Raw genomic sequence first — 246,473 nt, 5'->3', positions numbered from 1 at the left:
GACGCCAGCGCCGGCTACAAATTGATCAAACGTGTTGAAGAATAAAACGACCGTGATTTCCAAACTTGAGCCGATTATCGAGCTTCAGTCAATCAGTTCATCGGCGGCAGCACCTGACCACGAGGATACACTTTAACCGGGTGAATCTGAGATTGCTCCCACAGCTTTAAGCCGATCATGAACCGCTTAGAAGCAGTCGATAATTCCATCAAGCCCGCAAGTGGAGAAACACCATTTGGCAAGGCTTCTTCGGTACGGGGATCCGATTCAACCGAACGGTGGGGAGTGCTCGAGTGGTCGTGTTTCTGATCATTTGATTTGCAAGGGAACCTCAAACGTCCTGCTGCTTATAGCTCCTGAGAACGCGACAGTTGCTGTGGAGCTATATAAGTAGTCGCCGGCATATTGAAACCCGCCAAAGACGCTGTCGCGGCCACCTATTCCTAGAGAAACTAGCTCTCTGTTTGCTCGTCAGCCGGTTCTGGTATTGTTGCTTGATTGGATGACGATTATACACTGCCTGCAGAAAGTGGTCTTCACTTCGAGGTGGTAAGGTCAGGATACCTCTTGTAAGATTCACTTTCTATGCGACGATCCCACCCTGCAAACTGCAGCTGTGAGAAGTCAAATATCGATCTTGTTAGTTAAATTCAGAGCTCTTCGTCTAAGAGTCCCTCGTTAGATGTTGCATTCAATTGCCAACCAGCAATGTAAACCTGTGTTCCACCGATGGGATTGTCGCCGATCTTGTACAGACCGACTGAGCTGTAAAAGATGTCTTGGTCGAACGCCCTACTTACGTTTTGTGGGATGAAATGCCCTAGATTTTTCTCCATCAGTTTCTCATACCTTTACTTGTGTGCCAGCTACAACGATACCTTGACATTCGTGATGCAATTTTCTCCACATTTAGAATGGTCCAGGACCATGTCAGAGCACAAGGAATATTCATTCGTTATCGGGGTGAATTCCGGAGTTAGCAGTGCAGTCCTGTACGACGGTGTGCGGGCATCGACAGATATTCCAGTGTATCCGTCTCGTAAACATTGAGCAACTTACAACTGTAGCGATCTTTGTGTTTCGAAAGCGACATTAGTTCAGACTAGGCCTTGACATGGATTGAGTTAACCCGGTCAGTTATGGGCTAGGCTGAGTCTTGACTTTTAGGAACCCAGAACCCGCCGGGCTGGGTTGACTAAGGGCCAGTATTAGTCCCAACCCAACCCATGTCAAGGCCTAGTTCGGACGACAGATGCTCTCTAGTTTAGCGGTCCTCTTGAGAGAGAAATTATGACGGAGATGCATGCTGAAATTGTCTCAATCACCTGTTACGGAAGAGCTGACCATTGTGTGTTGCCTGGGAGAAGAAAACGACTCACCAATAGCCGTGACTCTCCCTCTGCGACGGAAGCCCCCTTCAGAGCTTGCTTCAGCGAATATCCGCAATACCAGGTCCTATTAAGCTCAGATAGCTAATCTTTGGGTAGAATGGCATAGGTCCAGATACTCAATACATACAGTGCAACCCCTCAGTGCCGTTCGCCAGAACGAAATGACCAGCGCTTCTGCTAATGCAGCTCCCAGCAAACCGTTTGATCTCCCTCTGCCGCCGGCTGAATATTGTCGTGATTTTGTGGATTCAAACGGTGAGCTTTCACGCGTGTAATAGAGACCTGGGACGCAGACCTTCTTGGTTCTGCCACGGATACACCAGACGTGCTTTCGAGTTGTGACGGTATAGGTCGTAGTTCTGTACCCTCTTTATTGATCGAAAGGATCCTTTTCAGGTTGCTCGAGGGCGAACCAGGGTTTGAAAATATCCTTCCATCGGATATTCTTGATCCGTTTTGGCTCAAGGGTTCAAGTAGCCTTGGATCCCAGCTGGCATGTCCCGTATAATTAAGGCCGTGGGGAGTGGTAATGCCAATTAACGATGCTCCAAAGAGATGATCAGCGTCAAGCTCCCGAGCCCATTCAGGCATCAAGCTTGATTCGTACAGCCCAAGTTAGCACTCTCGCCACCTTGGAAGAAAAGAATCTGGCCTCCAGGCTTGTAGAAAGTGTCGTGAGGATATATTGTTGCAGGAAAGTCGCGTTTGCATTGGAATAGTTTCCGTCGAACGTCGTGTGGTCGATAGGCTGTGGGAAATATTTGATTCACCCCAGGCAGTTGGAAGGATTACCAGTCGGCACGCTTAAGACTCGCTACATTGCTGCGTCGTCAGTTTGGTCAGCGTAGAGGATGAGTTCTGGGAGGCAGAGGTAAGGACGGTGAGAGCTGCTACAACGATGTTCGCTGCCAACAAGGCGCTTTGAACTATGCTGATAGTGTTTCTCCAAGTTTATGGAGATCAATAAGGCTTTTTGGTTGAATAGGATGTCTTGTATCCTCGAAACCGAAGCTTGATGGGGTGGCTGAGGGCCTCTTTATACGCGTGAATAGCCCTGACTCTAAGCGTTTGATAATAGGAAGTTCGGGCAATGTCTGGGAGTAGCAATCTTACCAAGCAAGAATTCGCTGAGAACTATCCATGCAGGGTGCTTCCCAGCTACCGTACCGATGTATTTTTGCCGTTTTGGGAACAAACGCGCGAGGTTTCCCACACTGCCGTGCAGATCTACAGGGGATGGTAAAGACTCGAGTCTGACTCCAGTATTTTACTATATATAGACTGTTCTTCGATTGATAGTTACATTATCCTTATGTACACCTCTTTCTTTACCTGTAACTTCCGCTGAAATCGAAAGGGTCCTTTTTCTTGCTAGGAGGATTATTATAGTAGAGTGTAATATCTTATTAAGAACCTATAGATCTACTTTTCTATGATTACTGGATAATACAGGGGCTTCTCGAAGAGTAGAGGGTAATTCACGAGTATAAATAGCTATGACTCGGGGTGCGACTGGGACTGGGACTTGAGTCCTGCTACCTCGCCAAGGACTCGGACTCGGGGCTCGATGACTCAGGAGTTAGCAGCGCTGCCGATTTCGCTGCCAAGGTCCAACATTGAGATCCATTTGTACTCATGATAGCCGACGGGGTAAACATTTCAGTATCATCTCTATGGACTTTGGCTTTACTTTGAATCCCTTCCGTTTAGGGAGGAGAAACAAGAAAGAGGTGGCCAACGCATAGAACATGAAATCGTTGGTGAGAGCCGTCATGGGCAATGATGCAGCTTGAAGGCAGCATAACGAGCCAGCATCTCAACGCATTACAATATTCATGAAATTAAGTCACTGTAGAATTCTTATTAGTGATAATGAGTATTCGTAGGAGACGACTTATATGAACAGTTCGGACTCTTTACAAGCACTCTGTGAGTGGTGGGCAAGGGGGTAGAGCAACCTCATCTAGCCATCAATAAATGCGTCCCAACTGACAAGTGATTCATATCCTCGTTGGGGAACCTCGTCCGAATATAGCTCCTTCCTTCTCGGCTGGAGCGTCGATATGAAGGTTGAAAGCCTCGATCGGATCAACGAGAAAGCAGGATGCTATCAGTTACCAGTCAGCCGAGAGGTCTTGTTGAGTTCTTACAGCAATCCTGCGTGTCACCACAACCCAACATATTGAGGGTCTTGGGACGGCTTACCTGCAAGAGCTGCAACAGTGAAACAAGCAGCGGTAATCCACACGCCTCGGAAGGAGTCCACAAAAGACTGAGAAAATGCCTGGACGGCTGCCTGGATGATCTCTTCATTTATACCGGGTACTTGACCAAGCACCTCTGCGCTATGGGCCGAAAGCCCCTCAAGTACCGACGGCAGAGATGAAAGCGGCAATCCTAGAGGGAGCACAGCTCCTGCCACTTTACTGGCCAAAGTGCTGTTCAATTTCGCGCTGAAGACTGCAGAATCTGAGGAATGGTCAGCTATTCTTCGTTTCTAGTTTCTGTTCTTGAGCGTATTCTTACATATCGCCAACCCCACGGCTCCACCCAAACTGCGGGCTGAAACCATCAAGCCGCTGGTACTCGCACTTTTGCACAGCATTAGCACAAAAACGACGAATGGCACCACAGGCTACGACCTGGGACTCACATCAACTCTGGTGGAGCGCTTAATTGGGCTGCGGTGACCAAGCCGCAAAGCGCGAAAGCCATCCCGAGACCAAGAAACACGGGGTATGCCCATATTGCGCTTCGGCTTCCCACCGTTGTGGTTGCCATGCATATATTGAACGTTGTGAAGCAAACAAACGAGAAGACAACCGGAAGCCGGAGCCGTCTATACCGGTAGCAATATAGTGCTACAATCCAGACTGAGGCGATGAACACGATGAAAACAATGCAAAACCTGGACCACAAAGTTAGCCGAAAAGCAGGGTTATCAGAGCCAGGGGATGATCCGGAGAACCTACTGTAGTGATATCCCGATTTTGCTCGTTTCATAGAGGACCTCTACTTGATAAGGCATGAAAGCGTTTGCGGCGAAGTATACGAGTCCCTCACAGAAGATGCAAGCGAGGGCAATGGCGAAATTGCGGTCTCGTGAGAACAAGCCATGGTGGACCAATCCATCTGCCTTGAACTTCCACTCGTATGTGACAAAGGCGGCACTAATTACGGCGCCGATCAGGAGCGGGGCGAGGACATGTGGATCTCTCCAGGAATCTGCCGGGCCATTAGCTAGTGGTTATTGCCAGTGCAGCTTGATTGGCGCGTTCGTATGTACTCACAGGGGTTCTGTGCCCAGAAAAGGGCCATCATGAAGAGAACAAGACCGCACCCAAGAAGTGCGTAGCCGACCCAATCCAAGCGATTGAGTTTTTCCTTGAATGGAAGTTCTGTCTGCAAACTGCGCAGTGGTGGGGTGTAAAAGGCGACAGTGACAGCTGCTGCAACCAGGTATATGGCGGCAGTCATGTACCAATAATTGCGGAACCCACTGGGGTTGCCATTTCCCATCAGTGCCGCCCCAACGAGAAGGCCCGCGACTCCTCCAAGGCCCGACCCAGCATTCACCGCGGCTTGAGCTGCGACTCGATTGCGATGCGTGAGAACTTCAGAAGCCACAGCATGCAGTAAAGGTTGTGCGCCGTATGAAACACCAACAATACACTGTCCAGCAAGTGCCATATCCATCGACGTTGCTCTAGACATGATGATCGATCCGAGCCCACCGCAGAAGGTCGGCACGATAAGGAACCATCGCCGGCCCCAGAAGTCAGCAGCCTGGCTGAAAGGAGGACCGAAAACAACGACCATGATGACATTAACCCCGATTAGCCATGACGACTTTTGGGCGCCACCGATAACTGCAACAATGTCACGGCCGTGAGTTCCCAGACCGACTAAGTTGATCACATGGGCGGCGTAGATAAGCGACACTGCGAAAACTACCAGCCAGGTCTTAGCATGGAAGTGTGGAACGTTTTCCTGCTCCTCAACATCGATCTTTTCATGGTGTGACTCGCTTGGGTCGTTGTGGGTGACATTCTCCGTCAGGCCTTTGTTGCTTGTGATGGTGTCGTTCGTAGACATCTTGAGAAGAGCAGATTTTGGGTCGGTCTGAACAACTCAAAGTTCAAGAAATTGACTAGCGAGCCTTTGACTAGATCTGGTTGGGTCTGTTCAATATAGATATGTCCACGTTTTCAGCTTAAGCAGTCCCATGGTACGGTCTTGGTGGATGTAAATACTCCTAGATCATCGGGCATTTGTAGAACCAAACGTATCTTGTTGAGTTCTGATGGACAAGGACTGCAGACGGGAGTCCCGGACTGGACAACACCATGGGGGAGTAGACGAAAAGATCCAAGACTCTCGGCCCGTTCGTTGCTGTTGCTGGTTCTCCGTCTCGACAAAATATCCTCATACAGGGTATTCGACCTATTTTGCCAATATATTCAAAGCTGCATGTATGAATTAACCAATTGAAGTTTGCTCCTGATCCAATAGAATCATACTTGGTAAGGAGCTGGCAGCGGCGTTTGGCAAGTAAAAGCGAGGCGGGATCTCAGATTGTCGAGCTTGGCGTAGGAAGGAGAAGCGGAGCAAACGGGATGGATTATGGTAACTATGATTGCGCGGGCCGAAGCCTACGGAGGTGGAATTTATTCCTAAGTGTCTAGTAGAAATTTCCTCATAGACTCTAATCTATTTCGGTGTGAGATTGCGAAAATGAGACAACTGGACCAAGCCATCTGATTTAGCTCGCCCTTGACGTCGGAGGGCTTCCTCAAAGCCGCTCCAGTAGCACAATGGATGAATCCTCGTTGATGATTCCGGGCCGTGAGAGTCATAACATTATCACTGCTTTTGCAAGCTTGCGAATGGTTTACGCAGCCCCAAGTTCGCCACGCTCCTCCCACAAACCTAACTCGCCTTGCACTTTGCAGCGGAAAAAAGTAACTCACATTTGCCACCTTTTGGAATGATCAAGAAGTGATCGGTCATAGCCATACTGTCATCGGTGCAGGAGGCAGCCAATTTCACCTTGTAGTCTTTGACCAGTACAGCCGTAGTCAGCTTCAGTTCCATCATGGCAAGGTTCTTGCCTAGACATGCTCTCGGTCCTTTCGAGAATGGCATGAATAGGTCTTTCATATCTTCTGACTCCTGATCTAACCATCGGGTTGGATCAAAATTGTTAGGATTCGGAAAGGTGTCTGGGTCACGATGTGTTGTGTAGCATTGCATCGAGACAATGGTCTGACAAGGTTAGTTTTGGTATTGGCTTCAAAAACAATTGTATTCAGATTACTCACTTTTTCTGGAATGAAATATCCATTGAGCATTTTTCCACCTTTCGGTGTCTCCCGTGGAAGACTGGCGGGGGCGGCTGGATGGAGTCGGAGTGCCTCATGTATAGTAGCATTGAGAATAGGAAGTTGATTCACATTATTGTATGATGGTATGACTCCGTGTTCATTGCTGAGGTGCGTTCGCAGCTCCTTCCGCAGTTGCTCTTGCCAATCAGGGTTCTTCCCAAGCTGCCAGAACATATACGTAAGAGTCATGCTGGTGGTATCTGCATTCCTCAGATTAGCGATGAAGAAGCATATTTCCTGCATGGTTGAAGATAGAATACCAGTTCCAGCTGCCACAAGATTCCCAATCTCTGTGTAGGTTTCCTTGTCTGTAAGCGGCGGAGTGCCAGTCTCTGTTTTTAACGAGACCACCTTCTTCAGCAGGTCTTTCCTGTCAGATTCTCGACCATGTTTAGATAAATAGGAACTTAATGCTTTTTGCCCGTACTTGGAGAAGTTAGCCAGAATCCTCTCAACTTGAAGAGTAAGCGAGGGCATACCACGCCAAGCCTTTCTCGTGATTGAAAGAAATGCCTGAGCTGAGGGATAGGCAAGCGTGAAAGCACTGCATACAACAACGGGGAATTTGCCTCTATTGCGCAACACATGAAATGAAGGTCCATATCGTGAAGGAACTGTGGTGGGTCTTTTGAAGCTAGGCCTCCGAATGCTTGTCCAAGAAACAAGTCTCCTAAACTAAATCTTAAAATGAATCACACAAGATCATGGGCACGTAAAATCATGTTCTTACCAACGATATCGAAAGCCAGCAGCCTGAATAGAGACATAACATCCACGGGCATTTCTAGTTCGTTGTCAAGACGCGAGATCAATGCCCGCACATTGTCTTCGATCAGAGGCTCGGACTCATAAAGGGATGATTGAGCAAAGGCATGACTAAGAAGTCTCCGTCTCTGCGAATGATCTGCTCGATTGCGCATACTGAAGATGCCGAATGGTGGCACGCTCATGGTGTCGTAGATTGGTGCTTTCATAAACGCAGTTTGCTGGCCGTAGATATCCTTGATGGACCCGCAATCCGAGAACGAGATCTCATTTGGTGCTATTCGCACGGCGGTGCCATAACGTTGATGTAGCTCATGCAACACCGTAGTTCGATGCCCAGCTAGATCTATGAATGTCAACCACTTGGTGGTGATCTTGGCGATGAAGGGGCCCGGAATCTTCGACAGAGGTGAAAAGAAGAGGTTGTAGACGATCTGTTCAGACACTGAGTATGTAACGAGTGCTTAATCGAGGTGAAGCACTCACCTGGTATATTACCAACATACCTGTCAGGCCAAACCATACGATGGCCACGGTGGTTAGGGAAGTCATCATGGGCATAACATAGGCGAATGTGCGATGAACAAGCCTCTTAGTGCTCCCTATGGTGATTGTTGTCGATGACTTGGGGAAAGGCCACTGTTCTTTGATAGACCTTCTTTCATGAACGTCCAACATTTCAAAAATAGAAGTGCTCGCTGCCAATCCTTCATTTGCGGACGGACCGACAGCTCACTTCACTTATCGTCGGACCGAAGAGTCCCACCGTTCGGCCTTATTCTGGAACAAGGATCATGCGAATTGATCACGACACGGGCAGTTTATCCTGTTTAGTATAGGCGGAGATGGAACGCCCGTCTCTGCTGCTCTCAACAGTTTTATAATTCTTCGGCCGTAGACGTTCTTCTCAACCAGAGAAGCAAGTGACTCTTAGCTGTTTGAAGTACTCAGAGATGGCTAGTAACTCAGGTCGAGTGATCATTGTCGGTGCTGGCCCAGCAGGCCTCCTCCTTGGACTGTTACTGGCACAAAATGGGGTTAATGTCGATGTGGTAGAGGCGGAGTGCGAAATTGACTCCAGGCCGCGTGGTGCAGGATACGGTCCAGCAGCGGTGACGTGGGTATTTCCGCATTTTGACAACGGGACTTAGAGCGCTAATGGCATACAGTGTACTGCGGCGCGCAGGTGTTCTTGATACAATCATCGAGAGAGGTCTGAAGCCCGACTCCTTTACTTGGAGAAAACTGGACGGTACTGTCATCGGTCGATTGTCTGGTCTGAATAGGAAAAATGACGTCGGTGGCTTCGTTATGTTGACGGTCTATGAGCTCGCAATTGTTCTTTGGGAAGCACTAAACAAACTGCCAAACGCCAAAGTCCATTGGGGTCATAAAGTGGTATCAGTCGGTCAGGATGAGAGAAGCGCTTGGATCGACTGCGAAAACGGGGAACTACTCAGGGGCGACTTTGTTGTCGGTTGTGATGGCGGCGGCTCCACCGTGCGGAAAAGCTTGTTCCGCAACGATTTTCCCGGAAAGACTTGGGATCCCATCATTGTCGCTACAAATGTATTGTTGTTTTGTCAATATTGGAAAATTTCAGAGGCTAATCGAATATGATTTCAGGTCCGGTACGATTTCATAAAGCACGGCTGGGAAGATACCAACTGGATTGTTGACCCTGAAAATTGGGCGGTGGTTGCTCATTTGGAAAAAAAAGGTACCTGGCGCGTGTCCTACGGGGAACAACCTGGTCTGTCCCACGAGATGCTTCAGAAGCGAATGGTCGAAAAGCTCAAGCGTATCCTCCCCGGCAATCCTGAACCGGATCAATACACGATTGAACATTTCAGTCCATATATCCTACATCAAAGATGTGTCGAACGTATGAGAGTTGGTCGGGTAGTACTTGCGGCCGATGCTGCGCATCTCAACAACCCTATGTGAGTATTTTGGCCAACATTCATGAACATTCCCGTGTTTATGAGACTATTTAGGGGTGGCCTAGGGCTCACCACGGGGATTTCGGATGTTTCTGGCTTGGTGGACTGCCTTTGTGGGATATATCATGGAAAGGCTGATATCAATATTCTGGACGAGTATGACCGAATCCGTCGCGAAATCTATTGGACTATCACAGACCAAGTCTCCACCCGGAATCTGGAGCGTATAATGAAGACGCCTGAGGAGCTGCTCAGTTCTCAAGATTCGTTCTTCTCATTGCTTGACAACGCCGATGACCCCAGCGTTTTTGATGAGATCGAAAAGGTTAGCTTGAGTTCCCGCAAGCCATAGATCGCGAAACTAACCGAAGCAGAATGACATGAAACTGCTTGTAGACTTGAAACAGTTTTACAAGAAGTCCACAGTCAATGGTCTGGCTAACGGTAACGCGCAACTAGTGCCATGGGACCGATTGGTGCGTTACGTATCCGCCAAGACTGGTCGAGTGGGCTACGGCGACCCGGTCGTCGAGGAATCAACAGATGTCGACCAGCTCGTAGCCAATGGTGCGTTGAAGGTGTGGGTGCTGGAAGGAGACAACTGGCTTCGTGCGGCGCGGACTGGCGAGATTGATGAGGTAAAGGAGATTCTCAGTCCGTTATCTGCCACAGACGTGCCAATCATACGCTGTACAGGTCTCAACTACCTCGCACACAGTAAGTACTATTATCACAGACGGAATATATCACAGAAAACTGATATAGAATGAAGTTGCCGAGTCTAAGATGGACATACCAAAGAATCCGACACTGTTCATCAAGCCCGGGCAGGCTATCGGCGATCCTCGTGCTCCCATACCTGTTCCCAAGCTCTCTCAAGCTAAGTGTGACTATGAAGGAGAGCTGACTATTGTCATTGGCAAGAACGCCAAAAATGTGAGCGAGGAGGATGCTCTGGACTACGTGGCTGGTTATCTTACCGGCAACGATGTCTCTTGCCGTGACTGGCAGCTCGAAAAAGAAAAGGCAGGCATGATGCCACAATGGTGTTTTGGCAAATCCTTTGACAAATACGCTCCAATCGGCCCAGCCATCGTGAGCACGAAGGTCCTTGGGGATGCTAGTGGACTACGACTCACGACGCACGTGAACGGAGAGCTGAGACAGGAAGCCAATACTTCTGACCTATGTTTTGGAGTGAGAAAACTTGTGAGTTTTTTCAGCACTGGCCAGACTTTACAGGCAGGTAGTTTGATCATGACTGGTACGCCTGACGGTGTTGCAGCTGTTATGCACCCACCGAAGTGGCTGAAAGATGGTGACGAGGTCGTTGTGGAGATAGATGGTATTGGCAAATTGAGGAACGTCATTAAGTTCGATTGAATGATCAAGTCCTGGTATGTACTGTGGTCAAAGACAAGCACGAAATCATGTTCCTTTGTCCTTCATGGTAACCGTAGACTTGCACGATGACATATGCTCTCATAAAGCATGATCTGCTTCATTTCGTTCAGCAAGTCACGATCTTGCTTACGTGCAGTCTTTTGCCGAGAATATCTCAAGCTCTCCCTTTTCCAACGACGAAAGGTGTAAACTCACCGGAGGCCTTTCATTCTCGCCGACATGCCCACCACAGTCATTGCATTGGCACTTTGTCACTGAAGACAGGAGAACAGCAGGCCAAACCTTGCTAGTCAGTGGTTAGGTAGTCAAGGCACGCGCGACTCCCCAATTAGCCTGAACCAATATGCTGGAGTGTTCGGTACAGGCACAAAATCGACTTTAGCGACCTCGAACCGGGATCCCCAACTGAACCCCCAACGACGCCGCCGTATAGTGCTCAGCGGAAGTGGCACGTGACCAAGTACCTACCCAATAAGCGGCCCGAGGTTTCGGCTTAAGGATGCTCGGTCCGAAGAGTCTATGTTCCACACACATACTCCTCGCGCTCGTGACCTCTCCATTCTGTGTCTTCTGAATTTGAATCGAGTCCAGAAACGGACGTTACTTGGTCCATTGCCGTACAAAGGGTCGATCGACATCATGTGGGGCCAAGTTATTGACGTACAACTATGGCTTGCCAGGAATATAGCCGCGTGTGCTGTCCGTGATTCTATCGAGATCCGCTGCCCTGTCTTCGTCCTGTCTTTTTTCTGCGGCCTTGACGACTTTAGCTGCTAGATTGACTGACTCTCGCGGTAAAGATATGGATACTGCTGAAGCAGTGATGAAGTCAATGTATCCAAAATGTCCAGCGCACACATCAAGTAGACCAAGATCAGCCCTGGTTGTTGAAGCGGTCGGATTCCGCAACACATAAACCAGTAAGCTTAGGTGTGCGTATATCGGGTAAGAGAAAGCCAGCCAACCAGGGGTGGCCGCATCAGTGGTGAGTGTTCGAAGGGCTACCAAGATCTTCCGGGCGGCTTCAGCAACAATATTTGACGAGGCCTTGAGCTGTGTGGCAATCAGATTTTCTGGGTCGTGGTCCACAAGCCTCGAGGAAATCCAAGGGTAGAAGAATTGCGAATGTACAGCAAGTAGACTTCCGTAGATAGAAAAGTGAAGGTACAAGGCTTGATTAGGATGTGGGATTCTCTGTCCGTCTGTGGACAGCTTCGCTAGTGTACCAATTTGGAAACGTGATGGAAGATCTCTGAGAAAATCCTTGATTTGTTGATCAAATTCTTTCACCGTTTTGCGTAAGGCATCGACAGACAATCTCCGTGCTTGGGTAGACATGAGCTCTCTTGTTATGCGCGAGCATATCTTCGTATGACGCAAGGCGAGCGTGAGGTATTGCATATCGATGTTGCTATCCATAGAAACTTCTGATGGTATTGGTGTCGTTATGGTGGAGTCGTCAATCACTGATGGAGTGCCACTAACAAAAGCAATGTGTTTTTCCAGAACGTATAGCGACCACCACAGCCAGGCGTTCTTCACGCTTTCGTCCAAGGAGGTATTGATGAGTTGTTTATGTTCGCGATGCAAACCTTGTGTGACGGCGGCGCGCACTGCATTATCACACAGTATACGTTGGAATCCCGGTCGACCCAAGCTCTCAACATAGCACGCCTAAGTGACATCGGTTAGCAAGATGCCGCAGAACCTGGATCTGCTTACCATCAACGCCAGAGCTTGGACGGCGGATAGTTGTGAGGGCGACAACAAAAGCCCCGCTAACACCGACAAAGCATTGCTAAAGCACCCTTGCCAGGCGTCTTTCTGTGCTGTGGTGTATGAAACTGTGCCTGATTGTGCCTGTAGGCTGCGGAATCCCGCTGCAAACACAACATTGCGAAGAGCATATGTGGCATGATCATTGCACCAGGGAGTTTCGTTGTAGAAATGAGCTTGCAGTTGCGCCTCAAAGTCTGACCGCGAAACGAAACCTAATCGCGCCTCCCAGCAATTGTCGAAGAAAGCTGTCGCGCCTTGGAGTTAATATGCATATCGCGGATAGTTCGAGTTTACCGACATACCATTCACGTACTCCCAGGCAAGGGCCTCGGGTGGCTCCGCTCCACGCATATCCAGAACCAGACCTGCCCCAGGCGATAATAATTGGTCCATGCTTCTGATAAAGCGTTCCACAGATTTGGCAAAGGTCCGACCACCTGTTGCCTTGCACACCCAAGATACGCCAGCTTCGGAGCAGGTGGACAGCCAGGTAGAAGCATCTTGTCCTTTCCACTTAGCCTCGTCGCCTATCTGACTTCGTCCTGGAGTTGAAGGCGAGTCCGCAGAAATACTGAACCCTATAGGGCTCGGATCAATGAATTTCTCAACATTGACAATTGTACGGAAGTGGTCTTGCTGTGGCTGGACGCCGAGCTCGGTGAGTTTGCCAGTAGATAGGGTCGCTTTGGAGAATTCTGTAGTCGTTCCGATGACGGGGTCACTCCTGCCAATCGAGGTAATCCCTTGAGCGACAGTAGTGGGAAGATGATGCCTGCTCTGCTCAAATATCTTTGGCGACGCAGGGCAGGTCGCATCGTCCGATCCCCGGGCAAGCTCTTCAACAATTGCATCACAATCCCCAGTTAGGGAGGTATTCTGTGGGTTCACCGTCGTTTTTCGGCGACGGTGCTGTGGAGGGTAAGTACATTCTTTGGCCAATCTCAAACAATGCATACACGGATGGCCGCCAGTGCCTTTGATGGGTCAGTCGAACAGCAAATACCACTCGAAATGCACCTTACATCTGACTTTCCGACGCCTACAGGTTCGACATGCGATAGCTACCCTGTCATTCTTGAGCCTGTCGATATCCGCGCACATTTCTTAAGCTATGTTTTGAGTCGGTGTTTCTCCAGGCGTTAGTTCCAACATGTCTTGTACGAATGCGAAAAGAATGTATGAGAGTTGGCTGTGGAGATGAGGAATCGAGCCAAAGCAAACTGAATTCTAGGAGTATCCCGCGCTAAGAGTGCCTCCAAATGTACCCCATAGCCAAGAAGACTAGACCTTGGTTGGTGCCTTGCCATCCCTAGTTAAAATGTGCTTGCGAACAGTCTTCACAGCAGGCTAAATGGGTGAGAATAGGTGCGCCACTTGAACCGAGGCCCTCCACCTCCAACAGGGAGCGTTCTTTCGCTAGCCCGGCATCCCTTAGCGCTCGAAAGCAACCCCTGTAAGCTTCTCCCCGCTTCTGCCAACCTGGAGCGCCCTCTTTGATAAAACACAACGTGACAATCTCGTTTTCTGCAGCCTTGAACGCTATCTCCAACGAGGATCATCTTTAAAACTCACAGCATATTATCGCATAAAAGCTCTCGCAGCGGCCGCATCGCGGACTAGTGCCCACTTGGGAGTGGGAAAGCTGCTCATGGAAGCGCAAGAGCTTGATCATGAGCGACTTGTGGCAGATCTAAACAATCTATCCTCGCAACAGCAACACTTGTTTGATGATCATGACTTTCGAGATCATTCATTCCCGAGTCCTGGCTTTTGGACGTTCCAAGAACCATTCTTCGACCTCTCCGAGGCGCAGATACCAAATTTATCCGTTTCTGACATCGATGTCCTGGCAAGCGCCATCACAGGAGATGTTCGTGACGAGAGCCAGATCTGCCAAAGTGAGCGGCATGACCCAAATTTCCAGGCTGGTGGCAAGATGAACCCGGTTGATACAGATGAGGTTTATCAAGACCTGGCACGATCAATGGACGACCTTGAAAGCGTAGGTGTCAATGTCCCAACCGGATGACGCTTGTTGCTGATCATCTACACAGATAGTTCCCTCCCATTACGGCGGGTGTATATTCTGTTGTTCGTGTGGTGCATATTTTAACATTGTTATTAGGATGTGGCTTCTGGTTATCAATCTGCTCAGGCCCTGGGATTGATTGGATCCACCGCCAGGTCGGATCGGATGAATTTACCGAAATCGCAGTTGAGATAAAAACCAGCTGGGCAGAGCAGTTGAAGTTGGAACTTACGACGCCGATATCGAAGACTGCTGAACCTGAGCCGCAGCTGGCTTGGAAGTATTGCAATGGTACGTTCCGCCGCCACCCATGCGTGTGAATTTCAGGCATTCATTTTGAGCGTCTTTAGCATACTTTGAACGATCCGTAGACAACCTGTTCGACGCAGTGCACAGGCCAGAGTTCGAACGCCTACTCAGAGCGCACCTTTCCGGCAAAATGCCATATTACGACTCCGCTTGGTATGCACTTCGCAACGTTGTCTATGCTACTGGCTGTCGTATATATCGTTCCCAGTCTCCAACAGCCAATTTTGCAGAGGTAGAGAGCGAAGCTCGAGCTTACTTCGCAAACGCGATGTCTGTACACAGTGAGCTATTGCTCACAAAACCATCGCTTCGCTCCGTTAGAGCTCTTCTGGCAATGGTAGGTTCAGCGGGCTTGTTACCTTGTCTGTTCGTTGCTCAGACTGACAAGCATGATATCAGGTTATCTTCGCAGAAGGCTTAGCAAGCCCAGCCCTGTCTTCCGGTCTGATATTGAATGCAGCGTTGCTTGCTCACTCCCTGGGACTTCACCTTAAGACTGCCGATTTTGCCAGCCACGCCGACGCCGAGGCACTTCAGCGATGTTGGCTCTTCTGGGCAGTGTACTGTTGCGAGAAACATATAGCCCAACGCTGCGGTCGTCCATCTGTAAGTGGCATCAAAGCCTACCAGTCTTTTCACACATTTAATCTATATTGAAGGTGATCAACGATGATGAAATCACTTGCGAGGTACCAAGAGCAGTCCATCCTGGCAGTGCTATTGAGCTTGAGATGCTCACGTATATTATTCAAACCTGCCAGCTCTATGATCAGACAAGTGAGCCACTCTTGTCCACAAGAGCATTGCATGAGCCTGCAGAAAAAATGTTGAGTCTCGTGGCTCGATTTGGCGACCAGTTGCAGTCATGGAAGGCATCCTTGCCAGTCGACCTCCAACCCGCCGACTTCTTAAAACAATTCAGGATGCCCGACAGCATGAGGGCAATGGGTTTGATGGTTACTCATTGCTCGTTCTACGACCTCGTTATTGGTGTTCATTCGATATTTCTGTATCCCTGGGTAATCGACTCGTTCGCGGGTACTATGGACGCAAACCTGGCTCTCATGGTCAGGGAACAGGTCAAGAATAGCTCGCAACAGGTCGCAAATGCTGCGCGAAGTCTTATTGTGATTGCGAGAAGCCTGGACATGGGTCAGGCAGGCACTCAGTCGTAAGTGGACGTCAATCTCCACGCAATTGATACGCCACTAAGCCCACTCGTTACAGGTTCATGCTACACTTTCCGACACATGCCTTTATAGGCCTATTCATCTTTGTAATCAGCAACCCAACATTGCCATCTGTGCAATCGGACCTCGCTCTTCTGGATGTAGCAGCAGGTTATTTTGGCCAACTAGAATTCGTGACTGGGTCAAAAGTGCGCTTTTCTTTTGCTCGGGACATCGCTGCACTTGCTCGAAGTGTGGTCGACAACGTCCACAATCCATCAAACGGATTTCCTGCGCAAACGTCTCTTGATGTCCAGATGAACGAGCCTTGAGAGCCAGATTTCAAACATCCCTCGGGTGAAGGAGACATCCTAGGAAGCTCAACCCAATGTAGCTCGAAAAATCATTAACATCCGCCTGCAAATGACTGTTACTGCGACTCTGCTTAGTCCTTAGATCGTTCCCGTTAGCACTACCGCCCAGAACCCTCAAAGGAGGCGTCTCACAGTCTGCTACACAACTGCATCGGACTACCAGCCGTTCGTATTACGAGTATTCTCCTGAAGCAGCAGAGCTCAGCTTATACTCTCACAATACTACTCATCTACTGGTTCGTAGCCAAGGAAAAGAGCGAGTAACTGTTCGATACCAACGTCCTCACCAAGACCCTGACATCTTCATAATTCTAACAAGAGGTAACATGGATTCTCGACTGGCCAGGTTCAATAGTCAGACATCGGTTCGTGCTCGCGGCAGTTTCTAGAACCAGGGCCGCGTCTCGGCGTGCTCTCAAGTGCAACCCCTTCCTGGTGTTGATCCATATTTCAATGGAGTGGTGATACAGTTCATGCTAGGTAGATCGGCAATAATCGATGATCAAGACCCTAACGTGATGCTAGACTTTCAGCACAAGTATGGGACAGTGTTTGCTTCTTACTTCCCGCGGCCCGTTGGGTGCCCGTCATCTCGGGCCGAGATGACGGGCCGAGTATGATTCCATGCCAGGCCTTGAGGAGAGACAATCAAAGCAAACGGACCAAGAAAAGTAAGTAGACGGCTTGACATATCATATTTCTAAGCTCTAACTATTGAATACCGAAGGCCATTCTCTCAGTGGTGTATACTCAAAGCCACCCAATCATAGGACATGACAAGCTCATTGTTTATATCAGTCAAATTTTATCCCAATCAATCTGCGCAAGAATTGGTTTGTCAGAAGGACTCGGCTTCGACAACACGGGCTGCCAAAAGAGAATCCTAGGATGTCCATCTTCATAGCCGACTGCGGTATGTATAAGGAATTCCACTGTGATTGGCTCTGACTCTTTGAAATCGACATCGGCAACACCAACGAGCAAGAAATCCAAGCCCTCGGCGTTGTTCATGAAGACTTTGAGTAACTTGTGACGCTGTGAATTGACTTTATCCCATGCTTTGTCACGGGAGGCCGCAATGCTATCTAGATTCAAGCGAGGGAAGTCAGCGAGGAAGAAGTAACATTATGTTTGGTTGGACTTACCGCGGCCTTCAAAAAATCCAAGCGAGGCATACCATTTACCATGCTTTGCGAAAACCTCATCTGCAAGTCGTGGTCCTGCACCTGCTTCCTTACTGTCCACCAAGTTGAAATATAGGTTGATCAGTCTCACCACTTCATCATTCTGCCCCTTGGGCCATGCACTTGAAGTGGTCGTTGAGGACATTGTAAGAGAGACCTCTGACCCTACGTTGTTGCGATCATCCAAGCGAGGGGGCATGCAAGTTACTTATACAGGTAGTCATCATCAAAGAACAATTTGTACCTTCTTCACAACGCCCGTCTACCTACTGGACAGCCGACCGCTGCGACATACTAAGGACAAATCTACTCACTACACAGCACGGATTGCAGGTGGTTTCGGCCCGCTTCTAGGCTGAGGGTAGCGTACATACAGTAAGTGGTCCGGCATACATGCAGGATACAATGAGTCAAATGCTATGTCTGCTTCGTTTTATACCTAACACTGCATCTGGCTCACTGTTAAATGCCATGCACGTAAGCAGGGACTGAAGGCCGAGAGCCTATCTCTACCCTAGTTTTGATCTGCCTTCTCTCCTCTGCTGAAAGGCCCTCACTCCCGTCTACATTCATGGCGTCCAAAACCCTGCTAGACCATTCATCAGGATCAAAATCGGTTCCGACCGGATTCTGAATGAACAGCGGACTACTCATGAAGCTGTCGGCTTCTTCCGGGGTATCGAAATTGTCCACCTGAAGCTCCACCTTGTTGCCATCGGGGTCTCGGTAATACATGCTCGTGGTCATTCCGTGATTGACACACCAGAGAGGAAGGATAGGCGTCTTGCGTTGCTTGAGAGCACGATAGGTCCGGGCCAGGTCGGTCAGAGTTTTATAGGTGAATGCGGTATGGTCAAGGCCGGCAGTGAATGGGCTCGCTGACTGAGGTGTGATCTGTGGCATGTGCGCTATGGCGATTCTATGATGCTCAAAATCGTATCGCAGCATGCAGAATTCCTCCGTTTCGATTACCACCTCTGCCTGTAGCATGTCTTTGTAGAAGTCGACCATGGTTCTGTAGTTTTCCTTGGTTGTTCGAAGCACAACGTGAGCAAAGGCAGATGGACTAGGGTGTGTCGCCTTCTTCGATTTCGAGGTATTATCGCCGTTGGCATAGCCATTAGTGTGCTCCGAGAGAATTGAAGGCACCATGATAAAATCCTGTCGAACACTGGTGGATTCAACTAGACAGTCTCTATTCGACTGGATCTGTGTCGTTGTGAGACGATGATATATGTCATGCAAATCGGACCAGAGCCAAAATTTACTCCATGACGGCTTGGATTAAATAATCGCGGGCCGAAAGAAGCGGCACGGCTCTCTACAACCACCTGGGAAAGCCGGACCTATCTGGCGAAGCTTTAGCAGTTTGCTGAAAATGAAATAGATAGTATCAATCTAAAGGACACAAAGCAAGCAGTTTACTAGCCTAACAGACTAGGAGTTGCTGGCAAACCAAAGACAGACAGACTATAGTCAGCAGTTATCAAGGCGCCAGCAAGGTATAAGAAACTCAACCACCAAGATGACCACGAGCGAGCTTCCTTCACCAAAGAGATATATCACAATGAATGATAAGAACGGCACTTCCTCTTTCCCATCTGACATCTCTTTGATTCCACCATCTCGAACGTTACCCGACGGCCTTAATATTACCTTCTGCTACGGCAGTGAACGATTTCCGGTTGACCTGAACAAGAACCAGGACTTGGAGTCCTATCAGCATCTGATAGACAATCCACCTGGGATTGTGGTTCAGAATGGTGTTGTCTTCCGTATCATTGATTTCCCACCAGATTACGTCTCAGCAATGCATCGTAGCATCAGTGTCAATTTCAATGTGGTCATCGAAGGTCAGCTTGAGTTAATCTTAGATGGCGGCGAAAGACGCACACTCAACCGTGGTGACTCTGCCATTCAACGAGCTGTTAGCCATTCGTGGAGAAATCCAAGCACAGTTGCATGGGCTCGCCTAGCTGCAGTCCCAATTCCAGCAGAGCCTTTGCAATTAGCTGGTGTGAATGTCCAAGCAAGTGGTGTTGCGGGAATGACAGCTTCATCCTAGCGACCAAGGCCGGTCTCTTCAGAGAGAATAGTCCTAAGTGGCTGTCACGTCTCTTGCAATACTGAAGTATCAAATCAAGCATGAAACTATCACAATACACTATAACTCCCTAGGGACAGAACGTGCTTAGAGGATTCCTGGGTGGAAAAGCCGTCTGTGCCACGGCAACATGGATAGTCAGAACAGCCTAGACCCTTGACAAATCCAAGCATTATTTAGTTTCGAAGCCAACCTCATACCGGGACCAGATAATTTCCACCTGGTTGTGAGCCTTTCGCACGCTCTAGTGCGTCTGACTAGATGATGTGACTCGCAGGCTAGACAGATTCCGCGTCGTCCAAGCGAGTGAAATCAAATAACCCAAAGCATATATAGATAGCTAGTAGCCGACTACATGTGCGCATCCAGATTAGTGAAGGATGTCATAGCACTTTTCGATCAGCTCAAGAGACCTCGGTTTCTGCAATATCACTTTCTTAGATACGTAGTGAGCACTGCCTGTTGTGTGATGTGGTCATTCAAATTCTACCTGGTGGGGGCAGTTCTTATTTTCACTGCCTTTGGTGTATCGTGAAGTCAGTGCACATGGTTGGAGTACTATCTATTTCTCATGTGCTTTCGATGTCGACGTCGATGCTTCTTCTATACCATAATTACCAATTAGTACTCTCCGAATATCGCAAACCCTTCTTCCAAATTTGTTATCTCGGCATCTTTTCATAGACCACACAAGTTTCAATAGTATCTATTGATAACGGGCCCCGTTATTTTTCTCCTGACAATCTTCCTTACCTTTCTCTCCCATATTGACCTCATGAGCGCATCTCCACTCACCCACTTGACCCCAAACTCCCTCGCTACACGAAGTACCAATAATCAAGTCTGGAAATGGGACATTGACCCCGACATAACCAACCGGTGGTGCAGCACCGCCTACCGCGTCTCCGTCAACCTGAAATCGGCGCGCAAAGACATCCACGCAGCCGCCAACCCCGAGCAGTGCGACAACCTGTTCAACGTCCTTACCGGCCGCCCAGGCAGCCCCGACGTCAATCTGTTCTTCCGCTGCGACACTCACCTCGTCATTGCTGACCCCGGTACCCAGGACCCCAAGTTAACCTTCAAGTACGATGCGGGAACGTTCTAGGACGCGGTTGACTGGAAGAAGGATGGTGAGCAGAAGATTCCAGGGAGCATGAGGGTTTCCGATCGCGTTTTTGGATATATTGTCGATGTGCCGCTGCGGTTGGGTGTCAAGGTCGATGTCAAGATGAAGGAGGCCAAGTATCAGTTCCTGTATTGCTGATGGGCTTGATTGGGTGGGCTTCAATTGTTCGATTGTTCTAGCGACCAATGGTCACACGGAAAATGGGTCGTCGACAAGGTCGAAGGGAGATTCTCTCGTTGGCCGGGTCATGTCTCGATGGCAAAAGTCTCTCTGGCCCTGCCACGGATTCGCATCGTCTTTTAAGGTTGAGCGACTTTCGCAGTAAGAACAGATTACACATGTGGTCAACTTCAGGGTCTCAGATTCGAGGAGACCCCCCCTTAGGCTTAATGTCTTTGTGATTCTCATACACATACGGCGGCAACCAAGTGGCTTGTCAAGTGCCACTGCAGCTATGAATACCTCATAAGATGTATTGCAGGTTGGTTGCGCTTGGACTGACACGGTTCAGAGCCGCCCGGACAGGAAATGAATATTGCTCCCAAGGCCATTCTCAAGGCCCTTTGGCGCCCTCTACCATGTTGGCGACAGTTTCCAGGAGTCTTTACCATCCACATCCAAAAATGAACAATGTACACGTAGAACGGTGCAGTATCTCTCTTGAGAAATGAGACTACCCGTAACCGCCCCCTTTTTCCAACTCCGCTTTCCTTTTAGTCAGCTGACCTGCTGCTTCCGGAAAATCTATTTTCCTGCCTAACTTGAGCCCTGCACAAGTCCTGTAGCTCTGCTGTTAGGCATTCCCCCGTCCGCCACGCCGGATTGGTTTCATCAAAAAGAAAATGAAGCGAGACAAAAACGATGCCTTCTGTCTCTCTCGGACAAGAATGCTCTTCTGGAAGCAAGTAGAAAGAAACTCGTCCGTCAAGCAAGGTCAAGTTCTAGGCGACAGTACTTCCCGCAAACACCCCAGCGCCCTGCATAAAAGAATGGGGGAATATCTGGACAAAAGAAAAAATAATGCAAAGACACAGCCAACGTCTCAGTCAGAAGAGCCAGAACAGTGGAGATGCCAGGAGTTTCTCTAGACATTCTCCACGACAATTCCCACACTGACTCCCGGCTTATGGCCTCGGGATGCCTGCACTACAACAGGGGAGTAGCTTTTCTTCTCAAGGATTTCCCACTTCCGGGCTTCCTTGATCATTGCCTTCTCCTTCTCCCTAGACTCTGCCAGTGGTACCTCACGCTTCGTGATCTTGATTTTGTCCCTGGAGCGAGATTGTGAGGCCGAGCGTCTGTGGCGGTGGCCTAGGATGCCGGTTTTGGAGCCAGAACGGCCATGGGAGGATGATGGTGTTTTGGCCCCTGCTGCAGGTTGGGGATGTGTCTCTGCGCGACGGGCCGCGAGGCGTGGGCCCGGTACGTGTACGCGAGCACTCTGTTTCCGTGATAGGGAGACCGTGCGTGCAACCGCTACAACGTCGTTCGACTGGACTGGATTACCGGCCAGGGGGTTCGGCCGTGGTGGGATTGTCTTTTCGAGTCCTTGAAGAGACGACTTGAGGGGGTGCGTCATCGCTGGTGAGTTCGCGTTCGATGAGGGCATCGTTGCAGATCGCTCCTTATTCCTGCCGGAAACGCTGGTCGGTGTCATTGTTGGCGTGTCTGTGTTGGAGCGGAGGTGTCTCGTCTGTGGTGTGATACCTGTCCTTTCGATCGCCGTCACAGTACCTTTAGCGGCAAATCTTGACAATGGAATGAATTTGGCATCTTTCTCAGGAACCGGAGGTGGTTTATCGTCATCAGGCGATAATGGAGATGACACATAATGGGCAGGGCGGATTATTGGCCCTCCTTGCGGCAGGGTTGGGGAATCATCATAGAGACGGTTGGCTCGCTTTTTGCATGCAATGGGCACTGATATGACTTTCGAACTTGGAGATTGGGCTTGCGCCTGTTGATGCGGCAATTGAGTTTGAGGTTGAGGAGATGGTCTCTTGGAGATACCCTTGGGTGAGAGGTCCTCTTTGAGTTCCGCGACAGGTGATGGAATCAATCTGCTCACGTCCTCCCGAGACTTGGTTCCTAGCCGTGAGTATTGATGCTCCCCCGTTCTCTTCTGACTTGATGATCCATTCTGGCCCCATGTTTGCGCCTTTTCGTCTCCATGGATGGCTACATTGGCAGGTTGAACAGCGATCTTGATAGGTAGCATCTTCTCAGTATCGTACTCTGTGGCGGATCTCGGCGAGGTCAGTCTCTCAACCGCTGCGATGGCTTCATCGAAATATGCCGTGTTCACGGATGTATGTTTCGTAGTCACTGCAGAAGTTTGTGCGGTTGTTGTCGACGGTGGCTCGGGGGGAGGCGGAGCAATTTGAGTGGTGAGCGGTTTAGTGGGTGTTTCAGGTGAAGATGCTTGCATCTCCCGTAGATGGCTCGTAGGAGTAGCCTTTTTCGATCTTGTGCGAGCCAGTTCTACTGCAACTGAATCAGGCCGTGTCATAACAAATTGTCCGTCTTCAACCCCTTTCGAGTCCCTGAATGCTCTTATGTCGAAGAAAATGTCATCCACGGTGGTGTTAGACGACATGGATGATTGTACAGAGTGTTCTGCGCTCCATGGATTCGATCGGTCAGTTGAAGCAGTGTTATCTTCGGGGCTACGCATCGTCAGTTCCCCAGGAAGATACCTCTTTGGGTTGAGAGGCTCAGGCTTGTTGATTGAGAAACGATCCTGCATCGGCGACAAACGAGCAGGAGAAGTAGCTGACCTCTTCAACTGGCTCAAGTTACCATTGTTGACTGTCTCCGAGAATGGTATTCGTCCAACAACCTTCACTGGTGTAGGGATTGGAGCAGGGAACAATGAATATTTGCTCCCTGCTGGAGATTTAGTCGTGGGAGTAGTCAGCTTCCTAGGAGGCATAAGGGGTGTTAGAGACTCGGCTGGGTCGGCATTATTTGGGAGAGCCCGATCATGTTCCCCTCCTTTGGTCGTTGGTCGACTATCCTCGAATGATTTGAGACTATCCAGTGTTTTGCTTCGGCGTGCGAGTAAGGAAGACGACCGATTGGCCGGTACATTTTTGAACATGATGCTATATCGATCGAAAGGAGGAGTAGGTATCGGAATGTCAAGTTCGAGCTTGGGGAGAGGAGGTCGGGCGTATGTTTCAATCAGTGAATCGGCATCAGTGGCAGTTGAGGGTCGTGATCGCGTGTCGTCTTCATGCTTATCACTGGGCTTCTCCGGCGGCGGTGGAGGAGCCATAAATCTTGGACTCTTCTCGATTGGCGGTGGGGGCACCCCCTCGTCCTCATCCTGATAGATCGGTACCGTCCGTTGATTGAGAGACTCAAGCTTGCTAGTCTGACTTGTTGGGCTTTTGTCCAGAACCACAAACCCAGTGGGAAGCCCGATAGTTGGTCCCGGGGGAATGTCATCGCGCCTGACAAGGGCTTGCCTTGTCTTGAATAGAATGCCAAATTTCTTCCATCTCTTCGACTGCATTTGAAGTGCCTTTTCCACGCCAGGTGGATGGTGTTGAGATGGGGAATTACGGTCATCAGAGGGCGGAGCTTCTGGACTACGGAATGCCACAGGAGGATGACCTGGGCTGCCAAATGCGAGTCCAATCGAACTTTCCTGGCTTCTTATGGTACCATTAGTTGCTTGTGAAGATGAAGTTTTCTGAGCGTCCGAAGTAAGTGGTCGAAGTCCAGGCACTTCAACTCGGAGCTTTCTCTTTGCTGCTGCTCCTGAAGTCTTCGGTCTCGGCAGCTCCACTGGTCTGGAGTTCAGTTGAATGCTCTGCTTCGGCAGATCGGTAAAAGCGAAATCAAAACCTTGTGGTCTGGGATTTCCTGAGGCATCCGGCTGATCTGAATTGTGAAGCAAAGGGTTTCTTTTGCGAATTGATAGCCATCTTGTGGGCATGATTCAAAGTTCCAGATCAGCCAGCGATCGGGAAAGGCACTTCAAAACGAGGGGGTGACAAATGAGTGACGATGAGGGCGGTATCGCGATTAGAAGGGGTCCATCAACCGAGTTAAGCTTGCAAATGATAGCACCTTGAAACAATCACTGATCTAGCATCTCTCAATAGCCCGGCTCGGTTGTCTTGACCTGGAGCAGTGGGAATAAAAGAGCACTGTGGAGGGGAAACTAGAAGAGACTCTGGAAGAGTAATAAACCAAGGTTGGGAAACTCTTGTTGTCGCACCTCAGTTGCGGTCAAACGAATGTAACAAGGCAATCCCTCTTGATCAGGCGGAGACTGAATTATCCTCTACCGGCTATGTAGGATAAATTGCCACACCAGCTTGGATAGCCTGGGAAAGACGAAGAGTCTAAGTCTGGGATCGTGGCTCTACTCGTAATGACTTGCATGGGGGAGGTGGAAATCTCGGTCGCCCTGAATATGCATCTGCCCTGTACTCCGTATGTGCAGGTAATGAATGCAGCGCGACAACGGTCGAATGAGCATTGTGCATGCTGCAGTCATCATGCCAGAGATCGTGCTCAAGGCACTTTGCTTACAGGGACAATGCTAGAAATGCTGGGATCCCATGGGATGGTTGAGACCAATCCTCGAACGAAATCGGTCAGAGAAGAGAAGGATGGAAACGGAACAATCGGGGTGCCCTCTTATGGACGGCCGGCGATTGTTGAAACACCCAATCAACGCCGTGAAGTTGAACAAGGGCCGTTCGACTGGCGTGCTTCAGATTCTTCTTAGCCTCTCGCTTCATCGCGTGGCGCTGCCATTGCTGGTCTGACATAGGCACAAAAACTCCCGAGAGGTCCAGTGTTCCAAACCTTGTCCAGGGACCAATGTCGAAACGTTCTTGTGGGGGTTGAAAAGGGGAGCTTCAGTGACACACCACCACAAAATCGTCTATGCGCTGGGCAGGAAGACAACAGATCGAGCAGGCGTTTTAACCCAGCCCAACCATTCCGTAAAGTCATAAAGATCGGTCTGTTGCTCGTTCGTTCCTGTTAGCTGCATAAACATCTCACGAAGTTTACCGTTTCTTGAAGGCGTATTCTGGATTTTCTCCCAGCATGACTCCCCTTTCATCCTGTAATTTCATCATCCATGTCCTGTCCGACTTTTGGGCTGCCTTCTGAAACAAGCCCGCTTCGCACACCTACAAAGCGCCTCGCAAGTCTGTGGCTTATTTATTCTCGGCCGTTGAACCCACTAGGCCGCACCTAAATGGTGGAAATCGTTTTCGTGCCAAACATTTGCGGAGGAACAGCGGTGTTTGTCCTAGTTCACGATTACTTTGTGGGCCGATGAGCCGGGTAAGCGAAAAGACGTCAACCCGTTTATCTTGTTCGAACAGATCGCAAAGCCTTGCTTTCCATGGCGTTGCTTTCGTCGTTTATTGGTGCGTAAAGAAATATATAATCGTCTCTTGATGTGACATCCATCGATCAGCATTGGACCATGTTACGTGGCTGCAATTGATCTCAACACAATCCACACGCCTATCTCTTGTTGCTGCGACGTCCAGATCCAGTCTGTGTTCAAGGCTGTCAGGAATCTTCCACTGTCTGCCAAGACACCGAGGGGCTTGCATTCAACTTGCATTTCCTGGAACCGAGATTGGGTTTCTGGAATTGTTAGGCTCAATGAAGTTGCTCCATGGTTCTTTGGGTAAGCCTCTGCCTGGGCCGAGGTTGCGACTGTCTTTGTTCTATAATCTACTAGAGGTGTGGGTTGTAGAAGCATTTATCTTGCCAACGCAATGTCTTCAGCCCATGGGCAAGATCTACAGTACATCGAGATTGGTTCAACCACGAAACGCGTGTGGGAAGGCTTCGCAAGACTCCAGCGCCTACATGGTAGGTGAGATTCCGCTTGGATGCGTTCGAAATCTCGCTTTCATGGTCCCCGAGACAGGTCATGAGGTCAGAGTATACATTTTGCATTTGAATCTAACAAGAGGTTTGTGCACAAGACATGGATGAGCTACCATCGGTATCGATCATTCATATAGTTGTCGAAGCCCCTTGGAAACTCGGGCCAAATCGCCGATCCGGATTCTCAATATCAGCCTCAGCGCACCGTTATTCACAATAATGTTGATCGGCAATACCACAGGTCGAAGAGACTTCTCTGCTCCACATGAAATCACTTAATTTCAACAATGGATAATAAATTCTCCTTGAGCTCAGCTGTGGAAGTTCTACCCGATTTCCCTTAAGGGGCAGAAATCGCAATCAAAGGGAAGAATATTATATTCGAAAGTCCTCGTTGAAAGGCGGTCTGCAAGATTGTGAACTGGGCGATGACATCAGAAATACGAACAATGGCTGCGGTAGATGTTCTGGAGATTTTCTGTCAACTGAGACTGTCATCCTGTACTAGCACTTCCGGTCGTACAGGAGAAAGACCTGTGCCCCGTGACAAGCATATCGGACTCGATAATTGACTTGGATGTGTGCTGCTGTCGCAACACCTAACCACCTGCCCTATCAGCGCGTCATTTGCCACTAAACACATGAAAAGCAACCTCAAAGCCAAAGAAGTGGCCTCCGGCTTGCCCCTTCATGCGTGGGATGTCTTTATTCGGGGCCAGGCACTCGACTATTTCATCCTCTCACCTTCGCAAGTAATCGAATCGCTTTAATCATATTTCATGTCACATGGTCATCTCCAACATTTCACAGAAAATTCAAATCCCATCGCATCCGGTCATTGACCATCTTGCCAGCCATCGCTACTAGATACTTGTGGAGCAATATGCTCGGAGGAATTGGCTTCCTGTGGTATGAGCCAATATGCTCCGCCAAATCCTCCGGCCGCGCAAACGCCGTGGTTCCACGCTTTAATTCTTTGCCCTTGGATGCGCAGAATAGACACCCTAATTTCATCGTGGATGACGAGATGGTCCCACTCTCACGTCTTCCCACAGATATCTGGTTTGTGGCAGCCTGCGGTATGTACAAGTGACTTCTCGCCAGGAATGAACTTCGATACTGAATAGCTGTCGACAAATGGTCGCGGATCTCATCTGTCGTGTGGATGTTCGAAGTCATGGAGTTACTAACATGATACCGCACTTTATATGCGCAATCCGCACATTCCCAGTACAAGAATGCGCCACCAAAGTCTCTCAGCTTACGATTGTTTTCTTCTGTCAGATCCTTTTTCTCGACGAAGGAAATCTTGCCGCGATCCCGGTTATTGATCATTTGTACCGCGCCGCGACACAACTTGCCCAACACGTTTGCGCCGCGGTAATCTTCAGGAAACAAGCGGCGGGGATTGATCATAGGCTGGCCAGCCACAAGTTTCAATTGCTGAGCGCGGTAGTCTAGTGTTAGCCAGACTGTGCCCAAAGGCTTGCGAGTATGAAGATCTGGATCATAGTGATTGGCAAAAATTGTTTCGATTCCAGTCACCGAGTTAAGAAGTTGCTCCACAATCTGGAACAAATACTGCGAGGCTAGGCCATCAGATCCATCCACCAGATTGGCAAGTTCCTCATATGATATGGTTCCGAGTGCTCTCAGACGTTCTTGGAGGATAATCAGTCGTGGTTCATATGCCTTGATCTCACTAGGAACAATCTCTGGATAGATATACCAGTTGATCATGGTTGTGAGTTTGTGGCGGATCTGAACAAGCAGGGCTAAGATTTCATCGATGGCCTGTCGTATCTGGATGGGTGGTGGCGCAGGTGGCATGTCTACAAATGCCGCCGCCATTGTCGCTGCTGTAAAATCGCTGTCCTTTCACCCTGAATTTTCGATCTGCTTGATAAATGCGATCAAGGTCTTTGCGCCTTTCAATTGGGTCGGACTATCGTGAGCATGCATATGATGCATCCAAACCACCAATGGGCTTGACAAGCGAAGTTGGCTGTGCAGTAGCGTGATCCTTTGCGATCGCAGCGCTGGACACGTTGGTACGATCTTTGACAGTTAGAGCATTCGAGTCCTGCAAAGGAAGAGAAAAAGAAGCAACAGCCTTGAAGTGAGACGAGAGAAGCCCTCCAAGGTAGCTGGCAACCGACCGTGAAAGACGCTGGGATGGAGGGATGATCTGATCACGAGGCGAGGGTGCCTAGGCTGCCTGTCAATCTGTCCCTCGACCTACCAAAAGAATCTACCTCTAGCCTTCAGAGTCAAAGCAAGACACATGGTCGGAGCCGGGCGCTTGCATGGTGCAGCTGCTAGTCTGACCAGTTCGCATGTCATTGTACCTGCACTCCGCCACAATTGGACGACCACAGAGATAGGCTTGTGTCCAAATCCAGTTGGTGAGTGGTGGGGGATACAGTCTGAGCCTCGCAATAATCTTTTGCCGAAAGCCGAACGACGCTAGGCCAGATATAGACGACAGAGCATTCTCATAAACGCTTGACCACTTTGGGCTGAATATCAAAATTCCCATCCCATCTTTTACTGAGAGCCAATTCCTGGTATGGCTCTTAGCATACATCGATTTAGCCCAAGACGTTGTTTAGGATGCCCACAGAAGTTGAAGAGGTACAATTGCACTACAACATCAAAGACTCATCGTCACCACTAATTAGCTAATAGTTGGTTGAATTCCTTCACCATGGCAATACTCAGATCAGACAAATTGGTAAGTGGGAGGTCTATTGGGAACCCAAAGCGTTGGACAGCGGACTACCTACTTTTATGTCCTTTATTACTGACTTGTATCGGTCAGCATGTGAGAATCTGGTCGGCCTGTCGTCAGACCCCGGCATTTTCAAGAGACCCCAACTTGTTCCTGTTAAAGATCTTAAATTACTTGTCCGTGATTACCCAGTGAGTTCTCCAGTCCACGGTCCTTCATAACGAAAGAAACAATAACTTGGGATAGCCAATCGCCAAACATGCCATCACGATTCTCATCAATATCAGCTGTGACGCGGAAATTCTTAAGAATCTCGCCGAGGATGACGCTTTTGTGGAGGTCCTAATCAAGAAGATCACCGTAAGTGTACGAGATCGGCATTTCTTGATGCGATATCCCAAACTCCGGCAGCCTTACGCTTACCGCCCTACAAGAACCCCAAAGAACAAGCGGCTAATGAAATTGCCATGCTTCTCTCCAACCTTGCAAAATCAGATCACCTGGAAAGACTAATCACCCTACAACGAAGTCTTCCAGACAAGTCAGTATCGGCCTCGCCTTATGCCCTGGACCAACTATTCGACTGTTTTGTCAAAGGCGCTGATGGCAGCCTCAACAAGAACGCAAATTTCGATTATCTTTCCTATCTCCTAGCAGACGTGTCCAAATACAAGTCCGGGCGAGATCATTTCTTAAGCAAAAGAGAATACGATGGAGTAGTCCCGCTCAGCAAGTTGATGGTGTTCACAGAGCACAAGAGTGATATTCGCCGGAAGGGAGTGGCCAGTACCTTAAAGAACGCCGCCTTTGAGGTGGCGAAACACCCGTTATTGCTTTCAGACGAGGCGACCACCCATGACGACATTCCGGGTGTCAACATTCTTCCCTACATTTTATTGCCCATTGCGGGTTCTGAAGATTTTCCTGAGGCCGAATCGGCAAACATGCTACCAGATTTACAACTCTTGCCACCGGACAAGTCAAGGGAAAGCGACACAGAAATTCTAATAACACATCTCGAAACGTTGCTCCTTCTCACCACAACCAGGGAGGGAAGAGATAAATTGAGGGAAGTGCAGGTCTATCCCTTGGTAAGAGAATGCCATGCACATAGCAAGGATGAAGAGGTCAAGGAGATATGCGACAGGATAGTTCAGGTTTTAATGAGGGACGAGGAAGAGCAGCCTGTTGTCGAGGAGCTAGATGACGATCAGACCATAGAAGAGGTGTTTTGATGACCTAGAGATGATTTGAGCTCTGATAGCTCTTCCTTATCAAGGCCTCATGTATGTACTTATACCGACATTCTGTCTAGGGCAAATTAGTGTCGCTCATGAACAATAGGTTGGTGCTGTGAAATGGCTTGTGAGCTAATAATCAGGACAAATTAACACCAAGAGTACAGTAGAGTACAAAGCCAAGAGGCAGCTCTACGGCGCAGCACAGGACCACCAAAACCACGCGTTGAATTGCCTTTTTCCTAGCACGCGTCGGAAATCCCTCAACTCGCCAAATTCATCTGCCATGCATAAGTGCAATGACCAGACCAATATCATGGTACCAGTGCATGTAGCACGACAAATGAATGGCGTTGAGCCTCCGCCATCATCCATCTTGACCACGCATGTTGTCCATGGAAATGGCGTCCCAGATCTCGATCGTGACAATTTCAAACAACTCTTGGCTGAAGTTCTCAGCACCGACGACCGCGGGCAGTCCAATCTCGGAGCGGATGTCTCAGTCAACCACAAATTGATCTGTATAATATTTCAAGTCGGTATCGAAACCGCTTTGGAAGACAATCCATTCAAGTCCAATGGAGGCGCAGGTAGGACAAATGCGCAGTTGCAAGATTGTCTTAAGGTAATTAAACTTGCAATCGAGAGATCTCCGCAGGTCATTACTTTGAAGTCAGACTCCCAAGGTCGGGATGAAGCTGATTGGAAACCTCCGTTATATGCTTGGCTATTTCCCAGCCTATTACCCTTGATCGTATCTTCTCAAACGGTTCAGGTTCGAGAAGGCGTTTCCGCAATTTACGACGCCATGCTACAGGCGAGCATGACGTTTGCACCTTCCAACCAGATTCAAGGCTTGTTGGAATTCTTCAGGTCATCTCTATTAGGTGAGTTCCCATCTCACTCTCGACCATGGACTTGAAGCTCATATTCTTCGAGTTGTCCTGCGGTTTGGTACGTCCCCTAGCTCAGCTTCTCGCCGACCGCTGGTCATTGATAGCGAGGACTTTGGGGCTAGCATACAAAAGTTCTCGCGGCGACCGAACCTCCTATTGAGGAGCCTCAGCTTTGCGGGCTGTCATGAGCTGTTGTCGGCCTTGTGCTGTGTCATGAAAGTGATTGCGAAGTATTCCGACTCAACATTTAGCAGGATCCAATATAAAAAGCTAGTCATGCGCCTTCGCAGGACGATTGATGTTGTTGGAAATGAACATATACAAGAAGAAGACCTCGAGGTACGTGCCACGTGGTATTGAATTGTCCACTACTGATGTTCGTGCAGGAACTGTCACGTGAACTAGGTGCCCTGGATCTTCTACCCGCAGAACTTCCGAAAGAGCTCGACGTGCAAGCCTCGGACAACGCCTGGTCTGAAACAAACAGGGCCCGTAAAAGACTGCGACTGTCGACTGACGAGGATGATGCTTTACTTGCCCCGAGCTATCATCAGGAGATATGTCGTCGACTCACTGGAGAGCTCACTGGCCGTGCTGTTCCCGATCTTGATGGCCTGAGTGCAACAGCAGCTGCAGGCTTCCGAGGAGTGACACCAGAGAAACAAAGTGCAGTTATTGAGTGGATAGGTCTAACGGCCTGCAAAATTTCGTCCACCTCTCGGGATCTTGCGTGCGAAGTCTGCGATTCTGAGGGCACCCTTTCCGACACTATAGTTATTCCCCTAGCCGACGAAAGTGATGAGCTGTTGAAGACCTTGCTCGTCCTAATTCCAACCATATCTCGTCAATCTAGGGCTAGAATAATTGCAATGGCGGCTTTACGACGAGTGATTGCCCATTTAGGCTCGGCAGATAACCTCAAGCTTAGCCAAACTCCGGCTGGTGAATGGTGTTTGCAATCACTCAAGAGTTCGTCAAGAGATCTACGGCTTGCAGCTACGAGGACCCTTCAAGCTTACGTCTTCTCAAAGAAGAGCGTTGATACTGCACTTATTCGAGAGAATCGAATTGCAGCTCTTGATTTTCTACAAAACCTGTGGCAGAAGGGGGATGTCGCCGTGCAAGAAACAATAATATTAGCATTAACCCTGATGGCTCGGGTCGTTGGAGACGAAGAACTGAACATCATCTTGGTGAGGCTCGTCGAATACTTGGGCCACAAAAACCCCTACATTAGTGGTGTTGTTTACGCTGGTATTCAACAATTGGCGCAGACCATGCAAGTTACGGTGTGGCTTCTGCTTCGTCCCTTCTGGCGGACCCTGGGCGTTGTGCTTGCAAAGTCGATCTCATCCAGGCCCCAAGTTGCACACCAATTATGCGACCTCCTCGGCATGGACATGTCTGGCCTAATGAATCACGCCGCCGAATACGCTCTCCCATACCTCGTCCTTCACAAAGATCATGAAACGATAAGACGTTTTGCTGAGATCAACGGCCAATCCACCACAGCTTTCGAATTGTGTACCCAGGAGAAACCTCTCACGGCTATTCTGTCATACCTTCTTGTTCAGCCGTTCCCCGATCCTGAACAGGCAATAATGAAGATTTTGACCGAGGTCTCCGACGAATTCGGAAGAAGTGACCTTGCGACGTGGATTGCACATGATCCTAACCGCATTACGTGCGAGCTTCTGAAGGCCATTGGGGATAGTGGCCAAGGCAAGTCATCGCGGATCTACCAAGCATTGCAGCTGCTTGCGCAGTTGAGTGCTCGCCAACGTGGAGTGTCTTCTGGGTCAAGAAGAGGGGACAGTATTGGAGCTTTCCTCGAGAATAATGTTCTAGCAGTTGTGACCCACTTCACAGTCCTACTGAATGATATTGGAGCGAAAGAGCCTAAGCTTGAGAAGAGGCGTTGCCTTTCTGCTTTAGGAGAAATCGTGAAGCTCGGCAAAAGTCGAGTCACGCGTGCACTGCCGCAAATATGTGCATGCCTACGGTCAGGTCTCGACGACGCGGAGTTATGTAATGCAGCGTTCGCTTCATGGGCAGCAATGATCAAGTCGTTGAAGGATGGTGACATTGAACCCCTGATCGATCAGACAATTGCTATCATAGTTCAAACTTGGGGACTACTGGACAGTACTTCCCAGCAACAGGCCTATGATGTAGTAGGCGATCTCCTGAGAAACCACACAGACCTTGTCAGAGAGAACTTTGATACAATTCCTTCACTGTCCACAATCCCTGTCATGACCAAGTTTGAAACAGAAATTGGTGCGCTCAAACGCCAGATGGACGAACGCCACCAACTTCTTGCATATACGAAGAGACTTGGGGATGAAAATGTTACTGTTGTTGAACAGGCATTGGTCGAATTGTCCCCGCTTCTACAACAGAAACAGGAATTTTTGCAGCGTTGCATACTCCAGGAACAGCCGGATGAGTTTGTTGCCGGTCTCACGCGTGCTTTGCTCGATGCATGTATCAAGTTCAACACCAGTTCTCGCATTACAGGACTGTGCGGCCGGTGTTTAGGTAGCATCGGGTGTTTGGATCCAAGTAAAATCGAGAGTGTTCGGGAACGCAAGACAATGGTTGTTCTATCAAACTTTGTGAAAGCCGACGAGGTTAGAGAGTGGGTGTTCCTATTCCTACAGACTGTCCTCGTCCCATCATTTTTATCAGCAACAACAACGAGAGCACAAGGTTTCCTTGGATGGGCAATGCAAGAATTCCTCAAATCCTGCGAACAAGACAGTCCAACCAAAACCAAGTCCGGTAAGCTTGCCAAACAATTGTGGGAAGAACTGCCCGAAACCATGAAGAATACAATGACTCCATTCTTGACTTCGAGGTATACCGTTCAAGAAATGAGAGCACCACCGAAGTGCCAATATCCTTTTTTCGAACCAGGCATGAAGCATCGAGACTGGCTCCGAGCTATAACATTAGATTTCCTTCACCGCGGACCAGGTGAAAACGTCGATATCGTCTTCGCCATTGCCTGCAGGATCGTCAACGGTCAAGACATCGCGATACCAGCTTTCTTACTGCCATACGCTACTGTGAACCTCATTGTTAGTGGGGTTGAAAGTGACAGTCAGGAGATCATCAAGGAGATCACTTCCATACTCAGTTATTCACTAAATGGGCAGGATGGTCGCGTGCAGGATGATATCAAGCTGTGTAGTCAAACGGTATTTGAGATACTGGACTATATGACGAGTTGGCATCAACAGAAACGAAAAAAGCACTCCCAAGACGTGGCTCGTTCAGAGCGCAGTGGTAAGATTGAGGCTGTCCTTGAAAGTACTGCTGCACAAATACGAAGCATTGAGCGAGTTTTGGAAAGCATTCCACCCGATGTTTTGGCCCGGCGGTCGTTGGAGTGTAAGTCCTACGCACGAGCACTTTTCCACTGGGAACAACACATCCGCCGGTCAAAATCCGACAATGTTGAGGCTGAATTACAACGACTACAAGACATATACGCCCAGATTGACGAGCCCGATGGTATTGAGGGAATATCTTCTCGCATGCATGTCCTTGATATCGAGCAGCAAGTACTGGAGCATCGAAAGGCTGGTCGGTGGACAGCTGCACAGAGTTGGTATGAAATGCAACTTATTGCCCATCCAGACGACGTCGACGTACAAAAGAACTTGATGGTCTGTCTTAAAGAATCTGGGCAATACGACGTGCTCCTTCACCATTTCGATGATATCAAAAGTCGCAACACAACTTCCACTACCTTGAGTTCATACGCGATCGAAGCTGCCTGGGCGACCAACAGGTGGGACCGGCTTTCCACTTACTTACCCAAGGCTGGCGGCTCTGACTTTGCATCGCACATTGCAGAAATTATACTAGCGATCAACGAGAACGACGACACCAAAACCTTCAACCTGATTGAAGAACTGTATCGTATAACTGCATCAGAGTTTACACCAAATACTATTTCTTCCTTGCATGCGGGACATGACACATTGTTGAAGCTCCACTTGCTCAACGATCTTGAGCTAATGACATCGAGTTCAACGATGGACCGGCTCTCTGTACTTGAGAAGCTGCGCGGTCGTCTCGATGTGCTTGGTTCCAATGTAACAGATAAGCAGTATCTCCTTGGAGTACGACGTGCGGTCATGTCACTTCGTCCAGATATGTTCATCCCAATCGATATTTCAGCGGCTTGGCTCTCAACCGCCCGCCTAGCACGCAAGGCCAGGTCTACTACCCAAGCCTTCAATGCTGTTTTAAAAGCCTCCGCCTTGGGTGACAAATCAGCTGCTATCGAACATGCCAAGCTGATGTGGTTGGAAGGGCATCATCGAAAGGCAATTCAGACTCTAGAAAGCGCAATTGAGTCAGGTGCCTTTGTTGCTCACGACTATGTTACTGAGGCTGGGGCGGTTAGTATGACCGCAGAGCAACGACATTCGCAAAATGCAGTCACAGCAAAGGCAAACGTTCTGCTGGGCAAATGGCTTGACCAGTCAGGCCAAACGCAATCCGACATTATCAAAAGTACGTTCGGCAAAGCAACATTAAGCTTTCGCAAGTGGGAAAAGGGTTGGTACCATTTGGGTCGTTATTACAACAAGATACTAGATTCGGAAAAAGCGATGCCCCCGGGAAAAGAAAGCCAGACGTTCTTGACGGGTGAAGCAACAAAAGTTGTCATCGACAACTACCTAAGATCGCTTCTCAACGGTAGCAAGTATGTCTTTCAGACACTGCCAAAGATTCTGACTCTCTGGCTGGAACTAGTCGACGGCATGTCCATTCAGCCAGATCCACGACGAGGAAACGCAGAATTCCATGCACACAACGCAGTGCAGAGGAAGCGCGTCATGGAAGAGACGAACAACCAGATTAAAAAGTATATGGAACGACTACAACCTGCTCTTCTCTATACAATCCTGCCACAAGTGGTTGCTCGAATCTGCCACAAAAACGAAACTGTCTCGGATCTGCTTGGGAGCATTGTTGTCAAAGTGGTGAGAATATTTCCGCAGCAGGCGTATTGGACATTACTAGCTGTTGTGGAATCGCAACAAAAAGACCGCGCGGTCAAAGGGCTCGCCCTCGTCAAGAAAATTGTAGAAGTTCAAAAGAAGTCTTCAAAAGATGCCTCAGCAGCTGATTTGAGGAATCTATTCACAACAGGGCAAAAGTTCACAAGAGAGCTTATTCGCATTTCCGACTATGGGATTGAAGGTCGAGTCTCCAAAGTGAGCCTGTCTAAGGATCTTGGTTTTAACCACAAAATTGCACCGTCGAAATTGGTGGTCCCAATTCAAGCTTGCTTGATACCAAGCATGCCCACGAGCTTTGAACCTGCACAACTAAAAGCATTCCGACCGTTCGCCAAGGACCCCATTACGGTCTCTGCATTCGTGGACGAAGCCGTTGTTCTTTCTTCTCTTCAGAAGCCCCGCAAGCTCACCATCCGAGGGTCCGACGGTGGCCTCTACAACGTCTTGGCAAAGCCGAAGGATGATCTGCGCAAAGACCAGCGTCTGATGGAGTTCAATACGATGATCAACCGTTTCCTCAAGCGAGATGTCGATGCCGCAAAGCGTAGACTCTACATCCGCACATATGCAGTCATTCCATTGAATGAAGAATGCGGATTGATCGAGTGGGTGGACAACCTCAAGACGTTCAGAGACATCATACTCAAACTATACAAGGACAAGTCCATCCAGCCCAACTATGTGGAGATCCGCAAAGCATTAGACGAGTCCTGCTCTGGAGATCCCGAAAAGGTGCAGATTTTCACTAACAAAGTGCTTGCCAACTTCCCGCCTGTGTTCCACGAATGGTTCGTCGAATCATTCCCGGACCCAAGCGCATGGTTCAACGCGCGGCTCCGGTACACTCGTTCCGCTGCCGTGATGTCCATCGTGGGCCACGTCCTCGGGCTGGGTGACCGCCACGGCGAGAACATCCTCTTCGAAGAAGACAATGGCGGCACCCTGCACGTAGACTTCAACTGCCTGTTTGACAAAGGCCTGACGTTCGAGAAGCCCGAGACAGTCCCGTTCCGCTTGACCCACAACATGATCGATGCCATGGGCGCGTACGGCTACGAAGGGCCTTTCCGCCGTTGCTGCGAGATCACCCTCACGCTGCTCCGCAGCAACCAGGACGCGTTGATGACCATCCTTGAGACATTCCTTCATGACCCAACGACAGATTTCATCAACGGCCCCGGAAGGAAGAAGAAAAGCGTCAACGGCGTCCCGAATACACCGGTGGAGGTTCTCGATGGAGTTAGGACGAAGGTTAGGGGTTTGCTTGCTGGTGAGAGCGTGCCGTTGAGTGTTGGGGGCTACGTCGAGGAGATGATTCAGCGTGCTACTGCTGAGCAAAATCTCTGTAAGATGTATATCGGTTGGTGTGCATTCTTTTAGTGAAGTATATGGAATGAACAGTTTACCCCGTTAGCTTAGAGTGCGGTGCTTGAGACTTGGTTTCGGTGTCTTGACGCCACGTCCGTCGTCCGATAGTATTGTTTTTCTTTCACTCTTAAAGAGATTATTGCTATCGACAGAAACAGTGAGAACAGCATGTCTTAGATTCTCTTATGATATCAAGTCGTCGTGGTCAATACAAAGCCATTACACATGAACGAGCGCCGTTGTTGGTATGATAGCTCCTTACTTCTAGGGTCATATAAACCTGAAGCCTCTTTTCAGCTGCAACTCCGGAAGTCCGTAGCCAAATATCCATGTCAGGTCATGGCAGGTACATGCCGGCACCACAGGATTTACTCTTCCTGTGGCGCAGGGGACGAAGAGAACATGCCCTCCGCTTCGAAATCTTCTCCCTCCGCCTCCTGCGCCTCCTTCGCCATCAACTCGCTGGCAGTCTGCAGAAATGGAAGCCCATCGTTGTTCTCAGCTAGAGGTTGATCCACTTGTGCCTCGATGTTTTCATGTGAAGCTTCGCAGGCGTTGTCTCGTCCGATGGTGTATGGCAGGGACACAGTGGTCCCAGTAGATGGCCTGGGGACTGTTTGTTGGGTCTGTCGTACGTCCTGTTCTGCTAGCAGGGCGTCCAAATTGTCCAAGTCATCGTCCTCAAAGATGCCACCTGTACGCTTCGGTGCAGCAGGTCCGCTTTGTAGAGATTGGATCTGCGCCAGCGGTGATCTTGGCCGCACCTCTGCTTCTTGTTCTGCAAGAAGCGCGTCGAGCTCGTCCTCATCGTTGTCGTCAAATGGAGCGTGAGGAGTCGGTCTGGGTTGCTCATTGCGATTGTGGGAAGAAGTGGGCGCTTGCACCCGTCGAGTTTCTTGTTCTGCCAGCAACGCATCGAGATCGTCTTCGCCTTCAGAGTCGATGTTGGTCGTGGTTTGGGCTTTGGAAGGTGCTTGTCGTGCGTCTTGCTCGGCCAGAAGTGCTTCCAATTCATCGTCCTCAGGCAATTCATCATTGGCGGTGGAATATCGATTTGTGTTTAAGTCGCTAACGAACAGTGAGTTATTTGCCATACCCACACCTGGAGACGCATTTGGTGCAGCATCCGATGTCTGCTCCAGTTGATTCTCTGTCGTGGCAGGGTCTCCAGCACCATAAAGATCGTCATCCTCGAACTCATCCTTTCCAGCCAGCGACTTTTTAGAGACGTACCCTGGCTTGCTCTCATCGATCCATTCTTTCCTCATGACGTTCATACGCTTGCTGTGACCAACTTTCTCGATCAATTGCAGTCCATCGGCAAACTTCGCCCTTGGATACAGGTTGTCCAGCCATTGCTGGTAATAGTTGAGTAGGCGTGCCGCATCAGAGAACTCATGTCCTTTGCCTTTCAACCGCAGTTTCTTCGAAATCTTCCCTGACCTTGCTAATTCACGCAGGTTGGGTATTCCCGGTGCTGAAAGAAGTCTATCGCGCTGGAATAAGAACGATGGAATTGTCATCGAGGATTAAACTTACCTTGCTTCGTCGAGTTTGGCAATGGGTTTTCTCTTCTTCTTGATCTGGACTTCTTCGTCAATACCTAGCTCGTCGTCCCCATCATCGGCTTTCCTCTTCGTATACCTTGGGCTTAAATTTGCTTTATCGTCGCGTGTTACCTTGGTCGTCTTATCGCCAAACGGATCCTCATCATCAGTAGTGTCATAGTTGAAGAGGTCATCAGCAGTTGCCGCGGTGAGCGGGTCTGCTGCCATTTTGGTGTAATTTCGGGCGTTCAGATTGTTGTATGAAAGAACATAAGTTGAATTGGATGGTGATCATCTTCGAAAGGGACGCGTCGCGCGACAGCCTCGTGTTGGTCTGTAATGGAAAGTCTCCGAGTGGCTACGTCATTTGAAATTACCTTGGCATTGAATTTCCACTAGTCCTACTTAGGATAAGCTCCTGTTGAGCTCCGCAGCCCAGATCGAACCTCACATTTGCACGTTAGCAGAAGCCGTGTAGAAGACAAAAGTTGTCTGCAGCCATGGCAGAAGAGCAGAGAGCCTTCATCCCGCCCAAGCGGCCAAACACTGATTATCCTGTAAGCTTAGAGATTCGCTGGACATGAATCACGTTAGACTGACTGTTTTGAACAGGTTATTGACACTGACCCGTACGTCTCCATCTCCGTGCATATACAGTCCTTGAAGCTCTGATGAATGGTTGACTGACATTGGGACTTATTACAGTCACTGGAGACGAGCATTTGGCTATGCCAGGCCTGAAGATTGGACGTACGGAGCCGGAGTTGCAGCCATAGGACCCGCCTTCATGCTCATGACCGAACGATATGCCCCGTCTTTCGCCGGCAAAGGCGCATTCCCTCCTGTCTTCAGACTGAGTGTCGGCATCGGTCTACTCGCCGGTGCTGGCATGGTATACCAGCGAAGTTGCCGTACGTAAAATTACATCCATGGCGTGAATTATATAGGATTCGCAGACAGCTAATATAGGATCTGGGATAGTCCGATTTTACGGCTGGACTGAGAATGACCGAGAAGTTAAGAGAGACATGAGAGAAATGGTCGAAAAGGTCAAGAAGGGCGAGCCATTGTATGGCGTGAGCGACCTCAGTGAATACCACCAGGGTGTTGCGGCACGGAATAGCAGATACTCGGCCTTACTAGCACACATTGTTCCTTGGGCAAACTTCGTCAATCACAACCAGGTCAGTTCGCCAATGTGGTATAACCCCCCTTCATCGCGCTGATGTTCTTTAGCACGGTGTGGACACCGCCAAATATTATCAGCAAGCCGAACGAGAGCTAGAAGCTTCGCGATTATCGAAACAGAGTCGGTAACTTTTGGGCCAATCTCTCCGCCCGGTGCGAGATTCAAAGTTATAAAGGAAACAGAAAGAGCAAGAGCACTAGCTCTTTAGCTATTGTACATACAACGGTGGGAAGAAGGTTATGTAGCTGTTCTAAAGGCACTGCCCGTGAATCAAAAAGCAAAGTTGTCACAGATTAGATTTGCTCTGGATTTATTCTCAACCCTTGTTTTGTCGATGTCTGGAGGCTCGATCTACTGGTGTTCTGTAGTTATGTTAACAGTCCAATGAACCTGTGCCAAAACCTGCAACCGTGACCTTGTGCTCAATGAGCCGGTTTCTACGTTTAACACTTATGACACATGCAGAACAACAAGGAAATGAAGACCTGCTGTTGCCATATAAGAATGCAAGAAGACCTTGGAGGGCCGGGGAGAGTAGATATTATCAACCAGAGTTCACCATGAGCCAGAGCAAATGGCAAGTGACTGCTACTGACAAGTGTAACGTTATGAATTTCGTGTCACGGCTATCCAGCGATGAAAAGTGCATACATATTATTATCTTATTGACAACATCGAGCCCTATGTACGTCCATGAACCCCACTAACAATGCCAAAGGCCTCCTCCATGACACGAAGCTATTTAGAGTTAGTATCCGAACTGAGAGCATATTCAAGAGCGGCATATTGATGAGGCGAGCTGGTAAAGAACGGGTGGTCGATGGTACAATTGTGTATTTCACGCTAAATATTGCATTGACAATTCTTCCCTTTCAATGGTGACCTCCTCGTTCAGAAGGCACTTGTATCTTGCTACCTGGGGAGGCGCCTATGCCCCTTTCCAGCGTCTTGACTGACAACCTCGCCCCTCTTGTCGACGTCTACCGGTTGCCGGTGCGAGAATTAGCAGGCTGTGATTAACTCGTGCCAACATCGGAGGAGCATTTGTTAGCGATGCATGCCCTTCGTAAATATTTCGGCATCCAGTGACAAAAGAGAGCGTTCGGCGGGATCAGATCAGCGCCCGATGTTTGAGTCAGTGAAACATCTATCGATCCGTTGAGAGGGCCAGCTGACGTTGGGAACCGGGTCGACCTGTGAGGCAATCATGAATGGATTGCAGGTACGAGATCGCTGGATGCGTAAGGCTGCAGCAGAGACGATCTTATCGAGCAAATTGCCTAGGTAGTGCGGAATATCACCTCAATTCCTCTGAAGCGTGGCCATTGTGGTGCCAGCATAACCAGTGGGATGGACACCATCGGATTCGTGATGAGGATGTTAGAAAAGGCAACTGGCTGGCTGATGGCTCTGGACCCGTCGCAGGTGGCTTGTGAGTAGTAGATGTTGGTGGTCTCGTCCAAGACAAAGGATACATTGATTCTTGAAGCTTTAGGTCGGCGTTTTCCTAGCGGGTGCGAATCTCGCCCAAGATGTCGATCGATAGGATACGACCCGCCTTGTCTTTCGGATTGCGGCTCCAACTTGATATTTGACTGTTGCTGCCTTGCTATGAAACGTATGATCCGCTTTTGCATAGCGTGAGAACAACCTTCCTCAACCCTGTATAGGGTTTCAGGACACTTTCTCTCTCTTTGCAGCCATTCCTATATCATACCTATGGTACCGTGTACTGATTCAGATCTTGAAAAGGCGGGGTCCGGTCAAGGCGGCTGGAAGCGTGCAGAAGGTGGTTTTAGGTTTGTTCCTCGGGCGCTCTTTTATACCTCAGACTTCACGTTGTCCACCAATGACTCACCCTTCAACTCTCAGTAAGGAGCCTGTGTTGTCAGCGTTCAGAAGGGTGGAGATGCTCATCATCTCCTTCACCCTGTCATTCTTAACGGGGTTAAGAAGCTCCTCTATTTTCACAACTCTGTTTCTCCCCTGGCTTTGGGGTGCTTGGCTATCGCCCTCCCAGGCGAGAACCACCGTGGGCATTCCTTTGGCTCTCTTCCACGCCTCGAACTCAGTTAACGCCTCCTCCTCACTGAGGAGTGGTGGAGGAAGCATGAACTCTGGCACGTCGGTATCCTGCTCACCTTCGGTGCCAGATGGGGGCTCCTGGTCGTTGCGGGGTTGTCTCAGAGCATGGTCAGCCCCGTTCGCAGCCAGAAGCGCACCATCTGTATTTGGTGGAAGGTTTATTGGTGATTTCAGGATCGTAAGACCCGGGTACGTGTTGTAATGAAAGATTTTGGAAGACATGGTAATTAATTGATCAGGGGAGAGGTTAGTGAGACTGTGTATCAGATCGAAGAGACGGGATGCTGGTCAGACTGTATTAGAGTTGAACAGACGGGAGGTTGTAGTAGAAAAAACTGTACTATGCAGAATCGAAGACTCTGGTTTGCAAGGGTAGGGAGCTTTCCAGGATTATATATGAAATGTGCTTTGGAGAGAAATTTTCATGGTAGAGGTCCCCATCGTAGAGGTTCTCACCATAGAGGTCCTCACGGAAGCCTCCATTCTCATAGTAAGGTTTTCCATTTGGAGTTCAAAAACAAACAACGCGTGGTACGTCTAATCATTCGTAGCATCCATACGAATACTTTCCTACCTTATGACCGTGAAACCTTTGCCTATGCACAAGAGATCGGGCTGCAAATGCTTTACCTTGCAGCCAGACTTGTTGTTCAGAATGTTCGATTGGGTTGCAGGCAGCTCCATTGCTTATGAGAGCTCCTCGTGAGGGTATTTGGAAAATTGATGACCTGCTCTCCGATTGGAGTTTTGATTCATCCTTCCTGAATGTCCATGTCATTTTTTAATGATCCATAACATTAGACTTGCCTCCATTGTGGACATTGTTTAGTGAGGTCGATGATATTCTAAGCTTCATAGAGCCACGTTTGCAGTGAATTTTCGTCTATTTTGTGATCAAGAGACTATTGTAGAATCGCTTCCACAACCAAAGATGAGCGCATGTTCCTCTGTGGATATGGTAGTATTGGTTAGATGTGAGACTAGGGGAGTGGTGAAGCTTGGGCTGTGAGGATAAGGTCAAGATGAACTGGATTCTGCGGGTTGTGACATGATTGGTCATTCGTTAAGGGACGCAATAAAACGGGGGCGTTGCCGCCTTTAGGCGCCAAAGGCGCCAAGCTAAAATCACATGCCTTTCCCCTGAAACCATGGGGGCAGCCACCCCAAACGGATAGGGCAAGTTATCCGGGTCGACTATCGGACAACTATTCACTTCTGAAGGGACCCGAAACACTTTCTGGCACCGAAGAACGAGCTGACACTGGTGCTCCAGTGTATCTCAACATGATCTTAAGGTCAGAATTTTTGTTTCTGGCTTCTTATCTGTCTACTCCGGCATGGGCAGCTGAAACCAGAGCTTCGTCATCGTCGAGGCCTCGAGGGGTTAGTCCTGAATGTAAGAATGCTCACAGTTGATTCCTTGGTGGCTTTTACAACATATTTGCGATCTGGAACAGAAGCTGAGAGATTTGGAAGGCTAACATGATCCTCAAGTTGCTAAATTCTATAAAAGTACCGACTCAAACACTTTCACATGCATATCCAATCCTTCTGTAACGATCCCCTTCTCACGGGTCAATGACGATTTCTGTGACTGTCCCGACGGTTCAGATGAGCCCGGAACAGCCGCATGCTCATATCTCTCCCCTTTATCTCCTCCACAATACCGCCCAGGGCCGGACACCCCAGCTGCGTCCGTGAACAGTACATTAGCCCTCCCAGGATTCTACTGCAAGAACAAAGGTCATCAGCCCTCCTACATCCGCTTCGAGAGTGTCAATGATGGAAAATGCGACTATGATTTATGTTGTGACGGCTCAGACGAGTGGGCTCAAGTCGGAGGAAATAAATGTCTGGACAAGTGCAAGGAGATTGGGACTGAGTTCAGGAAGAATCAGGAAGTGAAACAGAAGGCCTTGAAGGCAGCTCTAAAGCGAAAGAGTGCACTAGCAGCTGAGGCCTCTAGGCTGAAGCGGGAGGTTGAGCTCTCAGTGGAGACTGCTGAACTTAAGCTCAAGGGCTTCCAGCTGAAGGCAACCGAGGCAGAAGATACACTGAAGGATGTGGAACGGAGAGAAAAACTTCGGATCGTTCGAGGTGAAGCCGCAGGACAAGGTGGAGGAAAACTGGCTGTTCTCATTGGGCTGGCTCGTTCGCGAGTCGAGGAGCTCCGCGGTCACCTAGAGACAACGAAGAAACAGCGTGATGCGATGGTGGGCAGAGTCACGGAACTCGAAAAGCTCCTGGCCGCTCTGAAGGACGAACACAATCCCAACTTCAACGATGAAGGCGTGAAACGTGCAGTACGAGGCTGGGAGGATTACGCTGCTCGCGACACAGATGACAGTTGGACAGACGCTGAGGACCGTGACCTCTTCGCTGTCATGGCCATTGATAGTGATGCCAACGGCATTAACTGGAATGAATTCCAGGAAGAGCCTACAGAGCCCGAATCTGACGTTGCTGCACTTTATCAATTCCGGTCCTACCTCCCCGATAACGTCCGCCTGTGGATCGATGAGAAATCCGCCTCGATCCGACAGATCCTAGTCCAGAATGGTGTGCTACCCGACACAGCCTCTCCGTCTGCCGGTGCGACTGCATCGGAGAGCAAAGCAGTGCAGGATGCGAAGAAACTCCTCTCGGACGCAGAACGCGATGTGAAGAACGCAGAAAACGATCTGAAGAGACATCGCGAAGATCTACAAAAGGACTATGGGCCATACGACGGCATCTTCCGTGCCCTCAAGGACGTTTGCATTTCGAAGGACAGCGGCGAGTACGAGTATGAGCTTTGCTTCCTCGCCCAGACGAAACAGAAATCTAAGAAGGGCGGCTCGCACACGACCATGGGTAATTTTGTTGGATTTGACACCGAGTTCGTCGACGAGGGTGCTATCCCCGCCGACGGCAAAGGACTAGGCACAGGTGAGAGATTGATCATGAAGTATGAGAATGGTCAAGGGTGCTGGAACGGGCCGAGTCGTTCGACTCGTGTATATCTCGCGTGCAGCGAGACCGACGAGGTTTGGAAGATCAGTGAGAGCGAAAAATGCGTCTACCGTATGGAGGTCGGCACTGCAGCTGTGTGTGAGCAGAGCCCTGATGGTAATACGCTGGGGTACAGCAAAGTTCTTGTCGAAGATGATGGGGTTGAAGCAGCCGCAGTGGGCAAGAAAGATGAATTGTAGTGCCCAATCTTAAGTTGTCGTGGTTGGTCATTTGTGCAGGTTAGGTGTTTTCGGTTCGATCTGGATGATCGTCATTGGAACTTGGCCCTGTAGATTGCTTTTGCTCAAAAAGCAAGATGCTTGAGACTTGAAAATACGGTGGTCAATGAACAACCGCTATTTCCGAACATCTGACTTGAGATTTCAAGATTCAATTGCTAGCCTCTCAACCTCAATGCGTGCATATATGTATTGGAAAGGTCGAGGCGTGAAGGCGATAGGCTAGCAACAGAATCTATTCAAAACATGAACCTAAAATCATGGAGATGTTCAGCCACAAATCCCAAACGAAAGACATGTTGACCTCGACGAAAAGCAGACTTTTGTGACCATGCTCTGGCATCTCCAGCGCTATCTATCTACTTGGGTAAGGTTTTCATCCTACTGGGTGCATACCTACCGCCAATCTACCTTGTAAAACATATCAGTTCGGCTTGTGCCATTATTCCTTGGACAATAACCCGGGCCCATCTGCATACACACGCACCACCGTCTTTCTTTGCTTGCTATTTATTTTCTAATACATCTCCTACTATAAATGTGTCCCATTTTCCGGGGAATTCTTATCATGGAGCTCAGAACGACACCTCCTCCAAGAGCCCAGCTCGTTTCGCGCCGCCAGGAGCCGATCGTCTCCGCTTGGGCAGAGTGTTAGCCAGGCAAGAGCTGTCGCTCAACGTCAAGCAATACAGCGGGGACACGACGCGCAGGTGGCCTGGGCCTGAGCGACGTTCGTTGTGTCCGCCAGGTCTACGGCCTTCAGCACACCCGGAACCAACGCCTATCCATCCGTATGATGCACAGTCACCCGCTTGTAGGTTCAAGCAGACCAGCGTGATGTCGCTCACAATCTGTGACAGTGGACACAAGGCCGGGAACCCCCTGTGCTGCAGCTGACTTGGACGTAGCCCACGTTGGTCAATGTCTGGCATGAGGCAAGGCTACACCACCGTCGTGCACTGCGACCACAGCTGCGGCGGCGGTGGTTGTGCTTGTTCGACTTGTGGTCGAGGATGTCATGGTAGATGTGGTCGTTGAAGTGCCTGGTGTAGAAGTCGATGTTGAGGAACTAGTAGCGGTAGTAGATGTAACGAATGCGGCAGTTGTTGTGTTGCCAGTTGGCACTGCTGATGTTGACGATGTCGCGGTGACGGAATAAGACGTGCTCGTGGTTGTTCTAGATGTAGTCTAGTCGTTGCCGCTGTAGGGCCTGCTCTGATGACTACGCATATCGTTCCGAGGGTAGCCTGGAGAATGCCAGGGGGGTGTAAAGAGTGAGACCCAAGCCTGAATTCCCAGCTATTATGGATGAAGGACAGTTAGGGATGGAGGATGTTGTTTGTGAAGCTGATGCTGCGGTGATGGCAGGTCACGTATTCGAATTTGGAGTGATCGATTGGAACTACCTGTCGCTGCGATAGATGATAGTGATATAGAGGCCACGCTGGTGGCGTCTGAGTTACTCATGATGCTTCCGGTGCCGACGTCTGCTGCAGCAACAACGCATAAATCTAAAAAGTTGCCAAGGCCAATGTCTATCGCGAAATACACGCTGTTCGGCCCACGATTCCCAACCGTTCCTGGGGCGCAGCTGGACACTGACTCGGTGGTTGTACCAAAAGCTGCGACATTTGTGCTTGAGCTACTTGTCGTTGTTTGTGTAGTAATCGACATTGGGTTTGTGCTTGCAGATGATCCAGAAGCTGACGTGGAAGTGGCGACCAAAGGTGGGGCACTTGTATTAGATGCTGAAGTCACCATTGCCTGACCAAGCATGGTGGCTGAAAGCGTACTGCCAGCAATAGTACAGACTACACTAATAGAGTCCCAACCAAGATCAATTGTGAAGACAGAGTTGCCAGGTGCAGCATTGTCAACAACACCAAACCCACATACGGGTAGCTTTGACGTCGCAATGGTTGGTATAGACGGCAACATTGAAGTTAAAGATGCGATGATCATGTTGCAGAAGCTGGAGGTATGCTGATGGATAGAGGCGAGATGAATGATGTTGTGGTTGTTGCTGTGGTTGTTGCTGGGGTAGATATAGGAGACTGCCCTCTAGATATACCATTCGGCAAGCTCACCGACAAAGATCCAGACTGCGTTGAAGAAGCTTGCGCAGAGACAGAATGCACACAATTCGAAGGCGTGGAGGGAGAGATAGTTAGAATACCTGAGGTCGACGACATCGAGAGTGTAGAGTTGGTTGCAAGCCTCGAAATTGAGACGAAGAGTGAGGGAGTTGCTATTCCTGAGGAGATTATGCTAGAGGGGCTGGAGCTCGTTATTGAAACACGATTTCTTGATGGACCACTGGTGATCGTATTCGAAGCCCAAGTTCTAGTGACAGCAGAGAATGATATCGATAGGTAGATACTGGAATTCCCGCCGTTCCCTCGGATCGTCTCCGTCCCCGTGTGGCTACTAGTAGAGAGCAAGCCTATGCTACTATCGCGTGGCGGTGTGCGAGCCGTTGTTGATACACTGGAGGCAGCGTGGACAGATGTGCTAATTGAGACCAGGTTTATGCTCCTAGCACTCGAAGATATGCTAGCAGACACTGATGCGCTGGAACCCGCGGGCGTCGCTATGCTCGATAGACCACCAGGATCAAAAACTCCATATGCTCCAAGAAAATGAGTCCTCGCACAACATATGTGAACTTAGAATAGACAAGGCACCATTTTCCCATCATTCTAACATACAATTGTGAGAATATTCTGCTGATGTTTCCACACCAACCTAACAACGGGATCGATCCATGTTGGTGGGGCGGCAGCTGTCGGGAACCAAAGCACAGGGTAGGCGGCACGCACGAATATCGAGATCTTAAGAATTGGTCTTCAAGAAAGGCTTGTAGTTATCAAGGGATAGAATCTGGATTGCAATGGAATGATTGCAGGTAAGAAGAATACATCATCTTGAATGTTTGAGGTCCATGCCAAGCACTCCGAGTTGGGTATTCCGGAAGAATTTAGCTCCGAGAGACTCGTTCGCAAAAGCAGCGTGAGCCGCGTGACTTGAGTTGTTCCGACGTAAGGGGCCTCATTAGTAAGCGGCTTGCCTCGGCGACGAGCGTGGACGACCACCCATCTCCTTCGCTGCCGTGCCTCACTCTTGTTCCTGTGCACCGACCCTCTCTGTGACTGGTTCAGTTCTCGTGTGCAATGTTCAACGAACCCTTGTCCAGGTGCCCCCGTTCTCCATCTCGACTTGGCCAGTAGGGACATGAATTGTCGACGTGATGGAAGGGAGCAGGGTCAGGCTACCTAAGGCATGTGAGCAATGTCGGCGAATGAAGAAAAGATGCCATCCTCCGTTCCCTTATCAAACATGCTCCCGGTCAGGCTTGGACTGTGTGGTCCCGCCCAAAGGCCAGGTATAGCATCTATCCTCACTGAGGCTGCTGGCTCTGACCTGAATGCATCTCTAGACCCCTCCGAACATCCAAGCATAATAACTTCCCATTTGCATCAATTGAAGGTGATACAGATACTCCAGACATTCTACCAGCAAAGCCAATAGACCAAGCATCATTGAGTCAATCGCCTAGCACTCAGGCACCTCGAACTCCATCCGGGTCGAAGGCGGGTGACCCTTTCGACGTGATCCGCCCGCTCATTGCTCGCACCGCCCCAGAGGGACTGCGCAAGGTTTCAATATGTTTGTGACGCATTATCTGATACTCGTAACCAGAAAATGAGCCTTTATGCGAGCTTCCAGAACCACTATCAACTACAGCTTCTAACATGGTCGATTACGCTCTCGGATATTGAACAAATGCTCAACACGGCTGGCGAGTCCAGAGGGTTGCAAATTGACCTACTCGACTTACTTCAGCTGCGTCAGGCCGCCGGCGATCTTTTTCATGGTTCATCTCTTTTTTCACAACTTGGCCACATCAACCTTCGCCCGGAGAATGTTTCCCTAGACCGATTAAGCCTTCTTTTTGGGACCCTTGCCATTCACAGCTCTCCCAATCCCAACCCACAGATCATGCCCGCGTTCCTTGAACTTTCGACCATGATGATGGACAACTACACCGAGATTCAACGCTGGAACTAGTTTCTATTCTTTTTATTCAACATTGCTGTGTGCTCCGGACGGGTATAGGGAACAGAGGGAGGGCTCTAGTCGCCCCCCGCCGTACAGGTGACCCACGATTTAGGCATTCAACAACTTGACCATAGTGTCCATACCCAGCCTCTACGTGTTTACCTCATGATCTACTTTGCTAACCAGTGAGTGAGCATAAGAAACTCATCCTTGATCAATCGTTGCTAATGCCTCTCAGGTACTGCTCCATGACGCATGCTATAGCCCCGTTTATCAACACGCCGGAAATATCACCGGATCTATTCAATCCTCTTCTAACCAAGTATCCAACCTTGCGAAGGTTTGTGCACCTTATCTCACTCAATGGCGAGGTCCTAGAAACTTTACACACTCGGCCTTACACATACGAGATTGTCCAAGATCTAGAATCCATCATGTGCCGTGTCTGCTCAACCATCGGGAAGCCGAAGTCTCCCAAGGGGGACAATGGGCAGACCTGTGAGCTCAACTATGAGGTGCTGGTCCAAATACATGTATTCTGGTAAGTTTTTACTTTGATCTCGGAGAGCATGTCCCAATTGGCTTTCCTAACACACCTCTAAGTCTCGAGTTATCCTACGGGCACCACTTCTCCTCTCAGAAGCACACTGGATTCTATCCTTGAGTATCTGCCTTGGCGCAGCGCAGATATTGCTCACAATTTATTTCGACATTTCCAGCCCTGTAATCTCGTTGATGGCAACCACCGAATGCAGTGCTATGACGATACACTGGGAAGGCAGCTTCAATCCGTCATCACGTTGCCCCCGACTTGGCGCCAGGTTCGCACAATCACAACAGCCGTGTGCATCACTATCTACGCGTACTAGAAAGGGGAATCTTCTTCCGAAGAAGCCTCTCGGTCAGTCGCTACGGCCCTCACGCTTTTAGAATTCCAGAGGACTAGATGGAGGGCTGATGTCCAACCCGCAATATCAACGGCCAGAAGTCTTTCCAAGTCCAGCGGTCTACATATTCGGCCTTTCGTGCAGCAGCTCGTGCCAGATGCAACTGTTGCCTACCTTGCAATCATCTCGGAGGAACTTGCTCGAGATGAAGAGCCAAGCAACTGTGTCAGAAATCTGCAAGGCGCTCCGGGCAAGGGAACCTACCAAGAGCTGGTCCCTACGCTTGGAACAGCATGGTGGGAGCAGAACGACCTTGGGGACGTTGTTAATGCGGTACCAATATATGACTTTTCGAGCTTCGCACTATGGGACACACCTGCCCGGTGATGTTAACAACCACCTCGGGGCATAAAGGGCCTGTGCTGACGGCTACCGAAAGGGGGACTCTCGTTCCCTTCATAGTAACCATTGGTAGCTACTTCGGCCAAGCCAGAGTAGATACAATAATTCACAACAAATACCTGAAATACTGATTGTCCATGCTAGTCCGATCGTCGAAGGTTGCAAAGTTGCTGTGGATTCCTCAATTCTGCCAAACTTCCGATTATGGACGGAATTCTGCCATTGGAGGTAGACGCGAAGCAGTAAGCTGCCAAGAAGCGTTTTAGATGCCTTGAAACTAGTCGGAGAATGCTCATGCGCTTCTGAGGTTTTTTTGATGGTCAATGGGGCGACACCATTCGAGATACCCCACGCGCACTAGATCAGGCCGGAGGTAAATGCCTTCTTTGTATGGCCTGCTGTGTTGGCTCCTAAAATTGCCAAAATCATCATGTACGCTGCTGCAAGCGACCCCAGGCAAATGAATCCAGCAATGGCAGCGCCACGGCTGGTCACCCAATCCTTCTTCCAGACAAGAAGCGAGCCAATGATCACAGGAATCTCTACCACAGCCATGAGAATGGTTCGAACATTCCGGAAGTGTGTGCCAGTCAATCCTGCTATGATGAGAGAGACGACGACACTGGCCCCTGTCGCCCCAACCAAGAGAATAGCCTTGAGATGCGAGTAGCCGAACCTCCTGGTAATGATCGAACCGAAGCCGGAAACGCTGCCATTGACGAAGTGGATGCAGAAAGTTGTACCGAACATGATCCACGGTTTGGGGTCGACAAGGCCTTCTTTGACTTGGTACAATTTGAACTTCTTTTTCTCAATACCAGGCTGCTCGGAACGCATTCTTTCGACTGCGACGATCTTTTCCCTGTCACTGAGAAAGCGGACAGTTATCTGACTGTCGGGCAGCGCGAAAACCACAAAGACACCCCAGAGAATAATGACTGCGCCAAGGATGAGGTATTGTTACTTCCACTGGCTGAGGCTACCGTGGATGTGCCCAATTCCGTAGACGAGTAAGGAACCAACGAGGACTCCCAACCCACAGGAAGTGTACCAAATTGAGAACCGGAGCGGCTGCTTTGCCTTCTTCCATCACATTGCAATGACAATAGAAAAACCAGGAGCAACGGCACACTCCGTGAAGCCGAGGAAGAATCTGTCATTTCTGTCGTTAATTTGATATCGCTAGGCATTGGCGAGATGAGGAATAGAGTGTGCAAGACCTTTGTACCAGGAAACCTTGGTAATTCGTGCAAAAACCGGTGAGCATCACTACCGCACCCCAGACAATCACCGTGCCCCCGAGAAATTTGGCAATGGGCAATTGCTGCGCCATTTAGGATGCTGGAAGTACTAGACCTATCATCAATCTTTCTCTGCAGCATCTTCTGTCTCGGTTGCGTACTTGCAGCCCGCTAGTCAACCCCATTAGAAGATGAGTGTCGCATTGGAAAACCTTTTGAGATTCAAAATATGTTGGCTGGTTTGAGGGTCAATTCCCTGGATGATATACAAGTGTAAGTCCTGGACATGCCGAATTGGGCAGCACCGTTGAGGATGGCTTTGTCAATGTACTGCATGATTAAGGTGATCATGAGTGGCATGATGTACCAATCAATCTTTCTGACGACACGCCTCTCCTCAGCTCCGGAAATCGTGTCGATGGGCGAATCAGTCACCAGCTTGACGGCAACATCGCTTCTCCCGTCCTCAGACTCGGCCTCAGCCTCTGCTGAATGTGCAGGTGAGTTTTCAAGAGGGATCGGAGTCTCTTTTCACAATCAACCTGGTCGTCAGAGCGTGAATTCAAGGGCTTTATATGTCCTAGCTAACCTCCTTCGCATAACCTGGAGGAAAGCTTCTATCCGCTGCTACTTAGATCTCATGAACAATAATATGGAAAAGTGGGCCAAGGCACCCGAAAAATCCGGTCAAACTCTCGTAAGCAGATGCGCGAACTCCATTCCGAACCTGAAATCTTGTGGGCTAATAACTTTGACTGGGACAGACTGAAACCCAGATTAATTGCAGAGTACTGCGAAAGAGAATTCTTTGGAGCCTCGGAATTCCGCTTTGCTGTATATTCGATCGGCAGATGCTATATATATCTGACTCCGCCCATGTACATCCGCACGACCACACTCAAGAGAACTGTTCAGAACCCACGACAAGATAATCAATGTGCCATAAATTAGCGTCCCATACAAACGCCCAATTGATGAGAAGACAATAAGAGACCCAGGTTCTGGGTCAAAATATCAAGAGTAGGGTATATAACGAATTTTGGTTCCTGCTCTATGAGGATACCCGTTGTATTTTTATCCCGTACTTTGTAACCTCTTATTACCCCAGGAGCCTTTTCCTCCTTGCAAGATTTCACCTCAAGTCTTCGATAAATACGGTGAAGCAGATCCTCTTATGTCACGTCCTTACATTAGGACAAAATAAATATATCATCCTTGATTGCTTCTGGTGGACGTTCAAAGCCAGCAGTCACGAGTTCGTCACGTCATATAGCCGACCAAAAACTCCAGGACGTTCTCACAGATTTTGCTATTCCATACCCAAGTTCTCCCAATAGCCCCGATGTTGTTTACAAAGGCGCGATCCCCCTCCCCGAAAGACTCATTCTGAGAAGATAACCCTGTCACTAGTAGGTACCATCCCATCGCTGGCCAACGCGATTGCAGCAGCTCAGATATTCGAAGCTCGTGAAGGCTTGAACCAACGCATAGAAGTCGACCTGAGAAGAGGAGATACTTATATAGACGCTGACATCGGCATGACACCCACACTCAATGGCAAGGAGGTCACTATCGATATGCTCGTCGGAAATCCATTCATGAGAAATATATTTGAGACCAAGGATGGGAGATATGCCGTGCTGAGTGCAGTATATGTCGACCTGGTGTACAAGTGGACGTCATTCTTAGGCTGCTCAGTGGCAGAGAGTGATGTGCGACAGAAAGTGAAACAGTGAATTAGGTCCGGTACGTCCCATCATGATGGCGAAAAGCGAGCTCTCTTGCTTTCCAGCTAATGTACTGGCTCTTTCAACCTATCTAGACTTGGAAGCAGCTGCCACAGAGGCTGGCCTGCCAATGGCCCTCTGCCAAACGGAAGTATCATGGGCGCACATCCTCAAGGCTCTCACCTAGTAAAGTTCCCAAGGGTCCCAGTCGAACGACATGCGTCCAGCCTTTCTGGAGCCCCTCCTTCTCCATCTCCGTATCTCCCTGCCAATCCAACACGTCCACTGTCTGGCCTCCGTGTACAGTGCGTTACTCACGCCATCGCCGGTCCTTCAATGGGTCGCACTTTGGCTGAGCATGGTGCCTCCGTCCTCCAGATCATGTTTACACACGGCTTCGAGCATACTTTCGTCTATACATGCGCCAATTTGGGCACCGCATCCAGTAGACTCAACCTACACAAGGAAGCTGATCGCGAGAGGCTTTCCACATTGGTAAAAGATGCGCACGCGTGGGTTGATAGCTACCGAGACGGTGCTATCTCCAAGTTCGGGTTTAGCGACGACGACAGCCGAAGCCTTAACCAAAGCATTATCTTATGTCGTGTACGTCTCTATGAAAACACGGGCCCTTGGAAGTCGAAATCAGGTTTCGACATGCAAGGGTCTGCGTCCAGTGGGCTGATGAGTCTTATGAGTCAGGATGAGGGCGACGGTCGACCTCAGTGGCCGCCTGGTATTGTCATCAATGACTACACAACTGGGTATTCTGCTGCTTTGGCAATACAGAGCATCATTTTGAAAAGGGCCAAGGGTGAGGTCGACGTCGGCGACGGATGGCTCGTCAGTCCTAGCCTCCGATGGCTGCGGTACGAAGTAAAAGTTAAAGACGGAGCAAGTCTAACAAACATCGCGCAACTCCAGCTTCTTAAGCCTGAAGGCTGTGCTGGAGCCGCCCTAGTGGACAGGCTTCTGTATTCCGCTTTCGGCCTTGTCTCTGCCCTCGACTCTATCTCAGCTTCACCACTGCAAAGAGTGTCCATATGATCGAGAATCGTCTTAGCAGCAGTGCAGTGTTTTGTCACATGAAAACATGGATCTATCCACCATACTCGTGTCCGCGTTCTCGCTCCTTATAGGTTGCTCACGAATTATAAAGTCTTTATCCGATCTGAGGAGTAGTTACCGAAGCGCATTCTGACGCCGATTCCCAGGGTCTTCGAAACCGGTGTAGAACTAGTAGCGAATATGATATACCCAGGTGTGGACATTCCTCTTGGGCGGATGCTTGCGGCATGCCAAAGATGAATATAAAATCGAAAAATAACTTCGTGCATGCCATAATTACAGCATGGATCCCGCGACTATGGCATTCCCCGCAGCTGCTAAGCTATAAGACTGTCGACCGTTATCACCGACTCAACTTGAGAGCAACAGCATGCGTGGCCCTGAACTACTGGCAGTGAGGACCTTAAGTGACGATGACATTAGTTTAGAAGCTGTATTATGATAGCATGCCGTTCAGAGACAAAGACATGATTGGCTCCGACGCCGAGGCGGGTTGATTAGTATGGCACTAAGAGGAATTTAGCAAGTACCAACTTCCAAATCGGGCAGTCTCGTGCATTACCTAAACGCCTCAAGACGCAAAGAAACTACTAATCATTCCAGCGCGGATAAATACGGCATGAGAGATAAAGAGTGGAGGCTGCCACCTACATGGATAATGGTTGAATCTTCTCTCTCCTCGATCTGAAGTTTGTGATCAGAAATGGCCACCCTGTTGGATCTTCCAACAGAGATACTGGTCCAGATCACTCAGCATGCTAGTTTCAATGGTGACCTGCCGCGCTTCAGACAGGTCAACTCTCGATTGAACGATATATCGAAGAGGCAGTCTCAACGCTTTCTTGAGGACTTGTGTAAAAGATATGACCTAAGTGCTCGGGTCGTGGATCTCTACTTTACACGGAGGTTGGGGACGGCTTCCATGGAATCTAGTGAACCAAGACTGGTCGATGTAATAGCGCTTGACCACTTTCTGCGTGGCGTAGAAATCGTTGCAGCAGACGTCGATAAAGCATTGCAGTCGAGACAAGCTGCACATGGAGCACGCCCGTACCGCATCAGTCGAGAGTCGTTTCTGCTGTTTGCGGTACTTAGTCAGTTGTTGAGCCTCTCGAAGACAGTGCTCTCCATGACTGGGACAGTCCTGGCACCATGCCACAGCGGGGAGACCTTTGCCCCGAAAGTGCCGAGCGATGAGTTCGCTCGCTTCCTTCAGTCTGAGCTGGCGCTGTTGGACCTAGAATCAATTATCGTGGCAATCAACGTCTGCGCGACGAGGCTCTGGAGTACAATATTCTTGTTCAGACCGACCGATATGATGGTGACGAGCTTCGGCAGCCTCAGTGGATATTCATTCAACACGCATCAGGCCATCCTGGCCGAGCATACGATCTGGAAAGGTCCGAAATGGGTTTCACAGACTCTGGAAAGGTGTAATGAGTCCACTGGAGACCCAAGTCACCACAAGGAGACCCAGGACCCACTCATCAATCGAGGGATCTGGAACGGCTCTCACGAGAACGGGGCTCTGCTTGCAGCGAATGGAATGGTGCGAATGCTGTGGAAAGAGCGACAGGATAAGATCGAGCAATTGAAAAAGGGGTGATTGAGCCCAGCCATTGTTGATCACAATCCTGCACACAAACCTAGCGAGACGGCGGGGGTTCTCAGGAGATATCAGTGAATTGCTTCAACTTCCCCAATCAATCTTTTTTTATCGATATTCTGCATGATATCGATACGTTGCCACCAATCAAGGTTTGGCGTTGAACACGGCTCTGTCTCATCTACTGTACCCGGCATGGAGCGAGGGTTTGCTCCAAAGAAATGTTTTAGATGGAGACCGAATCAAATCATAAGAGGCACGACACAATTCCAGAAGTAGCTGATTGCGTCTCCTTTTCTTCGAAATCAGACAAAAGGCGGCCGAAGCGATGGCATATCGATGGGGATTGATGCATAAGCGTTAGAAGTCAAGCCTGTTAGAAGTGTGCGGTGGAGAGGCTGATGCAAGACGATGCAAGACGATGCAAGTACGATGCAGGAGGAGATGAGGACACAAATTTGAGCGAGGAGCAGCAACTTGCCTAATGCAGGGTAGGTTCGGCAGTAGACTGCGCTTGGCCGTTCTGGGACTAGACGCTTGGCATTGTTTATCCCGACCTTTCCTGTTCGGGCTAGCCAGGAACCACTGAGCCCAAATCCAATTAATTTGGACTCCATCTCCTCCTCCCGTTCCCGTCACCGTGCAACCCGCATGCTTGACACCTTTGACATAACACCAGCACAAAACATCTATACTCTATACCTCATGGCGACTCTTCACATCCTTCCATTCATTCCACTTACCACATCCCTCTCCTACGACTTCGCCTTGAACCAAAATGCCTAAGCCATTGTCAACCTTGTCGCCTGCCAAACAGAATTCGCGATCTTCTCCTGTCAAGCTCCAGTTCCCTCACAAACAAGAATTCGATCTGTCCACCGAGTGCCTGAAATCCCCTCCTGCTATGTCCACCATTGCGGTTGCGCAAACAACAACCTCGATAGAAACAATAAATATACATCAGTCGAATATGACCATGGACCACCCAACCTCTCCCTCCCCTTCTCCTAGCCTATCCGCAAGCCCACGAAAAGGGTTCTCGCCTATAAAATATCGCCTACAAGATGATGCTAAGGTGACGGACTCGCCTCCTAGCTCACCTACTGAACCTACATTACGGTTCAATGAAGGCCTGACTCAAGCAATTGAGAACATGCAAAAAGCTACCCACACCGACTCTTTGGACGATTCGATTCTCCACCACAGTCCGAGCAGCAGCATTTCCCCTTCGCCAGAGCGTGATCATACAGTCAACCATGTCGGCAGAGATGAAGTTGACGATCTCACGTTGACCCTCAGTCTAGACGACAAAACTATTCATGACGAAACTGTAGGTGATCTTAGCACAATCTCGGCTATCCCTACAGACATGACCCGATTCGCCAATTTGCGCAACTCCCCATCTAAACAACCAGGACCAGAGCCATGGTCTCCATCTAAGCAATTACGCACCTCAATAATCTCCAGCACTCCAACCACGGGTCAACGACCCTTGCGGTTGCTATCATCTTCCCGGCGTAGCACGTCTTCCAATGAAGACGATGAAGCGACGCCTCGAAGGCCACGTAACTCGAACGATTCACCCACAGATCTGATGAATTTTACTACTCAAACAAATATTGTCATTCCACCCCCAACTTCAGCGCCCCGAGGCATGAGACGAAGTCCGTCAGGGAGAGGGGGCTTCCCTATCAAGGTCAATCCTAGCCCTGCCCACCGCTCACAGGCTTCTGTTGATCGGGAAAGAGCTACGGGTCGGTCACCGCAGAAGCAGCATCAAGCTGTATTTGCGGAGAGGACTGTACCTGCTACCCCTGCGAGTCAGCGACACAGCATGTTCAGTGCTTCCACAGGCCTAGGAGTGGATTTGTTGGATATCGACCTGGAACCTATGGCAACCCCAAGGTCCATTCCAACCATCACCCCACGAGAACTCGAAACCCTGAGGTCAGAATTACAATCACGTATTTCGGGCCTAGAGGCGACTCTCTCTGGCAAAGAAGCCGAAGTAATGGCCTTGAAACGTTCCATCACTGATGCTGAAGTCCGAGCAGGCAAAATCAGCGAGGAGCTGCGAACTGAACGTGTCTCCCGCGAAGAAATTGAACATACAAAAGATGAATTAGAACGAAGAAGTCGGGAAATGGAAGAAGTCCTTCGGGAAGTAAAACAGAACGTCTTTCTCGAGGAGCGGGAGAAGGAAAAGCTCAGACGACAGAGCGAAGAAGCCGAGCGACAAGCCGAGGAGCAGGAAGTTCGTATTTTAGAGTTGCAAGCTTCTCTCGATACACTCCGATCAGATCGTTTCAAATGCAGTCCAAGCCCTGCAAAGAATGGTGACCCGGCAACCCCTGGGTCAGGCAATGACGTTGACTTTGCGGTCAAGGATGCTACTGAAAAGGTCGCCCGTGAATTGCATGCTCTTTACAAGAGCAAGCATGAGCGTAAAGTTTCCGATCTGAAGGTTAGCTACGAGAAGCGCTGGATCAAACAAGTGGAACAACTTCGCACCGAACTGAAGGCGTCTCAGGAAGAGGTATTAAAGCTGCAGACCGAAAAGGAAGCCACCATGAGCGGAGTCATGCCTGGACAAAGTGAGCTGATTTCGAGGATGGAGGGCCAGATTGAGGAGCTTCGAAGATGGAATGAAGAGGCCACTGCCAACACGAAGATGGCGGAAGCAGAAGCCACAGGACTACGTAGTCAGGTGGGCTCTTTAACAAAGGAAACAGAGGCTCTCCGTAAGGAACTGGAACAAGAACGAGTGGAAAAGGGAGAACTGGTCGCCCAAGTGGATTTATTCCTGGCGATGAGTAGTCAACAAGAAGAACAACGAGCGGCTGTACGACAGCCAGCCCACCCTGTTAGCCCCCCACGAAGTGAAGATGGCAACGGGCGGCCGAGCTCGGCGGCTGCCATTGCCAGTCCGAACAAGTTCAACCGCAATAGCATGACCGGACCAAGTCCAGGGCCCACAACCACGAGCCGGCCGCGACCGATGAGCATGTTACAGAAGCCAACGGCAGGAAAATACTCTGGTATCCCAGGCCCTGGCTCTGGATTGAAAGCGCCTAGCAGCAAGGCGAATGGGTACGGTGGAAGGGGTGGAGGGATTATGGAAGGGATCACGCGCATGGGTGCTGGAGGGAGATGAGCGGTGCTTTGGGTGCAACAGACTAGGGTGCTCTAGGTAATGCTGGTGGTGGTGGCGGCACGAGGGTTGAGGATAGGGCTGGCTGCATAGCAGATATTCTTGGATATGACTCGCATGACTGAACTCTGTTCGAACTTACGACATTGACGAAAAAGACAGCCTTTCTCTGACAGAAGTGGTGCGGGCGTTTGCGTTTTGAGATGTTTCTAGGCTGAATTACTTGAGAGGTGGTGGTGGAGCGAGAGTCAAGGACCAAGACGTCTTGGGTTTGGTACGAGATGCTTCCTCGTAGTACACGGCCGTTAGAGGTCAGAGGTCAGAGGTCAAAGGTCACAGGGCAAAATGAGCAAACTCCCTTGATTTATTTTGGGTTTTGATTGCACAAGGTGCCAGTGGCCAGCATATTCGCACGAGGTGCTTCGTACGGAGTACTGTGGATAGCTTGTAAACGAGCATCGAAGCGAGCAGCAAGATCGGCTGTTCGGGAAAGGGAAACAGTGAGGCTAGGCCGGTCAGGGGTTCCCTCGTAGGATCATTAATTACTCCGTCCTCCGTACGGTTGCGCGTTTCAGGCGCCAAGATGCGGAGGCGATTTTGCTGCACGATTGCAGGTCAAAACGTGGCGAAACCTTCTCAACCGCCTTTCAGCCCCTTCAGACACCCAGCCAATCTCACTTCTCACTACGACTCTTCTCCTCTCTGCATAGCTCGATGTCTTGCTGAGAGCTTGGTGGTAGTCATCTGCTCGCTTCTAGAGCGTCAGAAACATGACATGGCCCTAACGCTAGATCGTCTACTCCGTATCAGGACTGCCTAGGGATCGAGGTATTCCGTCCACCACGACTAAAATCGCTCAGCTGCCCTGAGGCCACCAAGGCCAGAAGAGGGCAGGCGCTCTGTTTGAGATCTGTTGAGCTTGGATGCTCGGTATCTCGTCCTACCCAAGCTTCTCCCGCAATATCACTAGCGGTCCGTGATGCGACAGGCTGCTCCTGGCCACGAAGCCCTCGGCCGAAATTGTTAGCATCTCAGATGAGCCCAGGAGCATGCATCTGAATCGGAAACCTAAATCATGCACACTAAGATGGTTGAGTTGAGAGCTGGGAGGGGGCTCTGCGGCCACGAGGATGTGTATATATCGCTTTTTGTCCTTCTCTTGCTTCGACGGATTCTCTTCTTCAAGCAGCTGAGCTAGCTTGGGCATACACGGTCGTTTCGCCACATCTTGATTCCTTTCTTTTCACCACACTCTTTCAATTCCATTTCAAGTCGTTCCCGGAGAACCAATCACTGTCTTACCAGAACATTCTTTTCTTCTTCGCCTTCAACGACAAACGACCTTGAAAACGAACATCACACTCGCTACGAGAGTCTTTCTCAACAGTCTGACAGTGAAATCATTAAGCAAATATGCATCCAACAACCTACCTCTCAGTGCTCCTCGCTATGGGGCTGGATCTCGCTGTCGCCCGTCCAGCTAACCTTCATATGCCTCGAAGCCATAGCCATGGCCACTCAATCCGATCCATCGGCAAACGATCACCTATCTGGAATGCCAAGCTCCACCGGCGTGAGGTGCCACAAGAACATTCTCACGAGATCTTCCTCACTATCGTGAACGAGTTCCTCCGGAAGGACAACCCAGACAACATCCAAGATGCCGTCTTCGGCCTCCTTGGCAATGCCGCTGGCCAGGCAGGCCAAGGCAAGATCACCGACACCGACTGTCTCCAACAAGCCACGGCAGACCGAGCATTCACCAACGCCAAGAATGAGGACGACCTGGACGGCATGATCGCATCCCTGATTTACCGCGCCCTTGAGCGCAACACCGGCGCCGTGGGCCAGGAGTCAGTGCTCTGCACGTCCATCCAAGCCGTGAACCCCGAGATCGCGGCCATCTCACAGCACCAGGACCCGGCGTCCGACGGCGCGGCGGCCACCAACAAAGCCATCGCGCTTGAGCTCGCCGTCCAGATCGCCCTCATCGGCGGCGACCCACTGGACGCCCTTGACTCGGGCACCTTCGCGCCCGGCGAGATCGGCGACCCGACCGGTGCCGGAAACACCTGCGATGACCTCGACGATACCCAGGGCTGCATCTTCACCCAAAACCTCATCGTCGAAGACGCCACGGAAGACGAAGTCAAAGCCTTCGTTGCCTCCCGCACCGCAGGCGGCGCAACCCCTCCCGCCGCAACTGGCGGAGCAGCAGCAACAGAGTGCCCCGTCACCACCACTGGCGCTGCCGAACCCGCAAAAACCACCCTCGCGACCGTGACAAAACCCGCCGACACCAAGGCTACCAGTAGTGCAGCCCCGCCCCCCGCCACCACCACCGCGCCCCCTTCTCCCGGCAACAAGCTCGACATCGGCACCTGCAGCAACGCGAAGGTCATCTTCGCCGCGAACCTCGACGGCCGCAAGGAGGCCATGGCCTTTGAGCCCGCTAACAAGACCGACTTCCCTCACGGCTCAGCCGAGAACATCAAGATCATCACCGACTTTATCTGTAAGTTCTGCTATCCATTCATCCCTCTCTCCTTTCCACTGCAATCCACATCCCCCTTTCTACTAATTGCCGAGCTAATATCTTTCGCGTTCCCAAAGGCCAACAACTCAACACCAAGTGCAAAGCCCCCAAGGCGACCATCGACGCGTGCACCGCCGCGGCGGGACTAGCCGGTGCTGCCACTGGCCAGGCTGCCGCGGATGCGTTCAATTCTGCCTTCGGCAATTGAGGTTGATTTTTTTTCCTGAGCAGGCGCTGTTTTTTGGCGGGGGAAGTTGAGATGAGTCGAATCGAGACAAGGAAAATCGATCGTTCGCTCGATCGTGCGATCCCTGGAATATGGGATCAGGTGAGCGTTTTGACAGCAGTGGCTTTGTTTGCTATTGCTTGGTGGTCCGTTTCGCGGGCCAAGTGTCATTTTACACTTTCATGTACAAAGATTTTACTTACACCAGACAAGTCTGAATTGAATGAGTTACGCCTTTTCGTATATGTTCCAGTTGTCCCCCGTACTGGTTTTCTTCTGTGTTTGAATCATCCCGAGGTTATTTCATTAGGTGTACCGATGTCTTATCGTATTCCAATCTTTTAATTGAGAATGCCGGAGAGCCACCCCTTTCTGGCGACTGAAGCCCATAGTCCAATTTGATGCGACCTCCAAACCGAAATCAACAAGCCAGCAGTCTTGAGCTACCATCCGCGGCCCAGGTAATCACCAATTGTGCTATGAAACAAACTTCACCTTGCTGCCACTACTGGGTTTCGCACTCTTATCTTTCTTGATGTCTGCTGCACCAACCCCAAAATCGTCTTCTGCCCCTTCACGAATATGGGGTCGAGGTTGTCGATTTCTAGAATCTGCCATTTTGCCTTCCCCATGAGCTCGTGAGAGTTCAGGCTTCGTTTCCTTTTGACTACCAAACACGCTCCGCAACTTGTCATGTGTCTTCCGAGGTGTGTTTGTATTTTTCCGAGCATTCGTGGATGAGGGTGCAGGCGCGAGTCGACGCTTCGAGGTCACAGATTGTGGAAGCGGCTTCTCGGCCGAGTCGGCTTTTCTTTGGGTGTACGGCATAGGGTTCCACGATGGGTCTCTTCTTGGGTCCATGAATCCCTTATGCTTCTGCGCCGAGGTAGCCGTGGGCTTCGTGGCTCGTGGTTTTGGCCGTCTGCGACATTGGTTGGCACTGGAATATAGGTCTACTCTGCGACGGAATGGCAGTCGTGAGTTTAAGTCAGAGTGGCACTTACCGTTGGTCCTCATCTCTCAGATCTGCCTTTGCGCAGCCAAGGGCACTGCCCGTCTTCTTCGCCGCTCGTTTGATCTTAGGCCTGAAATATGGTATGTGAGGACGATATGGTCTTTCGTAAGCCCCGTCTGACTGATAGACAGGGATGATCATCGGAAACATAACAGAGTCGTACATGCAGGAAACGATACTGGTCGGAGGCGAAGGCTGTGGAGTGAAGAAGCAAGATATGCCCGACGTAACTGATATCTGAGTCTTGGTGATTTGACTGTACCTAGGCAGTTCGTGTAGTCGAAACAGATGGGAGCGTCCTTGTAGTAAGAAGCATCTACGTGTAGATGGGCAAGTGCAATAGGCTTTTCTTGATATGAGCTGATTGTGCTGTGGTGGCAGGCGCGGAGGCTTAAAACATGGCTAGCTAAGGAGATTGTTTGGTCGTACGGTTCGCACTTGTGCACGTACTCGTTCATACCAAACTCGCTCTCCTCGGTTTTCGAGGCTCATCAGCGAGCTTGAGCACTCGATCGACCATCACCTCACTATATCCGAGGTAGTTCGCAGGGTTGCACAATTTCTCCAGCTCGTCCCTACTTAGCTTGCTCTTGATCTCATCGTGTTCACAGAGAAGATCCAACAGCTGTCGGCTTTCCTCATGTGACTTCCGGCACAGGTCGTAGACAATGTCGTGGGCATACTGCCGGCCCAGGGTCTTCCCCAGTCCCATCATCACGGCTTCAGACACGATTGCACCTTTAGATATATCCATATTCTTCTTCATTGCATCCTCATGTACTTCAAGGCCAGCGATCAATTCTGCAGTCTGTTTTAGTGTCGCATGGGTGAGAGTCGATATCTGTGGCAGGACAATCCATTCAATCTCCCATGGACCGGTACTTCGCTCGTGATCTTCGACCATTGCCTCGAATAGACTCGTGCTCAATTGCCGAACGGTGCTGGCCATCGCGGTTATGTAGGCACATGATATAGGGTTTCGCTTCTGCGGCATGGTGCTGCTAGACCCTCGATGAGGCAAAAATGGTTCGGAGACTTCTCCCACTTCGGTTTGGTTCATAAGCTTCACATCGAGAGCAAATTTGGCGCAAGTGCTTGTGAGCATGGCACACAATGCTCCATAATCCGCGATTCGGTCCCTTTCCGTGTGCCAGGCTATGTCTGGAACTTTCAAGTTGAGGTCTTTGGCAAGTTCTTTCTGGCATTCCAGACCCAGGTTCGGATGATCTTCTGAGGGTGGCAACGTTGCTAAAGTGCCGGCAGCCCCCGAGAACTCGAGCACCGTCAGGCGATGTTCAACGTCCTTGAGTCTTTCTTGGTGTCTCAGAAACGTGGCCAGCAACCGGGCCAGCTTGAAACCGAACGATATGGGGACAGCTTGTTGCAAATTGGATCTTGCCGCCATAGGTGTCGACCGATGCCGCTCTGCCAAAAAACGCAGAGAGGAAATGATTCCATGGAGAGATTTCTCAAACAGACTCAACGTGTCCCACAATTGGATGACGGTTGCAGTATCAGTGACGTCCTGAGTTGTCGCACCCCAGTGAGCCCATTCACCCAGCCCAGGCTCAATCTCGTTGACATGCTTGACCAGCTGTTTCACCAGTCCCAGGACTGGATACCCAATCAATTCGGTCTGCTGTCGTAAATCCTCGAAATCGACATTTCGGACATCCAGGCAGAAGTGAATAATCTCATCGGCTGCCTTTTGTGGTATTATTCCCAGCCGCGCCTGAGATTTCGCCAAGGCACCCTCAAATGCCAGATAACACTGCGTTCGCGTTTTGTCAGACCAAATTGCTGCAGACTCTGGGGTGGAGAGGATATTCCCGAAGATCATCGAGTCCTGGACTGTGCTCATTTTGAGACTGAGATGGCGATAATTGAGCATGACGGTTATCGCAAGCCCAAATAATGCCAACTATCTAGGAGAAGCCGGCTTGGAACAGATTACCCAAGGGTGTTAATTTCAAGGTCGGCCAAAAAGAGGAGATACCGGAGCGCTTAACAGCCTCACACCTCACGCTGATCACTGTGAGGGGTTGTACTGCAAGCCTTAAGTTTTGGGGCGCAAACTGAAGTAAGCCTGACCGAGTATGATTGGCAGCCGGTTTAATGAAAATAGGCCTTTTCAAGGATGCTGACCTCGGGCTTTCGTGACTGCATCACATCTTCGCAATATCTGGCGTCATTATTTGGCGTTGTGATCTAACATATCTATCTCAAGCACCTGAATAGGCAGTAAAAGATTGCCAGTCTGGGGCTATGCATTGCTTCGGAAACTACCTGTATCATTCAGAATGGTCTGGCACATACCGTGATACCTGTTACCCATTGTTGATACCCATAGGGATGCTGGAAGTGAGTCATTAGAAGGAACAGGTCACACTCCTCCTTGCACTGAGTCATTCGTCACGTGCCTCGGAGGTATATCGGCCCGACAACCGACGGAACCATTCCGACATTAGAAACATCCGCGTAAAAGGTGGCATGCCATGCTGGGGCATATTAAGTCCACTCAACCTCATCACTCCGTCATACCTCTTTGATCAACTTGACCCAGAAATAGGACAAGGACCTCTAGAAGAGATTGCATTGGGTCCTGTATTGTTCGAGTATTCAATCCTGGCATTCCAATCTCTGTGGCAGCGGTCTCTTCCTACCTTCAGCCCACTAACATCCAAGCGACTTCTTACGAAGATTGTTTCGCCTCTTGCAACCAGACAGCCTCTAGTAGATTACACCTACCAGTCTCTTCGAGTATTCGAGATGTCTACCACAACACGCTCAAGCAAACGCCAGAAGACCAATGATGACCTGCCTTATACCTTGATTTATTGTAAGGCTTCTGAACCCCGCCCTCATGACCCTCTTTAGCAGTTCCTTTTAGCAAATGCTCAGAAGCGACTCACAGCCGTCAAATGAACAGGGCCATCAATCCCAGGACGAGGAGAGCACGTACGTCTCGCATTTGAAGCCTCAGGAACACCGTACAGCGATATCTCAAACGAGAGCAAGGACGGCATCAACGCCGTCCTCGCACAGATCAGTGGGGAGAACATAGGTGACGAGCACAATCCGCCTCCGCTCGCACCACCGGTCCTCAAGCACGGAGAAGATATCTCAATCTCCCAGACCCCCAACATCCTGCTCTACCTGGGTCCCAAGCTCAAGTTGGTCCCTAACATCGAAGAAGACCCCATCGGAATCTACCACGTCAACGCGCTCGCCCTGACCGCCTTGGACGGCCTATCCAACGAAACGCACGACACCCACCACCCGATCGCCACGGGCGATTACTACGAAGCTCAGAAGCCCGAGGCCCTCAAGAAAGCCAAGGACTACCGCGCAAACCGCCTTCCTAAATTTCTCGAGTATTTCGAACGCGTCCTCAGAGGAGATGCTTCGCAAGGCGGTGAGTATCTCTACGGCGGCCAACTCACGTACGCGGATCTGGTGTTTTTCCAATGCTTGGATGGTGTGTCATTCGCGTTTCCTAAGTGTACGGCTAAGCTCCGGGAAAGCGGCGATTATGATCGCGCTTTTGCGCTTTACGATCGTATCAAGGGTCTTGAGAAGGTGAAGGCATATCTTGAGAGTGATAGACGACAAAAGTACTCGCAGGGCATTTATCGTCATTATCCGGAGTTGGATGAGGACGGAGAGGGTGATGCGTAGGAACGTGAATGGTGCTCAGGAACGGGGTCATTCAAAAGTTATGAAAGCATTTTCAACAATAAATACTAAGTATTAGTCCTTGGGTTATATCTCGAAGATGGGCCCCCTACAATCATTAACAAATAGGATATGGTTTCCTCACCTGAAGTGAGTGGCATCGGTAGCAACTCTTAAACTTTTGCTGGCCAGGCCATGGGCCGTTCTTAAGTGAAAATGCTCGGGTACAAATTCGTGCTGTTTTCATTCTCCAGAATCCAATCTGCAGCAACCGCCGAGCCATTCAACAAAGCCTCCATCTGATCCTCCGTGCACGTCGCCGTAGGATCATACGAGTAGCAGACCCACAGCAGCTCCGGCGGATCCTCATTCTTGAACGCCCACGTATCAGCCAGTCCGGTGGTGCTGTAACTCCCATTGGCAGCGGTGTCAACCTCACCGGTCGAGATGTCTAGGTTGAACAGAGCTCGATGAAAGATTTTATAGGCTGTTTCGGGCTGATACGATGGTACCTCGTGGCCGGATTCGTACACGCGGCTGAAACTGAGATTGCCGTATTGCCTCACCTGGCCGCCTACGTAGCTTTCGTTGGCGTGGATGGGCTGGTAGCTTGCCTCGTGGAAGTCTTGAGTGTGCGTGTGGTTGATGGCGAGAGATACCGCTTCGCCGCCAATCCAGTTGCAGGCGAAATCACGGTCGCCGTAGACCAGCGCAACTTTAATTCCGTTGTCGAGGAGATGGGTCAGATCCTCCAGCCATCCGGTTCGTGGGTAGTCGCCGATGCTGCGGAATGCGGTAGACGCCAGGGACGAGGATTGTGTGAAGTTTAAAGGCACGCCTAATGCCCGCTGAACCTGGTGCTGGTTGAGCCATCCAACGTACCACGGTGCCGGGAATGGATCTGGATCAAATGCGGCGAAGTCATAGTAATTCCCGCCGGAGTGGTCGAGATATGGGTCGCGGACTCGGTTTGTCCAGAATGTTTCCGCATCCTGGCAGATCTTGTTCACCGAGGTGTCCACTCCGCGTTGGTCAGGGTCAAATTCCAATGATAGAGCCCGGCACTTGTTGATTCGATCTCGACAGCCCCCTTCACCGTAGTAGGCGTCGTTCATCTGCTGGTAGATGGCCTTATTCACAGTCTTGATTCCGTATGTGTTGAATGCAATGTGAGAGTAGGATGGCCACTGAACTTGTCGATCGATGCAGCCATTGATGACCAGGAGAATATCGAGATGCAAGATGAATTCTTCGCCATCCTCGTCCGTCCATGTACCATTCTCGATCTAATGAATTTGCTCCTCAAAAAGGCAGCATATGACGGCCCATATCTACCGCCATAGGATTCGGTAGCTATACTGATACGGCTGTCATTAGGGTGTAGCCGGGGAATTCCTGAAACCATGTCTGCGCAAAGTGCCATAGCGCTCGGGCACCATTAAGGTTTCCGGAGGAAGTTGAGTTCGGTTCTTGGCTGGGGTATGTACCAACTTTGAAGGTGAGATTCTGTTCTGGTACAGTGTCCGTCTCGTTGAGGAGAGTGAAATCGCCGCTTATCAGGTCGATGGTGATGTTCTGAAGCGTGTCGTACGATAATCCGACTTGAACTGGTTGGTCAAGATATAGCATATTGACTAGATCGTATAAAGTTCGTAAAATTCAAACATTGGGTAGGTTACTGACCTTCGTTGTTCCACGACCAAGGATTGAGTGTTGTAGAGTTGGAGTCTGGGTTAGTGAAGCATGGACCATTCTCAACAAGCAAATCCAGCATAGAAGAACTGCCAGGTCCACGTTCATCCAGATTGAAAGAGGTGCATTTAGTGGGTTGTTGCGAGCCTCGAAAAACCAAAAGAAGGTGTTGATAGGATATGCTTGCGTCTCATTTAGATCCTTCAATTCTCCAGGAGCCATGCCCCCCTGGGAGAATAAGCTTCTCATGGTAAATTGTCGCTTCATTTTATCGATGTATGTTCTCCTATGCTCATGAATGTAAAGCACGCGCTTTCAGACCAGGTGGCGCATCCTAGAATCAAAGATTGAAATCTCATGCGTGGTCCGCGTGGGGTGCAGCCAGCCCATTTTGTGTTCTATGCCATGCTGGAAGAACAGCGTATGCAATTTGCATCATGCAGGGATTTGCGTCATATTCATGGTATATGAACCTGGCGGCCAAGCACTCTTTGTTCAGCGAGCTTCCTCTCTGAGCTTGGTTGTATAGTGATCTGCAAAGACAAGCTCTATGAAGCCATTATAAATGTCACACTTGGCCTTCGCCAAGCTCCTGACCAGAGCTTGCTGTTACCCTGCTATCTTGAGCCGAATTCATTGGTGGCTGACCTGGTGCTGTACTGTACTGCTTTCGAGACGAACTCCTCTCCTTCTGCATTGCAGGTAGAGAGAGATGATCGTGTCAAGTGTTTTCTCTTGGTGTAAGCAGTCTCTTGGCCGCTGACATCCGATCACCACATAAAAGATTCAGTTTAGCCTCAATACTCTGGCTTGTCGGACGGGCTGCTATTTCACTTACTGCAGACTGCTACCGGCCTGTGATAGAAGAAGCAACTAGGTATCTCGGAAGACTTCCAAGTCTGAGTCGAGACTTGAAAGTATCTTCTCCTAAGTGCACGTCACATGATATGTCACATGATTAGGGGATGTGCACTGAGGTTGGATCATTTCTCCTATTTAGCTTTCTCTGACTGCGCGTCCCTCGTTGGCTAGATAGAGATAGTTCCATGAGCACCTCCGTAGACACCAGTTGAGTAATCTTCATTTTATGTCTCAATGAAGCCAACCGTGTTATAGTCACTCCTGTGACAGGGTCCTGGTTGCTTGATGAAATGGGGCTGCGGAAATCTCTCCCAGCCACGAGCACCCCTCAGCCCCTCCTCGGATGGTCTTTGTTTGTCTTAGCTAAAAGGTTTGCCGAACACGTTACCCAGGACTAATGCTCTAGAATATGTGTATGATGACCTCCGGATTTGAATCTCGGTTCGTGGCCAAGATATCATTCAAGTAGATTCACCCACATCTGCGTATCCGTATGCTTACTACCCCAGATATACCGAAATTGCCGGTGGAGAATGGTGACAGATAATTCTGAGCCCCCGGATAGGAAGATTCTGGGGAAGGCGGATAACCAAGCTAGGCGAGATCGAAGGTCTGGGGGGACACGCTGCTTGGCATGTCTCAATCGAGTTTTTCCTAGGTTGCGGAATGTGCCATCCCTGTTCCGCAGGCTGTAGCTCGCAGCAAGAAATGTTAAGTCAGAAGTTCTACAAGACATGGCAGTACGGGGTGCTTTAAAAGTTCGAACGTTGCGCTCTCGAAGAAGACCTCGTACAGTGCAACATATTGCAAGCTCACTAGAATTCTGAGCGATGGCAATGACTGAGAAGATAGCAGAGACTGGCGACGCGGAGGTTCTTCATGGAAGTGATACCTCGGCTGCCAACAAAGACGACTACAGTGATGCAATTGACCCCGTCCTTGAGAAAAAGATCCTCAGAAAGACTGATTGGCACCTGATTCCTATTCTCTTCTTGCTACAACTTTGCAGTTTTATTGATCGGTAGGCCTGCCAACATCATGTTTGGGAGTTGAACTAATTCATGACGCAGTATCAATATCGGCAATGCTCGGATTCAGGGACTTGAGGCCGATCTCCACATGACTGGCAACGACTTTAATATTGCACTATTTCTCTTCTTCATTCCATATATTCTGCTCGAGGTTCCTAGTAACCTCCTGCTGAAGCATTGTCGACCCTCACTTTATATTTCGGCAATGATATTCATCTGGGGTGTCTTGACCGTGTGTCACGGCCTGACAAAGTCCTTTGGGGGGCTAATTGCCTGTCGCGTCTTGATGGGTGTCTTCGAGTCTGGCTTCTTCCCTGCGTGTGTTTACTTGATGTCGATGTACTACAAACGCCACGAGATTCAGTCACGATTCACCATTTATTTCAGCTCTGGGATCGTGGCTGGGGCCACCAGTGGGCTTCTAGCTTATGCAATCTCCCATATGGAAGGCGTTGGAGGCTATGCTTCCTGGCGATGGATCTTTATTCTCGAGGGATTAGCTACCGTTGTCATTGCTGTGGCATCTTTCTGGATTGTTCCGGATTGGCCTGAAACCGCCAAGTTCCTGGCACCACATGAAAGAGAAATCATCATAAGACGAGTCGCAGAAGATCGGGCCGGAGCGACCATGAATCATTGGAACAAGCAGACCGCGAAACGGATCTTCAGTGATGTCAAGATATACCTTGGGTGAGTGTGACTGAGTTGCTTGGTAGATCATTTACTAACTTCTTAGCGTCATCATGTACATTGGGATCACGACGACAACTTACTCTGGTTCCTTATTCATCCCTACGATCTTGCGACAGCTCGGCTGGACTGCGGTCAAGGCACAAGTGATGTCAATTCCAATCTACGCAGTGGCTCTTGTTTCCACTTTAACATGCGCCTTTATAAGTGACACGATCAAACATCGATATGGTTTCATACTCGGTGGGAGCCTCGTTGCAACAATTGGCTACGTCGTCCTTCTGAACATGCTTTCGGTGACGGTTGGAGTAAGATATTTTGCCATCTTTCTCTTCCTGACTGGAGGGTTTATTGTCCACCCAATGATCATCATCTGGCTCAGCAACAATGTGTCGGGCCATTATAAAAGCGGAGTCAGCTCAGCAATGCAGCTGGGTTTCGGTAATATCTCAGGTATCATCGCCTCGAACATCTACATCTCAAACCAAGCACCTACTTTCAAGTTGGGGTTTGGGCTTGGTCTGGGTCTGGTCTGGGTCAATGTTTTCGCTGCAACTGCCCTTTTGTTTGTCCTTGTTCGGGAGAACAGATTGAGGAACGCCGGCAAAAGAGACGACAGATATAATCTACCAGAGGAGGAGCTGAAGAACCTGGGAGATGACCATCCCTCATTTCGCTTCACTTACTGAGGCTATTCATGCGCATAGTATGTGTAAGTGGGCATACCAGAGAAACTAAGATCGGAACCTCGAACAATGGGCTCGAAAAGAGACTATCTTGTTTCGATCACTACTAGCCTAGCTGATGATCAGTATAGAATAGTTGTGGTAGCTTTCGTAGCAATGGATAATCGTCGCGCACAGGGGACGAGTATGAGAGTTATGGAGAGAATCACAATAGACACAGTTGTTGAAAACCTTGAGGCATTCAGGTTTTCTAGATCGAGTCGAGTGTTCCAAGAAACTAATAACAATTATTACGAGCGTAGAACAATTTCTGCGCACTGTTCTAGACCACGCCTATCTGGAATTCCAACGATAATCCCAATCGCTCCGCCACGGCGTAGCCCTAAGTCTCTTATTGCAATTCTTAAATATTCCGAGAATTACATGTATCGAGGTTAGAAACAACATATGCCGGGCGTCTCTGTGCCTTCAGCATTGCCCAGAATAATCCCGAAGGATATGCACTTACCACTCCTCACGGAAGCTGGCCGCCTCCATTCGAGTGTTCTCGGAATGAGCCTCGGAGCAAGTCACCCAATCTCTACCACCACAATTGAGCGATTGATCTGGATCTTCCATATATTCCATACACACTAGAATTTTGCACCTTGCATGAAGGCAGAAGGCTACATCGAAAGCAATAGATCCAATGGCAGCGCCGGTAAGCAAGCCGCAGGTGAGTCAGAAATTCAATCTTGTTCGCCTATATCGCATGTGCTAATTGGCAACAGAACAATCAGAGCCTTCATGTTGTTATTGTGGGAGCGGGACTAGGAGGATTAGCATGCGCTATTGCTTGTCGCCGGACAAAACCGCCTTGCGATGTCACTGTCGTCGAAAGAGTGCCCGAGATCGACCCTATCGGGACAGGGATCCATATTCCACCGAATGCTTGCAGGGTGATGCACCATTTTGGGTTGGTAGAGAAACTGAAGGAAGCTGGGGCCTATGTTGTGCAGGACTTCACGTTGCGCCGGTATAAGGATGGGGAGATCATCGTTGAGAAGCCCCTAGGGGAAAGAGTGAAGAAGGAGTACGGAGCTGAATGGCTGTAAGTGATCTCCCGAGTAAAAACACGCTAGAATAGCGATGACTGATTTTTGAAAGAGCTATTCAACGAGGGGACTACCAAAGAGTGCTGCTAGACGCTGCACGAAGCGGTGGTGCACGTATCTTGACAGACTCCGACGTCGTGAACGTGGAAGCCGGTTCCAATGAGCTAGAAGGACGACAAGTCGTCATTCTCAAGAACGGTAAACGGCTTGATGCCGACGTCGTCGTTGGAGCAGATGGTATAGTGGAGGATTCCTTTGACAATTCAGTTAGACATTGAAGCTAACCACGCACGATAGGACTCTGGTCAAGCATGAGAGAGATTGTGCTGGGTCGGCCCATGCCACCAGTTGAAACAGGCGACTTAGCGTATCGAGGGACGTTTACTCGTTCTCAGCTTGAATCCTTCAACGATGAGAGAATCAATGCCTTGATCAAGAAAACCAATGTGCAAGTTTGGCTGGGCCCGAATCGACATGCTGTATTCTATCCATTGAGGAACAATACTGAGTTTAATTTGGTCCTGCTGCAAGTGTAACCTTTCCGAACGTCAAGTGCAGTTGCTGATAAGTCTACAGTGTTGCAGACGATTTGCCTCCGGGCGTCCGCACAGCCGAGGGTAGCCTTGACGAAATGATCAAGTGCTTTGAGGGATGGGATCCAATGTAAGCCTCATCAGCTCATCGGGGGTATCCTTGCTGACCTGCAAGCTTGAATCGCATCATTTCTTGCCTCAAAACAGCCTTGAAATGGAAGCTGCTTCACTTCAAAGAGCTCGATAAATGGACAAAGGTAGATTTTCCCGGTTATGTGTTGGATTTGCAAGCTGACCAATGGTTGAACCAGGGTCCGGTCGCCCTGTTAGGTGACGCTTCACACCCTACATTACCGTATCAAGGGCAAGGCGCTGCTATGGCCGTCGAAGATGGCGCTATTCTCGGTTTACTTCTTGCACGGTTGCAAACGAAAAGTTTATCGTCGCGGCCACTGATGCGCCACGCTCAACTGACAAGCTTGCTCCACCTTTACCAGCAATTGCGCAAGCAACGCACAGAGGTAAACGTATCAGGCGCGGTTCTCACGAGACAATTTTACCACCTGCCTGACGGTGAGATGCAGTTGGCCCGGGACAGGGAGTTGGCAAGTCTGCCCCTAGCCAAATGGCAGGGGCCAAGTAAGTGGAATTGGGGAGATGCTGCTTATCAGAAGAGCTTACTCGGCTTTGATGTTCTTGCCGATGCGGAGGCCAGGTTTGATGAATGGGCGCGCAATTCCTTGGGCACTGTCATTGGCAGCGCATTGTAGATATCCTTTGCTGGAGAGTCGGGTGTCGGATATTAATTGCTGGTGGGGTGGACATCGTTGGTAAGCCATATGCCGCTCCTGCAGCCAAGCAGCGGCACACCACGCCTGTATGCTCGACTGGTTGCCACGGCGTACAGTTAGATCCCATAGCTATTGAGATAGGGCAATAGAAACCCCACTTCGCTCATCCAACCACGAACATGTCGAAACTCATTGTAGTCGTCGGCATCACTGGCAACCAAGGGGGCTCAGTGGCACACAGGTTTCTGCAAGACTCAAATTACCGTGTTAGAGGAGTGACACGCAACCCCGAAGCCCCGAAAGCAAAGGAGTTCGCCACCCGTGGTGTGGAAATTGTACAGGCTGATCTGGATGAGGCCAAAAGTCTCAAGAAAGCATTCAATAAGGCCAATGTCATATTCGCAGTTACGAATTACTGGGAGCCGTTCTTTCGACCAGATTGCCGACAGGAGGCGCAGGAGGCGGGCATCTCATGTCGAGAGCATGCATCTCATGTCGAGTATCGGCATGGTAAGAACATAGCTGATGCTGCTGCTACTGAGGTCGATACATTACTCCCTAATGGGTTTCTTGTCTCCACGTTGAGTCATGCTGGCAAATGCAGTAAAGGAGCATTCAAAGAATTGTACCATTTTGATGCGAAGGCCGACATCTTCCCGGACTATGTCGGTAGCAAGCATCCTGGTCTGGCGTCGAAGATGTCATGCATTCAGACCGGCTACTTTTTCACAAGCTATCGACTAATCCCAGACTTGTATCTTAAGAAGGTTGGGATCTCTCGGCGTGACGCCTGTACAGTGGTGGCTAACCTGAAACCATTAGTTGTCGGACGGCAGCTTCCAGATGAGTCTCACGACAAACCCTGACAAGCCTGCACCGCACCTCGATGTCGTCGCTGACATGGGTAATTTCGTGTATGCTGTATCACATAGATCGCCCGGCGGCCACTACATGGCCGAGGGATCCACCTGCAGCTGGTCGGACTGGGTCAGAATCTGGGGCGAGATCACTGATCAGAAAGCTTCGTACCGGCATGTCACGCCGCGGCAGATGATAGACATGGCCCCTGACAAGGAGTTCGGTAGAGAGGTTGCTGAAATGTTTATGTATACCTCCAACCCTGGGTACGACGGGGGAATGGAATTAATCACGGCAGCAGATATGAGGAAGGTGAGTACGAAATCGTCCACCAGGTCCCTTTGCTGATCGGCTCGCAGGAAGGTATTGATTGCCCTATGACAAGCCTAGAGGACTTTGTCCGCAAGACTGACTGGACCGATATTCTCTCACAATGACACTTTCAAGAAGCGGCTTCTGGCAACCGTAGGTGGACTTTTGGTATCACGCAGATCAGCTGTCGGCCTGGATTTTACTTTAGGTTGATGAGACCAACCATTTTCCGTGCTACTGAGCAAGGGTGCAAGGCTGGGCCGACTTGGCCTTAGATAAAGCGGCTTAGACCCATCAGGCGAGTCCTGAGGTACACGTTAGTTACCACTAGCTAATTTAATTACAAATTCCAATAAGCATTGCCTTGTTTTCCTGGGGATTATCTGAACAGTCTTGAAATTAAATCCCTCTGGATTTACCCTATGTACTTGCTTAGAGGTACTCTCTTCTAACGACCTTTTTAGGGAAAGCCTTGATGCTCAGTTAGTCATAGTATTTTGAAGTTGCTGCTGTATGTTACATGATGCCCTACAAGCCTCATCCGGAGCCGTCAAGCGACCGCCGAGGAAAGACTGTGTTGGTGCGCACAAGCCTAACACGCCCCATAAATCCCGAGGCCCCGCCTCGAAGCGGGATCTTACAGTCATCATCTGGATCTTCTTCAACTAACATCATCCTGACGCTGAGAAATTCAATATTTCAGCCACAGGAGCCATATCTAAGGCTCCGGACGAGTCAATCTCATCTCGACGACTGCCTGACATGATTAACCATCAGAGCAGAGTGAAAAGAAGGTCGAGGGCTAAAAATCCCGCTGACCGAAAAAGAGCTGTCTATGTTGAGCAAGCATGTGCCGTCTGCAAGACCCGCAAGATCAAATGTGATGGAAGTCATCCTTGTGACCCTTGCCGCAGGCGCTCCCTCGACTGTCGATACGCACGAAGCCCTCTTGACGCTGCTCAGCAGCTGAGTGATTCGCCAAGCAGTACTTCCAGCGTCGTGAAGTCTAGGTAATTGCTAGCCGGTCAGGTCCAATTTATGTGCTAAAGAGCTTGTAGGGGCCTCACTGAGCTAAATGAATTGGTTTCGGCGCTTCAGGCAAAAGTGGCCAGTTTGGAACAGCAACAGCCCAACCAGCCTGGAACAAAATCACCATATCGACAAAATCCCCAACGAGTTTCGAACAGCCTTGGTGACGAAGCCGACAAAGGAACATCAGCACAAAATCATCTATCACTTTTTGCTGGTCCAACTAGTTCAAATTTCAGCTTCAGCCTTGCTAGATTGATGCTAGACCAAGAAAATGCCCCAGAGGCCAGAACCACCGATCTAGAACTGGACCCGGACCTCGCCGGCTCTGTCAGTCTTGACAGAGAAACGGATGAGGATGAAGAAGCAGGAATCACTCGGGCTCCTGACCTCCAACAAGATTTCACTGCTTCCGATTCGCTGCACGGGTTGGAAAAGAGCTATGCACTCCAACTGATCCAGATCTATCATGAATGTGTGGGGGTTTTGCATCCCATCATTGACATTCCATCATTAAAGACTCAGGTGGACTTACTCTGGCCGAACCCTGACGTTCCCTGTCCAGATTCAAGGCTCGCAACGTCCACCGAAAAGCAGCTTACTCACTTGAGAATGGTTCTCGCTATTGGTCTGCTGGCAGATGGAGGTGGATCCAGTACCATGAGCGAGAAGATTTACAACGAACTCCAACCAGCAGTCACAAATGTAGTCTTTGCGAAGACTTTCAGCTTGCAGGGCCAGATACTCCTGCTGCTTATGGTTAGCCTCCACCAATATTGTTATGGAGGCGCTGCTGACTTTGCAAAGGCTTTCTTCCACATGTTCAAAGATGATTGTCGTCTTGCTTCACGCTATGTGGCGATTGCCTGTCGCCTAATGATTGAAGCTGGATTGCATCAAAAACATATACTCACGCGACGTTTTGTTCAGAGCGAAGCTCGTGCAAAAGTCATCAATGTTCTGGTGACTTCCATAATATTGGATCGGCAACTCAACTTTAACGCTGGTTTGCCGTTTACATTGAAGGATGCGGACATTGATATCACAGAAATCGTAGGTTTCTCTCTCTTAGCATCTTATAAGCGTATGCGGACACGACCACTCACTACAACCTCTAGGATACATTGAACCCGTACACGAAAGCGATGACTTCATACATTAGGATAGGCCCTCCTGCATGGGCAGCCGTAACTGACGAACGTGGAAGATTAAAGCAGCGAATCAAGGACGAAGATTTTGACTACGTTGACTATCAAGTGCAACGCTGGCATGACAGTCTCCCCGCCTATCTACGTTTCGATACAGACTCAACAGGAGCCAACGGAATCAGGGACTGCAATACCCCCATTGACCGAGGAACACAAGTCCTGCGATACATACTCTATTTACGGGCCAACCAGTTCAGGATTGTGGTGATGCGACCTTTATTGTTCTCCTCACAAACTTATACGGCGAATATTAAGCGTGTGAGAATCGTTGCACACATTGCGTATGATACAATCGAGAGAATCACGGAAATGAATGACAAGTATGATCTGTACAGAAGACTGCAGCCAATTCTAAATCTGTTCTTGTCATCGGCACTGTCAACCCTATTCCTCGTCTACATTCACAGTTTGCGAGAAGAACGCTCCCCTACCAATGATAACACTACCAGTCTACCAGATTTCATCCAGATGGTACGAGATGGACTCAACAAAGGTCTTGAGCTCATCCAATCCTATTCAACTTTTCGCTCGTCTAAGCTACTATGGCAAAAGTTCGCTGGACCTCAGGGCCTCCTTCCTCGTCTCGGCCTTGCCGAGAAGACGGAAAATGCAGACATGACCGCTTCCGCGGTCCATACTAGCATGTCTACTGACGTTTTGTCGAACCCTAGCACCGCATTCGACAATTCCGACGAAAGCCATCTGAACGCCCAGCGGTATGGAATGGAGAGCGTGCCCGGGCCGTTTAACCCTGCCTACGCATATCCTTCAGCTGGTGGGTTCGCACCGGTTGATGCTGCTAATCCTTTCGAGGTGCACGGGATTACAACAGAATATTCACCCCTGCCATTTTTAAATATGAATCCTCTTCTCGTGTCTAATGACATTGATGTATTTTACGATGACATGTGGGGGAACACCATGTTTTGAGGATAAATCATAACTTCATAGAGCAATCAATGCCATATTTCGATCGAGATCTCAATCTACTTAGTCTCCATGTCCTCGAGCCTCCTTTTAGCTATACAGATCTGTGCTGGAGTGGGTATGCGGCCTCGGTGCCGGATGCCAGTGCCTCCACTATCGACGGAAACTCCCAACTGGGTAGCATAAAATCATCAACTTCTACGGCTTGTTCCCACAGATCGATGGAGGTCGGAACTCAGGCCTCCACTTCCAGTCTGAGAACTCCATCAACCCCATTGACCCCATTCTACACGATTTCGTTCGTGATCTGGACAGGCCTACTAAAAATTGGCGAGAAGTATTTGAAATCCCGGAGCGGACGACACGCACGGAACGAGGCTCGTCGGGATGCCTCGTTCCGCCACTTGCTTTTGTTACTGATTGGCTCAGGGAAGAATAATCAACTCGCAGTCACAAATTTGAACTCAATGAAATGTGGCCGAGAGTCGCACTGACCGCATCCTCACATAGATACTAGAATGAATCCATCAAAGAGGTGTCATGAACGCATCGCCCCTCGCAGTTCATGCGCAGCTCATCATGGCCGTTTGTGAAGGCCTACAACTTAAGTTGCCGGCCTACAATAGCTTCACTTAACTGCCACAGTCGTTCGGCAGCCTTTTGATCGCGGGCATGATCTGCTGCTTGTGCCACCTGGCAATCGCTCAGATAAATGACATCCAAATCTGAACTCAGCTTGGGGTCAAGTGCGGCGACCAAAGTCGTCGCAGCACCTTGGTCGAGATCCTTCCAGAACTCGGCAGTCTTGCTGATCAGCTCATGATTCTTCTCGTCCAAATGGCGCGAGAGATCCGTCCAAATGGAACCAGGATGGGTAGCAATCGACCGAATACCCTGGCTGGAGAGCTTCTGCGTGAGAGACACTGAGAAGAGGATGTTGGCGGTCTTGGATTGTCCGTAAGCGACGAACGGCACATAGGTCTCTCCTGGCGGCGGGTCGAAAGAGACGCCCGGTCTCGACATCGGCCTTTCCTCCAGAGGTATATCTTCTGGCCGTTTATGGAAGACATGGTCGCTGAACCGGATCGGCGAAAGGATATGGCCGGCGCTCGTGAGGTTTATAATCCGGGTTGAGCCTTTGCAAGACGTGCTTTCTTCAGCAGCTTTGATGAGCTTAGGGAGTAAGAGATTGGTCAACAGGAAGGGGCCCATGTGGTTCGTGCCAAACTGCATTTCGAGCCCGTCGGTGGTGTATTTATGCTCCTGGAGCACCACCGCCGCGTTGTTGATCAGGATATCAATTCGATCAACAATCTGGTTGATCGCCTTGGTGCCTTCCCGAACCGATGCGAATGATGAAAGGTCGACCTCGACGAGTTCAATCTTTGCATTGGAATGCACCGTTTTGACCTTACTGGAAACCTTCTCCATCTTCCACTTTGTTCTTGAAGCAAAGACGAGGAGCGAGGGTTCATGCGCGGCCAAGGCAAGTGCCATGGACTCGCCGATGCTCTGCGGCGATACGCCCACAACCACGATGACTTTTCCACGGATCTCATCGCTGAAGGCTTGCGCAACCGCTGTCGCCGTGGTTTCCTTGTTGAAATCCGGATTGGTGGTCATGGCTGATCCACGACCCACGGGAAATAGCCCTGTACTCTACACCCACCCGCCGAAAGTGTCCAGGAGCCTTGCGGCTAGATTGATCTTCCCGGCGTTAACTTCTTGCGGGCTGTGACATAGACCTCACAAGGATGAAAGGGAGTGATGATGTTAAATGTTGAGGTGTCTGCCAAAGCAAGGCGCCCTTTAGTCTCGGAGTTACCCGGTAAAGGTTGGTCTGCAAATGCGTGGGCGTTGTCTCCACGGTGCTGGTGAATTGAACTGTAGCCTTAAAATGGGATGTGGTTATCAAGGTGGGGTGGCTTTTCAGGACCCCTCTGCCTAAGGTATGTGCCCAATATAGGCAATAGAGATCTGTCTATCTATCTATTGACTCTGGTGTACATGTGTTTAGACTTTATGCAAGGCATCATCATGAATTCGGATGTCACACCGAGGAAATTGAGATAAGGTGATGGTGGGATATTATTATTATAGTACATGGGCTGCCCAATAAACCTGACCGTTCTAGGCCCATTCCTGGAACCACTCCCCACAGAACCCAACATTGGCTCCGGTGTAGCTGCTCGTTACATACAAATAACTTGGGATGGGGAAACGGTGGGGACGAAAATCACCCGCAGGAAACCCACATCCAATGAACACGGCAAAAACTCTACGGTCCATTGTCCATTTCCGTACAATGCATATCTTTAGGCCATCGGCGTCGGCAGTTCAGTTGGAGAAAACGGGGATGGTGCGGCGAATGCAAACTCTCCAGCCCGCTTCTTGTCTGTGCTGCCTTGAATGAAACATGTCGACCCATAGCAATCCATCGGTAAAGCATGAGCCGTAATCTGATGATGGGGCTTGCTATGAATCTGCCTAAGCCCCCGATGCCTCAAAAGGATCCGCATCTTCTGGCGACTTCTTCTCGAACTTCTCTCCTTGAAGGTAATGCTTTGGTGGAACTGACTTATTTCCAAGGACACCCTTCAGGTACCAGCGAACTCGTATTCTTCCTTTGCGCCTTTTCTTTGATTTTGCTGGTCTACGTGTGCGGGAGTCTCGTTCTCGAAAGCAATCCTGATAACTGCCATTGCTACTATGGCGGCGGAACTGCCTGCGGCAAAGGCCAAAACAGGCATCAAGGTCATCGTTGTTGGAGCAGGTGAGATCAGAACAAGTCCTGCAAGACGACTTGCAACCGCTGAACCTGTAAAACAGGATTTGGCGGGCTCACGGCTGCCATTGAATGCCACCGACAAGGCCACGATGTAGAAATCTACGAAGCATTCCCAGTTTTGAAACCACTGGGTGATATCATCTCATTCGGATCCAATGCAGGCCGGATTTTCCGGCGATGGGGTGTAGACGGCGAGATCACCAATAAAATGCGAAGCATCAGCATTGATTTGAGGAAACACGGTTTCAAGATCCATAAATACACGGGTGAACACATCATCACGCAAGCAACCCCGGAGCAAAATCCCGACGCTCCGGTTTTCAATGGCCATCGAGGCGAATTGCACGAGGTTGTTTTCAATCACGCCAAGGACGATTTGAACATTACCATCCATCTTGGCCGCCGGATAGAAAAGTACCTCGAAGAGAAGGACAGGGCAGGTGTAGAGCTCGACTCTGGCGAAAAGGTAGGTTTCCTGACCCAGGCTGGTTGAAAAAGGGCTTACCATCGGTCAGGTCTGGGCAGACCTCGTCATTGGTTCGGACGGCGTTCGTTCAAAAGCTCGTGAACTAGTCTTGGGCTATCTCGACAGGCCAAAGAGCAGTGGCTATGCAGTTTTCCGAGCTTGGTAAGCTTGATTTTGGAAACAATACCTGGTTTTAGTGCTAATTGATTAAAGGTTTCCAAATACCGACATGATCGCCGATCCTTTAACAAAGCACTTTTGCGAGAATGGGGACACTTTCAACGGATGGATTGGTCAAGATGTCCATTTCCTCTTTTCAACCATCAAAAATGGAAGTGACTGTTGTTGGGTTTTGACGCACAAGGTAGGATTCCCGATGACAGGTTTTGAGGGGAACTAATGTGTGGCTTCCAGGATGATGCAGATATCGACGAATCTTGGTCCTTCCCAGGAAAGTTGGAAGACGTCTATAAAGTCTTTGAGGGTTGGGATCCACTCTGCAAAACAATCGTTTCCAAGACCCCAGAGAGTCATCTAGTAGACTGGAAGCTGGTTTACCGAGACCCCCTCCCTACCTGGGTCAGTAAAGGAGGTCGCATTTCCTTACTGGGGGATTCCGCCCACCCATTTCTACCTACATCAGCCCAAGGCGCAACCCAAGCGATGGAAGATGGCGTCACGCTTGCAGTCTGCCTCAAACGAGCCGGCAAGGGAGAAATCCCTGACGGCTTGAGGACATACCAAAGAATAAGGTAAGGATTGGGAGATGTGGAAGCAAGGGGGTCTTTTAAGCAACGCTTGGCTAACCTTGACAACAGATACGACCGCGTCAAGGCAGTCCAAAAAACCGGCGAGACCACCCGCGACATGTGGCATAAGGCAGACTGGGATAAGGTCAAGACAAATCCCGAATCAGTCCAATTTCCAAGAGAGGATTGGATTCATCAATTCGATGCCGAGAAGCATGCCGAAGAGGTCTTTGAGGAGAACTTCAACCATTTCAAGGCCACGGTAAATGGTATTCACTGAGTTATTCAGGAAGTTCTTGCAGTGCTAACCCGGAGACACCATAGAACCAAAACGGCTCCCTGCAAAATTATGAGACAAAAGAAAAGCAAGGATTTGACGTGTCCGCGGTACCAGTTTCGTTAGAGGCATAGAGTTTTCTTCAGATGAGATGAGGGAAGACATTGTACTGATTTAGCGCATCTTCAGTCGAACTTCTAGTTGTATGAAAATATGATGAAAGCCATTAACAGTTTATAATTGTTGGAGCAAATCAAGACTCGCTTGACGGGTACTTTTGATCCACCGTATGAAATCTACTGTGGATATCTGATTCCTTTCACAACGTCTTTGAAACAAAGCGATTCCAATTGCCCAAAGCTTTTCCATACATACCAAGGAACGAAGGTTTAGGTTTCATTGGTGAGAAGCTCCTTGCCCATAATGGGAATCCCACGACTTTCACAAGACCTCCAGGCCTACGCAGAGGGTGTCATCCTCGGCATGTCAATGCAGCCCCTAAACGTAGGTACAATCGATCTACTGGTCATTGATGGGCCATCCCTGGTGTACCACGTCTACAACAGGCTGCTAGCATACAGGGCGTCTAGAAGCCCAGTTCTCGATGGAGGGTTTCCCAGTTATTCAGAAATCGACCAGGGATTTCAGCATTTCCTGCTAGACCTTGAAAAGCGTGGTGTTCGAATCCACCATATTTTCTTCGATGGCGGCTTGCCGCCGTCGAAGCGGTCAGTTAGGCTGGACAGAATGGAGAAAGTCCGCATTCAACTAGAGCGCTACCGTATGCAACGTCCTCTCGACCCGATGATGACATCAATAGGCGACATTCAGTTCGAGGACGCTTTGTGGAACACCTCTTTCATATCAACAAAGAAGGCAACGCCTCCACCTCCACCCTTTATGGTTGCAAGCGTGATTGAATTCCTGAGAGCTAGCAAATGGAGCCACCTAGTCAGCGTCGTTTCGGGGGAGGCAGATTCCTTTTGTGCTCAAGCAGCATGTGAGACCTCCGCAGCGGTGCTGACGAACGACTCTGACCTTGCCGTGCACGAGCTTGGGCCCAAAAGCTCGTTGGCAATGCTTGGTTCGATTGAGAAGAAGTTTTCCGGACAGGGAAAAGGCAAATACTCGCTGGCGATATTATCACTCCACCCCAAGACTATCTCTGAAAGACTGGGTGTTCCATCCCTAGTGCACTTTGCATTCGAGCGGTACATGGACTCGAGCATTTCGACAGCGATGGTAAGGGAGCGAGCAAGAGATAAACCGAGGCTCGAGAATCTGAGGGTTCAGTTCAATGAATTCGCGGAGCAGTACCTTCCTCCCCAGCCCCAGATGACGACCAAGGTGCCCTCCCCTCTTGGCGGCATCGATCCGCGCACTGCAGAGCTCATCGTCTCAACCCCTGGCTTTCCTCACATCTATCTCACGTCGCTGCTTGAAGACCCATCCCGTGACTCAGCCTGGTCCTATGGTTCTGACATTAGGGGATTGGCATATTCCCTTCTAGCATGGTCAAGCCTAATATCCCAGCCAGAGGCGGTGGTAGAGTACGCACGGAAGGGCCGAAGAATCACATCCACAGCCGTGCTCCAACTCAAAAGCAGTCAACTCCAACACCAACTGCATCAGTGGGTCAACACGCTAGAGAAGTCCTACACCACATATCCGGACACTGTAGCCACGCCTGCAAACGAACCCGAGCGTACATCTCTCCTCCTCAACTGGCACCTGCTTGGCTCCAATACGGTGCACCAGCAGCTTCTTGCACGGGGGAAGCAGCCGGTGCCCCTGTCGCTCCTACACGGCACGGTGGGTCTCACGAAACAGCACCGCAACGGCTCGCTAAGGGTAACGTGGGACGAGATCCATTTCCTGGCACAGGTACACGCGGTGCTATACTCGTTCCGCATCCTCAAGCAGATCGCAGAGTATGTGCTTCGTGTTCGATGCCAAGACCCGGGTCAAGCTCCGGGTCAAGGTCAGGGCCGGCCCCCTAAATCTACTGATAATGGTAATTATGGTGATGAAGCCCAGACTACACAAAACGATCATGACCCGATCGAAGTGCTCATCCGAGAGTTATCTGCGAAGTTGAAAGACATGCCATCCATCGCAGCCCTATTCCTCTCGGTCTCTGATCTACGCACCAGGTTCCATTAGGTCAGTACTTGATCCTCAATACCAAAAAATACCGGGCTGGTTTAGACTGACAAATCTTATCCACGACATTAGTAGGTCGTGGGACCAGAGGCAGGCGAGCTTCAATTGGCTCTGATGGTTTCGATGACGGGCGCATGAACAGATGTGTGGATCAATATGGATGGAACCTTTCGAGGACTCAAATCTTCCTTCTTCTAATTCTAGATTTCTCCTCAAGTGGGTGAGGGACGATCCCAGGCAGGGCCAATGGAGGATGGGCAACAATGTCGCCCAAATGAGCTTTCCAGATAGCGCCAGTATCACTCAGACTATGGGACATGACAACTCTCCCAAGTCAATCACTCCCATTCAGAATACGCGGCCCTACAATCTCGGCGCCCATCTCGTGCTCAAGAACTTGCTCACAAACTTCTGCACCAGCTCAGGCTGCAGTGCCGGCACATGACTCAGGACGGGCGCAGCTAATTCCGTGACACGGGTGTCGTATCCCAGATTCCTGCGCTTCGTCATGTCATTGTCGTACTTGTTGGCGAAGAATTCCACCAGCTTGATGGTGGGGTTAGCCACGGGGTCGGGATTTGACTTCCTCAGTCTGGCGACCCACTCTCTTTGGCCGACCTCCTCAAACTTGAGGCCCGAAGCACGCAGCGCTGGGAGCAGATCGTTCGTCCAGTGAAACGTGCGTGGGTTGACGACGTTGAAGAATGTGGCAGAGGAAGCTGTTGGTAGAGAGATGTCGATGACAGACTTCGCAACGGTATCCACGGGGAGCCAGCGCGGCGACTCGTCGAGCGCTGGCAGTGCGCCGATGGTGGTGGCTGCCTGGAGCATCAGCGGGATGGCCTCTGTGGCGTTCCATATTCCGTTTTGTGTGTCCGCGACGATCTGGCCAATCCGCAACACGCGTGCCGACATACCGGTTTGAATTGCCGCGCGGGCGATCAGGTTCTCGGTCACGAGCTTGGATTGCGCGTAGCCCATTCCCTGTGCGCAGCGGAAGCTCTCGGGCAGCGCTTCGGGTACGACATCGCCTTGGGTGTTAACGACTGTGCTGACGGAGGAACAAAAGTTGAATGATGCCGGCTGTGGCTGTTGCGCAGACAGGCACAGCAGCATCAGATTGCGAGCACCCGCGATACAGTCGGCTTCGAAGCTGCTCAGGTTCTTGTTGAAGTTGACTGACCAGGCTGAGTGGATCAGGCTTGTGATTCTCTGAGAGAGATTGTCGTACACGGCGTCACTTAGACCGAGCTTTGGTTTGGAGAAGTCGGATTGATAGCAGGAGATCTTGCAGCGTTGTTTAGGGAGAAGGTCATTGTACACCTCTCTCGCTTGCATTGATTCGATAACCCGCCTTTCTGCGTTCACGTCAGATTCGGCTCGCACGAGACAGCACACCTCTTTGATGTAAGGTCGACGGACCAACTGTGCGACAACATGTGCACCGAGGGAGCCAGTAACGCCGGTGACCACGACACAAGTCTGGTCTGACGTCTTTGCGACCGGGACATGTTGCGGGAAGATGCTGTACTTGGAAACGAGCCTTTCCATCTCTCCCATCACGTCTTGCGTCTCAATAGCTTTGCTATCTCGGATGCTCACAATCGCCTCTGCCAGTTTAGCAATCGTGGGATATTCAAACACTACATTTTGCGGCAGAGCGTTGCCGTTGAGTTGTATCTCCTTTAGAATCTTGGCGCGCAGCCTTGTCGATTGCAGCGAGTCAACCCCAAGGGAGAATAGATCTGTGTCATCTGAAAGCGATTGGCTTTCGTTCGAATTGGTGGTGAGCTCCAAGATCTGCTCGCGGAGGAACGCCCGCAATTCCTGGCCCTCGAGTACGCGTGTTCCTCTCGATCGGGATTCCGCCTCCTGATACACTTCGTCGATCTGGTTCTGGAACGCTCGATAGAATGCCTGACGAACGATGGTCCCTTTGTCTGTCTGTGGGTATTCTGTCCCGATGGGTAGAACTCTGATCATATCCCTGGACAGCTGGGCATAAGCTGGCAGCACGAGGTTTTCGGCCGCGATCACGGGCAAGATTGCGTCAATAAGCTCATCCGTCGTCTTTCCAGCAGAGAACTCCGAAGCAATGACGATCATGCCCACCTGGCTCTTTCCCGCACCGAACATGACAGTCTCCTTCACCATCTTGTGTTGCCGCACAGCCTGCTCCATGGCAATGGGGATGGCCTTCTCGCCGTTCATCAGGACGATGGTATCATCCAGTCTACCACAATATTTCCAAGCGCCTTCGATCGACGGATGTGGTTCAAAGAGATCTTTGAGAGCGTACGCGCCGTCTGGGCGATTGGTTGCGACCTTCGAAGGCCAGCCTTTTAGCACCACCAGCTCATGCAGATTCCCACCACGAGCCTCCCACCTGATAAAGGGTGCCAGCTTCTCATGGACCCGGACATAATTCCACGCCTTATCACCATCTGGTCTCGTCGAAGTCATCAACTGCCCTGTCTCTGTCGACCCGTAGTGACTGATCAACTTTACACCACCCTCAGTCAGCCTGTCACCCAGCGCGTCGGGGCAAGCCGAGCCGCCAAACTGCACCATCTTCATGGCGGCGAGGGCGTCAATCCCTTCCTGCGTCTCGCTGAGAAGCTTCAGTGCGTACGGAACGGTAATGAAGATCTCGAATTTATGCTGACGCATGACCTGCAGCAGATTTTGGCTCGTCAGCGGAAGACTGGCGCTGTATATGTAGATTTTCTTGACGGCTGTGAAACCCCGGAAGACGTTGGACAGCCCGAAGGCGTGGAAGAGAGGAAGGATGACGAACCCTTTCAGATTCATGTTGTTCTCATAGTTACGTAGCGCTGAGTAATGAGTTTGGTAGATGGGCTTGGGGAGGCCGGTTGAGCCGGATGAGTGGATGATCCATGCGACCTTCGTCGTTTCCTGGTCGAGGTCTAGAGTTTGCTCTAAGCCTTGCGGCGGCACGTCGATGCTCCCATCCGTGTCATACTCACTCTGCGGAAGGAAATCAATGGTCTGCAACTCCGGGAGCGACCGTTGCACAGCGCATATCGTTCTCATAAACGATGGAGAAACGACCATGTGTCTACACCCGGTCGCCTCAAGCAGAGACAGGTAGGCCGCTTCAGATATCCTTGTCGAAAGGAAAAGGACCGTAAACCCCAGGCGGGAGAGCGCCAGCAGCGTGACAAAGTAGTCCAGTGTTGAGGGACCAAGCAATCCTATCACGCGAGCATCTTCGCTTGAATCCGTCCTGACCGGAAGCAGGCTTGCATATTTTCTAGCAGCTCGAATGGAGAGAGCCTCTAGTTCGGGGAAGGTGTACTCAGTGTAGTCAAGGCCCGTTGACGGATAGCCGAAGATGGGCTCGTCTGGCAGATCTCGCGCTCGAATGGAAATGAGTTCTGTGATAGTGCGAGGCTTCCTGACCTTGGCCGGCGTCAAGGGTGGTGTTGGTAGAGTGATCCCCTTGGTTGATGGTGGGGCATATTCGTAGGAGGAGTATATCGAGGCATCATTGCCCATGGACCCCATGGTCAATTGTTGACCAGGAGTCAAACCGTGGCTCAAAGTTGAGAGGATGGGAAAGAGAAATTTAGCCGTGCCCCTTGGGAATGGTGATTGGACAAGCTCAGGAGTCGTGACGAGTGTGAGCCTCGTGGACTCGATTAAAACTTCTAACCTGCTGCGAAGAGTACTCCAGAAATCTATTCTTAATGTACGGTGGCGGCGTGATAGATATATATTCGATGTGATGGCGTTCTCGAGTATGAAGGCGATTATCAACTTCCTCGATATAGACCAGCTTCCAGCCTTCAGTTATATGATTATGTTCGACTACGTGAGCTTCTCGGTCTGGTCTTGGTAGGCTTTGAAGTATTTTAGTCAAAGCCGGCTGGTGCTTGATGTTGATCGTTCCGTTTGGGGGCCTCAAAGTGCTTCCATGACCCGACGGGTCGGGATTTGCTGCAGAAACCCTTGGGGACTGGTAGAACCCCCCCAAGGGCCATGCACCTGGGTACCATTGAACATGTGCTTTTGCAACAGTCTGCATCTACCCTACTACCTTTTCCGATGGATCATTTATTATTGGGGAGAACTTGTCTGAATTTGCTAGTTCCTACGGCACGCTTGAACCCCACAATGAGGAGTTGCTTCAATGAGTATCCTTGTCGTCTATACTTGAAGGCTGAAAGGATCCCATTCGCCCGGAAACCCAACAGTATCAAGATGTTCCCAGTCCCACTTGAGTAGATTCTGAAAAACAAAGTCATCTTCAGAAGGTGTGAATTGACTTGTTATAGCACCGGCATCTTCGGTAAGAACCTCATTATTCTCTCCATTCGAAGGTGTTTGAGGTACAATTATGCCCATCGCTTCGTTAAGAGTATCGTTGCTGGCTTCCACCCCTTTGGCAATTTCAGATGTGGCGGGCACCCGGTGCGGTGAGCTCATCATAACCCCAACCTGGGTTGTTGAGAGCTTTTTCGCTGCTTGTTTCGCTCTCGAAGCATCCTTCTCCGCTCTCAACCGCAAGCGATCAAGAAGTTCGTGATGCCGGCGTTGTTGGCTTCCTTTCGGAGATAGAGCTGTGAGAAAATCCTGACAATGTCTCGCTTTCTCAAGCAGCGACTCCACCTGCGGAAGAGCCGTTCCTGGAAGGGGAGACCGACTTTTCTGAATTATGAAAACGTACAACGTCGACAGCGCAACTAGCGCAACGTATGGGGTAAACCAGAAGCCCTGGTATAATACGCCTCTTTGAATCATGTCGTATGTCGTAGAAATAACTGTGCTGATTGCATCGGCACATTGCTGGATATGTCTCAAGGCTCGTTCATCTTTGATTGCTGGAATGCTTCCCCCGAGGCTACTAAAGTCAGAGAGTAAGCTTCTTCGAGTGACTAGTATTTTCATGTGAGAGTATGCAAACTTCAGAACAGTGTTCTGCCTCTCGAAGGTACGTTTACCGGCGAGAGTCTTCTCACGAGGCTTCAAAAATTCGGGCAATTTCTCTTTCCAACCAACTAGGAAATCAAGCATGTTCGAAGTCCTATCTAGCACTTGAGTGTCCGTTAATGGTTCTAGGGGGTACAATAAGTCACTATTGCGACCCATTAGTTTTGCTAATTCTGCATGAGCGATAAATGCTTCAAGATTGCCATGCAAAGGGAGCTCTTCGGGAGACTCCGCCGACAGAAGATCCTGGTCATCGATATTTCGTGGATAAAGTTGATCGATATCTTGGTCTCGAAGCATTCGAGGGCGACCAAGCATCACACTCAAGTAGCCATCCAGCACATATGCGCACCAAAATGTTCGTTTTCTTGATTCCATAACGATGTGGTCATCTTTAGCCTCACCTCGGGTCTTTCTATGGAGCCCAATCGAAGTTACGATAGCACAAGCCATGCTAAAAGTGAATCGACATTCGTTGATACGGAAAGTACTGAGTAAGTATAGGCACAAAGCTAATCTTGCTTGGACGCTAGAGAGCGAAGCAGGCCCAGGCTCTTGACTCAGCAAAGATTTGGCTCGCTCAGAGTCTAGTATGGCATTAGCAAGCAGATTGAAGACCTGCATATTAGCTTGGAATCACCTACAGAACGTACTGCGGTGAAGGTCGCTATCACCAGCGCTGGCATACCTATCACCGCCCTTGGTGTACAGAAGGGACTGGGCAAAGACAAGCAGGACGCATGCAGCCTCTGACATAAGCTGAGGGTCACCATTTAGTAGATGAGACGTCCAGTCATCCATTGTTGACCGATGCAAAAAGCGATATGTCGGTGTCCCAAAGCGGAAGTAAAGCTCCAATAACGAGTCGGCCTCCTCGCGAGTGGGAAGTTCTTGGGGTTCTGGAAATTTGGGCAAAGGCATGTCTCCGTGGCAGATTAGAGGAGCATTTGGAAGAGCTCCTTCTCTCTCGTGCCTCTCGCCTTTGTTCCAAGCATGGTACAAAAAAGATACACCTGACGTTGGGCCGATGTGATGGCCTTCATCGAATGCTTCAGGGGGATCCATCGACGTCCGCCTCAAGGCAGGCGGCATCTTCCTAACCGTCAAAGGATAAGTCTTTGATGGAGTCCTCTCGCCAGCAAGGGCTTCTGGTCCAGCAGTGCTGACGATTGCCGATTGTGCCGGATAGCCTTGATGGTCCGGAACAGAACCTCGAGAGTGTTCGGACAAGGTGTTAGGCAGAGACCTGGTTGCGGCATCATTGTACTCGCATTGCACACCTTCTTCATGGCAGTAATTGCATGGTTGAGTGCCAGTGCATCGAACTTTTCGCCTAAGGATCTAAGCATCAGCGACGGAGCACAAGAGCAGTCTACTGGGTCTCCCGCAGCGGCTGCAAGGGCTGGTTGACAACAGAAAAGTCCGAACCGTACTTTCTACAGAACAAACAGGCTCGAGCTGTCCGTGGGTGCTTCAGCTTCCGCTTCTTCCGCGGCCCGTTAGGCGGGGTTTCATGAACTTGGAAAACGGTGGTTGTACTCATGTCCATGGCCCGGGGCTGCAAGTCAAGGGGTCGTTGATGGAGGAGATGTTTCGGGAGGAAGGAGGCTCCGCAGGAAGGAAGAATGAAAGCAGTGGTTTTTTGGGATGAATGAACGCGAGGTGGAGAGTAAAAGGGAAACATGGACGGCTCACGGCACAGTTCCGACGGAAGGAGGCCGTGCACAAGCACAGAATTACGTCAGCGCCGGTAAGTAGGAAGGTGGGGTACCTCGTTCTGTGCAGGTTGCAAAAGGCTCATCGGAGAAGTGCCCGTTCTTTCTCGGATGCATGAAGACAGGGATTCTGGAGGATACTCTTTGGGCTGGGCGATCCAAGCTCAACAAAAGGAGCACTGTTCCTCTCCAAGGGAAAAGCGTAGAAGAATTCTTCTGAGAAGAAGTACATCTTACACATCCTAGAAATTTATTATCGTTTACATCTCAAAAACAATGGCACTAAATCGAACTTTCACCCTCAACACCGGGGCTAAAATCCCCGCCGTTGGGTTTGGCACGTGGCAAGCAGCGCCGCACGAGGTCGAGGATGCCGTCGAGATTGCACTCAAGGCCGGATATAGACATCTAGATTGTGCGGCCATCTACAGAAACGAGACTGAAGTCGGAGCGGGTATCAAGAAGAGCGGCGTCGATCGCAAGGACATCTTCATCACTTCCAAACTATGGAACAACAAGCATGATCCGAAGGACGTTGAGTCGGCTCTAGATAAATCTCTGCAAGACCTCGGTGTCGACTACGTCGATCTCTACCTCATGCACTGGCCTGTGGCATTTGCATCTGGTGATCGATGGTTTCCCCTGGACGAGAGGGGCGTCTTCAGGCTGTCTGACGTGCCGATTCTCGACACTTGGAAGGCGATGGAGAAACTCCTGAAGACAGGCAAGACGCGTGCAATCGGCGTCTCAAATTTCAACATTCGTCGACTAGAGGAGCTTCTGGCAAGTAGCGACGTGGTCCCGGCTGTGAATCAGGTGGAGCGACATCCGTATCTCCAACAGCACGACCTTCTGAAGTTCTGCACCGATAATGGCATTCTGATTCAGGCATACAGCCCTCTGGGCAACAACATCACCGGCGAACCAAAGACTGTCGACGATCCGAAAGTCCATGCTGTCGCTAAATCTGTAGGGATTGACCCAGGTCAGGCTCTCATCAGCTGGGCGGTACAACAGGGAACGGTGGCACTGCCGAAGAGTGTCACCGCAAAGAGAATTCAAGGGAACTTCCAAGATATCGTCCTACCCAATGCAGCTTACGAGGAATTGAATGCTTTGGAGAAACACAAGAGATTTAATTTCCCCGCGCGGTGGGGTGTTGACATCTTCGATGAGGTTGGCCAGGCGCAAGCATCCAGAAGCGCCCAGGAATCCGCTGAGGCGAATTTGAAGAATTTTACGGTGTAGAGCTGGTAATCCAACAGAAACCAACACATGTCGCAGTCCGTTATTAGAGTTCTTCAACAGCCGATATATTAGAAATGGGGTAATAAAAGATAATGTTGCTGTTGGAATTTGACTGGCTGAAATCATTAATTTAGAGTCGTGGAGCGCTACTATCTATCCATTCGTAAATCGATGCCCTCCTCATGTGGTTCGCGGGTGCATTTTGATACTCGAAGGGAGTATTACAGTGGTTCTACTTCCTCTTTGATCAAATCTTCGTTGTACAAGTCCGCTGATGCTCGTAATTCCAGCTATAGGCGACCCAGACTCCGTAGAGGTGAACGGAGCTTGCGAGGACAACAAAAACGTGAAATATCTGGTGCGAAGCAAACCAGATATCAAATTTCCCAGGCCATATAGACTCTGGAATGCGGGTGACGAAGAAGAAAGCTCCCATGCCGTAAACGATGCCTTCAAGGAAATAGTAGGGCATGCCGGAGCGAATCCACATCTGCTTCCATCCATATAGGAAAATGCCATGTATAATGGGTGCAAACCCTGACAGTGCAGTTGCAATAAATGCCCAAGTCCGAAGAACACGGTATTTGAGGCCTTGGAGTCTCGGATGCAGGACCAGTGTTGAAGTGGTGATGCTCAGGCTAATTATCATTGTCCAGTAGGTATATTGGAGAATAGGTTCGCAATAAAAGCCAACATAGATTCCAGAGAAGAAGCTCCCGAGTATCAGAGTCAAGATCCCAACGTAATCGATTCGGAGCATCAAATTGGAGAGAGATGAATGGTTCATCAGAGTGTGGTACAACGCACTTAGGGTCATCGTTATCGTCGCCGCTCCAAGATTGCAGCCGAAAACCACCCGATCAAGAATAGAAGATTCGGGGTAAGCATAAGCGATAGTGTTGTAGACTGCTACCTGCCCAAACAACAGGCAGATAGCTGGAATGAGATGTGTATAGATATTGACGGTTTCGTTGTGAAGATGGCCCAGAGACTGGGCGCAAGTGTGCCACGAATTTGAAGCGGGTCGATAGCCTGACCTCGTGAACTTGTTGTCTCGATACCAATCTGGTAAATCGTCGTAAGTCAATAGCATGACATTCTTCGCTCTAGAAAGAGGGCCCGGAGAGTCGCTCTGAGCAGGAGAGCTATTGCTCCGTGGGCGTTCAAGTTTCGCCTTGGGCCTGCGATATGCGACAATGAATGACATTCTGTCATCGGTATACCAGTAAAAATCAGAGCGATCTATAGAAAGCAAACTATGCAGAGGTCTATTGTCCAGGAGTACGGGGACTCGTTGCAGGAGGGAGACGTGCGAAGTGCGAAGTGTTAAAGCGGACGGAATATTCACGAAACGATTCCAAGAGTCCTGAACCTATATGGTACTCGTTGGTGACTGATTCCCCGCCCATCCCACCACCTAATTACCATCATCAATAGTCGGGGCTGCGGGTTCGCTAACGGCAAATTTTTTGAAGTGGACCACGTGCGCTGATTCGCGGGACGGGATGATCAGATTGGGCTGTTGATCACTTACTGGATACGACAAGGCACCGAGTGCCTAACATTGGTCTGGTTGCCGGTTCATTCCGCGAACGCCAGTGGCTAATTCAACCAAACTCACCAGACTCATCATGAAGGTTACCGCTTAGTCAGCGTCCCTTCAGTAAAGTGTGCCGATGGACCCTGCAAGCCGGACTTTATCCTTAGAGACCACCTGAAAATTGATGGCCTCCTGAGAGTCATGCGGAAGAAGAGTCTGTCCATAGAGCGCTTCGAGCCTGGCGGGCATGACGATGGGTCGTTTGAATGATACTTGCAACCAGACAGGCTCAAGGGTCGTCGATAGAGCAATATCATCCGGGTGTTTGTTTGCCTGTAGTAATGCAATCCAAGCCTTAGCTACAACATGATTACCATGGGCGAGTTTTCCAGGAAATCCGAGGACTTTGGCTGCCATCGTGGATGTGTGAATTGGATTGTAGTCCTTGCAGACCTCTGCCCAGAGAGTGGGCTCCTGGTGTCGCATCGAGAAAGACGCTTGAACTGGTCGTTGCCAGGAAAGGGTTTTTTGAACAGACTTGGAGGTCTTGAGGGTCACTGGAACCGTATTTGTGAACTGAAGTATGGTGAAGACTTGGCGAAAGGCATCTGTCAGTCTGCCTTGGCTATCGGGAACATTGAGAGAGACAATGAGGTCGATCTCAAGACCACGTTTGACGCTTCTTACAGACTTTGAATAGACTGCTGAAAGCACGGCTCTGTCGAAATGACCAAAGTCCCCAGGTTTACATAAATCGGGTCTTAACATCTCCATACGGTTCCGTACATTGACAGCGCCTAGTGGGCGGATCTTACAAGTCCTGGTGGCCAATAGCAACAGCATTGCTGGCTCGGTCCATGCGGAGAGGATCATTGAGACTTGTACATTGTTCCATTCGAATTTATCCACAGGCTTGCCTCGGACCGCACATATATAGTCAGCGAGATTCTGAGGTGTGGTTCGAAGTGGCATTGATAGATTAATCTCGTGGTCTACATTTGACCCAATCAACTCGGACGGATTTCCCCGACATATGGCTCGTCTCCAAAGCGTACGAAGAGTGTGGGAGAATGATCTGGAAAGAAAAATAAACAACACAAACCCAATTTCAAGGCGAGTAAGTTGTGTAGGCGAGAATGATAGAGTGACATCACTTCTTGGGCTCAGTAAAGGAGCAAGGCGTCGGCATGAATAGAAGAGTAATGCCGCAATTAGTGGTGCAAAAGAGATAAGGATGGCTACAACCATGTTCAACTGACATGAAGTCTATGCTGTGAAACAAGATGGAGATACTCCATGTGCTGCTATGTTCAGCTACGAGAAGATATGGTAGATCATTGGAGGGGAGAGTGCAGGATGCCTTGCGCCTAAGGCAGCTCTATGCTCCCCCGTATGTCGCCAGTGAAATGACGCCGCATTGACGCGTTGCACACCAATTTTCTGGGGTGTGATGGGTTTCCCTGGGGTGAAGACAACAAGGACGTTCACATTCCTCTCACCCTTGTCAGACAAAACCAACGTTCTCATCGCCGTCGCCTTTCCTCCAACGCCCTATTTGCAGTGATAAACTGAGACCATTGGGAACATCATCGTTCAAACCTCCACTCAGAATGGCCTCAAGACCACCCTCCCGTGGCCGTTCAAGGACCAGGTCGCATACACCCACTTCTGTTCACCGGGCTCTTTCACCTACTCGCCGATCTCCCTCGCCAAGATCAAGGTCTGAATCAAGGACTCGGTCACCCTCACGGTCAGCGAGTCGATCACCGCACCCACGAGATATTCATAGTGGTGGTCGCAGCAGAAGCCAGGTATTCAGCCCCAGCAGGAGCAGAAGTCCTAGTGTAGGGGATAGGAGGTCATACAGGGAGAGAAGCTACATCCGCAGACACAGTCGCAGTCCTAGCAGGGATGCACAGCGGACACAAAGCTCCAAGATTGTGATTGAGAAATTGACCAAAAATGTGACCGAGGCTCATCTACGAGAGATATTTGGCGCTTACGGGCGCATTGAATCCATTGATCTACCTCTGAACAAACAATGTATGTATTCTCTGTGCGCTACTCCGGCCATTCTAACACAAGGCAGTCATGACGAACAGAGGGACAGCTTATGTCCTGTATGACCATCCATCCGGATCAGAATCGGCTATTACTCACATGCACGAGGCACAACTGGACGGAGTTGTAATCGCTGTCAGTATCGTTTTACCACGTCGAGCATTTTCACGGTCGCCACCACCGGCAAGATCTAGTCGACAGGGTCCTCCCCCGGGCAGACATGGAATGCCTCCAAGAGGGCCAGCATCAAACAGATACCGCAGCCCGGGAGCAAGAAGAGGCGGATTTGGTGGTAATCGACGAGGGCCACAAGACAATACGTATGCACCAAGGTCCAATTACTCTCGCTCGCCATCCCCGCAGAGGAGAAGACGGAGATCTAGCTCGTACTCGCGATCACCATCAAGGGAACCGCCTAGAAGACGAGGTGCAGCCCCTAGAAGTCCACCCCGAAGGAGACGCAGAAGTCCCAGTTACAGTACTAGAAGCAGCTCCAGTCGCAGTAGAAGTCGAACGAGGAGTGAATCCAGAAGCCGAGGTCGATATGGGGGCAGGAGATGAAGAACGGTGTGTGCTTGAATTTGACTGAATGGGTGCGAGGATGACACACATGGGTGGATTAGTCCAGGGCGGGATGATATGACATCTTTCGGAGCAAATAAGGTAATGCAAGGGCTCTGAAGTTGGGTGGGAGTAGTATCGGTCAATGTGAAAAGACGGAACAATACCACCACTATTTCGCTGTAACAATGTGAAAGAAGTGTATGAGAAATGCACCTGCCATGGACTGTGCTTCGCAACGATGTTACTCCCTAGGTACCTAGGTATACGTAGATAGCTACAGAGTAGTTGTACAGAACTCATCGGGCACGCAGTATTGGTGTGACAGGAATGGATGTTGGAGAGTGATCCAATTATTTGCTGTCCCTTGCATAAGCTCTCTTGGCGGTTGTTAAGCCCGTCGCAAGCAGACCTCCGCAACATTAGCCGGTGCGTTTCGAGCCTAGACCTCAACACCCCAAACCCAGCCTGCGACTGTCCTTTTGACTTTGCGCCTGTCATTTCGCTCACTCCAGCGGTTGAATTTCGCCCTTCGCCTTCTTATCGTTAGTCTCCTGTTGGTTTCCCTGCTAGATGCCTCTTCCTTGTGTGTAGGACAGAGTACAACGTGTTCCGTACTAAGAAAGACTAATTCTGTATTGTGACTAGTAATTACTAAACAATACTTAGCACACTAGCGCTGCTAGCGGTGAGCATGCCATCCACTCCGTGTGGCCCCGGACCAACTGCCGGACTAGAGTCTTCGCACTAGTATCCGTACTAGTTAAATATAGTCGGCTCTAGTCCACTTCCTATACTAAGCTTGTCCTACTAGCCGGACTCTAGCGTCTCTCCTTGCTCCGAACTCCGTACGAGTACGCTGTAGTACGGTAAGCATACACTCTGTTACCCTGCTACTCTGTTAGAGGCAGTTCCAATTCCCAACTCGGCGTCGCCCGCGCGATCTTATTATTATTCTTATTCCCTGCAGATCCCTCCAGCTCATCACCATCACCACCACCATTCATCTCCAACCCAGAATTACCGCGTCACCTTTGTTCACACCCTCTACCTCGTACATCTCTGGTCGCGACCACTATTCCTCGGTTCGCGCCTCTCCAATCCCAACTCCCACCCCTTCTGAGGCTGGCTTTCCTTCCGATGATCACGCGTCTTCACGCATCACTTCGCTTGTCGGAGCAGACCTTAGCTCCCCCAAGCCTGCTATTCTTGTAGATCCCCGGAGAGGAATATCCACCCTTGCGGTCGCAATTTTTTGGTCTTTCGACCCGGTGACTCGTACAGTCCCCATCTACAATGAGCTCCGAAGCAGAGACGCCTGATGCCGTCGACGGCCTTGATCAGCATGAAGACGACCAGCCTGAAACCGACGACGAAGCTATGAACGACACTACCATGCACGATGATGAAGAAGGAGAAGGTTCACGCGCATTCCAACCCAATGGCAAACCCTACGCTGTCCCCGACGAAGCTACAGACTACAGTGTCTTCTCCAATCCCCCAGACTTGCTTGCGATGCGCCATCGCATCTTTGCAGTCGAAGAGCCTATCGAGCTCAGCGCCGCCGATTTTGACAATTACTTCCTCTTTGTCGACAACATTTGGCGCAAAATGCGCACTACCGATCCTCAACCCGAAGGCAGCGTTCGCATTGACTACTATGCCTGCAGACTGCGACGCGGTGCGACTCAGAAAAGCCACGTTCCGCGCCCGACACCCGAAGGCAAACAATCCCGCAAAAAGCGAGTCAAGGAGGAAAAGACTTGTGGCATGACCATGAAAGTCGTCTATAATCCAGGTTCGCCAGAGACCTGCACTGTTTCTCGGGCCGTCGACAATTTCCAAAAGCATTCCCATGACCTCGACTACATCGATGCCACCAAACGCAACACCGGCGTCATGGACACGGCGCGCAGAGAAGCCACCAAAGGCTTCCTACCGGCGTCTATATTCTGGAAGATGTGGGAGGAACCAACCAAAATGGAGGCTGCGGGTGGGAAGTTCATGAAGGTCTCGGATGTGCGTAATGTCCAATACGCATGGCGACAAGAAAACCAGCAGATGGTTCTGAAAGCCCATACTGGATTCAATGCCACTCGTGCCCCTCGACAGCGCCAGCAAACCCCGACCAAACCCTTTCCAGCCTCCATGCAGCCCGGCGTCTTTGGTCGTCTGGAACCTTCCAAGCCCGACGTCCCACCTCCGCGTCAACCAGTGCTCATGGACACCCTACAGTATCCTGACCACGCCAGAGCATTCCTCGAGCCCTATATTCCAAATCCCAACCTTACTGCGACACGCACCCGTCCTCATGTCACTCTAACATGGGCCAGCAGCCTTGACAGCCGCATATCATTGCTCCCTGGGTTGCAGACCATCATATCCGGACCCGAAACAAAAGCCATGACCCATTATCTCCGAAGTCGGCACGATGCAATATTGATCGGTGTTTCTACTGCCATTGCAGATGACCCTGCCCTAAATTGCCGGCTAGCTGTTCCGCCACCGTACGGTGGACTGGGTTGGGAAAACCAACCACGACCAATTATCATTGACCCTCATGCAAGACTTCATATTCGACCAGAAATGAAAGTGCTCAAAAACGCGACCGAGGGAAAGGGGAAAGCACCCTGGATTGTGGTGGCCCCTGGCGCGATGTTGCACCCTCAAGCGGTGACTACTCTCAAAGCACATGGTGGAGAGTACCTCATGATCAATGATTATCATCCTCAAACCGGAGGATTGAATTGGGAAGGCATCTTCAATGTGCTCCTCCGCGAAGGAATCAAGAGTATTATGATTGAAGGGGGTGGAGTGGTTATTTCTGAGCTTCTAAAACTTAATTACGCCCACCTGATCGATTCCGTGGTTTTGACCATTGCGCCCGCCTTCTTCGGCAAAGCCGGGGTTCCTGTTTCTCCGGATCCAACTTTCGACCCCACTGGTAAACCTCTTGCTACCCGGCTAAAGGACACCCGTTGGCAGCCGATGGGAGAAGTGGATGTTGTCTTGTGTGCTCACATGGCACAGGATCGTCCCATCAATGGCATCCTGCCCGGTATCGAAGAGTTTTCTCAAACGGCGCCGGGTCCAGAACCGCAGCGTACACCGTTCAAACAACCCTTGCCTCCACATCAAGACGGCGTGTCACCTGCGCAGCCACCAGGTCAACCACAGCATCGTCCTCGGGGGAAAGCTCAAGGCCAATCTCAAACACCACCTCAAGCTCAAGCTCAAGCATCATCACAGGTGCCGAACCAATCTCAACCAACCGGCCAACCCCAGCCCGAGCCGCAGCAAGCTCCTACTGCACCGAGCTGATTCTTGGATTCCAGAACAAAGATTCACACACAAGTAATTTCGGGAATGGCATTGCTGCGTCATTTGAGCGCTGCGAATATGGCTAGGGAAACATGGGCAACGACATTTGAAAGAGCATACAGTTTAATGACTGGAGATGATCATCCACCGTGCGACTCTCTCCACGGCAGACAACAAATACCTGGATAGACTCTCTCCAAGATGTGATGAGCGATGAATATGACGAGGGAATACTAACACGTACTCGAGCACGGCATAGAAATTTTAGATTCCAGGGACGGGGCGGTTGTTCTTTTTCGTTTTCGCTGACTGTTGGAAAGAAAGCATGGGGTCGAGGGTTCATGGGAAATAGGGGCGAAATGGGATATGAAAAAGGGAAAAGACGGCAGATTTCCTCCCCTGGAAAGTTCAATTGAAGCATTTCCAGATGGAGGGGTCGGGTCGAGTTGGCATTTTGTACGATTTACCATGTGACGAAAAGGGACACAGAGGGAGAGAGGGAGAGAGGGAGAGAGAACGCAAGAGGGCAGTTTCTAGCTTCTATTACTAGTTACCTAGTTAGTTTTCTTGAGCCCCTTGCTATATTACAGCATAAGCTCGATTGTATACGGCCGGAAATAGCGCCTGGCCTACTCAAGTCTTCCACCTACCAAGCGACGGCGTCGATGCATAGTGTTGAAGCGTTAAAACAGAGCGTGAAGCCCACAAAGGAGGCGGTCTAATGAAGAGCTAATTAGGAGGCGAGGCGAAGATCAAGGGATAGCCGCCGAAGGTCTAGAACGAGGAAGACACGTCTTTCATACGCGGCAGGCCGATTCTGCCAGGCTGCTTGGGCTTGAGGCGTAGGCATGTAAAGTGGTGGGGCTGTCTCTGTAATTTACGCTACGTGCAAATTTGGTGTTTTTAAGGTACGGAGGCGTTAAAAGTTGTGTAAGCGCTAGTAGAGAATGACAAAGCCTTCTAATGACACCATCGTAATTTTGAAAGACAAGTTTATTTTACTGTAGTTACCTAGTAGGCGATGTGACAGTTACACCATCAGTCTTGACGGACTTGCGGAATAGCCAAGTCTCTGATTCAAGGAGAAAGGCTAAAAACAAGAAGCTCAAACAGTTCATGGACTATTGTTTTATCACGTTAAGAAACGTAGCCAGTACATCCTGGACAGAACATGGGCGCTATGTTTTGATTACGCGGGACATCGCGATATGCCTACAAAGGACTAGGTGACTACCCACCCAACCTACATATATAGTAGCTGATCAATTTATGTAGGTTGTTAATTAGTTCGAGGCATATACCGAGTGGTCAGTGGTCACATATTATACTATAGTAGTACGTAACCCGAGCAAACAACATGATTGTTACCATCACAGAATCCCACCTGGTACCACCCTGCCTACAGAGCAACCTGCCTTTTCAAGTTAATGCCTGACTGGATCATCTCCCGGGATTTTCTTGTTAAACGATCGCTGTCTTCCGTGCCGATTTCTTCTGATCTTCTCACTCAAACATCCAACCCGCCAATCACAACCATGCACCAATGCACAGTATGCTGGTTGGAAAGCTACAAGGTATAGTTGCATGGAGTACAGCGACAATCGTTTCTGTGCGTCACGCGGAGAAAAGTCATGGGTTTAACGTCTGTCTAACTACGCGAAGCTTGAATAAGAGGAACTTGCAAAACAGTTCCACTGGAAACCATGTCTCTTCCCACTTCTCGAAGGCGCTTGGGGAGTTCCTAAACAACCTCACGCGAACTGAGTGACCGATCACTATCGTAAGGACAACCACCATGCTTATATCAGCCATTGTCGCTGGTGGGGCTGTTCTCGCCAAACCAGTGGCATGTGTAACCATTCCACTGTCGCTGACGCCGCCAAAGAATACGAGTCAGCCGGTTCTCGAATCGTTCGTCTCGTTCTCAATTGAGTTTTCGTCGTTTCCGGATTTTGCTGGTAAGTCAGCAGTAAACCAGGGTGGAGAACGAGTGAAGAGGGAGACAAGGGGGCTCGCGAGACAACAGTCGTAGCTTACCAAGATACCAAACAACGACAGGAAATTCAAGCCATCCGAATGACTTTTCGTACAATCTCTTGAAGAATCTGGGTGACCTGCAAGGATCGAATCCCATTATTCGAGTGGGTGGGAACACACAGTACGCTCGCTTTTCATAAGCTTCCTTCCTCCTTTTCTCGCACCTTAAAACAGCGTATCTGAAAACTCGCTACCAACGCCATATAGGGATTACGCGACATTCAACGCCTCGCAAAGCGAACAGCTGGTGGGAACTTTCAATTTCAACCGGTCACGGGACTATCCAACGACGATCTCGATTGGCCCGTCATACTTCGACAGCTATTCAACATGGCCGAACATCAGCTACATCCACGGATTCAATCTCGGCAAGAACGGAAGCGCCGGGCATGACACCCTCGTCGGCACCGTGCCTCTGGTCTGCAAAGCACTCGCGTCATCGCCAGACAGCAACAACGAGAGACTCGCGTACTGGCAGCTAGGGAACGAGCCGGACTTGTTCAAAACGAGTTCGCAAGGGCCCGTGAGACCCTCATGGTGGAATGAGACCGACTATGTCCAAGAGTGGCTGAACAAGACGCACATCATCAGGGATCTCGTGCAGAAGAATTGTCCTGAGATTCTGCCGCAGGACAAGTTTAGATTCTATGGCCCCAGCTTTGCAGGCACGGGGAATAGCTTGAATATGATCACGACGTGGAAGAAGGGCATTGATGCCGATCAAGATATCAGTTTCGTGGATAGTCACAAGTGGGTCTATCCCTTTCCCCGTTTTTGTTCTCAATCCGATAGATTGACCAGAATGGCGCACAGTTATATCGGCGGCGCGACGCAGCCAGGAGTAACGCTGCAGGGGACGCTGATGAACCACAGCTCGACGGCGGCGTCGGTCAAGAAGCACCTGAACGAATCACGGATCCTGCTCTCTCAAGGCGTGACGCAGCCGTACATCCTAGGCGAGACGAACAGCCTGTACAATGAAGGGGCGCCGGGCCTCTCGAACTCGTTCGGCGCCGCGCTATGGGGCCTAGACTTCAACCTGCACTGCGCGGCGAACAACATCCGCCGCGTGCACATGCACCAAGGCACCAACTACCGCTATGCGTCGTGGCAGCCCCTCGAGACCGTCAACGAGACGCTTGGCACCAAGGCCCCCTACTACGGCAATATTGCCGTCGCGACGTTCCTCGGAAACCCCAACACCGGTAGCGGACGACGAAGAGAGAAAGCAGAAAACGTTTCGGTCGCCGAGATCGACCTGGCCGCCAATGCCAGCATCTACCACAGCGCATACGCCGCGTACTTGGGCGGGCGACTGACTAGGGTCGCGGTGATTCAGATGCGAGCGTATAACTATTCGACGACGGCGGAGGATTCAAGCACGCCACGGCAGCGCCCAATCGAGACGTTTGAGTTCCAGCTCGACGGCGAGCAGGCGGCCGCGGCGGCGGTCAAGAGTGCGGTTGCGGAGCGCCTGATTGCGAATGGTAGCGATGCTATTACCGGCGTCACCTTTGGAGGCTACTCGTTCAACCATGACCTGGACGAGGGTCGCCCTGTCTTGTTGAAGAATGTTTCCGCCAGTGAGCCCGTACAGATCCAGCAGGGTGGTAGGTTCGCTGTCGATGTGCCTTGGTCGAGTGCCGTCATCTTGAGCTTTGCGTACTAGGAGCGGGCCGAATAATGATCTCCAGCTCGGATGCCTTAGAATTGAGACATGGATGGTTGCTGGTTTGAAGGTGGGGTCTACCCCTTTTTATTTTCTAGGGAGCATCAGATCTACAGCTAAATTCTGCTTGAGCGATGCTTCAATTCAATAACATTCCGGAATCTTTGATGCGAATCACTCGCTGATGTTCTGTGGTGCGGTTGTCTCCCCACGCCATGCAGTCTATCCCAACTCTCGACTCCATCAACCAGCCGTTGCTTTACACGCTTAGTATTGAGCCCATTGCAATGCCTGTTCCCCCAGCTGATTATGACGCAACTCACACTACTATCTTCTTACACACAACGAAAAGCATCTCTTGTCCTCTGGTGTCCCTGCCAACCGTCACGCCAATTCAGACGCTTAAGCAACCACTTCCCCTGCCGTTTATTCTTGGTGTTTCCATAACACATCTCTCCAGCCTCGGCTGGATATCGTGTCGCTACACAATGTCGGACCTGACGATAGGTATCACACCCTCGGAAAGAGATGCAAATTCTCGTGTCAGAATCTTCACGGAATGGTCAACCATATCCACTCTCCGCAAGTAATCGATCGGTCCGTACAGGCATTTGTATATCAATTCATCCCACTCCTCGCTCCATCGTTGCAGCTTTGAGACCAACATCATCCTGTCCATGCCAGTGCGAAGAGCGGGATTTTTGAGGATCGTTTCCATGTCGTTCACCCACTCGCATAGTCCATCATCTGGGTTCAATGTACCTTTATCTAGGCTCATTTGCAGCAGATTGAGATCGCGAGATAAGCGAGTGTTGGAGCTTGCAACTCCCTTGAGACTGTCTCGGAAGATCTGAATGATGGGGTTGCAAAATCGTGCTAGGAGCTCTTGCCGTTCCGAATCAGTCGGGCAGTCATCCACTATGTAGACGCCAGCAGCTGGGCGTTTACGCTTGGGGATGCTGTCTATATTGCTCGAGTTCAATTCAGACAGCTCTAACTTTAGCTCTTCTGCAATCGCGCTCGCGGTGCCACGTCTCGGGGTTAGTTCGAATCGATTTTGTTTCTTCGGATATTTCACAACACGGTCGGTTGCCAGCAAGGTGCCCTTTCGTGACGAACTGGGAATATTGCGTCCATGCCCACTACCAGTTGGTAGTTTGAATTTAATGATCAGGGACTGTGGTGGTGCTTCGGCTGTGGTACATGTCTTCTTGTCCTCAAGTGCAGCGTCCGCTTCCTTTGCGTCTGTATCAGGTCTTGAGAGAATTTCCGTGACAAGCGCAACACCTTCATGCTGGGGCGTGGTTGCCATTGTGGGCAATTTGAGGATATCATGGCAGTCTATATTAACAACTGCAAAGCCTTCAGTGGTTTCGTTCAGGATATCTTCACCTAATGGTGCTTTACTCGCATCGTTTGGCTGAGGCTCCTCTTGCAACAAATCATCATTCACGCAAGCAACCGCCTCCAGAACCTCCCGTTCTTTTCTCATAAAGAACAGTTTTTCCTTGGCGTAGGCTAGTTCCAATTGCTTCTGTTCGACTTGAATCTCCAATAGTTTCTCAAGATTCACCGTTTGGTTGGAAGCCATTGTGAGAGGGATCTTGCTCACGTTTTGACACTGCCAAACTTGGCCTGCAGGAGAGGTGCAAAAGGTGTTGCCTCATGTGCTCAGCCACTTGCTTGAAATGAACGAAGAGTCTGATAGTTTTGAAGCAAGGAGCCACAGGTATATGCTTCAATGATTGCTTGAGTCAGAGATAGGGTTTTGCATGAAGATGAAGTGAGGGCACTAGGCTCGAGGCGCAATTATCTCTGTATTGCGAGCAATATGACAGGGTTTAAAAGTGAAGTGAATCTTGGTGAAGAAGTCTTTAAAGGGCCGGCCAGATGGCAGGGTTCAGGCTAATCTGGTTGCACATGGGATCCTAAAGTAAAATGGACGTGTTCAAGGGCCTGATATAGGGGGATATACTGACTACCTTTATTTTTATCAAAGTCAATCTAAGATTCTGGATAGTGGAGATGTATATATACCCCATTTTGTACTAACACGCTTTGTACATGTTATACTTCAGCAAATACGCCTGAGTCTAAAAGCAAGGATCTTCGGCAACTGGGTATAGTTCTTAGACGCATATGGTCTCGCTTCATCAACAAAAGTCTCGTCGAAGTTTGGCTCCGTCAGTCTATCCATAACAAGATCCTCAGCGAAGAAGGGTGCCAGGAGCTCATGCAGTGGTCGATGAAATGCAATCTAGTTTCGACCATTAAATGATTCAGCTATAAAATATCAAGGGGAGACAAGGGAGGAATCACCTGTTTAGCTGGTTGATCACTTCTAATAGGTGCTATTCTTCTCGGTGGAACGTTAAGATATTCGCTCACTAGGATAGACCAGCTGATTATGCAATTCCCTTCTGGATCTTCAGAGGCTTCGATATGGCGTGGTGCACCGGATGTAAAGAATAACGGGTGTAGGATAGTCGCGATAAATCTTTATCGCGGGTATTAGACCGTTCCTGATGCAGTCAGGATGGTAGACCTTAGCTTACCGCCCGGTATGAGGCTTTAAGATCTTAGAAACAAGTAAAGCCAAGGGCGAAAGATCCGGTATGTCCATGATGGCCATATTAATTGTAATTATATCGAAGCCATTGGGCTGGGTATTGTCACGTTTCAGGTCATTTGTGTCCTCTCGTGAGCAGTTATCAGCCAACTCACCTTCATCTCACTTTGCTTCTGGACAAATTGGTCTATCTCATCACTAGCAACCGGATTCAATTGCTGATAAGTGATTTTATTCTCGCGCTGCTTCCCATGGGCAGTGGCCCATTCTGAGGTTCGCCTCACCGCATGATCAATCATGGGCATACTACCATCCGTCGCGAGAACGGCAACTGAGCCTTCCTCGACCAGCCATCTTGCGACAAGGCCATTGCCGGTAGCAAGATCAAGAGAGCAGTCTCCATGTTTGAGCTCGGCCATTTCTCGAAGTGCGGGCATCTCAAGAACAGTCCAGTAGTCGTTCCCAGAGTTTCTCATGGTGTCGTCCCAGCATGAAGCATTCGTGTCCCATATTGAAAGGGCTTGCTTTGCGATGGCTTCTGGCGCTAGAATTTCGCTCATATTGTCAAACGTGGAGGCAGTAACAAGTTCAACGTCAGAACTTTGGTTCACAAGCAAACCAATGATGGTATAAAAGTCACCATAGAGATATCGTATTCGGCTTCTGCTCTTGCCAAGAAAGTGAAAGTCTGCCCCGAACTCACCCCCGCTTGGGAACGAGGTGATGCCGCCTTGTGCTCATCCCCGGCCCGAGTAGTGGGAGGGTAGGGGTCCTATTTCAGGATGAAGGGGCAGGCGCCCTTGCTACACATTCGTCTTCGTCCTCATCCTTGGTATGCTATAAGGCCCGTCTGTGAGGGATTGTGCCGCAGACTACAGAGTATAAGTGAAGCCATCGTCGATCTCACCAACGATATGCTTGGTTTACTTCCCTTTAAATCTCCCGGCTCAGCTAATGTACACACCCGAGATTCCATGGGGATGGTACCATGCCCCCAACTTGACTGGCGTGTGTAGAGGAGTTCCCCGTCATTCGTCGAGACATTCAACTTGAATCAAACTCTCTATCTTCTCACAGTGGTAGGCAGTCTCTCACCAGACCGCCCGAAATCCTATCTAATTGGGCACGACTAACGTTACCTCGCAGCGATGGGATGTTGCTGCTATGAGGAAGTAATTCTCCATGTCCATCGACTCATCGGTGGTCGTGTCTGCCAGCACTACATCCGGACAAACCTTGAAAAAGATAAAAGTGCCTAACAGCAACTCTTTCATGATAAGATGAATACCGAGACAGACTTTTGGATGTTAGTTCTCTTCAAACGCAAAATCGTGGCTCATCGACATTGCGCATACCTCGCGAACAGAGGCCAAAGGGGAAAAAAGTATCCTTCATGTGGCATTCTCCCAGCGCTCGGGAAGAAACCTTGAAACATATGGATGGGCATCTTCAACGCCCTCCCTTTGTAGCGTGCTACAATTACCTCCCAGGATCCGAGAATACGAGCCCATCTCGATGCATGGTATATGCTTGAGCACTGACGGTGGTCCCTGCTGGTATGAAATATTCGCCCAACTTCGTTCCTTCCGTGGGGCACTCCCTAGGTAGGCTACCAGGCGCTGCACCAAAAAGCCGCAGTGATTCGTTGATCACGGCGTGAAGATATATTAACCTCTCGATGTCTGACGCGGGTGCGGCGACAGGCAATTCAGCGATCTCGGTCAAAAGCCTTGTTGGACTCTACAATTCTGGCGGCGAAGGACCGACCAGACCGGATATGTTAGAGAGACCGCGGTGGTATCGTTTCTAGCAACAATGAAGTTGGCTGCTTCACCTACTACTTCTGACATAAATAACTCTTGATTCTTCGTCGGATCCAAGAACTTTGAGAACAGCCCTGGCCAGTCGTTGTGTATCATGATGTGTTGCTTGTGGTCTTCGATCGCGGCGCTAGTGTAGGCAGCCATTCGAGTTTTCATGTCGAGGGCGTTCTGGACGGCACGGATCGCCAGGTATTGAGCAATTCCCACGAGAGGCTTCAGCTCTGCACGTATACCATTAAACCCCATCGTCGTTTCCAAGTCTCGCCTAAAAGGCGTTTTCTACCACAATCTTAGCAAAGAATTGGTGCTGTGGACTTCAAGAAACACACGGTCTCCTGCTCCAGCATATTGAACGATGAACCAAAGCTTAGTTCGCCCATGACATCGGTGGCCATAAACGGAAACCACTTCAGAACATCGGCATTGCCCGCCGAGGCGTCTCTCTTGATTTTGGAGATGGCAATTTTGGCTTTGATTCTCATTTGTGACTCAAACCGTGTCATCGAGGTTTTGGAAAGGTCCTGCGCAAAAATTCGGCGTATGATGCTGTGCTCTTTCGCATCGGTCATTGCAAAGATGCTTGGTTTGGCACAACTGTTGAACCTCAGATACCATGGGGATTTGCGAAAAGGGCTGCCGATTTGGTGGACAAGTTTTATGCTCGACAATTCGGCAATCGCCACTTCATCCGGGGAAATGCGAACGAATGGTCCTTCAGCAAAGATTAGCAGCAGCTCATTCGATCTCTCCGCGTCCAAATGTCTCCTACCATAAGTCTCATGAAAACTTTGAATGTACTGCGATCAATTGCCTCTCATGACGCCTTGAGAACCAAGTTGGTCCATGAAGCATACCACGGCCCTGGAACGTGCCGTAGTGACGTCAAACAGGCCTTCTGGATCACCTACAAAGTCTCAGGATCCTTCGTATCATCTCTAGCATAATCAACACTCACCAAGCACAGTTGGAAAAGACCCGCAAGACATAAGGACCCCAGGAGAGCTTCCATCAGCGTGAGATTTGTCAGACTGATCTTGATGGCGGTACCGGTTGGATAGCTAGGCGTGGGGGGAATGCTGTTCTGAGAGGCGTTGTGTTGTCAGTAGACGCTGAAGACTTTATCATCACATGGATCAACATTGAATTCCTCAAGTACTGCAGTCCCTAACTGAGCGTTCAAATTGTCCTACCATGGAGCCGAAGGCGTCTGCATATGGTGGGCGGAAATGCTGGGGCTGACCCTCAGATCCCAGAAGCGGCCGGACTGTACGGGATGACGCTAGGTCCCTTTTCTCGTTGCGGGGATATTGCTCTATGATGACCGAGAATGATTTACTTGTATAAAAGAAATATTGTCTTGTTGATTTCGGCCTCACCGGACTTGCAAAGAGAGAGAAGCTTTCCACAGGTGGGAATTTACTCAAACAGGTTCATGATTCTTGTCCTGACGGCATTGTCATTGTCTTCTGACAAGATCTTCCAAGAGCGTACGATGTACTACCATAATCCTTGACTCATGCTCTGCTCTGGCAAGTAATGACAGCCCGGTCTGAAGCCAGACCTTTGCAGTTTGGAAATTTGAGGCCTCGAGGATAGTGTGACACCAAAGAGTAAGGCTTGCATTACACACCGAATGCGAATAGTGAAGAGGCCTCCAAGAGCGACGAGTGTCCCGACCTGGAATATTGGAGGTTTTCTGAAGTGCAGAAGCGGCATTGATCAGTCGCTCTGCATGCCATGCAGCCCTCTTTCTCTTTGCGGACGAACTGAACAAAGCGGCCGCAAATTTTTCATTGTCGGCTGGTGACGGCCGCTTCCCTAGGTCATCACTTAGGTGGAGAACAACATAGCCTTGCATTGCAGGAACGCAGACAAACATGTTGATATGAATAAGATGGAAAAGAACGACGGTGGCCAGCGCTGGAAATGAGTCGTGTGCACAGAGCCACCGATGAAGGGCAAGTTCGACCAAGTCGGTTGACCACAAACTCATCGTGGCTGAGAAGCAGGGAACGACGTGCCAGCTGAGATTCCCCAAGCGACAGAGTGTCGTCAGGCTCTGATATTCAGTCTCAATCTTGACAGCAAGTTTCCCGGGGTGCACGAAGCTTCGCAGTAGAGCATTTTGAGTCGTATCCGAGTCGCTGTCGGAAACGACTTTCATCAATCCAGGGCGTTGAGCTAGTGTAATTCGATAGCAGTCAAGCATGGATATGGTTTTCCAAATGCTGCGTTTCATCAGTCCAAGGTACAATTTCACCTTTACGCACACATCCTCACCGCTCTCTGGTCTCATCGCTGTCCAGCTCTGGCAACAATACATATACAAGCTATGAAGTCAGCGATGAGAGCACGCAGTTGTGGAGTGTCACACGAACTTCGATCAGCTTGGCGTGATGAACTTCTGTCAACTCGAAAATTCTCTTGTCACCGGCAAGATATCCAAAGACGGAGAGCACAATAGACTTGTCAACTGTCAGGGGACGTTGAAAAATGGTCGAAGGAATGGTTACCGTTTCTAGGGCAATTTTCTTGTCACGCGTGGACGCGAGACTGAAAGAAGACGTGTTGACCTTTGAACAGTCAGTCTGGCGTAACGGAACCATGAAACAACATACAAAAGCTAGGAGCTTATATCTCGAATTGTTGTAGAGCCATCGGGCAATGGTGCCCGCACCTGGAGTATTGCAAAAGAGTCCTCCCAAAGCTGCGATTGCTAAAAACCATTCCGGAGGGGTTTTGGAGGTGATGAAAATCTCGTCGGTTATCGCGTCGAGCCACGGGGCAGCATTGATCTCGAACAATGTGATGAAGACATCAAGAACGGCTCTGTTGTCCACGCCTGTTGACGTCGGATCTTCGGTGGCGGGTGCGGATGCAAAATGGGGCCTCGCAGATGACGAAGCTGGAGACTGAGCCCGAGACGTATCGAGGTCTGAGAAGTGTCGGAACCGTCGAAATGTCTCAGAAGAAGTTTGGCCCTCTGTCACCGATGTGTCTAGTTGAATTGGATCCCCGTTTGAGGGTTGACCTACCCAGTCCAGCTCAAAATTGAAATCCGAGCCGAGGACGGGAAATTCGACGTCGATGTGCTCTAGAGACAGGAAGTCGTCAAACTCGAAGAGACTATCATATGTCTGCATGCCTTGTCAGATAGTTGAACAGGATCTGCGGAATTGATCGTACTGTTCGGGTCCCTTCTTGAATCTCTGTACCGTCGACCGCATTGAAAATAGCAGAAACTTCGAAATCGTTTACCATTGGTGCCGGAGCGGTGAACGCACTTGCACGGTTCAAGGCGTCGTCATCGTCATCGTCCCCGATGCGACTCTGCCCAGTGGCTGCTTCAGCATTGGTAATGATGGTGGTATCGTCAGCCCGAGAAGACAGATCAGTATTCGACTGCTGGAACGGTCGCGAAGTATGGGAGTTTGGGAGATCGCCCAGCGATCCAACAGAGGTTGATAATGACCTCCCGCGCGAGGCGGCGAGTCTGTTCTCTGAGATTCTGCATTCAAGCCGCTTTGAAACGCAAGAGCTGCAAGGGATGCCTTTGACACACTTTACCTTGGCCTTGTTGCAATGGTCACAGGCAATCTTGACGCGCTCCTGCTTGTCAGTGGGCGGGTTGCCACTGAGGCGGGCGTCGTGAAGCGGAAGGTCTGCATGTGAACTCAAGACATGCCGACGAAACTGATCCGATCGGGAGAATCTTTGGGGGCAATAGCCGCACGCGAAGGGTTTCTCCAGGGTGTCTATGAGGAAGTCAGCAAGTACTGGAAGCGGGCCGTGCGGGCTCTTACGAATCCGTCTGTGTCGAATCAGATGTTCATTGCGAACAAAAGCCCGGCCACAGAAGGTACATGAATACTGCCTACCACCATCACCCATGGAACTTCCTTGGATTGAATCCGATGTGGGAGATGGGAGAATGGACAGGAGAGGGTGGTGGAGGACCCGTGGGGTAAGCGAAACAGTATATTTTAGGTAGAGGAAAGGAATGCCTGGGCATGTACCTGGGGTGCCGATGTCGCGGGGGAAGCCGGCTGCGCTCAATTCAGTCCTTTTCCCCACCTCTGCCACGCCGGCTGCACCCCGCCCCGCACGCTAATCCTACCAGAGAATAGAGAGGTTGTGCAATGATGAATTAGTGGACGTTGAGTTGTAAGACTAGAGTTTCGTATGACAGTCATGGCAGAGCTTGTCTGTCACTTGTGTTGACACCAAGAAACCCGTCATTGATCAACCCATGTGACAACGCTTTATCATTTATTCTTAAATCCACTAAGAGTAGTAGGTCTTCTTAATCGGAGTGGTATAAAGATACTTGGATATTGAGCTAATCTCGATCTAACACTGAAGAGCTCATTAGTAGAGAATTTAGTAGACAGTATACATAGCGTAAGGCGCCAACGCTTTTAGTACCTCTGCTAAGCTTATAAAGGGCTTAGTGTGATGCTAGTTTAAAGCAGTCCACACTTGTGTCTATTGATTTATGGCCAAGTGGACGGCAGTTTACGAAAATAATGGGACAACCTGGAACCCCACATAGGTAAGACTCGGCCACTAGTGTCTAGCTAATAGGCTTGGCGCCAAGCCCCAACACCGCCTGGCACGACTACTCCGGACGCGCTCTTAACGGTACGCTGTGCATATCAGCCCTGCTATTCCGTACATGATATTATTATGTATTTGTAGCTTGGGCGGAGTAGAATCATCTCAGCCTGGCATCATCCGCACCACTATCGCGGCAAATTTGCTGCGCTTTGTATGGACGATCACGCTCGTTCCGACTCTGGGCCTCCTGGTCCTACCACAACCCAATCTTTTCCCACTCAAATCCACTTATTGCAAATAAGAAGAAGCTATATGTGGAGATAGAAGTCGCTACCTCTAGCCATGGCGGATGTGTCCCCGTTCCCAAGTATGCCACTTTGCCATGCAAGACTCGGCTCGCTTGGCTTATACAGATGCAGATGAACGAATACCACGGGCATCCGATACTCGTCTGGCCGCCGCTCCGTTGGATCCTGAGTTATTCGAGAAATTCAAACAAAGATTGGGGTCTACCAGTGGAAGGTCACATTTTAGCGCCGAAAGCTTCCTTCAATCGCCCCAAGCTCGTCGTCCGACTGGCCTACACTACCCGATATCCCTCTTCGTCAATTTCCCGGAGCAACCTCCGCCAGAGACTCTCAATCATCTCGTTCTGCGATTTCAGACTGCCGTTCTCCCATCACTTCCATTTCTAAGGCATGTATCATCTTGCCATGAGGATACAAATGGGCGCCCCCGAAAGCCCACCTTTCTGAAGATGGCGTACGCTTCATTGGGCGCCGTGGCGCGATCCGACCCTGTCACATCCTCTTGGGCATCCAAAATATGGCATGCAGCCCTTCTAGTACACTCGACCTCTGTTGAAGTGGACAATTCCGTTGCCAGGACGGTCGACTGGGTTTTGGGGGTAAGTTTGGAGACATTGCTATCACAGACGCCGGATCCCATCTGATTTGCCTCCAGTGGACCCTCTTACAGCTCTACGGCGTTTCTGAGACTAATGCAGAGGTCTGGAGGAAGACCAATGCATGGAATGGGCATGTTGACACCGTAAGGGTCAGGGTAAAATAGTTGGCATCGACGCTAACTCCGAGCAGACTGTTCATCGGATGATGACCACCCAAGCACATCCATTTTGGCTTTCCAATCGGGCTCCTGGCGCACCCGCAAATTCCAACTTCAGAGGGTATGTGCTCCGTATAATTCCAGCGCAGAGGGCAAGTTTTGTCTAACACGGACAACTAGCTGCATGTCATTTTACTTTCTGATTGACCAGCTGCGAGCTTTGACCTTCAACGCTCCGGCCTCTTTCACGCCCATCCAGTTACCCATCAGACTGTCATCGAACCAGTGTTTTATCGATACTCACAAGAGACTTCTCGCACCAGAACCAATGGAGGTCATTGGGCTGTCGGTGGAAGACAAACTTCTCCTCTTGATTGGCATCCTGTCTGAGATCATCTCATTCCAACGAGATCTCGGCATGCTCCTCGACTTCGATGTATATGAATCTATGTCGCTCCGACGCACACCACCGCCAAGACCGAAAGAGCAACACAATCTTGCACACAGCTTGGACGAGTCGGTATATCTTGCGAATCCATACCTGAGGAATTCTGCAGTTGCTCAGTACTTGGATATGGAAGAGATCCTTGCTCAAGCCTTACGAAAGTGGGAGGCACTATCCATAGTCGACGACGTGGACAACGACCCGATGACAAGATGCTTATACCTTGGCATGAAAGAGCTTGCAAAATTCTGCGGAATGCTACTTTCGGGGGGTCCTGATGTATTTAATTTATGTACAAGGGTCGGATTCTCCCCAGCGGCACGATTCAACCCTCCTCCCCATGCTCAGGCTATCAAACGGCCGCGAGTCTCCAACGAGACCTTGAAACTCGCCTGGGAGACCTTGGATGCCACAGAGGCTGTCAACGAGCATGTTGAGTCTGTTCCGTGCGAGATGATGTCGCCCATATGGAGCCCCATTGTGTGTTTCATGGCCGGACTGGCAATCTGGACCAGCACACAACAAGACCCCGTTAGTGAGCAGTCACCGAGATCACAACAGTCTCGGAACCTTATGCGTTTATTTGAGCTTCAACTCAAACAAATGACTTGGCCCAATGCCAGAGACATGCTGAGGATCCTGAAGTCACTGCGGGTCCAGTAATCAAGGGCCTTTCTCTTCGGGCTCCCGTATCTCTTATAGAAACGAACTGAACACATTTTCTCGTTTGCCATTCCGGAGTACAATCGTATGAGGCTCTACGCCGGCGAACATCCATGTATCCTCCACTTTCTGGTAGTAGTGCTTGACATAACTGTGCCCAGTCCACCAGCCTGATCCCCCGTCTGGCAATATCCTGCGATGTGTTGCTTGGATTTGCCAATTGCCGACAACAAGGTCCGATTCCACTTCATCGAAGGCCGCCGCTCCTAACAAGTGCTGTGTTTCCACTAGAACCCCGCGCTTAGTGGTATTCGGAAATCGACGTTTGATCAACAATCCTTACATCCATCGTCTCCCAGTGATGTCTTTGACGAGTATTGAGCCACGTAGTCCTCCTTGGACATGATTTGGTTTGAGCGTCTGGCGTCCAGCTGTTGGTAGAAGACACGCAATGTCGGAGTGCAAATGTCGTTCAACAGTTGCCAATCCTGGGGACCCGTCAATTGCCGATTCTCTCTAACGTCAGGAAGCAACCTTCATACCTTTGTGTCGTACGAGAGAGCCCAATTCCACGACAGTCGACGCCAGTCTCGCTCATCAGTGGGCCGGAAGCTGTCCCCTACAGGACGATGGGGTGTATGTGCCATGGCTTGAGGGGAGAAATGGGTGGGACCAAATCGAACCTCCGTTCGTGGAGTTTTCTTTTCGAACACTCGCTGGACAAGTCGGTGTGTCATTAAATATGTTCCTGAGAACTAAGCGCTGTCCACGTCGACTGAAATTATAAGCTTTGGCTGGCCCAATCGGCCACTACCCCTTCCCTCTGGGTGGGGAGTTCATTGACAGTTATATTTGGCTTCGAAACCGCCTTCCCAGAATTTTTGGAGGTCGGCCGAAAGTCAATCGCAGATATGACAAAAAGTCTCGAACTCTGTAAGTTTTCAGCTAACGTGCAGTACTTTTTAACATTCATCTGACGTCCACCTAATTCTAAGCTATTGAGTATACGTGGAATGACAAAAAGATCCAGGGCTGCAACCAGTTCGCCCACCCGTCCCCACTGTGCCTGCTGTTGAGGGCTCGGCTGCGACCCTTACGAAGTCATTCAAGAATGAGCCGCATGTGGTTGGATGAATAGTGTCGAACTCTCCGGCCACACACCGCCAGTGGCACGGCAAATAGCAAAACTGCCGCAGTTATACCACCCATCGTTCCAAAGGCATTTTTGTAGCCTTGGTTCTGGATCCAGACTGTCCCATCGGTCGACATGCCGTAGGCCAGGATATTTTTCACGCCGTTGATCACGAGGAGTGACTCGGCACTGATCGGATAGTAGCTGTCTACCGCGTAAGTCATGCTGACATTGGCGACCGCAGTCAGGCCAACTCCCACGCAGCCAGCTCCAATGAAGATGATAGGCCATGACATCTGGTCTTGCGCGCCGAAGCCGTACATCAAACAGCCGGCCGGAACGACCAGTCCTGGCAGCCACATAAATACCAATCGTGTCTCAGGCTCAAAGACGCCGCCGGAGCGTCGAGCCCTCCACTGGGTGTATTTGTCGGCAGGCCAACCGGTGAAGAGTGCGCCAAGTAAGTTGCCGACTACAGGAAGATAATCAGCTCAACCTAATTTGATTCAGGGGGAAACATAACATACTCAAAGTTGGTAGGTTGACCAATCCAATAATGGACGGCGAGAAGCTCCATGGTGGGGAGGACAAGAGGAAAGAGATGTTTGAGGCTAGGATCACAATCCATGCCAGGGATGCTGCATCTAAAGAGGACATTAGAATTTCTCTGTGTAGGCCATAGCAACAATAGTAGCTGTCGGTAAGATGAAACTCACAGGCAACAGTAGCAAAAAGATTCGCAGGGTAGAAGATCAAAGGTAGTGGACGCAAAAGAATCCTCAGCAGGTTGCCGTCTGGGTTTATACCGGACCACGGGGTCAAGGTCTCAAAGTATGTCTTCTTGGGCGGGATGCTGTGCCTTGTTGCCTCCTCGTGGACGGCCACGTTGTCGCTCTTCTCTAGACCCGGAGCGTCGGCCGTCTTGTCACTGGTCTCGTTGGCTGTATTGCAGGGTGTGGGAACAATCACCGGTCGGAAGAATCGCGTCTCGGGGCAGAATAGAAGGACGGAAGCAAAGTTCACGCCGGAAAATATGGCGAGAACCCGTTTGAACCAGATCCATCCACAGTCTATCACCCGTCAGTATCTTTCAACCCCCAGCATGCCTATCTAGCCTCTTACTTTCGATGATGAAACCACCACACAATGGTCCCATGGAGCTACCAAGGGACAGGAAAATCAAGTAGATGCCCATTTTAGACCCTCGCTCGTGGAGAAAGAACAGATCCTAGGAACGACCTTGTCAGCTGGGAGTGCGCCCAAGGAACCATAGCTTACGTTGACGATTGCTGCCCCCAGAGCTTCCGTCGATCCACAAGCAAAGGCTGCCACATTCACCGAGCCCAGAAGGCTGCCGAATGTCGTCGACTCCATAGCCCAAATATTAGTGATGAAGAAGATGAGCGTAGCTATGATAAAGATTGGTCGTTTCCCCAGCCATATCGCCATTGGGGTCCAGAAGAAGTTCTGCGGCGGTATCCCGTCAGGTGGAAGCACTCATGCAAGAGGTTCAAGCTAGAAGCACGTACTGAGCATCCAAGCACCAAAATGGTTGTGGTAATGAGCTTTGAAGCTGTTGCCGGCGTGAGATTGAACTCCTCTGCAATCTCGCTGAACCCGGGAGACAAGCCTCCTATGTTTGCATTGCCGAGGAAAGCAAACGTGCAGACGTTGACAAAGACGACGATCTTTTTCCACTGTGCCCACAACAGGGGGTCATTGGGATCCGTCGATGGCTGTGGCACGAGAATGATATCCTTGTTACCCAGGTGCTCAGCGTGCGTGGCATGATGGTCGGCTGGAACATGTGTAAATAGTCGTCCCTCTCTCACGAGTTGTCGTACGAATCCACAGGGAGCATCACTTACTGCTGTCCACCAACTGCACGGTCCCTTCGCTCGAATCGAGCTCGTAGAGGGTTCGGAACTTCATGTTGACTATCGACTGGGGAACTCGAGGGCCCAGGCAGAAATAATTGTGTAGTTACTCTGGATTGAAACGCAGTATTATTCATGGAGCGACACCCAGATACTTATATTTGATCAGCCACTACAACGCTCGTAGGGCCTACATTCAACCATGTGCTCTGAATTGTGGGGGCCCCGATTTGGAGCCGATGATACGGTTTCTGAACCTGTGGGGTACGTCAAAACCCTAGTTGGGGCATTGCCAGCGGGCATTTGCAGACGCCTCACGCCTCACGCCTCACGCTACAGGGACAGTCCAAGCTCGTGTTTACTATGAGTGTACATCGAGGGATGAAGGTGGATAGTGGCTTTACTCAATACGAAAGATTTGGCGGGACCTGCTGGGGCGGATGAGATTCTAAGGTCCACTTACGGCAAGGGACACGACAAGAGAGACATTTTTAGACGCCAACATTAGAGGATTTGCAAGTCAGAAATTTCTGTCTACCTCTGCGGGATAACTGGGAGGACGAGGTAGTTCTCATAACCTGGCCCAAGGTGAACAATGTTCACTCCCTGGAGCTTCCGTTCTGCTCGATCCTCAGGGTGATTATGCTCGAAAATCCCAGACCCTTGAGTGTCGCCACTGGAGAGTTCCAGGAGTAGTTTCCCTCCCGGCGACACCACAACGTTAGTGGGCCAGATTTCCACGTCGAAAGTATATACCTCGCCAACTTGGACAGTCTGGACATCGGTGGAGAGATACGCGCGATACGGGAGGTATTCCTTGTGTTGCGGGTGACTTGAATCAACCTTCCTTAAGGATGTGCGGAGCCAACCTTTGCTGACCGGGACCGGATCGCCTGTTGTTCCTGTATAGAATACTGAAAGGCCCTGTCAGCGCATCCAGACCATGTCAAGTGCTGGGCTCGCACTTACTTTCATTGCCGTCCGGACCAACGTGGCGAAGGGTCGCAAAGATATCCATTTCGGTGGGAGTATATCCATTCTTGGAACCTACTGACATGGACAGCCGGACCATTGGATGGCCTGTGACTTCTGTCTCTTGCGCAAACCGTGACGTCTCAAACGTAACAGTCCCTCTTGGAGAGCATTAGCCTGTTACTTCTTAAGTGTAAGGAGCTTGCCTACTTGGGAGCATCATATGAAATAACGGAACCCGTGCCATTGTTATTTGCTTGCTCCAGTGTTTTGTCGTTGGTCAAATGCCATTTTCGATATACTGTGCGAGCAATTGGCCACTCCATTTCAGAACGACGAGGGAAAGTTTTTAGCTCAGCCGCGGCATCGTTGTAGCCAGGGGAGCCCTGACGCAACACCAAGTCAACAGGAGCGAGTTTCCCAGGGACACCCCAGCCGGCGTCATCTTTGCCTTTGAGGAAGGCGTTCAGGAAGGACAACTGCAAGGCCACCTCCTGTTCATAGTAGAATGGTAGGTCGTGCCTCCCGGTGATGAAGCGCAAGTACTTGTACTTCGAACCGGCGTTCATGTAGCCAAGCACGTTTCCACGTAAGTGTAACAATATACCTCCCTGTACAAGTTAGAGTAGGATCGAGGAATAGGAGAATAAACTCACCCAGTTGCCGACACTGAGGAGTGGTACTTCAATTCTTGCAAGTTCAAAATCCTTGGAAGAGTAATATTGCTCGTCCCTGAATTTATATTTGGCAGTGTCCTCGGTCTGGTCCTGTCGATTACGGGCAAGCTCGTCCTCGGGCAGATCTCCATCGATGGTGTCAGGTCCCCAGTTTCGTTTAGCTCTTCCTGGCAGACCATATTGATTCGAAAGTACTTGACGGGTCCACCAACGCTTGATGAAAGTGTTCGATAGAATACCACCGTGACGGACACGATCCCGATAGTAGTCGGACATTCCTGCTTTTGATAAGCTGCTTCCTGACCTGACAGGGCTTCAAATGACTTACCCTCCCAGGGAATCATGGCCGCCAGGCCTTTTGGTCGCTTCGCCGCGACTCTCCATTGAGAACCAGCATAGTAACTGATGCCCAAGAGGCCAACCTTCCCATTGCTCCAGGATTGCTCACTCGCCCATTCCACTAGGTCGGAGAAACAATCGGCTGTTCCGGCACTCATCGTGTCCAGAAGACCAGGCGACTGGCCACAGCCGCGCTCATCAGCTCGGACAACAACATATCCTTGAGAAGTCCAAAAGCCCGGGTCTGGAGTCTCCCATGCCGAATCCTCGGACTTTTGGGCTTCATTTACTTCTGCAAAAGATTGCGGGTGGAATCTGTAGTGGCGGTTAGAGCTCACTTTCCACCCAAAGTACAGAGCGGCTTACTTTGAGTAAGGAATATCTTTCCCATCTATCTGATGAATCAGTACACAATCTTCTAATCCAGATGATGTGACTTACACGGTCCATACGTGACTATAACTGGGTACTGACCCTCATCTTTTGGTCGGTAGACGTTTGCACGGATTATATCACCCGTGCCGGTAGTCTTAAGGGGGACATCCACATTTTGCTCCAGCACATATCTTTCCCGATGGATTGTTTGCATTATCGATGGACGACTTTTAAGACCCATGTTGTCGGCCTCTAACTCTTTCGATTACTACTGTATCGATGCCAATCCTTGAGCGCGACCCTGCTTGAATTTTCTACATTTGTCACCTTGATGTCGTGCCCCTCAGGGAGTCGAGCTGTGGCTTCGGCTCTCCATGGACCGCCGCGGAGGTGCGACCGACAATCTCCCTCTGGAGATGAAACTTCCCCGCAATATAGAGAGCCCATTCATCGGAGAAGCCGGCAACAGTAAGACACCGGCTGTCTAGATCCACTGCATCTTCGGTCTATGGTCGTCAACGCTATTTTATGTCACCGGCCATTTTTGTGGATGCCATGTCCAGTCAAATACTTGGAGCACCGTTATACAATAGAAAGCGAATTTGCCGCACCAAAGACGGTGGAGCGGACTTATCTGCACGAGATTCATATAGATACGAGTCTGCCTTACTGTGGCATTTTAAATGGTGTTGCTATTGATGATGAACGAAACATTTTTCTTGGTCGGACGTCTGTCTGAATCACACCATCTTAGTGCGTGCCAAAAAACTCTTTGCTGACTCGAGCTTTTGTATCTTCAAGGACATTATACGAATAGAGGAACTGGTGGAATTCCATCTGCGTCGCTGTGACAATGTCAGTATAGAACGCCCAATTTCTGCGAAGTACTTACTGGGAACTTTTCTGAAGCCGTACTTTGCTGCTTCGGCCGCCATCATCGTGGCTTCATCTTGTCCAAAGTTGGAGAAGATTTGCACTGCTGAAGCACGGTTATATCTCACGGATTGGAACATTTGTAAGCGTGCTGGTATGGAGGCCTTCGAATCAATGTTGGAGAACAGCACTCCCAGGGCACCGGCATCCTCGATAGACATGCCTCCACCTTGTCCTTGGTCTTTGAACATGATGGTCAGAAATGTGTGGCCGCTGGGGCGCGTTGTCATACTTACGTGGCAACATGGGGTGAGCGGCATCCCCTATAAGAGTGCATTTGCCTCTTGTCCAGGTTTTTATAGGTGGTCTGTACAATAGCTTCCAGAGCTTAAGGTCCTCAAGGTCTTCAGAATGTCTGATCATGTTAGTGCCCTGCGATGGAACCGGGTTGGGGGGAGGGGGTGACAGTACCTGCACAGTGCCCGAAGCGAGCTATGAAACATAGAATATGCTTTGGCCAATCGATCGGAGTCGGCGGACACGTTCCACTCTATTGACATTGAATGAGCTTCGTCAAGAGGGGCGGGTGGGCGAATGGCGCGTATAAGCCTCTACTTACCTTCCTTGGATTCCTTGGAATTGCCATCTGGATGTATACACACAAAATTCATGAGCTCACCGCTGTTGCAACCAGTTAGTTGAGAGTCAGTCAAGCAGGGTGAGAGTGCACCCACTTCCTGCAAGGGTACGCAACCAGTCGACGGTCATCGATCTTGAAGATATTCATGGTGCTAGGCTTATCCACAACGAGCCACCTCGTTTCGGGATCTTCCAACAGGCTCTGCACAGGCACAAGAAATCGAAATGCCGAATGTCCAGTGTCGTAAGCCGAGACCTCATCTTGCACCACCCATTTGACAAGTGTAGACTGTTGCTAGCTTAGCAAAACCAGAAGATCCGACCCGATGACTTACATGCACACCATCCGCGCCGATGATCAGATCTGCACTCACGACCGAGCCATCCTCAAAGTTCAGAGAGGTATCCGTCGCATTCTGCCACGGTCAACCAAGTAAACATTCTTCCACGACGCCTCTGGCTTACCACTGAGGCTAATCGGCTTTGAAGCTTTAATACCGCTGGAATCCCTTGCCCAACTTCACCAAAAGCAAGGTCTTTGAGCCCATTGTGCAAGTCGACACGATGGAAGAAATACCAAGGGTACATGTACTGGCTCTCGATATGCGCCAGGCTGTTCGACCGGAGAGCTTCACCGGTTTTTCCATCTCCAAGATGGCTCTTCATGAATGACTCAGTCCCAACCCAGGAGAAATGTGCTTTCTTGAAGCTTACCCAAACATTCTTAACGGCATTAGCTTTGATAAAATCAAAGCCCAACCATTCAAGGACCCTGGTAGCATTCGGTGCGCAGTGAATTGCAGCCCCGACTTCGTTGGAGAACCTCGACTTTTCGTAGACCTAGAGCAGAGTCATTCGGCGTGCCCATTGTCAGCGAGGGTCGTGCTCTCATACCGTCACTTGATGTCCTGCCCGACGAAGAGCGATTGCTGTCGCCAAGCCAGCGATGCCTCCGCCGATGATGGCAACATCCAAACTAATAATGTTATTTCTGGTCATGGATGATGGGTCAGCAGGTCGACCCTCAGTCTCGTTTCTGGCTATCATTCTTGGAATCTCACGTGCTTGCAAAGAAAGGATCAGATTATTGGGAAGAACAACTATGCGCTACGAATAACTGGTATTCAAGAAGGACTTTCGACCCTCCTCCCGGATTCCTAACGGTGCCGCCCGCGCGTCACGTGGAGTGTAGAGCCGGTCTGCGATACTCCAAATGGAGAGCCGAGTGTCTTCGGTCCTGTGACAGGGTGTGGAAAATCTAGATCTAATGCTGAACCTAGTCCGCTTAGGCATTGTTATGGCTGTCGGCCGCCACAGCTACACCCGTGCATTCTCCAAATCCCAGAGTACAATCTTCAGGACCGGATCCCCCAACCACCCCTTGAAAGTGACCCCATCGCCATCGTTGAGGAAGTCAATTTTCTCACCCTTCGTCGTGGTGTGCAGATCGAGGCCCATACGGTAAGATTCAAAAAGACAGCCAAGCTGGACCTTTCGTCCACTTGCATCGACGCCCTACTCCAGGGTCAGATTTTAATACAGACACGGGGAAGCAGCGTCACGGATCCCGATATCGTCCCCGTACCGATCAAATCCCCTGTTTGTAAGCCGCAGTTAGCTGATGCACGGTGCGTCAATTGCTGATATGCCGTCCATGACAGGTATTTCAGGTTTCTTTGGCATGTCCTATACCGAGCTTGCTGGCCTGTAGCGTGTCAGCTTGCTTCAACCAGTCGACGACTTGAATGGCTCACGATCGATGTCAACTGACAAGTCTAAGTCAAATGTGGCCTTCTCCGGTTGCTTCCATTTCAAATGATTCGGTGGGTATGTTACGTCAACTCCCTTTTGCGACTCGCACTTGAACTCTTCCAAAGCATCCAGCGTGACGATCCACGAAGAGATGGTCGTGCCGAATCCTTGGAACGGTCAGTTGGTGTGGTGCTATGTCAGCGGCTTTCGATGCCATACCTTTGCCGTGGAATGGTCCCAGGGAGGCTCACTCATACCACTTGATATCTCGACTAGACCAGTTGTTGAGCAATACAAGGCCAAAGATGTGATCAGGGGCAGTTTCGATATCCATAATGTCTCCATATTCAACAGGTTTCGAGACGAATACTCAATCTCGAGTTCATAATCCAACTGCTTCGTGGGGACATAGTCTACTTCTCCTGAAGCTGTCATTGGGATTACTCCCCGAGGTCGCTTGATAGGATAGCCGGAAGGTATGATGCTTGACACACGAGAGTTGTAGCAGGACGGGATGCGATACCAATTCGGTGGGACATTGTTCAAAGAACACTAAGTCCCCGTCTGTAATCATGACAGAGACATGGGTTGACGAGGTGCGTCGTACATTTCTGCTGTGCTCAAGAGAACAATAGAAGTCCGTGAAGCCCCTTATCTTCATTGGCAGGCACAGGCACGTCTCCACCTCTGCATGGGGAATCAGGCATTCTTCTTCGACTGATCGCTCTACAATGCCGAGACAATCTCTTGACGTACTTTGCTTCTCAATTCCTTTGGAAGAGACGCAAATTCGTTCAAAGCGGGCTGAGGTGGACGTCAGTCCAGACAGACGTCCCTACTCACTTAAGCTCTACCTTGGAAAACACTGAAGCCAAGTCGACCTCGGTTCCGGAGATTGCGACCTGCTTCAAGTAGCCGTGTTGAGCGAATCGTTGTAAATCCAGGACGAAATCTCCAACCGTAGTGGCACGACGAGGCTGACCATGCGGGGTTGAGATAACACCAAATTGAATATTATGGATTGAAAACTCACCGCGATCGGGTAGAGGGCCTTGGAAACTCATGTCGACGAGTAAAGATGACGCAAAAAATACCTAGGCCCTAGGTCCTTGTTTTCAGAAGAGCAATATGCGATGTCTTATTAGCATCAAGCTCGACAACAACCCCCATCTACCTGAAATCCAATGCAGTCAGCGGCCACCTCCAGGGTTGTATGGGATGGAGCTGCCGCTAACAATCCCCTCGGTTCAACATGAGCGCCCCAACAAGTGGGCCAAGTAGTGTCGGCTCCAAATCCTCTGCTGAGGACATTTAATTATATCGACGTTCACTCCTACCGATCCAGCCCAACTTATCATAAGACGGCATCACCACTATATCGCCTTGATCATCTCTTACAAGACAATCGTGACCATGACTCAGCCACAAGAAGCTCTCAGAGCACAATATTACCCGGAAAGCTCGGCGACTGATCTTCCTCCCGTGCGACGTTTCATCACGGGACATGGCGCAGACGGCGCCGCTACTGTTCAGCGAGCAGATGGTGGCCAGTGGACCCGCTACGACACCGGCAGCATGGCATTCAATGTGTTATATACGACTTCGAAATTCCCCGTCGAGATGAACAAGGACGAGGATGTGCATGCTCATGATTCGCTGATTGATGGGGGGATGTTGGGACTGGTGAACCCAAAGGGGTCGGTTCTGCGGATCGTGGATTTCGGACCAGGACTGAAGGGGCGGATGCATCGAACTCAGTCTCTTGACTATGGAATCGTCTTGGACGGGGAGGTCGACATGGTCTTGGACAACGATGAAACTCATCGTCTTCGGAGAGGGGATGTTGCTGTTCAGAGAGCGACAATCCATCAATGGTGTAACCCTACTGATAAATGGGCTCGAGTCGCGTTTGTCTTACTAGACTCTGCCCCATTGTCGGTAAAAGGGGAGCGACTGCACGAGGATCTCGGCGGGCCGGCTCGTTACCCCGCAAGTGGAAATGATCAGTAAGGAGGAAATAGGTCTCTGAACACGAGGTCTGAATAGATTTGGCCTCTGATCTCGGCTTTACGGGATTATATATTCCAACTGAAACTTCAGGCTCCATGCGTATAAGGAAAAAGTGGAATATCATTGCTAGATTCCCGAAATATCACATTGGTTCTAGGCCGCAGCCTGCCCCGGGAACTTGCCCCAGATCCACTGGTTGTTACACATGTTCTGAAGTTCCCAGGTTTGTGCCTTCATCTCTCCTTGAGGTGCATCAGCGCCTCTATCTGCCATCAATCCTGCTATCACTAGCAAAGGATAATAATGGTCAGGGGTTGGGTGGGCAAGCGGATATTTCGGATGCTGGACCAAGCGCACCAAAGCCCCCGCCAAAGATGCTCCCTTGACAACTTTAGCTCCAGAACCATACACACAAGTAGGAACGAGAACTCACTTGATTATCTCGGATCACATCAGAGATCGCCCTTTCAAAATCAGTCGCCCATTTCGCTGGCACATTTCCAACCTGGAAGTTGTCACCATGCCATCGAAGAGGGAGCCAATTGTTGCGGTACAAGTTGTGAACCGTGCCTCCTGAGCCAATGACCAAGATACCTTGATTCGAGAGCGAGCGAATGGCTTGGCCAATTCGGACATGGAAGACTGCATCAAAGCGAGCATTCATGCTTATCACAGTTGCTGGAGGGGTACCTTCTGGGAACATCCATTTCAAAGGGGTGATGGTGTCGTCGTGCCAGTCGAAGTCGGGATCTTCATCCACATCCGTAAAACCTTGGTCCTGGAGGAGGTTTATGACCTTCCGCGCGAGTTTTGGGTCGACATTGATCTGATAATTCTCCCAGTGCTTCCTGGGAACTAGTGACATTTGTACCTGACAGTATGAGACCAGTGAATGGCTCAGATAGGTCACCACATACCTTGTTGGGGTTGAATTTCGTCGCTACTCTAATACGGTCGTCCAGTTCTTCCCAGTGGGCTCCGATCAAAACGACACCCTTGACCCCTGCATCACGAGCAAGGCTGCCGGCCTAAAGAGAAGGTTGAGCTAAGGACAGCCGAGAAGATACGACTTGGTGCCCTACCTTTTGCCACCAAGTTGCAGAGTCCGATTCCTTGCAACATAGCAATGGAGAGCCATGGGAGCAGTACATCACCGGCATGGCCGCCATGCTTGCTGGGTTCGAGGGATTGGTGACTAAGTTTGTGAAGAATGGAAGAAAGGATATTGGATGGGAAATGGCTACAATAAATTGACTGTCATCCAGCAGTGATGACAGTGATGGCCTTGCATTATCAGTCCATCTCCTGGATAATAGCTCCAAAACTTCGCCACAATGTAAAACCCAAGCAGCCCCCGTTGTGGAGGCGGCGAAATACCTTATAGTTGTTTGGGAGGTGGGGGGGCGGGAGGAGATTAGGGCGGGCGGGTCTCCAAACCTCAGCCTTGGGGTTGGGGTACCGAGCTTGCCCGGGGGCCGAGATTGACGTGCGGTTCACCCAGGTAGGTGTATGTGAAGGCAACGGGACTTTCGCTGGATGGTTGGAGCGCTCGAACATGCAATCCTAGATATATCTTGAGGACCATGAGAAGCCTTTGTCGCCAGGCGGTAACAGAATTTTGGTCTGTTGAAGAGCATAGTCCAGCACTCTGTTCATCCGCATCCACATTTTTGAAATGCCTTCCACGATGGATGAGACTCTCCGATCGGCGCAGGTTGCTTTCCATTTGCACGTTGGAAATATTCAATGGAGAGCGAAGCAGTTGCACCGCTTATTCAAAGTGGTCGTGGACAATCGCGATGAGCTTTTCGAAACTGTTAGGAAAGGTAATCCGCCCATGAGACAGAACTTCTAGAATTCTCCTGAACAACGTTGAATTAGACATCAACATATCACAATGGCAGTTTGAACTCGATCTGGAAGGGTTCGTCCAAGATGTCAAGGAGCTTCTCAGCTTTCTGGAAACTCTCGGGCGATCCAGCCGCTTGCTCAGAGCCGCCACGTTTGACCATATCCTACAACCGCAAGGTGTGACTGTGATTGCGACAACGTCAAAGGATCCATTCCGCCACGGACTTTGCGCATTCGCCGCGAGTCTAGCCGCGGGCAACTGTGTGGTCCTCGTCTACCTGGCTGGCGAGCTGCAACAATTCGCCCACGTCTTGGGCCGTTCCTTTCGGCTAAACATGGATTTTACAGGTGCGCGACTTCTTCAGAGTTCGGATTTTGACAAGCAGGCACTAGGATTGGACGTTGTTGCACAAACGCTGTTTATCTGTAAGTTAAACCAGTTCTCGTGAATATTCCTATAGCGGTTGCTGATCCATTCCAGCCGACGACTCTGAACTTCCAGCAGGCTTTCCAAATATCGAAAATGTTCGACACTTGCCAGTTTCACAGGGAATCAGTGTAGTTATCGTTGACAAGGACTTCAAGTCCGTTGGAAATGTCGTCGCCATCATCAAAAGCAAACTCGGTCAAAATTGGTATGAATCGGACGAGCCTTGTATTGTTTTGATTGATGAAGGGATCAAAGATCAGTTCCTCTCTCAAATGAACTCGGTACAGACGACAGAAAATCTTAAAAAGATTGAAACAGCAGGAAGTGGCCGTACCATGACGGTGGGCGAAGCCCCATCTGACCTACGACAAGCATTGGGCACGATCGTTTTCGAGGGACCCAGGCGGAACAAGCTCCCGGTCCTGGTCACTACATCTCTAGATCACTCACTCGACTGCACTTCGGCCCTTCAAAGTCAGCATAACTTGTCACAAGTGGCCATGTTTTCGAATTCTAAGGATAATATGGCTTACGTGGCAAGGTTCTCCCGCAGTAACGTCTTTTCCGCTGGGGAAATTGTGTTCAGACCACCTATCAGTAAGTCGGATCATTGATCGCACCATCTACCTGCTGATGAAGAATTCAGTTCGAGATAGTCTTCTCACTGGCGCGACATTCTCCCCAGAATATTTCAGCAAGCATAGATATCAATATCACAGCTCACTTCCTTTGCTGCAACCGGAAGGCGTAGAGCAAATCAGAGCTCGCTACCAGCGTACAATCAAGCCCCTACCCACAGAGCCTCGCGGCGAGCGTATTGATTTCTTTGTCCAGATGGGCTGGTTCGTGCACGGTGTGAAAACTCTCATGGGCATCAGTGGGCTTGCAGCAGCGTATGGTGCCTTCATACTTGCCCGCAAATGCCTCAAGGCACTGTAGACTTTGTACGCGCATTCACATCTGATTGAGGATATTCTGGAGGCTTGATAATTGGAGGCATTTACCACAAGAGGCGGATGGGAGCGGGTGATTCAGTGACATCCATCATGTGGACTAGACCATTTTAAACCACAGAAATTTCCCAGACTAAGTAAACCCTTGGTTCGGAGGGGTTGACCCGTTGACAGATTGATGCAACACATGTGCACCACTCAACCGAAGTGCAGTCAGTGCCAGTCAAATGCGGTTTCCAGACCGAAGCGCATATATGATCTATTGGCATTTTCTCTCTAATGACTCGTTGCCTCGGCGTACTACGAGTATCACTGACAATACCTTAGCGTCAACTATCTATAGCTCCGGGCTGGTTCCGACTCGTGTATATAGTTTGCGCTAGCTTTTGTAGCATTGAGAATAACAATATACATTTTCTTGTACTTATGCAGTGTGATCACATGTACTCGTACTTAAAATTCCAAGCGGAAATAGTAAGTAGATATCAATTCATGATGTCTCATGCGGGCGCAGTCCAACTGCGGCCAATCCCAGTACCAAGACACGCTCAAGAGATAAGCAAAATCAGTATTCTTCTCAGTTAGGGAACAAGTAACGTCTAAAATAAAAGGGCTAGCGCGATCAAATACAAACAGATATGGTGTATTCTCAGCGAAGAAGCATCCAAGACTTTTTGACGGACTTAGGGGGTCAAACAATGTTTTCCTCACGACATCTTATATCTGCGAAATTATAGTTTCTGGCTTGCGTGTGGACAAGCCGCGTGCTGCAGGGTATGTCCCTGACTTTTTATAAGCAGCTTCGAAACCAAGCTGGGAATCCCCTTTCTTGCCGCGATCAGAGAGCTCAAGACAGACCTGTTCCCATAGCCCGATGTTCAGCGCTGACATGCTTCTCAACGAGCATTTCCACCTGTTCCTTTTCACTTTTATAATCATTTTGTCCCACAGAGAATTCTTTGTTTGCTGTTAGCCAGATCTACGACAATGGACGCAAAAGAACAACTTACGGTCGACCTTTGTGTACTTGAATTTTCTTGCCGGAACGTGATTCTCGAACATTAAATCGATCTCGCCAAAGGTGCGATCCTTAGTTTCAGGCAATCGAAACCAGCACCAAATCGTGCAAAGAAGGTTAGTTCCAGCATAGAAGAAGCCGGCCTTTGCACCCCAGTTCCAAGCTGTGGTATTCATTAGCTTACTGTTAATTCTCATGAGGTTAAGCCAGATCCCACTTACCATCAGCCGCAATCATACGAGGTGTCACCGAATTTGAGAAGATGCCGGTGAGATTGTAGGTAAATCTTCCAATCACAATGGTCTTGTACCTCAGTCTTCCAGATGGAGTCTCTGCCACAATGGGATAGCACGCGGGTCCAGTGGTGATCATGTTAATCAGCGTGGATATGACCAACAAGATTCCCACGGCTAGATGGGAATTCTTCGACTCCGAGAAGCCAAGGCCACCGATTGCGACCAGACATAAAAACATCAGGACGCAGCCTCCGATGTAAATGGTGGCTCTGCCTAAATGGGGGAACAAAAGCCAACAAATAATACCTCCAATAATATAGCAGGCGGATAGGGAAATATTGACGTCGAACGCTTGAAGCTCGGAGAATCCAGCGGCTTCTAGGAACACGACGGAATACCCGAGGATAGCATTGCCGCAAAGGATCTGGGTCGCCCAGACAACACAGTTCTATAAGGACACAGATTAGTTGAATAGATCAAAGGGCTTCTGCGGGAGCTCTTCAACCCACAATCTCGGTGCGACGCAAGTTCGTCCCCTTGAAACACTCAATAAAGCTGGCATTTGCTGTTTCGGCTTTCTCGAGTTCTGTCGTGTACTTGATATAAGCCAGGCTGGCGTCCACCTCCCTCTCCTTCTCTGGTGTCTCTTGTCGCAAGCGCATTAAACTTGCTCGAGCTTCCTCGAACCTACCGCGGCGGACTGCATTCCATGGTGACTCGGGAGCGAGGTAAGCGCCAATGGCCAACGGCACAGGCCAAATAAATTGAAGTGCAAAGGGGAGTCTCCAGCCAAGGTTGCCCTCAAGACCAGCTACTGCTCGAACTACTCCAGAGGAGAGAAGAATACCAGCGCCCCAACACATGCATACATACGCGGTCACGTATGGCCGAAGGATTGTTGGCACGACTTCCGAAGCATAGGTCGTTGACAATGTCTAGTGAGGAATTAGCTCCAATAATCTCGATCGCGAACAGGAGTTCTTAGACACCTGAAAGACACCCCATGGAATCCCACACATAGATTCACCAAAAGCCAGCACTGAGAGCGATGGGGCAAATACGGGGATGAAGAGAACCACGGTCATCCATATCATGAACAAAATCATTGTAGGCCGACAGCCAAATCGGTCTTGGGTGTAGGCATTGATCAGCAGTCCTGCCAGCTGACCCACGAGCGCTGAATTGGACAGTCCCGACTGCCACCTTGCAGGAATAGTCTTTTTTCCTGTCTCTGGATCTGCGATGCCAAATCGATTCTGGAACTGTGTTTGGCCGTAGAACGAATTGATCTAAACACAGTTACTATATAATTTCCTCCTTGCTTTGCAGAGTTGACTTACGATAACCAAGTCATAACCTTCCATGACTAGACTGGTGGATAGGAACATGGCCCAGAAAACAGCCTTTTTGTACTTGGACAAAGCCTGACGAACGGTGAGCAACCTATCCGCAGCATCACTCTCTTGCGCGTGGCGGATCAGATCTAGAGTGTCGGATTGAGTAATATCAACGTTGTAGTGAGTCGAAACAATTTTTTCCGACTCCATTCTGGCTGCGGCGGCGTAACTGAAGACAAGTTTGGATTTTATGAGGGAGCTGGGAAGCTGGGATCCAGAGGATCATTTATCGAACATGGGCTGACGATGATCATTATTATATCCCCTCGGCCACCGCTTCCCCAGCTTCTAGGATTGAGAATCATGGGGAGCCAGGTGTGGAGGTGCATAGAGTTCAACCAGGCCCCTGGCAGCGCCCTCCGGAGCCAGTGCCCGCAGACTCTCCTCCCACCGGACGGGGGCGGGGAGTTGCCCTGATTCTGTTGGTCGAGAAGTTAGGACAGATTAAATCGTGATTGGTGATCATTTTTGCGAACCTATCCAATAGTTGTCTGCGATAATGAGCGTTAATATTGAAGACACCCCACGGGCATTAGCGGGTGATGCTCCCAACCTAAATGTACAGCTGCGACTACGAAACATATTAGGTGTCAATGGTGTAGATCCGAAGGGACACCACTTTCTTTGATCAGCTTAATCCATATAATGGCCAGTATAGCGGAATCATTGAACCGTATCTGGTGACCATTGATTGAAAGGCCAAGAGGATTAATTGGGCTCTCCGATGGGGGAGGAGTACATCTCCGGTGGGCATTCAGTAAACGAGCGCTCCCCTTCTCCTTCCAGTGGCTCGTTCATAGACCACCCCCATTCTCCCCGGGCATTATGGATCATGCCATGTGCAGAAGCTCGGATTGCGGAGTAAGCGTGGCGAAAGAATTCTGGCATTCCAGTACTCTTGCTGACCCGACATCTGGGCATGCGTTTGCCGATCTGACCGTCCCACTCAGCAGTATCCACGACGTAGTGGACGTGAAGGGTACCCAACACGCGTGCTTCAGTCTACATCTTTTTACTAGCCACCATTATTGATATTTGACCAGTCGAAGAGAAGGCCCTAAGTTTCAAGAAGACCCTTCTAATCATCCTCTGCTGCCCTGCCTGATTTAGCCATCATGGCTTACCCTCAAGAGACATTTATTCGAATGTCGCTGACACCAGGATCGCTGATATACAAGCGGCGTGAAGCCGTAGCTTCCAAGACCCTCTCATATCAACTCAAAGTGCTGAAAGAGACAGGCAGATATGATGCCTTTAAGTTGAGATGGCTTCCACAATACGACGAACAGCCAATTGTGTGGCCGATACCAAATCACCTGTTCTGGTAATTCTATCTTGCCTTGGGTGCTTTAGAAACGAAGAGGAACGGCTAACATCATGACACAGGGATTCGGACATTGGGAAATGGATTGAAGGGGCATGCTACTTGCTACATGACCATCCAAATGCCGAGATACAATCCGCGGTCGATGAGCTAACTCAAATGATTGCCTCTGCTCAGCAACCAGATGGCTACCTGAATATTCATTATACGGTTGTGGAGCCAGGAAAACGATTTACTCATATCCGCGACTTCCATGAGCTTTACAACGCAGGCCACCTTCTCGAGGGAGCTCTTGCACATAATCACCTCTACAAGAATGGCGACCTTCTTAACCCGTTGATCAATTATGTCGAACTCATATGCCGTACCTTTGGGCTTGATGACGGTCAAATTCCCGGCTACCCAGGCCATCCTGAATTTGAGCTTGCGCTTCTTCGACTGCACGACCGAACGAAGAACCCCAAGTTTCTTGAACTAGCCAAGTACTTTCTAACGGAAAGGGGAAAACGCGGCGCAAACGGCGATACCTTTTTCGAAAAAGAATCGAAGGGTCGTGGTGAAAAGGAATACGAGAAACCATGGTTCGCGGCCGAAAGGGCTCCTTTGTGGTACTATCAAGCTCATAAACCGATTATAGAGCAAGAGACCATCGAAGGACACTCTGTGCGCGCTATGTATCTGCTTACGGCGGCCGCCGATCTGGTCCGGTTAAATGGCAGTCCAGAGAAACCGTTGCAAGATGCGGTTTACAGGTTATGGGACAACATGGTGCAGGCCAAGATGTACCTCACCGGGGGGATTGGCGCAATACAATCATGGGAAGGGTTTGGGCCGGACTACTACCTTCCCCAGGGGACTGACGATGGAGGCGGCTACGCCGAGACATGCGCTGGCATTGGTGTTATGATGCTGGCCGAACGGATTCTACAGTACGATCTTGACCGCCGGTTCAGCGACGTCATGGAGTTAGCTCTGTACAACGCAGTCCTGACAGCAATGTCGCACGATGGAACCAAGTTCACGTACGTCAATCAACTGGCTTCCAGCGACAAACACCCTTCGAGGCGAGAGGAGTGGTTCTGGTGTGCCTGCTGCCCGCCAAACGTTCTGAGACTGCTGGGGCAGATTGGGGGTTACATATACTCGCATTTCGAGGAACAACGGCAGATCAATGTTCACTTGTACGTCCCAAGTGAATATGAATTCAAAGCTGGAGACCAGCGTGGAGTTCTGAGCCAAAAGAGTGATTGGCCATGGAGTGGGCAGGTTGAGTTCGAACTTAAAGGAGAGGCGTCGCAGGTCGCTGTGGCACTGAGAATCCCGGAATGGGCCAAGTCATGGAAGGTAAGTCTGAATACAACCTACTCATCCCGAACATCAGAGGAACATCCAAGGCTCACTCGAACTAGTTGACCCCATCCCCACCGGATACCACTCTAGCGAAGGGCTACCTCATCCTGCCGGCCTCGTGGGTATCCGAAAACAGATCCTTTACACTCACAGTCGATATTTTGTCTCGCTTCATCGCGCCTCATCCATTTACCAACCAAGGCACCGTCGCCCTCGCCCGTGGCCCGATTGTGTACTGTGTCGAGGATATCGACAATACTTGGGTGACCGACCATTTCAGAAGCGTGCAGCTGAACCCTTTAAGCTCGGTGCAGGAGAGAGTTGTAGCCTGCCAGACCACGGGCGACACATACGTGGCCCTGAAGGTGGTCAATGGGGCAAGCTTGCTCCAGCCCGAGAGCATCCGTGCCCAGCCTGGTGTTGAAGTTGATGGAGTGAACAAAGAGCAGGCACCGTCGGATCGTACTGCCGTTCTCGATGAATTAAATTTTGTGCCGTTCTACTTCCGAGCAAATCGCGGCGGAAAGGGGCATGCGAGAGTGGGTTTGAGACGCTGGCATCGGTCGGTCTGAGGTTTATACATGAAACGTAGAGTCGATAGTGAGCTGTTTCTTTCCGATGCATATAAAACCTTCCGTAGAGAGATCAAAGTGAAAAGAATTTTCGAGGATCATCCAGCCGGCCCAGGGTTCACCTCTGCAGTATCTGTATCGACACCTAACATGGCAGTCACCTTTTCTAGCCTATTAAGAACACCGAGCCAATGTTCAGTGATGCCACGCCAGCTCCTCAATGTGGTTAACAGCTTCTGGCCCTCTGCGAGCACTTTCCTCGGGCCCTTTGGGCCGAATAAATCGCCGACACCAGTGATATTTGCGTGCATGTTGTCGCCCTGCCGTACGAATTGCTGAACCAGCTCGTCATCCGTTGGACGGTCTATTAGGATGATGTCGCAGACATCGGGTGGGGGAGAACCCTCAGGTGAAGACGCGCCCTCCCGCCGCAACGCCTGGCCATGGCCACCGTGTTTTCTTGATTGGAAATTCTTGGCGGAGAATGCGCTCAGAGCCCACAGCAATAGAGCAGCGAATGCGACGGCTGTGGGTTCGTAGAATCCGTTGATCGCGTATAATCTGACATGCCAGAACACGGTGCCCGCGTGGATTGCCGCCAATCTGGCCTTGTACTGGTCTTGTAGTGCCCATCGGTGTATTAGTCGGCGATGCTCTTCGGCTTCCGCGGATGATACGGGTTGTAAAAGGCGTACTGAGTCTTTACTTGAGCGGATGAGATAATGAGCGAATAGTACGATGTCGTCCATGGGAGCAAGAAGTATGACGCGTGCAAAATGCAGATGGAGAACAGTAGGATGTTCCATTCCACTCGCTGAGCCGATCGTTGCATTAGCACTCCAGTGTAAAATATCCAGGCAATCACAAGCAGAGTTTCTCCATCTGTTGTATAAGGGCGCCGAAGGCGGCCAGACGGGGAACTTGGATTGTATCTCACTGCTGGCTTGCTTTTGTGTAGACGGTTCAAGACTCGACAAACTTTGAGTGATTGTCTTCCTCACCTCCCACGTTCGGTGAAACAGGCCATGAATCAAGAGTATTCGACTAAATTCCCCTAGGTTTGGGAGGAGTCGCTTGTCAATATAAAGGTTCCGCAGGGCTTCGAGAAAAGTCGCTGTCTCCGTACATCCATTAGTCGCAAGGCGAGTCCATTCAGACGCATCTTTGGCGGACCATATACGCTCAGGGCAAGGCAGACACAAAGCCGTGGCATCGTCAAGGGTCAAGTGCGGATGTCGGTGGAACTGAAACGCCCACATACAGTCCAGCAACCAAATACAGAACCCGAGCCGGGTCGATTCTTCCTTCCTGATCCATGCCACCCATTTCGACGAGACGGAGTCACTACGTGCACCGGAACCGTCGACAAACCTTTGGCGAGACCACCTGTCGCGACAAAAGTTGGTTGCCTCAAACAGCGATCTTGATGCAGAAGCACGTAAGGGCCCCCACAAAGTATATCCAGCGCCGATTGCATGTAACAGATGGATCTGTGCGAGGGTTTGTGGAGCTTCTGGAGGCCAAAACTTCTGTTCCGTCCTGAGAAGAAGGTATCTTCGCACGAATTCGTGCATTGACAGCGTGAAAATCTCTGCCTCATCCTCATCAACAAAGCAGCTGCCTGCGGACATCATGGCTAAGAGCAGAGCGCTATGTGCCGACTCGGCTTGAAATGTTTGAGTGTGGAGAAATGGCATCGTTTGGTCAAGGTTCATGAAATAATTCGAAAGCAAACCCTCCAAGACGGGTTTCGGAGGGAATCCAGGAGACAAGAATGCTTTGAATGACAGCGATTGCAGGCACAATTGGAGGTGTAGAGTACAAAGTTTCCCATAAGTGTCATTGGAAATCATCAATCTAGATTCTGTGCATGATATGATTGGGAGACGATATTCGAGAGAGAAGTCAGGTTCTTCGACATAGTCGTGTCGCCTAGGCCTCGAGACAAGTTTTCGACGCTTAGATCTGGGGAGCCTGCCGGCATTTCCGTCGATATAGTATTCGCCGCTGTCCAAAGTAGACTTTCCCGCAGAGGTTGAGGAGTCGGGGATATTTGCGGAATGGTGATCGCCCAAGTATTCGCGCACTTCACTCGTCTGGGGCTGTTGGCCAAGCATATTTACGATCGCGTTGTTAGCTGGAGTTTCTTGGTCCCCATGATTCGTTGGGCTCAGCAAGCCGATGCTCGGTGAAAATGAGAAATCTCCTGGGAAGAGGGGGAACAAGTTGTTGAGGTCATCGTCGTTGAAGCTTATGGTATCCGATTGAAGCCAATTGATGGTCGACATCACGTTAGCCGTCCAGTCAAGGGCGGGTATCGTCGCATCATCGTCAACGGGACCCTGAAATGCGCCATTCTGATTGTAACTGTATTGTTTCTGAACCAAGTCCTGAGTGTAAACAGGTTGCGATATACTCTGGACGTATGGAGAAGGATTGGCTACAAAATCCCCTTGCGCTGCTTCAGGCTGATAGTCAGAGAAATCATACGATTCCTGTTCCATTTGAGGCCGAACCGGTCGTGGACCCAGGGGGCTATTCGGGGCATATCCGGCTTGATCCTGAAGACTTATCGGATCATCTGTCGTGGACCGACTTCTTGGGGCCGGGTATACACACTGCAGCGTTCTCGAGTTACATCTCGCGCAAGGCAGATTGCCAGTACAACGGGATTTTGCCAAGGCACAGGCTGAGCACGCTCTCTCGCCTCGCCGTAGTAGCGAGCTTTCGTTCGACCTGTGAGTTAGTTCATGCTTACTGAGGGCATCTTTTCGGTGAAAGGCCTTGGAACATTGCCGACAATGAAACTGAGGGTCTTTGTGAGATTGTTCATGGCGCCTCAGATGCTCTTGTCGACCAAAAGTTTTATGGCAGGTCGAACACTGGTAACCATCCATAGCGAACAAGCGATTTCAATTGCATCCTGGGACGGACAGCTGGAGCATTTTTAATCTCAGAAGCTGTAGACTCGACCTTGGGCTGTAAGAAACTAAACCATCGCGGTGGTAAAAAGTAACTACTGCTAGCGTCTGCACTGTCCTATTTTAGGATAAAAATAGATGCCGCTTTACGCCCCGCCAGATCCCTTCCTTCGGGTAACACGGTCGTACTACCGATCATAAAACCGAATTAGTTGCAAAGGTACGAGGCAGACAGCGCGTTGCTTGAGGTCTTCCTTAGTCATCACACTCTGAGTAGAGAAATGATATCCGCTCTATCCGCGTATCAGGAAAACTGCTGGGGTCATTAAGGCAACGGTATTCACAATCAAGTCGAGGGGAGGTTTCAACGGCCTTCATGCTTCGCAAAGTTACCGAACTTATCTTCGAGAACACGAGCAGAAATCAAAGTGCACAGACATACCAAACATGACAGATATCAGCACAGGCAGTGAATTAAAACTAGGGGATGTCTTCTACGTTGGAGGAGAATACGTTCAGGATTCGAGGGGAACGCACATGAGGGGACAAATATGCGTTCGCCGGTATGGGAAGAAAGTGCCCAACCAGCCAGCCATAATTTATATCCACGGGGCAGCGCAGACTGGAACGCACTTTGAATCCACACCCGACGGTCGGGCAGGGCTGGCTGTGCTTCAGGCTCAGAGCGGGTGGGAGTGCTTTGTGCTGGACCAACCGGGCATTGGGCGCTCTCGTTACCATGCGGCTGATGTGGGAGAGTTGACCCAATTCACGGTCGAGGAGGTACAGGGCTGCTATACGGCTCCATCTCCTGATGCATGGCCTCAGGCGAAATTGCACACTCAGTGGCCAGGGTCAGGTAAGAGGGGAGACTCCATATTCGATGCCTTCTATGCAAGCCAAGTTGGCCACATCGGAGACTATCGAAAGGTTGAGCAATTATTTCGGGCCAATGTGAATGCATTACTTGCACTAACAGGACCTGCCTTCGTGGTTACACACTCCCAGGGAGGGTTGTTAGGATGGCACACTGCCGATGAGTGCCCGGGATTAGTGAGAGGGATCATCGCTTTGGAGCCAAATGGCCCTCCGTACATCTTCCCTGGGTACCCTCCGTACTATTCCAGCGTACACTCTGTCGGTAAAGTCGTCCGTCCATTCGGCATCACATATTCTCCTTTGCATTACGAGCCGCCTCTCGCGCCAGATGCGAAATCTTTACCTTTTAGGAAAGAAACTTCGGTGAAACATGTTCAGGGACTGGTGGACAGGGAGCATAGAATATCGCCATCGCGCAAACTGCCGAACCTGGCCTCGACACCTGTCCTCGTGATAACAGGAGAAGCCTCGTACCATGCGCCTTATGACCATCTGACGGTTGAGTTCCTTCGCGAGGCAGGTGTACGGACAGAGCATATTCGCCTCGAAGATTGTGGCATCAACGGCAATGGGCATCTTCTGGGGATCGAAAAGAACAATAAGGAGATACAGGAGCTCATCGAACGCTGGCTGGTGAAGCATGCAAGTGATTCTTCTGGACAAGCGGAACTGCCAGATTCAGGCGAGTAAGCTCGCTACACCCTCGATCCAATCAATGGTCCATGTAGCGATGAAGGCTCACCAACGACGTGCAGAGTGATACCTAGATCGATCCCGTGCAGCCCATGCAGAGCCTGCATGCATGGTGTCAAGAATATCATCCCTGTCGGGCGCCTTCGAAAATCTCTCGTTGCTTGTCCCTTTTGTTCTTTACAGCATTTATATTGACCTTGCCCACCCCCATGAACGTGTACAGCTCCTCAGGGCGAATACATCCCTCTCCCCCGAAGAGACCTAAGTCTATCGCATTCTTCGAAGAGTGCCGCAATCCATAAACAACGCTATTCCGACCTAGTGGGTTCCCGTGGACTCGGTGAATACCAGCATTCAAGCCCCCGCTGGACACCATCTTCAGAGTCTGCCCGACGAGAATGATGGCATGGTTCATTCCCTCTGACGCATCGATCCATTGTAGCTCACTGTCTGTGGATCTCACCCGATCACACATCTGCAGACCACGGCGGTTTCCAATGCACATCGTCAGAAGTCCTAGATCAGTGTGCTCCTCGGCTGTTCCAGTACTCGGCAGGTAGCGGAATACCCGCAACAGAGTGTAGGACATCTCCTTTTCAGACAAGGGCATATCAAGAGTGCCGTCCAAAATTGCATCCCCAGATCTTGGTATCGAGTTCACTGGCCCGTGCGATATCGCACAGGATTCGGTGCAGGATGATGCCTGCTTCGCTCCATAATTTGGCCGTACTCGTTTCCAGATGAGCGGCGGAGAATTTCGTCTCGGAAGTGCCCTCTTGTTGAGTCCGGCAGCGGAACGTGACGTATTCTTTCTCGTGGTTCGCTTCGTGGTACCCAAATTCTGTATTCTGCTTTGGGGGGAAGAGCTGCTTTTTGATGGAAGCAGGTTTTGTGAAGAAACAGTCTGCGAGGCGTAGGACATCAGAACAGGGGCCGTTAATAGAGTCTGGAAGGACGATTTCAAGCCATCCTTGTTGGGCAAGATCCAATAGTTGCTCTTCGGAGAGAAATGGTGGAGGTCCTTGAGGTGGCAAGGCTCTGAAAGCTTCTAATGTCATCATTTGAGATGACTGCAGACATACCAGTGGCGCTTTAGTATAAGAACCTAAGCGCCTCAACTCGTTGTCTTCGCTCTTCCCAACTTTTCAAGATCCGATAATTCCTTTCCTAGAACACCTCTAAATGAAAGGATTATGGGTGCTCGCATGACAAACGAACGGAACTTTGAGTTGTCATCCACTAGATCAGCTCAGGCGAGGATGACGCGTAATATTCTAAGTGCCAATTTTGAACGCATTATCCAAACCCTGAAGGTTCAAATGGAACGACCATGTTCTCATCTGCTGGTTATCCAAGCCTGACACACTGTCGCCTCATGCTCTCTTCTAGAAGTAGCCGGAAATTTTCGTTGACTCTTTGATCGCCTTGCCGGATACAGCTAGCTCTCTCGTAGTAACCATCGCAAGCGATTGCCACCCTGATATATTGCAAACCATAGGACCAGTCTCGCTTGTCTTCAAAACGACCTAAAACCAATCCTAGTAGAGCTTCCCTTTTTCGTCCTTTAACACGCTTCCACAGATCTTCAGCAGTCAACAGGCAAATGAAACTGTCAGTACGACTCCCCAATCCACCGTAACAAAATGGGAAAGCAACCTCCTCAAATACCAGCGCAAAAGGTTCGGGGTATTCATCTCGCTCAAGTGTTGTCATTTCCTCCCAGGGTCGCGATACGAAGGAGAGTGGTATTGTATGAACGTCTAGATGGATAAAATGAGAGAGCGGCTTGAAATCCGTCTGGCAGTGATGGAATTCATATAATCGTTTCAATGGAACGATGGTCTTTCCGTCAACGAGTTCGAGGGAGACACTGGTATCATGGTGAGCATGAAAATGCTCAACTTCGTAGACCGACTGTGGCTTTTCGTCAAGCGTGCAGGACCAGCTAGCCCACGACCAGCTCGGAAGTCCCGGTCTTCGATGTATTCTTTCGCCAGAATATCCATTCAGGTGGTCACCAGCAGCTCTCCAACAAAGTCCAAGGAGAAAACCCTCACAGGAAAAAGGCTCGGATGGCCTTGGTCCCAAATAAGGAAAGGTCTTTCTTCCATGACCGAGTCTGATGGCTTGATCTGGATAGATTGGCACACCCCAGTGGTGGTAAACAGGATTTGGACCCTCTTGGAAGACTTGTAGGAATCCTAGGGCAGCCAACAGAGCGTCTTCTTCTCTTGATAGAGTCCTCGAGGAGTATTCCTCAATTGCCCTGCTGACAAATTCAGGGTTATTCGCGTCCCAAGGATCAAATGATGGTTTCTGGTAGACGAAGAGATTGCTATCAAGGCACGGGAAGGGCGCTTCGACAGTTTCACGATACACCTGATTCGAGACTCGAATTAAAGTTCGCGCTCCGTGAAGATCAAGAGCTTTGAGGATAGATGAGCTTCCTGAAATGTCCAAGCCCTGCTGTTCCAATTGGATTCGCAGATCGAATCCAGGAGAACCTTTGTCGTGGATACAATCATCATGCTTGCGCCATGAAGATGAATGCTTCTTTGCGGCTTCCTAGGCCTAGCCCCGACGCCAGGCAGGCCGAATTCTACATCAAGGCCGGCAGCGGCAGCAATCGTCACCTCGGAGTTCTTGAAAATGATGTCCATGTGATTGATTTGACGCAACCTTCCCGGTCCGTCCTTCTGGTCAATGCAATACTTGTCGACCCAGAGATATCGAAAACCAAGCCGTTTCGTCGCGCGAATGGCATCAGTAACCGTGCCAGGCGTGGGCTCTGGGAGCATACCTTCCGAATCTACGTTATCGTATTCGACCATGGCATTGCCCCATGCATAGCTCAGAGTGACATATTTCTTAGCACCAGCAGGCACAATCCTTTTCGAATACCAATCGATCAGTCTCTCGGGTAGGTCTGATTGTCTGTGGATACGAGATGAGGGTTGACTTATAGGTTGAGATATCCATGTCTTGACAATACCGAAATCGATGCTACCGGGCTTGAACTCCCTTACTACAACATTCCCTTGATTGCAAACAGAACTGCGAGAAGCAAGAGAATGTCCAGGTCCGGTTCGTACGTCCGCGCTGATCCCTCCATATCGAGGAGGCGCCATTATTGTTAATTCTCTTTATGACCTTCTTCAACCCTAAAGGAATTGGAGCTCGTGGATTGTCGTCTTGAACAACATCAAGGTACTCTGGAGAGGTGGAGAACCACGCCGTTGCTTGAGAAGTGTCGTGGGGATTTTGATGATGCTTACGAGGTCGCAGAAGGGACAACCTGGTTGAAGCCAATCTGGATTGTCGTAATTGTCCCGTTCCCAAACATTAATTTCTTCATCAAACGCAGCGCGCTCATGAGTCAAGATGAATGGGCCTAGATTCAAGGCGGAGCATCTCGAGCATGGCTTGGGGTTGGGTGGAGGACGCAAGGCCAAGTCAAGCGGATTTGGATTTACAGAGACATCCAACACCTTCGCGCAATCGTTGATGGTGACAGAGACAGAGAGACTATCCGCCATATTGCCGAAATCTTGTTTTACTCAAGAAATTAGTATGAACAAGAAGTCAATCTTGTGGACGGGGGCTATTTAAAGAAACTAACACTCGGCTGACTACGTTATTACTGTAAGTGAACTCTAAAGCCAGTTGCTGTATCATACAATCAAGAGAATGAGGCGCTAGAAAGCTATGTCGAAATATCGCAATGATCGTTCACGTGCAAATGGGCGAACAATAAAGGGGCAGAGGCCGCAATGCTCAATCTCAGATTTGGGGCGGAGACGGGCCTTCCCCTAGCAAGTGTATTCCAGTATCACGGGGATACGAGGCAGACGTAAGGCAAAATGTATCGGCAGGAAGCACGGAGGACCTCGACGTCGAGCACGACTACGAATATACTTTGTTGTGGTCAACGGTCAGAACAGTAAGAGAAGCGAAAAGGCGCGGTATGAAGTATTCAGTCGACCACACGTCATCGTGTCAATTTCGCGTTTTGTGGGAAGTGCTGGTGACATCACCGTTTGCTTAATGTATCTCCCACGTCCTTATTAACGTCTTCCCTCCAACACCTGCCTTTGTCTCTATGGGAAGAAGCCTAGTGTCACACATCACACCAACCAAGTGTTCTACGACCTCTGAAGTAGCATCGGAAAATGGGGAATCCATGTCGTCGGCGTGGCGGGCCTTACCCCTCCACCAGTCAATTCTGTGCACTTGCACTCATGACCCCATCGACGCCGGAGCGCTCTTGTTCGGATTTCATACAGATTATCCAGATCTCGTCCTTCCTTGGATATGTTGGGCTATGGGATCAGTAGGCATGCGAGACAACGTTACATTGTCTTTCCCCACAGCCCCAACGGCCTCTCTTTGTTCGGCCTTTACTCTGAATAGTTGGGTCTCCACTTCTCCACAGGCAGTACATATGCAAGGTAATTCGAATTAGTGCTCCTACCATTGACTATGCTAGTCCTTCCGATGGGTGCAACGCCTCCTGTTGGTACCAGGACTAGGGTGGACCATTTTTTCAGATAGGACAACTTGCAGTATCACTTTTCCTTAGTACCCTGAAGGGCTGAGGCATTGATTCCCCGGTTCATGAACGTGAACATGGACTTGATACCTCAATCGGCAGCTTCAATAACAGCTTCAAAACTCCAAGAACACATTACACGAATCCAACATGCCGCTGAAAGCTTGAGTCAATCGGTTTTTGACGGTGAGCAGTCAACAAATTCAGCATTGATTTCACAGTGGGAGGAATTGCCCGGCTCTATTTTGGAGAAGAAGGTAGAAATCTCGAGATTGGCTCTCATAGGTACATGTCAAGAACTTCTTGAGCGCCTGACAATGCCAGAAGACTTCCTAAAGTTTAACCTTCCCATCGTAGGCAATGGCAACCTTTGGGAGATTTCGTAAACTAATGGAAAGCAAGTCCATCCAATTCAACTCTGCCATGGCCGTCATTGTCCACTTCAACTTTGCAGACCACGTACCCGAACAGGGTCACATAACCTTCGGGGATCTAGCAACCAGGACCCAGCTTCATGTTGAACGAGTACGGCGCATCCTGCGGTGCGCAGTCGCCCATCGAGTGTTCTGCGAGGAGCCGCTTGGATATATCTCCCACAGTGCTATCTCCAAAAGCCTGTTGAAGCCAGGTCTAAAGGCTTGGCTGGGTCATCAGTTCGAGGAGATGCTACCATCGTCTGCAAAATTAGTCGATGCCTTTGAGATGTACCCAAATGTCGACGACGATAGAGAGACAGCGTTCAGTGTAGCATTTTCGGGACAAGACCGAACAACTTACTGGGAGGTCCTTGAAAAGACACCTTGGAAGGTCAAGAGGTTTTGCGATGCACTTGAATACATATCCACCTCGGGAGGTGCCGGAGACTTCCGTACACTGGTCTCATGCTACGACTGGAAGAAGCTGGGTGCGGGCAAACTTGTGGACGTCGGTGGATCGACAGGGCGAGTCTCGATCGCCATAGCTGAATTGGCAGACCCGGCGATGGACTTTGTCATTCAGGATTTACCAGAAGTGGAGGCAGAAGCTCTCAACACGATACCCGAAAACTTGAGAGAGAGGATGGTGTTCCAACCGCACGACTTTTTCAAACCTCAGCCAACACTTGAGGCTCACGTGTACATGTACAGGCAGATTCTCCATGACTGGCCAGACGGTAAAGTGGTTGAAATTCTAAAGGCCTTGATTCCCGCTCTCAATTCAGGAGACTACCTCTTACTTATCGAGAGCGTGCAACCAGATCCGCAAACCTTGCCGAACTCAATTGATAGGCTTATATATGCCGCAGATCTTCTGATGATGGCGAAGCATAACTCTAAGGAGAGGACACTGGATATGTGGAAAGATTTGTTGAGACGGGCGAGCGCAAACTTCGTACTCGAGAATGTGATTTCACCGGAAGACGCAGGGGCGCAGGGTGCGATCATTGAGGTTAGATGGTGGCTATAGATACATAGCGTAGCACGGTATATTTTGCCCTCACGGCGGTTTAAGCCAGCAATACACGATGTGCCCCAAAATCACAGGGGCTTTACCGGGGGCATCATGGGCGTAATTATAACGTGAATGGTTCGATGAATTTGGAGTGGATCAACAAGTCCATCATCCTCGTCAGCTCTTGCCAGTGGGAGAGGAGGGGCTTACATTCAGGTATTATGGTTTCAAGATATCTTGACGTCGTCGATTTCACACCCATAGTGTACATACATCATGATGATCCAATCCGCCCGCCATCCAATCCGGAAGGTCATCTATGCCTTCTGTTCCTTGTTTCAGAGTGGGAATCCCTCAGGTCCGTTACTGTAGCATTAAAACCTTCAAAGCAACATCTTCTGCCAAGTTTGTTCTTACAATTAGACAATTCCATCATCGTCCTAAGTTCCAGAAACACATCCGATTTGGCGGACATGGAAACGATTAAGTCAGCCATTGCAGAGAACTTCGGAGGCAAAGCCCACGTACTCGCCTCGAAAGCCGAGCAGTTCGATATCAAGAAAGATGTGCCAGATCTATCCGGCAAGGTCGCGCTGATCACAGGCGGCAGCGAAGGGGTCGGCTATGCGACAGCCTTCACACTACTCCAGGCGAACGTGTCCAAAGTCTTCATCGTCTCGCTGTCGGAAGAAGTCAAAGACAGCGCCGTAGAGGAGGTCAAGAACCAGCTGGGCACCGAGTACGCCGACAAGATCGTCTGGTTTCAATGCGACATGTCTGACCTTGCCGCCGTGGCCGAGGCGGCGAAGCAAATACGCAGCCAGACCGATCGCCTGGACATCTACTGTCAAAACGCCGCACGGGGGGTCATGACGTACCAGCTGACCGAGTCCGGTATCGACAGGCACATGGCGGTCAACCACATCGGACACGTTGTCCTGACCTCGCATCTGCTCCCGCTGCTCAAGAAAACCAGCGAAGAAAAGGGCACGGTGCGGATCCAAATTCAGGCGTCCAACGCACACCAGGCGGCGCCGAAAGACGTGGCATTCGCGTCTCTGGACGAGCTCAACACCGACTTGGGCCCAAATGGCCAATACGGCCGGTCAAAGCTCGCGGGGATCCTGTACGCGCGGTACCTGACAGAGCACCTGCACAGGGAACACCCGAAGATTCTGATCAACGCGACGCACCCAGGCTTCGTGGAGACCAAGATGTCAACGCAGGATATCCACGAGCCGTATCCCGTGGCGGGCTATGCGATGGATGTGGGCTTGAAGCCGTTCAAGAAGGATATCTGGATGGGCTGCGTGAGTACCGTGTTCGCGGCCACTAGGGTGACCAAGTCGGGGCTGTATATCTGCCCGCCGGCGATCGGGGAGCCTGGTAGTGAGGCGTCGCAGAATCAGAAGTTGCGAGAGCAGTTGATGAAACTGACCAGGGAGATTGTAAGAGAGAACTTTGGCGAGCTGAGTGTTGACAAGGGATGTCCCTTGAAGGATTATTAGGGTGGGAATAGAATGTGCTCAACAGGGGTGGAGTTGGGTTAAAATTCACCGTTGTATTAAAATCGCATACCATAGATTGAGATGCAGATCTAACGCTTCTGTTCACCAATGACTTCAAGTATTTACTCCATCGAATATTCGTTGACTCATCCTCACACTTTTCCAATCCGATATCCAAGACCCGTCGTCCCTGGCAATAAGCATTGGAAGCCCTCTCCATCCTTGCCCTTTGCGCCGCTACACCGCGAGCTCCCCATGTATTGCTTGACGTATAGCTTACTCCCCGTCCTTTGGGGCTACCGCAGGCACGGTGGCAGCTCGCAAGCAGAATGCCTTGGTATGGTATGATTTCATCCAACCGCATAAGCATCGGTTGGTCATTACTCGACAATCTTCTTGCGGCCCAGGTTAAGACCAACACCGTGGTTGTAGGTAAGGGTGCCACCAATTTTGGCGCTCGTCATCAAGAAGGGGAGAAGCACGAAAGCAATAATGAGGTTGGTCTGGTTCGGGGCGTGGCCGACGTTGGTGTAACCCTCCTTGTCCTTCCTGATGTACCAGGAGTACAGGTTGACAACGAAGACGATGTCGTTGATGACGGCGTGCGTGATGGTGGCCTTGATACGGGGCACCATGGTGTCCTTGGCCTTGCCAGCGGCGTCTTTCTCCCACGGTCCACCGTTCTTCTTGATCATGCCGACCAACTGGATGTTTCCAGACATGATGGCCGGCACGGTTGTGACGAGACCGGCGCACAGCAGGAAGTAGCTGAGGCGGGAGATGTCAAGGAGCGTGGATGCTGATGAGAACCGGCTAGTCAAGAACTCAGGTTGGACCCATGTCGTGGTCAGTGCGTACAGGATGTCCAGGCCCCATGCTAGAGTGTTGAAGGCAATAGGAAAGTGGACGATGGCAGGATGGATTGGGTGGCTGGTACATTGTAAGTTTTGGTTGTGCTGTTGGAAGGCTGCAAAAGAAGCAGAAAAGGGGATTAATAGAGGCTTACTCGGTGTTGAACTCTGGCACAGGCTCTCCAACCTTGTGGGCAAATTTGCCCTGGAGGTGAGTGTTGTATGCCATTTTTGAAGCAGAGAGCAAAAGTAAAAAAGATGGTCGACGTCTAAGTCAAGATTGAATAGAAATAAAAGTGAGAAGCGATAGTGTGTGAGTACGGTGAATGGAGGAGGAGGAGGAGGTGGTTGCGGGAGGTATATTTAGAAAGGAGTTGAGTTGATGCAGGCCCTGAACGAAATGCATGTTGATTGCTTGCTCCCAGAGGAAGGAACGCGGACACGACCAAACCAGCACCAACACTAGAGCAAGAAAAAGGCTAAGCGGAGTCCGATTGATTTGGTGGAGACCCCTGAGAGGGCCGCGTGGGCCAATCAGACGGAAGTGGGATGTAAGCAACACCTGGCAACTTGGGCGCCACAGCACGTGACAGACAGGTAGGAAGACAACACGTGATTTGTCACGTGACTCTATCCTGGCTGACTCAGCCCTCCTTTACAACTTCCCTCGACCCAATGCAGCCACAGCTTCTCTGGCACCTCTTTCCCCTGACCTTACCGCCCCATCCATATACCCCTTCCATTCATACGCTGTCTCAGTCCCGACAAAGTGCACCTTTCCGTGAGGGGTTCTGAGAGCATGGTCGAACTGTGTCATGATCCCTGGTGGTGATGCAGGGCAAGGACAGCCTTGTGCCCACTGATCTTTAAACCATTCATGCTCTGTTATCGCAATTGGCCCCGGCACCTCAACATATGGGCCATAGAGACGCTTAATGTGCGCAATAACTGCATCAAACCGTTCTTTCTGCGGCAGTTTTGAAAGCTTGCGACCGGCCTCTCCATTTGTGAAGCATGTCAGCGAGAATTGTCCCTTCTCATCATTGCTCGAGTCTCGCGTTGTGGTGATGGGTCCTACAAAGGACATGACTGCTCCCGCAAGGCCTGCTTTGCGCCACCAGGGCTCCGAGAACAAAACCATCACTTTCAAGGTGTATCCATGGATATTGCTCTTCCCTAGCTCAGCTTTCGCTCCAGGCAGCGGGGGATCAAAGGTAATCTCCTTGTAAAGCACAGTCGGCACCGAAACTATCACCCGTTGGCATTTGTAATCGCCCCTTCCAGCTGAAACGAAGATGCCGTCTGGGGCCTGGGTGACCAGCCTCACAGGTGAGTTCAAGACGACTGAATCTGGGTGCAAAAGATCGGCCAGCCCCAGGGACATGGACTGTGTTCCTAAATCCTATGGTCAACATATGGCGGGCGCCGGGCTATTAAAGGCTACTCACCTCGAGTAAATCTGAGATACTGCCCGCCATTTTTGAAATCCGATCGCATTTGCAGCAGACCACCCGCACTCTTGCAATAATTCATGAAGAAAAGAGCGCTCACTTCTGAGGGCTCCAAGCCCAACAGTGCTCTAGTCCACAGCTTCACCGTCGCCATGGCCGTTTGAGACTCTGTCTTGGACCTGGCCCACTCTTCCAAGGTGACTTTGTCGAGGTCTCCACCTGTCTTGACAGGATCGTGGATATCCAATGTCTGGCAGACCTTCTCTGCCAGCTCACGGATAAATACCAGGCTCTCGATTCCATTCTTTTCTGCCGCTTGCTTCATGTTCACGAATGGTCAGCTTTCCGTTGCCCTCCTTTTTTGACTTCAACATTCATCACTTACCCCAGGGGTACCACCATAGTCAAACAACCCCAAATCGCCCGTGAGATCTTCCTGAATAACCTTGCCCGTGGTATTCTGCACCACCATCTCCAACCCCAGCGACCTCGCCAACTCATAAATCTTCCCTTGGTTTGTATCATTAATCCACGCAGCGCCCACATCAACAAACCTGCCTTCACCGAGCGGATCAACACTCCAAGTCTTGCCACCCACCCTACCCCTAGCCTCGACCACCACGCACGAAAACCCCGCCTTCTGCACATCAAACGCAGCCTTCAACCCACTCAAGCCCGCTCCAACAACCACAACATCCACCTCCCTCAACGGCTGTACCTTGACCGCGGCGTACGCCTCAATCTCAAACTTCATCTGCGGGTCCGCCAGTGCCGGGACTGGCACGAGCGTCGTGGGCGGTCGATGGCCGTTTAGGAACGCCTTGACGTGCTTCGTGTGCCGCCTGTTGTTTGGGTCGTAGTCCACGATATAGTAGACGAGCTTGAAGATATCCGTGACCGTCGCACCGGCCGCTTCTAAAGCTCGCCCGAGGTTTTCCATCGCCAGGCTGAGCTGATCTTCGATGTCCGATGGGAATACCCGGTCGGCGTCGCAGCCCACTTGGCCCGCCGTCGCGACGATGCGACATGCCCCTGTGGTCGTCGCCGCGTGTGAGTAGATCGGTCGTGAGTCGAACAGCATGTGTGGGTCGATGGTGTGTACGCTCGGCGGCGTTGGCTTGCCGTACGGCGACGACATGATTGGCTAGTTCCTTTGCTTGCTAGCTTTGCTGGTGGTGAGAGATTGCAGTGAGACTCAAAAATTCGTGCGGTTTGGATGCCACTTATTCCACAGAGATATGGTAAATCAAGATTAGATCAGCAGAGGCGTAACCACAGTATGGATCCCAAGCCCCCAAGGTCAGAGTCTCCAGATAAGCATTGGCTTTCTGCGAAGTCTGGCAGACTGACTCACGGGGCGTGGCGTATTTATATATAATTTCCCAATTCCGTCAGCCCTAGGTGAGAACAGAACTTATCCACCAAAAGCAAACAGCACTGGGCTTTGTGCATTAGAAAATGGATGCTGTTCCTTCAAGAGGTGCGGAGATGTCCAAACGTGGAATACGCACCTCGGCCCCGAAAGGGCATAAAGCACCCAATCGAAACGGTGCTATCGCCGTGGCCCTGTCGTGGTTCGGGGGAGCCGACACCATCCGAACAAACCATCACTGGAGAACTCAATAATTGGAGGCCAGAGCTATTGAGATCCTTGAGCTCGGATACTGGGAGTCTGCACACATCTTGAGGTCTTGTTACACTCGGAGTGTTTTGCAAAGGAAGAAGAGAATTCAAGCATGCAAAACGCGATGTATTTACTGTGAAACATCGTACATACGGGTGGGGATACTTCGTAGGCTACATAGTAGCATCAAAGCACCGCAACGTACTCGCTAAATCTGCCTCAATTCAGATGCATGCAGCTGCTTCCTGAGACAGCTTCCCCTTCGCATCTTCTCCATCTTGATCTCAAAAATCCAATATCAGAATTGCGGCTACGAAGTTGGCTAAGAAGAGGCCGAAGTCGGGATCGTAGCAGAAGAATCATGGACGACACTCAAGCTTCCCTTGCGAACATTGTGACCTAGAGGGACACGCGAAAAGATGTTTCTCTCCCACCCATCCAAGTCGCTGATCTCGGTGGTCCGCACAATCTCATACTTGCCGATCCTCGGCAGCAAGACAGCCCAGACCAGTCAGTAGATGCCGCCGGCCGCAAGGACGCCAGGTTCGACGGCGCAACGCAGGTAGTACGGCAGGTCGTTGTAGACGCCCTGGCCATCCTCTGATGGGACGAAGGGTGCTGCGACGAGATAGATGTTGCTGATGAAAAGCAGGAAGGTCACTGGGATCGTGGCGGGGAACGACGGGTTCCCGCATATCCAGAGGAGACCGCCGGCAAAGAAGACGTTGATGACTGACACTGGGTAGGTGATGACCTTGAGGATGAAGTTTTGTGTATATCCTGGAGGTGGGGTGAGCATGATGATCACCAATTCCAGCCAGTGCTCAAGGAGGCCGGCCAGAGGAGCGTTGAATGGGTTGTTGCTCGCCCCAGAAGCGGTAGAATAGGAGGATTCCTTCACGGCCGAGTTCTTGAACCACTGTGGAATATTTGGGCCAGATGTCTTTTTGTGGTCAGAAGAATCATGCCAAAGACCAAATCCATCAATCACGTCTGCCTTGAGGAAAAAACGACTCTGAGGAGAGACATTGAACGGCAGTAATTATTCACCACGTCTTGCATCCTCATGAAAGGCAGGGCTGTGCTATTGAACCAGGTCCCTGGGACATGGACCCAGGTGCAAGAGTCGTGTCATCCCACAGCTAGCAATGACTTAATCAATGTTGTGGGTCGGATGAAGTGTTTGTCAGTGGGACTCTTTCAGTGACTACTCGCGTTGACTTCCGGACTTTTGGAAAATCCAGGGCAGTCAGCAGAGATCTTGCGGAGTGGTTGAGATATCAGGCATGTTCCTCAATTTCCAGATTGGAGGTAACGGCAGCGTATAGGTCCTTCAGACCCTCTTCACCAATATTACTCCTCCACTCATCTCTTTCGCTTGTTCTCCACTAACAGCACCATTGACCAGTTCCTTGAATCGCCTCCAGCCCTGCCGTGCGTAAAATCGTCCAGCGCCCTGGTTTGCGGGGTCCATGCCCAAATGGCATCCCTTTACGCCCAGCTCTTCATCTCATTCTCCCCAGCCTCAAGTAACTTAGGACCGTGGCCTTTGCCTTGGTAGGCTGGGAGAATGTCGATATGAAGGTGGGCAGGATAATTCTGCAATAGCTCTGGGCAGTCAGACTACACTAGAGTCTGACAGATTATTGTACAGCTCCTGTTGGGCCCAAAGTGCCGGATCATCAGCAAATGGGACTTCGTCAGAGCCTGGTTTTGGCGGTGGGACGTCAAGAGTTGCATCCAGGCTGGGTACAAGTCGGTCCTGTATCATTGCTGCGAATCTCCGTGTGTTGGGACAACCAAGCAAGTATCCGACCGCACTCCTAGTGCCATCATCGAGGACAAAGGCCGCGCCCGGTTGGAGGTCTAGATATGGGCGACACCATAAGCATGATGTATAGTGAAGCGTGAGCATCGCAGCCTTTTTAAGGATGGCGAGGCTGTGGCCTTAAACTTTTGAGGGGACAATCACGAGGTTCGGAAAAAGACCTAAAGAGAGTCTGAAAAGACACTTCTCTCTGGGAAGTTGTTAAATCAGCTTTCTATTACTCACGATTTGTATCATGGCATCATAGTCAGGGCCTGTATTTCCTGACGAAAGCCATGTTGATTACTCAAATATCTAGCAGCAGCATGCTGAGAGGAAGATTCACCGCGGACGTCAAATACCTGGGTACATTAATGGTCAAGCATGTGGTCAGGCTGTATGTCACGCAAAACTAACTTGAGAGACTGCCCTACCTTAGGTGTGGGTAGGTTGACAAAACGCGAGCTATGAAGTGAACGGGACCTCGAAGCTCAGGACGGAGAGGGGGGCCTACGGAGGACCAAAGCTCCTCAGTTCGCTGCCATACAGATTCAATGCGCCTCCGTACCTCTTCCGAGGCTCTCCCGACTCCGAGAACTTCTTCCCCTCAACGCCATCTCCACAGAACGCCAGCCAAATTTCATTTTGCGTATCTTGCAATGTATGCGGTAAAGCGAGTCTCTCGTCCTCAGTGACTGGAAAACCGACCCATTTTAGGGGTTTCTCCCTTAGGACTTGAGTTTTTTCGGGTAAGCGATATATCGCCATCCAAAATGGCAACCAAGGCCTCTCCCTCGTTGTCGTCTATCGTCAGCACTTCCATCACATTGTGCGATCGATTCTCGTCATCACTCAGTCCAAATGCTTCCTTGGACCTGCCAGCTTCCAATGCAGGATCTCCCTCATCATTATTACTGCTCCATGCCACCGCAACTACGCTTAGGTCGCAGGCTACAAAAATCTCATTGTTGGCTATTACCGCCCCATTCACGCCGTCCGCAGTCGCAACATGTCTCCTACCGCTAAATGAATCTATCTTGACGTCCTTGGTCACAGCAGCGCTCCTCACAACGCCTCATGAATTCACATCTTCGTTCTCGGCTGAGTGCCATACTCTTTCCGCCGTTGCACTTCGGGACATGCAGGCACTCTTACGTCTCGTGCAACGGCGAAACGAGGTCAAGTACAATAAGATAGAAATATCCGAAGCGGAAAAGAAAGAATTCACGGAAGCGACCGGTCGAGTGTGGGACGACTGTGATAAGCTAATCGAGTTGGCAAAAGAGGGTGTCCCTGGTTATGTCGTGCGCAAGTCCAAGCAATGGCTTGAGCTGATGAAGGACGCAGTGAAAGAGCTGGAAGACTGGGATCCCCAGGAAGATGTGAATGATAATGATCTCTTCGGTGATGAATCCGGTGACGACGAGGCTCCCGGTTCATCTGCCGACAGGACCAGTGACGACGATCGGGCCGCAATCTCTGCAGGGGTCAAAATCCAAGCACTCAAGGTTTTGAGCCGCATCCCCCAAAGCATCCACGTTGTTATAAAGCAACGGCTAGAGAAGCGTGGCAATGAGCTGCAAATAACAGCCAACGAAACCACGCAACTTGACACAATACTCAAACAGACTCGCCAGATATCAGAGTTGATCGACGAATCTGCGGAAGGCATGTACTTGGGGGATCTGGAACGCTGCCTCAAAAAGGCCGGCGAAGCTAGGGCGATCACAATCCAGGTTGTCGAATCGGTCGCCGAGCCTACCTCGGAGGATGAGACGAAAGAAGACAAATACGTCAAACGAGCTCTCGAGTGGATCCAACAGGTTGACCCAGGTGGCGTTTCACAGAAGAAGGTTGTCCTAACAAGTCGTCCTAAGGTGAATGCTTGATTTTTGCATATAAACGACACGCTCTGAGGACGGGCTATTTATGCTGAACTTGTCCGATCAGATACCCATGTCTCTTTTTCAATTCGCAGTGCTCGCTGGACCCAAATGACGGTGATCCAAGTCCAGATTCCGACCCAGACGGTGGGTGCTCCCCATCCTATACCATACGCAATGTCATCAGTGGTAGAATATATAGCCGCGATGAGCGCGGCTCCCACAACGATCGCAGGTATCGCCCAGAACCATAACAGCTGCAAGAGCAATGCCCTGAATCTTGGAGATGCATTGTACCTTTCAAGCGCAGCTTGGCGATATTTCTTGCCTCCCTTCCCGTCAACAGCGCATATATCTTCCATTATGCAAAATGTCAGCGGAGGACAGATTGAATTCTTGACATGAGAGCTGAGTCTGAAGTATATCAGTCTCCAGCCCCGTTGTGCTGCCCAACCATTGATGACAAATATGACGCCAATGTTGATCATGCCGACTGGCATTGGCAAAGCGAGCGCTTTGACTGAGGGATAATGCGGTATGCTGAAGATGATGAGAATGATGGTCATCACGGTAAAGGGCATCATGAGGACGAAATTAGTACTGTCGAATCCCCAGAACCTTGGGCTGCCGAACAGTGGTCGATATTCATCCGTGACTTTCACGAGCCGCCAACCTCGAATGCCAAACTCATATCCGCTCACGAACCCGAACAAACTGGTGATAATGGCGAAATAAATCCCTGGATGGGGAAGTTAGCCGTGGGCCCTCATGATTCCCACAATTTCGGTCGTCCTGATCAATACGTACCTGATCTCACGTTGGTCCCTTGACTGAAACCATAGTAGAAAGCGACCGGGACAAAACAGCACTCCGCCAGTGCGAGGAACGTAAAGATCGACAGCGACAACTTATGGTGGCGCAGGTTGAATGGCAATTCAGGCGGTTCCCGCAAATGGCGTCCATCTCGTCGCGTTGTAGAAGTAAAGCGCTGTAAGGCCGAATCTTGAGCCGCATTTGGCGCAGCATCTGGCTCTTGCTCTGCTGGTTCTCGATCTCGGACGAGCGGCGTGGTCGTCAAAGTCGTTGAGTGAGAAGCCCCGTCGCCGCCGTTAACTGCATGAACGACATTTAAATAATCGATCGTATCCTTGTCTGGTAAATCTCGTTGATCTACCGGAGGCGGCTGAGATGGCTGAACATGTTGGATGTCAGCGAGTTGCTTCTCGCCCGAGATGGCTTCCGGCATCTCTTGGGCCATTTAGCTGGACCCGTACATTTAACTGTCTTTGCCGCTGGTGAATATGTATATATCCTTGGGGAGAACAAATGGGAAGCACAAGTCTAAAAGAAGCGAACTCGAGTCTCGCTGCTCAAGCTACACAAACATCGATGATGTGTAGACTCAATCCCGACTTAAACATTTTCTCAGGTCCTTGATTTTTTTTTGGGAGAATTTCTTGGTACGGAGTATCATGGCGCAGCAAAAGGTTGGCGTTTTGGCGAGATACTCGTGCGCGGTGTCACTGGCACCCAACTGGGCCTGGGTGGTGTGGTGAAGTCATTGAACTACCGGCTCATACGCCCCACGGCGGCGAGTGCCCCGCCCAATGGTAGGAATTGTCCCGAGACGCCATCTGCTGATCCCATCTTACGGTGGTGGCTGAACACAGATGGGCATGCCGCGGGCTACCTTATGCCCGCGCCCATCAAGCTCACTTGATCTTAGACATGGCCCTAGGCTTCGCAGCTCGTTCATGTGCATGCGGCTTTCACGTTCCAGACCCTGCAGTCTCGTCGTGGAACACCTCCCTCGCCACCTCAAGCTTGGCCTCTTGTGATCGCCCGTGAGCATCCGGCGGCAGCCTCGGTAATTAGACTCCCTTTGTGAACCCACCATAACATTACGAGTACTGCACTGCACTGAACAGGCTGCTATTTATTATTGCATGCATGTAGAAGCATCTGTACCTGTGCCCAGCCTATTGGGAAGACCTCCAAGTTCGCAAGGCTTACGCACTTCTGCGAATGTTGCTATCTTGGCCGCACATAAGCACGGAACATCTATCTATCCGTCCTCGAACAAAGCATCATCATGATGCAGGACTAAAACTGAACTTCAGTCCAAGTCGACTTGGTCTCGGAATCCCCACATTTGGTAAGATTTCGTTACGCGTCCTTCTCAGGCTTCAATCCAGCCGTACGTGTCCATCAGTTCGAAATTCCACAGATCGGCATTCTCGAAATCAAACATCGTCGACAACGAGTCCATCTGTGCGAACGAGGTCGCGCTCTGTAATTCCTCCTCCGCCGTCATCGCCGTAGTCTGTGTTCCCCCCTCTAGTGCCTGGGACGGTGCCATCTGCGCCGTCCGATTGTCTGGGGGCGCGCCGCCGCCGCCGCCGCCTCCTCCTCCTCCGAGAATTTCGTCGAGTACTCGGGACACAATCTGACGAATACGGCCACAGATATCGGTCGTTGGGGGCTCGGTGATTTGTATCCAATCCAGGAAGCCGACGAAAAGAGTAAGGTTCTGTATTGTTTGCGAACGCGGTATCACGTATCTCGGCGCGTTGTTGGTTTCCAGACTGCCAGAGCGGTTCGCTTGCCGCGAGTCCCTATGTATCTGCTTGAGGAGTTCGATGCATAATACACCTGCGGTGGGAGCTGCGTAGGTCGTGACCTGTGCGTGACCTTGTCAACTGGACGCTGTTTTCCCCCAAAATTCAAAGTGGAGAGCAGATTGTCTGCAAGAGGATGAACTTACCAACCATTCCAGGTCACTATGCATTCCAGCAAATCGGTTCGAATGCTTCCACCACACCAGCGTCATATCCAGCATTTCGCAAGAGATGTCGATTAGGTCTTGCATATTTCCGCCTCCATGTTTGATCATGAGTCTCTCGAGGAGGAATAAATTCTCCAAGTGTTCAAGGTGAGTTACGGTTCTTGCGTAGAGCGTGGGTCCTCTCAAAGTTTTATCCAACATGATATCGGGATGGTACTGAATGCAGAGTGGGAACTTTGCATATGTTTCGCGCGATCTCGTTTTCAGGCGCCTGTGATATATTGTCAGCCTTGTTGAGTCGCACATTCGTGCCATACGCACCCAGCAAGCTCTGAAATGTCCTCGGCCTCGTTGCAACCAAGCGCAATTTCTAGAATCTCGTCACGGACGAGCGCAAGCAGAGTCCGCGCGCGAAGGACCGTGGCCGAGTAAATCTCGCCGTCGGTGTTGAAGCCATTTTCGTCCAAGGAAGCAATCGCCTTGGCCAACGCCTCTCCTCCAGCAAATAGTGCTTCGTCGCTGACGTCCATTGGCAGTGATTGTCGTGTTGTATATCTTCGACTAAATAAAGGAGGCCGGCCTGTGAATGTTGCCACTCCCTTGTCCATCCTGAAAACCGCGGCGAAGACCCTTTTGCGGGCCTCTGCCGCAATCGAAGGCACTTCATCAGACGGATAAACCTTTGCTCGATGTAGCCCCAGAGACATCGTCAACGCAGCCAGCTCGCCGTGCTGCCGCCATACGATAGGTGCTGGGAGTGGTCAGTCTCACGCTCGTCTCTTCAATGATAGACGGTGGTGTGTTACCAGCATCAGTTTCCAGCACCGCGTCCAGTATATTACGCCTGTACATCAGATAGACCAGAAGCGTATTTCCACTGTCAGCCGAATCGTTACCGTACAATTCAATACACGACGATGCGCAGTTCTTCAATTGAGTGACAACTGCCCGACGCTCTCGTATGGTCCCGTCAGGCTGCATGAAGATGGAGTCTTCCACGGGCGATGCCAAAACCCCAAAGGCCCAGAATGTGAACAGAATTCCCAGTGCCTCCCACTGGAGATTCTTGCCGCTGAAAGACTCCAGCCAGACATTGGTGTCGGTGGCGTCTTCTCGGACAGTCACTCCATGATTTTGGCAGAGATGACGAGAAAGCCCCTCGAGGTTCTCTTCCTGTTTACCCAGAAGCAGGGAGCCATACCTTTTCCAGAGAGACTGGCTGACCATTTTCCCTGCCAGCCTTACCCATCCCTCATTGGGACCAACATGTCTTGCGAAGAGTGAGTCACAGATCTGCTCCGTGTCTGGTACCTGTCTCAAGACCTCAACTCCCAATTGAACCCACCTAGAGCTCGAGAGACCTCTGCGGTGTGCTAATTCGGCCCATATTTGTGCGTTACAAAGCTCTGCTAACTCGGGTGGTCTTGGTAGTTGTCCGAGCAGAACCCTGTTCTCCTGGTAGACGGCGTTGAAACTAGTAGGCCCTATCCACGCTCGAGTCCCTTCGAACAGTGGCCACTGAGGGCCGGGTGGTGTGATGTTCTTGTCATGGCCAGGAGTAATTTCGGTGCTCAGGACCTCGAGATTCCGCTGAATTCGCGGAGGAGAGGGTGGTGATGTTGTGCTTTCCGAGTGCTGGCCCCTCAAAGCCGAGCGTGCCTTGGCCGGTGGTAGATAAACACATTGCTCCGAGATTCTCCTCCTCTGGCATCTGTGACAAGTGGGATAGTCGTGATCGCAAGCCAATTTGCGCTTGCGACAAGGCTCACATGCCTGCTGCTTACCGTTGCGGCGGCGTACCGGCGCCGAGCGCTGTTGAGCCACCATATGTCTCAAAGCCAGTGTTCTTCGCGCCGTTATCTCTGACACCGTGTCAACATCTTCAAAAGAGAAATTTTGGAGGGACTTACCCAGACCTCCAGAAATCAGCAGGATGGCACTACTCCGGGGTTAGGAACGGAGATCGGGTCTGGATCAAGTAAATTGGTAGTCTGGCTGGCCTGATAGGCGGGCCACTACGTCAGTAGCATTTGATCACCGTGATGGAAGCCCGGTGCTCGGAGCTCGGAGTTCGGCTAAGGTTTGCAGTCAAACAATTAATTCAGACTTCAATGAGAGATCTACGAGCCTGAATCTTAGGGAACATTTCATGTTACCACGATAGGATTTTAAGAGAAATTTTATTGTACTCCAAGTCCAATGACCTATCTACAAAAACCCGTGCAGGTAACTAAGGCAGCAAGATTACTTTGTTATAGCATCAAAGAACACCAGATTTCCTATCACGATCTTTGAAAACCTTTGGAAAGAAATCCCCATGAAGCTTAAGCTGAGCAGTAATGAGCGTCAAAGGTGCTCTACGTACTCTACCGTTAATATGAATAGGGAGGAGAGCGACAGTGCCCAAGACTCCATCCCCCCTAGCAATCATGCCAAGGTAGCATCCAGGTATCTACCCGTTGATGTCTCGATCACCTGCTCGACCGACACCCACAGGATTCGGCAACACCAGTATCACAGCTTCATTTCGCTCCGCGGTGGCATAGCTCAGTACGCTGAATGGTCTATCGGTTCAAGCACCAAGTACAGCTCCAAAACGCTGAGCCCACGCAAAGACACAGGCAGCAATAGTACCTACCGAATGTGTGTCAATAGTTTGGCCACTCACTCCCCAATCCATGCCTTTTCATTCGACATACCTGCAGTGACGCCTCCAATTCCGAAGCCCAGTGTGTTTAATAGGACTCTGAGACTCCGCAAAGATCCCATGAAAATGGTGAGGGCAGAGTGGGCAATCGTGATCGCAGTATGAATCGGGTTCTCTTTGGCGTATCGGCCAATTCGTCCCAGGAAACCATGCATGACAGACGCAACCTGACCCATTGTGGCTGACCAATTGTTCGCAGGAGAACAAGGGTGTGGTGGTGCTCGGTGGGAAATGCACACCTGAGTCGGGCTGGGACTAACTGCGTCAGAGGTATTGACAGGTATTATCAATGGATGTTGTTGATGAGCAGAATGACATCAGTGGGCTTGGGTCGTGAGAATGCAGAGTGGCAGAGAAAGAAGACAATGGACTAAGTACTTATCGTGAGATTTGTGTCCCGAGAGAGTGCTGCCTTTGAGTCGTTAACACACTGATCGGCGCTTTCCATGTTCACGCAAGGCAGCAGTGGGCCTGATTTTCGATGTCGTCGATGCTATTTCGTTGTCGAGCCGGTCGTCTAGTCGTCGAAATGATCTACCGCCATAAGGGGTCACATGACAGTTGATGGTCACTGCTACCCAGTTCGAGTGCATTGTTTCAAGGCCCCGTTTACTAGGCAAACACTAGAGGGCAATCGCTGAGTTTCTCTCTACGCCTCTAGGTAGACTATGTTGTGCAGTTGCAGAAACGGCGTGGGCGCAAGGCTGAGGGTGAATGGCCAGCCTCAGCCTCGCGATAAGTCTACTGACGTTCATTCATACTTCGTGGGAAAGGAAATTCAACGAACAGGCCCAAAAGAATCGTAAGCACCACCCAGACTCGAACTCCGGACCAGCCAAAAAATTGATTTGGTGGCGTCTATTTTACCTCACTCATCTATTCGATTACTCCCCGAGTTCATCGCTCAATGGGCTCGCTCGGTATGTGGAGTAAGTTCGAGATAAGGAAACCCGCTGATGACTTACGACTAGCACCTATCCTGAGGAGAGGCCCGCTAACTAACCCACACCGATTAGAGCTAGATGGAGCGGGTCTTGAAGCAGCACAAATGTGGCTTCTAATGGTGGCAGGAATTGCGGAATTCAAAAATATATTATTGTGAAGCGGCTAGTGGTGGTGAGTTAAGGGCAGGCTGAACGTGACGGCCACAGGTAAGTGGTCACACCTCCCGCGAAACCATTCTACGCGAAGACAGTGACTGGTATTAGATGATAGGTCATTCTCTTGCCACACGAGGATTGCCTACCACTGTGACAGACCGGGAGCTCATTCGACTACATTACATCCATCCACAAACTTCCCTAGATCGAATCCCATCATCCATTTATTGATTCCAGCCGAGCAAGATCATCAGGACTAGACAACACGACGTGTCTTCCCACTTTCGACTTCATACACCCACCCGCTGACGCTCACAGTATCAGGAATGAGCTTCGTATCTTTGATATACTTCACATCGGCCTCGACAGCCTTTTCCAAGTCTTTGAACGGCAGAAAATCCAACCCGCGAGATTTCAGCTCGGCAGATGCGTCAGGACTGTGTGCGTTTTGCTCGTCAGCTCAGAGATGAAGCCTGCAGGGGAGTTATGAAGCCAAGCGCTAGCATTATTCCATGAGAGAGATGGAGGCCTGAAGCTATTCTCTTACCCAAGGTTCTTATCGACGAGGCCGTACGCATCTTCATTAGTGAAGGTCAACATGCCGCAGCCAGTGTGCTTGACGAGCACGATCTCCTGGGTTCCAAGCAGCTGCTCTGAGATGACGATGCTACGAAGCGCATCCTGCGCCGATGCTCCTGCCTGTCGGCTCCTGTCAGTCTTCTATTTCATGTCACCCTCTTCCCCCCCTCTCACAGGCCCTTCCGGGCTGAGGGGCGAGCGCGCGATCGGCAATTCACCTACATTGCGAATGACGTGGGCATCGCCCAGTTCAATACCAAACGCCTGAGCCGGATCGATTCTCGCGTCCATGCAGGTCAAGACGAGGTATTTCTTCGCCGGCGGCAGCGCAAGGTGACCCTTGGTGAAGCGCGACGAGTACTTCACCGACGCCGCCTCCACGTTCTTCTGGATTGCGGACATGGTTTTCTCGACGTTTAAGGGGTAGTCTGCAATAGATAGAAATATTGATGTGAATATCGCGGACACGTTGGGCAACTTTATGATCGCGCACCGAGTCGCTGATGTGTAGATAGTTCCTCAAAGGATTTCCAGAACGTCAAATATAGCCAGCCGACCGAGAGGGGTAGCTCCTTGTAGAAGAGACACACGCAGTGCTAGAAGCCCGTCGACTGGTCTCCGGGCGTGTCATATCCCAGGCTGAACGATGGCGTGCTCGACCGACGCCAGTAACGCGATCCAATTGTGGCGCTGGGCGGGCTCGCTGTGATGGGGGATCGATCGACGGCATCGTATTAATTGACGGACGTACCGGTGTCCTAATTCAGAACTTACCTTCGCGTGCGTGGGGACGGGGAAAGTCTTGGTACGTGACTCTTATGGAACCCCATACCTTGGGTGATATCTGCTGATGGTGGGAATACCAGCTTACTAATGAAGGTAATAGCAGCATGGGCGCGGGGAACCAAGTTTCCGGGCTTTACTATTGGTCGTGTTCACACGGGCAAGGCTGTCATTTTGATTCTCTCTGCTTAACTCTACTTGAATATCTAGTTCGTAGTTCTGTACACCTTTACGTGCTTCTTTGCTGGCACCTTGGCCAAGATCATCTTCTCTGGCTTTGCGGCAAGCTCAGAGCCGTCCTCGCGGAATTTGAGGTGAATTGTGCATGAGGGTTGTGGCTCGGACACACAGGCGCGGAGACGTCAAGCAGTGAACCTGATCAAGATCTCCCACCTCTGCGGTGAGGGATTGCCAGCAAAGGTTGGCGACGTTCAGAAGATATAGCTGGTATCTTTGTGATTATATGGGGAGCCTCTGCTCGGTTTAAGCTTCATACAAGGCGAGGGCCCTGGAGCTCGAGGACTCAGTCTTTGTTTCCTCGCTGGCAAACAACTGGGCTGCCACTGTGATGGCATCCGCTCAAAGTAGACTCACCCGAAGCCCGGCGAAGGGTGCCATTCCGAATTATCCAGTGACCCTGTCAAGGGAGAAACCGTTAAAGAGGTGACCCAGGTTGAATAGGGTAGCGAGATATGACGTAGTGACCCGATTCTACCTTCTGACCATGGCTGAGGTTCATGTTCTCAGCAGAAGTTGGCACAGCAGGAGCACTATTGTCCCTCATCCCTTACTTCATTTCAAGTGTGGATAATTAGAGGCTGTGTCGATTCCAGTCCAGCACAATTAGTGATTGCAGGATTTGCCAGGCGTAGTGTTTACTACCGACCTGGGCCACCCTCTTTCTCGGCTTGATCAGGGGCCATGGTTGGTAGCAGGCTCCCCTCCTCTTGTCTCGCCTTGAACCCACCCTCGGTCTTATCCTCTCCTTTCTCCGGCCACAAGATCTGTCGCTTGTAAATGGCCTTGAGCATACACCCGACAACGACAAACCAGACGATGATGAGCAAACAGACCATGACACAGCCAATTATGTTGATGGCTGTGACTTCGAATGCATTGGCGATGGAGAAAGTCGCGGTCGTGAGCGCCGTCTGTGGGAAGATAAAGCTGTACCACGTCATTGCGAACTGGGTGCGGTGTTTCGCTCTGAGGCAATCAGCGTTCGAAAGCAGGCTGACAAAGAAGAACCACCAGGCCAAACCCCATAGCCAGAGTGACATCCAACTGGCAATGAGCCGTAGGATCTGAGCGGCAAGAAGGCCAGGGACTTCCATAAAAGTGGACTCGGGTGTTTTTGCTATTGCATCCTGAAGGCTGGTTGCCATACCAAGCACGCCGCTCACTGTAAAGGCCGACGGCCCAACCGAAACAAACATCCCAGGTCGTAAGGATTCCGCTGGCAACTTCTGCGTCATCAGTCGGTACACGAATGCCGAATAAATGGTCAGCGAGACCAAGAAGCCAATCCCCTGGACGGTGAAACCTCCGATTATTATTTGAATCGCCTGTCTAGGATCCTGCAGCTGGGCGGATATATAGGCAGCGTGGGGCCCTATGATCAACAAAGGATAGGCCGGAAATATCCAAATTGGTGTCATTCGTGAGATGGTGAAGGATTGGGAGGACCACAAGGTCAAGTATATCCCAATGCTCAGCACGAAAGCGATTGCGGCATCGAACCAATATAATATTACAACGGCATGGTTGAGCCAGGGACCCGTGCGATTGAATCCGTACTCCACAATGTTAATCAGGATCGTCCCAAATGAGACGGCAAAGGCGGGGACAAACAGCGATTCGGTCGGATGTGTGAGGCTGGCCCGAAATGTGTAAGGATATAAGTAAAAACGGGTGATCATCATTGCCCAGATGCCAATGTAGAGAACAATATTCAACAAGAAGAAGATGACTCCAATCACACGCAGCCCAGGAAACCGATAGGGTACTGATGGCGGTCAGCTGAACTATCTCAAAGCCGATGATCGAGACAAACCTGAGTATAGGGCATTCGCAATTCCTCCAGTGGCCATGGTGATGGTAAACCACGCCCAGGTGACATGTTTCAACCTCTTCTTCAAAGGAAGAGTCTTGGGTTTTTCATTCTCCGTTAGCGGAGGCAAGGGCACGGGCTGTATCATGTTAGACTGAGGTGCCGCCCCTAACTCTGTGTCTTTGCGCCGACCTGTCGAGCTGCCGGAACTGAGAAGCGTATCGCCCGAATCCTTCTGTCGGTTCACAGGATGATCTGGATCTTCGATTGTCGGAGTTCGCCAACCGTCGGGCCGCGAGGAACGAGACATACCCAACCACTCATCATGATCGCCGGACCGCGATCTTGCTGAGATGCGAGGCCGTGACATGGCTGGGCTCAGGTACCCAGGAGCGAGCAGCCCGGCAGTTTTGTCGGACGTTGGTGCCCTTCACCTGGCGAGAAAACCTTGGTTGAGATTCCCAGAGACGGCCAGAACGTAGGCTCACTGACAGTCATGGTGGAAACTTACGACAGCAGTATTCGCTGTGGAAGAGTCGCTGCGGACTCCAGCAATTTGTAAGGTCCTACAATGACAAAGAGGAGCTCTCTCACCCTATTCTAAGAGACTTGGAGCACCGAGTTCTTCAAGGGACGCGCGTATATGAGTATGTCGGCTTATCTTTGTGATTATTTGTTCACCCGGAACCCAAGCTTAGTGCCCATCGCTACAGGTTGAGCTCTTAGTCTGGGCGTACACTCTGCGGGGTCCCTGTTGCCGAATTTCCGGCGCTGAACGAGTTCGTTTTCTCCCGAGCATTGGCGAGTTAGACCGATGCCTGAAGAGATAGATTTTCACCCAATAATCCCGAAGGATGATGACCTGATCAGGTCCACCGAAAAAATGGTTGTTTACTTCGAACCCCTCTTTATCCTTGACGAAAGGCGGAGAGACTGTACAATAATATTCGAATGTTCTCGTGTCACGGACAGGGATGCCATCCGACGTGAAGGTCACACAACCGGCACTGGACTTTGTCTTGCAAATTATCAATTGTCAGGAACTCTGCCAAAGGTGTATTACTCTTTCTCCAGCTGTATTCCTGATCGCGTCACAGTATGGCTTCTGCAACCCCCGTGTCCACAATGAGCTGGTGGTGGTTGTTTGATGTGAGGAATCGTCCGTAGGGGGCGTCCTTACAAACGTACTCGGAGAACATCCGGCGGAGGTGGGCCCGTATCATCAGAAGCTGTCGAATTATCCTCAAAGGATGAAGACAGCCACGATAGTCAATTACTGGCTATCGGTAGCAGTGTATTCGGTCTGTTGCTGTCATAGTGCGATAACTCTTCGGCGATTGGGGTTCCCACCAACTGTCTGCAATTCAATTGCATACTTCGAGGTCACTCTTAGAGCCACATGATGAAAATCTTGACGGCTATCTCCCAAGCCTGCGGTGTGTACCTACGGCTAGTGAGCGGCGGCCAGTGACGAATGGCGACGCGGACAATTCTACATAATATTACAGTGCATGCGCTCCTTCTGTAACGCGTCAACCCCGCACCCCCAGACGCGTAAAGTGACTTTTCATCTAGCCTGCGCAACACTCACCGAGCAGCATTTCGCCATCTTCACCATAATCGGATCTGCACATCAATATGCCGAGCTTTGCAGACGGGTACGATGACAGCAATCGAGCGTTTCTGCAAGCCTTCCTAGCTCGTAGCACCCTCACGCTAGACACAGCCAAACATGTTATTGCGGCCATTTCAACACAACAAGAAGGCAGAGAGGTTCAAGCACAAGACATTACGGTTGAAGACCTAGACTCGTTCGTTTACCAAGCCAATCGAAAACTCTCCCCCCTTGACCTCGAAATCCGCAGCACGTTCCATCAGCAGACACGTGAACGGGTTTACGCCTTGATCAATACGACCAGCGATCCCCTGACCCAGCTCGCCACATCCTACACAGCCGATGAGATTATCTACGTCAAGAAACTACTGGATGCCATGTTCGATGGACGTAACAATAAAGGCAGGCGGGAAGCAATGTGCTTGAGCGGAATTGAAGCCATCCAAACCGGGAAAGTTCCTGAGAAGAGACGGGAGACCCAGAACGAGAATGCAACGCAGTCGTCAGCAGGTATGCTCAGCCCTAAGGATGCTGAGGCAATGCTCAACAAATTGGTGGAGGAAGGGTGGTTCGAAAGGAGTCCGGCCGGATTTTACAGCCTGAGTCCTCGCGCTCTGATGGAGTTGAAGGCCTGGCTCATCGACACCTACAACGATGACGACGACGACGACGACGGGACCATCGACAAAATCAAATTTTGCCATGCTTGCAAGGAGATCATCACAGTGGTAAGGATACAAATGTTATACGACCAATCTGTATATATACTAACAAAGTTCTTTTCTGGTTTCAAGGGTCAACGTTGCGCTCAACGAGAATGCCCGGGCAGGTTACACGATATCTGTTCTCAAAATTTCTTTCGTGTGCATAGATCGCGAGCCTGCCCTCTTTGTAATACTGAGTGGGATGGCGAACACTACGTCGGTGAGAAGGCTATCACAACATCCGAAAGTTATCGAAGCGGGCGACGGCGGTCAAACAATCGACCTAGATCTCAAGTCGAAGCTGCTAATGAACATGAAGATGAGCCTTGAGTGAGCTTCAGAAAACTTGGGAAGCTATTTCCGAGTTGGTTTAGTACCTGTGGCATGCACAAGAGCGGCATTTCCTGGAACTAAGTTGCGCCATACGGATACGAAGCTGCCTAAGAAAGATCTACATATCTCCCAAGCAGCGACCAGGCCATCACCGATTGCCACGCGATAGAAGGGCGTGAGGCCCGTGACAGGCCAGTGCAGGCTTCCCCGCCTGAGAGAACACACCCAGTGGCAGCTTAAAGGAAACAAGATTGCAAGCTGGCGAAAGCATGACATTTGTGGCGTGGAGTTCCACCGGTCGAACCTTGCTTTTCTTGGCACTTGTAGAGCGCCGCACCAGCCTTGGTGGCTTGTCTCCACATAGCCAAGCGAACAAGTTGGAAGTCAATCTGGTAAATATTGTCTACCAACCCTCCACATCGACCTCCTCTACTCCACAGATGACGTCGCATTCAACGACCTACCATCATCCAGCTTGAGATCTCCAGGTCGGCAGCTCTACCATTGCTTTTCTACTGGTCGAGCGTCCCTAGCGTACCGTTCGACCATGGAGAATGTGACCGTGACAAAGGTGCTGCTGGGCCTGCAACGTAACTTTTGGCACTGCCAGGCTTTCTCGGTATGGCGAAATAGATCACCGCCGTAACCTACGTACTTCAATCAGTTTTTAATTTCAAAGCCAGGCAGCCCTGCCAGATTTACTCAGCTCCTCTGATTTTCCTCGATCACACAAGCTACTGCGACCTCTTGTTTCTCACAAGACTCTCGATCTCGCCTGTAACAGCTTCCATCCTCAAATGGAAGACTGAGGCTGTAACTTCCGCAACCCCTAGCTTCGTCAATACAGAAGGAATAATAGATTAGTCGCACTCGACTGGAAGGGGTTAGAGACACTTCTATCCATGCCGAGGTAAGCAACGAGCTAGCTCGACGGAATTAAATCGAAATTGGGACTGATATGCACTGTGTAGATGAAGCTCACACTCAACTCTTTCGCTGCTGCGGCCCTCAGCGTCGCCGCATTGCTGACTCGCACCAATGCTCAGGCTGGAAATGAGTCCACCGTGTACGACACGCGGTTCGAGAATGTGACTTGGGACGCAACCAATTGGGTTCTCACCACCACCAACCTCGACCAAGGCCACTACCAATCTCGTGCAGTTGTTGCCAACGGATATATTGGAATCAACGTTGCGTCACTTGGACCCTTTTTCGAGTTTGACGTCTCGGTCGATGGCGACAATGTCCAAGGCTGGCCGTTGCAAAACCGGCGCCAAAGCTTCGCAACCGTAGGCGGCTTTTGGGATTCACAGCCAACCACCAATCGGACCAATTTTGAATGGCTCTATCAGTACGGGGGCGATTCTGTCATCAGTGGCATTCCTCACTGGAGTGCAATTGTGGTGGATCTCGGAGGCGATGACTTCCTGGCTGCGTCCACCAACGCATCTACCATCAGCAACTTCGAATCGAGCTATGATTTCAAGCAAGGGTTGTTGAACTGGGCATACACATGGTCTCCAAGTGGACAAGGTTCTTTCAACATTTCCTATCAGCTATTTGCACATAAACTCAATGTCAACCAAGCATTTGTCACGATGAACATCACTGCTGATGAGTCGACAAACCTGACGGTTGCCAATGTCTTGAACGGCGATGCTGCAGTACGTTCCACCCCGGCTGAGAAAGGTGTCGATGCAGGAATCATCTTCACGTCGGTCAAGCCTAATGGCGTCAATAATGTCACGGCATTTGTCTATGCAGGGTTGAACGTCACCGGTGCAACCGTACGCAACACTCAACAAGCAACATGGGATCGACCGTACGTGGGCAACAATGAGTCTTCAGTGGCCACGGGAATCAACGTCACGTTAGCGGCTGGTCGAACGGCCACATTCACCAAATTTGTCGGGATTGCTTCGTCGGATGGATATAGCTCTCCAAGAGCAGTAGCGAGGGAGGCTGCTCTGAACGCCAGACAAGTCGGTTACGGTGCTTCACATCAAACCCATGTCGAAGAGTGGAGGAAACTTTTCCCAGAAACTTCCGTGGACGATTATTCATATCCCGAAAATGGGACGCTTCCAGATGATCCGTTGATCATTGAAGCATCCATCATGGCGGTAGTCAACCCTTACTATCTCCTTCAAAACACTATCTCATCGAACGCGGAAGCTGCTGCCGGCAATGCGACAATCAACAGCCATAGTATCGCGGTTGGTGGATTGGGATCGGATTCGTATGCGGGACTGATCTTCTGGGACGCTGAAACGTTCATGCAGCCAGGCCTCGTCCCGACATTTCCATCAGTAGGGAGATCATTTGCAAACTACCGCGTAGAACGTTATGGACAAGCGCAAGCCAATATCGACACCGCCTATCAGTCGTCCAAGAACGATACCAACTTCACCTCCAACGCCGCGATATTCCCATGGACCAGTGGCCGTTATGGAAATTGTACAGCGTCTGGCCCATGCTGGGACTACCAGTACCATCTGAATGGTGACATCAGTCAATCCTTCAGTAATTACTGGCTGACCTCAGGGGATACGGAGTATTTTGGAGATTCACTTTTCCCAATCTACGACTCGGTTGCCCATCTCTACTCTGAATTGATGGTCAGAGTTGGCGGTAGCTGGACGATCAAGAACATGACGGACCCAGACGAGTATGCCAACCATATCGACAATGGTGGCTTTACGCTGGCGATCGTGTCCAACCAACTCAACTACGCGAACCAATTCCGCTCATACTTCAACTCCACCCCCAACGAAACCTGGACCCAGCAAGCAGAGAACATCCTTTTCTCGACCGATGTTGAAGCAAACATCGTCCTCGAATACCCGGAAATGAACGGCAGTACAAGTGTAAAGCAAGCCGACATCGTCCTCATCACCTTCCCGCTCTCATACACGGGCCAGAATTACACGGTGGAGCGCTCGCTTTCAGACCTCGATTACTACGCCGCAAAGCAGTCTACCGATGGCCCTGCCATGACCTGGGCAATTTTCAGCATCATTGCGAACCAGGTCTCCCCATCAGGCTGCTCGGCCTACACCTACCAGCAGTACTCAGCCTATCCCTACGTGCGTGCGCCTTGGTTCCAGTTCTCCGAGCAAATGATCGATAATTGGAACGACAACGGCGGAACGCATCCGGCATATCCATTCCTGACCGGTCATGGCGGTGCGAATCAGGTTGTTCTGTTTGGATATCTCGGTCTTCGTCTCATCCCTGGATTCACGTTGTACGTCGACCCATCTCTGCCCCCTCAGATCCCACAGCTTCGCTATCGCACCTTCCACTGGCATGGCCACCCAATAACAGCGTTCTCCAATCAAACCCATACAATCCTGAGCCGCAATGCAAGCGTCACGCCCGCCGAGGGCACGTCTCCCAACAGTACATTTGCAAGGTCGCCCATTTCAATTGTCGTGGGCGGCCTCGGTAGCCCGATCTCGGGGAACTACTCTTTGGCACCAAACTCGAGTGTCACGATTCCCAACCGGCTCTACAGCCAACTACGCACGACGGCCGACAACCTCGCACAATGTGTCCCAGCCACGAGCCCAGACGAGTTCCTACCAGGCCAATTCCCGATCGCAGCCGTCGACGGCGCGGCCAGCACCAAGTGGCAGCCCTCACTCGCCAACAAGACGGCCAGCGTGACGGTGAGCCTCGAGCCCGGCCTCCGGGTGCGCGGCCTCGAGTTCGACTGGGGCCAAGCCCCGCCGTACAACTACTCGGTGTACTTCCACAACGAGACGCTCGACCACCCGTCCGCGGCCTCTGTCAACGGCCGCGACGGCGTGCTCCAAGTGGTCAGCGACCGCGCCCGCATCTCCGACCCGTACGACGCAGAAGCCATCTTCCGCATCGAGGCCGTCCAGGCCAACATCACCACCTTCAACATCTCCACCGATGCCGCCCCGTTGCTCACCAGCCGCTTCGCTACCCTCCAGATCTGGGGCAGTCTGGCGAATTCATCCACCAACGCCACGAACATGTTCGGCGACGGCGCCACCGTTGCGGAGTTCAGCGTCATCGTTGACGGCTTGGATCAGGCGCGGAACGGGAAGAAAATGAAGACGAAGAGGGGTCCTGGTGGGCAAATGCTGGAGAGGCAATTGCGGGACGTGGACTTGGAGTTTCTCAGGAAGTTGGGAAGGATCAGGGGGAGAGGGAGAGGTGCTGGGACCTAAGTGGCGTGGACGAACCGCGAGAAGCATTTGTTTTCCCCCAACATGCCTGCTGTGTGATGTGGTATGATACGAATGGGGAAAAGGATATGGATCTTACTGGGCTGCGATTTAATGACGGACAAAACTAATTATCGAAGGAGCGGATGGCCAGGGCTCACAACAATCATAAAAATTTTCAAATTGAATTGTTTTCTTTCCTTGTGAATCTAGAGATCAAAAAGGAATTCCAGGCTCGTGTCGTTTGCTGTCATTAATCTGCATCGATGCAGCTGATTTTGCTTGGGCCGAGCTTGATCGAGCCGTCGGTTCTGGAGGTACGTGAACCGCGGGAAAAGAGCCATCTCAGCTGATGGGGTGAGTGAGGTTGTGCCTCTTTCGAGTCGCAGATGGTTCCATTCTGATCATTTGAATGGCGTGGTGCCAGGGGCTAAGCGGTTTCTGCTCTCGGCAGTGAGTTGAACGAAGCAGATCCGATAATGCTATGCTCTCCAACTTGCTTCGCCCCGAATGAGGCATAGACCTACGTAGTGTGAGAAAGAGGATCGCCTAGTGCGGCTTGCCTTTTGGGAGGTACATGCGAATGAGACAAATAGGTAGGCAATTTTCATGCGCGGGAAACGCGTAGGAGGCGATTTTGACCCTCATGCTGAGGCTTCCTGATTTGAGTGATCCAGCTATTGCCGGTCCGGTGTCTCCGCTTCTTTCGAGGACCATGGCTCCTTCAAGTTCGCCGATCGCACGCATGGCATAAGTTATATATGTTGTAAAGGTGCTCTCCATCGGCAGCAGTTTTGGTCGTGTCTCGGGCGCTTGACACACTTGATGTCAAGCAAAGGTCTGAAGGCGCGTGCATGTCGATATTTATGCCTCCCCTTGACCTTCCATGCGCCCACGGGCTTCACCAAGCAGAGCCTCCTGCATCTTGCGCAGCTCATCCTCACCCATCTTGTCGAAGCCGCCGAAGTTACGCATCTTCTCGCCTCTTCCGACGCGCTTCTTCTGGACCTCCTGCCACTCTCCGACGACGCCCCGACAGCCTTCAATGTAGGTGCCAAAGCCGAGATCCGTCAGTGCTTGTTCGACGTGTTCGACACTAATGGTCTTTTTCGACTCGCGCTCCGAGATGTCGTTCGACTCGGACGACAGCATGCGCAGAAACTCGAGGGAGCAGGAGATCAAGAGGTCGCGCGCCGGCCGGGTGAAGGTCATTTCACCTTTGTCGCCTCCGCCGGACGGGGTGGGGTCGTGCGGCAGCTGTGGCAGGATCTCCGAGATGATCTTCTGCACGGTCGCTTTGGGCAGCGACAGGTCGTCGTTGCCTGCGCGTCACGGTCAGCTTCATGGTGAAATATAGCGACAGGAGATAGGTGGGGGGCGGGGGATGGTACCTCCGAAGTCCTTGTCGGACATGGTGTTGTTTGCCTGGATTGGTTTGTTGTCTGCGGTGTTTGGGAGTCAACGAGGGCCGCAAGTGCTCTTGTTCATGCAACTCATAGTTCCAGCCTCCGAGTCCAAGGAGGAGGGAGGGAGGGAATTATATAGACGTGAACCATGTGCAGTCAGTGCCTGGCGCAGGGATTCGAGATTCCTGCCGATCGCCGTAAAGGGTATGGCGTGTTTCAAAGGCTTGGCGTCGAGCTTCGAATCATAAATCTCAGTTCGTTTTTTGTTTTCCAATCTCTGCTTCACCAACTTCTCTCGACAAGAGAGTCCATCCATTGGCACGCGCACAGTGCTTTTGATACCCGTTTGTGTAAAAGTCAACTGTTGACAGGTGTCACTAATGATGATGGCTTCTTGCGCTCATCGGATTCATTGAGATCTGTATGTGAGTCGATCTTCCATCTTCCATCAACCCCAACCTTTACATGATGAACATTCGTGTCGCCCCTATCATACGACGATTTATCTACATGGTGACTTACCTGTCCAAAGCCAAACGGACTAGCTGAATTAAACCAACATCTCAACTTGCTCATTTAACTTGAGGGAAACACATCGCTAACGTTTGCGAAAGACTAGGTTTATTCTCATCCCGTTCGAGGTGAGGTCGCACCTTTCCGCCTCCTTAGGTAAGATCTCACTCCCACTCTCCCCCCCTCCCATCAACATGATGAGCAATTCTATATACTATCAAATTCGGAATTACATTGACGAATAAACTGGTTCGATTACCTGACATTTTCTTCTTGAATTATTTCTCTTTGCTCTCTATTCTCTGGCAGACTCTAACAGAATGCCGTTCAGTGATATTGTAAGCGCCTCACTCGAGAGATACTTGTAGTTTTCTGGTAAGTCTGTCTACTATTTAACCCAACAACCTTGATGATGAACACTTTACTCTCTATACATGAAGACGCAAGTCTAATGCTTCAACATGTGCAACTATTTTCATCTTTCGCCTGATTCATGTCACACCTCCCACGCAGCTTCGTTCAACAATTCGGGAGAATTCACTAACACGTTCCCAGGTTTCATTCGAGCCGCAGTTCCATCTCATGCTGCCGTAGTTTGCGTCCGGAGAGATTTTCCTTTCGGGTTCCTAGGCGCCTAAAATCTTCCCAGGCATTCTTCTTCCGTAAATACCATTCAGCTCGATTGATACGCTGCTAGTTTGGGATCATCCCAGCTGTTCATAAATGTTAACAATGCCTCTCAACATTTCGATTCGTAAACATACCTTAAGAATTGACCAGAAAGCTCATCTGGTGCGCGCACGGCCAGTTCTGCGATGACATGACCTGGCTTCTCGGCGGGCAACAGCTTCCCATCCCTCTTCGCGCTCCCAAACTTTTCTTGATCTTTCTCATCCATGTTTTGCAGGTACTTGTCGCGGATGTCTCCCTGCATGGCCGTGTCGACCACCCCCGGTCTAACGGACACGGTTGTAACATCCGGTTCTTCATTCTTCAGAGTCATTGCGAGGTGGTTGACTGCTGCTTTGGTTGCTCCGTACGCGCCCCATGACGAATACGCATTGGAAGCCGCCCCGGACGATGTGAATACAATCCTACCTTTGGCGGCCCGCAGGAGTGGCAGTCCAGATTGAACCTGGCGGCGATTAGAGATGTAGCCATGGATTCAAGGAGGTGAACTTACCAGCACAGCTAAACTCGTAACGTTGATTCTGAACGTCTTCTCCCAGTCCTCGGCTTCAACATCGCATATCCTCTGGCACGACCCCAGAGTTCCATGATTGAGGATCAGCCCATCAAGCTTGCCGTCCAGCTGCACGCCCTGGAGCATGGATTTCACGTAGTCTAGATCCGACATGTCGCCGGCCGTGGTGACTACACGGTCTGGGTTCTTGGCCCGGAGCTCATCCAGAACATGCGTGTTTCGCCCGGCAAGAACCAGAAGATGCTGTGCTTCTGACCGCAACAGGTAGTTCGTTATTGCGAGCCCGATCCCTGCGGTGGCGCCGGTGACCACAATGGTCTTCGAAGACAGATTCTGCGACTGGCGTTGTTGTTAGGCATAAAAATTTGAACGAACAACATGGTTTCCATCGGCGACATGTCTGCGGGAACTTACCCTGTGTTTCGAAAGGAAGTCTGCTGAACGCCCGAAGTGCTTTCTCGAGTGTGACATTTCGTCTCCTGAAGTTGATGCTAAATAGGCCAACCGACCGAATTTCGTGCAGAGATGGTGTTGAATCTTGCCGGTTCGAGTGATCTTCTAAGCGGCTGCAAGAGCGCAAGGCCAGCATAAGCAATTTGATCAACAATCCCTAAGCTGGGCGCTCATTGTATGCGTCCTGTTTACTCACCCGGTCCTGGCTTCCTTACGCAGTTCTGTCACGGTGCGCAAGAAGAATGAAACTATTTGATAGCGTCGTTTAGGGCTCTGACGTCAACAGAATTTAGAAAGAACGATCTATCTGGCGACCCCAAGCATTCTTGTAATTACCCAACGATGAAAAGGTCGGAGAAGGCCGACCGTCACAAGGCGCTCACTTATCTCAAGTGAAGTAATGTTGCAATCGATTCTTGATATCTAAACATCATCATCATTTCAATCATTCTGGGTCTAATGGCGCCGAGATTGGACTACTTGCGCGTTGATGAACTCGTTTATTAATAGTCGTGCGACAGCTACGACATACGAAGAATTCTGTGAGGTAAAGCAGTGGCACACTTAAGCATATCATTACCTCTCGTTAAATCTATTCCAATCCCTTCTTCATTTGCGTTCAACGCACCATGTCGACAGTAATCATCGGCGGAGGCATCATAGGCCTGTCGATCGCCTATTATCTCTCTCTGAGCCGGCCGCCATCCTCGGAGGAAGAGATCCATATCATCGACTCCTCGGCGGAACTCTTTGCCTCAGCAAGTGGCTACGCCGGGGGGTTCCTCGCCCGGGACTGGTTCAACCCTGCTGTGGAGAGCCTTGGAGCGCTGTCTTTTCGCCTCCACCGTGAATTGGCCGAGCGGCATGGCGGGGCGCGGAAATGGGGCTATGCGGGCAGTCATGTCTACAGCCTCAGCATGAACGAACACGGCGTCGATGCAGCTGGGAAGAAAGCCAAGTCTGGAGACTGGATCCTCGAGGGCACAAGTAGGGCGAACGAGGTCAGAAGCAATTCCGAGGTTGGCGCGGAGGGCCCTGGTGTCAAGAGACGCGATACTGTCAACGCCGATGGATCCCCGGCTGTCTTCACGCCGCAGAAAGGCGGGACGTTGGAAACAATTGCAGGCCCCGGAGAATGCGCCCAGGTTGAGCCGCGGGAATTATGCCAGTTCCTGCTGGAGGAAGTTCAAAAGAGGGGCGTGCAGCTTCATCTGGCAACGAGGGTCAGGGACCTGGTGACGGATGTTGACGATCTTCATTGCTTGCAAGGTCTGCGACTTGTTTCTTCTCTCGACGACGAGGACAAATATATTGCGTGCCAGAAGATCGTCCTCGCCGCTGGAGCATGGACGCCAAGAATCTTTGAGACTCTATTTGGCACCAAGGCTCGCATTCCGATCGAACCGCTAGCCGGTCATAGCATCGTCGTCAAGTCGCCTAGGTACAAAGCACCATTCATCGACCCTTACGAACGCAACATCGGGGGCGGCAGGGACAACTGGCTATGCTATTCGATCTATGCTGGACCTACCCGTCACTGGGACTTCGCCACCGAAGCATTTGCACGCTTAGCACGCAACGGAGAAGCCGAGATCTGGCTCGGGGGTCTCAACGACAGCAAACTTCCACTACCCGAGGTCGCCACGGATGTGAAAGGGCTGATGGACCCCAAGAGCACGGCGATTGTGCGCAATACAATCGTGCAATTGACCGGTTTGGCGAAAGCGGGAGATGAGCTTCATCAGGATGACTTGGAGACCGTCAGGGAAGGCTTATGTTTCCGGCCGATCAGTGAAAGCGGGAACCCCATTATTGCCCAGCTCGAGGAGGAGGATCTGGGAGGCTTGATGACACGAGGTGGTGGTGTCTGGGTTGCCTCCGGCCACGGGCCTTGGGGAATCTCTTTGAGTTTAGGCACCGGTCTCGTGGTGAGCGAACTGCTGCAGGGAAAGCAGACCAGTGCAGACATGGGTCATCTAGGTCTCAGATGAACCGATTTCATGAGTACATGTCACTTGTTTTTGGGGGGCTACTGGTTGGCATAGCAATGTCCGTCTAATAACTGGGGTGAATTCAATAGGTGATGGTCTTACTTGTACATTCTATCAAGGCAGTAGATTCACGTTACACTGCCTGCAAGAATAAAGATGTTGGGATCAAGTGCGATGGCCCATTAGGAACTTTCATTACAAATCGTAGCTAATTTGCCGACGGGTCGGCTTTTAGCCGATTTCTAATTCCATCGACTTTTCGAGGCGAGCAAGTCTGGCAACGCTCCCAAGCGCAAGGCTCTAACTAGTCTCTACCAATAAGGAGTCGCCTGCAACCATTCTCGACCTTTTCACTTTTTGTGAAGCTTGGTAAGAAAGTCACCGAGAGGATGTCGTTCGGAGGAATTGTCAAGAGGGGCGTGCCATACTGTGGCCTTGTACCCTCTATTCCGCGAGATTCCTGTCGTAAACAAATGAGCGCCGGCCTCTTGGTTAGGGGTATAAAAGGTAAAAGTCGGGTTAATACTGGCACAATTTGGACCATCACATTTTAAAACTCTATGAAGGTCACGGTGTATATTGAATAGGGAAATTCTAGCACCCTGTCGAGGCTTCATTGGTATCGGTATGGTAAGTCTAAGCTCGAAGCAGCCGAGCGCTGCAGGAGGAGGTGGTCGGGTTGAATCGACCACCGCCATGGCGCTCTTGGTGGCTGCTGCCGCAACGGTGGCAGTCCTGGTTTATCCAGACATATTGAAAACTGGTGACGGAGGTGATGGGAGATTAGAGTACGAGCTGGGCCCTCTCCTCTCCCCCGGAGCGTCAATATTTCTACCTGGGACAGCTGAGTTTCGCGACAAGACCACAAGGTGGATCGACAGCTTGAGCCCTGACATTGGCGCTGTCGTAGCTGTGGCTACGGAAGAGGATATACAGCAGACGGTACGAGCAGTCTTCTGGTACGTCCCAAAAATGTCGGCCTTGGCTGACTGGCCCGATATAGGTCCTGTATTCCAACAGGCACAACCAACCTATCCTCGCTTTCGGAGGTGGTCATGGAGCCATTAGCTCCATGGAGAAAGTCCACAATGGCATCGAGATCTGGATGGGCCGGCTGAATCACGTCAACATCAACCCCGATGGAAACTCTGTCACGATAGGAGGAGGAACAAAATCCAAGGCAGTCATTGACCGCTTGTGGGCGGCCGGAAAGCAGACTGGTGAGATGTCGAAAGCCAGCATGCCTTGGGTTCTATGCTGACGGAGACAGTAACGGGTGTCTGTGAGTGCGTCGGAATCACGGGAGCGATGCTTGGAGGTGGCCGTGGAACTCTTCAGGGCCAGTACGGCCTCCTGTCTGATCAGTTGATCAGTTCTAGACTTGTGTTGGCGAACGGGACAGCAGTCACAGCGTCCAAGGAGGAGAACCCAGACCTTTTCTGGGCGCTGCAAGGCGCTGGACATAACTTTGGTATTGTGATCGAGTTCACATCCAAGATATATGACGCAAGGGTCAATAAAACATGGGTTTTGGAAGAGCTTGTGTTCACAGGCGATAAGCTAGAGGAATTGTTCTCGGTTCACAATCGCCTCATGGAGTCGCAGCCTCCAGAGCTGGTCCTTTGGTCCTTCCTAAATCTCATGCCTGAGATTGATCCCGTGAAGGTATGTTGATAGGGTGATTCCAGAGACCTCAAGACTGACCACAACCAGCCGGTTATCCGCTATATCATGCTCTATGATGGTCCAGTCTCGGAACAGCGATCTTACGCGGCACCAATCCACGAACTAGTGCCTATATCATCGACTAGAGAAGAAATATCATATGTCGATATTCCTTCAAAAACTGGCACAGGTGAGAGTGACCTCTCATGTCAGAAAGGGGCGGTGGTGCTGCGGTTTCCCAACGACTTACTAGAGATCAATGTTTCCGCACTGAGGCAGGCATATGAAACATTCAGCGACATGTTGGCGCAGGAACAGGCTTTTATCCACAGTTTCTTCATGATCGAAGCTTTCTCCATGCAGGCCGTGCATGCCGTGGACAGGGAAAGCACGGCGGTGCCTTATCGACATAATAAATTACTTCTGTGAGTGCTCCCACTTCAAGTGTCCTCTGCAGCCGACTAAATGTTGTTATAGCTCACCAGCAATCCACTACTTTCCCAACAAGAGCCTTGACACTACTGCCAAGGAATGGGGCCAGCGAATGCGTGACGTGCTCCTGGCCGGAAGTGGGACTTCGGAGTTGCAAGCATACATCAATTATGCTTATGGAGATGAGAGAATCGAGTCTTGGTATGGGTACGAGCCGTGGAGGCTGGAGAAACTGCGAAGATTGAAGAGGGAGTTCGATCCGCATGGTAAATTCAGTTTCTATGCGCCAATTGATTGAGAGTGGCTAATTTGGTGTGGTTCAACTTTGCTCCCTTCATTGCTGTTTGTTCTTGCTGTTTCTTGCAACCTGTTTCTGTGGGGTTGCCGCGATCGGCCTGGCTTCGATACATGTCTTCGATACATTAGCAGCGGATTTCTTAGTGGTGAATGCTGCGACATCTTCAAGCTGGCTGTGAAGTGATTAGATCGACCACTTGTGAGATATGGAACCCAGGCAGAGTTTCACATCAAGTCTCAATCGTCACGATAGGCTGAGGGAACAGCTCTGTGAGAACACGCTATCAGCAAATCAAAGTTGGCCAGTTGCCTTTTACCTAGAAGTGCCGTATTGAGCTTCACGATCTTGCCCAGTTGTCCCCGATGTGAGCTGAAGTGGCTTTCGGTTGTAAAAATGGCGGTTCTTGACATCTAGTACACGGTACGTGAAACATCCCTGGAAGGCTCAGAGGGTTAAAATGTGTCTGGCCAGCTATGCACTATGTGATTCTTGTAGGTCATCCAGAAGCTTTGCGTTGGTCAATCCAGTCCTGAAATGTGCTGGCGTGGCAAGCCCGTTGGGAAACTGTGTCAGGGCATATCCACTACAGTACCGTCCAGGTGCCCGGCGAAGCTGGATTTCGCCGCTTCCGCTCCGATCAGGCGCGGTCTCCATGTTGAACCATGTATCGTAGCCAGGCAGGTGTGGGCCCCGGTCTGAAGGGACCCATATATTCAACTTAACATGCTGTGTCGTGTTGGATAACAAGTTGACTGTAGCAAAGGGAGGAGGCTGCTGCAGAATCCGGGTAACCCGATAGTCCCATGGCTAAGCATAGGGCGGCGCTCATCCAACGTCTAAAGCGGCATGGCATGCGGCAACAATCTCACCTAGCTTGGCATTGTTAGTCTTGTTCAGGCCCCAGAGCGTATCGGACTTGCGGAAAGCAATACTCGATCGAAATAAAAGAGATCGGCATTGGTGTATACATCTGCATTGAAAGTCTGAACGGATAATGAGAAGCCTCCTTCTTCGGGGATTGACTTAGCATTGATGGCTCCTATGTACCGCTGCTGCATCGACTGATCCTCGCTCACACTTCTAAGCATGGCGGGCAGTGATGCAATGATGCCGTCCTTCCTCGACAGGGTCGTCGAGTTCTCGGATGGTATCTCTTATCAGCTACTACAACCTCTCACAACTTTCAGACATTGCCACGATGGAACTCCTGCCGAAGGTCGTATTGTCTATACGTGCAGTCGAATCGATTCAAGTATCGCATGCTCTGATGAGTATATCATGAAGATCAAAGCTCAGTAAGGGAGATCCTCGCAGTAGAAGCCTTTATGAGAATTCATGCAATACAGGGTTCCGGGTAAAGAAAGCGACCCAGCCGCCGATCCTGAGGCAGTATCAAGCAATACGACAAGAGCCGAGTTGAAAGCATTGGAGATATTTCGTGGTACTGGCAGCGAGCATGTGCCACACCTGGTGCACTACAAGCAAGCCACACAAGGTCCAGATGGACCCCTTCCAGGAGGATATCTAACCTTTACTGTGATGACGAAAATGCCTGGCGACTCGCTACACAATCTTTATTACTGGGGGATGCCTGCCGATGAGCGCGAAGTGATTGTGAAGGAATTCCTAGTCGCACTCCGGTGAGCTCAAGGTACTTCTGTTTGGTTAGCAATCGCACTGACCCAGACCACCCCGTAGCTCGATATATGCCATGGGCATCGAACCCATCGACTGCGCGTTACGGAATGTTTTATGGGAGGCCGGAAAAAGACGGTGGTAGGTCGAACAACCATCTTCCTGGTGGGTGCTAGCCCTCTCACTATCATTACCAGTACCATCATAGACTTTGAGCTTTGGCGAGCGGCTGAGAAGACGTTCACGGACGAGGTGAAGGAGCTTCAGAGATGGGGCCTAGCTCGACAACCCGCGGCTAAGGACCATTGGGCAGCATGGAATGCCCAATTCAGATAATGACATGTAGGATGCGCAATATACTTGAAATTCCAATGACTTATCAAACAGAGATGGCCTCCTTTATGATACAGTCGGATGTCGGAGGAGCAGAGAAGAACGGGTGTTGATAGGCGATCGCGCCAAGAACACTAGCGGCATGAGTGCTCCGCGGCAGGTGCTCCACGGCTGATTTGCTGGCTCCGCTGCGGTTTGGTTCAAGCTGCACCTGCCAATTGCCAATTGCCAACTGCATGTACTCGTAAAGTTGGTTGCACCCGACCCCGATCAATTCAGAGACCTGCCCGTATATCTTAACCACTCCTCTCTGACATTTTATATCGTCCACGAAGTCGACTGGCTCATTTCGTGGGGATTATGTATAGACTGGGCAGCCGCAGCTTGGGCTCAGCCCTGAGAGCCGTCAAAGTCAGTCACCCTCTACTTATCATCGGCAAAAGTGACCGCTGACCTCGAGCTATAGGATACCCCATTACGGAGCTCCCTCGGACAACAACAGCGGAGGAACCTGAGTATACATGAGTACTTATCCGCGAACCTACTGAAAACGGTACGGCCCTGACTCAGACCCTGTGCCTAGCTCGCAGCGCCCTGACAAGTGAATAATAAATAGTACGGGGTCGGAGTTCCCAATGGCGAGGTTGCAAGGACACCAGAAGAAGCTGAGGCAATAGCCAAGAAGATTGGTACAGACCCCGATGTTCGAGCGCAAGGCGGCTGCTGACTTGCACAGGCGGAGATGACATGGTGATCAAGGCACAGGTCCTGGCCGGTGGACGAGGCAAAGGAACCTTCGACAATGGCCTAAAAGGTGGTGTCCGAGTAATCTACTCGTACGTCAGGCGTCTCGTAACCCCACCGAGTTCTATCTTGACACTGACTTTTCCGCAGACCGACGGAAGCAAAGATGTTTGCGGGCCAAATGATCGGCCATAAGCTCGTTACGAAACAGACCGGTGCTCGCGGCCGCATCTGCAACTCGGTCTACATCTGTGAACGCAAATTTGCTCGGCGCGAATTCTACCTGGCCATCCTCATGGACCGATCCACTCAATCCCCGGTCATTGTCGCCTCGTCGCAAGGTGGAATGGACATCGAGACCGTGGCCAAAGAAACTCCCGAAGCGATCATCACCACCAACATCGACATCAACAAAGGTGTGACCGATGACATCGCTAGAAACATCGCCACCGAGCTCGGCTTCAGCGAGCAATGTATTGAAGATGCAAAGAACACGATTCAAAAGCTCTATCAAGTATTCGTCGACAAGGATGCCACCCAGATCGAGATCAACCCTTTGAGCGAGACCAGCGACCACCAGGTGATGGCCATGGACGCCAAACTCGGCTTCGACGACAACGCTGAATTTCGACAGAAGGAGGTGTTCAGTTGGAGGGATACCTCGCAAGAAGATGCTGACGAAGTCAAGGCTGCTGAGTATGACCCATCCCTGTTGGTTCCCCCGACCGTGTCTAACCGTTTTCAAGACACGGCCTGAACTTCATCAAACTCGACGGCGACATCGGTTGTCTTGTCAACGGTGCTGGTCTAGCCATGGCAACCATGGATATCATCAAGCTGAGTGGTGGATCTCCCGCTAACTTCCTGGATGTCGGTGGTGGTGCAACCCCAGAAGCGATCAAATCTGCCTTTACTCTCATCACGAGCGACCCCAAGGTCACCGCCATTTTCGTCAACATCTTTGGTGGCATTGTCAGATGTGATGCTATCGCACAGGGGTTGATCAATGTTGTCGAGCAAATGAACTTGCGGTTGCCTATCGTATGCAGGCTGCAGGGCACAAATATGGAAAAGGCCGCTGAACTGGTAAGCTTTCTCGGGACCCGTGACATTTCGCAGCCCAGCCACTGACTCTCCCTCCAGGTCAACAACTCAGGTCTCAAGATCTTCTCCATCACCGACCTGCAAGAAGCGGCGGAGAAGGCGGTCGATTTTTCGAAGATTGTGAAGATGGCCCGCCAAATAGACGTTGGCGTTGAGTTCTCACTTGGTATTTAAACAGCTCTGGCGGTTCAGGACGTGGTTGATGGTTGTGTCATCCCAGATTCTCGAACTTAGTTAGGCAGAGCAGCTCCGCCCCCTTTTCAACTTGTATTCAATCACTACAGTATTCGGTTTCCTTGCCGGCCTAGCCTCCACTACCCGGAACCCAATCACTTTCACATGATCCTCGATTCTGGGGCTGATGGTAGCTCCAGCACTGACATCTATAAACAGCGGCGGTCGCTCTACCTTGTATTATCACCCACGGGCCATTACTCAGTGGGATCGGCGACATCTCGTCTGGCGGTTTTCGAATTCACACCTTTGGGGGAGCACTTCTCCGTGCTAGATGAAAATACTGGGGTCGATTCTCTATCAACCTGAAGTCCATCTTTCGTAGTCAAAGCTTCGTCCTATGCGTTTTAGTGGTCTCCGCGCGTTGGACACCTCAGCGTTTCTGCATTCTGTGACGTCTACCTGCTTTGTGGCGTTTGTCGTTTATGACATTCGCATCGGTCCCTGTCTTTTCATCTTTTCTTTCCTAATAGGCGGATGAAGCTCGTGAATTCTATGTAGTAGTTTGTTTGCTTTCAAAGGCCCCGAATCCCAATCTCTGGCCCCTCCCAACGCTGCCATCGCAGGCCCGTCCACAGATCCAAAAGGAAGGTAAAACTTGTGGAGGTGGAGGTCAGACATACAGAAGGTTGAAAACGCGAGTATGTCTCTTTTAGTGATTGATTAGGGATATAGAAGAGTTCATCACCGCACAGAAGTTCTTCCCCCTCGGCTTCCCCCCCACCACCAAAAAAGTAGGGTTCCTCCAACACCCGAGACCCGGGACCCGGGACAAAAAAAATTGGACTCAGGGGGAATTGAACCCCCGACCTTTCATAATCACAGACAAAGCGATGCGAAACGAAAATCATACCCCTAGACCATAAGCCCAAACTTTGAATAAATCTGGAGCCCAAACTTACAACGTTTTTAAGGTGTCTATTATATATTATACTTCCCTTGGCTGGGTATAGCACCCGGCCGTTGAGCATCATCCTTGCTTGATTAGCTGCCTGGGATCCTATGTTGTTAAGTCCCTAATATAGAGAGCCACACGCGCGCCAAACTGGTCTACTCTTGCACGATACAAGCCACAACGCCCGATTCTCAGCAGCTACGGAGAGACCAACCAACGCTCAAGACAAAAAGAAACATCGGCAGTAGAGCATCTAGTGCCGTCAGCTTTGCGTGAACACCGACTTGCAGGTTCCCACTGACGCAAGTTGACGAAACTCTGGGACCACCTGACTCACGAGTAGCCAGGTTCGGTCTCGTTGACCATCTTGAGAAACTCATGAGCGGCGGCCTGTTCGACGATAGTATCCCATCCGGTGCTGGCGGCTGGGATAGTATGAAGATATCTGATATCGTCGACCACAGGCAGACCAAGGCCGCCCGTGCTGTATCAGTCTCCAACTTTTGGTAGAGGGCTGGGTCCATCCGGGGACGGTCAAATCCTGGTGGCGCCATTGAGCTTGCAGACTTGATGGCCAACAGACAGATTGTCAATGACACCACGCACGAGTAGCACTCTTTGATTCATGCGAGCTACAAACAGAAATCGTACCTGGCTACACGTGAAAGATGATGATCCAGAACCTCAGGACCTCTTCCCAGCCAAGGCCGCAACTCCTTTCCTGACTGACGCACGTCGCGTGCTTAGGAACCACCAAACAAAGCCAGAGGCTACACACGGGCAGCCCTCTTCGCGCTTGTGTCCACGTCCTCGTGCTCGTTGGGCGCGTTCAGCCGCCTTCTGCGCGGCTTTGGTCGTCCTGGCCACCAACACACGGTACGCCGCCAGCCATTCTGGGTTTTGAACGTCTCCATGCGGATAGAATAGCTCCATCGCGTACAAGACGCTACCTTTGTTTGGCACCTGAAATTAGTTCGAATATGATAATAGTGCCCTATATCCTGTTTGTCATACCTTGAGCAATGCGCTGCTGACCCGGGCAACGAGCAAATCCATGGCTTTTGACTAGCTGTACATTGAAAATACACTGCGTGGCCGATATCGATTTCTACGACTGTGTACCGACCCTGAAGGAAACCTGTATCTCGCTCTGTAAGCAAAAGCACTCAAACGCGATGGAAATGCAAAGAATGAAAACTTGATTTTCAACCACTTGAAGATGCAGAAGAGAGAAGAAGCAGATACTGGTTGACGAGGAGCCGGGACAAATCACGTCTACACCATCCGGCCAACCGCACTCAGACTCCGACTTCTTTGCCCGTCACTCTCCCTCATTCTTGACCTCGACCATTGCCTGCGATGAGCATCCTCCTCTTCCGCCCAACCCAGCGTCGCGCTTGGCAGTAGGATAGCCCTGTCAATCGCTACGGGCAACCCTCGGTGCCGTCCTCTCAGCATAACGGCGCACAACACCAATTTACTCCCCGTATGCCACGCTCCACAAAAGCTGTACGCGTTCCACGGCACACCGACAGAGATTCCCACACAACCGTATGCGGATACGACTTCGAATATGACGTTGAAGATCGAGAAGACGACGGGGTCACGATTGAACTGCCCTGTTTCGATGATCGTGATGAGGAAGATGGCGAGTGCGATCCACCAAAGATCATGGCCTAGTTGTCCGCGCAGCTGGGTCCGGAGGAAGTCTTGGTTAGACCAACCACTCGCGGACTTCGCCGTTTGCGCTGTCCCAGGACCGTGGCTTATAGTCATCGTCCGCTTCAGTCCCTTCAAGAAATCCCTGCCTCTGCTCTGGGAAACCTTCATCTGGGGAGGCCCTTCTTCAGCCTGTTCATCAGCAAATATACCTAGGGAGCGCTCTTCATAGACATTGGTGTTGCGGATGGCCATCGTGACAGGGAAGGCGGAGATGTACATCATCAATACGTAGAGGACAAGAAGGCCGGGGTAGAGGCCGGAGATGGCAACGACGTAGAAGCCACCGTTGCGGACGGCAAAGGCTTGGAAGAGGCCGTCGAGGACACGGAAGTGGGAAGGGATGGATTCGACCACTGGGTTGCCGGAGTTGAGGATCTCGAATGCTGGGATCAAATCGGTCAGTTCGAAGGAGATGCACGTAATGAAAGGTGAAGCCCGGATTACCTAGCCAATCGATTCCGTTGAGGAGGATGAGAGAAAGCACTAGCCACCAGGTGTGTTTCGCTGGAAAGAGATTTGTATACACCCGTCTTGGATGGTTGAGAATGAAAGTCAGGACATTCCGCCATTTCTGCCATCGTGGCGACCACGTCTTGGGTATACAGTTCCTCAAAGTCCACACAATCAGTCTGAGGAACGGTGGAAAGCACGTGTTGCCTGCAAGGATCAGTAGACTCAAAGTCAGCAAACAGTAATAACTGGTCTGTAGAGCGGTGGCGTTTGCATCGAGAAGCGCCATGCCGGAGTTGTTAAAGGCACTGATGGCAAAGAAAGCCCCCGTCCAGAAAGGATTGAGTCCTGATAGATTGTCAGCACTCGTCTGGCTAGGGGTGAGACAGCGGACCGTTGGCGTAAGCAGAGTCTGGACGATTGATTTGTAGCCATGCGCCAACACCAATAGCTCCAAACAGTTGGAAAAGGACGAAGTAAATCGGGACGAGCCACGAAAGGAAGCAGATGGCGTCATACTCGATACCTCCGAGTGCTCGCCTTTCTTTTTCACTGAGATGGTGGAACTGGCTGTTGCGACCGACCAACCCACCGATGGAGTCGAAGTACTTGTTTAGTCTTGCGAGTGAGCCGGACCGTAATTGGTTACACTCGTCTGACTCCTCGTTCCGCCGAACGACAGGCTGAGCATGACGCGGATGATTGGCCATGGAGTGAGCAGCAACGCCGCTATTGCCAGGAAGAATTGTCCTCCGCCGCTGTGGTGGTTGCATCTGGCCAGTGGCTTGCCTCAAGGGATGAGGTTCATCTCCGAACGTGATGTGTCCAGGGACTGCCGGCTCAGGTCCCGGATCTGCGTCGCCGTTCGGTACCTCTGGCTTTTGCTGGTTGTTCATGGATTCCGTGCGCACGCGAGCTGAAAAGGTCGGCCGATATTCAGTTTCGGGATCAGGGTCTTGGATGGGATTGCCTCGAACGACCCCAGAAGCAACTGCTTCTTCCCGCTGATTACTGACGCTGGCTCGCCTTTTTGAGAGGGAGAAGCTGAGGGTCCGAATTCCAAGCCGTCGTCGCTTACGCTCTGCGAGCTCCTCCAATTGTCTCTCGAACGCGCCTTTCCGGACACTCAAAACTGCGATAGAGACAAATATCGAAGAACCCATGATGATTAGCAGAAAGAGAATGATCTGCTGCCATGTATTACTGTCCAAATGAGCCCCGACAATCGAACTTCCCCAGAATAAACTTACAGAGTCGACAGATTGACGGTGTTCAACCCAGCCTCGGTCATGGCCGAAACAGCGAGGAAAAGGCTGTCGATGAAGCGGACGCTCCGGGAGGGAGTCGAAGAGCCCCAGAAGATGATGGCGGCCAGAAGGCACGTGCCGCAAAAGTATATGTAATGCAGAGTAATGAACGAAATCGGTTCTAGATGAGGGCAGATATTGTTGTTTATGAAGTCGGCCACCGCTTTGCAAGCCTTTGGGGTGATCCTTTGGCGAGGAGGCTTGCTCCTCTTGCCGGCTGTTCAGAGTAAGCAGATGTGTCTGGACTTTTGAGGAACGGGGCCGGCCTACAGCCCATCCTAGGATAACGAGGCTCGAGGACAGCTTTAGCAAACATCAGTCCATGTTGGATATGTGAAGATATTCTGCTTTCTTAAGCTCCATCGTGCCATTCGCGGGAACTCTCAAGAAGTATGCGAGTGTGACGGAGACGAAACGCTAGGTACGGAGTACCGATGTGAGATTGGGAAGCCAAAGTGCCAAGCCGACCAGGCTGTGGTCGTACCGCGAATAATCGAGAGAACGGACGGAGTACGTTCTTATATTGAGGCAATGAAATAAATAATTAAGATAACTTAAGAGTATCGTAATGTATACATTCCTTAAGGATACAAGCTAGAACTCATTTTATAAGTTCTTTGTTATAATTCAGGTCACTGCCAATGAAAGGTCGCTCAAGGACAAGGGCACCTGTACCATAAGGGAAGTTAGCCGATGGAGAACGAGGCTACGTCACGTGACAAGGCTGGCTTACACAGTGACCCTGGTGCACTGCTCCAGGGCAACAGAGCAGTAGTGCAGATAGAACCGCCTATATATACACCCTCTCTACTCTAGATAGGACTATTCGTAGTTAACTTCGTCAATAATCATATACCTATATTTAGGATAAGCCGACCGAGAATAGTTCCCTTCGACCTATACCTGGTCGTTCCCGTCTGATACCCACTCATCAAGGAACTACCTTGATCAGTGCTGCTTCGTGGTTCCGAGTATGACATTCTTTACCTAACATAAATATCAGGAAGAGATGGAACCTCTTGCTAACGTCGACCCTTTCCCCTTCAGAAGCCCTCATCTTCAGAGGTTCGATTTTAGTTCGCCAGGGGAGAACCATATGGTCAGCCTGTTGAGGTAGTGACTTGGAAACTCTCGATGTACCTTGAAGTAGGTGCTTCCAGCATAACAACCCCTATGATTGACAAAAGTTTGCTCAATCTTCTTATGAGTACCCATGTTGTAAACGAATGGTTTGCTGCCAAAATTTGCTACGATGCGAACTCCATACTCCTTCATGCCAACAAGAGGAAAAGAAGGCATGGAGGGGTCGAGGCCGTTGAGATTGAAGGTTCCTGGGGGGCGTCGTCAGTGCTGCTTTTTCTCGGACGGCATGAATGTCAACCAGACCTAGGAATATGCCATTCTTTGCATAGTAACCTTGGGAACGATTGCAACAGAGTCCACATCCTACTTTGTCCCCACTTGTGACGGTTGGACCGCGGACGTCTGCCAATGGAGTGCTATCAAACGGGACCCCCGTCGTCGCCATGATAGCCCCAAGAGCCAAGTTCCCAGCCTGGGAGGCCATCAAGGGGAACCGTGACACTGGGGAAACTACCGCAAACAATGCTGTAAAGGATAAACAAAGTTAATGGCTAGATCTTGGATAACCAACAATTGAGGGATGAACAGAAAAGACATACCCCATTAGACCGGCTGCTATACTCTCGACCTCGAAATACGAAAAGGGATGCATGTTTGAGTATGCTGAGAGCGCCTGGCTGGCTTTATCCCTAGCTACTATGTATATAGAGCTCCTAAAGAATAAGTGTTTATTTATTTTAGGATTTTTAATCCTAGATTCGTATGCAGAGATAGCTCGAGGTAATAGTATCGCTTATATAGGGATAAAGTAACAAGGTCCCTACCCTCGTTCTCCAGCAGCTCCATTTCTCCTATAAAACCTAGGTTCGCCGCTATAGATTATCGTCCTAGAGAGGTAGGCGTCGATTTTATTAAAGCTTTAATCAATTAAAGAAAGCCTAGGAACATATCGGACAATCGGCTGTACAAGGGTAATCTGCAATTCCCGGTTGTCCACTTGCAAGGAGACCAGAATAAGTATAGTTTAAAGACGAACCCAAGAAATGACCCAGAGGCAGGCTATCAGGTTCCCATCTATAACCCATAACGCTGTAATTAAGCTAGCGATACTTATAGATTGTCGTAGCAAGTGAAGAGACAGCAGGTGATAAACGCCTTCGTATCACTATTCCTGTCGTGAGACTTCGAACTAACTCTCACTCGTTAGTTATAGCCAGTCTATCGAGCCACGGGACTCTCCTCTTCTTTAAAATGATCTCATCCTTAAATTGGATAGACGATATCAGAATTCGAAGGTCTTCTGAAGCAGAATGCAGAAGGGATGGCCACGGTCGTGGGGTGGCAAGCAATGAGTGGAGCACTTAACTCCAGAATGTCCCTGGGAACCACTCCAGGTCTCTTTCCATCTGCCCATTCTATTTGGGTTCATATCACACTCCAGACTGGTAACCAGCCATGTAGCCCCTTCTCATTCACTTGTCACGGGGACTAGGGAGGTGAGGGGGTGTGGGAATCGCATCTGTCGTGCTCGCAGCCGTCTGATTCGCTCAGCCCCGGTTCGTGTCATTCTTACACACACTTCGCGTTCTCATCCATTCTCTCCAAGCCACACCACACAAAAATTCTCGGAAAGGAGGCTGAAGAGTCTTTCTGGTAGCGTGGATCGCACCACCAACCAATAAGCCCCTCTTTCGTCGCATTCTCGCAGAAGGACAGGCAACATGAAGTTGTATTCGGTAGCCAAACGTAGCTGCTGATATTGAAAGTGAAATTCGTGCCACCCTCGTCGCCAACGACGGCCGTTGCGTTCCCTAGGTAGCCAGTCTCGGAGAAACCCTGGAAGGCGAAGGTGTTGACCTTCGCGGTCTGGTTATTGAGGAATGTCGCTGTCGAGGAGACGGATGTCGTTGTGGAGGCGCTGCTGGTGAATGCCTGGGAGGTTATCGACGTTGGTGGGGTACTGGTGGAGGGGCTTAGTTATTAGTAGGTACAGTGCCGGATTGATGACATTGAGTTGCTCACCTGCTCGACGACTCCGACCTCGTCGTGATAGGAGCGGGGCTGTTTGATTTCGAAGACGCCATACGTCCACCAACTCCACCTCCAACTGCAGCTGCGATAATAACGAGAAATGCCGCCAGGACGATGAAAATCCTCTTGCGCGTCAACCCCCATACTTTGCCCTCCCTCGCCGGTCGCTCCTCCGCGCCCGACGCCTGCTCCCTACCCGGTGCAGATTCCCACAGAACGGACCTCTCGAAATTGATCGCTGTCTGTGGATATTGTTCTTGCACCTCATGCTCAACGGGGACGACCTCCTTAAGTTCATCGTCGTATATAGCATGGTACTTGGGTTCGCGCTCCTCGAGATGGTTCACCTTATAATCAGCCTCGAGATTCGGGATGACCTGTGGTGACGTATCAATTACGACTTCAGGGAAGCACTCGTCGCCGTGTGGAACGCTTCCATTTGTGTGCCCGTTCTCTGGGCTCAGGTTGAACGCTGGGTTGCCTTTCTGCTGGTTGATGTGTTCAGTATGGGTTTTCATGGTGACGAGTGCAACGGCGAGGCCAACAGGCAAACCAGAGGGTGAGAAGCCCCCAAGAAAGAACTACTAACCACTACAATGAGCCATGAGCCATTGTAGTCACCTGTTTAGACCTACCATTCAGGGCAAAGTGCGACATACATATAGGTCGAGTAACCCCCTTAGCCCCTCAGACAAAGGAGCCACGAATCAGCCATTGGGCTGGGCACAGGGAATGGCTAAAGGCTGATCAGCGACTAAATCACTAAGTTGACTGCCTGGGCCATTACTCCGTACTGTCTCACCCATGGCATATATTGCAACACGACAGGCAGATGAAACACGCTAAAACACGCTGGCCTTCGGTAAACTGCGGGTGTTAAAGGCTATTCCTATCGCCAACCCCAGCCCCGAGACCTGTCTCTTAAGCCTGGCGACTTTCCTCGGCAAATGCATATGGTAAGCAACCGAGGAATGAGAAGGTGGAAAATAGAAATTTAACCTTTTGACAAATGCCAAACTTGGTAGGGTATTGAATTCAGAATCGGTTGAGTAAACAACCAGTGATGGCATATATATCTTGGAACGTTGATTCAACGTTCACCCAGTACCCATACTGAGATGCCATTTGTCAAAGCATGCGGCCTGGCCCAAAACTTCGCGATGTATGCCCTGCAATTCAATGACAACGATAAAAAGACGATTTTAGACGTCCTAGCCATAATGTTACTCAAAGTACAACAAATTCACATTCCAAATGACGTTAGGCTTGAGTCGGTCGGCCCAATATGTCCTGCGACTTTACGAGGTAGCAGTCTAGAATTTGGATGGCCATTCTTTTCAGAATCCGACGGTTATGGCCAATCTTACAGCATCATGGACTCATAAGATTCGATTCGCTCATGGAGATTTCAGAATGCATAATATTCTTTGTGGAAAATGGACGATCAACAGGAATAGTTTGACTGACAGTGTTCAGGCTGGCATTCAGAATCTTAATTCTCACGGAATTAGGAGTTTCTATATTGCTCTAGGGACCATTGAGATATAAGGGGAACTATGGTATGCTACGATAATTAGGGAATTTGCTGTGGATCTGGACAAGATTCGAAACCTCCATTCAAAATAAATCTATCCGTAATATGAGCCGTGGTCCAGAACTTATCGGCAATTGTTAGGATCGCGAGCAGATTCTCATGTGGCTTTCCTCGTCAGAACGGATTACAAGTCCCGTGGAAGGCTGCAAGTGTCAAGTCGATTTGTTTACCTGCATCACGTCCCGCCATCACACCGCATGGCTTTTCGAATCATAATCGAATCTTCACCATACTTTATTGGTCAGACACTGCGCACGACTTATCTTCTGGCGTCTTCCCTTCCACCCTCGTACGCCAAACCTGTTTCTCGCCAACGGCACGGATGATCCTTGATCTGATTACGCAGTTTACGACCACGCTCCTCTTTTCGATTGCCTTTGCAAGGAGTGTTTCAATCCCATAGTTGCACCTTACAAAGAGACTAGGGAACAACGGACAAAGAAAGTGTAAAAGGTTACTGGTAGTGCTATCTAAATTGGGTACGCCCCGTAACCAGGTATGAGAGGAAGCTTCCCCGCTAAAACTTTGTCCGCACCCTCCAACCGCCACCAACTCCTCTTGCAATGAGGAACAACCATGTACTTCCTGTATATGCTGCACCACAGAAAAGTATCAGCGCCTGGTAGTTCTCACCCTTTCCCGCACTCAGGATATTCCCCGAGATCGGTATCCCGGCCAATGTCGCCAAGCTAACGACCCCATACGCCGTCCCATAGCGACTCGCATAATCCTCTGTCCGACACAACTGCGCTACACACACCGGTGTCAGACTGTACGCCGAGCCACTAAAGAATCCGTAGAGGATGGCGAATGCGACGATCGCTACAACGCTTGACCCAGCGTTGAGCCAGAGCCCAAAAATCGAAAGCGCACATATAGCCGAGCAGAGGATCATGATGTTGAAACGGCCAAGTCTGTCAGCGACTGGGCCGGGAATGCCGCGACCGAAGATTGAGGCGGCGTTTAGTATGGCAAGAATGTGAGGAGAGATGCTGTTGAAGTTGCGGGAACTGGAGTAAGTCGTGATGTACGCGGGCGGAACGAGGACAGCCCAGTCAAGGATGAAGATTGCGGACATGGTGAGTACGAAACGAACATCTTTGAAACCGCGCCAATCAACGATCAGGCGTGCTTGTCTGTTTCGCGGGAGACGTGTCTTCAGGAGCAACAAGCTGAGGAGAAAGCAGAATGCGCTGAGCAGGGCGAAGCAGCGGATCGACCAGGCGAAGCCAATTTGGGTAGTGAGCTGGTTGAAGAGCAAAGGGTAGATAACGCCGCCGAATCCGCCAGCAGTCGTTGCGAGGCCGGTTGCGAGGCCGCGATTCAATTGGAACCAGTGTCCTAAAGTAGCAATGCTGGAGGTCCATAGGATGGAGGAGGCGGTGCCGCCCAGGATACTGAAAGCGAGGAGAAATTGGTAGTATGTTTTGCAGAAACTTGTGCATATCAGAGAAACAACGAAACCGGCGGCTCCGGTGGGCAACAATATTCGAAGACCATATTTGTCGAAGATGGGTCCGACTTGCAAACCCCCAAAGAAGAAGAGGAACGCAAAAGTACTGAAGATCCAACCGACTTCGCTTTCTATGTAGCCTATCAACTGGTTTTTGACGAGGTACGCCTGGAAGATGCCGGTGGAGTTAAGTAGTCCTGAAGCTGGAAAGAGGGCAAGCCAAGCGCCGAGGATGACGCTGTAGGCTTTCACGCCGCGCTCAGGGTATGCCTCTGCTACGGGCGCCGACGTTTCGGCAGTGTTGATCTCTTCCATCATAGGAGTGTGTGCTGTAGGTAGTGCAGCTAGAGGGGAAGAAGGCTTTGAGGTTAGAGGCTTAGAGCCTTAAAGCAAGGAATCAAGATGCGTAAAGTAAGGAATCAAGGTCGGGAAGCGCTTAGTCATTTCTATACGCGACGGCTCCACTTACTTAATAGACTGAACGGGACTATTAAGTATGGCCCTGCTAACACGCCCAGTCGCCAAGACCTGTATTTTGTCGCCCAACCATCATCATTCTACGTGATGTCACACGCGACCTGGCCTGGCGCTAATGTCCAAAGGCAAAGGCACATCGTGTGCGACTACCTGAAGCTACCATTCCCTTCTCTCCTCATTTCGAGCAAACATGGCACGTCGAGACTGTATAACCGCTCGTAAGGCCAGATGACCGTCCCTGAAGCTGCCAAATCAAGGCCATTGCGCTACTTTCGGTTTAGGCGCCACTGTATCCGGCTGTATCCGGCTGTTGTGATTCTCCGTCGAAGTACCTGACGAGGGTGCTCCAGCACGACACCTAGCACAGAGAATGGACATTCTGAATGGGCAGTATGATAATTACGTCTACGATGGATATGTATTAATACTCCATATGAGCGTTGTGCGACCCGCCTGTCAGTCTTCCACCAGGCTGAGTGAAGTCGTCGAGAGTCTTCATAGGAAGTGCTGACAAACTGTGATGCTGTGCTGCTGCATAGTCAGTCCTATAACAGGAACGTGAGAACCTTGTCTTGGAAGGGTATTATAAGCTACTTACTTGTGTATGGGAACCGTTGAGTACACAACTTCAGGTTGAATAATCTCTTTATGGACAACGGGGACCACTGCGACCTCCTCGATGTCGAAATGAAGCGCCGACAAAGCTCTCATGGTTTTGAAGCGAGATATTGAAGTCAGGGCTAGCCTACTTCGATCGACTTCCAACGTCTCCGCTTCCATTGATTCCATCGGACCGCGTCGGGAGCATCTAAGTCGATCAGGCCGCTCTTAGTCATGGTCCTACCTTTTATACTATATCTAGCCTATTTACTCCTGCTAAGGCTCCTTCCCCCTTTCCACGTAATACTACTTCCCCTGGAGTATATCCTGAGCGCGTCGAGCACCAGTACAGGACGAGTAAATAGAAATCCTAGAGAGGAAGGACTCGAAGGAGGTCGCAGGGTGCGTACCTAAAAGGTCCGAGTAGCGCTAGTAGGGTCCGAGTTGATGCTAAATCAAATATTCAATTAGAAGAAATCTCTAGTATTTAACGAAATGGAAGTTTAATGATGGCTAATATAGTATACAGATAAAGATAAACTTTCTCAAGAAATCGTAGGCCGCGATATTTATGGCGGTTGCTAAGATCTCGCACAAGCCCGGACCCTGCCAATGCTCACGTCGAATTGCTCTATGCTGAGGGTCATCAAAACTATAGATCCAGTAAAAGAGTAGCCGAGCTTGATGGTATTATTGTTATGGTACAGCAGTGTCGCTTACTGCATGTTAGCATACTTAGACAGACTTTGAACGTCTTCTTCGTTGCAAGCCTTGATCGGGCCTTGCTTCCCTTGATCGCTTGTCGTTCTCCAGAATATCGGCATGTAAGAGGTCAGAGTCCTGGCCTTTGTCGACAGCCTCCTGAGGCAGTCTTACATCACAAATTGCTTGAATATCCCCGTGAGGTGAAACCCCCGACACGATCCATAATGCAAGTTTGCCACGTTTGGGTAGACCATCGGCACCGCTGTTTGGTGCTCGCCAAAGCCATTGCCGCTCATAAGCACCAATGATCAGCAGAACGGGGCCGTTCAGCACTCGGATTGTGAACACCTTGACTTGGTGGAACCGCCGTGGAGACAGGAGAAATTTCGTCGGGAGGAGAATAAGCAGAGCCAAAATATTGAAAGGCGGGCGGTAAGCGAAAATAGCATCGCTTTTCACACCTTCAAATGTGAGGACTGCCGGCCGGAATTGGATCTCCGCAGTTTCGTTTGCGACAATCTTTGAAAATGTATTGGTCAGCATCGCGACCAGCACCGTCAGAAAAGATGTTTCCCAGAAAGGCGAATGCGATCATGAGACACGGGTCCAAGGATGAAGTGGAAGCCCACAGACCGCTCAATCCCCGTGCCATCGAGCCCAAACCAGATCCAAAGCATCCACGTTAAGACCGTAGCAGATTGGAGTATTTCGTGACCTCCATTCGCTTTGATAAGATCAGTAAGCCACTTCATGGAAACAAAGAATCCAGCAAAACACCAGACCGCTAGCAATGTCAAGACAGCGAAGTCTTTCATCATAGCGCGGAGCGAAATAAAGAGCATGTTGTCGGACATCAAGTTGAATGCAAGGCGTGGAAGAAGGACAGGGGCGGCTATTGAAAGTATGTTAAGGCCAAGTTGTCCTGCATCGAGGTTATCGCTTGCCAACGCGTACATTCTCATGAAGAAATCTACAGCAAAGATGGCGATGAAGGTAATGTCTAGGAACAACTAGAGATTTTGCGTGTGGACCTGCCACCCGTGCTCGATGATAGGAGCGAACTCCTCCAAGATCCACCCTGTCGTGTAAATGCAGAAGATAAGTTCATAGACGGTCAATTTCGAACTTTGACGATAAGTCATGGCGAGGACGTATAGCGTCAAGAGGACTGCAAACTGGCAGACCTCAGTAATACTGCGAATGCGGGGGACAATCAACCGATACTGATTCAGAAGAGGTGCCTCCCGAGGATCGTAGAGGGAGACCGGGTGATGTTTATAATGATCCGGTAAAATGTCGACGAATGACAAGGGCGTGTATATAACCTGTCCTCGATACACGGCATCGACGACCTTCTGCGATGCGGCAGAGCCGAGGAAAAATTTGCTCTCGGAGACTGTGCCTACCTCCAAGGCTGTCAGCTTTTCTCTCGTAGCCTCCTCGATTCTGCGTAGGCCTGTAAGGAGGCAGGGACTTTTCTCGCAAAGCATCCTCTGGCGCGTTCTGGAAGGGCTCAAAACCTGCAACAAGAATGTTGGCCAATAGCAGAAGGCCTCCACGACCATAGTGATCCTCGTCGAACTGTCGGAGGACTTGGCTTGCTACTAGTTCACAGAGATTGGCGCGGGTGGTGCTGATCGACTGGTCAAGACCTTGATATGACTGCTCGCGGAGAAATTGCATACGGTTGACTAGAAGGCAATAGACTTGTACACACAGTCACTTTCATTGTATGACAAAAAGCCATACAGGCAGCGAAAGAGTCCAAGAGTCCTTTCCTTCATATTGTCACAAGTGGGGACTCTTACTGATAGATACATCACCCGGGTCATAAAGCTTACTTGCAAGGGGTCTCACAATCAATTCGTTTATCCGTGGCTTTTTCAATTGCTCCAGTGTATAAGGATCATCTGCCTAAATTATGAGATTCTACGTCATGCTAGAGGTATTGAAGATAACAACACTTACCTATGTTGGCAATGACAAGTCGTTCGAATTCTGTCGACGATTATTCTGTATTCTCTTGAGGGCATCGTCTGAACTCACCGATGAATCGTCGTGTAGACAGGCAAATCGGCATGGGGGTCAGGAGCAACGGCATCTTGTAGTATGTGCCCAGTCCAGCTCCTTGGAGGGCCGTCCGCATTCTCTTCAGCGTTTCGTAAGAGGGCGTCATGGGCTTCACTCTCACACAGGTTGAGGCACTCCGACGAGGAGTCAATTCGCTCTACCTACATGCGTCTAGCTTCCTAAATCGGTGAATAGGCTGGAGATGTGTCGCAACCTAGATGTAGGTAGACCTGCGGGCTTAAGGACTTACGATGAGCCGGACATGTGTACGCCGAATGTGGCAGTGCAGAGTCCAGACGTATCTCTGTACCATAACACGAACTTTGGAAAAATGTACGTTGACCCGCGAGGCTGGAGAGGCACTTTATGCACTTAACCTGCTACCCATGTAGAGCACGCCATTGAAGCCAAAGCTGAGGGGCAGAGAATCAACGTCAATTGCTTGCTTTCCTCGCCTCCAGCCAAAAAATGCGAAGTGGGCCGGCATGTAATCGGCAGCGCTCCCAAAGAGAAGGTTGCACCAGTTAAGATTGCATATTTGGGCAGAGTGACGAGGGTGCTTCCCGCCATAATAACTGGCGAATGAGAGTGGGGTGTCAACAAACTCCCTCCTGGTGATATTGATTCTCCGTCTTGCCGGAAAACTCTAATGCTTTTTCCAGATCCTATATAGAGGCACCATGGACTGCATGATTAGATAACAGGACGCTGCGCTCTCTTTTGGATTTGGTCACTATAGTCACTTGACCGTCACTGTCACACGCTCTGGTCATGTTCAACATTCTTGAAATTTAGTGTGGGGGTCTGTTCTTTTGCAATGTCCCCGACTCTAGATGCCTTGTATTTAGCCATTAGGCCAATGTTTCTAACATTGAACTGGGATATTCCTTAATAAACCCCCTTCCCCTTCGTCAAAAATCGCTAAATGAAGTCGAACGTTTCAGTTTCAGCATGGTTGACTTTGTATTTTCCAATTTTAACCTCGTGTGTGCCACATTTGGTGGTCTTCTTATGAGCTTTGGGCTACTGTCATATGTATTGAAGCAGCGGTTCCTGTTCTCTGAGGCATGTAGGGTCTCACTCAACTCGTTGTTTCCCACACGGTGTATGCTCACGGGGTGCAGTGATTTCTTTGATCGCAGGTGTAATTTTCTCTCACCTCGTGTCTTTCATTCGTCCAGATGAATACACATGTGGGGAGGACAGAAATCTAGATTCAATTACGCTTGAGTTCTCAAGGCTCGTCCTTGGGGTGCAGCTGGTTCTCGCCGGCATTCAGCTCCCCCCGCGATACCTCTCTACGGCATGGCGCTCTCTTTGCTACCTGCTCGGCCCAGGTTTGACAATGATGTGGCTCAGTGCGGGCCTCGTCATATGGTTTATGCTACCACGTCTGGGTTTCATGCACGCTCTTGCGATTGGCGCTTGCATTGCTCCCACCGATCCTGTCTTATCCAATGCTATTATCAAAGGACGATTTGCGGATACGAATACTCCGAAGCCACTCCAGAGACTCATTTCTGCCGAGGCTGGACTAAACGATGGACTTGGCTATCCGTTTCTCTTCTTCTCATTATGTTGGATTAAATATTCTGAATGCCAAGGGAACCAATTGGGTATGGTTTCTTCTTGGGCTGGTGGAACTTGGGGCTACGTTATCATTTTTAGCTTGTTCTATGGTTTTGGGGTCGGATATGTTGCACGGAAGATGTTTTTCTCTGCTCGAAAGAAGGGTCTTGCTGAGGACGAAGCTTCCTTGATATATGTTATCGCCCTATCCCTATTTGTTCTAGGAACCTGCGGGATACTCGGGACAGACGATATTCTCGCTTGTTTTATTGCCGGGTGTACGTTTGCGTGGAACGATCAGTGAGTAAGGAGCTGAACTTGATAACCCTTGACCATTGACCGACTTCGCAGGTTTGAACGAGACACCCACAACGAATTATTTTGGTCTGCTGTTGACATGATGCTCAATATCTCAATTTTTGTATGGTATGGCGCTGTCGCACCATGGGCATCGTTCGCGACCGGCACTATCATCACTCTCTCTCGATTAATAATCCTGGGGGTTCTGATTCTCCTCTTCCGGCGCTTGCCTGCTATTTTGGTTATTGGGAGCAAAGTTTCCCAGATTGAACATCTCTGGCAGGCTGTATTTGTCGGATTCTTTGGACCCATCGGCGTCTCAGCTATCTTCTATCTGATGGTAAGCACAAAGTTCCTTGGGAAGTTGACTTTGAACGAGAAAGGTGTTGCACGCGAGGATATACAATATCTCCAAGAAACTATGCAGCTGATTGTCTGGTTTCTCGCAATTAGCAGTGTGGTTGTCCACGGTTTGGCGCTCCCGTTGGCGAAAATGTGTTCCCAAATCCCTTACACAAGCTCACTGGTACTTGGCCAACAGAGTCTCGGGACCGGTCACCAATTGGTGGCCTCGGCAGGTATTTCTAGAAGCAGAATTCGAGACTATTTCTCCTGGAACTCTTCCAGTAAAGAATGCCAGGCACGCACCTTGTGTGTCAGGAATGGATATAATACAATGGAAGAGGGGTGAGTAACAAACGTATTATTGTTTGAAAGGGAGCTCGGCTTTGGGCATACTTGTATGACAAATCCGTGCAAAGGGCTTCGGCCATAAATTTGGTCTCTGGGGTGTTTGCCTATATCAGATTGACTGGTGGCGCTTCGGCATCATTGCAATGCCGGATAGACTACGGAAGCAGAGAGTTTAATCCCCACGCAATACAGCCTAGATTTAGTTCTGTAATGTTATCTATATAGCTATAAGGACTGGACTATATTTGGGCAGGATTGCCCGCAAGGAGAAAGATGAGTGCTACAAGAGGTTTCTTGGAGGACCAAGGGAAGAGGATGGATATGCTCTAATTAGGACTTTGCAAGGGGCAAGTTAACGTCCCCTCTCTACCTACTTCATCTTCGGTTACACTAAATCGTGGCCCGATGTTGAAATGCCATATACTCGATCCTCGAGCCAAATCGTAGACGGCGGATTACCGCTTCCCAAGTCCTTAGATCTGAATGGGGACACTGCGATCAAAGTGTGCAAGGCCGGCCAGGCGGATTCCTAAACTATAATTTTCCTTCATATCTTGACGCCGGCTTTTCCATCAGTTGCTTTCCCCAATATGTCGACCGTCATTCCAGCAAGCTAATGTGCCTCACGATAACTACCAATTGACCTGATGTTCTATGTTTTGCAGCTTCCTGGCTGCGCTTTGCTCCAACATAGCCAAGGATACACACCGTTACGGTGAGTATCAATAGTATAGTATGCTCACCAACTTAAACTAGCACGCCGCAAATGCAAGGGGCTCAAGCTTAGATCCCTAACAAGTGGACAGAGGCCGCTTACTCGCTCAACTCCCGTCACTACAACAAGCTTGGAGATGGTCGCTGAGATTGAGTGGGAATTCAAAAATGCATTAACCTGTTCTCAAGCGTGTGAACTGAGCGAACAAAAATCGGAGTCAGCATGGTGGATATAGTGACAATCAACCTTATGTCGCGGCCTCTGAGGGATCCGGCTAATCTTTACCTGTTACTCCGTGTTACCAGTGCACCTAGAGTCTAACCTTACGGAGTGCATCAAAGAGGCCCACAGAGAACTAAGTTAGTTTCAGAAATTGATGCTTCCCACTGTAGCGTAAGTTCTTTTCCTTTCGAGAAAGACATCCTTCTAAAGTGCGGGACCACTGAAAGGATATTACATGCCAAGCATCCAGGATCAGATGGTGAGATTTGCTGATCTGCCGTACGGATGAGGTGCATACTAATGATTAGTTGTATGATATGGGATGACGATTTACTTTCTTGAACTATAAAGCACAAGAACGATTGACTCTCGGGGGGGAGCCAGCCCTGAACAAATGGTGGATATGCACTGCCAACCATAACACGAAGCTCAGCAAGAATCCGGCGTAATTGCCACATCTCGAAACGAGGAGATCGATGCATGTCGGATATTTTAGTTCTCGCCGTTGATCCCTTGCAAACTCGCCACCGGCGCCCTTCAATACTTCTCAAGTCGAACGAGGGGCATTGGAGCTTAGGTGTCGAATATGGTTACTTTGGGCAATACAGAGTCTGAAATTCATCTCATAATCTGGTAATCAGCCTTTAAAAGGCGGCTCTGTCTACTTCTTGCAACTCTTCTAAAGTTGTGGACAACCAGAGGAATCGTAGCTTGAGTGGTTCCAGGCTTTATTTGGAAGTGTTACTGCAGAACCAAGGACCGAACCAGGAAGCACAATATCCTATATTTGGAATGACATTTCATCTTTCATGGATGTTCAAGGGACAGCGCCATACTGAGCATATTTTTTCGATAACTTCCTCCCAGCCCGTTCGTTGCTTCACCGGACACGCCGAATCATAGAGACAGCCCTTGGTGCAGCAGCGTCGTTCGGATCAAAAATGGATCATTACAGCGATACAGTCGCGTCACCACTCCTCTAGTGTGGACAGTGGACAGGCTTCGGTGTGTCTAGGATGACAATTGATGGCTCGACAACATCTTCGAGGCATGACCTGCTGAAATGTGAAAGACCGTGAGATGGGTTTCTCCGGGCTAACAACGGCTGCAAACTGGCAGAACGACGTACCATATTGGGCAAGTACCAGCAACCCTCAACAACCATGGATCAATGCAGTGGTAGTGATAGATGTGCCCACAAGTGAGTATTCGAACTTCATCCGTTCCGAGGAATGTTTCGGAACAGACGGGACAGTCATCTAAGATACCATCAGCGGAAGGTCGCCGATTTTAACAGTCTAGTATGACTTAATGTCGTCCCTCTTATATATCGTTCGTACCACGGGAAGGAGGTCTTATCAGCCTTGGCATTCGCTCGGATATAGAGATATTTGCCTCTGGGTCTGCTCCTCCTTTCACCTTTGCAATGCTCACTACAGCGCTATATTTGGCAATTGGGATAGATTCGACGATGGACTTCGAAATGCCCTGCACTCGCCGCTCCCTGACTTCGCGCGGATAGTGTAGAATCATACGTTCAGAAAAGTCTCGGCGTGTTTTGCGTGCCAACCAAGCCAAAAAGATTAGGATGAGTATCATGCCAACAATAACGCACACTGTGACGACTGTTCTACCTTTGGGTGTATTCCTGGTGCTCGTACCCATTGGAGCTGTCGCCATTCAAGAAAGCGTAGCCAACTACAAACTGCGAGGTTTCAAGAGGAGATCAGGAATCAGGAACTTGCTCGTAGTATATTGCATAAGAGTCCGTAGCCCAACTCCCGCAGACCAACCCAAGGATTGGCCAACAGAGGAACAAGGAAGGACATTTGCCATTTCCTGTTGTTTCGACCACTCCAAGGTGGCTGTCTATGAGGGATTTTCATCCGAAAGATTAGGATAAAGGTTCGCTTCCTAACATCAGGAATGGCGGAGATGAACGTATGGGGTTTAAGCCATCGTGCCCGTCTTGTCCTACCAACAATAAGTCCGTTGATTATAATCCTCGCATGTTGTCACTACGACACGGCGCATCTTAATATGGACTACGAAGACTATCTCGGAATGCATGGGAAATGCTTATGATTGCTTGATTGATGAGTGCCGCACTGACGTCGGTGAGGGATCCAGTAAAAGCGCGCCGGTAGGACGGAGATCAAAAGTTTGTGGAGCCGGCTCAGGGATCCTCTCCTTGACATGCATGGCAGTTCACGTTCTTTCATCGGGGACATCCAGGACTGTTGACTTGTAACAATGGATAGTATTTTACGCCGATTGTTTTGCGTCTAACTTCGCGGCTACTCCTGCATTATTTATGACCAATTTTCGTAGATGGGCGGTCCGCCATGGGTTATTCATATTAAACTGTTCTCCTCATTGACCCGCGTAGAAGCCTGCATTTGTCGCTAGGGTTTCGTGACAAGCGTCTAGCTGTTATCTGCCTCCAATACTAAATCTTCGCGCCATTTTTGTTTGGTACCCGATGGCAACAATTCGCATCGCGGACGAGGTTCACCCCAAAGATGGCCTGGTGCAAATCAAGTCTGAAATGCAAGCCACGCAAAGGTCAAGGAGGAGAAGCGATGGCGATGGGATATACAACATTCGGTCGAGATCCAGGGCACCCTCACAAGATCCAAGACACGACGACGACGACCCTGGGTTGCGAAAGGAAGGCGATTTCAAGCAAAAGCAGGTAGCGCTTGATTCGAGTCATAGGTTTAAAGAATAATCCTCACCTTCTTTAGGTTTTCAAGGGGAAAATGTTGCTCTGGCTTGCCTATCAATCGATCGGTGTCATTTATGGCGACATCGGAACCAGTCCCCTTTACGTCTACTCGTCCACTTTCACTGCTCCGCCATCGTACGAAGATCTCGTCGGAGTCTTATCCCTCGTAATCTGGGCCATCTTCATCATGGTAACCGTGAAGTACATACTCATAATTCTCCGTGCCGACAACGAGGGCGAGGGAGGAACTTTCAGCACCTATTCCCTGTTAAGCCGCTATGTGAAATGGGCTCCCTTTCCTCCTCCTTGAATCTGATGCTGATGATTGACTTTAGATGAACATCACCAATCGCGACCCACGGGAAGCTTCACTCGTCAAGATGAGGAGATATGCGTCTGGAGATCTTGAACAAGCCGGCCGAGTAATGCGCCAGGGCCTCGAATCCAGCAATTTTGCGCGGGGCCTTCTGAAACTAATGGGGGTCCTGGCCGTATCTATGGTCATTGCTGATGGAGTCCTCACACCTGCTCAGTCAGTACTGGGCGCTGTCCAAGGAATTGAAGTTGTGGATCCCAGTCTATCAAAAGGCGCCATAATTGGCATTACCGATGCTATTCTCGTGATACTGTTCTTGATTCAACCCCTCGGTATCACTAAAATCACCTTCGCTTTTGCGCCTATCATCATTATCTGGCTAGGGTTCAACGCAGTCTTCGGCATATATAATCTCGTCAAGTACGATGCTTCTGTCTTTAAGGCTTTTGACCCTGGACATGCTTTCGGCTTCTTAATCCGTCATGGGGAGCGTGGCTGGAGAATGCTTGGTGGAGTTCTATTAGCCTTTACAGGCGTCGAGGCTCTATTTGCTGACCTTGGAGCCTTCAGCAGAAGAGCAGTCCAGCTCAGCTGGCTATGCTATACGTTTCCATGCCTCTTACTGGCGTACATTGGACAAGCCGCCTATATAAGTGTTCATCCGGAGGCATATTCAAACCCCTTCTTCAATGCTGTCCCTCCTGGGACTATCTATCCGGCGCTGATTATTGCCATACTGGCTGCTATTGTAGCTTCCCAAGCTATAATCACAGCCACTTTCCAGGTGAGCCATTTTCGGAAGAAACTTCAGATTCTCTAACCATGGGAGCAGCTTCTCCACCAAGTCATGAAACTTTCGTACTTCCCACAGTTGAAAGTCGTCCACACTTCTAGAATTTTCCATGGTCAGCTTTATATTCCTCTCGCCAATTGGCTCCTCATGATCGGAACGATATTGATAGCATCGATTTATAATAATGTACTTTACCCCCTTTTTCTTTGCTACAGGATCCGGGATCTAATAAATTATAGACTACGTCCCTTGGAAATGCTTACGGCGTGTGTGTCATGTTTGTCACGTTCTTCGACACGTGTATGGTTTCACTGACAGCAATCTTTGTTTGGCGTCTCACCCCGTTCCTGGTATTTTTCCCGTGGCTTATAATCGCTTGCCTGGATGCGACGTTCCTCTCTTCTGCTTTGACCAAAGTGCCTGATGGTGCCTGGTTTACAATCATGCTTGCCCTTATACTTGGCGCTGTGTTCCTGGTGTGGAGGTTTGGTAAAGAACAGCAATGGTTTGCCGAAGTGGAGGATCGATTTCCGACTTCTCATTTCGTTCGACCCGGCGCAGACAACCAACTAAATCTTACAGAAAGATTCCATGGTGATCCTATTAGCTCTATCAAAGGATTTGGGATCTTTTTTGATAAAGCCGGAGAGACGACCCCCACAGTCTTTAGTCAATTTATCACTAAGCTTACTGCAATCCCTGAAGTCATGGTTTTCTTCCACCTGCACCCTCTCGAAGCACCTTCAGTGGCCTTGGGAAATCGCCATTCCGTTTCTCGACTTGGAATTCCTAATTGCTACCGCCTTGTTGTTCGGTACGGATATAATGATGAAGTCATAACCCCAGATCTTGCGTCGGTGGTGTTTGAGCAAATCCAGCTCTACCACATCAACAAGAGCACAGTTACAAGGTTGTATGGAATGGATCAGACTGTAAACGACATCACTTTGCCGGGCCAACAAGCAATAGCGGAAAAAGTTGAAGCAGAGCAACTCGATCTTGAGTTGGCCAGACTTGAGGATGCTTTCTCACACAAGGTCCTATACATCATCGGAAAAGAGCAGATGAGGATCAAGGCCAAGACGAACTATTTCCGGAAGTTCCTGCTTCACATTTTTCTGTGGATCAGAGAGAACACGAGGACGAAAATGGCGAATTTGAATGTCCCTGTGGACAGGGTGATCGAGGTAGGGTTCTTAAAGGAAATCTGATCAGCCGTATGCTCTAAATACAGTCTACAAACTACGGATGGCCGTCAGGAAACATTGGAAGTCATCAGTGATCGAATTCTTCAAGTGTCTTGTAGCTGATGTGTTTTTTTTCCCCAGAGATCACAGAAGGACAAAGTTTGCGAGTCGGTGAATCGCCAGTATCATCCCGCCCAGATCTACAACGTCGTCTTTCGCATGATGTCTATGTTCTGATATACGTCCTACACGTCTTCACCTCTGTGGCTTCTTGCCTTGTAAAAAAGAACTTGAAAAGTCTCCTGCCTCCATACGCACACCAGTTGTTCTATGATTCAATTCGCATAACCGTTCTGGGTGCCCTTCGCCTCTCCACTTCTGTTCGCCTCGAGCACCTCTTCCGTCGTCCGAACGATGATGTCAAATGCCGCCCGTATATACTTCTCCTCCGCATTGGGATTCCCACTGACGACCCGTATGAAAGATTTGCCCCCGGTACTGGAGCAGGTCAAGAAGATCTCACCACGCTCATTGATCAGATCGCCGATCCTGGTGGTGATTTGGTTGGCGTTTCTTTCCTTCTGCTGAACCGCCGCGACCATGGGCTCGAAGTCCTCGCCTGTCTCGCCCGTCCTATGCACGCCTTGCAACGCCGCCACAACTTCCGGTTTGACCCTGAAACAGGTCAATGCAAAACGCGGTGTTGCGACAATCTCGTAGAGATCACTGCGCGACCGCACCAGGTCCACGAAGACCCCGCCGATCCTCACGCTGTTGCGGATATGTGCCTGTAGCCCACTGATACCGTAGCTCCGCATCACGAACCAGATCTTGAGGGCGCGGAATCTCCTGCCCAGTGGGATCTGCCAGTCACGGTAGTCGGTCACGAGGCCGCTGTCGCTGTGCTTGTTGACGTAATAGGCAGCAGAAATCGACAGAGCCCTCGTGAGATGGCTCCGGTTTTGGACGAACAGACACGAGGCGTCGAAGTTGACGAGCAGCCATTTGTGCATGTTCATGTTGAACGAGTCGACATGGATCATGGATGCTGAATATTGGGAGGAGAACTCGGGGCATACAAGCGCCGCTCCTGCGTATGCGGCGTCCACGTGGATCCAGACGTTGGGGTTGGATTTCTTCAGCACCGATGCGAGCCTTTCAAAGTCGTCGACCGCGCACGTCGACGTAGTGCCGAGAGTCAGTGTGATGTAGTAGGGTTCCAGGCCGTCCTCCTGACACTGTTTGAGGGCGGCTTCGAGGTCCGGGGCCTGTAAGGAGAGCTCGTTTTCAAACTTGGTCGGGATCGAGCGATACCGTGTCCCGGCTATCAAAGCGCCTTTCTGGGTCGAGCTATGTGCTTGATCGGAACTCAAAGCCACCAGTCTGCCGCGCAGGGAGGTGATGCGATTCTCCCTCTCCTTAGATTCTGGGGCAAGACCTTCCGCGTCGCATCTTGCGTGTAGATACCTCTCACGTGCAGCGACCATACAAGTCACAATGGCCTCCGACGCAGAGCCCTGGATGGTCCCACCACCGCCGTTGGGACTGGTGCTGAGAAACGCCTTGGGCAGATCAAACGCCTGAGCAAGCCAGTCCATCACGACGGTCTCCAGCTCAGTGCACGCCGGCGAGCAAAGCCAGTTGAAGGCCGGTGCGGTGAATGCTGCAGAGTATATCTCACCCAGCATACTCGGGTACGTCACGCCTGCGGGGAAGAAGGCCATGAAATTAGGGGACTGCCAGTGCGTGAGCCCTGGGACAATCTTGGACGCGATGTCCGGTTGAATCGCCGTCCATGGCTGTGGTTCCTCTGGTGCTGATTTTGGGAGTTGCGGTGCAAGGAAGCCTGGTTTGATGGTCGGAAGAACTGGGTAGTTCTCGATATTCTGATTGTAGGCAATGACTGCGCGACATGTCAGATTAGTCAGGGGTTTCTTTCTTGGAGAACTCTTTTCAATCCCAAAATGATATACTCGAACTGTCGTCGGAAATGACGGAACGAGTGAAAAAGGCACTAAACAAGGACTTTGAACATACTCTCTTCAATCGCGGCGTGCGCTGCTTTTCTGAATTCGTCTGCGTCCATCCTCGAACTGGGTACTGTACGATTGAATCCTTTCCTGTGTATAATCGATAATATCAAAGGCGCACTGGAAAAGCGATGTCCTCTGGGTGTCTTGAATGAAACGACCAAGCAGAGCATTCAACCCAGTTCAATCCAAGGCCGAGCAGCGAGCTGAGTCCTATCCTCGAACTCCGTCTATAATTTGCATAGAAGGTCAAAGAAATCTGAATGTCAAAAGGATTGCCACGCCCTTTCGAGATGCAACAAGGTTTGTCCAGCCACATCGCAGCAGTACGAGTAGTTACGGAACGGCGGTGGAAAGTGCATATGTGCGTAGCCCACAGAACAGGGGTGGTTTCGGGGATGACGGCGAATTACTCGTCAGAGCCGTCAGATATGTGCGCTTTGTTTCCGCGCTGGGGTCCCGTTTAGGCAGTCGAGGTCGCTGAATGATTGCTTATCATATTAAATTACACATTCGTACCCCGGAGTAAAGTCGTCAGCAGAAGTGCATAGTCGAATGCCTTCAGCCTCACTGTCCATGGACCCAAGGGGTCACGCAGGCTGTCAATGAGAACATCGGTTATTCATTTACACACCCTTGGCTTGTGCTGAGCCGGGGTATATGTTACACAACACTACTGTTGCACGAGATATGACAGTGATGGTCGCCACGCTCGGGAAGCTGACCTTATCTATACAAGTTCATGTCGACTGAGGCCCTTTCCCCCCTGAAATTTCGCATTTCAACACTCGTTAGCAGGGGTTACCGGAGCAGAGTGGCGTCGATATCAGGTGGCACCTCGAGGGAGTCTGGTCTTTTGGAAAGCCATTCTCTAGCTAAGGACTTGAGATTCCAGGTCTGGTTGAAGGCGGTGGCTGGCAATTGGAGGGGTTTCCCTTGACGGTGGACCGAAGAGAGTTGACCTTGTCAAGATTCCTCAAACACGAAGACTCCCTTGCCTGCTCTGAAGCCGCCCAGAGTACCTTGAACGGCCTCCTTCAGGGTTCCGGCATCAGTTCCCCAACCCCAAGTGCATTCCTGCACTGGGATGTCCCTGAATTTCCCCTCGCGAGTCAACCTCAGCACATCCTCGACGGTCTGTTTCTTCTGGTCCGGATGCCTGTCGCTCCATTTGCTGACCCAGAAGCCATTGAATGATATCTCCTTGAATATCAGTAGTGATGCGGGCAATGTGACGGGCTGTTTGCTCATTGCTCCGTAAGTCACCATTGTCGCGCCAGGACTGAGGAATTTAGCGAGCGCTGTTGCTGGCTTGCCTCCGACACAGTTCAGACCAACTTTGACTTCTTCACGGCCACCATTGGTCCATTCTTTGATTTGGTCCCTGATCTCGCGGCCCTGGAGTTCATCCTCGGTGATGACTTTTGTGGCGCCGATGTCGAGCAGTTCTTGACGGAGTTTCTGTTCTTCTTGCTTGTCCTCGCGGCCGCGGATGACATTGATACTCTTGAAGCCCCACTCTTTGCCCAATTGTATCGCTGCTCGGCCCACGCCGCTATTGGCGCCGTTTTGGATAAACCATTCATCTCCACGGAACCCCCATTTGGCCGAGTCCAGTAGCATGCGATACGCCGTGCATGGATTGACCGATACGGTCCCAGCTTGTAATGGCGTGAGGCCCTCCTTATTGTCAATTTTTAGTAGTTTGCTCTCGTTGATATCCATATGTGTCCGCCATGTGCCTTGAGACGTGTATTTCATGATGACCCAGTCGCCTTTGCTCAAGCTCTTGACACCAGATCCTGTGCTTATCACCTCTGCCACTCCCTCGTTTCCGGCTACGGCAGTGGGCTCCGGTGTACCGAGTGACGTGCTCATTGCCGGTTTGGAGGGATACACGCCTTGAATCTGGTTGACGTCGGCGGGATTAATGGGCGCCACGAGCATGCGAACAACGACGTTGGTCCCGGAAACAGGAGAAATGGAGTGGCCGTGGAGCGACAAGACGTCCCGCGGCTCGCCATATTTGGAATATACCAGAGCTTTGGCCTGGGTATAGCCGTAACTGCTGATTGCTCTCCGGTTAATCACGAGAGGCTCAGAGGACAATATCGGCCGGGTTCGTGGCCCGAGTGCTCGCGTTGCCGTTCTAAACGACGGCATGATTGAAGTGCTCGCCGACGAAACGTAAAAGATTCTCTAAATCTTACTGCTCCCACATTGGAACGACGCTGGGTGGAAATTGTGGTTTCAACCAAGACAATCCTGCATTGTCTCCGCTCGAACAGAAGTCTCGGAATGGAATCCCGCAGGAGCTATGTCATTTCCCGCTTGACTTGCCATTTTAGGAAACAAGGCTTTCAGGCGTTAAATTCACAAATAAGCTGCAGATTCGTTCTCAAATCCGATTAAATGCTATGTTCGACAAGTTTTACTGGGTGCATGCGGGCTTCCTAGCGCTTCCATCAGACTTGCTAGCTAGCATCAGAATCTATACGGTTTATGGATGACAGTCATAGTTCCACGTTCCGTTCTTCTCGCGAAGGCCACCGTGGCTATACAATCCTAGGTTTGGTCAGATTCTCTTATCCATGCCCTGCCATTCACCAGTGAATGCGTCATCAATCTGTGGCCATTGGAAATCCTGTAACAGTGCCTCTGGCGACCAGTCAAGACCCATCAAGTTCAAGGGATCTTGCGAGAACGATCCTCGATGATCGGCCCTTGCTGTCGGGTCTCTCCGATTGGCAGACTCATCCGGAATCGTGTCATAAGAACCAGGTTGACCCCCAAATTCTTGTCGCCAAAGCCAAAAACAGTCAAAGCATATGCTAAATCCGAGGCGACTTCTGCACCGAAGCCAAAGGCTATCTGGCGTCCCATCGGGCCCCCTGATAACTGACTTGCTGGTAAACAACTGTGGCATGATGATTGTCACTCGGGCCGCGACATCATCAGACCTCACACTGTGACGCTTTGACATGGCTATGGCTGCGAAGTAACCGCGTTTTCCACGATGTTGGTCCACATTTTCGCGCAGGTGCGACTTGCCGATCCGTAAGATCACAAATGCCGCTAATAACACCATGGTGTTGTTGAAGAAAGGCGCGTAGTCCGCGAACTGCTCGGTTGCATCCAGCTCCATAGCAACTTCAATAGTCTCGCAAGCATCATCGTACATGGTGGTCAGGATGCCTGGTGCAATATATCGCGATGGAGCTAGTAGGTTGCAGGTCGATATTGCCAATCGGCTATTGAGCAGATAGAAGCGGTCTTCAAACACTTAGCCATAGATTTGACCACCAGAATGGATGCTGCTCACCAGTTTTAGAGAGACAGTCAATGGCCAATTCATCAAAGCGTGTCAGCCACGTATCAACAGTCGATTGTAAAACGAATGCCCGGTCGTCTATGCTCTTGGAAAGCGCGTCCCTCTGGATGGCGAGATTTGCCTCGCTGTGGAGTTGAGACAAATTCTTCTGAAACCGAACGCTCTGGGGCAAAGTCGAGCAAGGGTCTTCGCTGGATGATTGATGATCATAGGTATCCTGAAATATAATCGGCGGAAAGCCACGCACGTTGTTGGTCCTGTTGCACCACATCAGCCAATCTCCACAGAGCCGTCGTGTAAACCTACCTTTGGCAAACCGAAAGGCATATCGACCACAGTCGAAACCGAAAACACCGCTGTTCACGGTCGTACCGAAGAGGCACCCTTGAAAAATCATGGGCGGATCCAAACACGTGTAACCCCACATTTTGGGCGAGTTGCAGCAAGCCTCCTGCAAGCATCGGAGTCAGATCTTTTTGCAGAGTGTCGATCGGCATTGGCCAGTGACACAGGAGGATGAGCGCCTGGATTGTCGGCAAGACCTTTTCTGTGGCAAAGACCGCGCTCTTGGCCATCTCGGTCACTTCGGGTGACAGAAGGAGTATCAAGGTTGGGTCTTTTACATATTTTCTCGCACCGATGGCGACGATTGTCCAGAACAGAAACGGTGATAGAGTATAACAGTCATTTGGGCGCAACTCCGTATCAAATACAGGGGTGTAACGCAAGTGCTTCTTGAAAAATCTGTCCCCGGTATGAGTATCCAAACCCAATAAAGGCGAGAACGCAACACTGACAGTGAAAAACACTCATCAATGTCTTGAGGATCAACATTGAGGTCTCGAATTGCCTGTCCTTTAGTAGGATTGGATGGGCTTGCTATTGATTCGGCGGAAAACAAGTCTGGAGCAGGTGGATGCGATGGACCAGGCCCGTTGTTCGGAGAACTTGAGTTGAGACCTCCTTGAAACGTGTGAGAGTCTGCTTCGGACACAGCGATGTCGTTACTTTGACTATGGGGGGTGTTTGAAAATCGTGGCTGGGCAGGGGACTGATTGATATCGAGAGGCAATGCAGGTCCCTGAACAGATGAGGCGGCGGTATCAACTCGCTGTCGAAGAAAGTCTAGTTCTGCCTGCAGTTCCGACTTACTAGACAATAGATATCAGCATGCTGCGTCTGGTCTCCCCAAGTCAATACGAACGTTTGTCGCTTGACCCGCCTGAAATTTTGGCTCAGCGTGCACTGTCGTCCGAACCGATTGCACCGGGAGCACGGCTGAGAGTAGTCCGCCCGAGCATCACATCTTAGCTATAACATGAGTCAAACCATCAAACTCTCCAAGTACTGTGGAGTTCCAAACTTTCCTTCAGTTGCCTACAATGGTCGCAGGCCTTGATTTTATTCCCTCTTCCAGTGGGAGATGGTCCATTCATCTTTCAGATATCTTCAAAGTAGGAGAATGTTGAGCACCTATTGCCTTGACCACATAATGGCGGATGAAGATTTATTGAAGGCCAGGAGACGTGGGACACTCAAACATTCGAGATGAGTGGTTGAGAATTCCCCGCTGAATGCGTATTCAAGGTCTATTTGCTCGACGCTGCTTCTATCGGGGACGTTCATCAGAACGATCATGAGAGGAATCAACCGGGTACTTTAGATGCATGGAGAAGTGCTTCTTGACAGCAATATAGCTGAAGAGTCCAACTTGCTCCAAGTCCCTTTGTTGATAGCTTGGATAACTATGGAGGGCCCTCATCACGCAAGACTGATATTTCACGTGGTACCGAGCAGCGGTTGGCAATTTGCCAATAGCGCCAGACGATTGGTCCCGTTTGAATCTCGGAAGTCGGAGCTCTGTATTTCCGGGCTATCACGTGATCTTGAAAACGATTGACCTTCAAACCCGCGGTTTGCCTTGACTGGAATCCAGGATTTCTGGTCAATCCGTTTGAGCGTCCGTGTACGCATTGTTCGACGCTGATGCGTGTCGGCCGTGGTCGTCCTCATGTATTGCTCTATTCAGATGTCTTGGAGCTGCTCTCCCGGTCTCAAGTCGACAAACACTATGGAAACCCGTACATCTCCCTCATCCGGGATCTGGCTGCGGCACCAGAATCTCTCCTTCACCGGGCCATGGTAGACCATGAAATGCACCAGACTGCAGACTCTAATGCCGGTGTTTGTAAGTACGAACTTAATTGGGGTCAGCTAAACAGTACCGGGACTGACGTGCTACCATAGCTCGGGCGAAATCAGTCCTCCATGGCTACACGGTGGTGGTCAAGGACAACATCAACACCCAAAATCTCCCTACCACATGTGCGTCGAATATGCTCCGTGGCTTCCAACCCCCTCGCAAAGCTTCTGTGAGCCTGTTGCTGGAACAGGCGGGTATGGTGCTGCTGGCAAAGACCAATATGGATGAATTTGGCATGGGCTCGCATTCTCGAAATTCTGCCTTTGGCCCCGTGACAAATGGCGGCTCGATCAAAGGGACGAAAGACCCAGATGCTCTTTCGGTCGGTGGCAGCTCCGGCGGAAGCGCTTTAGCTGTCGCGGCTAACCTGGCACACATTGGTATTGGCACAGACACCGGAGGGTCTGTAAGACTGCCGGCGGCATATATGAGCATCTGCGGATTCAAACCCTCATATGGGCGTATATCTCGAAATGGGGTAATACCATATGCCAATTCACTCGATACGGTTGGCATTCTTTCTCGCACGGCAGAAGAAGCTAGGCACGTGTTGGAAATTCTTGACCAACCCGACGACAAAGACCCAACCTGTCTTACCCTGGATTCGCGCACACGTATCAAAGCAGCCAGATCAGAACAGGGGCTGTTGCCCGAGGAGAGCGTCTATTTTGGTGGCGTTTTCAGACCATTCCCAGGAACCGCCCCAAAGGTGGGCCAGGAGACAGCCAGATTCTCTGTCCACCACAAGTCGAGAAGTTGGAAGCAGAGGATTGGAGTTCCGCTGGAATACAATATCGCAGAAATGCATCCCCTAGTTCGCTGGTCCTGGGTCGCCACTTTGAGTTTTCTGCAGTCCCAAGACTGTGAGATACTTCCCATATCTTTACCATCCACAAAGCATGCTCTGTCAGCTTACTATATCCTTGCCCCTGCGGAAGCTTCATCGAATCTGGCAAAGTATGACGGTGTCCGCTATGGGGAGAAGCGATCCGGCGAGACAGATGACGACAGTGATCAGCTCTACGCTAGGCATCGTTACGAAAAATTTGGTCCGGAAGTCAAACGACGCATTCTCCTCGGCACTTATAGCCTGAGTGCGGGAGCTATGGACAACTATTTTGTTCAAGCACAGAAGATTCGGCGAATGGTTCAAAACGACTTTGATTCAGTCTTCAACATGCGAAACCCTCTCCGCAGTGATGCACCCCAAGTCGAAAATGGCGTCGATCTGATTGTTTGCCCTACAGCCCCAACACCCCCACCACATATTGATTTCTTGGAATCGAGCACACCTATCGAGTCATACATGAACGACGTGTTTACCGTACCTGCGAGCCTGGCAGGTCTGCCGGCCATTTCGGTGCGGGGTCCAGAGCACCCTGATCATCCTTGGACACCTGAATTGTCTGTCGGGATGCAGGTAATTGGACAGTATGGCGATGACAAGACGGTCTTGGAATTTGCAGAGAACGTGCTAGAGCGTTTCCACGACAAAGCGAAAAGGAACAATCTCCAGCCGAAGAAACGGATGAAGTCTTAGAAGAGGCAGTTGATGTAACAAATGTACCAATGCAGCTGCAGCGCCATGTACAATAAGTGCCACCGGTGTGGATAGAGTGTATCGCCCTACCTAATAATATGCGACCACAATACGGAGCACAGAAATTCCCATCCCCCTGAAATCTCAACTCCTTTAATCCGCGTAACACGTGATTGTAGATCCTGGCGTTTCAGAACAGCCCCCATTCAATCTCAATTTTGTACTAGTCACTGCTTACCGATTGACAAAGTTCAGCCATCCTTCTGAAGATGGCCATCTATTGTTTGAAAGCCTTGTAAGTCATTTCACTCCTCGACATCTCCGTTTGTTAGCGAAAATGAATCAACAAAAATGGTGCAAAAGGCTGCTCGGTCGTTAGAGCCCCTATTCCATCTGAAGCCTGATCAAGGATCTTCGGCAGGGGTTGGCGCGGCACACGGTGGCCCTGGGAAGATCGCGACTACTCCCTGCATACGGAGTACGGATTCGGCTTCAGATTCTAGCTCTATCGGAGAGCGGGGATTTCTCTGGTAATCTTACGGATATTCGTACCTGGATTGAGAACGGGCTGAATTCAACTGCATGAGCGTCAAGACGGGCAATCACTACGGCAGGCATGAACGACGAGTTTCGCCATGAGCGACTCAAGCTCCCTGGTGGGTTCATGCGACTACTCCAGATCCAGGGTAATACCGGTGGTGGCGGCGGCGGCGGCAGTGGGGTCGGTGTCGTCAACATCAGCAGCATTAGCAACAATACTCCAAAGGACACGATATCTCTCCGTATAACACAATATGCCATTCACCGGCTCCCGCGGTACGTGGCCATCTCATACACATGGGGCTCGGCGCTTATGACGCGGCCCATCCGCGTCAACGGACGACCGTTCTACGTGCGGCTCAACCTGTGGCACCTCCTCTGGCACTTGCGACAGCGAGGTGAGAGCCGGTTCCTCTGGATCGACGCCTTGTGCATTGACCAGAAGAACCTCGAGGAGCGTAATTTCCACGTCCAGCTCATGGGCAACATCTACGATAAAGCCGTGGTCGCAATCGTCTGGCTCGGTCTCCCCAGCGATGACCGCCGCCAGGCTCGCGTACTGGAGTTCATCGCTGAGATGTCGGCATTTGGCCGGGCTAAGCATGGGGGGAAGGGTGTCGTTCTTGACGAGACTGACATGCTGACCATGTTCCGTCACCAGTTCTTGACCGAGACTTCGACGCAGCGCTGGCTCAATGTCCTCGAGCTGTGCAAGGGAACCTATTGGACCCGCACTTGGATCATTCAGGAGTTTCTGCAGGCGAGCCAGGTCCAGGTCCTCTGCGGCACGGCCAGTCTCGAGTGGGCGTGTTTTGAGGATGTTGTGCGCAAGATGAGGAAGATCTTGACGGCCGCGTCGCACGAACAGCACCAACAGCAACCCAAACAGCAAAAGCAGCAAGCAGCACTCCCGAGTTTCGTGACTCAGTTCATGCAGACGCTGCCCGTGCGCCTGACGATACGGAGGATCTTCCACACCTCGTCTACGCTGGAAGAGTTGATCTCCGAGTTCTACGACTCCAGGTGTGCCGAGAGGAGAGACAAGATCTACGGGATCCTCGGGATCGCCGACGACTGCGGTGAAAGAGTTGAACCTCCTGAGAACGCCGTTGTGCGCATTGGTCCCAAGCCCGACTATTCCCAGCACATCATGGACGTGTACTTCGGGGTCTTCGACTACCTACTATCCCCAGCAAGCCCGGGGTCGTCGCCGCTGCAGGCGATCTACCTGACGCAGAAGTCTTTGGGCCTGTCGGAGAATGATCTGGTGTCATATGTCGACAGCCTATCTCGCCAGAATCAACAAAGAGCTAGGGGCCAGGACACCGATGCCGCTCTCTCGGACCTGGAGGTACGCCTGTTCCGGTCCAAACTTCCACTCCGCCCAGACTACATCAACGTCATCTCCGAGGTGCTGCCCGGGTGGACGAGCATGCGGGACCTGCGCCAGCGACTTGAGCAGGTCGACTGGGCGCGCTACGTCGGCCACGAAGTGAAGCGCAAGCCACTCGGGGCGGCGCGGCTGTCTTCTTCCGGCTCAGGCTCAGGCCCAGGCTCGGGGCTAACGCCGACTCCAACGACGACACCTCAACGGAGGAAATCGTCGTCCAACGCTGCTAGCATAGAACTAGGATTCGACACAGCGACAGCAGCGACGGGATCATCGCCATCAGGCACAAGCACGCCCACCGCAACAGGCCGGCCCGTTCGCGCGCCTTTACCGGAAAACATGCTCGACAACGTCGTGTACATGGCGGACCACGCTCACGACACCCTCCATGCTTTGTACAATTACTGCGCCGAACCAGCCAGTGACAGTCGCAGCAGCACCACCCCCATCCCGCTCTCACACATCCAGCTGTCTCCGCACGAGAAACGGGCACACCTCAACCCCACGCTGGCGAAGCCCAGCATCATCATCGAATCGTGTCCCGCGAAGGGCGTCGGCCCTGTACGCATTGGGTTCGCGTGCACGGAGGCGCGCGCGGGCGACCTGGTCTGCCAGTTCAACGGGCTAGAACAGACGCTTGTGGTGCGTCGAGGCGATGCCGCTGGCGGTGGTGGTCCTGGCGTGAGTCTTGTGGGCCTGGCAAGGATGGTTTCGCATCCAGGTCTGCGGGAGAGGGGCGTGCATCCCGCTGCTGTCAGGACGCCGGGGTTGATGGGCTGGTCCGGGTGTGTGCTGCCTCCTTCTCCTCCTTCTCCTCCTCCTATGGATCAGGAGTCGGGGGAAGCTAGTGCCGTGGTGGTCGTAGATTTGCCGGCCGCCGGGCACGATGGCGACGCGTACAACTACACGGTGGACATGGACCCCGTGAGCTGGTGGGAAGTGCTGCGATAAGGACGGCACGAGATCCTCCCTCCACAACACAACCGTTTGTTCCCTTTTCACATCACGCGCGGTTCATCTACGAGTACGTACTTATATAACTACGGGCTACGCCTGGCTTCGCCAAGGCCTGTGACCGATCATGCAGCCTCGAAATTCGAGTCTCGCGGGCTCTCCCTCCCTCCTCCCCAGACGAGAGTGCGGCTATGGATGGCGATGCGAGGGGAGAGAAGAAGAAAATGTGCAGCAACAGCCACAAGGCTGGGTTCACGCATGGGACGATTGGAGTCCGGACAAGGAGACGCCAACATAGAACCTGGGAAGTCTCACTTCTACGCCCCCAGTTTCCTCCCAGCTCGAGCGCTGGGCTGACCCCATGATTGAGACGAATGGGACAGTTTGAACGAACGGCCCAAGAGAACAGAGAGATCGGGAGAAGGCCCTGTCGGGACAAGAGGCTGGAGGGCCGGTCACGGCAGCCTAGTACCTGAGTGAAAGTCGGGAAGAAGGGCTCGATCACGCACCCTTCTTAAGAGGAGGGCTCTGCAGGGAAGTGGGGGTTCAAAAGGCAGGATTCTCCCGAATAACGATGACAAGAAAGTGGAAACCCGGGAGGGACGGTGGACAGGACATTTAGGGGTCAAGGGGATGGAATGGATTTCATAGGTCTCGTCATTCATTTGATGCCAGCGCCTTGCCGCTATCTCCGTTCTGACTATTGGCCTGCGCTGGGGGTGAAAGGGCATTAGAATCCACATCTATAGATATAAGCATATCAGCCCGTGATTTCCATGGTATCATCGCCATCGTCCCTCTTCTCCACGATGGCATCCACAGCCATCGAATCACCCTCCGCCTGCCCCGACCTGTTCCTGCCAGCGAGCAGCTCCCTCCTGACCTCAGGCCCGATTTCCCGATGGCCCCTGGCAAGGAGAAGATCCAACAGTGCCTCCCTCTGATCCTCAGTGATTTCATTGCGGTACGTCTGGGCAAAGATCAATAGACTCTGGTGCCACAGGACCGGCAGCTTGGCTTCCTTGCTGCCCAGGCCGGCTGACTCTTCGCCGTTGACATCTCTGCTTGCACGGAAGCGGAGGAAGTGGAAAACCAGGGCGTCGACGACCTTATACGGCAGGGCATATTTCTTGCCCAGCAGGACCCGGATGAAGATGTTGGCGGAGCCAGCCGCCTCGCTGTTGATGCTGCTGGTCTGCTCGGCACAGATTTCGCACAGCCGTAAAAGAGCGGCGGCGGAGTGGAGCACGGGGATTTTGATCTTTGCGAGAACGCTCGAGATGATGTGCGCTTCTCGGAGTGTGCAGCTGGACTCGACTAGGGGGAACAGGAAGCCCTTGAAGAATGCGCTTGCGCGGTAGAAGGCGGCTTTGAGGGCGTTGTACAAGTGGACGTTGAGTTTCTTGGTTTCCTGGATGTCCTCGCGCACGCGTTCCAACAGCACTTCAGTGCAGAAGAATTGCCCCGTTGCAGACGGTGCGGAGATGAATATCTTCGTGGCACGGTAGACGGCATGGGGAGTCCATTGGTCCGGGCGGGTCATGGCTAGGAGGTCAGGCCACTGTGGCAGAGTAGGGAGGACTTTGAAGGGTTTCGGAAGCGGTCCCGATTTGTAACGAGAGAGAAGCTGCCCGACTCTAGTGAATGTCTCGGCGACTCTGGCAGGAATCTCGACGGCGTCGGGTGGTGGAATGAATGCCGGTTCCTGCCCTGACGCCCTGGCCGCGTCCCGAGCCTCTTTCTCCGCAATCCGTTGGAGGATCAATTCGGTCAGGTTCGTCGTCTGGCCCTCTCCGTCGGCGTCGGCGTCGGCGTCGTCGTCTTGTGAAGGTCCGGGAGCCGAACCATCGAAATCCCTAGGTTCTGTGGAGAGGTTGGCCATGCTCGGGGCAAAGTCGCCCAGGTCCTCTCCTGGATTCAAGAATTTCTTGTAGACGGCGAGATCTTCGGGGTCCATATCATCTTCTTCCACAACGATGTCCTCGTCATCCTCTGGAACCCACTCATCTTCCTCAGTGTATTGTCCAGCATCTTGGTCTTGATCATCTCCCGCAAACCTTGAATCAAATCCAAATGCGGAATGTGGGGAGGTGACTGGATTGACGACAAGGTTCCGGTCGGCAGCGTCCTCGTCTGCGAGGTCCTGTGCAATGGCTAGGATTTTACTCGAAGACCGAGCGTCGATGTATCCGTCTCCAAGAGCATTCTCGTCGGAACGAGATTTCCTCTTGCCAGTGATGGACCTTGTGCGGAGACGGCCACCCGCGGACGAAATGTCATGCTCAAGGGGGTTGTGACGACGTGAGGTTGCCATTTTTGACATTGTGACGGCGAGGACAGAGCGTTCAGGCGCAGATGGTGGCGTATGTGTGTGTGGTCAAGTACGCAATCCCAACTTACTGAAGTCCGACTTTTCCAAAATTATGGGATTCGATGGGTGGACGTGGCCGAGGATTATCCGACGACAGCCGGAGGTGCTGCTTAGTCATTCATGGCTTGGCACGCGAATCCCCCAGATTCACGTTCAATCAGGTTTCACAGCACAGAGGACCGACCTTGAACGGTCAATGACCCTGGTAGAGGCTATGCTTACGAATGTTCAATGGTCAATACTCCTGATTACGCATGTAGAATGGCGGTCAATGATTGTCATCATGAGATTGGGTCAAACGATCAAGTATACGGGGTACTTTGATGGTTGAGATCTCAACTGCACCACATTGAAATCTAGAGATTGGTCGAGAGGGAACAACGGTGGGCCAAAGGAAGTTGGAGGCTGATGAGGAAATGAGGTCCGAACAGAGATCGATAAATAGATGCATTGACAGCTCGAGGAGAGACGGTGGTGAAGGAGGCTACAGTTTGACGTACACCTCTCTACGAGCAAGGCAGTTGGCTGCATGATAAGCGAGATGTCCAGGAGTGAGGGTAGGACATGGTTAGGCAATGAAAGGTTGGGTTGACAACTCGACTACACAGTGAGGGAGACGTGGAAATCAATGATGATGAATGGGCAGATATGGTATGTGAGGACGTCAATGGGTCCCTTTTGCACGACCAGTGTGCAGACTGGCACGAAGAAAACGGATAAGCTTGGGATTGGCGTGCAGCCGGAGCGTGCATGATCATGGGAGACGAGGACCAGTCATTGATCATAACCACAGTCTTGGGACAACCAAGACTTGTGCGATGGGGGCAGGACTCTGGAGACTCGAAACGTCAAAGATGTCGGTCGGGGTGCAGGGCACAAGGGACGGTACGGAGGCATCCTCTGGGTCCCTTGTCCCGCCCAGGCCAGGTCTTGGTCGCAACAGACGGAATCGGCGATGGCACGTACAACAACGGGAGACCATGTGAGATCGTTGGGTACGCGGTACGACATTGAGCAGCTCTCGCGTAGTCAGTTGAACGTAGGACTTGGTGTTCGTAGGGAGTCAAGGACGAAGAGAGTACGGAGGGCCCAAGCAGCAAATTGGGAGGATGCAGATAGATGAGATTATGCAAGATTGAACAGGCTGGACTCCGGATTGCTTGGATGCCGCATTCTTCCCTAACCATTTCAACTCTTAGTCGCATGTGAAAAGGCCAGCTTCAGCTACGGATGCAGACAGAGAGCATCCAGTTCGTAGTACGGAGTATCTAGTGGTGCGCAGAGCTCAAAGGCCGGGGGAGGGGGAATCGGCGAGGGGCGAGGGGCAGGGGGGCTCATTGGCCTTGGCCTTGGTATCGTTGCTCGTACTTGTAGGTCTCAACGAGTAGGTGGGCAGGCGGGGCGATCTTTGGCCGCCTCTGGGCTGCGGGCTGTGGGCTGCACTCCAAATTGGCAAATCTGCATGCCAGATCCAGGGAACGTCCGCTGCAACTCTGCGAGCCGGCTAACTAGTGACACTGACCACCAAGCTAGCTAGTTAAACACGGAGGAAGCCGAGGAAGTTCACCCCTCGCGACTCGCGAATTTAGGCACTAGCCACCTAGTACTCAGTTGAGTTAGGCGTGGTTCTCGGGGGCGTGGGTAGGGTAGGTTCCCGGGTTCCGTTGTTTTGCCATGTTACCTTTCTATCTACCACGTGCCGGGGGAAGAGACACGCACATCGCAAGGGACGGGGGGGTTTATGGTGGCCTGTGCGGGCGCCTGTGTCTGCCTGTAACAATGCTTCTGAACAATGCAGTGGCCAAGGTAGCGACAGCAAAAAGAAAAGAGGAAGGCGGACAGTGCGTTGCAACTCTAGTCCGTACCATGGTCCATCACCCCAAACACCTCCATATACCGAGTGTGTACGGAGCATATACGGAGTACTGCATTTCACAGCCCCGAGCCATTCCATGTGACCGTGGACCTGGTAAAATGTACCCGTCTAATGGTCCAAGGTACGATGGACAAGCAGTTGGTTCTCCGTCACGCTCGATCGATCCCTAATGTGTAGTCGGTAATGATGCTAATTATTAATTAATTAATCAATCAATCAATGCGAAATAGATTAACGTTACTATTACCGTACGCTCTCCATCCGCGACTTGCTTGGATCTGTGGACTCTGATCTCGTATCCTGGTCTCCTGGTCTCCTTCGTTCGACTTTCTCGCCTCGATCTCCTCCTCTTCTTCCCCTTCTTTTCCCTTCCTCCTCCCAATCCGGTTCACCCGTGGTCTCCCGCCTCTCTGGAGTCTCGAGTCTCTTCCCACTCGCTCGTATCCTTGTTCCTCTTCCCTATCTCTCCTCCCTCCTCCATCCTCCCTCCATCTGCCCCATCTCCCTGATCCTCGGAGGAATCGCATCCCCTCCCATCTCCGTCTCTCTCCTCTCTTGACCGAGTACTCGTCTGCTTGTTCAATCAACCCCCAGACCCTCCTCTCCCTCTGTCCTCATCCTGTCTCGTGTCGAGCATTCATTTATCGACCTTCACGTTCATCCCAAGCTCGAAACCGCCCATCCCTGCTCCTCGTACTCTATATACAATTCAACTCTTGTCCGCGGCCTGTCCGAGTTGGGGCGCCCGCCCAAACTCTTTTCAACCTACGTCGTGCATCTCCTTTTTGTTCTGGAACAAGCCGCCCCCAGCCTAATCAGCCAACGATTCGTTAGTTGCTCTTCCGAGTCTCCAGTGCTGAGAGCCGCAAACTCTGGAGTCACTTTACTCCTTCTTTGATCCGCCCTTCAACTCTCGCAGTCTCCTCTTCTTGCTGCTTGCTTGGTACTCGCTACTTGATCCTGCCACCGATCTGTCTCCTCAAAGCCAACCTGCCACTCCGGCAACTCACCACCACCACCACCACCACCACCACCACCACCACCACCATCACCACGACGTCAACGTGGACCTCGCACCTCCAATTCCGCCTGCCTATCCTCTCTGTGTACCATCACATCACGTCTCACACCTCACACCCTCCTCACCCATCCTGATTGTGCGCTCCATTCACATTTGACATCACACATCCCGATCCGATAGGAAACAATTCCCGTCCACAACTCAACACACCCTCCACCCTCCACCCTATCCTTCTCTCTCTTCGTCCCACGCCCATCTTTCCGGTCGCCTCCCTCGAACCCTCCACGGCCTCCGCCTTGCGCCAACAATATCAAGCTGCCATTCCAGCCTCGATCGCAAGTTCCGGCAACACGACCTGTACCCCATCAAGCCTCTCTGCCCTGTTTTCTCCCAAATGTGTGGCTCGCTCCACTCTCCGCGCATTGTATTGATGCTTTGCATGACCTGAACCACACGACCACCCTCCAGACGGCCCCCGATATACCGCAACACCTGAATATACATTATCGATTCCTCTCCACCATGAGTACCATGTTTCAACCTGCACCTAGAAACCTCTTTGGCTCCCCTATCGAACCTTCCCCGAGGGCAAGATCAATGGCGATTCTCCCCCAGAACACGCCCACCAACATCAACACGTCTCCCAAGTCCTCTCAGGACGATCACATGCAAATCACCTCGCCCGCTGCTCCAAACATGGGCCCTCCAGGAGGTCAAGGTGGCACGAGTCCAGACGGTGATCCCGCCAACATGGCCAATGGCAACCGAGATTCAAGCTCAATGGGCATGGGCGTTGGCTCCGCTGGAGCCGTGGGTGCTTCCCAAGGGCCAAAAGTCGTGCAGACAGCATTTATCCACAAATTATACAGCATGTTGGAAGACCGGTCAATTCAGCACCTAATCTCATGGAGCAACACGAATGAGAGCTTCGTCATGTCCCCTTCCAACGAGTTTTCTAAGGTCCTAGCACAATACTTTAAGCATACAAACATTTCCTCCTTCGTGCGGCAGCTGAATATGTACGGATTCCACAAAGTGAGTGATGTCTTCCACACTGGCTCACCCGAGTCCGCTCTGTGGGAATTTAAACACGGGAACGGCAACTTCAAAAAGGGTGACCTGATTGGGTTGCGGGAGATCAAACGTCGCGCTTCGCGGCACACTCTCATACACAGGGATTCCTTCTCCAATGCCAAACCAGGTGTTTCACAACCTGGCACGCCGGCCGAGGTCATGCCAGACACCGATCAGCGGCTGGCGGGATTGGAGCAGGCCTTCTACGACGTCCACGCCCGACTACAAAGGACCGAAGACAGTTACGCGATGATGAGTTCGAAATGTCAAGCCCTGACCGAAGGCTTGGTACGCTGCCACCAATGGCTACACAATTTTACCACCGCATTCCAGAGCGTGTCTTCACCTGAAAATGCCTTGTACAGCGATATCACGAGCATGCAAAAAGAAATCGCTCGACAACTTGAATTCGTTCGCGCGCTTGAGACGCCTACAGATCCTGTGCCAAACGGCAGGCCCTCCTTTTATCCTGGCAGCTCCGCCCTAGAGCCTCCTCTTTCACCACGGGGCTACAATTATCCTGATAGCCGGCGGTCTTCGATTCAAATTGAACCACAGCATGTCGGCTTACGACCTCCGGTGCCACCGATTCCTCCTCAATTCTCTTCATCCCCACGAAGATTTGGTTCCGTCAGTATTCCCCAGGCGTCACCCGGCTTCAGTCGCCCCGCCCTCCCACCTCAACCGCCGCCCAGTGTGCATCCACTTGCTTCGGTGACAACCCCGCCTCCACTAAATCTGGCGCGGAGACACACCTCCGCCGATATCCGCGAACATGGCTGGCCTCCGAACAATAATCCCAACGGATCGCCTTATGCCTCTGGCCATTCATCTGTGCACTGGCAGCCATCATCACCACAGCAGGCTCCACAGACTGGAGACCAGCAAATCCGGGATCAACTTGCGCAGTATGATATCAATGGTCCTCGCCGACAGATGACGGCGAACCAACCCACGCCGCCACTGACCTCCGAAGCTCCTCCCGCCGGCCTTGGGGTGGAAAATGTTTCTTGGGCCGCAGGAGGAACCAAATTTCCTCGGCCTAATTTTGAACTTCATTCGGCCCCTGCGACCCGTCGCGGCAGCATGGCCACACTGCATTCTTTGCTGAATCCCGCAGAAACGGTGGAACAGGAAAATGAAGATGAAGGTCCTCTGGAGGACCGCAAACGCAAACGACTGCAATGAATTTCCTTTCGGAGAACCGCGGTATGTATACTTGTTCTCACCGGTGGAGGTCTTGCTTCCTCTTGTTGCCGAGGGGACGTGGCCAATTTTTTTGGTTGTAGATAATGATGTTGGATTTCATTTGGGACCAGAAGGGTGCAAAAATAACTGCGCGCGCGCATATGCAACGTCGGACTTTATATTTATATCGAGGTCTAGGCCATATCAGCCTCTTCCATGCGTTTGGAAGGCAAGTGCGGTACATCAACCGTGAACGACTAGAATCTGCGGGGGACAGATGTCAATGCTTGAAATATGTGAGGGAACTCCTGTGATGGGCAGGGCGTTTGAGTTGGGGTTGCAAATGATTGGGTGGCCTTTGTCCTGGTTAATTCTGTAGGTTTGCTGGAAAGTGGCCCTGGATATGGGTCTCGAGTGTTTGCATAGTTTGTGGACCACCGTCGTTGATTGTATCAGCCTCTGACTCGATAATGAACTCGGAAGAAAACATTGCAAATATCATCGCTCACTTGATATGGTCGTGATCCGATCGCTTCTCGTCCCTGCGGCCTTCATCCTCCCCTCTTAACTTTATTTCTTCTTTTTCTTCTTCTTCCTAGCACGCTCGGCGAGTACTTGGTCCAGGTAGCTTGTTGGCCCTCGCTTCGCCCTTCCAGCGGTGCTCATGGCCGCCCATGGCTGGTCCGCTGGAGATGGTTTATCATGCGCTTGCTGTTCGATCTCCTCGGCTTGTGTCCCGGTCTGCAGTGTGGTGCTGCTGCTACTGCCGTCGCCGCCGCCGCCGTCGCGCAGCTTCGGTTCTATTTCGACGGCCGTGTCATTCTTCGCAGAGCGGCCCCGTGCAGATTTGCTCGGGGCTCCCCTCGCCTTAGAGCGAGAGTCCTGCTCGTCATCGCTGTCATCGTCGTTGGTGTTCGCTCTTCTCGTCCCTGGTCCCCGTGCTGCGGCGTGGTAGCTTCCTGCGTTCCCCCGCAGACTGCCGCCGCGTGGTCGATTTGTACTCGCAGCAGGATGCACAAGTCGACTCCTGCTGCCCAGCAGGTGCTTGCGGAGGAACGCCGTCGTCGGATCGCTGGTCGTTGCAGTCACCGGGCGCCCGTCCGAGTCTTTCGGTGGAATATAGCCGAGCCCGCCCCTGTATTTAGTGAACACGGGCCCGTCAGCGTGTGTTCACATCTATCTGTATGTTGGTGGAGGGATGGGGGGGTGCATGTCTCCGTACATGTCCGAAGTAGCCTCTTCACCAGCTGCGTGCAGCACCTCTTTCATCCTTGATGATGTTCCACCTGCTCCGCCGTTATCGCCACCCTGCGCGTTCTCGCCTTCAATGTCGTCTCCACCCCCGTAGGCAGGGATGCTCAGCCATGACTTCACGGTCTGCGAGAACTCTGCGTGCGCGAGGATCGCTTCGTTCGCGGCCACGTCGCTCTCTTTTACGACTTGCTTTTTGGTGGGTTTAGAGTGGCTGTTTCGAGCGGTGGTCATTGTGGCATCATGTGGGCATCAAATATGGAGGATGGAAAGGTTGGTCTGCGTACATTGGATGTGTTTTGTAACGTTTTAACATGTCCTCTCAGGCGCCAAATCCAATGTTTTTTTAAAAGTGGTTGGAGAATGCGAAATGCAGCGTTGAGCGTGCGGAGAAGGAGAGTATGACTCGGTTGGGTCTTTAGCGACGGATAAATGACTCGCGGTCTGGATATCCGGACACTACTATTCTCACGTCTCTCCACCAGACCAAGTTTCACTACTGCCAGGTACCAGCAGGCATCCAGTCGCGATGTGCGATCAAATTTTTATAAATTCCACCCTGATCAGAGATGACCATTCGATGCATCGAGGCCCCTATCAATGGTACAGTGACTAATCTAGCCCCAGCGCTTCGCAACATCAGCCATCACTTGAACGCGTGGAGATTGCATCAGAAGCCGAGTTCACTCGTGCAAAACGTCGTCGAGGATAGACAATCGCCTAGAATCCGTATCAGAAGAGCACAAGAAAGTATAACGTTTCAACAAGCTCAGCTTAACATTAATGCACATCGAAGTTTACATTCTTTTTCAAGTCTTTGACTTCTCCTTGTCATTCAGGAGACACAAAACGACTCCCTGATCGACGCCGTCGCCTTGGCGAACCGAGGTCTCGAAAACTCCATCCTTGGATGCTGAGATATTGATCTCCATCTTCATGCTCTCCACGACCATCACAATCTCTCCTATTTTCACAGAGTCGCCATTCTTCTTCAGCACCCTCAGCACCTTGCACGGCATCGGCGCGGTAACGGCACCCCCAGAAGCGTCAGCACCCCCTGCTACAGCGGAGCGCTGGCTCTCAAAGTAGGACAGCAGCGAGTAACACCGATACTCGATGAACGTCCCAAGTGTCGGAATGTGCAGGTAAACCTTTCGCGATCCTGCCGTGTCGATCTCCGAAGCGGCTTCGAATAAATCTTCAGTCGCCACGGTCACATTGATGAGTGTCTGGTCAATGGAAACGGCCATCTTCCCCACCTTCCACGGCTGTTCTTGCTCCGCCGAGATCGTGTCGCTGGCGATCGAGTGGATGTGGACATCAAAGTTTTCGGATCCGCGGACGTGCCCGTCTCGGAGTGATGAGCTCAAAAGGTTGTAGGCGTTTGTGACTGCTGACGTTGCCGATTGCTTGCCGTCTAGGTCCTGTGGGACCGTGTTTTTCGGGACTGTTCCAACTCTGCAGGTGGTCGAGTGGTCATAGTCCCACGTGTATATCCGAGGGTGAGTCTCACTATTTGCAGCTGCGTCGTATTGCGTGGCAATGTCGCTGTGCACATTGACCTTGTCATATGGCTGGTTTCGAAAGCCGGGCCGTATACTCCTGAACACTGATCTCGCGTTATTCTTTCTACTTGTCTTTTGCAGTGTCCTCCCAAAGAGTGGTGCCAGCACTGATAACTTGGTCTGCAATTGGAAATCGAGCGATCTGTTGGTGTAGTCAAGCAGCGCCTCAAGATTTGTTGGGATGAATGCCGTGGTATAGTCGACTCGGTTGAAACTTGGATGCGTAAGGCATGCCTGGAGGAACAGTTGGTTTGTCCGCACTCCCACACAAGGGGTGTTTGCTAAGACCTTCACCATCTTTTGGATTGCGAGCGAGCGTGTTGGCGCCCATACGACAATCTTTGCAATCATGGAGTCAAAGTATATAGAAACTCTGCCTCCGGATTGAATGGCGGTCTCATATCGGAAATCTCTACCTTGGTATTCAGGGGAGGGTTGCCACAGGCGAACAAGCCCATGTTGAGGTGCGAAATTCTGGTCGGGGTCTTCAGCACATAATCGGCATTCAATCGCATGCCCATTCTGCTGAACACGACCAGATATGTTGACATGTTGCAGAAGCCCACCGCTAGCGACGTAGAGCTGCAGAGACACGATGTCGAAGCCCGTGCACTCCTCCGTGATGGGGTGCTCGACTTGAAGTCTAGCATTGACCTCTAAGAAGTAAAATTCTCCAGTCTGTATGTCAACCATGAACTCTACCGTTCCTGCCCCTTCGTATTTCAAGAGCTGTCCGATTCTTACAGCTGCTGCGCATATACGCTCGCGTTGCTCCTGACTCAGCCAAGTGCATGGGCTTTCCTCGATGATCTTTTGATGTCGCCGTTGAACGGAGCAGTCTCGCTCCCATAGCGACATCACTTCTCCACTGCTATCTCCCATGATCTGGACTTCAACGTGCTTGCCCGAGGCGATGTATTTCTCGAGGATGCAATCCGAAGACCCAAATGATCTTTGAGCCTCCGACTGAGCCAATTCCACTTCTTCCTGTAAGCTGGCCTGGTCTCTGACTATTCGCATGCCTCTTCCACCTCCACCAGCCGACGCTTTGATCATCACGGGGAACCCTATCTTAGAAGCTTGTTCTTCCAGTTCTTTTCCTGAGAAAGAGCCGGCATAGCCTGGGATAAGGGGGATGCTGGGTTCATGTTCCAGGAGGTACTCCTTAGCGGATCTCTTGTCACCCAGAGTGAGAATGGCTTGAGAGCTGGGTCCAACGTAAATGATACCAGCGGCTCGCACGGCGTCCGCGAACTGCGCATTCTCACTCAAATATCCATATCCGGGATGAATTGCATCTGCTTTGCACGCCAACGCTGTTTTGACCAGATCTTCGATATTGAGAAATGGATTTCCTGTCGGCCGGTCGATGGATCCAAGGTGTACTGCCTCGTCTGCCTCCACGCAATGCTGAGATGAAGCATCCCTATTGAGGTCAGCCTGGTAAACGATCTCAACAGCAGGTCTCATACTCCGTGGCGTAGATCGCTATTGTGGTTATATTGAGGTTTCGGCATGTTTTGATAATGCGACACGCTATTTCGCCTCGGTTTGCAATCATCAAACGGCGAATGCGGGAGTTTCCATTATCGTCGCATGGTAATTGAGCAATCCAAAGAGGAGGTCGCTCGGGGGATGCTGTAGTCTCCATCTCCGTCGCACTGTTCGACAATGGTTAAGGTCAGGGCGGGTGCTGTTGCATCTGCAAGGTGGATGGCCAACGGTATAATATGATAATATGAATCTAGCTTGTCGACCCGCAGCTTTTGATCACGCGTCCTTGTTCCATGATTTACGGCTTGTCGAGGTATACAAGGCTAGCGACTAAGCTGTCGGGTCCAGGGGCGGCTGAACTGGCCGGTCTCCACGGGAGTCAGCCGGGTCGTATCCGGGGTACGAACTTTCTCCTCAGCGGCCTCAGCCTCAACTCCCGGATATCGACCTTTCACTTTCTCCATGATGCCGCGAGAAGGGGGACAACTGACCGTGTAATGGCCTGAAAATCTCCGTTCGCTTGTCCGCTTGTGGCATAGCAGTTATTGATGATCTCTAACAAAGTATTACGCCTTGCCAGAACGGAAAGCGCTCTCTAGGAGGCGGATGCACCCTCTTGACGACTATGAAACGTGCCACCCTCCGGTCACTCCAAATCCTCCGACCAAGATCTTTCTCAACATCGACAATGGCAAGAGGCCCGTCTGTCAGAATCGTCGAAGTTGGTCCCAGAGATGGACTGCAGAACATCAAAAAGGCCGTCCCTCTTGAGGTCAAGGTCGAACTGATCAATCGACTTAGTGATGCCGGGACTAAATATATGGAACCGACCTCAATCGTGTCACCCAGGGCGATCCCTCAACTCCAAGATAACCAAGCATTACTGTCGGCGCCATCGATCAGAAGGTTGATTCAACGTCCAGACACAAGATATCCTGTCCTGGTCCCGAATCTGAAAGGTCTTGAAATCGCGAAAACGCTCGGAGTCAAGGAAATCTGTGTGTTCATCAGTGCCACAGAAGGGTTCAGCAGAGCGAATATCAATTGCACCGTGGCGGAAGGTCTGCAGAGAGCGAAGGAGGTCACTGAGACCGCAATTCGGTCGGGAATCTCAGTGCGAGGGTAAGTCTATGCAATTCGACAAATCTTGTTATTTCGCGAGGGTTCTAATGAGGGTTTTAGTGCCGTTTCCTGCATCTTCTCGGATCCATATGACGGCCCTACAGATCCGGCAGCAGTTCTGAACACCGTGAGTAGTCTTTTGTCCTATGGCTGTTACGAAGTCCTCCTTGGTGACACCGTCGGCGTTGGATGCCCCGAGGACGTTCGAAGATTGCTCACGTACCTTAAAGAAGGGGGCGTCGACATTGGAAATCTTGCCGGCCATTTTCACGACACGTATGGACAAGCAGTAGCAAATGCGTGGGCAGCCTACGAATTTGGAATCCGGACTTTCGACAGTGCGATATCAGGCTTGGGTGGCTGTCCTTTCGCACCGGGGGCTAAAGGCAATGTTGCAACTGAAGATCTTGTTTATTCGTTCCATAAAGCGGGTATTCAGACTGGACTCGATCTCTCGAAGCTATCGGCAACTGGTGAATGGATTTCCAACGTCTTGCAAGGACCCAACAACAGCCGTGCTGGTCAGGCAATCGCACGTAAGAGCGGCGGAGGCAGTGGTGTCTCCGTAAATATTCCCGCAAAGAAACTTCAATGGCACTTCATCGAACAGTCTCCAAACTTGGACATTCTTCGATCTGGAGTGAATGTGAAGATTGTGTTGCGACGACCTCGGAACGGCAATGCGTTGACCTCCGAGATGCTCACACAACTCCAAAGTTATATCCAGAAGGTGTCTTCCGACCAGTCCATCGCACGTATTATCATTACAGCGGAAGGGAAGTTCTTCTGCACGGGCATGGACCTCAGCGACAAGGTTCAAGCAAAGCCAGCTAGACAGGAGAAGAAGAGTGACCATGCAATGTTCACGGAGCTCTTCGAAACCATTTCCAAGGCGCCCCAGGTTACTATTGCTGCCATCAATGGCCCCTGCTATGCTGGTGGGATCGGACTTGCCTTTGCCTGTGACATTCGCATTGCGGTGGAAACAGCGAGTTTGACTCTCAGTGAAGTTAAATTAGGCCTATGCCCGGCTATTATATCCGAGTACCTCGTACGAGAATGGGGTCCTTCATTTACAAGGGAGGCTATGCTGTCAGCGCGATCTATAAGCATGACCGAGCTGAAATCCATCGGCGCCGTTCACGTTCTTGCAAAGGACGTCGCCGACTTAGACCACCAGCTGGATTCATATTTGGTGAATCTCAGGAAAGCAGCGCCCGGTGCTTCGACCCTGGTCAAGAGTGTCGTGGAGGTCGGTTGGTCGAACCCAGGGGGTCAGAGACAAAGAGACGCGATCAAGGGCATCTTTGAGGGGATGATGAAATTGGGCTCAGAGTCTGAAATTGGGCTGGGGGCATTCCGGTCGAAGAAAGTCGTCGATTGGGATGCTTTGAAGGAGAATGTGGCAAAACCCAAGCTATGAGGGTAACTCAGTGTTAGCAAATAGAAACGTGTTGTAATATCATCCATTCAAAATCGAACATAAATGTGGACCATCGCTTAAATAGGTAAGTCAGTTAAGACGGCACTGGCGTGCAAACTACCCACCACTTGCTTTTTGTCTATCTCCCCCCATTTTGGATTTTTCACAGGAGTTGCATGACGAGCACACCAAGTCGGTGCCAGCGACCGTGGAAGCGGCTTCTACAAGATACCTCCGAGTTCAGGCCGAATAGTCGCTGCCGCCTGTCCGCTATCCGAGGGGCGGTTGGCAGGCCGGATGCCTCCCGTGGCTTGCCCGTTTCCCATCCCCAGATGCTTAGGCGAGCAGTCTTCTCGCCTGAAACTCAAATTGTTCACGTGCATCACAGCCGTGGGGGGGCTAGAAAGCTGAAGTACTTTATCGGTCTTGTCCTGAACGTCAGTAAGCTGCTTTTTGGTCTCCGTCGAAATTTGCGCAAGGAAACATGTCGTTACAAGGCAGCTTCCCATTCTACAAGTCCAAGTTGGACCTGCGACAGGAAGCCTACGCCGACAATCGCAAAGAGTGGCAGAAGGTGCTCAGAACCTTTGAAGAAGCCCTCCAGGCGACAAGCTCCGAGGGGAATTTGACGTCGACTCAGCGACATCAAGACCGCGAACAGCTGTTGGGTGAGATCGCGGCCGTATCCTAGCGTAAGCCCTCAGTTGGCTGACCTTCGCCCGATACATAGCCCGCGACAGAATTGCACTTCTGCTGGATCCAGATTCCCCGTTTCTGGAACTTGCTCAATTTGCTGGGTATGGATTAGATTCCACACCGTGTGCCAGCATCGTCGCCGGAGTTGGCCTGATCAAGTGAGTACCACTCCTTCAAAACTTGGGCACGTCCGGGTTCTAACGACGCATGAACAGTGGGAGACCATGTATGATTATCTGCTCCATCCCATCCATCAAGGGTGGAGCGTGGAATGAGTTTACAGGTAAGGGTTTCTACACGGGGTGTTATTCCTGGCTTCCAACCCTGACGGACTTAGTGCTCAAACACAACCGGATGACAGAGATAGCGAATGAAAATCAACTACCCATAATTGGACTCGTTCAGGCGGTAAGCGTTGAAATCTTGCTTTAGACTATGCTCATTTGCTCATGCTCCCTGAAGGCAGGTGTTTTCCTTCCGCAACAGTTTCGAGTCTTTCACAAAGCCAGCCAGATGTTCAAAGACCTTGCACGGAGAAGCGCAAGTAGGCTGCCATCTTGTAGTGTTGTATTTGGGTCATCGACAGCCGGTGGAGCGTACCTGCCTGGCTTATCGGATTACACGATATTCGTGAAGAACAAAGCTCAAGTGTTCTTGGGTGGCCCACCCTTGGTTAAGATGGCCACTGGTGAAGTGGTAGATGCCGAAACACTCGGCGGAGGCGATATGCATGCCAGTGTGACTGGTCTAGCAGATCAATTGGCTATCGATGAGTGAGTAATCTACTATTGCTAGGAGTTATCCAGCCCTAAATCCTTCAGATTTGATGCAATTCGCAAAGCCCGTGAATGGGTGAAGACATTACCTGAACGGCCGCAACGACTCGAGTCTTTGAAGGAACCACGAGCCCCACGATACCCAGCTGAGGATCTGTTGGCTCTGGTAAACCCAGATATCCGCAAGCCTTTCGACATGGCAGAGGCCGTCTTGCGACTGGTCGACGATTCGCGACTGTCCACCTTCAAGCCCAATTATGGCAAGAACTTGCTGACGTGTTGGGCAGAATTACATGGTCAGTCATAATAATAGTCTGTACAAACAAAAGCTCATAAGAGTTTTAGGTCACACCATAGGAATCATTGGTAATCAGACACCGGTGATCAATCCGGACGAGGCATCAAAAGGAGCACAATTTATTCGTCTCTGTAATCAAAGGTATGCTTCGCATCTGTATATGCTGGCTAAAATGTCATGGTACTGATTACTTGGATAGGGACATACCGATAATCTACCTTCACAACGTTACTGGCTTCATGGTCGGCTCTCACGCCGAGCGAGACGGTGTCATCAAGAAAGGGGCTCAGTTCGTCTCGGCAGTGAGCTGCTCCAAAGTCCCTCAGATTTCCGTCATTCTCGGATCATCGTATGGAGCAGGCAACTACGCTATGTGTGGTCGAGGCTACAACCCTCGTTTCCTGTTCACCTGGCCCATCGGCAGATGCAGCGTCATGGGACCTAGTCAATTAGCTGGTGTAATGGAGACTGTGCTGACCACAGGCGCGTCTGCCAGAAGCAAGGCCAAAGCTGGTCAGTCGGTAGGAGGCCAAAGTGCGAACACGGACGAATTCAGGAACAACGTGGAGCGGGAGAGCGAGTCTTATTATACCAGTGCTCATCTGCTCGATGACGGTGTGATCGATCCAAGAGATACTCGGGACATTCTTGGGATGTGCTTGGAGATAGTAAAGATTCCCAAGGTGGAAGGGGCAGCTGGTCATCGCTCTTTAGCTCGCTTGTAATATACTTTACCCTTTCTGTGGAAATCTATTTCAAACTTCAGGAGTCGGTCAGAAGATGGGAAGGAGAAGCCGGTCGGACCTGGAGAGTTATCATACCTTCAGAGGATAACACTGAGCTCCGGGCCAGGTTCTTAAGGCTGAGGCCCATAAATTGCCTTCCATTTGTGACTGAGGCCTGACATCGTTCGAGAATGTAGAGGGTAAGGCATCCCCAGTCTCATTGGTCTTGGATATGTGCCCACCTTTTCGACCAGCTGATGCGTTCAAGGTCGGGCAGCTACATATGCGTGGTAAGTTAGGTCCGATAAAACACGATTTTCTGTTGATCCTACATTACAGCTTGCTCCTATCTTTCGCCGCAAAGAGCTTTGCCTCCTCTTTGATTGCAAAATCGGCCAAGATCTCCTCGCTCCCTCCACCGACTATCATTACACGGAGATCTCGACTGATCTGCTCGATCCTTGCACCTCTTCCGTTCTTTGAGTACCCCAAACCACCCAATATCTGCTGAGCCTCCCGGTTTGCATGCTCGAGAACTTGACCCGCCAGCACCTTGCATGTCGCCGCGAGACCTCCGATCGCAGGAGGCGGCGGAGCCCGTCTTTGATGCGCAGAGTCGACAATGTAAACATACTGCTCAAGGAGAGCGTGTGCAGACTCAATCTTGCGTCCTGCTGCCGAGAGTTTCGATCTGATCACTTGATTCTCGATCAATTTCTTGCCAAAGGTCTCGCGGGAATTGGCATGTGTGAATGCATCTTCGACGCTGATTCGAGCAAGTCTGAGAGCTGTACATGCCAACCATAGTCGCTCGTGATTGAAATCTAGGCAGAGGTATTAGACTTGCAAGTTTCACCAGAGGGTTCAGCACTTACTGGAAGTGATGATCTCGAAACCCTGTCCCTCCCTACCAAGTAGATTTTCGACTGGGACTTCCACGTCATCCAGCTCGATGAACGTGGAACCTAACGTTTCAATTAATAACGGATTCCATTTGTATGCAGAGTTCCCCTTCTTACCACTAGCATGGACCCCAGAATTGGGTATTTTCTTGAGTGTCACACCTTTTGCCTTCAAAGGAACGACCAGAACAGAAAGGCCTTTTGCGCCGGGGCCGCCCGTCCGGACGGCCATTGTTGAATAGTCCGCCCAGATTCCATTCGTGATCCATTTCTTGGTCCCATTCACCTTGTAGACATTGCCCTCTCGAACCGCGGTTGTCGTGATTCCCGCGACGTCAGAACCAGCGTCAGGTTCGGTGACACCGAGACAAAACCTCGTCTTGCCGTGCAGTACGTCAGGGATAAATCTGCGCTTTTGTTCTGCTGAGCCGTGAATGATAACCGGGGGGAGTCCAATGACATTCCCGCAGCTCAGAGCCCAGATGACCCCCAAGTAGCCACATCGGGCGATTTCGTCGATGCAGATGAGGTCATGGAATCCGTCCCATTGCTTTGGTTCGACACCACCCGGTAGCCTTATGCTCCCTAGATACTCAGACGGCGAAGGGTATATCGACGCAGCCATCAATCCACTGGAGCAGAAGTTTTGTACTGTCTATCGGGAGGTGGTCAGCGGAAGCAATGGCGGCGGGAAAGCTGCTTAGGTTGAATGTTATACCTCGCCTGGAACACTGCCTGCTTGTTCCCATTCTGCTGCGTACGGTATGATTTCCTTCTCCACGTAGTTTCGCAGCTCTCGTCTTAGACGAAGATGGGAGTCATTGTAATAGGCCGAGTAGCCCCTAGAGGACCAGACAGGTTCGGCATATGGTGCAGCACGTGTGACCTGAGGCATCTTGGGATACAGTCTTCTGGTTTCCTAACGAGAGCTAAACAAAATCACCGCATTTGGCTCCTTTTCTCCATGGGCAAATCGTCAACCCGGCCCGCTGGCCCTTCCCAGGCGGATTATCCGGGGAAAGGGCCCCGTCTGCTGAGGGTGGCATGCTTCCACCCCTGCAGGGTGACAGGTTTACCGGGATTGTAAAGTATAAGGGATGGAAAACCAATCAAATCAAGAAGGATTTCCGGTTCTCTTGATGAGATCGGTGAACTGAGCGCCTCGATGATGGCTGCAAGGCTGCGTCCGAGGCAAAACGCGGCCAACACGGCTGCGTGCCGTCCGCCGAGTTTGTCCACGGATCAGGGCGACCTGTCGCTATCCAAGCCCATTTTTGCCATCTCAACACTAACCGAATATCTCGCCCAGTCGATCGAGGCGAGACTACCAATGATGCCCTCAATGCACTGCTGACGCATCTGGGGAACCTGCACCACGGCTCTGACTCTTATGAGGCTTCCAGAAAGTGTATCCCCACTCGGACTTAAGCTCGTTCAATCCTCACTCTTTCTCCAGCTTATCAATGCCGTCGTTCCTAGCTTTGGAAGAGCGTGATTGTTACACCAAAACTAAATACTGTTACGGCTGCGTCGTTCAGACTTTCACAAGGGCGTCGACCACAGTTCTTCATAGTCCATCATCCCAAAGTTGCGTCTGAAAATTATTGACCGTTTCTCAGACCAGTGTGGCAACCGTTCTACGCACAAGCGAAGTTGGCTATCACCCTTTTGAGGCTTTGGTTCTAGGTTGTCGCATAGATTTTTCTTCATCTTGGTACAAAACCTACCATTCAGCTCACTCCAATTCCTGTCGCCCACCAGCATAACAGTAGCAGCAGCAGCAGCTCCCGTCATGTCCGACACCACTGATGAGCGTGATCCCGACGAAAGACCGAAGAAAAGGATCCGACAAGCCTGTCTCAACTGTAGGTAGGTTGGCAAAAAGCATTGCCGCGAGGTGTGATTACAAAGAATGAACATGCTGAATGAGGTCCAGGAGGAAGAAAGTTCGATGCACGGGAGAACGACCAGTCTGCAGCTTCTGCGAGAGGCTTTCGCAAGATTGCAATTACAATGACAACAACATGGATCCGTACGCGAAATCCGAATTTGGGTCTGTTCTCGCGCTCTCAGCCTTGGTTGTAAGTTCAATACTTCGATCTTGTCCCAAATGACTTGCGCAAAAGAACAAGTCCTGAGACCGATAACACGAAACAGTCTGCAACGGACGCGAGAATCTCCTCCCTCGAGTCGCGACTGGCTGCCTTTGAATCTGTGATCGAGAAGTAAAGCCCAGCAAACCCGTTTGCAGTTCCAGATACTAATCACTCAGAGGCTAGAGCCACATCAGCGATGACTGCGGCCTTGATGCAGCCTTCGCAATCTTTAATCCCACGAGAGACTACGATCCTGACCAGCAATGAAGTGACAAAATGCATTCAGCCGACCTCGAACATATCAAGCATTCAAAGTCCCATGCTCGCCGCTTCAAAGCCTGTGCTACCTCCAGCTCACATACTGCTCTTCGCCGCCGACGTTTATTTCAAATACTGCCACAACCACCCGTACTCACTCTTCCACGAAGGTCGGTTCCGCGAGCGATTGGCTGCTGGTGAGGTTCCCGAGTATCTTGTGTGGGCATTTCTGGCCTCTTCTCGGAGGTTTTCCACCATTCCACACCATCACTTTGAAGGAGGAGATAGCGTGGGCTCTCTGGCCAAAAGATCGTGGGAGACGTTCAACGTCCCGTGGGATGGCCCGAAGGATGGTGAGGAAGCCCTGGCGATCATGCAGACCGTCATTCTACTGGTCTGCGTTGAGCACACAGGTAAGTAAACATCATCGCTTCTAGTGTTCAGCGAGGTAATGAGGACTTAGCCGGCCATTGCTCATCTGCTTTTCTGAAACTTGGGTTTGCCACCAGAGCTGCCCAGCTCTTTCGATTTCACATGGAGCCTGATTCCAGTCTCGATCCCATTTCACAGGAAGAGCGAAGGAGGGCATTTTGGGGTGTTCACTTGCAGGATCGATTGATGTCACTTTCCCGAGAACGGCCCCCAATCCTCCGAGACGAAGACTGTTCCGTCCACCTGCCTTGTTCAGACGACGCTTTCCACGCCAACCGCTACGAGGAGGCGCCGAGTCTCGCATTTCTACTGGGCGACGGCGCCGAGGGAGACTGTGTCGAGAAATGCGCCCCGTTGGCTTTGATACCTGTGATGGTGTCGGGGTTGAACCGGGTCTCCCAATACGTTCTTCAGGATCGAAATTACTCCCTCTCTCCTCCGCCATGGCTCTCAAACTCCCCTTTTGCAACAATTGAGTCGTTTCTTTCAAGCATAGAAATGCATTTCGACTTTGCTGAGCCTTTGGAGGAGGTGCTAGAGAGGGTGGCGGTCAAAGACGGTGCCTTGGACCATTTCACCGCAAGCCCGATCCTCTATGCAAGGGCACTTTACTCTCTGTCTCAATGTTTGCTGCATCACCCTTTCCTGCTCAAAGACAGGTTGCAAAGGATGAAACAGAGGATTCCTTCGCGATTCATGGCCCGCGTATGGAAGACATGCCGCTTGCATGCAAAGCTGATTACCGACATCCGCCGTGTCAGGAATGGGAATGTTCTCATCCTCACCTGCTTTTACGGCTATTGTACAATGATGGCCGGGACTATCCACGCCCTGTCCCAACATGATGATGACCCAGCAGTTCGGGAAGAGGCATCCAAGAACTTCGAGGCAGATCTACGTTTTATGCGTGAGCTTTCCTCTTACTGGCAACATGCTGCTTTGATAGTAAGTTTGCCGAAAACACCACATCATCCCCTAGTTCTCTTTTTCTCCCACTCATGAAACCGTAAGCGGACTCTGACACCACCTGCCTGAGCAGACGAGCAGATTAGAGAGATTCAATAAGCATAGCGTCGGGTACTACAACCAGATCATGCGGTCGAAGACATCTGATCCGGCAACGCATTCGGAAGGACCGACCCAAGCGATCTGGCAAGCAGTCGATCATTGGGCGCTTTCGATGCCCACTCGGCCGAACAGTCCCTCTGACGAGCCGTCATCTGTTCCCGAAAGCTTCACGAGCACCAGCATGATTTCTCCCCATGCAATCTTTGATTTTGGAGACCTCGGCATGCTGGAACCCTTCTCGGAACCCGCCAATGATCCGTGCGCGTTTTCCCTGGCGAATTTTACGTTTGGCTCAAGTGACTTTGGATCCCAGAGTTTATACTAGGATGAACTTGTGGAAATCGAGCATCTGTCGAACGGTGATGCCTTTATTCTCGAAGTCAATACTTGAAACCAGGGCTGTAGGCCAACGCAATGATTGAGCAGATAATGGTAGTTATTCGGAGCTCTATGATGCGGGAGACGCACTATTTTGAGTATCAAGCAGATGGAGCACTTGATAAATCTCTCAAATCACCACCGGTACAGTACTATGTACAAATATCCCGTGACTCGGCTGTTTAATTTAGACAATGCTGCAATCGGGTATGCGAGGAACAACATAAAGGGGTGCGTCTTGCCGCCAGCCCTCTTTTTCGCTAGAATAACCTCATCTTGGCTGAAGCATTGGATTCAACAAGCACCGAGATCAATCTGTTGATGACTTCAGACTCCAGCTGCTCTAGAAACATGGTACTGCTGGTGCGTGGGTACTCAGTCCCCTTCGGAGCGTGGTACATGTCAGGACTCTAGATGCGGAACCAGTTCATTGTTTGGTCGAACGAGCTATCGGCATTCTGCAGCAGATACTCTAGTTGGTCCTCTGTCATGGCTTGAGGCTTACCATAGCTCCAAAAACCAGTGACCAACCTGTCCATGGAGGCTGGATCGGATTGCCTGGAGAAGGATGGTGTCTGTGCCCTTCGTCGATGATCAAGGTGTCTGGAGTCGTGACCAAGTACTCATTGCCCATGACAACGTCTCGGCTGCCGTCGACTGTCCATGCCTGGACGGCAAGTTCAGGGTCAGGAGTTGACGGGAGGTTGAACACCCCTGGTGTGTTGGGCGTCCCTGTCCCGGAGCAATAACTGACTCTAGATTGTGTTGGCTGGTCCGGGAGATCCGTGGGGTGTGAGGGCGTTGAACCACCTTCGAGTGCCTGCCTCGCCCGTCGTTCCAGAATCACATGCCTACGGTCGTGTGGTTAGCAGAGTTGACACATGCCATTACTTGTTTCTTCAACTTGTTCACCTATTCTTGATATCTGTCGTCGACCTCCTGGGAAGACGAGCTCTCGGATCATTGACCACTTTCGACCATGTCGGCCCACGGCGTCGATGAGTTGCACGTTGTCTAGATCGATCCAGGCACTGTGGTCCAGAGAGACGGATCGAGATAGTGGTACCATCTCTTCGAGCATTCTATACACAATTAGCGCAAGACTCATCTGACATCGTTTCCCAACAGTCCGGCTGCGCCTTACGATCTGCATGTCGGCTCTGCATCACTGAAGCTACAGCCGCCCACCTGGCAGACGTCAATGTTAAAACATTTTGCCGGCCTATAAATGTGGAAATCCTCACCTCATTCCAAACTTGGTAACTGCCTGTCTGAGACGCTTGTCTTCAGCTGCACTCCAATCCCCCTTGTTGATGTTCTCTGCTATTTTGCCCCACCCCTTTCGACAGTCTTTGTTCGTTCTGCTGGGAAGCTTGGTCGCAATATAATTTCAGTCTTTACACCATTGCGAAACACTACTCCATGATAAGCCATTAGACCGCTGCCGGTGTATGTGGCGCTTACCTGCATTACGCAAGTTATGATCTTCTCGCTCTGTCCAGCCGACCGGTACGCGCAGCTCGCAGGTCATGGTTACTGCGGTTGGATGAATGCTATCTTTCTGGCAAGTTAAAGCTTTATAAGTTCCACCTCTTCGCCACTAGTGCTCAACAATAATTGAGGTCTCGGGGGTTTTGGAAGGGACAGGCACGCACTCCTTTATCAAGCTTTAAATGGCTGCCGAGTCTTGTCCAAGGATGAGCGGAATGAGCGGCAATACCCTGCACTTACCGCGCTTCTAGCCTGCAGGTTGAAGATTCAGAATCTCCGAGACTCGGCTTTGGACTGCAGGGACTGTGGCAGATGAAAAGAAAGAAAGCGTTGGCCATTTCTTTTGCTTAGAAATGCATGATCTTTGCTTGGGAACACAGAGAGGAAAGTAAATCCGCGTGAATTGCTCACCGAGTCAGCGACTGTAATGTTGCTTTGACATGTTGTATCTGACCGGACAGTAGCCTTGCGCAAGGTCTAATCACAATGCAGATAAGAATTGACACCGCTGAAGGGGGCCATTCGAGGCGTGTCCAAGGTGCTTCAGCTAGCGAGGTCAAAGACGGTCGAGCGTGGTGACGGTGCAAGGCTAGAGCCCGGACAGGCGGCAGCAGCGTCTATGACCATGAACATAGTACGAACAGACGGTCAGCAATGGAGTCTCTCCGCGACCGAAAAAGTCGACGATAAAGTGTCAGGCAACGATGTCGGTCAACTTGGTGGTACGTGACGTCAATTTGTACAGAATTCATTGGCAACGATGGGACCCTGAGTCTCGTTTCATCCCCGAGATACGTATTAAAGTATTCTGTAATGTACAGAATGGCACAGATTTCTGCGCCTTCGTGGTGAAATGAGGGGGCCTGTGGAACATGGAGCGGTGCGGCCTAATTCTCATTCCCATGTGATTCTGTTGGTTTGTACTGCCGCATCAGAGCGAAGGCGGGTTAGGGCTGTACTTGGAGCCGTTATGGGTGGCTTAGATGATGAAAGCAAGCTGTGCTTCATCATCGTGCCTGGTGCCCAAGGTCGCTTAATGGTCGAGTCCTTTGCCTCTCCGCCAGTGGTGCAGGGGTCCACTTCGGTTGTGGAATCTGGTCGATACTGGTGATATGTATACTCACAGTTTGGGAATCTGTAGGGAGGCAGGATGTGGTGAGGAGCATATCTTGAGTTCAATCTGGATCGTGGGAACCGAAGAATCTGCTCTGCCAATCCTGTACAGTCGGACCGAGCCAAGCTCAACTCGCACAGCCTATGTAGTCGCACAGCCTATGTTTGGTTGGATCTTTGGAGCACCATAAGCGTGAGCCACAAAGAGTCCCATTCCCAGTAGACTCTGGCATCGAACCCTTTATGAGTAGAACCAAAAGTTGAATGCATGGTAGGGAGGCAAGCTCTCAGCCGACCGACATGTTCTTCTCTGGCACATATGCGGCGATCAATGGGCAGTAATTATGACCCAATCTTATTTTTCCAGGCGAATTTCAAGGATAATGTGCGGAGGAGAAGCTGGTTCACTAATAATGCCAATTGGGCCATATGTCTCAGGCGGCCCTCGCCGTTTGAACAGGGGTTGTGGTGAGCAATTCTGCAAGGTCTTCCCTAGACTTGCAACTTTGCAATCATAGGCCCAGCTTTAGCAATGAAGCAGAAGCGAGCAGATCGGTTGCAAAACCCCTGCATGCTGAAGTCTCAAGCTAGTCAACAGCCAAGTGGTAGAGTGCAGGCAACAACACTTCAGGGTCGCAGAAATATTGTACCAGGGCGTCCGAGGACGTTATCTTTGAGTTGTTGCTAAAGGGCGCGGGAACCACTCAGGGGAGCCGGCAGATAGCGGCAACAACAGAAGTTGTATGCACGGATTAGTTGGTTGGGCGCCTAACATCGAATCTATACTATGATGTGGATAGCTGCGACATTGTTGTAAATAAGACCACGCTCCTTCTCTCTACACACTCCATAATGATGCTTCTCAAAGGCTTCACCCAGACATTCCTTCGTATTAAACCTCTCCCTATTATAGTCATATGATATTCCACTGACTGCCCGCATTACAACAATGGTCTCAACGTCGACCCCCCGCGCTACGGACACTACCGAGTCCATCGATATCACCCTGGTGCCGCCTACCATTGCCACTTCAATAAACGGAGATGCGGCGGAGGCATCTAACCATGCTCCTGAGATCCTGGCTCAACCTGGCCAGCAACGGAGCAAGTTTAAAATGTTTTCGATAATGACGGCTCTCTTTGTAAGTGGGCTTCGTCTTCGTTGATCAGGACTGTTCGTCTCAAATCGACGCCATCTAAGCCATGGTATCAGGGCGAGTATCCGGCAGATGGCTCACTATTTGTTGCTTCATAGTCTGCCACCTTCATCTCTGCTCTTAACACGACTATCGTGGCCACTGCAATACCTACGATTTGCGCGGACCTCGACTCAGCGGTCGGGTACTCTTGGGTCGGAGCTGCATATGTCATTGCAACGACTGCTGTTGGCCCCGTTTGGACCAAATTCTCAGATATATGGGGCCGCAAGCCGATTTTATTGACGGCCGTTGCTCTATATTTTGCAAGCTCCATGATTTGTGCCCTCTCGACCAGCATGGGCATGCTCATTGTCGCCCGTGCCTTGCAAGGCGTATCTGGAGGCGGTGTAGGCTCTCTCATCAACGTTGTCATCTCAGACATGTTTAGTATGAGGTTTGAATTCCCTCATTTCGTTCGTGATTGCTGCTGGTGCATTGCTTCGTTGACACTCCTTGCAGGACACGGCCGCTCTTCCTCGGGCTTCTCCAAGTGACCTGGGCTGTCGCTGGGGGTATTGGCCCCGTTCTCGGGGGTGCCTTTACACAATATTTGTCGTGGAGATGGATATTCTGGATCAATCTTCCCGTTTGTGGAGTAGCTTTCGGTCTCTTACTCCTCTTCTTGGACGTCCATGACCCGAAGACCAGATTCGTCGACGGTATCAAAGCAGTAGATTGGGCTGGAAGCTTTTCTCTCATAGGCTTGATGGTTATGGTGCTGCTGGGTTTGAATTTCGGAGGGGCAACCTTTCCCTGGGATTCCCCAAAGGTCCTATGCCTCATCGCGTTTGGTATTCTGGTGGCTATCTTCTTCCTTTTCAATGAGGCACGACTTGCACAGCATCCGGTGATGCCTCTTGGCGTCTTCCGCCAGAGATCCAATGCTGCATGCTTGATCATCGGTTTTATTCAACATTTCGTACGGACTCTCAAGCCTGCTGCGTGCAAGAGTCTATTTTCACTGACAAGGGCTATCTAGGTACTTAATGCTGCAGAGTATTACCTTCCACTGTACTTCCAGTCCGCGAAAGAGGCGTCTCCTCTCTACTCTGGAGTCCTTCTTCTTCCACTGATAATGATTGAAGCCGCCGCTGCCACAGCCTCCGGAATCTTTATCCATCGATTGGGCCGATACTTAGACCTTATATGGTTGGGAGTGCTTTTCATGACTCTCGGTAATGGATTATATGTGTACCTCGGTGCGACAACATCCATAGGGTCAATTGCCGCGTTCCAGCTGGTGGCCGGTTTTGGCATCGGCCTTCTATTCGACCCTCCTCTGATCGCCCTTCAAGCCCTCGTATCCCAGGACGACACGGCAACAGCCACGGCAACTCTTGGTTCCATGCGTGGTCTTGGTGTGGCTCTTTCAATCATCA

The 246,473-nt window shown here is 50.7% G+C and overlaps 100 protein-coding genes across 100 annotated transcripts in view; 46 read left to right on the top strand and 54 right to left on the bottom strand.

Moving 5' to 3' along the window:
• Positions 1 to 4,359: 4,359 nt before the first annotated feature.
• On the bottom strand, positions 4,360 to 5,486 carry A1O9_04006 (uncharacterized protein; the record flags this gene model as incomplete). The annotated part of the gene is made up of 2 exons (XM_013406298.1): positions 4,360 to 4,616; positions 4,682 to 5,486. The coding sequence occupies 2 exons, from the start codon at positions 5,484 to 5,486 to the stop codon at positions 4,360 to 4,362; spliced, it is 1,062 nt and encodes a 353-aa protein (XP_013261752.1).
• An 834-nt stretch (positions 5,487 to 6,320) lies between these two features.
• Positions 6,321 to 8,092, bottom strand: A1O9_04005 (uncharacterized protein; the record flags this gene model as incomplete). The annotated part of the gene is made up of 6 exons (XM_013406297.1): positions 6,321 to 6,656; positions 6,713 to 6,975; positions 7,036 to 7,201; positions 7,255 to 7,445; positions 7,506 to 7,985; positions 8,047 to 8,092. The coding sequence occupies 6 exons, from the start codon at positions 8,090 to 8,092 to the stop codon at positions 6,321 to 6,323; spliced, it is 1,482 nt and encodes a 493-aa protein (XP_013261751.1).
• A 401-nt stretch (positions 8,093 to 8,493) lies between these two features.
• On the top strand, positions 8,494 to 10,866 carry A1O9_04004 (uncharacterized protein; the record flags this gene model as incomplete). The annotated part of the gene is made up of 6 exons (XM_013406296.1): positions 8,494 to 8,657; positions 8,710 to 9,109; positions 9,167 to 9,483; positions 9,538 to 9,808; positions 9,891 to 10,200; positions 10,256 to 10,866. 6 exons carry the CDS (start codon positions 8,494 to 8,496, stop codon positions 10,864 to 10,866), a joined length of 2,073 nt encoding a protein of 690 aa, XP_013261750.1.
• Positions 10,867 to 11,553: 687 nt separating this feature from the next.
• A1O9_04003 (uncharacterized protein) lies at positions 11,554 to 13,059 on the bottom strand (the record flags this gene model as incomplete). Its single annotated transcript, XM_013406295.1, has 3 exons — positions 11,554 to 12,561; positions 12,610 to 12,911; positions 12,969 to 13,059. 3 exons carry the CDS (start codon positions 13,057 to 13,059, stop codon positions 11,554 to 11,556), a joined length of 1,401 nt encoding a protein of 466 aa, XP_013261749.1.
• Positions 13,060 to 15,134: 2,075 nt separating this feature from the next.
• On the top strand, positions 15,135 to 16,179 carry A1O9_04002 (uncharacterized protein; the record flags this gene model as incomplete). The annotated part of the gene is made up of 3 exons (XM_013406294.1): positions 15,135 to 15,341; positions 15,404 to 15,610; positions 15,664 to 16,179. The coding sequence occupies 3 exons, from the start codon at positions 15,135 to 15,137 to the stop codon at positions 16,177 to 16,179; spliced, it is 930 nt and encodes a 309-aa protein (XP_013261748.1).
• A 1,166-nt stretch (positions 16,180 to 17,345) lies between these two features.
• A1O9_04001 (uncharacterized protein) lies at positions 17,346 to 17,876 on the bottom strand (the record flags this gene model as incomplete). Its single annotated transcript, XM_013406293.1, has 2 exons — positions 17,346 to 17,632; positions 17,693 to 17,876. 2 exons carry the CDS (start codon positions 17,874 to 17,876, stop codon positions 17,346 to 17,348), a joined length of 471 nt encoding a protein of 156 aa, XP_013261747.1.
• A 317-nt stretch (positions 17,877 to 18,193) lies between these two features.
• On the bottom strand, positions 18,194 to 18,883 carry A1O9_04000 (uncharacterized protein; the record flags this gene model as incomplete). The annotated part of the gene is made up of 1 exon (XM_013406292.1): positions 18,194 to 18,883. One exon carries the CDS (start codon positions 18,881 to 18,883, stop codon positions 18,194 to 18,196), a length of 690 nt encoding a protein of 229 aa, XP_013261746.1.
• A 373-nt stretch (positions 18,884 to 19,256) lies between these two features.
• Positions 19,257 to 19,796, top strand: A1O9_03999 (uncharacterized protein; the record flags this gene model as incomplete). Its single annotated transcript, XM_013406291.1, has 1 exon — positions 19,257 to 19,796. The coding sequence occupies one exon, from the start codon at positions 19,257 to 19,259 to the stop codon at positions 19,794 to 19,796; it is 540 nt and encodes a 179-aa protein (XP_013261745.1).
• Positions 19,797 to 22,048: 2,252 nt separating this feature from the next.
• Positions 22,049 to 24,907, bottom strand: A1O9_03998 (uncharacterized protein; the record flags this gene model as incomplete). Its single annotated transcript, XM_013406290.1, has 2 exons — positions 22,049 to 24,195; positions 24,253 to 24,907. 2 exons carry the CDS (start codon positions 24,905 to 24,907, stop codon positions 22,049 to 22,051), a joined length of 2,802 nt encoding a protein of 933 aa, XP_013261744.1.
• A 2,735-nt stretch (positions 24,908 to 27,642) lies between these two features.
• On the bottom strand, positions 27,643 to 28,662 carry A1O9_03997 (uncharacterized protein; the record flags this gene model as incomplete). The annotated part of the gene is made up of 1 exon (XM_013406289.1): positions 27,643 to 28,662. The coding sequence occupies exon 1, from the start codon at positions 28,576 to 28,578 to the stop codon at positions 27,643 to 27,645; it is 936 nt and encodes a 311-aa protein (XP_013261743.1). The 5' UTR covers positions 28,579 to 28,662.
• A 789-nt stretch (positions 28,663 to 29,451) lies between these two features.
• Positions 29,452 to 30,804, top strand: A1O9_03996 (uncharacterized protein; the record flags this gene model as incomplete). The annotated part of the gene is made up of 5 exons (XM_013406288.1): positions 29,452 to 29,472; positions 29,527 to 29,572; positions 29,660 to 29,760; positions 29,816 to 29,929; positions 30,004 to 30,804. 5 exons carry the CDS (start codon positions 29,452 to 29,454, stop codon positions 30,802 to 30,804), a joined length of 1,083 nt encoding a protein of 360 aa, XP_013261742.1.
• Positions 30,805 to 31,123: 319 nt separating this feature from the next.
• Positions 31,124 to 38,125, top strand: A1O9_03995 (uncharacterized protein; the record flags this gene model as incomplete). The annotated part of the gene is made up of 3 exons (XM_013406287.1): positions 31,124 to 31,694; positions 31,747 to 32,042; positions 32,090 to 38,125. 3 exons carry the CDS (start codon positions 31,124 to 31,126, stop codon positions 38,123 to 38,125), a joined length of 6,903 nt encoding a protein of 2,300 aa, XP_013261741.1.
• A 356-nt stretch (positions 38,126 to 38,481) lies between these two features.
• On the bottom strand, positions 38,482 to 39,888 carry A1O9_03994 (uncharacterized protein; the record flags this gene model as incomplete). Its single annotated transcript, XM_013406286.1, has 2 exons — positions 38,482 to 39,601; positions 39,653 to 39,888. The coding sequence occupies 2 exons, from the start codon at positions 39,886 to 39,888 to the stop codon at positions 38,482 to 38,484; spliced, it is 1,356 nt and encodes a 451-aa protein (XP_013261740.1).
• A 272-nt stretch (positions 39,889 to 40,160) lies between these two features.
• A1O9_03993 (NADH dehydrogenase) lies at positions 40,161 to 40,977 on the top strand (the record flags this gene model as incomplete). The annotated part of the gene is made up of 5 exons (XM_013406285.1): positions 40,161 to 40,217; positions 40,273 to 40,289; positions 40,366 to 40,571; positions 40,642 to 40,844; positions 40,897 to 40,977. 5 exons carry the CDS (start codon positions 40,161 to 40,163, stop codon positions 40,975 to 40,977), a joined length of 564 nt encoding a protein of 187 aa, XP_013261739.1.
• A 3,241-nt stretch (positions 40,978 to 44,218) lies between these two features.
• On the top strand, positions 44,219 to 46,125 carry A1O9_03992 (uncharacterized protein; the record flags this gene model as incomplete). The annotated part of the gene is made up of 2 exons (XM_013406284.1): positions 44,219 to 44,330; positions 44,609 to 46,125. 2 exons carry the CDS (start codon positions 44,219 to 44,221, stop codon positions 46,123 to 46,125), a joined length of 1,629 nt encoding a protein of 542 aa, XP_013261738.1.
• A 3,741-nt stretch (positions 46,126 to 49,866) lies between these two features.
• Positions 49,867 to 50,887, top strand: A1O9_03991 (uncharacterized protein; the record flags this gene model as incomplete). The annotated part of the gene is made up of 4 exons (XM_013406283.1): positions 49,867 to 50,231; positions 50,358 to 50,408; positions 50,462 to 50,764; positions 50,827 to 50,887. The coding sequence occupies 4 exons, from the start codon at positions 49,867 to 49,869 to the stop codon at positions 50,885 to 50,887; spliced, it is 780 nt and encodes a 259-aa protein (XP_013261737.1).
• Positions 50,888 to 51,869: 982 nt separating this feature from the next.
• A1O9_03990 (uncharacterized protein) lies at positions 51,870 to 53,113 on the bottom strand (the record flags this gene model as incomplete). The annotated part of the gene is made up of 2 exons (XM_013406282.1): positions 51,870 to 52,450; positions 53,023 to 53,113. 2 exons carry the CDS (start codon positions 53,111 to 53,113, stop codon positions 51,870 to 51,872), a joined length of 672 nt encoding a protein of 223 aa, XP_013261736.1.
• A 1,178-nt stretch (positions 53,114 to 54,291) lies between these two features.
• Positions 54,292 to 55,527, top strand: A1O9_03989 (uncharacterized protein; the record flags this gene model as incomplete). The annotated part of the gene is made up of 2 exons (XM_013406281.1): positions 54,292 to 54,485; positions 54,576 to 55,527. 2 exons carry the CDS (start codon positions 54,292 to 54,294, stop codon positions 55,525 to 55,527), a joined length of 1,146 nt encoding a protein of 381 aa, XP_013261735.1.
• Positions 55,528 to 56,251: 724 nt separating this feature from the next.
• Positions 56,252 to 57,136, top strand: A1O9_03988 (uncharacterized protein; the record flags this gene model as incomplete). Its single annotated transcript, XM_013406280.1, has 1 exon — positions 56,252 to 57,136. A coding segment is annotated over one exon (885 nt), but the record flags the coding sequence as incomplete, so codon positions are not given.
• A 796-nt stretch (positions 57,137 to 57,932) lies between these two features.
• On the top strand, positions 57,933 to 60,308 carry A1O9_03987 (uncharacterized protein; the record flags this gene model as incomplete). Its single annotated transcript, XM_013406279.1, has 1 exon — positions 57,933 to 60,308. The coding sequence occupies one exon, from the start codon at positions 57,933 to 57,935 to the stop codon at positions 60,306 to 60,308; it is 2,376 nt and encodes a 791-aa protein (XP_013261733.1).
• A 1,488-nt stretch (positions 60,309 to 61,796) lies between these two features.
• Positions 61,797 to 63,049, top strand: A1O9_03986 (uncharacterized protein; the record flags this gene model as incomplete). Its single annotated transcript, XM_013406278.1, has 2 exons — positions 61,797 to 62,820; positions 62,919 to 63,049. The coding sequence occupies 2 exons, from the start codon at positions 61,797 to 61,799 to the stop codon at positions 63,047 to 63,049; spliced, it is 1,155 nt and encodes a 384-aa protein (XP_013261732.1).
• A 1,487-nt stretch (positions 63,050 to 64,536) lies between these two features.
• Positions 64,537 to 65,943, bottom strand: A1O9_03985 (3-carboxy-cis,cis-muconate cycloisomerase; the record flags this gene model as incomplete). The annotated part of the gene is made up of 1 exon (XM_013406277.1): positions 64,537 to 65,943. One exon carries the CDS (start codon positions 65,941 to 65,943, stop codon positions 64,537 to 64,539), a length of 1,407 nt encoding a protein of 468 aa, XP_013261731.1.
• Positions 65,944 to 66,851: 908 nt separating this feature from the next.
• A1O9_03984 (glutathione S-transferase) lies at positions 66,852 to 67,760 on the top strand (the record flags this gene model as incomplete). Its single annotated transcript, XM_013406276.1, has 2 exons — positions 66,852 to 66,921; positions 67,012 to 67,760. The coding sequence occupies 2 exons, from the start codon at positions 66,852 to 66,854 to the stop codon at positions 67,758 to 67,760; spliced, it is 819 nt and encodes a 272-aa protein (XP_013261730.1).
• A 203-nt stretch (positions 67,761 to 67,963) lies between these two features.
• Positions 67,964 to 69,386, bottom strand: A1O9_03983 (uncharacterized protein; the record flags this gene model as incomplete). Its single annotated transcript, XM_013406275.1, has 2 exons — positions 67,964 to 69,043; positions 69,117 to 69,386. 2 exons carry the CDS (start codon positions 69,384 to 69,386, stop codon positions 67,964 to 67,966), a joined length of 1,350 nt encoding a protein of 449 aa, XP_013261729.1.
• Positions 69,387 to 71,146: 1,760 nt separating this feature from the next.
• A1O9_03982 (uncharacterized protein) lies at positions 71,147 to 72,720 on the top strand (the record flags this gene model as incomplete). Its single annotated transcript, XM_013406274.1, has 3 exons — positions 71,147 to 71,331; positions 71,381 to 72,031; positions 72,078 to 72,720. The coding sequence occupies 3 exons, from the start codon at positions 71,147 to 71,149 to the stop codon at positions 72,718 to 72,720; spliced, it is 1,479 nt and encodes a 492-aa protein (XP_013261728.1).
• A 685-nt stretch (positions 72,721 to 73,405) lies between these two features.
• A1O9_03981 (uncharacterized protein) lies at positions 73,406 to 75,114 on the top strand (the record flags this gene model as incomplete). The annotated part of the gene is made up of 7 exons (XM_013406273.1): positions 73,406 to 73,432; positions 73,488 to 73,807; positions 73,864 to 74,048; positions 74,109 to 74,343; positions 74,388 to 74,474; positions 74,520 to 74,601; positions 74,656 to 75,114. The coding sequence occupies 7 exons, from the start codon at positions 73,406 to 73,408 to the stop codon at positions 75,112 to 75,114; spliced, it is 1,395 nt and encodes a 464-aa protein (XP_013261727.1).
• Positions 75,115 to 75,314: 200 nt separating this feature from the next.
• A1O9_03980 (uncharacterized protein) lies at positions 75,315 to 76,430 on the top strand (the record flags this gene model as incomplete). The annotated part of the gene is made up of 3 exons (XM_013406272.1): positions 75,315 to 75,902; positions 75,958 to 76,305; positions 76,353 to 76,430. 3 exons carry the CDS (start codon positions 75,315 to 75,317, stop codon positions 76,428 to 76,430), a joined length of 1,014 nt encoding a protein of 337 aa, XP_013261726.1.
• A 637-nt stretch (positions 76,431 to 77,067) lies between these two features.
• A1O9_03979 (uncharacterized protein) lies at positions 77,068 to 79,472 on the top strand (the record flags this gene model as incomplete). Its single annotated transcript, XM_013406271.1, has 4 exons — positions 77,068 to 77,315; positions 77,364 to 78,093; positions 78,142 to 78,387; positions 78,453 to 79,472. The coding sequence occupies 4 exons, from the start codon at positions 77,068 to 77,070 to the stop codon at positions 79,470 to 79,472; spliced, it is 2,244 nt and encodes a 747-aa protein (XP_013261725.1).
• A 594-nt stretch (positions 79,473 to 80,066) lies between these two features.
• Positions 80,067 to 81,092, bottom strand: A1O9_03978 (uncharacterized protein; the record flags this gene model as incomplete). The annotated part of the gene is made up of 1 exon (XM_013406270.1): positions 80,067 to 81,092. The coding sequence occupies one exon, from the start codon at positions 81,090 to 81,092 to the stop codon at positions 80,067 to 80,069; it is 1,026 nt and encodes a 341-aa protein (XP_013261724.1).
• Positions 81,093 to 82,178: 1,086 nt separating this feature from the next.
• A1O9_03977 (salicylate hydroxylase) lies at positions 82,179 to 83,752 on the top strand (the record flags this gene model as incomplete). Its single annotated transcript, XM_013406269.1, has 6 exons — positions 82,179 to 82,242; positions 82,299 to 82,723; positions 82,773 to 82,885; positions 82,937 to 83,087; positions 83,138 to 83,475; positions 83,542 to 83,752. The coding sequence occupies 6 exons, from the start codon at positions 82,179 to 82,181 to the stop codon at positions 83,750 to 83,752; spliced, it is 1,302 nt and encodes a 433-aa protein (XP_013261723.1).
• A 420-nt stretch (positions 83,753 to 84,172) lies between these two features.
• On the top strand, positions 84,173 to 85,912 carry A1O9_03976 (uncharacterized protein; the record flags this gene model as incomplete). Its single annotated transcript, XM_013406268.1, has 1 exon — positions 84,173 to 85,912. One exon carries the CDS (start codon positions 84,173 to 84,175, stop codon positions 85,910 to 85,912), a length of 1,740 nt encoding a protein of 579 aa, XP_013261722.1.
• A 363-nt stretch (positions 85,913 to 86,275) lies between these two features.
• On the bottom strand, positions 86,276 to 89,440 carry A1O9_03975 (uncharacterized protein; the record flags this gene model as incomplete). The annotated part of the gene is made up of 1 exon (XM_013406267.1): positions 86,276 to 89,440. One exon carries the CDS (start codon positions 89,438 to 89,440, stop codon positions 86,276 to 86,278), a length of 3,165 nt encoding a protein of 1,054 aa, XP_013261721.1.
• Positions 89,441 to 90,082: 642 nt separating this feature from the next.
• On the bottom strand, positions 90,083 to 91,786 carry A1O9_03974 (uncharacterized protein; the record flags this gene model as incomplete). The annotated part of the gene is made up of 2 exons (XM_013406266.1): positions 90,083 to 91,452; positions 91,510 to 91,786. 2 exons carry the CDS (start codon positions 91,784 to 91,786, stop codon positions 90,083 to 90,085), a joined length of 1,647 nt encoding a protein of 548 aa, XP_013261720.1.
• Positions 91,787 to 92,856: 1,070 nt separating this feature from the next.
• On the top strand, positions 92,857 to 93,828 carry A1O9_03973 (alcohol dehydrogenase; the record flags this gene model as incomplete). The annotated part of the gene is made up of 1 exon (XM_013406265.1): positions 92,857 to 93,828. One exon carries the CDS (start codon positions 92,857 to 92,859, stop codon positions 93,826 to 93,828), a length of 972 nt encoding a protein of 323 aa, XP_013261719.1.
• A 247-nt stretch (positions 93,829 to 94,075) lies between these two features.
• Positions 94,076 to 95,035, bottom strand: A1O9_03972 (uncharacterized protein; the record flags this gene model as incomplete). Its single annotated transcript, XM_013406264.1, has 1 exon — positions 94,076 to 95,035. One exon carries the CDS (start codon positions 95,033 to 95,035, stop codon positions 94,076 to 94,078), a length of 960 nt encoding a protein of 319 aa, XP_013261718.1.
• Positions 95,036 to 95,488: 453 nt separating this feature from the next.
• On the bottom strand, positions 95,489 to 96,340 carry A1O9_03971 (uncharacterized protein; the record flags this gene model as incomplete). The annotated part of the gene is made up of 1 exon (XM_013406263.1): positions 95,489 to 96,340. The coding sequence occupies one exon, from the start codon at positions 96,338 to 96,340 to the stop codon at positions 95,489 to 95,491; it is 852 nt and encodes a 283-aa protein (XP_013261717.1).
• Positions 96,341 to 97,293: 953 nt separating this feature from the next.
• A1O9_03970 (uncharacterized protein) lies at positions 97,294 to 97,564 on the top strand (the record flags this gene model as incomplete). The annotated part of the gene is made up of 2 exons (XM_013406262.1): positions 97,294 to 97,411; positions 97,458 to 97,564. Coding segments are annotated over 2 exons (225 nt in total), but the record flags the coding sequence as incomplete, so codon positions are not given.
• An 85-nt stretch (positions 97,565 to 97,649) lies between these two features.
• On the top strand, positions 97,650 to 98,018 carry A1O9_03969 (uncharacterized protein; the record flags this gene model as incomplete). The annotated part of the gene is made up of 1 exon (XM_013406261.1): positions 97,650 to 98,018. The coding sequence occupies one exon, from the start codon at positions 97,650 to 97,652 to the stop codon at positions 98,016 to 98,018; it is 369 nt and encodes a 122-aa protein (XP_013261715.1).
• A 1,268-nt stretch (positions 98,019 to 99,286) lies between these two features.
• Positions 99,287 to 101,311, top strand: A1O9_03968 (uncharacterized protein; the record flags this gene model as incomplete). Its single annotated transcript, XM_013406260.1, has 1 exon — positions 99,287 to 101,311. The coding sequence occupies one exon, from the start codon at positions 99,287 to 99,289 to the stop codon at positions 101,309 to 101,311; it is 2,025 nt and encodes a 674-aa protein (XP_013261714.1).
• Positions 101,312 to 103,106: 1,795 nt separating this feature from the next.
• On the top strand, positions 103,107 to 105,017 carry A1O9_03967 (uncharacterized protein; the record flags this gene model as incomplete). Its single annotated transcript, XM_013406259.1, has 4 exons — positions 103,107 to 103,269; positions 103,370 to 103,469; positions 103,556 to 104,098; positions 104,162 to 105,017. The coding sequence occupies 4 exons, from the start codon at positions 103,107 to 103,109 to the stop codon at positions 105,015 to 105,017; spliced, it is 1,662 nt and encodes a 553-aa protein (XP_013261713.1).
• Positions 105,018 to 107,091: 2,074 nt separating this feature from the next.
• On the bottom strand, positions 107,092 to 108,146 carry A1O9_03966 (uncharacterized protein; the record flags this gene model as incomplete). The annotated part of the gene is made up of 4 exons (XM_013406258.1): positions 107,092 to 107,274; positions 107,337 to 107,514; positions 107,573 to 107,679; positions 107,742 to 108,146. The coding sequence occupies 4 exons, from the start codon at positions 108,144 to 108,146 to the stop codon at positions 107,092 to 107,094; spliced, it is 873 nt and encodes a 290-aa protein (XP_013261712.1).
• A 1,161-nt stretch (positions 108,147 to 109,307) lies between these two features.
• On the bottom strand, positions 109,308 to 109,978 carry A1O9_03965 (uncharacterized protein; the record flags this gene model as incomplete). Its single annotated transcript, XM_013406257.1, has 2 exons — positions 109,308 to 109,688; positions 109,739 to 109,978. The coding sequence occupies 2 exons, from the start codon at positions 109,976 to 109,978 to the stop codon at positions 109,308 to 109,310; spliced, it is 621 nt and encodes a 206-aa protein (XP_013261711.1).
• A 1,761-nt stretch (positions 109,979 to 111,739) lies between these two features.
• A1O9_03964 (uncharacterized protein) lies at positions 111,740 to 113,300 on the bottom strand (the record flags this gene model as incomplete). The annotated part of the gene is made up of 2 exons (XM_013406256.1): positions 111,740 to 112,546; positions 112,596 to 113,300. The coding sequence occupies 2 exons, from the start codon at positions 113,298 to 113,300 to the stop codon at positions 111,740 to 111,742; spliced, it is 1,512 nt and encodes a 503-aa protein (XP_013261710.1).
• A 2,872-nt stretch (positions 113,301 to 116,172) lies between these two features.
• On the bottom strand, positions 116,173 to 116,786 carry A1O9_03963 (uncharacterized protein; the record flags this gene model as incomplete). Its single annotated transcript, XM_013406255.1, has 3 exons — positions 116,173 to 116,426; positions 116,483 to 116,627; positions 116,682 to 116,786. The coding sequence occupies 3 exons, from the start codon at positions 116,784 to 116,786 to the stop codon at positions 116,173 to 116,175; spliced, it is 504 nt and encodes a 167-aa protein (XP_013261709.1).
• A 454-nt stretch (positions 116,787 to 117,240) lies between these two features.
• Positions 117,241 to 119,203, bottom strand: A1O9_03962 (uncharacterized protein; the record flags this gene model as incomplete). The annotated part of the gene is made up of 7 exons (XM_013406254.1): positions 117,241 to 117,743; positions 117,799 to 117,915; positions 117,988 to 118,341; positions 118,394 to 118,499; positions 118,550 to 118,738; positions 118,801 to 119,069; positions 119,140 to 119,203. The coding sequence occupies 7 exons, from the start codon at positions 119,201 to 119,203 to the stop codon at positions 117,241 to 117,243; spliced, it is 1,602 nt and encodes a 533-aa protein (XP_013261708.1).
• A 479-nt stretch (positions 119,204 to 119,682) lies between these two features.
• On the bottom strand, positions 119,683 to 121,752 carry A1O9_03961 (uncharacterized protein; the record flags this gene model as incomplete). The annotated part of the gene is made up of 6 exons (XM_013406253.1): positions 119,683 to 120,062; positions 120,118 to 120,281; positions 120,331 to 120,731; positions 120,777 to 121,078; positions 121,126 to 121,473; positions 121,578 to 121,752. 6 exons carry the CDS (start codon positions 121,750 to 121,752, stop codon positions 119,683 to 119,685), a joined length of 1,770 nt encoding a protein of 589 aa, XP_013261707.1.
• Positions 121,753 to 122,261: 509 nt separating this feature from the next.
• On the bottom strand, positions 122,262 to 124,022 carry A1O9_03960 (uncharacterized protein; the record flags this gene model as incomplete). Its single annotated transcript, XM_013406252.1, has 10 exons — positions 122,262 to 122,356; positions 122,404 to 122,625; positions 122,681 to 122,799; positions 122,856 to 122,934; positions 123,004 to 123,065; positions 123,119 to 123,312; positions 123,359 to 123,439; positions 123,489 to 123,683; positions 123,738 to 123,863; positions 123,918 to 124,022. The coding sequence occupies 10 exons, from the start codon at positions 124,020 to 124,022 to the stop codon at positions 122,262 to 122,264; spliced, it is 1,278 nt and encodes a 425-aa protein (XP_013261706.1).
• A 726-nt stretch (positions 124,023 to 124,748) lies between these two features.
• Positions 124,749 to 125,210, bottom strand: A1O9_03959 (uncharacterized protein; the record flags this gene model as incomplete). The annotated part of the gene is made up of 2 exons (XM_013406251.1): positions 124,749 to 124,942; positions 125,033 to 125,210. 2 exons carry the CDS (start codon positions 125,208 to 125,210, stop codon positions 124,749 to 124,751), a joined length of 372 nt encoding a protein of 123 aa, XP_013261705.1.
• Positions 125,211 to 125,614: 404 nt separating this feature from the next.
• Positions 125,615 to 125,839, bottom strand: A1O9_03958 (uncharacterized protein; the record flags this gene model as incomplete). Its single annotated transcript, XM_013406250.1, has 1 exon — positions 125,615 to 125,839. The coding sequence occupies one exon, from the start codon at positions 125,837 to 125,839 to the stop codon at positions 125,615 to 125,617; it is 225 nt and encodes a 74-aa protein (XP_013261704.1).
• Positions 125,840 to 126,188: 349 nt separating this feature from the next.
• A1O9_03957 (uncharacterized protein) lies at positions 126,189 to 126,785 on the top strand (the record flags this gene model as incomplete). Its single annotated transcript, XM_013406249.1, has 1 exon — positions 126,189 to 126,785. The coding sequence occupies one exon, from the start codon at positions 126,189 to 126,191 to the stop codon at positions 126,783 to 126,785; it is 597 nt and encodes a 198-aa protein (XP_013261703.1).
• Positions 126,786 to 126,938: 153 nt separating this feature from the next.
• Positions 126,939 to 127,954, bottom strand: A1O9_03956 (uncharacterized protein; the record flags this gene model as incomplete). The annotated part of the gene is made up of 4 exons (XM_013406248.1): positions 126,939 to 127,166; positions 127,219 to 127,656; positions 127,703 to 127,813; positions 127,868 to 127,954. The coding sequence occupies 4 exons, from the start codon at positions 127,952 to 127,954 to the stop codon at positions 126,939 to 126,941; spliced, it is 864 nt and encodes a 287-aa protein (XP_013261702.1).
• Positions 127,955 to 128,472: 518 nt separating this feature from the next.
• Positions 128,473 to 130,005, top strand: A1O9_03955 (uncharacterized protein; the record flags this gene model as incomplete). Its single annotated transcript, XM_013406247.1, has 4 exons — positions 128,473 to 128,611; positions 128,667 to 129,062; positions 129,118 to 129,663; positions 129,713 to 130,005. The coding sequence occupies 4 exons, from the start codon at positions 128,473 to 128,475 to the stop codon at positions 130,003 to 130,005; spliced, it is 1,374 nt and encodes a 457-aa protein (XP_013261701.1).
• Positions 130,006 to 130,866: 861 nt separating this feature from the next.
• A1O9_03954 (MFS transporter, SP family, general alpha glucoside:H+ symporter) lies at positions 130,867 to 132,820 on the bottom strand (the record flags this gene model as incomplete). Its single annotated transcript, XM_013406246.1, has 6 exons — positions 130,867 to 130,985; positions 131,030 to 131,200; positions 131,259 to 131,721; positions 131,783 to 132,208; positions 132,263 to 132,562; positions 132,614 to 132,820. The coding sequence occupies 6 exons, from the start codon at positions 132,818 to 132,820 to the stop codon at positions 130,867 to 130,869; spliced, it is 1,686 nt and encodes a 561-aa protein (XP_013261700.1).
• A 965-nt stretch (positions 132,821 to 133,785) lies between these two features.
• On the top strand, positions 133,786 to 135,916 carry A1O9_03953 (uncharacterized protein; the record flags this gene model as incomplete). The annotated part of the gene is made up of 3 exons (XM_013406245.1): positions 133,786 to 133,994; positions 134,057 to 135,338; positions 135,404 to 135,916. The coding sequence occupies 3 exons, from the start codon at positions 133,786 to 133,788 to the stop codon at positions 135,914 to 135,916; spliced, it is 2,004 nt and encodes a 667-aa protein (XP_013261699.1).
• A 98-nt stretch (positions 135,917 to 136,014) lies between these two features.
• Positions 136,015 to 138,420, bottom strand: A1O9_03952 (uncharacterized protein; the record flags this gene model as incomplete). Its single annotated transcript, XM_013406244.1, has 1 exon — positions 136,015 to 138,420. The coding sequence occupies one exon, from the start codon at positions 138,418 to 138,420 to the stop codon at positions 136,015 to 136,017; it is 2,406 nt and encodes an 801-aa protein (XP_013261698.1).
• An 864-nt stretch (positions 138,421 to 139,284) lies between these two features.
• On the top strand, positions 139,285 to 140,406 carry A1O9_03951 (uncharacterized protein; the record flags this gene model as incomplete). Its single annotated transcript, XM_013406243.1, has 1 exon — positions 139,285 to 140,406. One exon carries the CDS (start codon positions 139,285 to 139,287, stop codon positions 140,404 to 140,406), a length of 1,122 nt encoding a protein of 373 aa, XP_013261697.1.
• A 127-nt stretch (positions 140,407 to 140,533) lies between these two features.
• A1O9_03950 (uncharacterized protein) lies at positions 140,534 to 140,998 on the bottom strand (the record flags this gene model as incomplete). Its single annotated transcript, XM_013406242.1, has 1 exon — positions 140,534 to 140,998. The coding sequence occupies one exon, from the start codon at positions 140,996 to 140,998 to the stop codon at positions 140,534 to 140,536; it is 465 nt and encodes a 154-aa protein (XP_013261696.1).
• Positions 140,999 to 142,805: 1,807 nt separating this feature from the next.
• Positions 142,806 to 143,537, bottom strand: A1O9_03949 (uncharacterized protein; the record flags this gene model as incomplete). The annotated part of the gene is made up of 1 exon (XM_013406241.1): positions 142,806 to 143,537. One exon carries the CDS (start codon positions 143,535 to 143,537, stop codon positions 142,806 to 142,808), a length of 732 nt encoding a protein of 243 aa, XP_013261695.1.
• A 1,844-nt stretch (positions 143,538 to 145,381) lies between these two features.
• Positions 145,382 to 146,404, top strand: A1O9_03948 (uncharacterized protein; the record flags this gene model as incomplete). The annotated part of the gene is made up of 1 exon (XM_013406240.1): positions 145,382 to 146,404. One exon carries the CDS (start codon positions 145,382 to 145,384, stop codon positions 146,402 to 146,404), a length of 1,023 nt encoding a protein of 340 aa, XP_013261694.1.
• A 458-nt stretch (positions 146,405 to 146,862) lies between these two features.
• A1O9_03947 (uncharacterized protein) lies at positions 146,863 to 147,897 on the top strand (the record flags this gene model as incomplete). Its single annotated transcript, XM_013406239.1, has 1 exon — positions 146,863 to 147,897. The coding sequence occupies one exon, from the start codon at positions 146,863 to 146,865 to the stop codon at positions 147,895 to 147,897; it is 1,035 nt and encodes a 344-aa protein (XP_013261693.1).
• A 380-nt stretch (positions 147,898 to 148,277) lies between these two features.
• A1O9_03946 (uncharacterized protein) lies at positions 148,278 to 148,977 on the bottom strand (the record flags this gene model as incomplete). The annotated part of the gene is made up of 2 exons (XM_013406238.1): positions 148,278 to 148,827; positions 148,904 to 148,977. The coding sequence occupies 2 exons, from the start codon at positions 148,975 to 148,977 to the stop codon at positions 148,278 to 148,280; spliced, it is 624 nt and encodes a 207-aa protein (XP_013261692.1).
• Positions 148,978 to 149,403: 426 nt separating this feature from the next.
• On the bottom strand, positions 149,404 to 150,524 carry A1O9_03945 (uncharacterized protein; the record flags this gene model as incomplete). The annotated part of the gene is made up of 2 exons (XM_013406237.1): positions 149,404 to 150,143; positions 150,197 to 150,524. The coding sequence occupies 2 exons, from the start codon at positions 150,522 to 150,524 to the stop codon at positions 149,404 to 149,406; spliced, it is 1,068 nt and encodes a 355-aa protein (XP_013261691.1).
• Positions 150,525 to 150,566: 42 nt separating this feature from the next.
• On the bottom strand, positions 150,567 to 151,337 carry A1O9_03944 (uncharacterized protein; the record flags this gene model as incomplete). Its single annotated transcript, XM_013406236.1, has 1 exon — positions 150,567 to 151,337. One exon carries the CDS (start codon positions 151,335 to 151,337, stop codon positions 150,567 to 150,569), a length of 771 nt encoding a protein of 256 aa, XP_013261690.1.
• Positions 151,338 to 152,334: 997 nt separating this feature from the next.
• Positions 152,335 to 152,622, bottom strand: A1O9_03943 (uncharacterized protein; the record flags this gene model as incomplete). The annotated part of the gene is made up of 1 exon (XM_013406235.1): positions 152,335 to 152,622. The coding sequence occupies one exon, from the start codon at positions 152,620 to 152,622 to the stop codon at positions 152,335 to 152,337; it is 288 nt and encodes a 95-aa protein (XP_013261689.1).
• Positions 152,623 to 153,156: 534 nt separating this feature from the next.
• A1O9_03942 (uncharacterized protein) lies at positions 153,157 to 153,687 on the bottom strand (the record flags this gene model as incomplete). Its single annotated transcript, XM_013406234.1, has 1 exon — positions 153,157 to 153,687. A coding segment is annotated over one exon (246 nt), but the record flags the coding sequence as incomplete, so codon positions are not given.
• Positions 153,688 to 154,403: 716 nt separating this feature from the next.
• On the top strand, positions 154,404 to 155,519 carry A1O9_03941 (uncharacterized protein; the record flags this gene model as incomplete). The annotated part of the gene is made up of 1 exon (XM_013406233.1): positions 154,404 to 155,519. The coding sequence occupies one exon, from the start codon at positions 154,404 to 154,406 to the stop codon at positions 155,517 to 155,519; it is 1,116 nt and encodes a 371-aa protein (XP_013261687.1).
• A 38-nt stretch (positions 155,520 to 155,557) lies between these two features.
• A1O9_03940 (uncharacterized protein) lies at positions 155,558 to 156,759 on the bottom strand (the record flags this gene model as incomplete). Its single annotated transcript, XM_013406232.1, has 2 exons — positions 155,558 to 156,252; positions 156,321 to 156,759. 2 exons carry the CDS (start codon positions 156,757 to 156,759, stop codon positions 155,558 to 155,560), a joined length of 1,134 nt encoding a protein of 377 aa, XP_013261686.1.
• Positions 156,760 to 157,692: 933 nt separating this feature from the next.
• On the bottom strand, positions 157,693 to 158,828 carry A1O9_03939 (uncharacterized protein; the record flags this gene model as incomplete). The annotated part of the gene is made up of 3 exons (XM_013406231.1): positions 157,693 to 158,193; positions 158,278 to 158,569; positions 158,620 to 158,828. The coding sequence occupies 3 exons, from the start codon at positions 158,826 to 158,828 to the stop codon at positions 157,693 to 157,695; spliced, it is 1,002 nt and encodes a 333-aa protein (XP_013261685.1).
• A 136-nt stretch (positions 158,829 to 158,964) lies between these two features.
• A1O9_03938 (uncharacterized protein) lies at positions 158,965 to 160,125 on the bottom strand (the record flags this gene model as incomplete). Its single annotated transcript, XM_013406230.1, has 1 exon — positions 158,965 to 160,125. The coding sequence occupies one exon, from the start codon at positions 160,123 to 160,125 to the stop codon at positions 158,965 to 158,967; it is 1,161 nt and encodes a 386-aa protein (XP_013261684.1).
• A 2,236-nt stretch (positions 160,126 to 162,361) lies between these two features.
• A1O9_03937 (carbonate dehydratase) lies at positions 162,362 to 163,086 on the bottom strand (the record flags this gene model as incomplete). Its single annotated transcript, XM_013406229.1, has 3 exons — positions 162,362 to 162,542; positions 162,653 to 162,804; positions 162,907 to 163,086. 3 exons carry the CDS (start codon positions 163,084 to 163,086, stop codon positions 162,362 to 162,364), a joined length of 513 nt encoding a protein of 170 aa, XP_013261683.1.
• A 1,259-nt stretch (positions 163,087 to 164,345) lies between these two features.
• A1O9_03936 (uncharacterized protein) lies at positions 164,346 to 165,887 on the bottom strand (the record flags this gene model as incomplete). The annotated part of the gene is made up of 2 exons (XM_013406228.1): positions 164,346 to 165,472; positions 165,521 to 165,887. 2 exons carry the CDS (start codon positions 165,885 to 165,887, stop codon positions 164,346 to 164,348), a joined length of 1,494 nt encoding a protein of 497 aa, XP_013261682.1.
• Positions 165,888 to 167,155: 1,268 nt separating this feature from the next.
• Positions 167,156 to 168,166, top strand: A1O9_03935 (uncharacterized protein; the record flags this gene model as incomplete). The annotated part of the gene is made up of 2 exons (XM_013406227.1): positions 167,156 to 167,860; positions 167,909 to 168,166. The coding sequence occupies 2 exons, from the start codon at positions 167,156 to 167,158 to the stop codon at positions 168,164 to 168,166; spliced, it is 963 nt and encodes a 320-aa protein (XP_013261681.1).
• Positions 168,167 to 169,140: 974 nt separating this feature from the next.
• Positions 169,141 to 172,371, top strand: A1O9_03934 (uncharacterized protein; the record flags this gene model as incomplete). Its single annotated transcript, XM_013406226.1, has 1 exon — positions 169,141 to 172,371. The coding sequence occupies one exon, from the start codon at positions 169,141 to 169,143 to the stop codon at positions 172,369 to 172,371; it is 3,231 nt and encodes a 1,076-aa protein (XP_013261680.1).
• Positions 172,372 to 173,232: 861 nt separating this feature from the next.
• A1O9_03933 (uncharacterized protein) lies at positions 173,233 to 173,781 on the bottom strand (the record flags this gene model as incomplete). The annotated part of the gene is made up of 2 exons (XM_013406225.1): positions 173,233 to 173,690; positions 173,760 to 173,781. 2 exons carry the CDS (start codon positions 173,779 to 173,781, stop codon positions 173,233 to 173,235), a joined length of 480 nt encoding a protein of 159 aa, XP_013261679.1.
• Positions 173,782 to 174,960: 1,179 nt separating this feature from the next.
• On the bottom strand, positions 174,961 to 175,962 carry A1O9_03932 (uncharacterized protein; the record flags this gene model as incomplete). Its single annotated transcript, XM_013406224.1, has 4 exons — positions 174,961 to 175,000; positions 175,052 to 175,422; positions 175,471 to 175,830; positions 175,906 to 175,962. 4 exons carry the CDS (start codon positions 175,960 to 175,962, stop codon positions 174,961 to 174,963), a joined length of 828 nt encoding a protein of 275 aa, XP_013261678.1.
• Positions 175,963 to 176,573: 611 nt separating this feature from the next.
• Positions 176,574 to 177,935, top strand: A1O9_03931 (uncharacterized protein; the record flags this gene model as incomplete). Its single annotated transcript, XM_013406223.1, has 1 exon — positions 176,574 to 177,935. One exon carries the CDS (start codon positions 176,574 to 176,576, stop codon positions 177,933 to 177,935), a length of 1,362 nt encoding a protein of 453 aa, XP_013261677.1.
• A 696-nt stretch (positions 177,936 to 178,631) lies between these two features.
• Positions 178,632 to 180,330, top strand: A1O9_03930 (uncharacterized protein; the record flags this gene model as incomplete). The annotated part of the gene is made up of 5 exons (XM_013406222.1): positions 178,632 to 178,877; positions 178,939 to 179,155; positions 179,206 to 179,600; positions 179,649 to 180,025; positions 180,078 to 180,330. The coding sequence occupies 5 exons, from the start codon at positions 178,632 to 178,634 to the stop codon at positions 180,328 to 180,330; spliced, it is 1,488 nt and encodes a 495-aa protein (XP_013261676.1).
• Positions 180,331 to 181,437: 1,107 nt separating this feature from the next.
• A1O9_03929 (uncharacterized protein) lies at positions 181,438 to 182,301 on the top strand (the record flags this gene model as incomplete). The annotated part of the gene is made up of 4 exons (XM_013406221.1): positions 181,438 to 181,625; positions 181,677 to 181,970; positions 182,029 to 182,106; positions 182,163 to 182,301. The coding sequence occupies 4 exons, from the start codon at positions 181,438 to 181,440 to the stop codon at positions 182,299 to 182,301; spliced, it is 699 nt and encodes a 232-aa protein (XP_013261675.1).
• Positions 182,302 to 182,658: 357 nt separating this feature from the next.
• A1O9_03928 (succinyl-CoA ligase [GDP-forming] subunit beta, mitochondrial) lies at positions 182,659 to 184,320 on the top strand (the record flags this gene model as incomplete). The annotated part of the gene is made up of 7 exons (XM_013406220.1): positions 182,659 to 182,709; positions 182,765 to 182,851; positions 182,915 to 182,987; positions 183,035 to 183,134; positions 183,193 to 183,738; positions 183,789 to 184,128; positions 184,186 to 184,320. 7 exons carry the CDS (start codon positions 182,659 to 182,661, stop codon positions 184,318 to 184,320), a joined length of 1,332 nt encoding a protein of 443 aa, XP_013261674.1.
• A 2,230-nt stretch (positions 184,321 to 186,550) lies between these two features.
• On the bottom strand, positions 186,551 to 188,610 carry A1O9_03926 (uncharacterized protein; the record flags this gene model as incomplete). Its single annotated transcript, XM_013406219.1, has 3 exons — positions 186,551 to 187,380; positions 187,442 to 187,795; positions 187,842 to 188,610. 3 exons carry the CDS (start codon positions 188,608 to 188,610, stop codon positions 186,551 to 186,553), a joined length of 1,953 nt encoding a protein of 650 aa, XP_013261673.1.
• A 2,796-nt stretch (positions 188,611 to 191,406) lies between these two features.
• Positions 191,407 to 192,386, bottom strand: A1O9_03925 (uncharacterized protein; the record flags this gene model as incomplete). The annotated part of the gene is made up of 2 exons (XM_013406218.1): positions 191,407 to 191,809; positions 191,860 to 192,386. The coding sequence occupies 2 exons, from the start codon at positions 192,384 to 192,386 to the stop codon at positions 191,407 to 191,409; spliced, it is 930 nt and encodes a 309-aa protein (XP_013261672.1).
• A 1,593-nt stretch (positions 192,387 to 193,979) lies between these two features.
• A1O9_03924 (uncharacterized protein) lies at positions 193,980 to 195,230 on the bottom strand (the record flags this gene model as incomplete). The annotated part of the gene is made up of 1 exon (XM_013406217.1): positions 193,980 to 195,230. One exon carries the CDS (start codon positions 195,228 to 195,230, stop codon positions 193,980 to 193,982), a length of 1,251 nt encoding a protein of 416 aa, XP_013261671.1.
• Positions 195,231 to 196,727: 1,497 nt separating this feature from the next.
• Positions 196,728 to 198,262, bottom strand: A1O9_03923 (uncharacterized protein; the record flags this gene model as incomplete). The annotated part of the gene is made up of 2 exons (XM_013406216.1): positions 196,728 to 197,216; positions 197,729 to 198,262. The coding sequence occupies 2 exons, from the start codon at positions 198,260 to 198,262 to the stop codon at positions 196,728 to 196,730; spliced, it is 1,023 nt and encodes a 340-aa protein (XP_013261670.1).
• Positions 198,263 to 199,718: 1,456 nt separating this feature from the next.
• On the top strand, positions 199,719 to 201,327 carry A1O9_03922 (uncharacterized protein; the record flags this gene model as incomplete). The annotated part of the gene is made up of 3 exons (XM_013406215.1): positions 199,719 to 199,836; positions 199,892 to 200,636; positions 200,688 to 201,327. The coding sequence occupies 3 exons, from the start codon at positions 199,719 to 199,721 to the stop codon at positions 201,325 to 201,327; spliced, it is 1,503 nt and encodes a 500-aa protein (XP_013261669.1).
• A 3,421-nt stretch (positions 201,328 to 204,748) lies between these two features.
• On the top strand, positions 204,749 to 207,314 carry A1O9_03921 (potassium uptake protein; the record flags this gene model as incomplete). The annotated part of the gene is made up of 5 exons (XM_013406214.1): positions 204,749 to 204,961; positions 205,014 to 205,274; positions 205,330 to 206,094; positions 206,140 to 206,289; positions 206,343 to 207,314. The coding sequence occupies 5 exons, from the start codon at positions 204,749 to 204,751 to the stop codon at positions 207,312 to 207,314; spliced, it is 2,361 nt and encodes a 786-aa protein (XP_013261668.1).
• A 311-nt stretch (positions 207,315 to 207,625) lies between these two features.
• Positions 207,626 to 209,376, bottom strand: A1O9_03920 (aromatic-L-amino-acid decarboxylase; the record flags this gene model as incomplete). The annotated part of the gene is made up of 2 exons (XM_013406213.1): positions 207,626 to 209,268; positions 209,328 to 209,376. The coding sequence occupies 2 exons, from the start codon at positions 209,374 to 209,376 to the stop codon at positions 207,626 to 207,628; spliced, it is 1,692 nt and encodes a 563-aa protein (XP_013261667.1).
• A 910-nt stretch (positions 209,377 to 210,286) lies between these two features.
• A1O9_03919 (mitochondrial trans-2-enoyl-CoA reductase) lies at positions 210,287 to 211,483 on the bottom strand (the record flags this gene model as incomplete). Its single annotated transcript, XM_013406212.1, has 1 exon — positions 210,287 to 211,483. The coding sequence occupies one exon, from the start codon at positions 211,481 to 211,483 to the stop codon at positions 210,287 to 210,289; it is 1,197 nt and encodes a 398-aa protein (XP_013261666.1).
• Positions 211,484 to 212,005: 522 nt separating this feature from the next.
• On the bottom strand, positions 212,006 to 212,501 carry A1O9_03918 (uncharacterized protein; the record flags this gene model as incomplete). Its single annotated transcript, XM_013406211.1, has 2 exons — positions 212,006 to 212,218; positions 212,286 to 212,501. 2 exons carry the CDS (start codon positions 212,499 to 212,501, stop codon positions 212,006 to 212,008), a joined length of 429 nt encoding a protein of 142 aa, XP_013261665.1.
• A 2,136-nt stretch (positions 212,502 to 214,637) lies between these two features.
• Positions 214,638 to 216,394, top strand: A1O9_03917 (uncharacterized protein; the record flags this gene model as incomplete). Its single annotated transcript, XM_013406210.1, has 2 exons — positions 214,638 to 214,839; positions 214,899 to 216,394. The coding sequence occupies 2 exons, from the start codon at positions 214,638 to 214,640 to the stop codon at positions 216,392 to 216,394; spliced, it is 1,698 nt and encodes a 565-aa protein (XP_013261664.1).
• A 616-nt stretch (positions 216,395 to 217,010) lies between these two features.
• On the top strand, positions 217,011 to 219,275 carry A1O9_03916 (uncharacterized protein; the record flags this gene model as incomplete). The annotated part of the gene is made up of 1 exon (XM_013406209.1): positions 217,011 to 219,275. The coding sequence occupies one exon, from the start codon at positions 217,011 to 217,013 to the stop codon at positions 219,273 to 219,275; it is 2,265 nt and encodes a 754-aa protein (XP_013261663.1).
• Positions 219,276 to 220,038: 763 nt separating this feature from the next.
• On the bottom strand, positions 220,039 to 221,601 carry A1O9_03915 (uncharacterized protein; the record flags this gene model as incomplete). Its single annotated transcript, XM_013406208.1, has 1 exon — positions 220,039 to 221,601. The coding sequence occupies one exon, from the start codon at positions 221,599 to 221,601 to the stop codon at positions 220,039 to 220,041; it is 1,563 nt and encodes a 520-aa protein (XP_013261662.1).
• A 3,467-nt stretch (positions 221,602 to 225,068) lies between these two features.
• Positions 225,069 to 226,808, top strand: A1O9_03914 (uncharacterized protein; the record flags this gene model as incomplete). The annotated part of the gene is made up of 1 exon (XM_013406207.1): positions 225,069 to 226,808. One exon carries the CDS (start codon positions 225,069 to 225,071, stop codon positions 226,806 to 226,808), a length of 1,740 nt encoding a protein of 579 aa, XP_013261661.1.
• Positions 226,809 to 227,378: 570 nt separating this feature from the next.
• Positions 227,379 to 228,293, bottom strand: A1O9_03913 (uncharacterized protein; the record flags this gene model as incomplete). Its single annotated transcript, XM_013406206.1, has 2 exons — positions 227,379 to 227,943; positions 228,031 to 228,293. 2 exons carry the CDS (start codon positions 228,291 to 228,293, stop codon positions 227,379 to 227,381), a joined length of 828 nt encoding a protein of 275 aa, XP_013261660.1.
• A 575-nt stretch (positions 228,294 to 228,868) lies between these two features.
• On the bottom strand, positions 228,869 to 231,094 carry A1O9_03912 (uncharacterized protein; the record flags this gene model as incomplete). Its single annotated transcript, XM_013406205.1, has 1 exon — positions 228,869 to 231,094. The coding sequence occupies one exon, from the start codon at positions 231,092 to 231,094 to the stop codon at positions 228,869 to 228,871; it is 2,226 nt and encodes a 741-aa protein (XP_013261659.1).
• Positions 231,095 to 231,806: 712 nt separating this feature from the next.
• A1O9_03911 (hydroxymethylglutaryl-CoA lyase) lies at positions 231,807 to 233,663 on the top strand (the record flags this gene model as incomplete). The annotated part of the gene is made up of 2 exons (XM_013406204.1): positions 231,807 to 232,240; positions 232,301 to 233,663. The coding sequence occupies 2 exons, from the start codon at positions 231,807 to 231,809 to the stop codon at positions 233,661 to 233,663; spliced, it is 1,797 nt and encodes a 598-aa protein (XP_013261658.1).
• Positions 233,664 to 234,147: 484 nt separating this feature from the next.
• A1O9_03910 (uncharacterized protein) lies at positions 234,148 to 236,158 on the top strand (the record flags this gene model as incomplete). Its single annotated transcript, XM_013406203.1, has 8 exons — positions 234,148 to 234,331; positions 234,394 to 234,517; positions 234,575 to 234,642; positions 234,697 to 234,767; positions 234,822 to 235,132; positions 235,181 to 235,431; positions 235,481 to 235,574; positions 235,633 to 236,158. The coding sequence occupies 8 exons, from the start codon at positions 234,148 to 234,150 to the stop codon at positions 236,156 to 236,158; spliced, it is 1,629 nt and encodes a 542-aa protein (XP_013261657.1).
• Positions 236,159 to 236,491: 333 nt separating this feature from the next.
• Positions 236,492 to 237,955, bottom strand: A1O9_03909 (acyl-CoA dehydrogenase; the record flags this gene model as incomplete). The annotated part of the gene is made up of 4 exons (XM_013406202.1): positions 236,492 to 236,982; positions 237,034 to 237,123; positions 237,178 to 237,715; positions 237,779 to 237,955. The coding sequence occupies 4 exons, from the start codon at positions 237,953 to 237,955 to the stop codon at positions 236,492 to 236,494; spliced, it is 1,296 nt and encodes a 431-aa protein (XP_013261656.1).
• A 1,397-nt stretch (positions 237,956 to 239,352) lies between these two features.
• On the top strand, positions 239,353 to 241,239 carry A1O9_03908 (uncharacterized protein; the record flags this gene model as incomplete). Its single annotated transcript, XM_013406201.1, has 3 exons — positions 239,353 to 239,827; positions 239,878 to 240,791; positions 240,886 to 241,239. 3 exons carry the CDS (start codon positions 239,353 to 239,355, stop codon positions 241,237 to 241,239), a joined length of 1,743 nt encoding a protein of 580 aa, XP_013261655.1.
• A 313-nt stretch (positions 241,240 to 241,552) lies between these two features.
• Positions 241,553 to 242,823, bottom strand: A1O9_03907 (uncharacterized protein; the record flags this gene model as incomplete). Its single annotated transcript, XM_013406200.1, has 7 exons — positions 241,553 to 241,675; positions 241,798 to 242,143; positions 242,261 to 242,374; positions 242,437 to 242,480; positions 242,537 to 242,563; positions 242,630 to 242,664; positions 242,757 to 242,823. The coding sequence occupies 7 exons, from the start codon at positions 242,821 to 242,823 to the stop codon at positions 241,553 to 241,555; spliced, it is 756 nt and encodes a 251-aa protein (XP_013261654.1).
• A 2,022-nt stretch (positions 242,824 to 244,845) lies between these two features.
• A1O9_03906 (uncharacterized protein) overlaps positions 244,846 to 246,473 on the top strand; it is a gene marked incomplete at both ends in the record, with an annotated part of 1,993 nt that continues 365 nt past the window's right edge. Inside the window, 4 exons of the mRNA XM_013406199.1 lie at positions 244,846 to 245,037; positions 245,151 to 245,488; positions 245,554 to 246,013; positions 246,074 to 246,473. The exon at positions 246,074 to 246,473 is cut by the window's right edge and continues 365 nt beyond it. Of these exons, the coding sequence (XP_013261653.1) occupies positions 244,846 to 245,037; positions 245,151 to 245,488; positions 245,554 to 246,013; positions 246,074 to 246,473 (1,390 nt within the window). The remainder of the gene's footprint in view (positions 245,038 to 245,150; positions 245,489 to 245,553; positions 246,014 to 246,073) is intronic.

This window comes from Exophiala aquamarina (genome assembly GCF_000709125.1).
Source record: "Exophiala aquamarina CBS 119918 chromosome Unknown aczIA-supercont1.3, whole genome shotgun sequence".
NCBI lineage: Eukaryota > Fungi > Ascomycota > Eurotiomycetes > Chaetothyriales > Herpotrichiellaceae > Exophiala > Exophiala aquamarina.
Note: the sequence above shows the minus strand (reverse complement) of the source record. Positions and strands in the feature narration are given on the sequence as shown.